Source organism: Canis lupus, chromosome 14, assembly GCF_003254725.2.
Source record: "Canis lupus dingo isolate Sandy chromosome 14, ASM325472v2, whole genome shotgun sequence".
NCBI lineage: Eukaryota > Metazoa > Chordata > Mammalia > Carnivora > Canidae > Canis > Canis lupus.
Genome location: NC_064256.1, coordinates 2,475 through 288,417, shown reverse-complemented (window position 1 = coordinate 288,417; position 285,943 = coordinate 2,475). Strand labels below are relative to the sequence as shown.

The 285,943-nt window shown below is 45.9% G+C and overlaps 10 protein-coding genes and 7 long non-coding RNA genes across 28 annotated transcripts in view; 7 read left to right on the top strand and 10 right to left on the bottom strand.

The window, feature by feature from the left end:
- LOC112665315 (uncharacterized) overlaps positions 1–1,969 on the top strand; it is a 5,739-nt gene extending 3,770 nt beyond the window's left edge. For both annotated transcript variants that reach the window (XR_004804685.2, XR_003140311.3), the window contains exons 3-4: positions 1–1,354; positions 1,474–1,969. The exon at positions 1–1,354 is cut by the window's left edge and continues 22 nt beyond it. This is a non-coding gene — a long non-coding RNA (uncharacterized LOC112665315). The remainder of the gene's footprint in view (positions 1,355–1,473) is intronic.
- The window catches only part of TRIM17 (tripartite motif containing 17), a 5,815-nt gene extending 2,729 nt beyond the window's left edge, over positions 1–3,086 (bottom strand). For 2 of the 6 annotated variants that reach the window (XM_025454955.3, XM_025454956.3), the window contains exons 1-3: positions 1,168–1,710; positions 598–693; positions 1–161 (exon numbers count right to left, since the gene is read on the bottom strand). The exon at positions 1–161 is cut by the window's left edge and continues 70 nt beyond it. In XM_025454955.3, coding sequence (XP_025310740.1) covers positions 1–161; positions 598–693; positions 1,168–1,710 — 800 coding nt within the window. Of the gene's footprint in view, positions 162–597; positions 694–1,167; positions 1,711–2,682; positions 2,805–2,944 lie in introns of those variants that run through there. The other 4 variants (XM_025454960.3, XM_025454961.3, XM_025454959.3 and 1 more) reach the window with 4 other exon arrangements.
- Positions 3,087–7,780: 4,694 nt separating this feature from the next.
- H3-4 (H3.4 histone, cluster member) lies at positions 7,781–9,647 on the bottom strand. The gene is given in 2 exon segments (XM_025454963.3): positions 7,781–9,440; positions 9,443–9,647. Coding segments are annotated over 2 exon segments (402 nt in total). The 3' UTR covers positions 7,781–9,243.
- Positions 9,648–30,636: 20,989 nt separating this feature from the next.
- LOC112665318 (histone H2A type 3) lies at positions 30,637–32,329 on the bottom strand. The gene has a single exon (XM_025454966.3). It carries the CDS (start codon positions 32,278–32,280, stop codon positions 31,888–31,890), a length of 393 nt encoding a protein of 130 aa, XP_025310751.1. The 5' UTR covers positions 32,281–32,329; the 3' UTR covers positions 30,637–31,887.
- Positions 32,270–33,114, top strand: LOC112665317 (histone H2B type 3-B). The gene has a single exon (XM_025454964.3). The coding sequence runs from the start codon at positions 32,541–32,543 to the stop codon at positions 32,967–32,969; it is 429 nt and encodes a 142-aa protein (XP_025310749.2). The 5' UTR covers positions 32,270–32,540; the 3' UTR covers positions 32,970–33,114.
- A 1,490-nt stretch (positions 33,115–34,604) lies between these two features.
- On the bottom strand, positions 34,605–40,507 carry LOC112665338 (histone H2B type 1-F/J/L-like). The gene is made up of 2 exons (XM_049093391.1): positions 40,454–40,507; positions 34,605–37,463 (listed from the first exon to the last, which is right to left on the bottom strand). Exons 1-2 carry the CDS (start codon positions 40,505–40,507, stop codon positions 36,999–37,001), a joined length of 519 nt encoding a protein of 172 aa, XP_048949348.1. The 3' UTR covers positions 34,605–36,998.
- A 19,687-nt stretch (positions 40,508–60,194) lies between these two features.
- LOC112665320 (uncharacterized) lies at positions 60,195–62,788 on the bottom strand. The gene is made up of 3 exons (XR_003140314.3): positions 62,505–62,788; positions 62,069–62,192; positions 60,195–60,644 (listed from the first exon to the last, which is right to left on the bottom strand). It is a non-coding gene; the product is annotated as an uncharacterized LOC112665320 (long non-coding RNA).
- LOC125752444 (uncharacterized) lies at positions 61,156–62,423 on the top strand. The gene is made up of 3 exons (XR_007401955.1): positions 61,156–61,225; positions 62,017–62,204; positions 62,299–62,423. It is a non-coding gene; the product is annotated as an uncharacterized LOC125752444 (long non-coding RNA).
- Positions 62,789–66,871: 4,083 nt separating the features above from the next.
- RNF187 (ring finger protein 187) lies at positions 66,872–70,553 on the top strand. The gene is made up of 5 exons (XM_035698267.2): positions 66,872–66,915; positions 67,333–68,062; positions 69,406–69,498; positions 69,693–69,914; positions 70,254–70,553. Exons 1-5 carry the CDS (start codon positions 66,872–66,874, stop codon positions 70,254–70,256), a joined length of 1,092 nt encoding a protein of 363 aa, XP_035554160.1. The 3' UTR covers positions 70,257–70,553.
- A 3,571-nt stretch (positions 70,554–74,124) lies between these two features.
- Positions 74,125–78,797, top strand: LOC118350601 (uncharacterized). Its single transcript, XR_004804681.2, has 3 exons — positions 74,125–76,753; positions 76,869–77,277; positions 78,662–78,797. It is a non-coding gene; the product is annotated as an uncharacterized LOC118350601 (long non-coding RNA).
- A 58-nt stretch (positions 78,798–78,855) lies between these two features.
- LOC112665321 (uncharacterized) lies at positions 78,856–87,026 on the bottom strand. Its single transcript, XR_004804682.2, has 4 exons — positions 86,753–87,026; positions 85,710–85,915; positions 79,802–79,941; positions 78,856–79,353 (listed from the first exon to the last, which is right to left on the bottom strand). It is a non-coding gene; the product is annotated as an uncharacterized LOC112665321 (long non-coding RNA).
- Positions 87,027–114,661: 27,635 nt separating this feature from the next.
- On the bottom strand, positions 114,662–129,304 carry LOC112665322 (butyrophilin-like protein 10). 3 transcript variants are annotated; one of them, XM_025454967.3, is made up of 7 exons: positions 129,078–129,304; positions 123,068–123,163; positions 122,512–122,865; positions 121,733–122,014; positions 120,512–120,619; positions 119,705–119,731; positions 114,662–115,740 (listed from the first exon to the last, which is right to left on the bottom strand). In XM_025454967.3, exons 2-7 carry the CDS (start codon positions 123,159–123,161, stop codon positions 115,145–115,147), a joined length of 1,461 nt encoding a protein of 486 aa, XP_025310752.1. In that variant the 5' UTR covers positions 123,162–123,163; positions 129,078–129,304; the 3' UTR covers positions 114,662–115,144. The 3 variants fall into 3 exon arrangements, with proteins under 3 accessions (XP_025310752.1, XP_025310754.1, XP_025310756.1); XM_025454969.3 differs by lacking the exon at positions 120,512–120,619; XM_025454971.3 differs by lacking the exon at positions 123,068–123,163.
- A 21,418-nt stretch (positions 129,305–150,722) lies between these two features.
- LOC112665323 (butyrophilin-like protein 10) lies at positions 150,723–158,905 on the top strand. Of its 3 annotated transcripts, none has more exons than XM_025454973.3 (7): positions 150,723–151,062; positions 151,293–151,407; positions 151,711–151,797; positions 151,999–152,352; positions 152,832–153,113; positions 155,134–156,939; positions 157,540–158,905. In XM_025454973.3, the coding sequence occupies exons 2-6, from the start codon at positions 151,383–151,385 to the stop codon at positions 155,253–155,255; spliced, it is 870 nt and encodes a 289-aa protein (XP_025310758.1). In that variant the 5' UTR covers positions 150,723–151,062; positions 151,293–151,382; the 3' UTR covers positions 155,256–156,939; positions 157,540–158,905. The 3 variants fall into 3 exon arrangements, with proteins under 3 accessions (XP_025310758.1, XP_025310757.1, XP_035554405.1); XM_025454972.3 differs by having other exon boundaries at positions 151,708–151,797; XM_035698512.2 differs by lacking the exon at positions 151,293–151,407.
- Positions 158,906–173,022: 14,117 nt separating this feature from the next.
- LOC112665324 (synaptosomal-associated protein 47-like) lies at positions 173,023–189,131 on the bottom strand. Of its 2 annotated transcripts, none has more exons than XM_049093446.1 (4): positions 188,976–189,131; positions 184,322–184,446; positions 173,798–173,961; positions 173,023–173,273 (listed from the first exon to the last, which is right to left on the bottom strand). In XM_049093446.1, exons 1-3 carry the CDS (start codon positions 189,016–189,018, stop codon positions 173,815–173,817), a joined length of 315 nt encoding a protein of 104 aa, XP_048949403.1. In that variant the 5' UTR covers positions 189,019–189,131; the 3' UTR covers positions 173,023–173,273; positions 173,798–173,814. The 2 variants fall into 2 exon arrangements, with proteins under 2 accessions (XP_048949403.1, XP_025310759.1); XM_025454974.3 differs by lacking the exon at positions 188,976–189,131 and adding an exon at positions 185,581–187,645.
- Positions 189,132–191,058: 1,927 nt separating this feature from the next.
- On the bottom strand, positions 191,059–220,396 carry LOC112642034 (potassium voltage-gated channel subfamily D member 2-like). The gene is made up of 2 exons (XM_025419346.3): positions 219,283–220,396; positions 191,059–191,198 (listed from the first exon to the last, which is right to left on the bottom strand). The coding sequence occupies exon 1, from the start codon at positions 220,394–220,396 to the stop codon at positions 219,293–219,295; it is 1,104 nt and encodes a 367-aa protein (XP_025275131.1). The 3' UTR covers positions 191,059–191,198; positions 219,283–219,292.
- Positions 206,383–233,361, bottom strand: LOC125752443 (uncharacterized). The gene is made up of 3 exons (XR_007401954.1): positions 233,236–233,361; positions 209,616–209,744; positions 206,383–207,641 (listed from the first exon to the last, which is right to left on the bottom strand). It is a non-coding gene; the product is annotated as an uncharacterized LOC125752443 (long non-coding RNA).
- On the top strand, positions 210,640–260,950 carry LOC118350667 (uncharacterized). The gene is made up of 3 exons (XR_007401953.1): positions 210,640–210,931; positions 218,578–218,644; positions 260,750–260,950. It is a non-coding gene; the product is annotated as an uncharacterized LOC118350667 (long non-coding RNA).
- The last annotated feature ends 24,993 nt before the right edge of the window (positions 260,951–285,943 follow it).

The window sequence follows — 285,943 nt, the reverse complement described above, 5'->3', positions numbered from 1 at the left end:
CCCTGCTTCTCAAGTGCTGCGGAGCTCTCCCGTAACTTGGCCACTACCTCGTCCTCCTCCTCCTTCAGGGCCTGGAGGAGGCGCTGCTCCTCCTCCACCAGGAGGAGGCCCATCTTCTCAAACTCCATCAGGATGCGCTGCCTCTGCTCCTTTACCTTCTCCTGCAGGGTCCCGTGGAGGGCAGTGGGCAGAGGTGTGCTCAGGCCCTGGCCTGGGGATCTGCTGCCCCAGTGTCCCCCATCTCTCTGGCCGGCTGCACCCACCAGCTTGAATGCTGGCAGTGCCCCCACTGCAGGGCCCTGGTGACCCACAGAAAAGGAGCCACCCAGGCAGGAGTGCAAGCATTTCTGTGGGGTGACCTGCTGAGCCCCAAACAGCAGTGTGCCGGCACCTGTGCACCCTCATCCACTGTGTCTGGACACAGCCAGCCTGGGCTGAGCACACATTCTGGATCCTGCTTCTGGTGGGAATCTGGGCTCTGTGTGTGTGCGTGTGTGTGTGTGTGCATGTGCGCACACGCTTATCCACACAGGACAGCAAGCCCCCGCCCCCTGAGGGCCTTCTGCAGGCTCTCCCACCCTGGCCACCGGCACCTGCCTGCCACTCCGCCAAGGTCTGTTTCTCCCTGGCCTGCATCTCTCTTGTCTTCATCATCTCCTCCCGAAGGGACCCAATGTCCGCCTCCAACTTCAGCTGTGGGGCACACAGACCACAGGATGTGGGGTCTGAGGCCCCCCCCTAGCCTGGCCAACAGATGCACCTGCTAACACCCTTCTGCGTAACTGTCCCTGTATCTACTCTGTGCTGTGGTTTGCATGTATCCTCCCAAGGTTGTGGCTGAGTCCTAACCCCAGCACCTCGGAGGGAGGAGCTAGGGCCTCTTGGGGGGCCATGAAATCATGAGGGTGGGCCCCCGGGACAGGGCCCCTCGCCCCTCCCTTCGAGTGAAGACAGGGAAAAGGATGAGCTCTCCCCCAGTGGCGCCGGAGCCCTGGCTGGCTGGGACCCCTCAACAACTGTGGCCCAACCACTGCATCACCATGGAGGGTGCAGACACGAGGGCCGTGGGTGCCGGCAGTCGCCCCCCCGACCTGTCTGCTGAGGCTTGTGCCTGGCCTCCTTGTGCCCCCCCCACCTCCGGCCGTCCATCCCCGGCCCTGGCCGCACCTTGTACTCCTGCACAGCCTCCTCGATGGGGACCACCGTGTGGGGCCGGTGCTCCCGCGACTCCCTGCACATGACACAGATGGGGCTCTGGTCGTCCTCACAGAAGAGCTTGAGGAGCTCCTGGTGCGCCTTGCACAGGTCCCTGCTCTGGAAGGCCGGGTGCTGGCGTGCCATCTCCGCCACCTTGGTCAGCAGGCGGTTGGGCCGCAAGTTCCTCTGGGGGGACAGCTCGCGACACTCGGGGCAGGGGAAGGAGCCCCTCCGCTTCCTGCCCCCCTTCCTACTTTTGGCCTTCTCCCACATTAGGCGGATGCACTCCCGGCAGAAGTTGTGGCCACAGGCGGTCATCACGGGGTCCGTGAAGTAGTCAAGGCAGATGGAGCAGGTGGCTTCCTCCTGCAGCTTTCTGGCGAGTTCCAAGGCATCCATGTCTCCTGGGGCAGGAACAGAAAGAACGTCCCTCACACCCTCTGCCCGGGAGCCCTGGGCTCTCCACGGCCAAGCCCTGTCTTTGGCCAGCCCCGCTACTTTAGGGGGGATCATCGTGCCAAGTTGGCTGAGAGTGCCCCCCCATGACGTCAGATCTAGCTCCTCAGGTCCCCGCTGCCCTGTCTAGAAGCCTTTAGGCCAGTCTGGAAAGAATCCCCCTCCCTATGTCCCCTCTTAGTGATTTTCCATGGCTGACCACCCCCTCTGCTCTTTAGCCTTAAGTCCCCCACCCCATCCTGCGAGCCGGTTCTGCGGGATCCCTCTCCCTGAATGGCAATAACCCTGAATAAATCTGTGTCTCCTGTTCCAACTATGGAGCGGCTCTGGTCCTGGACAACGTGCCTGCACATGTGCACAGAGCATACAGACAAGCACAAGTGCAGCTGCAGGCCTACACGTTGAGGCACATGCACACATGCACAGACATAGTATACACACACATGCTCACACACAGCACACGTGCACACAGTACACACACATGTACACAGTATACACACATGAACACAGCACATGCACACACAGGATACACATGCAGTACACACAGATGCACATATAGTATACACACAGGCACGGACACAGTATATGCACATGCACAGACACAGTATATATACACACATGCGCACACAGTATACACACATGTGCACACATAGTATACACACGTGCACCTGATATACACATGTGCACATGATATACACATACAATATACACATATGCACACAGTACACACACATATACACAGTATACGCATGTGCACAAACACTATACATGTGCACACAATATATACACACATGTGCACACACATGCCCAGAGGCACACATGCGCACACACACAAACATATACACATGCACAGAGGCACCTACACGTGCACACACATAGTTCGGGTGGATTTACCCCTGACCTCATGTTGTGACCTTAGGCATCCCATTCCCTGACAAGGGTTCCATTTCTCTGGTGCTGTCTCTGCAGAGACTTTGTAGTCAGTCTCTCCCTTGGCTCTCAGCCACAGGAAGGGGGGGGGCTGCCTACCTGCAGAAGCCGGGGAAGGGGGGCAGTCTGGTGAACTGGGGTCTGGCTCAGAATCCAGGGGCAGCAACTGGGGCCAGTGGAGATGACTGGCTGCCCTGCTTGCGGGAATGCTCCTTTGTAGACTGGGAGGGGGGCTACGTGTCTATAACCAGCTTCAACGCGGGATCTGCTCCCCGGGTAGCAGGGCAGGCGGTTGGACCTGAGCCTCCCCGCCCACTGGGTGGCCACCTGCTGCCCCGCGGGTCTATGGGGATGTACTCACAGGGAGGGGCCGCAGGCCGCACCTTGCCGGGTGCCCCCAGCCACGCGCGCCCCCGGCACCCCCAGAAAGCCTGCGTCTGTGTGCTGAACGCCATCTGGGTGACGGCTGCGGGGGCGCAGGGGCCGCGGAGGGTGCAGGGCTTTGTGGCGTCAGCAGGGGCGGGGGCGGTCAAAGGGCAGGGGCGGGGGAGGCTAGTTCCGGGTTGTGGGCTGAAGATGGGGTGGAGAGGGCTGGGGGGGCCAGCAGCCTGAGGGTGGGGGCGGAGGGGGGGCCAGCGCAGAGTGGGCCAGGGGTGGGAGGGACGGAGGGGGCTCTGGCCGTCCCCGCGGGGAGGGGGAGAAGGTATGGTAGAGAGTGGATGGGGAGGGGGTTGTGAGCCGTGGGGCAGGAGGTAGATTTCTTGTGGGGAAGAGAGGGGAGCAGAAGAGAGAGCAGGTGTGGGAGCCCGGTTGGGGGAGGTGAAGGGGTGTCTGGGGGGGCAGTGAGGGGGGTCACTGGGGGAAGGCAGGAGGGGTTGCCCGGTTGCTGGAAGTGAAGGAGTCTCTGTGGGGGAGGTGAAGGGGGACCATGGGGTGGGGGGAGGTATGGGGGTGCCCCATTGTGGGAGGTGAGGGGCTTCTCAGCCCTGCCTGCAGGCGGCCCACGTCTATGGTGTGGCTTTAATGGTGGTTAGCATGGGGAGGAGGGTGGAGAGTGGAGCCGGGGGGTCCAGATCCCAGGTTCGGGAAGGAGGACTGGACCCCAGGGGCATGGGCAGGGCGGACCCCGGTGTGTGCTGCACGTGCCCCGCTGGTTTGTCTCAGCAGAGGAACGTGTGATGTGAAGCAAACCCTGCACACGGCCGCACTCACCTCCACCTGCTGTTTTTTTGCTTGGGAGGAAATGTCTGGAGCCTGTCAGTTAAGCCGCCAGCAGACCGAGTAACAGGAAACCCCTGCATTTATTCTGTACGCACTGGGGAGGCAGCAACGGAAGAAGCTGGCTTGTTAAGGGGTTGGGACTCTTAGGAACCCTGCCTCGTGGAAGGGAGGGAGACGGCCTCTGTGAGGCCAACAAGCAGGCTCCTTTAGGAAACGCAAGTGGGTCTTGAGAACAGGAGGCAAGAAAGCTTGCGACCCAGTTCGTCTACACAGCTGAGCAGTCCTTCCATGTCTTTCTGGTGGGAACCGCTCTGGCAGGGCCCAGCTGTGCATAGTCCTCAGGAGCAGCTCCCAGGAGGCTCTGATTTGCATCTGCAGAGTCTTAAGTGACTTTATCTTAAAATACGATGGCAACTCTGGGGTCTGCAGTGGCCCCCACACTGCCCATGCCTCTCCAGACCTGGGTTCCTCACGTGAGAGGCACGCACCAGGATTCAGGGCTTTCTCTGCCCGTGGCTCCCTCCTCTGATCCCACCTATTCTCCCAACGCTGTCTCTTAGAGAATTTGGTTTGAATGAGGATCCAAAGGAGGCGACGAGGTCTTAAGGCCTTTACATTTGCTTCCTCTTCTCCAGTATTTTCCCTCCTCCTCCACCATCTGCAGGACAGTGACTGTAGACGTCGGCAGGGCGCCCTCTGGGCCTGTCGCCTGCTTCCACAGAGCATTCCTGAGCTTGACGCTTCCTCCTGGGAATGCCCTTGCCACTTGTGGTGGGAGATTTGCTTCAGAGCCGAGTTGTGCAAAGGGCCACATACTAGGATCCCTTCCTTTCCCTCCAGGGAGGTGGTCAGTGCCGGGCTGGAATTTATAACCCTGACATCAAGAGTTAGATGCCCAACCAACCGGGCCACACAGGAGGCCCCTATTATGTTGTTTGCTCCACACCTGTCTGCCTGGCCTCTCTCTACCAGATTGTAGCGCCAGTACCTGCACTGCTGTCACATGTCTTCCAGACCCTGGTTTCCAAATTTCTTGCTAATGTGATTGTTTCTGATATGTCATTACCATAAAAATTGCTGTATCTGTCAGGATTTTGTGTCAGAAACAAACAGTCCTGCATCCTGGATGCAGCATATTGCCACTGCATAGGTGATTTCTCATACTTACTGCATGTGCCCCATGGGCCTTAACCGGGGTGGGGAGGGGGGAAATCTTCCCTTCTACCCTCTTAGATCCTATACCTGAGGTCTGTGAATTAAACAGATAAGTGCCAGATTAATAGGCAAGAAGGCATACATATTTTATCTTAGGTTCTTAGTATGTATGGGACAGAAAAGAAGTAAAAACACAAATTGGCTTTTATTCCATTTTATTTTATTGTTTTAAAGATTTTATTTGTTCATGAGAGACACACAGAGAGAGAGGCAGAGACACAGGCAGAGGGAGAAGCAGGCTCCATGCAGGGAGCTTGATGCAGGACTCGATCCCAGGACCCTGGGGTCATGACCTGAGCCCAAGGCAGACGCTCAACCACTGAGTCTCCCAGGTGTCCCAACTTCCATACCATTTTAACAAAGGGTGATAAGTTGTGGAGAAGCACCTCAACAGAGGAAACGGGGTATGGGCATCAGGGGGTGAATTGTGGGAAGGTGACTGGGGGGAATTAAAGATAGGTAAGAGTTGTTTATCTCAGGCCCATCTGGTGATGAGACTTACTGTCCTCTTTCTGTCACAGGAGACGGGCACCTTTGCAAATGGAAATTTTTGTACAAATGGGAATTTCTGCTTTGCTTTTAGGCAGAACAGGTGGAAGGGCAGAGAGCTCCTCCTGTGTGTGCTGTTTGTTGATCGCCTTCAGCTCAAAGTCATCAGTATGCCACGGTGGTGTATTTCGACATTGCACATCCTGATCCCCTCCAGCCTCTGGGTAATCACACTGCAGCATGTCCTCACTCAGAAGGCCAGTTCAGGCCTCTACTGTAGGATGGGGCTCACCGGCTCAAAGCTAGCTATTCTGGAAAATGCAGGAAGGCTGCTCCTCTGGTTTCATGAGGCCCTCACTTCATCTGAGGCACTGGGACCAGAGCCACTGGGCTCTGCAGAGATGGCGGCATCTGTTTGGGCTTAGCAGGTGGTGGCAGCCTCTGCAGGCCACGTCTCTGCTCCTTCCCGCATCCTGGTCCCGGCAGCTGAGAGCATGAGGGCTTTTGTGCTTTGGGGTCTTATGTTAGCCTTTTCCAGGTGACCCTCTTCATAGCAACGAACTGCACATGGCCCTCAGTCCAGTTTGCACCCTCTCCCCTTGGACAGTGGTGGGTGTGGGTCAAAGCTCTGAAGCGTCCAGGGTTGCGTCCCCTGGCCACCTGCCCCCATCCTGAGGGGCTGCCCAAGGTCACCTCATCAACACACAGGTGTGGTGGGCAGGGCCTTGCTATAATAACAGCCATGAAATCACTTAGAAACTTCCAAAGGTTTTGAGCCCAAATGTATATTTCTTATCGTAAACTACAGGATCACGGCTGCCTTCTCCCCATGTGCTCACATGGCCATCCCTCTGCACGTGTCTGTGTCCTAACCTCCTCCTCTCAGAACAGCGGTCCTATGGGATCAAGACTTACCATATTGACCTCATTTCCTCTTGCTATCACATCAAAGGCCCTGTCTCCAAATTCAGTCTCATTCTGAGGTCCTGTGAGTTGGGGAGCAGCAAGGGATTTTGCAGGGTCTGGGGGTACACACAATTCGGCCCATCACAGACAGTGACACACTGAGCGTCCCCTTGGCTGGCCTGTCTGATGTGATTCTCTGACGATCCTCTGGGCCAGGTGTCGACACTCTTATGCCCGAGGGCTCATGGCCTAACTTGGAGCAGGTGTGTACACCTGGCCACATACTCAGGTAAGAAGGCCTGCAGGACAGGCTGAGTGGGAAAGGGGGGATGGGGGACAGGGGCTGGCAAGTGACCAGGAGTCCTCTGCTGGTCTGAAAGCCCCCTGGGAACTCCCTGGGTGCAATGTGAAAGTGGCCCCTGTGCTCAGGGGCCAGGGAGAGATCCCAGAGACTGGCTGGCGAAGGGCCGTTGTAATAAAGCAAAGGCATGTACACACAAGCCTTGGGTTGGGTGCCTGCAGGACCGGCGGACCCCACACCGCCTGCCAGATCTTATGAGCTTGGAGAGGCCTTACCTGGGCTCAGGCACGTATGCCAGGCAGGCGTTGCACGTCAGCATCTCAAGGCTCTGTCCTTGGAGCGGCCCCTGGGAGCAGGAAAGACAAGTAGGGCCCATGTGCCTAGGTAAAGGGATAGCAGTGGGGAGCCTTGGAGTGCCCTGATCCAGCTCTAAGGTTGCCAGGTGATCACGTCTCTTTGATGTCCTTCCCCAAAATTGTCCCATAAGAAGGGTCGGGGTTGAGGACAAGAAGAAAGTCCTCTGATTTCTCCTGACTCCCCAGTCGGGAAGCTGAGCCTGGTCTCTGCTGTGCTCCTGTCATAGGGCAGCCCCAGCCACTTATCCCCAAGGAGAGCACCGGCCCCCTGGGGAATCCCCTCTAATGCAGCAGTGGTGCCCTCCCCTCCCTGATGGCCTGTCAGGGGCTCTGAACAAGGACTGTTTGCTGTGTGAGGAAGTCGCTGGAGTCCCTGCGGCCCATCTGTTCCTTCAGTGTGGCCTGGAATGGTTTACGGGATGCAAATGGGTCCACAGCCCATGAGGAGCAGGATCAGAAACACACAATTCATTGTATTAAATAGGAAGCTCACCTACCAGACTATAGTAGGCCTGCACTATGGAGAAGAGAAGGAGCTTCCTGGGGAGCCTGGGAGGCTCAGTCGGTTCAATATCTGGCTTCCTGCCTAGGTCGAGATCCCAACCCCTGCCCAGTGTCCCAGGATCCAGTGCTCCAGCTCAGTGCTCCTGCTTGAGTGAACCTGCTTCTCCCTGTCTGCCTGCCACTCCTCCTCTTGGTGCTCTCTCAAATAAAATCTAAAAACCCCAGGAAAGTAGCAATCCCTGGCCCGTGGGACACAGCTGAGCCACCACATACTCCTCCCACCCTCTCCCTCCCTCCCATTAACCAGTGTGGACTCAGTGTAGCTGGTCTCATCAATTCCATGTGTGTCTGACCTCCAGCCAGTGATCATGTGCTGGCCTGGTCTGCCTTCATTTACATTAAGAACTTCCATTCTTGGGGCACCGGGTGGCTCCGTGGAGGATTGTCTGCCTTGGGCTCAGGGCATGATCCCAGGGTCCTGGGATCGAGTCCCACATTGCGCTCCCCACGGGGGGCCTGCTTCTCCCTCTGCCTGTGTCTCTGGGTCTTATAAATACATAAAATCTTGAAAGAGCTCCCACTCTTGATGTCCTCATGGAGGGTCCTCTCCGCCCGCCACACTGCACTCAGCCCATCCCCTCAGGGCACACATGGCCTGGCGACCTGGGCTCAGGACCAACCATGTCTAGCTAACTGCAGTGTGCCCATATGCCAGGGACGGGCAGACACAGGTGCAGGTCCTGACAGGTCTATAAAACTAATCAGGCCTTCCAGGGGCTGGGGTCTTCTCAGACCTCAAAGCTACCAGCGACACCCAGCAGCCCTGCTGTTGGGCTGCACCTGCTCTGCTGGGGAGCTCGGCTATACCCGGCGCAGGGAACCACGTGCTTCCTGCCCTGCTGCCGTCTGCGTCCCTGTGGTTGTCTCACTTGGGCTCTGCCGTGTCTGCAGGGTGCTAGAACATTCTCCAGAGAGCAAGGCTGTGGCTGTGCACACATCTCTGAGGGCCAGAGGCCCCAGAAGGGACAGGGCTGTGGGCTCAGACACCTGTCAGAGGGGCTTCCTTGACCCTCCAAGCATGTGCCCAGAGGGACCGGTTTTCTCCTGGTCCACCTGGTCTCCTGTTCTTCCCATTGCTCCTGCCTCAGCCCTCAGGTGGACACGCAATGCCAGGGTCACGACAGTCCGGATCATCTGCCATAGGTCATCTGCAGGTCCTCCAAGCATAGCTCACCTCCTTACCCAAGGCCATAGGACATGGGGTTGCAGCCAGCACCCGCCAGGAAGAGCCCTCCACACCCACCCTCCATCTCAGCCTTACAGCGGCCTGGGTCAGCCCTGGGTTCATGGCCGACTCACTCCCGGTCCCAGGTGGGAGGCTTCCTGCCGCCTGCCAGCACTCCCCACGGAGCTGGGAGGTAGGTTCCCACGGGCGTGCCCCGGGGCCTGCCTCTGCCCAGCTAACTTCCCAGACCAGGGACCCTCCTGGAGGGCTCACAAACCGCGGGCGGGGTGCTCCAGTTCCCGCTCTAGCCCCCTAACCAGAGCCGGAAACAAGAACCAGTCGGAAGACACGGGTTGGCACAGCCCCCTTTGTGGGTCGGTGGTGGCTCTGAAAAGAGCCTTTGGGGGGAGTTCTGCAGGGCGGCATGGGGATGCGCGCGGGGCCTAGGCGCGCTCCCCGCGGATGCGGCGCGCCGGCTGGCTGGCCTGGGGCGTGACGGTGACGCGCTTGGCGTGGATGGCGCACAGGTTGGTGTCCTCGAAGAGCCCCACCAGGTAGGCCTCGCACGCCTCCTGCAGCGCCATGGCGGCCGAGCTCTGGAAGCGCAGGTCGGTCTTGAAGTCCTGCGCGATCTTGCGCGGATCAGCAGCTCCGTGGACTTGTGGTAGCGCCGGATCTCGCGCGGGGCCACCGGGCCGGGCCGGTAGCGGTAGCGGTGCGGCTTCTTGACGGCGCCGGTGGCCGGTGCGCTCTTGCGGGCCGCCTTGGGGGCCAGCTGCTTGCGCGGGGCCTTGCCGCCCGTCGACTTGCGCGCCGCCCGCCTCGCGCGAGCCCCGGCTCCCGGCATTGGCTACTGTCGTGGCGTGGCAGGGCCCGTTTTTTATAGAGGCTGCTGCTTTCCTATTGGTCGGCCCCGGGGTGGCGCCATGTCAGGCTGCACTCTGATTGGTCCGCGCCAGCTCCACCCCCGCGGCCCGCTCCTAATTTGCACACGGCTCGCGTGTGACCACCTGTTCCCACGCCTGCTGCCTGGCGGGTCAGGGGTCAGGGGCAGGTCACCTTGCAAGGGCTCCTGGGCCGGGTGGATAAGGGGCCTATGAGACAGGGGTCGGGGGCCAGGGGTTTGGGGTCTGTTGGGTCAGAGGTCAGGGACGGGTCATTTCCCCGGGAGTGCTGGGCCGGTCGGTCAGTCAGGGTCCTGTGGGTCATGGGTCGGGGTCTGGTCACCTCCCCATGGGCATTGCCCCTGCCCACATAGCTCCTCCCTTTCCCCCCCCAGCACTCCTCTTGGCTCACCAACGCTCTAGCTCCAGAGAGGGAAGAACCTTTTAGAAGGCTGCATTCTGAGTTGGCCTTTCTGTGGTGATAATGTTGAGTTTCCCCACCAGTGTCGACAGGGGTCCCTTCGCTCTGGTGGCCTGCCTAGAGCCCCTGTCTGCTGGCTTCATCGGGGATGCCTTCTTGCTAGGTCACGATAGGTGGCACACCCTCAGTGTCCCCATCCTTCCCTCCTGGGAGATGAGCACACTGCCTCTCCCCACAGGGGGATCCCAACACGATGCTCGTGTGCACCGATCGCGTGCCGACCCCTGGCACCCCCTGATGCTTGGCCTGCCCCAGGGTCCAGCCTCCCCATGCTCCCCCTTCAGCCCTCAGCATTTCTAGTCCTGTTCGTGCTCTCTGGGGAGAAGTGTCCTTGTTGCCTGACCCTCAGGGCCCTTGCACACTTTGAGGTTGTGGCTCAAGGGTGGCCAGGTGCACCATCCCAAGACATGCACCTTCCATGTAAGAGCTTTCTGAGCTAAAGGTACGTGGAAGACAGTAGGTGAGAGGGGAGGGCACGGAACCCCCTTTTCTGCCTGGAAACAGAGCTGACTCCCCTGTGAAAGGTGACGGGTCTATGCTCAGGGAGAGGAAACGTTGCCATCATGGACGGGAAGCGAGAACCACTGGGGACCACGCTCTCAGACCTCGTGGATTGGCTCTTACCTACCTTTGGTCTTGCAGATGTCTCCACTGATGTCCACAAGTGCCCTGCTTTTGAACCTCGTGGAGGAGCATGTGGCTTCAACAACTTCTGTGGGTCCTCATTTCCTTCTGAAGGCTCCTGAGTCACAATAAAACTGAAATGCTTGGGGCCTCGGGGTGGCTTGCATGGTTAAGCCTCAGACTTTTTTTTTTTTTTTTTTTAAGATTTTATTTATTCATGAGACACACAGAGAGAGGCAGAGACTCAGGCAGAGGGAGAAGCAGGCTCCCCATCGAGCAGAGAGCCCGATGTGGGACTCGACCTCAGGACCCCGGGATCATGACCTGAACTGAAGACAGATGCTCAACCACTGAGCCACCCAGGCATCCCTAAGCAGCAGACTCTTGATTTCGGCTCAGGCTACAGTCTTGGGGTTCCGGAACAAGCCACATGTGGGACTAGGTGCTCGGTGTGGAGTCCGCTGGAGATTCCCCCTCTCCCTCTGCCCTTCCCCCCACTCACACTTACTTTCTCCCTAAGATAAATCCATAAAATCTTAAAACAGAAAACTTAAATGCTTCCGTCTTGTTAATCTGTTTTTTGTACAGAGCCCCTGCCAAGACCTAAGGAGAATAAGGAGTTCTCCTGCCCTGCAAGTCTCTGGGGGGATGATGGCAGATGGATGAAGGGTTCGTGGCATTGGCTGTGCCTTCCACAGGAGAACCCAGGAAGCCGGCCCTGGGGCTCAGGCTGCATGGCTCTGCAGGACCCCTCGGTTCCTCCAGAGCATTTGGGTGCCTTGTCTGAGGGCCCACTTTTCTGACCACAAGAGCTTTTTGTTCTGTTTTTAAGTTTTTGTTTCTAGATTCTCAGGGGACTCGAGTCCACTACCTGGGCACGTGGTGGAATGTCACCTGGTTCCCTTTGAACACAATACATGGACTTGGGGGCCACCTCGTGTGCGCCCACCCCTGCCCCCCACCAGATTGGAAACCAGAATCTGTATTCCTTGCATGTGTTGATGCAAACTGAGCAAGCCCTTTTAAAATTGTTTTTAAAGATTTTATTTAGTTATGTTAGAGAGACAGAGTGCTCGGGTAGGGGGTGGTGTTGGTGCAGAAGGAGACACTCAAGCAGACTCTGTGCTGACCTCAGAGCTGACATGGGGTTTGATCCCACAACCTTGAGCTGAAGGCAAGAGTGGGATGCTTCTTCACTAACTGGGCCACACACCCAGGTGCCCCTGTCTTTTTTTATTATTATTATTATTATTATTATAAAAAAGGAAAAGAGTTCTGCTGGAGGAGTCAGGCAGCTGCTTCCAAAAGAAGTGCATGCTCCAAGGAGGGGACACTGGCCACAGGGTTAGGTCTGTTTTCTTTGTTGTTGTTGTTGTTGTTGTTGTTGTTGTTGTTGTAGGTCTGTTTTCTTACATAGATTACAAGGTACCGTGATGAAGGACATCCAGAAAGTCAGACTTTATCTCATGTGTTTAGCGTGTGCAAGGCTGTGGGCCTTTAACATGGGAGCCCCCGACGATTTCTGTTTTTCTTTCCAATGGGTATGCTCTGTTTTGGTTACATATATATTAATGAAGCAGGCGTACTCTGAGTCGGTTCGACCTTGGTAAAGGTCAAAGTATAGCTTCCCGGGAGCCAGGAGCAGGGCCCACACACATGAAAAGCTGAGTTTCTTCATCACCTGTAAAACTGCTTTTTAGTTGGTGCAGTTGACAGTTTTCATGATCTCAGCAACTGAGTTCCCTGTGCTTCCGACTCCCTCAGGGGTGCCAAGGTCCAGGGAACAATCACCCCCTAAGGAAACTTCCTGAGGGCGCCTGGGGGGTTCTGTCAGTGAGGTATCTGCCTTGGGCTCAGGTCATGATCCTGGGGTCCTGGGATGGAGCCCCACATGGAGTCCCACATGGAGTCCTTAGTCAGCGGGAGCCTGCTTCTCTGTATCCCTCTGCACGTTCTTTCTCAAATAAATGGATAAAGTCTTTAAAAAACCCCAAAAACAAAACAAAAAGAACCTTCCCAAGAGGAGAGATATCCTCTCTCTAAAGACACTTTCAGATGCAAACAGTCCCTCCCGGAAGTTTTGGCTTGTCTGGGACGCGTGCATTTTATGGATGCGGTTGTGTTTGCTCTGTGCATACATTTGGTGCCAATCACTGTGATGAGAACAAAGGCAAGTGTCATGTAGCTACGGTGATACTCCCTTATGATGTGCAGCGAGCAGCGTGCCATCCCTCAAGGAACTTGAGGCTGCCTTAAGGTTGATGTTTTATTACAGGCTGAACTGGACCTCTGGGGTCCCTGAGACCTCACTTTCAGCCTCCAGAAATCCCCTAGAAATTAGATTGTCTCCACGCTCCCTGCACAACCTTAGAAGGATGTCAAGAGCCACCCTCCGAAACACTGGGCAGCATTCTCTGCCTGCAGGTCCAGTCCCCGTGCTCTAATATAAACACCTTTTCTGCAGCAAAGACTTCTCCACAATTCTTCCTAGACAGTTGCATTCAGTGGCTCTGCCTCAACTACACAGCCTCTAGCCTGTGGTGGAGGAAAGCCCTCCCCAGTCTGGAAAGTTCTTTCCTTGCTCTCCACCACTCACGGTGTTGGGAGTTGCACGTACAACTCAGGAAATGCAGGGCCTTGTGTAGCACTTTGTGGTGGATCCTTTGGGCCCTGGAGGTCACGGGGTTTGACCTTGCATATCTTCTCTGTGGGGTGTTCCCATAAGCCCGCAACACGTGGGGCTTCCCTGGGTAGGAACTCCCTGTTGTGGCTCAGAGTGGGGTCTCCCAGCAGCAGATGGCCCTGGATTAGCAGGTACACAGGCTTTTCAGGACCTCACAGGTGTGGTGGACGTGTGGGCTTCCAGCTATCCCTGGAACCTTCCTGTACCCCAACTGATACCCTGTGGCCCGGCCCCTCGTGGGAGACACCTGCTGACCGTTGGCCAGCCCTGCCTTCCCATGCTCCGGGTCTGGAGCACAATGGGCACTCAGTTCCCTTGCCTAGTACCCCACAAGGAGACCGTATTCGGTGCCAGGGGCCTGGGGTGTGTCCCACTGTCCCAGCGTCACCCACCGTCACCCACTGTGCCACCAAAGTACCTCCAAACCTGCACACAGACCCTGCCTGGTTGTCTAGCCGTGACAAGGTTCCCATAACAGGGTCTGTTCCCTGTGAAGACCCATTTCATAAGAGGGTCTGCTTGGAATTGTCTCCATAGTGCTGATTCCCCTCGGCCCCACAGTAGGAAAGAATTCAGGCTCAGGGTTCAAAACATTTTCCATGATGTTTTGTAACTTTTTCCTTTTTAGGAGGTATTGTTTTTCTGTGTTGGTGAATAGGTGACAAGAATTTAATTCTTCTTGGATTTTTGGGGGCCTCATGAACCCCTCTGGCAGTTCGGTGACATTTAAAAATGCATACAATGAAATATCTCAGAATGTTTTGAAATGCATAACATTTTTCAAAACTGCAAAGCAAATCAGTGATACTGAATTAAATTGTCAAAATATATACTAAATTGGGGCACCTGGATGGCTCCGTGGTGAGAGTCTCCCTTGGGCTCAGGGTGTGATCCTGGGGTCCCAGGATCGAGTCCCACATCGGGCTCCCTGCATAGAGCCTGCTTCTCCCTCTGCCTCTCTGTGTCTCTCATGAATAAATAAATAAATAAATAAATGCGTTCACAAAATTAATTTCTGATATACTCACATGCGTAATATATGTGTGGTTGTATGGATACATATATAAATGCGCATCTTTATCACTGCGGTAAATGCCAAGTACTACTAGGGAAGGAGTAGTAACTACTGTCACCTGGAAGTGGTTGTAGGCATTAAGGATGGTTGGAGATCTCTGCCATGCTGTGGTGTGAGGAGCCCATCTGCGGTCCTCCGTTTAGCATATCCATTATGATTCTTTTATTTTTATATAAATTTATTTTTTATTGGTGTTCAATTTGCCAACATATAGAACAACACCCAGTGCTCATCCCGTCAAGTGCCCACCTCAGTGCCCGTCACCCAGTCACCACCACCTCCCCTTCCACCACCCCTGGCTCGTTTCCCAGAGTTAGGAGTCTTTCATGTTCCATCTCTCTTTCTGATATTTCCCACTCATTTTTTCTCCTTTCCCCTTTATTCCCTTTCATTATTTTTTATATTTCCCAAATGAATTAGACCATATGTTTGTCCTTCTCCGATTGACTTATTTCACTCAGCATAATACCCTCCAGTTCCATCCACGTCGAAGCAAATGGTGGGTATTTGTCATTTCTAATGGCTGAGTAATATTCCATTGTATACATAAACCACATCTTCTTTATCCATTCATCTTTCCATGGACACCGAGGCTCCTTCCACAGTTTGGCTATTGTGGACATTGCTGCTAGAAACATCGGGGTGCAGTGTCCCGGCGTTTCATTGGAGAAAGGGGAACCTTCCTGCACTGTTGGTGGGAATGTGAACTGGTGCAGCCACTCTGGAAAACTGTGAGGAGGTTCCTCAAAGAGTTAAAAATAGACCTGCCCTACGACCCAGCAATTGCACTGCTGGGGATTTACCCCAAATTTACTCCATTATGATTCTACGTACACTTCTTTTTAAGTTACTTCCCTAGAGTTTGAAATATACATTTATAACCAATCTAAGTCCCCTTTACTTTTTTGGGTATTTATGTTATTTTTTATTTAAAAAATATTTTGTTTATTTATTTATTTAGAGGGTGCATCAGCATGGGGGAGGGGCAGAGGGGAAGAGAGAGAGAATCTCAAGCAGATGATGCAATAAGCATGGAGCCCCATGTGAGGCTCGATCTCATAACCCTGGGATCTCCACCTGAGCCAAAGGCAGGTGCTTCACCCACTGAGCCACCCAGGTGCCCCTGAATGTTTGTTTTTTGCTTACTTTTATTTGAGTATGGATACATAGTACTGCATGAGTTTCAGGTGTCCTAGGTCCACTGTAAATAACACTACTTTGCTTCCTGGCAGTTCAGACAACTCACAGGTGGACGTGCTGAAGCACCCCCATCCCCCCACCTCCCTGAGAGCTCTGGGCCCCTCCTCCAGAGGCTCTTGTCCGCACATTGTTGCTGTTCCTTCTCTGCACAGTTGTAAGACCATTCAAGAACGGAGAAGTAGATTTTTTTTAAAAGATTTTATTTATTCATGAGAGATACAGAGAGAGAGAGACAGAGACACAGGCAGAGGGAGAAGCAGGCCCATGAGGGGAGCCCGATGTGTGACTTGATCTTGGGACCCCGGTGTCACGCCCTGAGTGGAAGGCAGATGCTCAACCACTGAGCCCCCCAGGGGCCCCAATCACAGTTATTTTAAATTCCAGTCTGATCATTCCAATACGTGAGTCAACCTGCGTCTAGTTCTGACGCCTGTTTTTCTCTTCAGACTGTGTTTTGCTTGCCTTTGGGTGTGTCTGGTGATTTCTGGTTGAAAGGCAGACATGACACATGTAACCGGTGATAAGAGCCATACTGAATCAGCTCTGAGGGTGAGGATCTGTGGTGTTCTAGTTGTGGGGTTGGGCTGTGCTTTGTGTCTACTGTGGCGACAGGCCCCAGTAGCTTCTAATACCCCTGGAGTTCTTTTTGTCCCTAAAACCTCAGTGTGAGATGGAGTGGCTCTCTGGCTCTCCTGCTGTGACCTGCTGCCATGAGCTGCAGCCCTGCTGAGTGCTGGTAGGCTGTGGGCAGGGGCAGCATGCTAGAACACTCTGATTCATTCTCAGTGTCTTTGTGGACCTGTGTTGCTGGGCTGTGACCTTCACAGTGCATCATAGCTGATTTGCCTTCTGCAGGTAAGGCAGGGTGGCCAGGGGGCTTGGGTTGGATGAATGCCCTGCCCTGGGGGGCTGATGCTCTGCTGGATCTGAGGTGGAGTGGGGGATCTTTCTCGTATTTTATCCAGAAAACATGGGGGGACTCCTGGAGGTAAAACCCAGCTAATGTGTGTGATGTTGTGATTCACAATAAGAAATACACATTTGGTCCTAGCACCCAGTACTAGAAAAACCTCCTAAAATACCTGGAATTTCCAAGAACCATACAAGTGTCTTTGTTAAGTACTGAGGTGACCTTGGGGAGCCCCTCAGGATGGGGGCGGGTGGCCAGGGGACCCAACCCTGGGAGCAGAGGGTTGGATGCTTCAGTCCCACCCCTTGACCTCTGGGAGGGAAGAGGGGATCAGTCACCAATGCCCAGTGACGTAACCAATCACACCCACATCATGAGGCCCCATGAAAACCTGGGAGGTCGGACTTGGGGAGCTTGGAGCTGGTGAGCATGTGGAGACGTGAGGAGAGTGACCTGCCCCAGGGCTGGCCCCGGGTCACAGCCTTGGATAATAAGCTGGTAACATGGGGTGTTTCTCTGAGATCTGAACCACTCGAGCAAGTTCAGTAACCCGAGGAGGGGCCGTGGGAGCCTCTGGTCTGTAGCCAGGGGGTCACGGGGGCGACCCCTGGACTTTTGGCTGGAGTCTGCTGTGAGGTGGCCTGTGGGGTGTGACTCCACGTGGATGGGGCCAGAGCGGAGTTAATTGCCTGGTGTTGGGCACAGCACAGCCGTCGGACCTGGACATAGCGCGGTGGCAGGAGTCCGTGCTGAAGACCCTGCAGACTGCTGCTCTGGGCTCGTCCAACACTCAGCCTCTGGGCGTCATCGAGAATGACCTGGAGTGCTGGTACTTGTGGGTGGCTCCAGCTCCCCTGCCCCATGTAAGCAGATCTCACCTGTGACATTCTGCCTGTACCTGTGTCTCCTGATGTTGGAGGCACTCTGTGACCACAGTTCTCTGGGGAGTCCACAGAGTTGTTAATTTTCAGTTTCATGCAAAGATGGGAAAGACAACTTTCCAGCTTTCTAGTGTTGAGCTGAAACGTGGGCTCTGCAATGAGACGTGGATACCTGTGTTTATCCTGGGGACCCAGCTGCACATTACCAGCCCCACCCAGCATGCAGCGTGGCTTTGTCCTGCTAAGGGAGGGACATGCCAGCCATGGTTAGATGGTCAGCTTATAGCCAGGTTCACCTTAGGGTTGCCGTCCCGGCCCCGTCCAGGTGACGACCCCCTGGACCTGAGGATGCTTTCTTCTCTTTGCTGACATTCACCTTAAGGAAGACCACGGAGTCCAACATTGGCACAGGGCCCAGGAGAGGTGGGGTGGGCCTGACCAGAGCACATGGACCCTAATTCTGCTCATCACTGGGCCACCTAGAAAAATTCGGGAATGCAGAAAGCACCTGGTGTCGCTTCATTTTATGGGGAGGCTTGATGTTCTGTAGGGTGCCTGGATTGCACATGATTCTGGGTGCGTCTATGTTTCTGCATGAGATTCACTGGTGAATGGGTGGCCTCGGAATAGCACATGGCTCACCCCAATGCGGGGGTAGAGGGGCACCACCCAGGCCGCTGAGGGCCTGGAGAGAAGGAGGAAGCAGGAGCTGGCCCCCTTTGTCTGGCTGAGGAGCCAGGACATCCTTGTTGTCTTTGGTGCTCCTCGATCTCTGACCTTCAGACTCAGAGCCAATAATTATATATGTGTAATACATGTATCTATTTTTTATTAAATGGCTTCATAAAAGGAACATACCTATATGTGCATATCTATATATCTTATTAATTCTATTTCTAGGCAGCAGCCTAACTAATACATACCTTTTCAGACAAATGTGAAAATAAATGAAACAAAAGCCTCCTTGAACATGGGGCTGGTGCATTTGAGAGCATGCTAGAAGAAATGAATGCAGCTTTCTTAGTAGGGGTGGTGGTGAGCTGGAGGAGGGGCCAGGGCACATCAGTGAAGTCAGGAAAACTGGGTTGGATCGTATAGGGTACAGGCCATTGAATTTTTAAGTATTTTAGGAGAGATGAATGCTTCTATGGATGGCACCTCCTTTAGAGCATGCTCCCCCAGGCCATTCCACTGTCTCATCCTTTGAGGGGCAGATGAGCTGGCCAGGCACACTGGATCCAGGGTCCAAGCCTGTCACCAAGTACACCAGCTCCAAGTGAGGTTTCAGAACGGCCGAACATGTGTCAGAACCAGCGGCTCTCTCCAGAGATCCCTCCAGCTTTCATTCTGGTGTCTGATGACACAGGACCTTCGACTGCTCCTTTTTTTTTTTTTTTTAATTTTATTTTTAAGTCGTCTCTACACTCAGCATGGGGCTTGAGCCCCCAACCCTGAGATCAAGAGTCACACGCTCCACCAACTGACCCATCTTCTGTTTCTTTCAATCGTGTTTAACCATCTATAGACTTACAGACATTTCTTCATTCCATTCTGCACACATTTTCATCAAGGTTATTTGTAGGTTTAAATTTTTTAAAAATATTTTAATTTTGATGTATTTATGTATTTATTTGGCTATATTGAATTGGTTTCCTTTTAAAAAAATATTTTATTTATTTATTCATGAGAGACACAGAGAGAGGGTCAGAGATAGGCAGAAGGAGAAGCAGTCTCCCTTCAGGGAGTCTGTCCTGGGACTTGATCCCAGGATTCCAGGATAATGCCCTGGGCCGAAGGCAGGCGCTAAATCGCTGAGCCACCCAGGGATCCCCGAATGGGTTTCCTTATTACATTTTCTGTTCCTTGCTCGTAGTTGACTACTGCATTGGCGCAGTTGACTTGTATTTGTGTAACTGTAATCTGTCATTCCTTGTTGTTTCTGCATGTTGGGTACCTGTTAGAAGTCGGTTCTTCACTCAGTACTGAATGACAGAGGACATTTCCAGAATGCAGGTGAATAGAGATGAAATGAGGGGCTTCTCTGATTTGTTTCCAGCTCTAACAGTAGCCATACTAAAGGAACTTCCCGGCAAAATGATTCTGGGCTTCCACTGATCCTAACTTACAGATGATTAATTTTTAAAAAAATGATAAAAGATTAATGATACTCATAAGCCTTTTCTCTTTGGATCTAAGTGAGGTGACTTATATTCCCGATAATACTGAACCATTCTATCATTCTTTCAAGAAATTCAAATTTGCCGTTGTCATTCTTTCACGATCCTGGAATCAATCAGCTAATATTTAAGGTAGAATCTTTCTGTCCTTATTTATAAGTGATGCTAGTCTGTACTTTTGGGTGGGGGGTGCTGTCGGTGGGTCATCTTTATCCATTGTAATAACAGCATTCTACTTTTTTTTTCAGAAGGAAAAAATGAGGTTTTCCTGCATTCTTTATTTTGTGGAATTTATCAGTAGTATTTTATGTTTCTTACTAGTTTAACAGTAATTTGCCAGGAGGCCTGGCATTTTTTTTTTTCAATACTTCAGCCCTTTAAAAATCCCCACTGTGTTTGAAATGATTACCAGCAATTTAGCTATGAGCACATATTAGAGCTGTACTACGGTCTTACTGCAAGACGTACACTCAATCTCAGTCCAAAGGAGAACTTTCTTTTAGGAGAGATATTTACAAGAAAAAAATGTTAGAAAACCATTGTTAACCTAGATTAAAAACAGTTCGGTGACATCCCTGAGATCTTAAGTATAAAGAACATCCATTTTGGAAAGGAAGAAAATCAAACTTCCCCTGTTTGCAGATAGTATGGTCTTTTTAAAAAATATTTTAAAAAATGTATTCATGAAAGACAGAGAGAGAGAGAGGCAGAGACATAAGCAGAGGGAGAAGCAGGCTCCATGCAAGGAGCCCAATGTGGGACTCAATCCCAGGACCCCAGGGTCAGGACCTGAGCCAAAGGCAGACACTCAACTGCTGAGCCATCCAGGCATCCCAATATGGTCTTGTATATAGAAAAGTCTTATTCTTTTAAAGAATTTATCTGTTGTCTCTCTATTTCCTTGTATAGGATCTTCACAACTTTTATCCCCTTTCCAAATGACAGATAAAATCCTAATGGGATTATGTTGAATTTATAGATCAGTTTAGGAGAAAATAGATTTTTTTTTCAAATTTATTTTAATAGCCAAGGAAGCAGGTCTCTTTCTATCAACCTCTCAGTGAGCTTTCTATTTTCATGAAAAGAATCCCACTTTTTCCAAGAGTATCCTTGTTTATCTTATTTAATATAATGAGAGAAATTTTTGCCATTCGATTTTTTTACTGACTCATTTGCAGACAGGACAGATAATTTAGTACGTGGCTCAATTTCTGAGTGAGCCCGTTCAATCTAGTTTGTTTGGCTCTCAAACATTAACATGCATCTGAGCAGAGAGCTGGGCCTCATTCCCTTGGTGACTCAATGGGTCTGGAGTGACCCGAGTTTGCATTCCTAACGAATCCCCAGGTGACCTGATGTTGGCCCAAGACCACACTCTGCAAACACTGCTCTGGGATGCCCAGGTATTTGATATTCTCATATACGTTGAAGTGTATATCGTTTCCCTAAAAATACTAACAAACAACAACAACAACAACAACAACGAAAAACCACGAAAACACGCCCAAACCCTCTTCCTCTCCATTCTCTGATATTCCGGAATAAAGATGATACTGGATTTCTTTGTCAGTCGGAAGGTGATGGATTTCACCACTGCCGTCCTACTGGGGCTTCATCACCATAAGGCCCCGTGAATTCATCAGCACCAGGTGACGGGCACTTAGGCGGGCGCGTGATGGGATGAGCACTGGGCGTTATACTATATATTGGCAAATTGAACTTAAATTAAAAAAAATTTTTTTAAAACAAAACAATAAAAACCATCAGGAATCCCAGCTACAGCCTCCACTTCCCCCAGTCAAGCGCCCGGCTCTCCGGGGAGGGCCCGGAGCAGCGCTTCTTGGAGGGTGTCTAGGGCCATCTCTGCTCTGGTTGGCTGACTTCCCCAGCAATCTTATCCAATCAGAGAGCAGAGCTGCCTCTGGCTATTTACATATGCTCTGTAACCCAATCACATGCTGGGTTTCCCCAAGTCCTCGTTTGCATACAGGCCGTATAAATAGAACCACGGGGGGCCGGCCCACCGCAGGACCTGCTCTGTCAGCTCAGCGAGTGTGTCTGCGCGGGAGAAGCTTGGCGGTGGGAAGGGTGGGCATCCCAGGGGGCTTTGCTTCTTTCCACGGTGAGCTCGGGGACCCCCTGTAGGAACCCCAAGCCTCCAGCTCCTTGCCACCCAGACTGCATGCTGCTCCCATAGCATCTGTCCTCCCAGAGAGCAGCTTAAAGCAAAGCCCATGTATTCTGCCGCTATGCAGGCGGGAAGTCCAGGCTCAACTGGGCTCATGTCAAGGTGACTTGAAGGTTGCTCTCCTGTCTGAGGGCTCTGGATGACTGAGCGCGGGCTCACTGAGTTGCTGGCTGGGAGGAGGTCCCTTTGCAGCTGACCGGGTGTGAGCCCAGCAGACCCTGGTGGTCCCCCCAGTGGTGGCGAGCTGACCCCTCCTGCTTCAGGTGTGCCTGATCTCTGTGCTGGGTCTGTCACTCCAGCTGAATCAAGCTTTCTGCTGTTAAGCCTCCTGTAATTAGATGGGGGAATCTAGGATGATCTCCTTATCTCCAGATCTGTGGCCTTAAGACTCCTGCCAAGTCCCTTGGGGGTGGGGGCTGCAGTCTGCCCCCCAGAGACCCTGTCAGATTTCCCCTTAGCACTTGTGCCATCATCCATTTCTCAAATCAGTGAGGTTCCGCAGTAGAAACAGAGCTCATTCCTCCCTAGGTGGGCTCACACGAGTTAGCAGGACTCATACCAGCGTGTGAACATTTCCAGATGGCTTGACCACTCGGAGCGTGATAGAGCTGGAAGGTATGTTTGCTTTGGGAAATGGCCCAATGAAGCAGGGGTGTGTTGGGGAGCCCCAACACTGAAAGAAAGGCATGTCATGTCTGAGTTTTCCCGGGGTGGGAATACTTGCCTGCCAGAATGAACGAACACAACAGTCATGGGGGATGCATGGGATGTTGGTGTGAGACCACATTACGGTTGCACACAGATGCAGAATGTGTTCACAGCAGAATTCGTCTGCTCCCTGTGGAAAGAAATGAGAGGACTCGTGGGATGTATGCCACACACGTCTATGGCTGTGGCTCTGGTGATGACCCTACAATGATGAGGGTCTTGCTAAATTAGGTGGTCTCAAGTCTTTGTGGTTCACACTCAAAACAAACAAAAACACAGTTGACCCCAGGACAATGCAGGGTTAGGGTGTTGATCCCCTGAGCCGTTCACAATCCGTGTATGACTTGATTCCTCCAAGACTTACTCACTAAGAGCCTACCGTTAACAGGAAGCCTTACCGAAAACATCAACAATTGATTAACAGGTATTTTGTACATTATATGTATTATATACAGGATTCTTACAATAAAGTAAGCTAGAGAAAAGAAACTGTTATTAAGAAAAATGTAAGAGAAAATACATTTGCTGTTGTACTGTACTGTGTTTATAAAAATAATTGGTGTATAAATGTACCTGCACAGTTCAAACCTGTGTTTTTCAAGGATCAACTCTGATGTGTTACATAACTGTTTTTTTTTTTCCTTTAAAACCTGGGAAGTTTCAAACACAAAGGTAAACACAATAGTAAAATGGACTGGATTTCAGCAATTAGCAGCCAAAGAGCAATTTCGACTCATTTATATCTCTACCCTTCTCTTGCTCAGATTATTTTGAAAAATAACATCCAAAATATTGTATCATTTCATGCATAAATACTTGCCCGAGCTCCTAGGTCCTCCCAGTACATTGAAAGGATTTTGTTTAATAATTCAAGGAAATGATTAATCACACTCCTCAACAGATGTCGGATCCTACCTTCCACTGTTTATCAGTAACAAACCTTCTCAACAGTACATTACACAGAGCTTATTCACATTGATAAAGGAAAAAATTCAGCTTCTAACATGTGTGGGCCCTTCTCCTGGGCTCCTGGGGAAGCTATACTTTAACATTTACGGAGGTAAATATGATTTGGTGAAACCTCAAAGCATGGGCTCTATTTCTGTATGTCTGCTTCATATAAAAACAAAAACCAAAAAACCAAAAAAGGAGCATTCCAAACATAAAAATTAGGAAAACAAAATCCTCCCTGGTTCTCATGTTAAAGGCACACAGTCTTAAACAGAGTAAAAGCACAGGACAAAGTCTGTGACTTTCTGGATGTCCTTCATCATGGTGCCTTGTACTCTACGTAAGAAAACAGACCTAACCCTGCAGCCAGTGTCCCTTTCTTGGAGCGGACGACTGAGTACCAGGTGGCCACCCTGACTTGGGCTGCAATAAAACTCTTTTCCTTTCTCTTTAACATTTTTTTAAAAGGGTTGTTCCTTTTGGGTTGACAGCATGACTATTTTCAGAAGGCAGTAGCAAAGCAATCTTATAAAGCCATTAACATTAACATGAGCAAAGCATTTAGCCAGACTCCTGGTGTACTGATTTGTTAGAGTTGATGTAACAAATCCCGCACCCAGGGCAGCTTGGACCACAGGCATGTATTGTCTCTGGGTCCCGGAGGCTGGAAGTCTGCACTCCAGGCGTGGGCAGGGCTGGTTCCTCCTGAGGCCTCCCTCCCTGGGCGTGTAGATGGCCATCTGCTCCCTGTGTCCTCACCTGGCCGTCCCTCTGCATGTCCCCATCCTACACCTCTTGCTGCAAGGACACGGATCCTATGGGATCGGGTCCACCCTAGTGACCTCAGACTTCCTTTAGACAGACCCGCACTGTCAACTCTTTCCTGGGTCCCTAGCCTGCCAGAGGATGTCAGATTTACCAGCGCCACAGTCAGGGGAACCAGTTCCTTGAAATGCCTCTCCCTCTGTATATTCTATTGCCTCTGTTTCTCTGGAGAAGCCCAGCTGATAAAACTTGGAATTACCTACCATTGTCTCTCATCTTTCACCCCTGGTTATAAATAGGCCAAGGTCTTTTCTGAGCTTATTATTATTACTATGATTATTACTATTTTGGTAATACTTTGGCCTGGGCAGCGAATAGCACCTACTTATGCTACTCACGCTCCATATTAAAACGGACGAAGGGCTTGTTACACGAGAAGATGAGCAGGTTTCCTGCCATGGGATGTATGGACCCCTTTTGCCATCCATCGTTTCTTCTGTGATAATGCTGCCTAGAAACAGCTCCAAACCTCGGGCTCCGTGGCTGCTGGCTCCAGGCTGCCCTCCGACGCGCGTCTTCTCTCACTGGGCTCAGGGAGCAGGAACTCCCTGGACGTGCAGGTGTCCCATGCAGGGCAGGAGGGAACGAACGACTGGCAGTAGCTCGCTGCACCTGAAGTTCTTGCTCCAGAAACGAGGTCCCGTCCCTTCCACTCACCTGCCATCAGCCAGTGGCACACACAAACTGGCGGGGGCTTATGACAGGGGTTAACGATCTTCCCATCCCCCACCCAGTTCCTGAGCAGGAGGCCACAATTCCAAGGTCAGGTGTCACAGGGCCATGCTCCCTCCTCCGAAGGCTTTGGGGCAAATCTCTTCCTGCCTTTTCCAGCTCCGGGGCCTCAGGTGTCTCCTGGCTTGTGGCCACATCACCCCAGTCTCTACCTGCATGTTCACCTCCTTCTCATTGTGCGTCCACACTCCCTCTGCCTTCCTTCAACAGATGAGTGATTTGGGCCCAGGATAATCCAGGAGAAGCTCCTCCTCTCAGGATGCTGGATTTCCTCTCTTCCCCCACAGGGATTAATAGTCACAGGCTCTGGGATGAGTAAGAGATTATGTTGCTGAGTGGCAGTCTTAAGAGCCAGCCACACACTGCCACACCCAAGGTCAGCGCAGCAGGTGGCTGGGGGTGAGGCCTGGGGCTCTCCACAAGGGGACATTTGCTGAACTCCAAGCAGCACACAGAGATTTAGTGCAGGGCAAACCCACCTCCTCTCAGGGAGCGGAAACGAAGCAAGCAGCACATTGGTGACCTTTCTTAAACTTGTATTGGTAAATGGAGTGACCCTGATGGGAAAGCTGTCCAGGTGGCCCAGCTGGCTCTGCCACAGAGAACGGCCACAGAAGAAAGGAATGTTACCATTGGCGGTGGCTCCAAAGAAAATGTGTCCTTACCCATTGTTGGTTGTGGAAACCGCAGAGGACCAGCCATGATCAGAGGACTCTATAGATCGGTCTGTGTGCACAGGAGGGACACACACCTGTGTCACCCTGAGGAGAGAACAGTGGACAAGAAGAGCAGACAACACTTACTCCTTGCCCTGTCCCCCATGGCCACTGCCAGGCCTGTGCCCAGCTCACCCAGCTCTTCAATGATGGTGAATACTAATTTCCACCAAGAGCGAAACAAGCCCTGTGGAGTGTGGTTGCATTCACACCCTGAATGCAAAAACCAAAACCAAAATAGCCAAATTCATGTTTTTTTTTTTTTGTTTGTTTGTTTTTTAAAGATTGTACTTATTTACAAGAGACACACAGGGAGAGGCAGAGGGAGAAGCAGCTCTCCACAGGGAGCCCGATGTGGGACTTGATCCCAGGACCCTGGGATCGCCCTGAGCCTAAGGCAGATGCTTAGCCGCTGAACCACCCAGGCGTCCCACCAAAATCATGTTTTGAGTAAAAAACAACAAAAAAAACCCCACCCTCAATCCAATGTGTTTGGCAAGGTCACTAAACATTTCTCCAGGCCTCAGAGGACATTGCATGTCCCACTGGTTTAAGTCAGTTGTGACCCCATCTACATGGAGACAGCGTCAGACCCCACAGGCTTGGGGCTCAGTCCCCTAAGAGCACCTCCACCTGCCCCCCATCAGTCATCAACGGCAAGTCCAGGCCCAGGGGTAATTAGAATGTTCAGTTTCTACAAAGAGGAAATAAGGTTGTGTTACATTTTCACATATTTTGTTTGACATATTTGGCTATTTGGTTCTTAAGCACGCCCACCTGGACCCGCACGTACCCCGGTATGCAGGGAGGATGGAAACAGCGTGTCCGGTGATGGGAGGCGCCCCGAGTGGAGGGCAGGGGCGAGGGGAGAGCCCGCAGCTCCGGGGTCATCGCTCGCCACACCGCTGCATGCCAGAGCCAAGGCCCGGGTGGGCTGCCAGGGCGCAGAACACGGCAGGTGCCCCAGATTCTTAGCCAGGGCAGTAGTGGGGAGGCGGGGTGCCACGGGAGCCCCTCGGTCGCCCTAGGAGCCTGCGGGGCAGTGGCTTGCATTCTGGGTCCCCGATTTCCTTGCCTTGGTGACTCCTTCCCAAGCACACCTGGAGTTGGCCGTTCGCAGCCCCTGGGCAGTTTCCGGGCAGGGACCTGACAGCTAGAGCTGCTCCAGCCAGGCATGCGCGGGCCTGTGAAGACGGCAGGTCACAGTGTCAGCCAAGTGTCGATCACGTGGACGCACACCTCGAGTCCTGCACACTGGTACGGTCGCTTGCCCGGCCGCACCTCTGTGAATGCACAGCTGTCCTCGGGCATCAGGGTGGATTGGGCTTGTCTTGCCGTGTGTGTGTGTGGGGGGGGGGTAGGGGGGTGGAATTGAGAGTCCCGCATAGCATCCCTCACCATGAGGGGCGGGGAGCAGAGCGGTGCCATGGGGAGCAGCCTGTCGGGCTTGCCTGCATAAGGGGGCCTCCAACTGCCTGATGGAGGGCATGCTGGAGGCTGATGCGCCCTCCAAGGTCACGATAGGCCTTGGCCGGGAGGGGCTCATAGGCCCATCAAGCCCAAACCAGGTGGTTTATTAAATCCATTTAAGACTCAGGGCAGGAGCAAGGTGGAAGAGATGGGGTGAGCTGCCAAATAGGACAGGGCTCTCTGCGGAGTAGATCCCATGCACACCTGTGTCCAGTCCTCCCAGCTGCCTCAAGCCTTCCCGCTGACGGTGGGGCCTCCCATGCATGTTTGAGTCCAGTCAGTCTTCACCCCAGAATGACCTCCTCATCTCAAGATCCTTTAGTTAGCCCACATACGATCACACTCACAAGTTCTAGGCATTAGGACAGGGCCATGTGTATTTGGGGTGGGGAGCACATTGCAGGTGGGAGCCAGAACTAGGATGTCTCCAGTGACCCAGAGAGGATCTGCACCCCGACACTCCCGATTTGCTGATGGTCTCCTGGTGGGTGTCCCTGGCTAGGGGAGGACCAGGAGGTGCTGCTGTGGGGGTGTGCCTGGGATGCAGGGGGCAGCCTGGCACTGGGAGAAAGGAGAGCTCCCAGGTGGAGTGGAGACATGGCTGCCGTGGGCCACATCAGGCCCCACTGATGGGCCGGCTGGAAGGAGAGCAGGAGGACAGAGGAAGCCTCTTGTTGCAGCACAGGACCTGTGTGCACCACAGCGTGGCTCTCACGGCTGCCCCATGTGGAGGTTTCCCCATCAGGGGACCCATGAGCCCCAGCATGGGGCATGAGTCCTGGTGTGCAGGCTGACCCTCAGCGGTCCTGGGGACTTTTTTTTCCCCCAGAAGGTGTAAGGAAGCCTGAATTTTCCTTGGAGAGACACTATATGTCAGAAGAAACAAGGTGCCCAGCCGCGGGAAGGAGGCCCCCAGACCAGTGCCTTCCCGGCTGACTCCACACTGACCCACCAGGTTAATCCACCCCCCTCCCACCTTCCAGCTGCCCCCCTAGGTCATCCCCCTCAGTGAACCCCCCCCCCCCCAGCTGATCCCCAATACCCACGAGCCAGCTTCCAGCATGGTCGGCAGCCACCAGCTTTCCTGGGGAGGCTGGCTCCAACCACTGACCCTGAGACCCAGCACTTGGAACATTTTGGGCTGATCCATCATCCCTCAGGAGGAAACAGTCAAGACAGAACCCCAGAAGGGCTGCCCCCTCTGGGACAAGCTGAGGACAGGGCAGTGGGTAAGAGAGGGCGTCCTGGAGGCCTGGGGGCAGTGTTGACAGGAGGGGAGATCACAGCGCCAGGATGCTGATTCCCCGGAGAGCACTGCAGCCAAGCCACCTGTGGGGAGGGAAGTGGGCATGGGGCGGGGGTTGGGGGGAGTGGGATTTTAAAGCTTTCGCTGGGTGGGCATGGGAGAAAAGCAGAGCCTTGGTGAGGCTTGGTCAGAAATGCAGGGAAACAGACCCTGCTGGGAGCACGAGGTCAATTGTGATGACCAGGCCTAGGACCTCCAGGCGACAGAGTTCCTCAGCGCAGCCCACACCTGACAGCCCTCAAGCTGGCTGGCCCAGTCCTCCTCAAGGCGTGTCCCCTAATGGCCTAATTCAGGGTCTAAGCGAACACAGGGGTTCAGGGAGTCCTTTATGCTTGCCCACTTGGGAGATTTATTTTTTATTTTTATTTTTATTTTATTTATTTATTCAAGAGAGACACAGAAAGAGAGAGGCAAAGACACAGGCAGATGGAGAAGCAGATACCTCAGGGGGAGCCTGATGCGGACTCAATCCCAGGACCCCGGGGATCATGACCTGAGCTTTATGGTATCATAAAGGTATGACTTTATTGACTGAGCCCGCCAGGTGCCCCACTTGGGAAATTCTTAAACATGTTGGTAAAAAGATGAGACTGAACGGAGCAAGGAGGAGAGAGCAAATGTTGGGCTGGGGCAGGGTACAGACCCAGGCCCAGGGCAGGAGCCAGTCAGAGTGGCGGAGAGTTCTGGAAGCTGGGACCACTTTCCAGGCAATGGGCCTGGGTGGTTCTGCATTCTTGCTGTGGGGCTTTGTACCTGTTTGGCTCACCTCTCACAGGGATGGGGGCAGAACAGTGGCAATAATCCCAGGATAGGGGAGGGAGTGTGTCCTGCCACAGCAGTGTGCCCCCCTCTTCGCCCAGCCCCTGACAACTGAGGGAGCTGCCTCCACCTCTGTGGAGCTGCCCATTCCAGCTGTTTCTTATAAGGGGAGTCACCCCTACATGGCCTCTTTGTCAGGTTGTCTCACCAACGCATTTGTCAGGCTCAACCATGGCTGACAGGCACTCTGTTTGGACAGACCACACGTTTGTGCGTTCACCTGCGGGGACATCGGGGCTGCTCCCACCTTTGGGATGCATGGCATCGTGCTGCTCAGACTGTGACTGGCCCCTGCGTACACCTGGGGGTAGACTTGCTGGGCCAGGTGGTGCCTTCCCACTGAAGCCAGGGTCTGCTGGCCTTTGTCTCACAGCGGTGGGCTGGCTCTGATGTTTCTTCACCTTTCGGAACCAGGTAACCCCTGACAGATGATGAGATGGCAGGCCAGAGCTGTCCAGTGGAACCTTCCCGGTGGCGGAGCTGTTCTGTACCCGTGCCGTACCACGTGCTGTCAGCTGGCCACCTGTGGCGATGGCAGCTGAAAACCTGTGTCCCTGCCTTCAGTGCTTAATCACGGAAAACCGAATGTCCCTTGGTGTTTGGTGCTCTGTATGGGGAACAGCTCAGCTGTGGAGACAACAAAAGAAGGCTGCCTCTAAGGGCAGTGTCAGCCACCTCCCTGCCCCACTCTCAGAGTCTCGAGGAATGAGGAAATTGGGAGCTCTGCGGAGATACCCTGGCATCCCAAAGCCCCCTGCACCCTGGAAAGTGTTTCTTAAACACCACTGAGGGGAGTGAAGACATTCAATGACCTACATTAATACTGATGCTTAGACACAAATGTGGGCCAGAGTTGAAGACTGTCACTGGGAACCTAATGGCCAGCTTGATTTCCAGAGGCTCCATGGTCTCCTGGACAGTCCTTGCGGCTGCACAGAGATGGGGCTTGCTGGGTTGTATGCTCTGGACCTACCTCACTGTGGGGAGTCCTGTGCTTGGGTCCACGCGGACAGAGCATGCGTGCACATCCCTGGTGTGAACTACTTTCACACCACTAAGATATTTTTTTAGGCCCAGCAGATGTGCGGTTAGCCCTAGATGGTGTCTGGGGAGCCCTGGTTTGAGTAGACCTAATTTTAGTAAGTCAAATACAAATTACATAATATTCCTGAATTCACTTACTGGCCTCTCTTTATTGCTATAAAATTAACAAAAACAATGACATTGATAACAGGAGTAACAAACAGTTATCAGGCCTTTTCTGTGGCAGACATTGTTTTAAAGGAATTATCACGAATGAAACACTTAACCCCTCCTGCCCCGTGAGGTGGGTGCTAATTCTCCAGACTTTGCCAGAACCCTGGGAACTGTCCCACTCCCCCTTTATTGCAGAATGTAGAGCTCATGAACAGGCGTCCTCCTAAATAGCCACACGTGTATTACATAATCCGATCCTCAGTGTTGACTTTCCACGCACTAAATTCACAAACCTGGTTTTCCTGACCAAACTCCATGGACAAAATTATCTTACTCTGATTTTAGCCATAGGGTTAAGGGATTCGGATTTACGTGTGACCAACCCAGATTGAACAGTTGAATGGCTTTGAACATTTTACTTACATTAAGATTTAAAAGTCTACGCTTTTCTTTTTTTTAATGTTTATTTATTTATGATAGTTACACAGAGAGAAAGAGAGAGAGGCAGAAACACAGGCAGAGGGAGAAGCAGGCTCCATGCACCGGGAGCCCGACGTGGGATTCGATCCCAGGTCTCCAGGATCGCGCCCTGGGCCAAAGGCAGGCACCAAACCCCTGCGCCACCCAGGGATCCCAAGTCTACGCTTTTTAAAAATAGGATTTTTAAAATGCTGCAAATGGTTTTCGAACACAAACCCTTTGCAAGACATTCACACCCAGACTAGATCATAACTCGGTTGGACCTCACGTTTCTAGTTTGCAATGTCCACTCGCTCAGTCAAGCATCTTTATGTTTGAAAGTGTAAGTCGTTAAGGTTTATGGAGGGGCCCCCCAAAAGCAGATGCTCTGCATAAGCTGCCCATCTGCAACACCAGGTGCGTGGGAAGCGGACAGCCTGTATTGAAGTCTACAGGAGCCAGAGGACCACTCTGCGCATCCATCCAGAGGCAGTGATCTCCAGCCATGGCTGACCCTTCCCGAAACTACCCGGGGCGCGGAGGAGGGAGGAGGCTGGGTGGAAGGCCAAGGCCGCCCACGTGTCCGGCGCAAACCCGCACAGGCGCCCACCAGGTGCGCGGGCGCACCCAGGTCTTGCCCAGCTTCCCCGTGCGCCTCGCAGGAGGCGGCGGCGCTTGGACAGGCTCAGGCTGCGTGCTCAGTGCGGCTCTTTTGCGGAGACTGTGGGTGGCTCTTAAAAGAGCCTTTGGTGTCAAGGGGCCCTTGGGGCGCACAGCCGTGGCCGGCCCGCCTCTGCGGCCTCACTTGCTCTTGGCCTTGTGGTGGCTCTCGGTCTTCTTGGGCAGCAGCACGGCCTGGATGTTGGGCAGGACGCCGCCCTGCGCGATGGTCACGCGGCCCAGCAGCTTGTTGAGCTCCTCGTCGTTGCGGATGGCCAGCTGCAGGTGGCGCGGGATGATGCGCGTCTTCTTGTTGTCGCGGGCCGCGTTGCCCGCCAGCTCCAGGATCTCGGCCGTCAGGTACTCCAGCACGGCCGCCAGGTACACCGGCGCGCCCGCCCCGACCCGCTCCGAGTAGTTGCCCTTGCGGAGGAGACGGTGCACGCGACCCACCGGGAACTGCAGCCCCGCCCGGGACGAGCGGGACTTGGCCTTGGCGCGCGCCTTGCCGCCCTGCTTGCCTCGGCCAGACATCTCCGCGAGGGGCACGAAGAGAGAGGGAACCGGGAGAGAACGCCCACAGAAACCGCGCTGCCAGGCCCGCCGAGCGCTTATATCTGGTCCGGGGGTAGTGGCGCGGGCTTCCTCCCATTGGACAGCGCCGGTCACCAATCAGAAGCGCAGGCCGCCATCCCCTGATTTGCATGCGCCTGTCCGGGGATGACGTTGAGCAGCATCCAAGCCTATCAGGAACGAGCAGCTTTGGATCCTTCATTTGCATACGGGATGTATAAATGCCGGCTGCAGAGCTCTGCTCTTTTTGTTTGGAGAGGTTTGCGACCATGCCTGATCCGTCTAAGTCGGCCCCCGCGCCCAAGAAGGGCTCCAAAAAGGCCGTCACCAAGGCGCAGAAGAAGGACGGCAAGAAGCGCAAGCGCAGCCGCAAGGAGAGCTACTCCATCTACGTGTACAAGGTGCTGAAGCAGGTGCACCCCGACACCGGCATCTCGTCCAAGGCCATGGGCATCATGAACTCGTTCGTCAACGACATCTTTGAGCGCATCGCCAGCGAGGCCTCCCGCCTGGCGCATTACAACAAGCGCTCGACCATCACGTCCCGCGAGGTGCAGACGGCCGTGCGCCTGCTGCTGCCCGGCGAGCTGGCCAAGCACGCGGTGTCCGAGGGCACCAAGGCCGTCACCAAGTACACCAGCTCCAAGTGAGGCGCACCGGCCACCCCGGAACACAAAGGCTCTTTTCAGAGCCACCCACACGATCGGAAAAAGGGTTTCGAACACGGTGAAGGGTTGTCCTGTGAACCCGTTCGGTTCCGGGACCCCAGGTGGTTGTCCTGGGTCTGCGCGCGCCTAGGTGTCTGAGAGCGGGATGAGGGAGTGCGGATCTGCGCTCCCCGAGGTGTGCGGTGTTAACAGCCCCCCCCCCCCCCCCCCCCAGTGGCCAGGGCTGTTGACGCACCGCCAGTCCAAGCGGGCGTCTCTCGCTCCACGTCCCTTGCTGACCTCCGAGTGCGCCTGCGCGCGGGAACCGCCCCCCCTGGCCCCCCGCCCTGGCCTGTTCGCGCGTGGACCGCCTGAGGCTCTCGCTTGCCTGCGCAGGCAGTGCGCCCGTGGGGGAGGGGCGCGGGTCACCTTTTTCAGGAGGACATCGTGCCAGTTCCCCCTCCCACCTGCCACGTTCCTGATGAATGAAACCCGGAGATGAGAACTTGGTTGCTGCGCAGCCCCGGGGGGCGGGGAGGGGGCGAGGGGGGCGGGGGCGGGACCTGCATCCGCCGAGACCCGCGTCCCCCACTGGACCAGAGACCTCCGTCCTCACGCAGTGAACATTTCCCGGAGGATATGTTAGTGGCTGGATCGTGCAACTGGCAAAATATAATCCGAAAAAGAGATGGAAGCGTTCCTAGAGTAGGAGGCAGATGTGCTAAGCCAACCCCTGCTGCGGCAGCTTTAGACTAAATGGGGCCGGGGTAAGTCGGTTCTAGAGGAAAATTATTCCTTCTGTAATTCCTCCCATTCTGGGCGGGGGGAGGGAGCTCTCTCCCGTATCAGCCACATTGTTATTTTCTGGGAAGCGTTAGTGACGCAGAATTCTCTCTCTCTTTAAAGATCTTATTTATTTATTCATGAGAGACCGAGAGAGGCAGAGACAGGCAGAGGGAGAAGCAGGCTCCATGCAGGGAGCCCGACGTGGGTTCTTGATCCTGAGCCTCCAGGATCACGCCCTGGGCTGAAGTCAGCGCTAAACCGCCGAGCCACCCGGGCTGCCACCCTCTCTCTTTGAAAGAATTTACGGCATTTATTTGGAAAGTGTCGCCTTGCCTTTGGCGCGAAGAGTCTTCAATTGGGAAAGGACGTCGCTTTGCCTTTTCCTTTGGTTTTGTTACGTGTAAATCAGCGGTTTGCTATCAATCACTCTCTTGAGCCGTTCTGAGACTCCTGTATTGAGAGGCCATGTCCTCGTCCCAAGCGGGGGACAGAAGCTCAATGAAAAAGGGTAAATCCTCTCTCTGAAGGAAGCCGGTTGGGTGGTGGATGCCAGGCTGGGCAGGAGGTCTGGGCGGGAATGTCCCACCGAGCCCTTCCTTCGCCCAGTGGCTGGAAGCCCAGCCACCCATTCCTTTTCCCACCTGAATCCAGTCTAAAGGGATGTAAAACCTCACATTTTTCATCTAAAATATTTTTATCCTTAGTTCTGATAGTTACAAGGACACAAATCCCAACAGGACGTTTTAAGAAAGCAAAATGGCCCACAGCAATTTTTAAAGAGAATTTGGAATATTTTAAAAGTTCTTGATCTTTTATACATTTTCAAAGTCCTTTTTATTGAGAGGTGGTTGACACACGATCACATCAATCTTTTCAAGGTATATATTGTAATAGCAATTTGATACCATAATCAATTCATAAAACATGATCAGATTTCTTCATTAACAGTGAGATGGTGTAGATGACCCTTTTTTTCTCTCGGAACTCATTCTCATTGCACTTGTCTCAGAATTTCACCCAAATGTAAGATATATTTTGACAGTGTCTTATCTACTACTTATCAAAAAAATTTTAAAAAACGTATGTAAATTGAAATTTAAAAATACTTGTAGGGGGGCAAAAAGTGTTTAAAAAATCATCTGAACAGTATGCGATCATGAAAACATACGTTTTGGTAGGTAGCAAAGATAGACAATTGTAAGTAATTGTCAATTAGAATTTTAGGGAGACCTAGGTCTTCAGTGAGATTGATGGTGGTTCTCTACCCTATTGGCTGTTTATGCATCCATGGGCACGGATGGTATTGTTATGATTACAGTGATAGCGGTGTGCATCATTGCTTTCCCTTTCTTTTTTAGATACATGCTCTGAAACAATATTTACCAAAAAGAAAAACAAAACAAAACCCAAACAAAACCATAGATACAGAAATTTTGGCATGGGTATTTTACTCAATTCTTTCCTTTCTAGTTATAATCCCCAAATTTGGAAACAGTGATGTATCATCAAAATCAACGCCTTGAATCCTAAGAGATGTCTAATTCATATGGAACACCTAGAATCCAGTCTTCCACTATGAAGCAGGGGCCTCCTGATGGGCCTGAGCCCCCAGCCTTGTACCCAGGTTGATCAGGAGTCAGTCTCTTCATGAGCACTTCTGGTCACAGGAATGTAGTCTCCCAGAGCCACCTAATTCTCTGCTTGGCTTAATTTCACTATAATGAGACTGGTCTCCAGCAATGTGTGACTGTGCTAGCAGTAGGCAACAATACTGTTTATTTAGTTCCAAAAATGAAATCAAGAAGCAAAATAAAGAGTTCCCAAATACAATAGTATGAACATGTTTCATTGTGGATGAAGCAAAATGTTAATTTCTCAGTCCTTTGGCTGCTCTGGCACACAGAAGTTAAAAAAATAAAAATAAAGACTGCCTCTGTTTACAGTATGGTGGAGGCTGCAGAGGCAGCCAGCAGCAGCCCCAGGCACAGAACGGACCTGGCTGGCCCTCTCCGACCAAGGAACCCATTCAGGGAGATGCAGGGTGACACAGTCTCTGCTGTTGAGAATTTATCATCAGGAAGATGGAAGGACACTGAATGCTGAGCCCACCTCTAAATCTGCTGCGACAGAGGGACACCTGATTTACGATTGGCTGGAGGCTGCTGAACGGGTATGCCACGTACTGGCAGTGCACAGGCTTGGAGAGTGAGGACCCAACACAGCTGCAGAAACCTCTGGGTTTGAGATAACGCGGAATCACTCAGATCTGGAAGCCCCGAGGGATTTTGCAGGGATCCCATGTGAGCCTCTCCCCACCCACCTCAGCTAAAAATCTCAAGTCAAATTTGCTAACTGCTCTGTGGTAAACCAAAGATGCAGAGGGAGGGCTGTCCCTTTCATAAAAGCTACAAAAGCAAAGAAAGAACTGACTATAAGTGGTGAAATGTTTTTGGAGATGGGGGAGTCCCTGAGGTACAGGACTGGCTCGGCCCAGCCCACCGCGGGCACCCAGGCGCACCCAAACCCAGGGAGGTCAGAACACTCTGGGTGGTGTTCTCAGAGATGTGGCAGTCTGAGGCACAGGGGGAGGTTTTCAGGGTGACGGCAGCCTGGCCCAGCCTGTCAGGCCTGCCCTTATGCAGCAGGCTGATTGCACCCACTTTGCATGTGCTTGACCTGTTTTTTTTTCTTTTTTTTCTTTCCTTAAAAGCCCTCCATTCCTTTCCTGAAAAAGGCTTTTGCCCTTTGGTGGGTTTATAATAAAAGTATTCACGATTTTCGGGGGGGAAAAAAAAAGCAAACAACCATGATCTAATAGGAAGAATTCTAGGGGACCAAGAGGATGGAGCCACTATGCTCCCACAGTCCTCTTTCCAACAGAAGCGCACAACGCCGAGAATAGCTGCTTCAATTCATCGCCGGGTTAGGGGCCACGGCCACACGACAGCACTCAGGGCCTAGCGGAGGTGGCGCGCAGCGAACCTCGGTCTCACCCACGAAGGGACACGGGGGGGCTGGTGGGGAGGTCGCCCGAGGCCTTCCTGGAGGTGGTGCGCATCCTCACCTCACCGGGTCCCCGTCTCCGGGGTCTGGCTCGGGGGGACACCCCTGTACAGGAGCTCTGCTTCGGGCCAGGTCCCGCCGTCCGCTCCCCCAGGCCGTCACAACCAGCCCGGGTGGCACGCTCCTTTGTGAGCACAGGTGGCTCTGAAAAGAGCCTTTGTGTTCCGGGGTGGCCGGTGCGCCTCACTTGGAGCTGGTGTACTTGGTGACGGCCTTGGTGCCCTCGGACACCGCGTGCTTGGCCAGCTCGCCGGGCAGCAGCAGGCGCACGGCCGTCTGCACCTCGCGGGACGTGATGGTCGAGCGCTTGTTGTAATGCGCCAGGCGGGAGGCCTCGCTGGCGATGCGCTCAAAGATGTCGTTGACGAACGAGTTCATGATGCCCATGGCCTTGGACGAGATGCCGGTGTCGGGGTGCACCTGCTTCAGCACCTTGTACACGTAGATGGAGTAGCTCTCCTTGCGGCTGCGCTTGCGCTTCTTGCCATCCTTCTTCTGCGCCTTGGTGACGGCCTTCTTGGAGCCCTTCTTGGGCGCGGGGGCCGATCGGGAGGGCTCGGCAGGGCAGGGAGGCGCGGAGGCGGCGGGGGTCGGGGGAACGGCGCGGCGGGGACACCGGCCCTGGAGGCGGCGGGGAGATGCTAGCAGCTACGCCGGCAGCGATATTTATCTATCGTCTCCATATTCAAATGAAGGCTCCAAACTCTGGGATCCGATTGGCCGGCCGGCCGCGCGCGTGGGCGGCCAGGGATTTATGTAAATAGCGGACGCCGGCTCTTCTTTCCTATTGGACGGTAACCCAACCAATCCGGAGGCGCTTGTGCGGCGCGCAGGGAGGTGGCTGGAGCATCTTTGTTAGAGCCGGGAAAGCTGGGGCCTTTGTTCAGCGTAGGTCCTGCGTGGGGCAAAATACGAATAGGGACACGGATGCTGAAACAAGGGATTAGAAGCCGGTGTAATCCCGCGCCTGCATCTCCTCTGGGCGAGGGGCAGACACATTTCTGAGGCCGAGGGCTAGGGAGGAGAAGCTGAAGCTTATTGAGCAGAATGATGCTAACTTCTTTATTTTCCATCATCTCCGCCCCCCCCCCCCCCCCCCCCCCGCCGAGCTATGTCAGAATTCGTGAGTAAATCCTAATAACTTTTTAGGAAACGCAAGATTACGTTAAGGTACTCGGATTGGAAGTGCAGCATGGGAGCCAATTCTCAGCTGGAGGCAGGAAACAAGTGGGATTCAAGGGCAACAGTCGTCCTTGGTGTTGTGTTTCAGCTCTGACTACCCCCCTTTGAAGGGGCACATGATATCACCTACTCTACTGAAATAGCCTCGGCTAGGGGCACCTGCCTGGCACAGAGGGTTGCCTGGCACAGGGTTGCACTCCACTCTTGGTTTCTGCTCAGGTGCTGATCTGGGGTCGTGACCCCAGGTCATGACCTCGGTTGGTGGGGTTGAATCATCTGGCTCCTCGCTCAGCAGGGACTCTGCTTGAAGAATCTCTCCCTCTGCCCCTCCCTCACCACTTGCGGGCATGCTTAGGCTCTATTTCAATCAATCAATATAAATACATAATACATACATACTTACTACACTTAAATAGTATTACTCGCTAACCAGGCATCAGAACACCGGCTCATTGATCTGTTATACGAAAAGTGGAGGCCTATTCAAAATATTAAGAATTTATCAGTCAAAATTGATTCAAATCGGGCAGCACCTCATTTAACAGATAGGAGCTCCAAGGAGCTGAACAAAATGAAAATCTTATATAAGAAGAACTGAGCATGAACTGAGCTTCCAACAAAGCAAAGAAAGTGTTACTGAAAGGTCACCTTCCTTTACCTGGACAGCAGGAGCCCATCAGGCCAATGACCTCACTAGTGCTGATGAGGGGACTCCTGACTGACTCCATTTCTGGGACAGCTGACACTTTGAGTAAATTAAGTCTTGGCGCTTAGCATAAGGCACTCCATTTTGGACCTGTTGTCTTGTTTTTATCAGAAGTCATCAGTTGCTTTCTCATTAAATTAATTCCTATAAACACGGGTTAAGTTTTCCTATATGTTAAATGACAAGAGAGAAAAAAAGGGGGTTAGGCATTCACATTTCTAACTTGTTTCAGCATCACCTGGGAAGTTTGTTAGAAATGCAGAATCCTGGGGTATTAACTCAGACTCTATATTTTAAACAGCTCTGGTCTGGGGGTCCTTCCCCCGGCCACTTTAACCATCCAGGGCATTATCCAAGCAGACCAGGAGACTTGGTGATGCCCACAAGTCGAGATGGCTCTCAGCTTCAGAGAGTTAACAAGATGCCTTCAAGATACCAACACAAATGCCCTCCACATGCAAATATGTCTTCTGAGATCCCTGGGCCTCTTGGCATTGTGGGTGCCCTGAGAGGCTTTGCACATACTCAGCATTAACCATTTTATGTTTACCTTAAAAATAGGTAGTTGATTTAACAAACATTTCTATAGAGCTCATTACAAGCCAGGAAGCACTTAATAAATCCTTAATTCAATGTAGGGCCCATAACAGCCTTTTCAGGCATGCACTATTATCAACTCTGTTTTATAGATGATTAATAAAAGGCTGAGGAAAACATGTCCCAAGTTAAACAGCCTGTCAGGGGTCAACAGCCTTTCTAGGGGTCAACCCCTAGAAATCAGGCAGATTGGCACCAAGAACCAAGACAAGTGCAACATAGAATTTTTAAATATTTGGATAGTGAATTTCATTTCATTTTGAACAAGGAAAGACCACCATTTATGATGTGGTGTGTAGAAGAAAAATATTAAAACACAAATGCGTTGCTCTGTGTTCAAGTTTCTGGCAAGAAAAAATCAGAGGGGCATCTGAGTGGCTCAGTGGTTGAGCGTCTGCCTCAGGCTCAGGGCATGATCTCAGGGTCCTGGGATCGAGTCCCACATCGGGCTCCCGTAGGGAGCCTGCTTCTCCCTTTGCCTATGTCTCTGCCTCTCTCTGTGTGTGTCTCTCATGAATAAATAAATAAAACCTAAAAATAAATAAATAAATAAATAAATAAATAAATAAATAAATAAATAAATAAAACCTTTTTTAAAAAGTCAGAAATCTTATAACTTCTAATGCCGTAGAAAGGTGGAAGTGCTATAGATGAAATTGCACTCACTTCCACAATTGCTGACTCCATTAAAAAAAAAAAGAGAGAGTCTTTGAATATACGCGCCTTAAGACAATAGATGAGCTTGTTTCTGGATCATTTATCCAAAGCACTTTTGTGGACATCATTATTTTGTTCCCTGGGAGACTTAATGAGTAATGTATAGAAATGATTCATCTTGCCTCCTGGCAGCCTTGGAAGATGTCTGAAGCCTGATCTTGCACAGGAGGTGCAGTCCAAGTAGGAATCACTTCCCTTTCACCTATGGATTTAGTTGGCACAAATTTCTCTGACATTCTCGAAACAACGTTCAGAAGCAGTCTTTCGGTGTCAGCTGAGGTTCGCTGGCAGCAGACGTGAATGCGTTTGCGATGTTGGGGAGGGGACAGTTTACCTCCACCCTCCTAGGCTTCGATAGCTGGTTCCATGAAGTGAGCCGACAACAGGCAGAGTAACAGGAGAAAAGGTACATGAATTTACTACTTTTTAATATTACCTGCGTGGAGGCATCATAGGGGTAGAAAGTGAGGTTGGAGAGCTTATCCACCATCTTCACAGGGGAGGTGGGTGCGGGCCTCTGAGAGGCAGTGACCAGTTTGCAGGAAAGACGACTGGGCTCTTTGGAGACCAGATGGCAGGTGTGCTGGTTTGTAATAAAGTCTGTGGTTGTGGCCTGGACCTCTTTCTTGTCTCCTGTGATGATTGCGGGAGGGGATTGATGCCCGTTAGGGACTTTTGGGAGGAACTGTCTTTAGGCAGATAAGGGGGGTTCAGAGAAAGGCTCTACCAGCCTGTGTTATTTTTCGAGCATCCTCAGGCCCAAGTAATCAGTATCCCAAAGGCATGTGCTTTGGGGTGGCACATCCTGAACATCTTCAGTCCCAGACATGTGGCTCAGAGAACCTGTGACCAAGGAGTGGGAGTTCTGGGGATGACGTGCTTTGAGTATGTCACAGCACCAGTGACATGATTTGCAGGGTCTGGTGCAAAATGAGAATTTTGGCATCTTGGGCCAGGACTGTTGAGGATTTTAGGAGGGGTCCAGCAGAGCATTGGAGCAAGCATGGGACGCTTCTCAGGGCAGCCCTGGTGTTGGCCCACATTGCTGGCCCTTGAAGGTGGCCATGTGCCCCTAGGCCTGCAGGCCCCATGTAGGGGGGAGTTCCTAGCCACATGTGCCCCTCGCAGTCCCCTCACCCGCCCTGGTCCTCGCAACCCTGGGAACGCTGGTCCTCCCACCAGGTCCGGCTGGGGTTTCTTGGCTTCCTTGTGGTTTGGGAAGCCTTGGAGGAAGACTTGCAGTGGGATAGGAGGGGAACATTTGTAGAAATGGCCTTGAGTAAGAAGCTGTGTTTCTGTGTTGGTGCTAAGATTTGGGAGTTGCTCTACCCCCACAGAGTGGCTGGAAAATCAGGACCTGACTCTCTTGGGTTGCTACCATGGAATGAATGTGTGTCTTCCCCAAATTTGTATTCAAAACCCTAATCCCCAGTGGCATGGCATCAGGAGGCAGGGCCTTTGGGAGGAGAGTAGGGTTATGTGGGGTCCTGGTGCTGGGGGCCCCTGTGGTGGGATTAGTGTCCTTATAAGAAGAGGCAGGACAGCCCTTGCTTCTCTCCGTGTGTGTTCCATGTGAGGACATGGTGAGAAGGGAACCCTCTGCATGCCTGGGAGAGAGACCGCATCAGGAACCCAACTGGCTGATCTTGGATTTTCAGCCCCTGGAACCAGGATGAGTAAATAGATGCCTGTTGGTTCAGTGGCCTGGTCGGTGCTGTTTGTCACAGCAGCCTGTGCTGACTGGGAGAGCTGGCTTGGGGTCAGGAGCCACGGCATATTGGCAGATGGAACACAGGAGGGCAAGCTGAGATTTCCCAAGAAGAAATGGAGGGAGGAGGGAAGGGGAGGGAGGCAGAGTGATGAGAGAAAAACCCTCCACCATCCGGACTTACAAGTCCAGGTCCGATGTCTGCTCAGACCAAGCATGCACTGTGCACCTGCTTCATGGATGAGTGGCCTAAAGAGAACTTTATTTCTGTCCTGAAGCTGTGGATCAATGCTCTCACTCCCAGCACTCCTGGATGTTAAAACGTGTGATTTCTGTCTGCGTGTTAGTTTATGACTTTCGTGAAGTCTTACAAAGGAGTCCTTCTGACTTGCTGACTTGCGGCTCTGTGTGCAAGCTCTACGCCCTATGGATGCTGTCCACTTGCAGGAGCCCCTCCTTCCCTGTGTGTGCCGGGCAGCCATCCTAACCTGGGCCTGCATACCACTCTGGTCCCTTGTTGAGAGTCTAAAACATTGGTTGATTTTGTGCTGATGAAAAAGGCCAAAAGGAACACAGAAAAAGAAAGACAAGCAATGAAACGGTGGCCTGAAGCTTAGCCATTAGGGTCAGACAGCTGTGCTTGGGAGGAACGACCTAGAAGAAAAATTTACAAAGGGGTTTAGGGTGCCTGCGGGGCTCAGGCAGTGAGGTGTCCAACTCTTGGTTTCAGCTCAGGTCATGGTCTTGGGGTCATGAGAGCCCGAGACCCCACACTGGGCTCTGAGCTCAGTGCAGATTCCTTGTTTGTCTCCTTTCCCCTCTATCCCTCACCCCTTGTTCACTCTCTCTCTCTGTCAATTTAAATAAATAATATCTTTAAAATAAAATAAAAGAAAATAAATGGGGTTTGGATGATTTAAAAAAATCGAAACTTTTTTCTGTTAGCAATTCTAGTGTATAGTGCCTGGTGCTGGTAGCCGTTCCATAAATATGTTGAATAAATGATTGAATAAAATAATTATGTTTATTATTGTAAATTATCATCGTGTATTTTTTTTTTTTTTTTAGAGAAGGAGAGAGGGAGAAGGAGAGGGAGAGGGCAAGTCTCAAGCCGACTCCATGCCCGGCTCAGAGCCCTATTCAGGGCCAGATCTCACGACCCTGAGATCATGACCTGAGCTGAAATCTGGAGCCTGATGCTTGACCACTTGTTTTCTCTGCCTACCATCCTGTTTTCTCCCCTGGGGTGGGGCTAGTGAGTGGCCAGCTTTCTCCCCACTGCAGCCAGGAAGACTGCTTGCTAAAACATTCTCACAAACGAGAATTTGCCATAGATGAAACATTGCAATAGCAAACACAGAGGCGTTTGCTTTTCCTCCCTTTCTCTCCAAACTGGAAGAGCCTGCAGAGGGGCAGGGGGAGGGCTCTGTCAGGAGGCAGCACCCTGGGTTCAAAAAAGATACGAGTAGGGAGAAGATTTCACTGTGGGGTTGGGAGCTGCAGGGCGGCGTGTGGGGGCAATTCCAGTGCAGGGCGTCAGATCCCAGAGGGCGGGTAGACCTCACTAAATGCTTGTAGGTTTGCAAAGGAAGCCAGCTTAGCCAGCCTGGGTGCTACTGCCAGTAGACGGAGCCTGTTCTGCCCCCCCCCCCCGTGGCTGGGAGTGCTGGGGGGCCCTGCCTCCACATGAGAAGGACCCCAGGTGAGACGTGTGCTGCTCGCATCCTGTGCAAGGAGACTGGCAGAGCTGCCTTTGTGCTCCCTTCCACGTTATTTCAGCAAGCAGAAGAGGCGGGTCTGCAGTCAACCCCAGTGCCTGATGTGGACCCTGGCTCAGGGGTGTGACAGGATCAGGGACAGGCAGCAGGAGCTGTGTTGGATGAGCACCTGTGGGAGGTCTGATGCCCACCCCAGGACAGACTGTGGTTGTCCCCAGCTGGGGTCAGGGGCATAATGGGCTCTGGAGGCCACCCTGTCCCACAGGCCTTTTGGTTCTTCGCTGCTCTTTCACAGGACCAAGCTCTGCTCCTCGTGTGCATATGGCATATTTTTCTTACTTTCTCTGCACGACCCACACAAGTCAATGACCAAGTTGGCTCTCCCAGAATGGACTCTTAAACCAGTGGATCAGGAATCACATGGTTGGCACTGGAGAGGAAATCTGCTGGTGGATCCCTGCCATCTTCTCCCTAGAGAAAAGTGACCGTGTAGTAACCACTGGTTTTTTGCATGTATGACTTCCTTGTCTCCATTCCCTTCTGCCTACAGAAGTCCTGCATTTTGTACGGCTCCTCCAAATGGCTTCCCATGTGCAGGATTGCATGCTGCCTGAGTTGAATCCATCTGTGCTCAAATACACTCTTACGATGTTTATCTTTCCACGGTGCTAGTGTCAGAAATGGGACCCCCCCCACCCCAGGAAGGCCCTGATGGCTGGCAGAGCAGCAGGCAACCAGGTGTGGGTCCCTGCTGAGCCCCTCTGACCCTGCTGCCCTCTTGCCACCTCTGCTGGCCATGGCTGAGGCCCACTCAGGTCCTGGTCTGAGCTTCCGGATGGGAAATGGCTGAAAATCAGATGGGCTCCGACGTGAGGCCTCAGGTGAGTCAGATTTTGTTTAAAGGCTGAAAAAACAGTAAACGTCACCAAAGACAGTCTTATTTCTTTTTTAAAGTTTTTATTTTAATCCCAGTTAGTTAGCACACAGTGTGATAATCGTGTCAGGTGCACAATGTAGTGAGTCAGCACTTCCACACGTCACCTGGTGCTCACGATGACAGGTGCCCTCCCTCATCCCCATCACCTGTTTCCCTATCGCCCTGCCCACCTCCCCTCAGGTGCCCATCATTGTGTTCTCTGTAGTTCAGAGTCTGTTTCTTGGTTTGTTTATCTCTCTCTTATTTGCCCTTTGCTCCTTTGTTTTGTTTCCTAAATTCCACCTATGAGTGAGGTCATATGGTATTTGTCTTTCTCCGATTGACTTATGTCAGTCACAGCATCACACACTCTAGCTCCATCCACGTTGTTGCAAATAGCAGGATCTCACCTTTTGTTTATGTCTAAGTAATATTCCCTTGTGTGTGTGTGCTTTCTTCATTCATCAGCCCATGGATGTCTGGGCTGAATAGTCTAATTGTTGTTGATAACATTGCTCAGGGTGCAATGTGCCTTCACATCTGTATTTTTGTATCCTCGGGTAAATGCCCAGTAGTTCAATTGCTGCGTTGTACGGTAGTTCAATTTTTAACTTTGTAGGAACTTTCATCCTGTTTTCAAGTGGCTGCACCAGTTCACATTCCCACCAACAGTGCAAGAGGGTTCCCCTTCCCCCACATCATCGCCACACCTGTTGTTTCTTGATTTGTTAATTTTAGCCATCCTGACAGGTATGAGGTGGTATCTTGTGGTTTGGATGTGTATTTCCCAGGTTATGGGTGTTGTTGATCATCTTCTCATGTGCCTGTTGGCCACCTGGATCTCCAAAGATAATCTTGAGACACAGAACTTTTATCCTGGATGAGCTTGTCCATTATGAGGTGTCCCAGAGCAAAAGGGGTCTCAGTGAAGTACTCACCACAAAGGCTAGACAGAAAATTATTTTTCCTCCTTTACAGCTTCTGGTGACCAGGATGAGGCTGCTGGGACACTCGGCTCACTCCAGAACCTGCTGATGAGGTCCCAGGAGCAAAGGTAGAAGCTGGCCCAGGGTGAGAAGACTTACCAGATCTCTGTGATGCCTGGTCCAGGGAGGAAGGTAAAATCTCACATTGTTCCTTACTTCCCAAACTCACATTGAGGAGAAAACATTTGTAAAAATTAGAACTCTGAATGGTGACTTATGGGTTTCCTTCTGGGTACCCAGGGGTTGGTTGTTGATCCTTTCTCTCCCCAGGGACAGCTGTTGCCTTATTTTTGGCTTCTGTTGTGCCCTGGGAACTTAGTTTGGCAACTGGCAGGTTGGGGACCCCAAAAATGGCCTCCCAGAAATGTGGGTTGTGTCCCACTTACAGCTGGGGTACTGCCCACTGTCCGCAGCTTCCAGAAACATTGTCCAAATCTTCCTTTCGTTGGGAGTGGCAGTGCATCTCGGGAGGGCAGCATATTTCGCCTATTTTCGGGGAAGCATCTTCAATCCCAAGGGTTGCTTAATATCACCAAGAAAACCTATTCTTTGGCCCACCTGGAACCTGACAAGATATTTATTTTTTAATTATTATATTTAATAAATTTATTTATATTGGTGTTCAATTTGTCAACATACAGAATAACACCCAGTGCTCATCCCGTCAAGTGCCCACTTCAGTGCCCGCCACCCATTCACCCCCACCCCCCGCCCTCCTCCCCTTCCACCACCCCTAGTTCGTTTCCCAGAGTTAGGAGTCTTTATGTTCTGTCTCCCTTTCTGATATTTCCCACTTATTTTTTCTCCTTTCCCCTTTATTCCCTTTCACTATTTTTTATATTCCCCAAAAGAATGAGACTATATAATGTTTGTCCTTCTCCAATTGACTTACTTCACTCAGCATAATACCCTCCAGTTCCATCCATGTTGAAGCAAATGGTGGGTATTTGTCATTTCTAATAGCTGAGTAATATTCCATTGTATACAAAAACCACATCTTCTTTATCCATTCATCTTTCCATGGACACCGAGGCTCCTTCCACAGTTTGGCTATTGTGGACATTGCTGCTAGAAACATCGGGGTGCAGGTGTCCCGGTTTCATTGCATCTGTATCTTTGGGGTAAATCCCCAGCAGTGCAATTGCTGGGTGGTAGGGCAGGTCTATTTTTAACTCTTTGAGGAACCTCCACACAGTTTTCCAGAGTGGCTGCACCAGTTCACATTCCCACCAACAGTGTAAGAGGGTTCCCTTTTCTCCGCATCCTCTCCAACATTTGTGGTTTCCTGCCTTGTTAATTTTCCCCATTCTCACTGGTGTGAGGTGATATCTCATTGTGGTTTTGATTTGTATTTCCCTGATGGCAAGTGATGCAGAGCATTTCCTCATGTGCTTGTTGGCCATGTCTAGGTCTTCCTCTGTGAGATTTCTCTTCATGGCTTTTACCCATTTCATGACTGGATTGTTTGTTTCTTTGCTGTTGAGTTTAATAAGTTCTTTATAGATCTTGGAAACTAGCCCTTTATCTGATACGTCATTTGCAAATATCTGCTCCCATTCTGTAGGTTGTCTTTGAGTTTTGTTGACTGTATCCTTTGCTGTGCAAAAGCTTCTTATCTTGATGAAGTCCCAATAGTTCATTTTTGCTTTTGTTTCTTTTGCCTTCGTGGATGTATCTTGCAAGAAGTTACTGTGGCTGAGTTCAAAAAGGGTGTTGCCTGTGTTCTCCTCTAGGATTTTGACGGAATCTTGTCTCACATTTAGATCTTACATCCATTTTGAGTTTATCTTTGTGTATGGTGAAAGAGAGTGGTCTAGTTTCATTCCTCTGCATGTGAATGTCCAATTTTCCCAGCACCATTTATTGAAAATACTGCCTTTTTTCCAGTGGATAGTCTTTCCTCATTTTTCGAATATTAGTTGACCATAAAGTTCAGGGTCCACTTCTGGGTTCTCTATTCTATTCTCTATTCCATTGATCGATGTGTCTGTTTTTGTGCCAGTACCACACTGTTTTGATGACCACAGCTTTGTAGTACAACCTGAAATCTGGCATTGTGATGCTCCCAGCTATGGTTTTCTTTTTTAAAATTCCCCTGGCTATTCAGGGTCTTTTCTGATTCCACACAAATCTTAAAACAATTTGTTCTAACTCTCTGAAGAAAGTCCATGGTATTTTGATAGGGATTGCATCGAACGTGTAAATTGCCCTGGGTAAGATTGACATTTTCACAATATTAATTCTGCCAATCCATGAGCATGGAATATTTTTCCATCTCTTTGTGTCTTCCTCAATTTCTTTCAGAAGCGTTCTATAGTTTTTAGGGTAGAGATACTGTACCTCTTTGGTGAGGTTTATTCCTAGGTATCTTATGCTTTTGGGTGCAATTGTAAATGGGATTGAATCCTTAATTTCTCTTTCTTCCGTCTGATTGTTAGTGTATAGAAATGCCACTGACTGCTGGGCATTGATTTTGTATCCTGCCACACTGCCGAATTGCTGTATGAGTTCTAGCAATCTTGGGGTGGAGGCTTTTGGATTTTCTACGTAGAGTATCATGTCATCGGCGATGAGGGAGAGTTTGACTTCTTCTTTGCCAATTTGAATGCCTTTAATGTCTTTTTGTTGTCTGATTGCTGAGGCTAGGACTTCCAGTACTATGTTGAATAGCAGTGGTGAGAGTGGACATCCCTGTCTTGTTCCTGATCTTAAGGGAAAGGCTCCCAGTGCTTCCCCATTGAGAATGATATTTGCTGTGGGCTTTTCGTAGATGGCTTTTAAGATGTTGAGGAATGTTCCCTCTATCCCTCCACTCTAAAGAGTTTTGAGCAGGAATGGATGCTGTATTTTGTCAAATGCTTTCTCTGCATCTAATGAGAGGATCCTATGATTCTTGGTTTTTCTCTTGCTGATATGATGAATCACATGGATTGCTTTACGAGTGTTGAACCAGCTTTGTTTCCTGGGGATAAATCCTACTTGGTCGTGGTGAATAATTTTCTTAATGTACTGTTGGCTCCTATTGGCTAGTATCTTGTTGAGAATTTTTGCATCCATGTTCATCAGGGATATTGGTCTGTAATTCTCCTTTTTGGCGGGGTCTTTGTCTGGTTTTCGAATTAAGGTGATACTGGCTTCATAGAACAAGTTTGGAAGTACTCCATCTCTTTCTATCTTTCCAAACAGCTTTAGTAGAATAGGTATGGTCTTCTTTAACCGTTTGATAGAATTCCCCAGGGAAGCCATCTGGCCCTGGACTTTTGTGTCTTGGGAGGTTGTTGATGACTGCTTCAATTTCCTCCCTGGTTATTGCCCTTTCAGGTTTTCTATTTCTTCCTGTTCCAGTTTTGGTACTTTGTGTCTTTCCAGAAATGCATCCATTTCTTCTAGATTGCCTAATTTATTGGCGTATAGCTGTTCATAATATGTTTTTAAAATCGTTTGTATTTCCTTGGTGTTGGTAGTGATCTCTCCTTTCTCATTCATGATTTTATTAATTTGAGTCTTCTCTCTCTTCTTGTTAATAAGGCTGGCTAATGGTTTATCTACCTTATTAATTCTTTCAAAGAACCAACTCCCGGTTTTGTTGATCTGTTCCACAGTTCTTCTGGTCTTGATTTCATTGATTTCTGCTCGAATCTTTATTAACTCTCTTCTTCTGCTGGGTGTAGAATCTATTTGCTGTTTTTTTCTCTAGCTCCTTTATGTGTAAGGTTAGCTTTTGTATTTGAGTTCTTTCCAGTTTTTGGATAAAAAAATAATTTGTATTGCGATGTATTTCCCCCTCAGGTCTGCTTTTGCTGTATCCCAAAGATTTTGAACGGTTGTATCTTCATTCTCATTAGTTTCCATGAATTTTTTTAATTCTTCCTTAATTTCCTGGTTGACCCTTTCATCTTTTAGCAGGATGGACCTTAAGCTCCTCGTGTTTGAAGTCCTTCACAACTTCCTGTTGTGATTTAGTTCTAATTTCAAAGCATTATGGTCTGAGAATACGCAGGGGACAATCCCAATCTTTTGGTATCAGTTCAGACCCGATTTGTGACCCAGTATGTGGTCTATTCTGGAGAAAGTTCCATGTGCACTTGAGAAGAATGTGTATTCAGTTGCATTTGGATGTAAAGTTCTGTAGATATCTGTGAAATCCATCTGGTCCAGTGTATCATTTAAAGCTCTTTTTTTCTTTGGAGATGTTGTGCTTCAAAGACCTATCGAGTGTAGAAAGCGCTAGATTGAAGTCACCAAGTATAAGTGTATTATTATCTAAGTATGTCTTAACTTTGGTTATTAATTGATTGATATATATAAGGCAGCTCCCACATTCAGGGTATATATATTGATGATTGTTAGGTCCTCTTTTGGATAGATCCTTTAAGTATGATATAGCTGACAAGATATTTTAAAAGATTTTTCTTTTTCGCATGGCTCTGTGGTCCCAGGTTGGCAAACTGGAAGCTGATATTTGGAGTCTGGGAGGAAGTTTTGTTTAAGACTTCTGTCTGTTAAGTTAAAATAAAACCACATACCCAGAGAGAAAGAAGATCATCTGGAGGCCTTTTTTTTTTTTAAATGTTTGTATATATTACCAATGATCACAATAAGTCTAGATATCATCTGTCACCGCACAGTTACAATTTTTTTTTCTTTTGATGAGAACTTACAACATCTCTCTTAGCAACTTTCAAATATGCTCTACTGGGACGCCTGGGTAGCTCAGTCGTTTAGCATCTGCCTTCAGCCCAGGGCATGATCCCGGAGTCCTGGGGTAGAGTCTCATGTTGGGCTCCCTGCATGGTGCCTGCCTCTCCCACTGCCCACGTCTCCGCCTCTCTCTCTCTGTGTCTCTCATGAACAAACAAACAAAATCTTAAAAAAACAAAGCAAATATGCTCTACTGTGTTGTTAACTGTAGTTCATCATATTATATATTGTCTCCATGATTTATTTTATAACTGGCTTAAAAAGTTGTTTTGGGTTTTTTGTTTTTGTTTTTTTTTTTACAGATTTATTTATTTTAGAGAATGCACTAGTGGCGGGGGGGGGGGGGCAGACCCCCTGCTGAGCAGGGTTTTTTTTTTTCCCAACAAGGGGCTCTATCCCAGGACCCTGAGCTCATGACCTGAGCTGAACCCAGGAGTTGGACAATTAGCTCAGAGTGATGTTCCTGTTTAAATGGCCCTTTGATCCTTGGAGCGTCAGAGCGGGAGAGAAGAGGTGGAGGGTCAGAGATAGTAAAATTTGGAATATGAATTAGATTTAGATGTAAAATATTTACAAATTTGGTCATTACCGTGGGGGTTTTAGTTTCCATAATAAAGGTCCTAAAAGCAGCAAGGAAGAATAATCAAAAGTTGGCTTTGGTAACATCTAGATGACCTTCCTGCCATTGATCCTTTTTCTTCCCATTTTAGTCCATTGCTAGCTGGGCTAACCTTTAAATGCCTTCCTTTATTGTTATATAACTGTACAGGCAAATGCAAAGATTTTCAAATTTGACCTTGTTTAGTTTTTCCAAATGTATTTTACTACTACCTAGTCTAAACCCTTATGCCAGCCTGGGAAATCTTTGTCAAGCAAATAGTTGAAATAGTGAGACTAGTTGAATTCTCATTGGGAGGATAGGACTATAGAGAAATGAACTTTAGGGGCACCTGGCTGGCTCAGTTGGTTGGGTGACCAATTCTTGATTCAGGCTCAAGTCACAATCTTGGGGTCCTGAGATCAAGTCCCGCATTGGGCTTGAGCTCAGCTTGGAGTCTATTTGTCTGGAGGCCTTTTAGGGAAGGATTTGCTGAAATGTTCCAAAGACTCACAGCTGTAAATCCTGAACATAGGGGTCTGTTGCTTCCCATTGTAGTTGGGGGATCTCCCTGACATCAATAAGCAAACTGAGGGTAGTGCAGTTGCTTGCATGGCTGGGGCAGCCCCTTGATGTCACTCAGGCTGTAACACACCTCTTTGGGGAACTAAAAACCACTCTCCTTATCTGACAAGTCTTTGCAAAACCAGAAATACAGCTCTAGAAACAATTCAGGAACCACCTGCCTTTATGATTCCCGAATGTCCTCTATTCATCTCAAGAAGCCTGCAGACACTGTAAAAGATCAGGACTTTGGAAGCAGAACTGTCCTGCTCTGAAGGAAAAATTAAAATAATCATTACCCTAGAGTTCTGATAATAGGCAAACACACCCCAAACTCCTAGGAGGAAACTTCCTTTCTGTCTTCTGTCCCTTGAGATGATAGTCTTACCTTGTCCTTGAAACAGAGACACCCCAGGAGGTTATCCAAACGCTGCCTACAGAACCCCAGAGACTCAAAGGGAAAGAGGGGAAGGGAGCTGTTTAAAAAACATAAAAAACAGTGAAAGGGAATAAAGGTGTAAGGAGAAAAAATGAGTGGAAATATCAGAAAGGGAGACAGAACATGAAAGACTCCTAACTCTGGGAAACGAACAGGGGTGGTGGAAGGGGAGGTGGGCGGGGGGTGGGGGTGAATGGGTGATGGGCACTGAGGGGGGCACTTGACGGGATGAACACTGGGTGTTATTCTAAATGTTGGCAAATTGAACACCAATAAAAAATAAATTTATAAAAAAAATAAAACACAAACCGTTATAAACATTCTTTTGCCCCAAACCAAGTCCACAGCTGCCCTGAGATTACTTGTCCAGGGCAAATATAAACCTTGGCAGTCTCTCCCGCAGGTGTTAGTGTAAAGTATTGGCAATCTGCCCTCCGAGCCCACAATCCCAACATCTGCCAGAAACACCTGTTCCCTTATCAACTAGTGAGTTTACATGATCCTACCTACTTCATGGTTAAAATTTTAAGTTGAAAACCATAAGATCTGTTTGTATATGTGTGTGCATTTATGTACGTCTGTGTATGCGTGTTACAAACATGTGATGGATCTCTACTTCTGGAGAGTGGTGCCAAAGTCAGTTTATAAGCCGCTCTGGTTAATGGGCCGAAAAGCAAACAAGCGTTGATAGAGATGAAGTACACTCTCAAAAATATACAAACTAAGCCATGTATTTTTCAACTTCATGCGATCCAGGATCATCATTGGTAATTACAAGCCAGCTTAAGTTTTATTGCTTTCACTTAAAAAGGCATTTCTTTAGAGTTGACGGCATTAAATATGATACTTTTACTCTACCTCGGTTTACTAAATACGCTCATGTTATTTCTTTTACAGAATTTAGATAATGGGGAGCTGCTGAATATCTTGTAAGGTTGTCATGGCTAATCCAACCATAATGCTTAAGAGCAAGTGGATGCAAATAAGACAAGGCTTTATAAATGAGCTTTTCAACACTTATTACACTTTATGGTACATCTACTTAAAAATAGCTTCCAAGTCCTTTTTGGCAGTCAGAAACCTTACAGTGATACTGAGATAAGTTGAATGATGGGTGTTCACTGAAAATCCAGATCATTTCTAAATATGAGAAACCACAGGGCAACCCCAGGTGGCTCAGCAGTTTAGCGCCGCCTTCAGCCTAGGGCGTGATCCTGGAAACCCGGGATCGAGTCCCATGTTGAGCTCCCTGCATGGAGCCTGCTTCTCCCTCTGCTTGTGTCTTTGCCTCTCTCCTTCTCTGTGTCTCTCATGAATAAATAAGTAAAATCTTTTTTTTTTTTTAAAGAGAAACCACAGAGATGTGAATTACTGAACATAGATTTGTCTACTTCTGGCTTCTCTTTACAGAAGGATGAAGGCTATTTGGGTCTCGTAGTAAACATGTTTGGTGCCACATGGGAAAGCTGATATGAGGAGAATACATGTCTACTAACTATGAAACAGGGATGCCTGGGCGGCTCAGCGGTTGAGCATCTGCCTTCGGCTCAGGGCATGACCCTGGGGTCCTGGGATCGTGTCCCACATTGGGCTCCCTATGGGGACCCTGCTTCTCCCTCTGCCTATGTCTCTGCTTCATTCTGTGTCTCTCATGAATAAATACATAAAATTTTTTTTTTTAATGTCAGAAAAGGACAAAGAGAATGAGCAATTTAAAAAAATGTGAGCCCAGAATAGTGGCCTGGGAATATCACAGAGGAAAAAACAAACAAAACCCCAACACAAGACACCTTCTGGAATGGAGAGTGGTGCTCCTGCCCCGCATTCTGACTGGGTCTCTCAGTTAAGCTGGGGTCTGGGGGGGTTGATTGTGAAAACAAGACAGCAGGCCTCAGGTGGAGTCCCTTATGCCCAGCCCCAGGTCACCAAACTGAGACTTAAAGATAGGCCACACAGGTCCCTCTCCAGAGGAAGATGTCCTTGTAATGTCCTGCTTTCTGCCCCAGGATGACTTCCTAGTTCCCACCCCATTGTCCTCTGAGTCCTTGATCTTCTAGGGCTCTCTGCTAGACTGGATACCCCCCAGTTCCAATCAGTGTTTTCTCAAGTAAATTCTATTTTCTTTTTCCTAAGATTTTATTTATTTATTCATGAGAGACATGGAGAGAGGCAGAGACACCGGCACAGGGAGAAGCAGGCTCCCCATGGGGAGCCCGATGTGGGACTCAATCCTAGGACCCCAGGATCACGCCTGGAGCCACCCAGGTGTCCCTGCTCAAGTAAATTCTTAACATTTTCAGTAGGCCTCAATTTACCTTTTAACAGAGGACAAATAGAAAACAGAACACACGTGTGTCAATTCACAAAACTTGAGATTTTATGAGAATGATTTTTCCATACGTTATATATTTATACATTTGAGATTTTGGTAGATGTGGTCTGGATCAGGGAAGGGAAAGCTGTGGAGGGATGGGCAGGAGGGGTAGGAAAGGGAGATGGGGGCATGGGAGGGGACCTGGGGGTGCGGGGTCGGGAGGATGGGTGGTGGATGGGTGGGGGGGTCTAGGAGGGGAGGGCGGAGGGTGGGAGGGTCATAAGGGAGATTGGGTGGGGGAGGCCAGGATGGTGCAGGGAGGGGTCTGGGCACGCCCCAGCTTCCCCCACAAGACCTCCCTGAGGACCCCAGGCCCGCACAGCTCAGTCCTAGGTCCCCCCTTACCTCCTGGACAGCCACATAGCCCATGTCACCCACTGCCTGGGAATCACGAGAGGATCCAAAGATGGGGTGAAAACATTACGGAGCAAAGGTGAATAACATACAAACAATTCGAAGCTCAGAAACCAAACTGGGTGGGGGGAGGGGGTGCAGCAAAGGCAATGGCATCAAGGGAAGATTCGGAAAGCACCAGAAGGCGCCTTGGCCAATCCAGGAGGAGGAAGTTTGCATTCATCGATGGAGATGGGCTGTTCCAATGAATCTCCTGCTCCGGAGAGGGGTGGGGGGCTCCCGGGACTGCATGAACTGGGGGGGCCGTGAGGGGGTCCTCTGCTCCCCACCTCTGCGCCTCCTGCCCCACCTGCACACCTGCCCCCAACCTCTGCGCCTCCTGCCCCGCCTGCACTTCTGAGGCCTGTGCCGGGTAGCCCTGCAAGCCCACACCTCTGCACCCCTGCATCGCCGCCCAGAGGGTCCCTGTCCCCCCAGGGGCCCCCAGCATGTGCCGCACCCATGGGTGGCCAGCTGGAGAGGGTCACCCGGGTTGGAACTCTCTTCTGAGAGCTACTGGTGGCACCAATTAAGTGACTTGTATGGTTTTCCCAACGATCTTGGCTCTTCTTTCATCGTCTTGGGAGAGATGGAGCTTCTCAGACACATTTGGGAGTGGGTGCCGATGGAGGTTCAGGATTGGAATTCTGGATGCTAGGTCAGCCTGGACTGGGCACCGGGCTGCCACCAGGTAGCCCTCAGAGGCTCGGGTCGTGTCCTGCATCCATGGTCAGCCCTCTGCTGGAATACCCAGTAAATTCTCATACCGAACAGAACCTTCTGTCACTTCTCCGCAGTGGGAACGGTCTCCCCAAGTGGCTTTTCAGGGGCACTGGGAACATAGGGGCCCGGTTGCTGTCGGCTACTGCCTTGGTTGCCTTCGGGTCCCTGCTGCCATGCCACCTGTATGGGTCCAGCAGGTACCTGCCCACATCCTGTGCCCCCTCCGGGCCTGGACTGCCCGCCCACCTGTAGAACCCCCATGGTTTCTTCCCCCTTAGGCAGGCAGGCTTTCCTTTTCGTTGGTTGCTTGGCCACTGTTCCCACCCGTGATTCTAACACCACCAGCAGCTCTAGCTTTCCTGGTACCTCTTCACGGAAAACTCCAGTTCTTTCCCAAGGACACCAATGCTCTGTTGATTCCAACTTGCCTCTGTCTGCAGGTTGATACTCATTTTCTTTCAATGGCTTGTTTCTTCCCCCAACCAGTCACTGTCTTTACAGGTAAGAGGTTTTAATGCCTTTTGCAACTTCCTCCGATCACACAAAGGGGCTGCATTCTGCTGCCACAGCCAGAAAGGTAGAAAAACCTGTCCTCTGGCCTCCCTGCCACCTCGTGTTCAGAGCCTGCTCACACCCCCCTCCTGTGTGAGCCCTGCCTATCTCCATGGCCCTTGGACATCCGCCCAAAATCCTGAGCTGAAAAAAAAAAAAAAAAATCCTGACCTGGCAGCCAGTTGTGGTCTCTGCTGACTCTTGCCGGGCCTCTCCTTGCTGCTTGAACATACAGGGGTCTTACTACTGTCACTCAGGTGTGCCCAGGTCAGCAGAGGCAGAGGAAGGTGCCCAAGGCACATGTAGGGCCACACAGTGGAGCAGCTCTGGGCCCAGGAGGCAGAGGGCTGGGGAAGTGTAGGCAAGGCCTTCCCTGTGGTTTCTACCAGGATGGTGAAAGCAGGCAGAGCTGGCCAGCTGGCGGGTGGCCAGCTTGGTATGTCAGGGGCTCTGGGGAGCACGGCTGCCCCACCGTCCAGCACCTGTCTGCGGCGACGCGGGCCGAGGTGGCAGCCGGTGAGCATGTGGGCTCTGCGTGGGTGAGTGTGCAGGCCGAAGGCATGGTCCTGGATTTAGGTTTCCAGTCTGGAGGACTGGCCAGCCCCACCCAGCAGTCCTTGCAGATGTCAGGGCACCAGGCTGCGGGCACTAGGGGCGCTGTGATTCCTGGTACCTGCGGTGTTCTTCCTTCCAGGGCTCCCTGTCCTCCTTCTCCTGCAATGGGGGCTACTTCTGGGGGTTTCCAGGGTCTAGTCCACCCTGGGTGTCCCTCTTCTCTTCACGTTTGTCCAGGAGTCCTTGTGCTCTGGGAACGTGACCCAGGAGGTCAAGCCTGTGCTGGACGGTGGTGGTAAGAGATGGGTGGTCTGGGGCATGCAGCCCAGGGCCTGGTTCTTGAGGAACAGATCAGAACTGGAGGCCTGTGCTCGTGACCCACCGCTCCTCGGGTCTCCCGGTCTACAGCTGAGCTGTCCACCTGCGTGTCCCTCAGGTGTGCTGTCTCTGGAGATATAACTGTTATCCACATGGGTCAGCATGTTATCCTTGGAGTAAGAATCCCCCTTTCCCAAATGGAGCTGGGAAGGAAGTATGTTGGTATTCTTGCCCGCCATCAGGGCTGGAGTGTGACAGCAGCTGATTCTGTTCCCCCCAAATCCCCCCGCCCACCCCCAGGACCTTGGAGTGACTATGCTTGGTAAGTGGATCCTGAAACATGTGATGAAGGTAAAACGAGCTCACTATGGTAGGTCCTAACCTACAGGACTGGTGTCCTTATGAGATCAGGATGCAGACGCGCATAGGGATGGCAGGTGAGGACACTGGGAGCAGAGGGCCATCTACATGTCGAGGGAGGGAGGCTTCGAGAGGAATGAGCCCTGCCCATGCCCAGAGCGCAGACTCCCAGCCGCCGGGAACCGGAGACAATAAATGTCTGTTTTGACCTACACAGGCCATTGTATTTGTGCGTGAGACAAAATTTTAGGAGTTTTAGAAGAAATTTGGCAGGTGGATCTGAGTCTGGAGGAGGAGCGAGGTCCAAGGCAGCACCTTTTGGGTTCAGTCCATATGCTTGTCAGCATGCAGGTTACAGCAGTGACGTGCCCCGAGAGGCACGGGAGCTCTGCGCCCCTACCCCCTAGCCTAGCCCTTGTGTCTCCTCCATCTGGCTGTCCCCGAGTCACACTTTTTAAAATAATAAACCAGGAAGCTAGCAAGTGAAATATTTCCCTGAGCTCTGTGAACCACTCCAGCAAATGACTGGAGCCCGAGGAGGGGGCCGTGGGAGCCTCTGCCCATTGGTCAGAAGCACTTGTGACACTTGGACTTGCCATTTGGAATGGGGATGGCCTTGGGGGACTAGCCCCGAACCTGTGGAGTCCATATAGACAGCGTCAGAATTGAGTGTGCGGTAGGAGCTCCAGCTGGTGTTGCAGCCTTGCTTGAAGCCAGGGAAGCCACACATTCTCAGAAGCGTGTGTCACTGTCATGTGAGACTCAGGGGGACCCGGGAGGAAGCACTGTCCCAGCCTATCCTCTCTCCTCCATCCACATAGCCTTGCCAATCCTGACATCATACAGTTTCTCTATTTTTGTTGGTCTTATCAAGGTACAAGCTGGTCTCTCATTGTCGCATAAATCTGCATTTCTCTGGTGACTTCAGTACCGGAGCAAGCATGACCATCTGCACCCACTTCCTTTAGAGTATCCTAGTCTGCAAACCAAAGTCCTGCCCTTGGCTTATTTTTTCGCTCTTGTTCCCATTTTGTTGATTTGCAAGAGTTTCTGGCATTCTCTCCATGTTAATCCCTTCTCGAGGATTTGGCCTGAGATTTGCCTTTCATCTGTCTCCAGTTTGTCAACTTTGTCAAAGTATCCTCAATGGGACAGACTTTTATTATTCTTTCTCACTGAGGTATATTCGACAGAAACACTGTCGGTCTCGGTGTACAACATCGTGCTTCAGTGTTTGGATAGACTGCGAAATGATGACCACGGGATGTCTGGCTAACATGCATCTGCCCATATGGTGACAGATTTTATCTTCTTGTGATGAGAACTTTGAAAATCTATTCTCTTAGCAACTTTCAGATACTCAATATAGAATCACTAAGAGGATGAATGTTCTTAATTCTCCTGTCATTTGTTCCAGTTTTTGCCTTCATTCTGTGCTTTCCGAGTTTGTTGAAGTTATTCTGTGCCTCTGGGTAACAAGCATACCGTCCTACATTTTTGTCTGTGAATTTCATGGTATTTGGTCCTGCGACCGGTGACTGCTTCATCTTGAGTTATATCCACTTAGGACAGGACCTTTACATCACTAAGTTTTCTCTGTATCTCAGTACTGACTTCTTCCTTGTTAAAAAAAAAAAAAAATCACAATTAATGCAGAACTTCATTCCTCCTCCATTAGGTGAATATAATCATAGATTTAAAGAGTTTGCATTGTAATGCGTTGCTTTATTTTTTCTGCTTAATGATTTCTGCATTTATATCTATTTTTCTCTTCATGTTTACTTCAGTGTACTCTTCCTTCAAGACTGAGTTGGATGGTATGTTCAGTGTCCACAACAAATTACCACAAAGCAGGTGCCTTGAAGTAGCACATGTTGACTGTCATGGTTCTGGAGGCCTGCAGTCTGAGATCAGGGTGGTGCTGCAGGTTCCCTGTGCATATTCTGTGCCTCTTGTAGCGTCTCCTGGCTGCCATCACAGCAAGCTCTGTCTCCACCATCACGTGGCCTCCCCACCCCACCCCCTGGTGTTTGGTCCAAGTTCCCCTCTTAAAAGGACACCAGTTATTGGCTTAGGGCCACATGAGTCCAGTAGGACACCATCTTAACCTGGTTGTGTCTACCAAGAACTTCTTTCCAAGTGAGGTCACAATGACAGGTTCCAGGGGTAGGACTTCTACATTTCAGGTTATCTTTTTGTTGGATACAACAAACCCATAACAAATGGGTAGTTCCTCCCTCTGCCCCATGTATGAGTTTAAAGAAACATTTCCTTTTAAGTAAAGCTCATCTGGGTCCCACATGTTAACATGCAGTAACTTCAGTATAAATTACTTCTAGGTGCTTCCAGTATCTCTCACTCTCTACCATTTTTTTTAAAAAAAGATCTTATCTATTTATTTGATAGAGAGCGAGAGGGCACAAGCAGGGGGAGCAGCAGAGGGAGAGGGAGAAGCAGGGTCCTGCTAAGAGGGAGCCTGATGGAGGACTCAGACCTGAGCTGAAGGCAGATGCTCCACTCACAGAGCCACCAAGGCTCTCCTTCTCCCATGTTTTTATCTTAAGCTCTGGCAACAAAGAATTTAAGGTAAAACTTGGTTAAAAAAATATCAAAGAAGGACATCACATTCTAGCACAATGAACACTATAATCTTCAGCACAGAGGCACCTCATTCCATCATGAAATATACCAGCTGCTCAAAATTTGGTGGAATGGGTAAATCCAAATCCACATTGTTGCAGATTTGAACACCTGTTGCTCAGACACTAATATATCAGATACAAAGCAAGCTTAGAAATCCAAGGGCTGAATGATATAGCAAAGGGCCTCTAGCTTTTAGAACTGCAGCTAGCAAGCAGGGAACTCACTTCATTTGTGCACATGGGGAGTTTTACCATCTGTTTAGTCATGTGAAACAGCTTGTTAAATTCCCAGATACCATGTTCTGCGTCCCTACTGTGGTGAAGTTACAGTCACCAACCAAAGGTTAGTGGCAAATTCTATATACTTGGACACTAGATAATATATGGCTAGATAATATTTCAGTTAAAAACAAAATCATATTGGAGTTAAAAAATATTTAGATTCCAGGGCACTTGGGTGGCTGAGTCAGCTAAACACCTGCATTGGGCTTAGGTCGTGATCCCAGCGGGGAGCCTGCTTCTCCCTCCCCCTCTGCCTGCTGCTCCCCTGCTTGTGCTGTCAAATAAATAAATAATCTTTTAAAAATATTTAGATTCTAATAAAAAGAAATACTACTTATAGGACGTGATTGGGCTTACCTGAGCTTATCAGTGAATGCAACTTTATTTATTTATTTATTTATTATTTTTTTGAATGCAACTTTAAACACACACAGGAAATGAGTTTTCAAGTGGATGCTTCTGAAAACTTAAGAGAATTCTGCAGCAGGACTCCCACAGATAATACCATGATTGCAATTTACATTGGTTACCTACGCACCTTTTTCTTTTATCAGTACTTGCAATTTGTTTGATTGCTAATAAATTCCTATCCTCATTTTTTCCCTCTTTGATCCCAGTGTGGGGCAATAATTATTCTTGAAGTAGAAAGATCCAAAGGGAAATAAGGCGATATTTATTTAAGGTAGTCTTCCACTTTTGTGGAGGCCATCACCTGGATGGCCTTGATTTTCAGTGTCTCTTCTGAACCCAGAGAAACATTCTGCTTGGGATGAGCACTGGGTGTTATACGTTGCCAAACTGAAATTAAATAAAAAAAAACATTAAATTTTATGTACACTTAAAAAAAGAAACATTTTGCTTACTTGATTATCAGTTTATTATAAAAGAATATAACTCAGGAGCAGCCAGAAGATTTTACCCACTTACTGAGGGCACTTGAGATGCCCTGTGGAAGTAGAGAGGACATGGAGGTAATATACCAAGCAGCAAAACCACAGGAATAAACAGCTGTCCACTCGCAGGATTGGTGGTTCATTGGCAGTTATAGAGCTCTTCTGAAGAGCACATAATCTGAGTACTGACAGCCCGGTGACACAGACTACAAGGACCAGAGGAAGGGGCTCCATATCCAACAGACAATTATGTCCTAGTGGCCACTTTGGGTTCCATCCCTGGGATGGTGAAGCCATGTGAGGGAGCTAGGAGGGGCTCAGGGTTCTCATCACTCCAGGGCCCGCGATGGAGAAGGGGCGGCGGGGTCCCTTCTGCCCCAAAGGAGGTTCCCTCCTCATGTCCCATCTCTTTGCACAGGGGGCAGAGAGTGGATGGCTTCTCCCCTTGGGGATGTGCGTTTCTCCAGCATCTGGGTCTCCCAAAGTGTAAGTGGCTTCCAGTGGGGGACTTTCCCCAAAGGACCTGGGCCAGGGAGGCCAGTGGCCAGGCTGTAGGGCTGCTGGCCTGTGTCTGTCCTCCCATTGCTCCTATCTCTCCAGCCCTTTCCTCCTCCAAATCCCTGCTAGAAGGCACGGAAGAGGCTACCTCTAGATGAGGCAGGGGAGCTTCTGAAGTTGCCTTCTGACGTGTGGGGTGGATTGTGTGAGGAATGGTTGGCCATTCCAAGCCGGCCAGCCTCACATTCTGGGTTCAAACTGGTATGGGCACTTAGCACTTCCTGGGAGCCTTCCTCGGGTTTTGTTTCATGCCGTCCAGTAGGGTGATGGAATTGTGACCTCTTGCCCATCTAGAGGCAAGAGACAGTAACAATCCTTTGGGGCGAGAGGTGTCCCTGCTGAACCCTGAAAGTTGCCCTGAAGAGCCTGGGACCCAGAGATGTCTCTATGGAACCCTCCACTATAGTTTCTGATCAGACAAGCAACCCTAACCTGTAAACCTCTTTGGCCTGGCAAGCCTCCCCAAGATGGACCCCAGTCCACTGATGTGTATCCTTGGAAGAGGGGGAACCCTATTTCCTGTTCTAAGATAGCACCTAGTTTGGCAAACCACCGCTTCTTTCTCCTTCCCAAACTCCCCCCCAGGCCAATGATTAGGTCTCCCCACCAATGCCTGAAGGGGCAATGGAGGCAATCCCTTTGTCCTCAGGCAAAATACAGAATCAAATATAAGTGATCAGAGATTTCAGACTTGAAAATTATGGTGTCTCCATGCACAGGGTTTGGGAAGATGCATAGGAGGCGCCTCAAGGGACACGGCAGCTAGACTACCTGGACATGAGAAGTCGGCTTGCAGGGGATGTCACCCTCAGAACAGTGCAGACCCCTAGGGAAGGGCTGAAGGCTTCTTCTTGGGAAGCTGCACAGGACCTCCCCAGGCTCCCAAAGCCAAGGTCTATTACAAAGGGTAAGTGGGGGGAAGAGAGGGGTTGGGTGAGCGTGAGAGGGAGAGAGAGGGAGGGAGGGAGACAGAGAGCCCACCACAAGCTCCGGATCCACAGGGCCTCTTGCCAGAGAATGCAGGGATTCCGATGCCCACCCAAGGACCCGGACTGAGAGCCCAACAGGGGACTTCAAGGAGACCCGCTGAAGACCTGACTGGGCAGGAGCACACAGCCTGCCCAGCGGCCGCGGGGGAGCCCAGGGCTGCGGCAGAGGGGCGCTCGGTGCGGGAACCCCCAATCCCGAGGACCCGGGCCCCACCGACCACAGGCCAGCGGACGTCCCCTGTCGCCCTCGGGAGAACTCGGAGCCACCGTCTTAGGAAAGCAGGCGTTTCGTAGCAGTCGTAGGTCCACTCCCGCGCTGTTCCAGCCCCGCCGCTGTCGCCCCAGCGCCGCCCGCGCCGCTCCCTCCGCTGCGCCATTCTCGCCCTTTCCGGGCCGCGGGAAGCCGCTCGGTAAACGGATTCTAAGGAGGCCGCGGAGCTGCGGGGCAGTGGTCCGGGGAGAGCGCGGGCGCGGCCCCAGGGCTCTCCAGTCTCGGGCCGCTGGAAACTCCCCCTCGCCTCGGGCTCGCGTCTACCGCGCCCCGCCCCGCCCCGCCCCGCCCCGCCCCGCCGCGGCCCGCAGCTCCCCTCCGTGCGCCCCGCGCCCCCGCAGCCTGCTGCACCAAGGAGGTATCCTGACAGTGAAAAATTAATTTCCGATTCCTTTTCCGCAGGCCTACTGTGGGGTTTGCCCCGAGTCAGATTTTTGTTTTAAAGTAAATTGTCCCCCAGACGTGAGGTGGACCTCAGGACCGCGGGGCGGCGCTCCTCCAGCAGCCTGCCGCCTCGGGGCAGCCCCGCCAGCCGAGCGGACAGGGCCTCTCCCGGGCTCCGGACGGTCTGGGCTCCGGACGGTCTGGGCTCTGGACAGGCCAGCTCACAAACAGATGCCTTTACTTCTGTTCTCATGGTCTATTTTTGTTGTTGCTTAAAAAACGAACTACTTTGGCACAGTCTTATGGACAATGCTGTTTTTTTTTCATCACTGCCAATTTAATCCCAACACATTTCATGTTAATCCATTGAGAACATGACCTCAAGAGAATGGAAGGTGGTTCAGAACCCAGCCAGCTGAATTGGGACCTCTGCCCTTTGGTGGGGAGGTGTGGGGGGGGGGGGGAATCCAAGACCCCCCCAAGCCCAGCAACTGTCCTGCTGTCCTGGGGGTGTTTATGGAATGTCATTCTGAGCAATACTTCAGATCATCACTCTGCTTCTGCCTCTGACCTGGAAGTGGGAGTCTTCCATATTCTGGATGGTTCTAGAGGAAGATGAGGGAGAGCCCACAGAGCTGCTTTGCCCTGTCATACAGCAACCCTGAATCTCTCACCTGGAGGGTGCAGAGGGAGGGGGACAAATACCAGGTGATACCTTTGAGCCTGTCTTGGGGAGTCAGGATCCCATACAACACAATTTGAATTCTGCTACTACGATTGTTAAATTTTAGAGCATGCAGTTGATGTCACAGAATTGCTTGATGGCAAAAAGCCCACGTTGGAATTTGGAGCAGATCTAGGGGCTATGAAGCAACATTTGCTACTCCTTATTTCCAGAAGTCTCTCATGCACACATTCTCTTTCTCTTTTTCATGTATCAGTTTCAGAGGTAGAATTCTGAGATGCATCAGTTGCAAATAATACCCAGTGCTCATCACATCCTGTACTCTCCTTAATGCCTGTCACCCAGGTACCCCATCACTCACCCATCTCCCCTCCAGCGACCCTCAGTTTGTTTCCCAAAGTTAAGAGTCTCTTATGGTTTGTCTCTCAATTTTCATCTGATTTTATTTTTCCTTCCCTTCTCCTATGTTCATCTGTTTTCTTTCTTAAATTCCACATGAGTGAAATCATGGTATTTGTCTTTCTCTGACTTATTTCACTTAACATAATACACTATAGTTTCACCCAAGTCATTGCAAATGACAGGATTTCATTCTTTTTGATGGCTGAGTAATACCCCACTGTGTATATAGACCACATCTTCTTTATCCAGTCATCTGTTGATGGACATCTGGGCTCTTTCCATTGTTTGGCTGTTGTGGACATTGCTGCTATAAACATTGGGATGCAACTCATGCACACATTTTCGGATGGATGACTACTACAACTTGTTCATTCTCTATTACTGGAAATTTGAGGTTTTTGGTTTTTTCCCCAAATAGTGATGTGACAAACATTTCTCAAAACCAAACCAAGCCAAATCAGGAAAGGTTTTATTTCCATTTGGGTTTATTTTAATAGATCATATTTTGGAAAAAGAAATTGCAAAGGTTATTAAAATTCTGAAGGTCCTGACTACATATTGCTACCTTGTCTCCCAGAAGCAATATTTGCAAAATCCAGGTTTTTTTTTTTTGGGGGGGGTGTCTGCTAACTTAATGGTGAAGAAAAATCTTATTTTATGTTCCTATTTCTTAACCTGGCCAGAGTGTATTTTTCCCCCACATCTATGATCTGAACAAAAGGTTCATAACAGCTGTGATTTGGTTTCAAAAAGGAAAGAAAACATATAGAAACCTAATAGAAGATTGCTCGCTTTGGCAGCACATATAGAAACCTAATAGAAGAGGAAAGGAAGCTACACATAGACGAAGGTGATAGTAGGCAACAAATGCGAATAAGACAGAACTACATCAAGTCAGGTACCAGAACATCCAACCTCACTAGCTGAGGAAGCCCGCTGGAGACAGCCAGGCTGGAGTCCACACTGAGAGCCCTGGGTGGCGTGTCCTCCCCTGAGGTAAGACTTCTAACTGACCGTCTCCAAAGGGCTGTGTTTATAGGGCAAATGTCGGGGTCTGAAGCTAGGCATCTGTTCCCCTAGGAAGAGCGAGCTGCATTTTCACTGCAATATGTACTATATTTTCAAGGATCCTGGGCTAGGTGTGTCTGCCTACCCTCCTGGAACCCATCCTGGAGGGCCAGCCCTGCCTGCAGCAGGACAGGATGCAAGACAAGATTTGAGGCTCTATGTGTCCAGACCAGAAGGGCCGGTGCCGACCTGGAGGCCAGATGACATATTTTAAATAACCAGTCTCTCAAGATCATGCACACAGCCTGAGTCTCACAAACCACATCTTAGCCTGCCTGTGCATGTGCAGGTGCAGGTGGTCAGTCCCGCTGAGCAGATCACAGAAACCTCTATCCATACACAACAATCTATTCAGTAATTGTTTTTTTCTGTGAACTGACACATCCTATGGGGGGGGAGGGGCTATTTCTCAATTATATTTTTTCTGTACCAAATTTTATGAACTTTTGTATGTTTGTAGTTCAAACTTTGCAAGTTTGGCTTTTGACCATTCCTGTTCCTATTTACTGTTCTACTCACTGAATATCATGGAATTTGTTGAACTCCTTCCTTCCTCTCTCTGTTCTCTTCACTAGGTTCTTTTTGTTGTTGTTGTTGTTTAGGGTTTTATTTATTTATTCATGAGAGACAGAGAGAAAGAGAGGCAGAGACACAGGCAGAGGGAGAAGCTCCATGCAGGGAGCCCAATGCAGGACTCCATCCCAGGACATGGGGATAATGCTCTGAGCGGGAGGCAGAAGCTGAACAGCTGAGCCACCCAGGCATCTCATCTCCATTAGGTTCTTAGTTTACCCAACTAATTGGGTGCGCTGGGTTTGAAGCCTTCTTCTGACCATTATGGAACAGAACTAACCTTACTTCGCTAGTTACACTTTCCATGCATTCTCAGGTCTATGCCAAATTTTAATAACACAAAACTGGAAGCAATGTAACACAATCTGCATCTGTATGGAATAACAAACTAATTTTTTAACACTTAAAAATTATGTAGTGCTAAGTTACAGTAATTTTTTATTTCAACTGCATGCTTGCTTGTTTTGAAAATAACTGTGGAGGCTGAGAAAATTAGGGCCATTCAAGTTTAACATTGGCACAAGCACACTGTAGCTTTGGTAGCAGTCTCAGACCACTGCGACCAGGCTACTGTGACCAGGTACTGAACTCTACCTTTCCCTGGCTACAGAAAAAAACAAAAACAACAACAACAACAAATCGCGCCCTTATTAGAATAAGGAAGCAAGAGCTTGTGAGACCTCTTTACTGGAGACTCTCACACCCCCACCATTACTGAAAAATCCCACCTTCCTCCTAGACCAGCCCATAAAAACCCAGTTGGAGCCCACCTCGGGGTCCAAGTCCCTGCTCCGCTGTGTCGGGTGTACTTGGACCCAAGCTCGAGCTGGTTAATAAACCCTCATGTGTTTGCATCGGTGTCGGCTCCTTGGTGGTTTCTCGGATTCGCAACCTTGGGCACAATACAACCAACCAGATTGCTCCTCTCTCCAAATTTTTCCCCCTAAAGAAATGCTAACAAATGTCTGGGATCCTGGAGCTTTGGGTCTCATGGGACATACTCATTCCCTGCCTCCGGATTCCTCCGCTAGGGACGCGCGGGACAGTGGGCTGGAGGCCTGTTATGCCCGGGGACAGGACCGGTCCCGTGCGGGGCGGTTCACGCGAGGAGGCGCGTGCAGAGCGGATGCAGCAGGAGAGGGAACACTCGGGGAACCGCATGCAGAGAGGATGCGCCGGGAGAGGGCCCACGCGTCGAGGGGATGCACCGGGAGCGGGCCCAGGCGGGGCGGCGCGTGCAGAACCGGTGCACACGCGGGGGTCCCACGTCAGCCGTTTTCAGCCCGGCCCCAGCCCAGCCCCAGCCCCAGCCCCAGCCCCAGCCCCAGCCCAGCGTGGGCGGGGAGCTCGCAGCTCAGGTCCTAGCAGCTTACAAAAACACTTTTATAATGAAATCTTCGTAAAAAAAAATAGGGGCAGCCCGGCTGGCTCAGCGGTTTAGCGCCTGCCTTTGGCCCACGGCCGATCGGGTCCCACGTCGGGCTCCCTGCGTGGAGCCTGCTTCTCCCTCTGCCTCTCTCTCTCGCTCTCCCCTCCCCCTCCCGCCGTGTCTCTCATGAATAAATACATAAAGTCTTAAATAAAAATAAAACGGCTTCCCTCTCGTCCAGGTGTCATTTCCGGGCTAAGCGATAACCCTGGGAAGATTTCGGCCCGTGAGAAGGCGGGCAGGCGGGCCGGCCCGCGGACTGGAGAGCGACCCGCGGGAGGCGGGAGGCGGGAGGCGGGAGCACCGCTGCCAGGACCCCGGAGCGCGGCGCGCACCCCTGCCAGGACCTCGTGCGGAGGCGCGGCCGGCCGGGCTCCGCGAGCGTCAGGCACACCGCTGCCAGGACCCTGCGTGCGGCGCCCCTCCGTCACCGCCCGCGCGTCCCCGCCGCCGTCCGCGTCCCGGCCTGCGCCGCGCCGTGCCCTGCGGCCGCGCTCCCCAGCGCCCTTCTCGGTCCGTGCCCGCCGCCTCTCCGCCGGCCGCGCCCGCCCGCAGGGCCCCCGCCGCCGCCGCCCTGGCGCTCCCCGCGGGCCCAGCCGAGGCCGCCTGCGCCCTGTGCCAGCGCGCGCCCCGAGAGCCGGTGCGCGCCGACTGCGGCCACCGCTTCTGCCGGGCGTGCGTGGTGCGCTTTTGGGCCGAGGAGGACGGGCCCTTCCCGTGCCCCGAGTGCGCCGACGACTGCTGGCAGCGCGCGGTGGAGCCCGGCCGCCCGCCCCTCAGCCGCCGGCTGCTGGCGCTCGAGGAGGCGGCCGCGGCGCCCGCGCGCGACGGCCCGGCCTCCGAGGCGGCCCTGCAGCTGCTGTGCCGCGCCGACGGGGGCCCGCTGTGCGCCGCCTGCCGCATGGCCGCGGGGCCCGAGCCGCCCGAGTGGGAGCCGCGCTGGAGGAAGGCGCTGCGCGGCAAGGTGCGCGCGGGCGGGACCGGCCGCCGCCCCGGACAGGGCCCCGGACGGGGCCCCGTTTCCCTCTCCTCCGCCCTCAGACGGTGGCCCGCACCCCCTCCCCACCCCGGCCCCTGCCCCGCGCCCCCCGCCCCCCGCCCGGTGCTCTGACCCCCGGCATCCTCGGATGGCGCCCGGCCCCTCCTCCCCAGCCGTTCACCCCTCACCCTTAGACGTTGTCCTGTCCCCGCTCTCCAACCCGGGTCCGCGCCCCAGACTGCTCTGCTCCCTGTCCCCTGCCCTGCCTCCCAGTCCCCACCCTCCGCTGGCTTCCCTTCCCCCATTCCGAACCTGGGTCCCTGTCTCCAGATGGCATCCTGCCACCCGCCCCCAGGGTTCCCTGTCTCCCCATCCGGAACCCAGGCCCCTCTCCCGGAGGGACGGTATCCTGTCTCCCCTCTCAATCTTCAGAATGGTGTCCGATCCTCCGTCCAAGCCCCGCCCCGCCCCGCCCGGTCGGAAGGTGCCGGGTCCTCTCTCCAACCAGGGTCCCTTCCCCCAGGACGTGCTTTGTTCCCCCTCGCCCATCCCCGGACATCGCCCCCTCGCCTTATCCCGCACCCCTGAAGGGCGTTCTGTGCACGCTCCCGTCCCTGGACCATTCTCCTCCTCCACCTCGCACACGCAGCCCCTGTTCCATTTTCGGAGGGTTCTACCACTACCCCCGTCCGAGGTGGGCGTTCATCTGTTGGCCCCGCCTCCACGTGTGATGTCACCCCGCAGCAGCCCCACCCCCGCGGGCTGGACCGGGCGGCAAGCGTGGGCTGGCAGCTGCTGTGGTCCAGGTGCCCCCTCCCTTCACCCAGATGCTTCCCCATTCCATCCTGAAAGCTTGGCTGTTGCAGTCGACCAGTGCATGGGGCACCTGACCCTAGGTAGAAACCCACAGTGGAAGAGTCTGGCTGTAGCTGGGGGCCTGGGGACACCCCCTAAAGGGGGGTCACATTATGTCATTAAAGACAGCCTGGGCTCCCCTGAGCACCCTGGGGGTGGATTGGAGCTGGGCTATGCTCCTGCTGGGGGAACCCACAGGTGTAGGGTCTGGGGACCCTAGGTGACAGGAACGCTAGGGAGCCCACGGGATAGTCTCATATCCAGTTGCCTGATTGTATTCCTAGCAGGTGCATTTGTCAGGCTTCTTTCTGCAGAGAGCTTAATGGGCCTGCAGAGACCCCCCTCTGGTACCTGCAGCCCCTTTCTGTGGAGTCTGACAGGTCAAGATCACACACTGAGCCTGTCCCCAGACTGGCTGGGGGACCCTGGGCCTTCTGACTGTGTGTCCACCAGCGACCCGCGTGTCTTTTTAGGAGAACAAGGGGTCGGTGGAGATCATGAGAAAAGACCTGAACGATGCACGGGACCTGCATGGCCAGGCCGAGTCTGCTGCGGCCGTGTGGAAGGCAAGTGGCGTAGGCCTGGGGCGCACCCAAGGAGGGGATGTGGGTGTGGGCCCTGACCCGGATCGGTGGGGGTGCGGCTGGGTGCTGCACACTGCAGCAAACCCCCCTCCCCGGGGTGGGTAGCAGTGGGGCGGGAGGCCCCAGGGTGGATCCCGGGGCACAGGTGTCCCTGCCGTCTGCTTCCTGCCCTGCAGGGACATGTGATGGACCGCCGGAAGAAAGCCCTCACCGACTACAAGAAGCTGCGGGCCTTCTTTGCCGAGGAAGAGGCGCGTTTTCTGCAGGAGGCGGATAAAGACGAGGGGTCCTTGGAGGATGAGGACTCAGACCCGGCTGAGCGCTTTGGGTCCCTGCTGCAGGCTGTGTCGGAGCTGGAGCATAGGCACCGCAACCTGGGCCTCAGCATGCTGCTCCAGGTGGGCACCCCCTTACTGCAGACCCCAAGGGAGGGCGAGGAGGCAGCTCACTAGGGCACAGGGCTTCCCACCAGCCAGGCAGCTCCTGCTCAAGGTTGGATGGGAGGACTGACTCTGGGACTCTGGCCTGTAAACACCCCTTGTCTATGGCAGGTCTGGCAGCCCCTGCCCTTTTGTCTTCAGGTCCCTGGGGTGCTGTTCCAATTCTGGAACGGCTGAGTAATCAGCTCCCAGGGGTGGAGTGGCTGCACTGAGGCTCCAGCCTGGGGGAGATGCCAGAAGCTGGGGGCGCCTCAAGGCCTGGGTCTCTCCTCCCCCCTCCTTCCCCTCCCCCTGCAGTGAGCTCCTGCCCCCTCTGCTGGCTCCAGGCCCCAGAAGCTGCACCCACCGTGGCCTGGCCCGCCATTGCTGCCTCCTGGACCCACAGCATCCTTCACCTTCGAGGGTCTGCTCCTAGGTGTACACGCAGGATGTGTACCACAGGTGCCCACCATGGGTTGTGCCAGAGAGTATCCCTGTTCCCTCTTCCTCTGGGCATTCATGTTCCCCAGGCTCCACACATGTGACCCTAGAGACCTATAGCAGGGGCACCGTTCACCCCAGTGTATCATGACTCTTCATAAAGCTCTTGTCGCTGCCGCCGAGTCTCATTGGCCTGGGGTCTCCGTGGCCGGCAGTGTCTTGGGCAGCCTGGGTCGTCCACCCCATTGAAAAGCCACCCACCATGGGGCCGTTCCACTGGATGTGCAGACCTGCTAGGGGTACATATGAGGTGTATGTGCAGGGAAAGAGGCTCAGGGCATCAGGGTGGGGAGGGCAGGCAGGCGGCTCAGACCTGCTTCTGGCTTGAGCCCCCAACAGCATGGGTCCCACAGAGCCTATACCTCTAGCGCCAGCTCTGTCTTCAGGAACTTTGTGGGGTCCGTGTCTGGGGCACTGTGTCCTTGAAGCTGTCACCCCTCTGCCTCCCAGTGTCCACATGGCTGTGCTCATTTCTCTGCACCACCTGCCCCTGGGTGACCTGGACCTGCCTCAACCTCACCCTCCTTTCCCCGACCCCTGCTAACCTGCCTGTCCTTGGCTGACCCGAGTGTTTTTCCTGGGGCAGAGGAACCGTTCAGGGCGCTGGTCACCCCCAGGCCTGGATAAGGTGTCTCATCTCCCTCTGCTCCTGGCCTCCTCTGCTTCAGTTTCCTTCCGTAGATGAATGTAGTGGGAACACGACTTGTGGGAGCAGCACGATGTAAATTCATGCAAGTGACAGTGAGGCAGTGGGGACGAGGGATCCCGGAATGTTGACTCAGAGCCATTAAAGACGGTGGAGGCTGGGTGTCCTACGCGATGGCTCGGAGTTAGGGTCAGCAGGTGCATTTCCAGAGGAGGCCTCCCATCACCGTCCCTGTGCGGCCGTCTGGTTTCTGTGATGTTGGGGGTGGCATGCCCGGCACTGGTCTGCAGTCAGGGAGCCCAGTAAAGAGGGCTTGCTATAGCCAGTTTGCCTGGCGCCCCTCCTTTCTGTCTCCTCCACAGCCCAGCCAGTGTCCAGGGAGGCCCTGTGTCCATGCTGGGGCCTAAAGGGGGCCCCCGTGATGGGCCCCGTGCCTCTGCTATGACGTCAGGGGGAGACCTGCTTATGTCTAGTCCAGCTGCCCACCCAGTTTGTGCTTGGAGACCTGCTGGAAGGCCTGCCTGTGCTCTGTGGGCAGAGCCTAAGACCATGGCCATGAAATCCTGATAAATAATCCTGACTCCTCTGAACAGGGGCAGTGCTAGAGGTGATCCTGTTCTAGACCCTGGTCGGGGAGAGGAGGGCGGGCACCAGAGGTAGCCACCTGGCCTGGGCCTAGCAGGCCAGGAACATTCCAGTGCAGATGGCCCTTGACTCCGCCAGGCCCACTGTCCCCTCAGTAGCTCCTCTGGGCGCTGGGGGTGAAGGCTCCCAGCTGGCCCTCACATGCCCCTCTGCCGCGGGCCCCTAGTCCCCGTGAAATAGTACTGCTCTTCTGGGGGCCAGCACTGCCAGCTAGCTTCATCACCTTCCAGCCTGCACACAAACTGCACCGTACAGGAGCCGTGTGGTGGGCTGCGCAAGCTCTGCCTGAGGATGCAGGTGCATGTGCTTCCCTGTGGCTTTCTGCCTGACTGGGCATGCGGCCTGCTGCATGTTCCAGCTGGGCGCAGGAGCACGACATGGTGGCAAACCAGGCTGGGCTCTGCCTGGAGGAGGAGCAACAAGACCAGGGGTCTCTCTGGCTCCTTCATTCAGGGCCTATTGCTTTTCCCTCCACCTCCTGTTACTGTCCCAGTGCAGGTGGCAGGGACCTGTGGCCTGTTTCGGGGTTCCCAGTCCAGGGGAGCAGGGCATCACCTGGAGGGTCCTTTCACAGGGAGTGGAGGAGCTATGTGGTCACACGGTGGAGCACAGTGGCACAGGGAGAGATGCCCCCCCGCCTTGTGGTTCTCAGATGCTAGGGTAGGGCCGGTGATCTGACCCTCCACCAGCCTTAGGCCGCAAGTGAGAAACCCAGGGGCTGGGAGTCAAGATGTGGTGAGGGGCTGTGGACTAAAGAGTCAGGTCAGCTGGGAGGTCGGGGGGGACCCCATGCCAAGGACCCCACCCCTAAGTAGCTCCCAGAGCCTGTGGAAGGTGCTGTGCTCACCGTGATGGTTTATCTGGGGGAGGATAGGGGTTAGCGTGAGCTGAAGGGCGAGGTAGGAGGCAGAGTCCAGGAAGGGTGCCAGGCATGGAGTTGGGACAGTGTTGCTTTCCTGGGGTTGGCACATGACCCCACCTGTGGAGCATGGCCCACCAGGAAAGCCCTGGGGCCTTGGGGTGCAGAGCCCTGATGGGGTCCATGGCGTCCACACTGCAGACTCTGCACTGACCTTAGGAGATCTAGCAGAGGACCAAAGAAAGCCCCACCCCACCTCACATGGGCAGAGCACCTGGAGTGGCTTCTGGCTCTTGGGACCCCAGGGCTCCAGTTCAGAGGTCACCTCCCAGCAGCAACTCCTTGATGGACCCTGTGCTCCTCTGTGACACTGTGCTTCAGCCCCACTCTGATGTGCCACAGATGCCAGCATGGTTTTGGGGGGTGGTGTGCCCAGGACTGGGACTGACCCTTGTTGAGAGGTTGGATGGGACCAGGGTCCCTGTTACCGGTGGGGCCAGATGGGGCCAAGTGCCACTGGGTGCCAGCGTGGGAGGCTGGGCTGTGGAGCTGGTTCTGCTGATATGTGCACACATGGTGCCCTGACCAGATGTGCTTGCCCGAGGCTGGTGGAGATGTCCCTGGAGAGGCCAATCTGGGGATGCCATGGTGGATGGAAGCACAGCTCCTCACAGGCGGCAGGTCAAGGGACTGGGATTGCTGGGGCCCAGCTCTGCAGACCTGTGTGCTCACCCCACCCCCAATGCATCCATGGTGGGTGTGCAAGCCATGGTGGGGCAGGGTCACATCACTTTCATGCCTTGGACAGGCAGGCTGGGGCCACCCAGCTCTTGGAGAGGTTCCCTCAGGCTTCCAAAGAATGCCCCTGAGCCGCCCCCCACCCCCACCCCCGGCCCCTGCACTGCTGCTGGGTTCTGCAGCACCAGCTGCCAGATGTCCTGGGATTTAAGTCATAACGATTGGTGGCCCAGTGACCCCACCAGCATGTGTTGCATTCCCAAGATGTCCTCTCCAGGCCACAGGGCAATGCACGTGTGGGTGTTCTATGCACCGTCCTGGTGGGGGGCAGGTGGGAGCAGGGCAGACACCAGTGCCCCTCACTGGGGATGGAGGCCATGGAGTAGTCCACAGCCCTGGTGACACAGAGGAGTGGCTTAGGGCACTGTGGTGAGTCACGAAAATAAAGTGACGTATAAGACCAAGCCCTGTTTGCCTAGATTTCAAATGCATGCACACACGACAATTCGTGGTTGCATGACCACTCCAGACAGACCATTGGAAGCTGTTGTCGGTGGCAGACAGACAGAATGAGGACAAGAGGAATAAGAGTGAAGCAGGAGAAAAGGAACCAAGGGGACGCAGTAGGAAAGGGAAATGGGGGTCCCTAGCTCAGAACTGCGCACCAGGGAAGACAGTGGGGGTCAGGGCAGTTTAGGGCACTCTGGGGTTTCTGTAACCTGGGGATAGTTAGGCATGTAATGGGCACACTGTGCGTGTGGGTGGGTCGGTGGGTGGGTGGGTGGGTGGGTGTAAGGAGCCTGGTCCCTGGAGAAGGTGGGTGGCTTCCATAAATGAACAAAGAATACTGGTTCCAGTGAACGAGTCTGGTGGCTCAGTGCTGCAGCTTCCTTGGAGCTCTGGCTCCACACCATTCAGATTTCTGGGGACCATCCTCTGGACTCCCCACTGTGACATTCCTTGGGAGGCTGTGCACTTCCACTTTGGAAGGACTTTTCTTTTTCCTTCTTCTCGTCTTTAGACTCTAGCCAGGCAGGGGCCCCCAGTGGCTGCAGCGTCCAAAAGCCCCCTGCCCTGGGCCTCCCTTCCCAGGCTGTCCTCAGTGTGGCACAGCCCAGTGGCTATTCCAAGAGCATCCGAAGACCTGCAGCAGTGCCTGCCTAGCATTTTCTCAGGCAAGGCCCCAGACAAACCTGACTACAGAAAGTGAGGTTCTTTTGGGCAGAAGAAAGCAGAAAAGCAGCTCTGTAGGCACCAGGGTCCCTGTGTTGGGGCTCACCAAAGTTGAGGCGCTTCATTTCTTAATGCTGAAGACCTCATTTAAATGAGACCAAGACTAAGTTTCCCCCCCGCCCCACACACCCCTTCGCCTTACTTTCGGACTCCGGTCCATTATGAAGAGGGACATGCTAGTGAACCACTCTAGTTGACAAGTATGAAATCATTTAGAATGAAGAAATGTCGGTTAAAACATCAGCACAACAGATAACTGAGTAGGTCAACTAGTTGGATGCGGCGGCCACCTTCAAAGTCTAGTTTCTATGGGGCACTTCTGCGCAAGTGGGAGGGTAAAGTTAAATACAAGGTCACGGAGGACGGGGCGCATTGGCTACAGGTACAGACGGGGGACAGCGGGATCTTGGAAATATTCTCAGTCCCAACGCGAACCCCGGAGTTTGTCCTGTGGCCAGGGATGGTGTCTTCCTCTGCATAGACAACCTCTCCGGGTTGCCTCGCGCACAGACTTCTTTTTTTCCCTTGGTTTTAGGGACTTTATTTTGAGGGCTAGGCCCCGGAGTGCCACCCCTTAGCTCCCGAGGCCGGGCTGGGCGCCAGGCGTCCGTGGCACGGCGACCAGCAGAAAGGCGGCCTCCCCACCGGGGCAGGACAGGACCGTCCCTTCGCCTGACACGCCGACGGCGGCCTCCGGGAGGCTCCGGGTTGGCCCGCACAGCCCGAGCTCACAGCCCGAGCTCCCTCAGCACCGGAGGGACGCGGCTCCGGGGCTGTATGCAAATTAAGCGACTGCCCAGGTCTCGTCTGATTGGAAGGGCTGCGGGGCGGAGCAGCCAATGGGGCTCCCGGACTGCGCGGAGCCCGCGCCCCATTGGTGAGCGCAGCATGCCGCGGGCGCTCCCGGTATATATATTTTCTCGCCGGCGCCCGGCTCGCGTTAGTGCGGCCGCGGGGAGCAGGGAGGCGGGGCGTGCGCCCGGTGAGGGTGTCCTGGTCCTTCCGCTACGGCCGGGAGCCCAGCCTGCAGCCCGCCTTCCGCGGCCGCCAGGGGCCCAGCCTGCAGCTCGCTTTTCGCTCTGGATGCTCAGCCTGCGCGCGGGGCGGAGACCTGCGCAACATCCAGGCAGTGCCGCTGCTAGAGGTCTCCCGGCCTCATCCCCTCTTGTCCTGCCTTTGTGCAGCCAAAGTCTGAGGGCCAGGGCTGGCGCAAGAGCTAACAACCGCCCTGGGCCCGGACCTCTTGTCTCGGAGCAGGGGCCGCGGCTCGCTGAGCTCCCGACCCCACCCCACCCCTACCCCCACCCCCGGTACAAGCCCTACGGAATCCACCCTGGTCCTCCACGGCCGGCCGCCGCCCCTCTTCAGCAAGACTCCTCCGGGGCTTCCTCTTCTTGGGAACTTTGCCGGTCCCGTAAAACTTAGGTTACGTGTTTGTCGGTTTTTGTCCTGTGACTGTCTCTGGCAGTTTCATTTTGAGACGCAGCCAGGGACTCGGGAGGAGTGCTTCCAGTTACCCACTTCCTGTGCTTTCGCCTGGTGGTGTCAGCGTCACAGCGGAGAGCCCCGCGCGGGTGGAGTCCGGGTCTTTCCACGTGGCCATGGCCTGGAACGCTCTGGCACAAATGGTCCTAGCGGTGAGACCTACTCTACTCTCCGAGGGGCGAGGGCGAGGGGCCCAGACCACCTGTGCCGTCAGTCCGCACGCCCTGGCTGGCGGGAGGCCGGCCCATGCAACCCCGAAAATGTGTGAGCTTCCAGGATAGATTTTGGTGCCCAAGGGCCACCCCTGGTTTTAGCAGGATGCAGAAATTGCAGGTGACCTTCCTCTGGACTGCCAACCGTCAGGCCGGGTCACACACAGTCTGAGCTCTTCCAGAATCTTCTAGTCACATGGGCCACGGACTGGCCAGTTCTGGATGGAGACAGAGGCTGCGAAATCTATGGGTGCCTGTTGGCTCAGTTCTATAAGAAACCTAGGTCCACAGGTCAACTTGCCAGCCCCCAAAAAGCAGTTTTAAAAGAACCCAAATTGTTCTGGGGCCTTGCTCCTGCCTGGTGCTCCTGGGCGCCTTATGTCCTGGTTGCTGCTATGCCTTCTGCACCTTGCAGGCAGATGCCCAGACCCTAAACTTCCTGAGAAGTTTGTGCTGACCTGTGTGTCTCACCTGCAGGCAGCCAGACTGCCTTGAGTAGGTAGGTTTCAGCTGACTTTCTTTTCTCTTGCAACAATTTCTTCATTTTTTTTAGTCTGCATTTTTTTTCTCCCAGTTGCCACTGGTCCTGCTTTTGTTGCATTCTGTGTTTCCAGAACTATAGTCCATTGCTGCCAGAACACCACTGCAAGTGTTCATGCATTTAAGAAGAGGCTATTGGAGCTTGGAGGCGCTACGTGACCCATCAGAGCAGCAGAGCCTAATGGGTGACGTGCAACAACTAAGCCTGTCTGTCCATGGTGGGTGCGTTGCTGAGTCCTCAGCAGTGCTACGTGTTTGTCACCCTCAGGGATCCCACTGATAATTGCCTTACATGATAGGGTCATGGGACCATGGGCTCTCATCCATCAGAAATGGAATCGAATCCTCACAGGAGATTTTGGCAGAGACCAGACTCTCTGGGAAGGTATCTGGTCTGGATCCAGGGGATAAGAAGCTCCTGCCTGCCACACATGTGTATAGAATCCCAGATGCCTGTGTCTGTCTTCAAACGCCTCATGCCCTGTGAGTCTGGGGGGAAGCACTTTGTAGACACACAGAGGCCCAGTGATGCATCCCGAGTCCCTCTTTGTGGTGGGCCGGGTTCCCAAGAAGACGGGTTGGTTGGAAAGGCTCAGGGCAGGCACAGGCCAGGAGATTGCTGTGAATGACAGCTCCTGCTAGGGCAAAATGCCTCACGGGGAACCCAGACACCCAGTCACAGCATATGGAGAACCTGGACATGTGTGAGATTGGAGCCTGAAGGCATCTACGTTGATGGAACAGGGACTCAGGGGCCATCCTGCAAATGTCCCCACATTGAACTGTAGAGTAAGGGATTGCCATAGTTGTGTGTGTGTGTGTGTGTGCACGTGTGTGTGTCTTAATTGGGGTGAAACTCATATAAAGTTAATCACTTCACTTTTAAACAATTCAAAGACAGTCTATGGAATAGGAAAAAAATATTTGCAAACCGTGTATCAGATAATGGATTGAATATCCAAAACATACAAAGAAGTCATACAACTCAATAGCAGAAACAGAAACAAACACATAAACAACCTCCCCCCCACCAGTAACCCAATTAAAAAAATGGGCAGAGGACCCAAATAGATGTTTTCAACAGAAGACATCCAGATGGCCAGCAGACACATGAGAAGATGCTCTACATCCCTCACCATCAGGGAAATACAAATCAAAACCACAATGAGATGCCATATCACACCTGTCAGGATGGCTAAAATTAACACGTTGGGAAATGACAGGTGTTGGTGAGGATGTGGAGAAAAGGGAAACTCTTACCTGCTGGTGGGAATGCAGGCTGGTGCAGTACTGTGGAAAACAGTGTGGAGGGTCCCCAAGGAGTTACACATAGAGCTACCCTATGACCTAGCAATGGCAGTTTGGGGAATAGATCCAAAGGTAACAAAAACAATAACAGGAAAGGCTATCTGCACCCCCGTGTTCCTGGCACCATTGTTTATAATGGCCAAGACGAGGAAACAGCCCAGGTGCCCGTGGATGGAGAATAGATAAAGGAGAATGAGGTGTGCATACACACACACACACAACACACACACTCAATGGGATCGTATTCAGCCACAGGGAGACCTCGAGTGCATTACACTAAGTGAGGTAAGTTATGCAAAGACAAATGCCATATGATCTCACTTATGTGTGGGATGTGACAGAAAAGGAAGAAAAAGACTCCAACTCAGAGAGAAAGAGATCAGACTTGTGGTTCCCAGGGGTGGGGTCGGGGGCCGGGTTGGGACGAAGGTGTGATGTGCCCTGTGGTGACTGTGGCTGACACCTATGTGGGAAGATTCAGGCAAGTTAGCTCCCAAGAGGTCCAGTCACGAAGAGAGACATCTTTCCCTTATTATTACTCTTTCTACTGCATCTATAGGAGCAGGTATCTGTGGCTGAACATGTGTAAATGAAGCCGTCATGCCCTGGGTCTTCAACTGACACGGTGATGTATCTCTCAACAACCCTGAAGGAAGTATTTTAGGAAATACACAATGATGTGTCGCACAAGAAGGAAAGATGGCTTGTGTCCTGAGGACATTTGTGTACCATTTGAAATAAAGGGGGAAGCATGTAGAAAAGGTTTAGGAACACGGTGACCTGGAATTAGAACTGTCACACCTTTCTCTAAGGCTGAAAGTAGGTCTCTATTGAATATTAAGCTAATTTCTGGATGTAAATAGGTCTCCCTCTGTGGCCCCTGTCTTGGCTTGCAGGCGACCGTCACCTGGGCGAGCGCTCACAGGATGTCTTTTTTGTTGGAGCGTGGGAGAGAAGAAAGGAGAGTGGGCTCTCTGGTCCATGCCCCTCTTCATAAGGATACCAATCCTGCATAGGGACCCCATCCCATGACCTCATCCACCCCTCATGTCCTCCTGAAGGCCCCACATCCTGAGCCATGCTGCTGAGGGTTAGCGCTGCAGCTGTGCATCCTGTGGGGACACATCCAGTTCTGCACCCTGGCTTTAGGATGTCCAGCTGCTCCTGTGTTTCAGACTTTGCACCACGTGGTCTCCTGGGGTTGGTGCACAGCTGCTAGGGTGGATGGGTGCTGGACCTCACAGACCTGCCCTGGAAGGGGAGTGGGAATCACCAAGTGCCTCGTGTGCTGTGAAGAATCCAAGGCTCCCCGTGTCTGGGGGTGGAAAGAGCCCTCTGCATGTCACCGCATGTGGGCCCGGGAGGCAGGAGGCTGCGGCCCAGCCACAGAGGGGTCCTGGTGCATGGGCCCCGTGCCCCACCTGGGCTCAGCACCCTGAAGCCTTCTCAGGAGGCCTGCACATTTCCAAGCCCCACACGCTGACGGCATGGCCCCCACCCCATCCACCCTGCTGTGTATAATCTCCCTGAGAACTGCATGCTCCATGGCTTCCAGGAACCCCCTGATGCCAAACCCTCTATCAGGCCCTACAGCTGCCCCAAAGCCTGGGTCCTTAAAATCTGCAGACCGGTGTCCTGCAGAGGACGTCCCAAGTGGGAATGTTATCAGTCAGTAGCATTTGCGTGGATGGGGCCTCACCTCTCCTTCAGGGACCAGTCAGAGGAAGCCCTGTTCCCAGAGGAGGAGACATTCCGAGGAGCTGAGTCGCTAGTGAGCTCAGTGTGTTCACGGAAAACCTGGAGCTTCCTGTTTGATCTCAGAGGCTCAGCTGTATTCTCCTTAAGGGTGGAGTGGTTTTCTGTCAATGCCAACGTGCCAAGACGGCACCCTCAGGCCCACCTGAAAGCCAGTGATGACAACAGCAGGACCACTGCCAGAGACATGGTCTCTGCAGTCGGTCAGCATGTGCCAGTGTGGCCAACATCCTGGTTTCATCCTACTCGGGCGAGATCCTGGCGTGACTTGGGCTCAGTCCCTTCCCCAAGTGTCCTGTGCTGGCATTGTCATTCAGGTTGAGGCAGAGCCACCAGACCTGCCAGTTGGTCCTTGCTCCTGGCCCTAGGATGAGGATGTCTGCCCTGGCCTTGTGGAAGGGAGAGGGAGCAGCATGTGCATGGGGGCAGCTCCTTGCACCCAACATCCCACACCCTAGGAGGCCCTCAGAGTGTGTAAGGACCCGCCGGGGGCCAGGCTCTGTGTCCTGCCTCTATGGGACCAGTCCGCTGGTCTGGAGGGGCCACAGCAGGAGGGGCGCACAGTGTACCATGTGTAAGACCTGGAATCCAGATGCACATGAGTCTGTGGAGGCACATGCATGTGTCAGCCTGCGTGGGACACCATGACGGACTCAGGGCGTGAACACAGCACATGTTCCTCCAAGTTCAGGAGGCCAGTGTCCATGACCAAGGTGTGGCCGACACAAGGTTTGGGGGACCTGCCCCAGCATATTCTCAGAGCGGCGCACAGGGTGGTAATGTGGGTGGAGCTCTGAGGGTCCCCGAGGACACTGACCCCATCACAGGGCTCCACCATCAGGACCCTGTCTCCTCCAGAGCCACCACAATCCCATGGCAGTTAGGTTTCAACACGTAGGTGTTTGGAACTACAGACATTCTGTCCTACATGTTTATGTACACAGGTGCGAGTGTACTCCTGAACTCACGCGCCCATGCATGTTGGATCCTTTCAACCGATCCACTAGTGCTGCTCACGGAGCCAAGCGGGCAGCTGTGGCTGGCATAGGGGACTGGCAGGAGGAGAGCAAGGTCGCCTGACATGGAGGTCACAGGAGGGTGAGCCCAGGGATGGGGTGCAGGACGGTTCAGAGCACCAGGCGGAAAGCACCCACAAGAGGCAGGTGCTAGGTGTCGGCTTCACTTCCCCCGGCAGCCACGCTCAGGACTCTGCCACCTGACCCCTGTGACCCACGCTCAGCACTCTGCCACCTGACCCCTGTGGCCCACGCTCAACATTGCGACACCTGCCCCGTGTGACCCACCCTCAGCATTGCGACACCTGCCCCGTAGAAGCCACCCTCAGCACTCTGACACCTGCCCCCTGTGACCCACCCTCAGCACTCTGACACCTGCCCCCTGTGACCCACCCTCAGCACTCTGACACCTGACCCCTGTGACCCACTCTGACACCTGCCTCATGCTTCTCACCCTTCTTGCTGCGATACCAGCCCTATGTGCCCCCACCAGCCCTATGTGGCCCCGTAGGAGCCACCCTCAGCACTCTGACACCTGCCCCCTGTGACCCACCCTTAGCACTCCGACATCGGCCCCACGTGACCCAGTCTGACACCTGCCTCATGTTTCTCACCCTTCTTGCTGCGATACCAGCCCTATGTGCCCCCACTCAGTACTCTGAAACTGGTTGCTTGTGACCCCCCTCCAGGCAAGGCCCTGGGACACCAGATTGGTGTCTTCCAGGTCACTCTGTTTTGAGCGGAGCTGGAGTAGGCATCACTCTCACAGCTCAAAAGGGACCACCTCCAATTCAGATGCCAATTGCACAGGGAGCAGTTCCTCTGGGGACCCAAAACTACTGCCTGAGTTGACTGCAGGTTGGTGGTCCCCATGGCCCCCACCCCGGATTCCATCACGTGCTGGAGCAGCTCATGGATTCCAGGGACACAGTCATGGGTGCATACCAGTTTCTTGCACAATGAAGGACGTGATGCAGGACACTCATGAGCAGTCATGTGGACAAGCATGCGGGCCAGGTCTGGGAGGCCCAGAGCATGAGAGCGTCCTTCCCTGTGGACTCGGGGTGCTCCTCCCTCCCTGCACTGGGAGGTGTGAACCCAGAAGCTCTCCAAATGCCCTGCTCCTGGGATTCCCGTGGGAGCTTTATCAAAGAGGCACAAAGGATGAGGAACCTGCCCCTGGGGTGGACGTGGGACTGGAAGTTCCAGGCTTCTGGTCCAGCTTCACCCTCCTGGTGACCAGCCATCACCCCGGAGCCCGCCCAGAGTGGCCTGCTTAGAGTGCAGGCTGCTGCTATTGCCAGGGCCTTCCCAGGGGGCCAGGAGCTCCCTCACATGCTCTGGCCACCTAGGGGCTGCACAGGTCAGCTGCCCAGGATGTGGGGCACAGGCCAGTGCTCACTCCATACTGCTTCACAGCAGGGCAGAGAGGAAGACGGAAGGTCCCTGTAGGGATGCCACTGACAGAAAACCTAGTCTGCTGTGACCTCCAGGATAAGCCCGGAACTTTGCACAAAATCCTGGGATGTTGTTGGCATGTCCCTATGCCAAGGGCTCACCAGGCCTTGTGGAACTTGGAAGCAGAGCCCTGGGCACACACAGAGGCAAGTATCCCATCCCAGCCTTTCCCAGCAGGTCTATGCTGTCCCAGGTCATGTGGGACCACTAGGGCCGAGCGGAGCATTGTCTAGGGTCCCCCGAGATGGTAGCACTAACACGCTGATCCTCAATCTAGCCTTGGGATATGTATGTTGCCTCTAAGAGTGTGTTGCTCTTAGGGGTCCTCCCAAGAAACAGAGCCAGTAGGATGTGTGTGTTACTAAATATAGAAATATATGGAGAGAGATTAATTGTATCTTGAGGGACTGGCTCATTCAGTTGTGGGACTGGTTAAATCTGAATTCAGCACAAACTAATGGGATGAAGCCCCAGGAAGAGCTGATGTTGGGACTTGAGTCCAAAGAGTATCTGAGGCCGAATTCCCTCTTTCTCAGGAACCTCAGTCTTTGCTCCTGTAGCCTTCGACTGACTGGGTGAGGCCCACCCCCGTTATGGAGGGTAATCTGCTTTACTCAGAGTCTAGTGATTTAGACATTAGTCTAAAAAACCCCAACAACATAACAAATCTCAGCAGTGATATCTAGACTGGGGTTGGGCTTAATTTCTGGGCACTGTGTTGTGGCCAAGCCGACACATGAAATTAGCTATCACAAGGAGTCAAGGAGGTTATAAGGCCTCAGTTGTCGGAAAGCTGGGAAGAGGATGGAAGACGACTAAGGCAAGGGCTGTGCCCAGACTTCCATCGTTGCGAGGTTCTATTGTCTACCCATTGGAAGGAAACAAACAAGTACATTTAGAAAGAATGGGAAGAGCTAAGACCTAGAATCCGAGGGACATGTCACAACAGACCATGTCTGGACCAGGAGCCCAGAAACGAGGTGGAGGCCCCAGCCTGTCCTTGCAGGGGCTGGTGCTGCTCCATGGACAGAGGTGCCTAAGTCTTTTCCAGGATCGTCTCCTGTGTGCCCCAGTGTACCATACTCTGCCACACTTGCTCGGACGGTGGGCCACACCCAACCTTGCATGGCAGTGATGGCAGGCCAGCCTCCTAGGGGGTCCCCAGGTCCACCATTTGTTTAGGGGTGCACGGCATGGTGGGACACAGAGCCGGCCATCCAGCCCACTCCATCCTGTCATCCTGAGCGTCACCCCCCCCTCAGGGGGCCTTCAGGAGACCTACTTGTGCACAGACCCCTCCCCTGCCCCTGCCTCCCACAGACCCAGTGGGTATCATCCTTGCTGTCGTCCTTGGACCTCCCAAGGGACGTCAGGGAGGATGTGGAGGATGGGCCAGCACTGAGCTGGCCTGAAGACTCAGGACATGGGATACAGGTGCTCAGCCTCCTCTGGGCAGAAGACACAGCCCCACGGAGGGGCCCTTGGGGTCTGAGGGTCAGGGCGAGGAAGGGACATTTGGTTCCTCAGGCGCACAGCCTGCCCCATGTGCCAGAAGTGGGGAGAAGGTGCGCTGAGGCTGCAGGATTCAGGAAGTGTCATTATAGTTGATTAGCTGACAAAGCAGTGGGAACATGCGAGCCTTGGTCAGAACCTGCGGCACCTCAGGGAGCCCCTTCCGGCCCTGCGGGAGATCCTGTGGGATTTCAAGCTCTCTCGAGGCTCTCTTATGCTCTACTCCGCCTGGCAGATTTTGGGGTCACCTCTGGCAGGTGTGTGCCCAGCTGCTGCCAGCAAGGCTTCCACTGACCTCCCCGCTGAAAATCAGCCCCTCCCCCTTCTACGGTATTTTCATAGCAGTTACCACCAGAGAACACCTTACTTATGAACAAACTCAATGGTGAAAATTCCCACTTATAGAATAGGGGGTTGGGCTTCAAGGATTTTATTTTTTGTCCTGTTCTGTTTGCTGCTCTGTCCCTGGTGCCTGCCATGCTGACGAGGCTTCATGTACGCAGCACAAAAACGTCATAGTCGTAATTGAAGTGTGCGAGATCCATCTCCTTTACCGATGTGGATGTCAAGGTCCAGGAAGTCATATACTTAGGGTGGGCTCAGGACTCCTGTTTAATGGAGCCTGTTTAGGAGGACACCCAGCTTCATCCCTTTGGCCACACATACCGTGGGAAATAGGCCTCTGAGATTGGGGGGGTCTCCATGCCCACAGCCCACTGCCCCCCAGCTCCTTTCCAGCACACTTCTCGGTCTTGGAAAAGTGGGGACAGTGCTAGCATCCTTTCTGAGCTGTTGTAGGGGAAGCTGCTTTGTGAGGGTCCAGTATGACTTTGCAGGGTGTGGCTTTAGGGCAGGCTTCTGGGGGGCAGGGGGCATCGTAATGCATGGGCAGGAAGTCCCACACTTCACATTGTTAGCAAGGGCTGGAGAGGAAATGACAGGCAGGATTCCACTACAAAACTGTGAAATCACTCCACTCGCCAGCTAAGGATGAAAAGACAGCCTACGCTATATATTAGATGTACATCGCAGTGGATGAGCTAACTTTCTGTCACGCTGCTGATGAGTCCTGGGTGGCCGTGCCAGGGAGGACAGAATTATTTCCAAAGCATGAGCGGGACAAAAGCTGTCTTTTGGACCTTGGTTGGGAGCCCAAGGAGAATTGGCGGCAGTGACTTGCTGGCCTGCACCTGTCTGCTCAGTGGCTCCTGCCTGAAGAAACTGTCCCAGGCTTACTGGGCTGATGGCCTCAGAGGCCACCCTGTCACTCACATGCACACACACGTGTGGCGTGCCGATCCCATCTCCATGGACTCACGTTCAATTTGCCTAAAAATGTTGTTTTTAATCTTCGCAAGTTACCAGGGCCATGCATTCTCAAGAAACTCAGTATCATTTCACATGACCTTCAACCTTACTGCTGCGTGTGTATGATTTACATTATGAGTACACCCACAGTCACAGGAAAGCAGGACAGATGGCCACAGTATGTGTTTGAGAAATCAAGACATTGTAGGAAGCTAGAAACAATGATATAGTATCACTTCACGTGTTTGTTCCAGGGCTCTGCTCTAAATAACTGGGAAGCAGAAGGTGGTTTTAGATTTCCTGCCTACAGAGAGGAGCAACCGTGCAAATGAGGTGTGCTAACTCATTGAGCAGGAAAACCCTGCATGCATGGCTCAGGGAGGCAACTTCAAAGCAGATAAAGCACCCACAAGACCCTCCAGTGCTCGCTGATCCTGCACAGGGCGTGCGTGAGCCAGATGGAGCAGGGGCCCAAGCCAGGGAGGACCTAGTGCTCTTGGGCCACAGTGCTTGCGGGCTTCCCCCCCCCCGCTCCCCCCCCCCCCCCCCCCCGCATACCTTGGGGCGGGAGAATCCTCATCTGCCTCCTGCTAGTCTCCCCGCAGTGGGGGGAAGGAGATGGGGTGGACTGTGAGGTCGCCTGGCAGCAGGCCGGGGACAAGCAATTAAGTCCCACGACGCGGTCTCCAGGGGCCTGTGCACCTCTCTGTGTCCAGAAGAGGCTGTTGGCTTTTTCCTGTCTGCAGGAATGTGGGGAAAGGTCCCTGTGGAGAGTAAAAATAGCTACCTATTGATAACAGGAGGGGTAAAGGAAGGCTGTTCCCGGAATAGAGAAGGGCCTGGGCGCATGTCCAAGTATATGCTTCTTAAGTGATGGGAGTGCACTGGAATCCCACTGTCCAGACAAAAGGGGGCCCTGCAGCTCTGTCTCTCCCTGGTGTGAGCCACACCCTCCCCACACCTTCGTTCCCAGAGGCCAAGGGATGTCTGCAGAACCCACTGTATGGGCCCTTGCCAAGGCACACTGCCGGTTCCCGGAGCCTTCTGAGGTCTTCTTAGCTTCTCACCCAGAGTGGGGCTCGGCCCGCAAGCAGGCCTGGCCTCCTGCAGCCATGCGCCACTGAGGGATGGTGCTCCTAACCTAAGAGGAGCCCTTCACAAATGACTCCCGGATCCCTGGGTGGCTCAGCAGTTGAGTGTCTGCCTTTGGCCCAGGGCGTGATCCTGGAGTCCTGGGATCAAGTCCCACATCAGGCTCCCTGCATGGAGCCTGCTTCTCCCTCTGCCTATGTCTCTGCCCCTCTCTCTCTCTCTGTGTCTCTCATGAATAAATAAATAAAATCTTTAAAAAAAATGAGGACCCCACCAGGTTTTCAGGCAGGAGAGATGGCAAATTGTTGCAGTAGAGACACATGGCATGCTTACTCCCTTCTCTCCTGTACTCCTGGTTAGGGATGGATGCAGCCAGAGCCAGCGTCGGACCCCCCGCCCCCACAGTGGCAGGCAGTTGGATGACCAGCACCTTTGCTTTGATGGATCAGTGAACCCCAGGCCTGATGCCACTGGATGCACTTCTGGTTTGTAGAACCTGTAAGTATTACCTGGAGGAAGAAGCTTGTTTGCGATGGAGTCAGGAAGAGCCCGGGCTATGTTACCTCCTACCTGGAATTCCTTTGAGGTCTGTATCCTGAGTTCTGTGATGAGTTCCAGTCCTTGTGACTTTTGTTTGCTAGCCCATCAATTATTCATCAACCAAGTGAGTTGACTTTGTTGACTTACCGCCCTGCAAAACATGTCATGGTGTTTGATCCCTGAGTCCACTTACTGGCTCGTCCTTAGTTTGTTTTCTTTCTCACAGAAAAGAATTGCCATAAGAAGAAGTCCAACTCTCCCTCTTTGCAGATGATGTGATATTGTACCTAGAAAACCCAAAAGACTCCACCCCAAGATTGCTAGAACTCATACAGCAATTCGGCAGTGCGGCAGGATACAAAATCAATGCCCAGAAATCAGTGGCATTTCTAGACGCTAACAATGAGACTGAAGAAAGAGAAATTAAGGAGTCAATCCCATTTACAATTAGATACCTAGGAATAAACCTAACCAAAGAGGTAAAGGATCTATACCCTAAAAACTATAGAACACTTAGGAAAGAAATTGAGGAAGACACAAAGAGATGCAAAAATATTCCATGCTCATGGATTGGAAGAATTAATATTGTGAAAATGTCAATGCTACCCAGGGCAATTTACACATTTAATGCAATCCCTATCAAAATACCATGGACTCTCTTCAGAGAGTTGGAACAAATCATCTTAAGATTTGTGTGGAATCAGAAGGGACCCCTAATAGCCAGAGGAATATTGAAAAAGAAAACCAGGGGATCCCTGGGTGGCTCAGTGGTTTAGCGCCTACCTTTGGCCCAGGGCGTGATGCTGGCATCCCCAGATAGTGTCCCACATCGGGGTCCTTGCATGGGGCCTGCTTCTCCCTCTGCCTGTGTCTCTGCCTTTCTCTCTCTCTCTCTCTCTGTCTGTCTCTGATGAAAAAATAAATAAAATCTTTAAAAAAATAAAAGAAGAAAAAAGAAAACCATATCTGGGGGCATCACAATGCCAGATTTCAGGTTGTACTACAAAGCTGTGGTCATAAAGACAGTGTGGTACTGGCACAAATACAGACACATAGATCAATGGAACAGAATAGAGAACCCAGAAATGGACCCTGAACTTTATGGTCAACTCATATTCGGTAAAGGAGGAAAGACTATCCACTGGAAGAAAGACAGTCTCTTCAATAGATGGTGCTGGGAAAATTGGACATCCACATGCAGAAGAATGAAACTACACCTCTCCCTTTCACCATACACAAAGATAAACTCAAAATGGATGAAAGATCTAAATGTGAGACAAGATTCCATCAAAATCCTAGAGGAGAACACAGGCAACACCCTTTTTGAACTCGGCCACAGTAACTTCTTGCAAGATACATCCACGAAGGCAAAAGAAACAAAAGCAAAAATGAACTATTGGGACTTCATCAAGATAAGAAGCTTTTGCACAGCAAAGGATACAGTCAACAAAACTCAAAGACAACCCACAGATGGGAGAAGAGATTTGCAAATGACATATCAGATAAAGGGCTAGTTTCCAAGATCTATAAAGAACTTATTAAACTCAACAGCAAAGAAACAAACAATCCAATCATGAAATGGGCAAAAGACATGAACAGAAATCTCACAGAGGAAGACATAGACATGGCCAACATGCACATGAGAAAATGCTCTGCATCACTTGCCATCAGGAAAATGCAAATCAAATTCACAATGAGATACCACCTCAGACCAGTGAGAATGGGGAAAATTAACAAGGCAGGAAACCACAAATGTTGGAGAGGATGCGGAGAAAAGGGAACCCTCTTACACTGTTGGTGGGAATGTGACCTGGTGCAGCCACTCTGGAAAACTGTGTGGAGGTTCCTCAAAGAGTTAAAAATAGACCTGCCCTACGATCCAGCAATTGCACTGCTGGGGATTTACCCCAAAGATTCAGATGCAATGAAACGCCGGGACACCTGCACCCTGATGTTTCTAGCAACAATGTCCAAATAGCCAAACTGTGGAAGGAGCCTCGGTGTCCATCGAAAGATGAATGGATAAAGAAGATGTGGTCTATGTATACAATGGAATATTCCTCAGCCATTAGAAACGACAAATACGGGGATCTCTGGGTGGCGCAGCGGTTTAGCGCCTGCCTTTGGCCCAGGGCGCGATCCTGGAGACCCGGGATCGAGTCCCACGTCGGGCTCCCGGTGCATGGAGCCTGCTTCTCCCTCTGCCTATGTCTCTGCCTCTCTCTCTCTCTGTGACTATCATAAATAAATAAAAATTTAAAAAAATATATTAAAAAAAAAGAAACGACAAATACCCACCACTTGCTTCCACGTGGATGGAACTGGAGGGTATTATGCTGAGTGAAATAAGTCAATCTGCTCAGCGCAGAGTCTGCTTGAGGAATCTCTTCCACTGCTGTTCCCTCCCTAAAATAAATAAATCTTAAAAAATACCCAAAAATACAAGTAGGGATTTACAGTGATAGGTGGGGAGAGGGAGAGGATGGGAATTACTGAATGAGGTCAGTGTTCGCCATGTGCCAACCTCACTAACGATGTCATCATCATGCCCAGGATCCTGCCTGTGGGGAGGGATTCTTATTTAAGTATTTCGATTTCACCATCCCCCAAACTCTTTGAAGAAGAAAGAAAGCCATGGAAGCACAGAGTAGTCTTCATTCTGTACGTCATCATCTGCAGACCAGGGGTTAATACTTGTCATCATGCACACCTTTGCTGTGTCCCTGGCTTTTCCCATGTCATTTACCTGGTATCACTCAGCTGTGCTCTTCTTTGTACACTGGATGGAATGAGTGAGTGGACATGCCGCCTCTTTCTTTTGGGCAATTTGTGTTCAGGTACTCCAGAGAAGCAGAACCAATAGGAAATTATCTATCTATCATCTATCTATCTATCTATCTATCTATCTATCTATCTATCTATCTATAATCATCTATCTATGTATCCATCTACCTACCTACCTACCTATCATCTCATGCCAGTGACAATAAAGAAAGAAGTCTCATTGAAAATAACATCCTCCACGAAGGGGAAGCTCTCACATATTACCAGTCCTCATACCTTACATAGTCCCCAGGGAAGAGGGAAGGCTTCTTGGCCAGATAGCAGCAACCTGCCCTCACCTGCAGCCAAAGAGAAGCCACCACGTCCTCAATGACCGGTAGCCAATGAGAAGCCACCTCCACTTTGAACTCTCATATCCTCCAATGAGCATTTGTTCAACCCCTCTTCCCCCACGTAACAGGTACTTTACTCCCACTTTGTGTGTCCTGAATTGCAATTCCTCTGCTGTTTCCAAATGAACTCATTTGCTGCCTTACAAATGTTAGTGTTTAGCTTTTGAGGTTGACATTTCTATGTATATCTATCCATCTACTTATCAATCTACTGATCTATGTATCTTATAAATCATCAATCTAATCTATTATCTATCTCATTGTGGATTTGATTTGTATTTCCCTGATGGCAAGTGATGCAGAGAATTTTCTCATGTGCATGTTGGCCATGTCTATGTCTTCCTCTGTGAGATTTCTGTTCATGTCTTTTGCCCATTTCATGATTGGATTGTTTGTTTCTTTGGTGTTGAGTTTAAGAAGTTCTTTATAGATCTTGGAAACTAGCCCTTTATCTGATATGTCATTTGCAAATCTCTTCTCCCATTCTGTAGGTTGTCTTTGAGTTTTGTTGACTGTATCCTTTGCTGTGCAAAAGCTTCTTATCTTGATGAAGTCCCAATAGTTCATTTTTCTTTTGTTTCTCTTGCCTTCGTGGATGTATCTTGCAAGAAGTTACTGTGGCTGAGTTCAAAAAGGGTGTTGCCTGTGTTCTCCTCTAGGATTTTGATGGAATCTTGTCTCACATTTAGATCTTTCATCCATTTTGAGTTTATCTTTGTGTATGGTGTAAGACAGTGGTCTAGTTTCATTCTTCTGCATGTGGATGTCCAATTTTCCCAGCACCATCTATTGAAGACACTGTCTTTCTTCCAATGGATAGTCTTTCCTCCTTTATCGAATATTAGTTGGCCATAAAGTTCAGGGTCCACTTCTGGGTTCTCTATTCTGTTCCATTGATCTATGTGTCTGTATTTGTGCCAGTACCACACTGTCTTGATGACCACAGCTTTGTAGTACAACCTGAAATCTGGCATTGTGATGTCCCCAGATATGGTTTTCTTTTTTAAAATTCCCTTGGCTATTCGGGGTCTTTTATGATTCCACACAAATCTTAAAATAATTTGTTCTACCTCTCTGAAGAAAGTCCATGGTATTTTGATAGGGATTGCATTAAACGTGTAAATTGCCCTGGGTGACATTGACATTTTCACAATATTAATTCTGCCAATCCATGAGCATGGAATATTTTTCCATCTCTTTGTGTCTTCCTCAATTTCTTTCAGAAGTGTTCTATAGTTTTTAGGGTATAGATCCTTTACCTCTTTGGTGAGGTTTATTCCCAGGTATCTTATGCTTTTGGGTGCAATTGTAAATGGGATTGACTCCTTAATTTCTCTTTCTTCCGTCTCATTGTTAGTGTATAGAAATGCCATTGATTTCTGGGCATTGATTTTGTATCCTGCCACACTACCAAATTGCTGTATGAGTTGTAGCAATCTTGGGTGGAGGCTTCTGGGTTTTCTATGTAGAGCATCATGTCATCGGCGAAGAGGAGAGTTTGACTTCTTCTTTGCCAATTTGAATGCCTTTAATGTCTTTTTGTTGTCTGATTGCTGAGGCTAGGACTTCCAGTACTATGTTGAATAGCAGTGGTGAGAATGGACATCCCTGTCTTGTTCCTGATCTTAGGGGAAAGGCTCCCAGTGCTTCCCCATTGAGAATGATATTTGCTGTGGGCTTTTTGGAGATGGCTTTTAAGATGTCGAGGAAAGTTCCCTCTATCCCTACCCTCTGAAGAGTTTTGATCAGGAATGGATGCTGTATTTTGTCAAATGCTTTCTCTGCATCTAATGAGAGGACCCTATGGTTCTTGGTTTTTCTCTTGGTGACATGATGAATCACATGGATTGTTTTACGAGTGTTGAACCAGCCTTGTGTCCCGGGAATAAATCCTACTTGGTCATGGTGAATATTTTTCTTAATGTGCTGTTCGATCCTATTTGCTAGTATCTTGTTGAGAATTTTTGCATCCATGTTCATCAGGGATATTGGTCTGTAATTCTCCTTTTTGGTGGGGTCTTTGTCTGGTTTTGGAATTAAGGTGATGCTGGCCTCATAGAACGAATTTGGAAGTACTCCATCTCTTTCTATCTTTCCAAACAGCTTTAATAGAATAGGTATAATTTCTTCTTTAAACGTTTGATAGAATTCCCCTGGGAAGCCATCTGGCCCTGGACTCTTGTGTCTTGGGAGGTTGTTGATGACTGCTTCAATTTCCTCCCTGGTTATTGGCCTGTTCAGGTTTTTTATTTCTTCCTGTTCCAGTTTTGGTAGTTTGTGGCTTTCCAGGAATGCGTGCATTTCTTCTAGATTGCCTCATTTATTGGCGTATAGCTGTTCATAATATGTTTTTAAAATCGTTTTTATTTCCTTGGTGTTGGTAGTGATCTCTCCTTTCTCATTCATGATTTTATTAATTTGAGTCTTCTCTCTCTTCTTGTTAATAAGGTTGGCTAATGGTTTATCTCTCTTATTAATTCTTTCAAAGAACCAACTCCTGGTTCTGTGGATCTGTTCCACAGTTCTTCTGGTCTCGATTTCGTTGAGTTCTGCTCGAATTTTAATAACTCTCTTCTTCTGCTGGGCATGGGGTCAATCTGCTGTTTTTTCTCTAGCTCCTTTATGTGTAAGGTTAGCTTTTGTATTTGAGTTCTTTCCAGTTTTTGAATGGATGCTTGTATTGCGATGTATTTCCCCCTTAGGACTGCTTTTGCTGCATCCCAAAGATTTTGAACGGTTGTATCTTCATTCTCATTAGTTTCCATGAATCTTTTTAATTCTGCCTTAATTTCCTGGTTGACCCTTTCATCTTTTAGCAGGATGGTCCTTAACCTCCACGTGTTTGAGGTCCTTCCAAACTTCTTGTTGTGATTTAGTTCTAATTTCAAGGCATTATGGTCTGAGAATATGCAGGGGACGATCCCAATCTTTTGGTATCGGTTCAGACCCGATTTGTGACCCAGTGTGTGGTCTATTGCGGAAAAAGTTCCATGTGCACTTGAGAAGAATGTGTATTCAGTTGAGTTTGGATGTAAAGTTCTGTCGATATCTGTGAAATCCATCTGGTCCAGAGTATCATTTAAACTCTCATTTCTTTGGTGATGTTGTGTTTAGAAGACCTATAGAGGGTAGAAAGAGCTAGATTGAAGTCACCAAGTATAAGTGTATTATTATCTAAGTATTTCTTCACTTTGGTTAATAATAGATTGATATAATTGGCAGCTCCCACATTCGGGGCATATATATTGAGGATTGTTAAGTCCTCTTGTTGAATAGATCCTTTAAGTATGAGATAGTGTCCCTCTTCATCTCTCACTACAGTCTTTGGGGTAAATTTTAGTTTATCTGATATAAGGATGGCTACCCCTGCTTTCTTTTGAGGACCATTCGAATGGTAAATGGTTCTCCAACCTTTTATTTTCAGGCTGTAGGTGTCCTTCTGTCTAAAATGAGTCTCTTGTAGACAGCAACAGATGGGTCCTGCTTTTTTATCCAGTCTGAAACCCTGCGCCTTTTGATGGGGTCATTAAGCCCGTTCACATTCAGAGTTACTATTGAGAGATATGAGTTTAGTGTCATCATGATATCTATTCAGTCCTTGTTTTTGTGGATTGTTCCACTGAACTTCTTCTTAAAGGGGAATTTTAAGAGTCCCCCTTAAAATTTCTTGCAGAGCTGGTTTGGAGGTCACATATTCTTTCAGTTCCTGCCTGTCTTGGAAGCTTTTTATCTCTCCTTCCATTTTGAATGAGAGCCTTGCTGGTTAAAGTGTTCTTGGTTGCATGTTCTTCTCATTTAGGACACTGAATATATCCTGCCAGCCCTTTCTGTCCTGCCAGGTCTCCGTGATGGGTCTGCTGTTACCCTAATACTCCTCCCCATAAAAGTCAGGGATTTCTTGTCTCTTGCTGCTTTAAGGATCTTTTTATCTTTGGAATTTGCAATCTTAACTATTAGACGTCGAGGTGTTGAACGGTTTTTATTGATTTTAGGGGGCATCTCTCTATCTCCTGGATCTGAATGCGTGTTTCCCTTCCCAGATTAGGAAAGTTTTCATCTGTGATTTGTTCAAATACATATTCTGGCCCTCTGTTCCTTTCGGCGCCCTTAATTGGAACCCCAATTAAATGTAGGTTTTTCTTCCTCAGGCTGTCGTTTATTTCCCTTAATATAACCTTATGGGGTTTTAATTGTCTGTCTCTTTTTTCCTCAGTTTCCCTCTTTGCCATAAACTTGTCTTCTATGTCACTCACTCGTTCTTCCACTTCGTTAACCCTCGTTGTTAGGACTTCTAGTTTGTATTGCATCTCATTCAATTGATTTTTAATTTCTGCCTGATTGGATCTAAATTCTGCAGTCAAGAAGTCTCTTGAGTCCTTTTTGCTTTTTTCTAGAGCCACCAGTAGCTATATGATAGTGCTTCTGAATTGGCTTTCTGACATTGAATTGTAATCCAGATTTTGTAATTGTATGGGAGAGAGGACTGTTTCTGATTCTTTCTTTTGAGGTGTGGTTTTCCCTCTAGTCATTTTGTTCAGTGCAGAGTGGTCAAAAACAAGTTGTATTAGGAAAAGGAGAAAAAGAGAAAGAAGGAAAGAAAAGAGAAGAAGAAAAAAGAAAAAAGGAAGAAAAAAGAAAAAAAGAGAAGAAAAAGAGAAAGAGAAAGAAACAGAAAGAAAGGGAAAAAAGGGTGGGGGAAGCAAACAGAAATCAAAAAGAAAAAAAAAAAACACGGGGGAGTATCCTCTGATTCTGTCTACATTAAGTCCCTTGACTTCTCCTGGTATTTGTCCGTCTAGCTGGTCTTCTGGGGGAGGGGCCTGTTGTGCTGATTTTCAGGTGTTAGCACTTGGGGGAGCTGCTCTGGCCCCTGCCTGGTGCAGGGCTCAGTGGGGGTTGTTTAACCCGTGAGGCCCCAGGAGGAACAACCACGGTGGCGGCGGCATCTCTGGAGCCCTGGATTCAGCCCCGCAGTAACTCCGGAGCTCTCTGTCTGCAGGGCCTGGAGGCTCCCGGCGGGGCCGCTGATCTGCTCTGCTCGGGGCAGGAGCGTCCTCGCTGTCCTGGGCCCTCCCGGCCTCTGCCTGTCCCGGGGGAGGCCGGATCCTGGTCTGTGTCCCGGCGCCCTGTGCTCCGGGGCCTGCGCTGTTGGATTCGCGCTCCCGCCCCGCAGCCCCCTCCGCGGAGCCGCCCCCGAGCCCCCCGAGCTCCTCCCGCCCCGCAGCCCCCTCCGTGGAGCCGCCGCCCGAGCCCCCCGAGCTGCTCCGGGTCCCCCGTGCACGCTGCAGCCCTTAGGGAGCTCGGCGCACTCTCCCGGGGCGCAGGTGCCTGTTAGTGTCCCCGGGAGCCCGAGGGCATCCCCGCCCTCCTGGGTCCTGCTCTAACTCCCTGCGAGCCCATTTCCACCCGGGATGGTCGGTGCAGCTCCTGCTTCTCTGGGACGGGGCTCTCCTGTCCTGGGGGTACTCGCCCCGGCCTTAGCCCGCTCCTCGCGGGGCCCCTCCCCCTTGGAGGCCTTTTTATTTCTTTATTTTTTCTGTCTTCCTACCTTGATAGAAGCGCGAACTCTTCTCACTGTAGCATTCCAGCTGTTCTCTCTTTAAATCTCAGGCCAAATCCATAGATTTTCAGGATGATTTGAAGGTTATCTAGGTAATTTGGTGGGGACAGGTGATTTGGGGACACTACTCTTTCGCCATCTTGCCCCTCCTCCTATTTTATTATTTTATTTTATTTTTTACTTTATGCCCTTTAAACAGCAACTCCCCGTCTTCTCTTTGTCTTTCTCCAGTAACCATCATCCTATTGTGCACATCTGTATGTTCAACTACTTTAGGTGCCTCATTAAGAAGAATCATGCACTATTTGCCCCGCTGTGTTTGGCTTATTTCACTTAGTGCAAAGTCCTCCAGGTCCATCCATGTCATCAGAAATGTTAAGAATTTTCCTTTTTTTTAAAGGCTGCATAACAAATGAAAAACAAAAACTAATGAGCCAATGAAAAAAATGGGTAGAAGATGTGATGTGACCTTTCTCCAAGGAAGACATCCAGATGGTCTACAGACACACGAGAAGATGCTCTACATATCTTATCATCAGGGAAATAGAAACTAAACCTCAATGAGATATCACCTCGAACCTGCCAGAATGACTAAATTAACAACACAGGAAACAAGTATTGGGGAGGATGTGGAGAAAAGGGAATACCCTTGCACTGTTGGTGCGAATGAAAACTGGTGCAGCCACTCTCGAAAACAGTGTAGAGGGTCCTCAGAAAGTTAGGAATATGATTCAGCAAAGCTATTTCTCGGTATATGTCCCACGAAATTAAATCACTCTCTTGAAGAGACACCTGCAGCCCATGTTCATTGCAGCATTATTTTCGGTAGCCAGAAAGTGGAGACAACCTGTGTCCATCAGTGGATGAGTGTATCAAGAAAATGTGGTGTGTATGTACAAAGGTCTGTTCCTGCACTCTTCTAGGTTCTGCCCCACACAGAGCCATGGTGGATCCTGAAGACCTCAGTCCTTGCTCAATCCTTGCACCTCTCATGCCTGATGTCCCTCGTCAGCTGCAACTGTTCCTCTTCTCATGTGCTTATTGGCCTCTGTGTGTCGTCCTTGGGATTATCTGTTCCAATCTCTTGCTAATTTTTTAAAGTAGTTGTTCCTTATGATGGAATTTTGAGAATTCTGTTTTCTTTGAGGAATTTTATATTTTGTAGACTTTACATTAGTTTTATGACCCATTTTGAGTTTAAATTTTGTATATGAGGTAAACTATAGAATAGCATATTCTATAGCATATTCTCTTTTTGAGAGGTGAATATATTTTTGTACCATCATTCTAGAACCATTTGCTGGAGGCACTGGTCTTTCTCCTTTGTCAAATATGAGTTGACTCTATATCTGTATAATATCTATAAATATAGATATATGGGTCTATTTCTGGATGCTGTGTTCTGTTCCATTGGTTTTTTTTTTTTTAGTCTATCTTTATACCACTACCACATTATACTTTTTTTTTTTTGTACTTCAGTGTCTTATTCACTATACTTTATGAGATAACATGAACTCAGGTCAATTTAGTCCTTTGTCTAAGTTATTTTGGGTATTCTAAGTCCTATGCAGGGACATTGATTTGTGCAATTTCCAGGGTTCCAGTAGGTGGATCCTTTGCCAGTTTGTGCGTGCACTGGCTCTGCCCTTCCTGGAGAAAGTGGAAGTGGATTCACCTGGAGGAGTATTCACCAGGTGGATTGTACACCTTTCCCAGTGGAAGGCAGATGGTTGCTGTGTCCAGTCCTTTGCATGTCTCAACACAGAGAGTGGTCCCCCAATCCAGCCCCCAGTTGGCAGTGTATGGCAAAAGAAGCTGAGCCTCCTCCCCAGTTTGCAGACCTAAACCCATTTCTCCACTCTAGTGCTTGGGAACCCTGAAGGCTCAGCTCAGGCACCCCTGTTCTGTCTGTGCTTCTGGGAATGTTGAGACCCTACTGTCTCACCTGGAATTCTGCCCCGCTTCACCACTGAGCACCTTTCAGGCAGAGAAGCCTCTCATAGGAGCAGATTTCTGAAGATCCCAATTGTGAGCTCCAGGGCTATATCACTTTCTTGCAGCTGGCTTACAAATGCTGCTCCCCACCCCTTCACCTTTATTTTCTGATAATATCCGCCCCTGTTTCTCTTCTTTGCACTCCTACCTTGCAAAAAATGGTCACTTTTCTACATGTAGAGTTCCAGCCATTCTTTACTTACATCTCAGGTTGCATTTATAGGTGTTCAGGATGATTTGATACTTATCCAGCTAAATTAAGGGATCCAGATGAAATGATGACTCTACTTTTACAGCATCTTGCCTCTCCTTAAATATATATCATCCTTCCTTGATAAAAACTTTTCAAAGTGCAGGGATAGAGGGAACATATCTCAATATCATAAAAGCCATCTATGAAAGACCTACTGAGAATATCATCCTCAATGGGAAAAAACAGAGCTTTTCTCTTAAGGTCAGGAATATGACAGGAATGTTCACAACACTGTTGTTCAACATAGTACTAGAAGTCTTAGCCTCAGCAATCAGACATCAAAAGGAAATAAAAGGCACCCATGTTGCAAAGAAGAAGTAAATTTTCACAGATGACATGACAGTCTACGTAGAAAACTCAAAAAACTCCACCAAAAAATTGCTAGATCTGATAAAGTAATTCAACAAACTCATAGGATATAAAATCAATATACAGAAGTCAGTTGCATTTCTATGCACTAATAATGAAGCAGAAGAAAGAGAAATCAAGGAATTGATCCATTTACAATTGAACCAAAAATCATAAGATACATAAGAATAAACGTAATCAAAGAGTCAGAGAACCTGTACTGTGAAAATTAGAGAACATTTATGAAAGAAATTGAGGAAGACACAAAGAAATGGGAAAAATTCTGTACTCCTGGATTGAAAGAGCAAATATTATTAAAATGTCTATACTACTCAAAGCAAACTACACATTCAAAGCAATATCTATCAAAATACCATCAACATTTTTCACAGAGCTGGAACAAACAATCCTAAAATTTGTATGGAACCAGAGAATTCTCTGTAGCCAAAGTAATGTTGAAAAAGAAAACCTAAGTTGGGGGCATCACAGTTCTGGACTTCAAACTGTATTACAAAGCTCTAATCATCAAGACAGTATGGTACTGGCACAATAACAGACACATAGATCAATGGAACAGAAGAGAGAACCCATAAATGGACCCTCACTCAATGGCCAATTAATCTTTAACAAAGTTGACACAAATACCCAGTGTAAAAAGATAGTCTCTTCAACAAAAGGTGTTGAGAAAAATGGACAGCCCCATGCAGAAGAATGAGACTGGACCATTCTCTTACACCATACAAAAAGACAAACTAAAAATGAATGAAAGACCTAAATGTGAGATAGGAAATATTCTCAGGAATATTTCCATTGAAATCCTAGAGGAGAACACAGGCAGCAATATTTTCAACTTCAGCCACGGCAACTTCTTGCTAGACATGTCTCCAAAGGCAAGGGGAACAAAAGCAAAAATGAACTATTGGGACTTCATCAAGATAAAAAGTTTCTGCACAGCAAAGGAAACAGTCAACAAAACTGAAAGACAATGTACAGAATGGGAGAAGACATTTGCAAATGACATATTAGATAAAGGGCTGATATCTAAGAGCTATAAAGAACTTATCAACATTAGCACCCAAGAAACAAACAATCCAGTCAAGAAATGGTCAGAAGACATGAGCAGACATTTCTCCAAAGAAACATACAAATGGCCACAAGACACATGAAAAAATGCTCCACATCACTTGCCATCAGGGAAATACAAATCAAAACCACAATGAGATCCCACCTCATATTAGTGAGAATGGTGAAAATTAACAAGACAGAAATAACAAATGTTGGAGAGGATGAAGAATCCTCTTGCACTGTTGATGAGAATGTGAACTGGTACAGCCACTCTGGAAAACTGTGTGGAGGTTCCTCAAAGAGTTAAAAATAGAGCTACCCTATAATCCAGCAATTGCACTGCTGGGGATTTACCCCAAAGATACAGATGCAGTGAAATGCTGGGACACCTGCACTCCGATGTTTATAGCAGCAATGTCCACAATAACCAAACTGTGGGAGGAATCTCAATGTCCATTGACAGATGAATGGATAAAGAAGATGTGATCTATATGTACAATGGAATATTACTCAGCCATCAGAAAGGATGAATACCCACCATTTGCTTCGATGTGGATGGAACTAGAGGGTATTATGCTCAGTGAAATAAACCAATCAGAGAAAGATAATTATCATACGGTGTCACTCATATGTGGAATATAAGAAATAGTGCAGAGGGACCATAAGAGAAGGAGGGAAAAGTGAATGGGGGAAAAATCAGAGAGGGAGACAAAACATAAGAGACTATAGGAAACAAACTGAGTGTTGCTGGAGAGGAGATGGGTAGGAGGGGTAATTGGGTAATGGACATTAAGGAGGGCATATGATGTGATGAGGACTGGTGTCACACACAATTGATGACTTGTTGACCACTACATCTGAAACTAATGATGCACTATATGTTGGTTAATTGAATTTATTTATTTATTTTTAAAGATTTTATTTATTTATTCATGAGAGACACATGGAGAGAGGCAGAGACACAGGAAGAAGGGAGCCTGATGCAGGACCCAATCTCAGGAATCCAGGATCACAACGTAAGCCAAAGGCAGATGCTCAACTACTGAGTCACCCAGGTCCCTTGGCTAATTGAATTTAAATTAAAAAATTAAATAATTTTTTAAAAGACTGGATTAATTTGCAGAATCAATAATTCATTATATGAAAAGATTAGAAAAAAGAAAAGGAAAAGAAAAATTATGCAGCCATCTCAAAAAAACAAAAAAACAACACAAAAGCCATTATAGTAAAACTCTCAGGAAGCCAGGAGAAAAGTTACTGAACCAGATAAAGGATATGTATGAGAAAGTATAACTCACATCACATTTAAAGATGAAAGCATGAATATTTTCTCTTGAACATCAGGTCCAAGACAAACATGTCTGTTCTCAGTTCTTCTAGTCAGTCTTGTTTCAGAGGTACTATCCAGTGAAATAAGGGAAGAGGGATCCCTGGGTGGCGCAGCGGTTTGGCGCCTGCCTTTGGCCCAGGGCGCGATCCTGGAGACTCGGGATCGAATCCCACATCAGGCTCCCGGTGCATGGAGCCTGCTTCTCCCTCTGCCTGTGTCTCTGCCTCTCTCTCTCTCTCTCTCTCTCTGTGACTATCATAAATAAATAAAAATTAAAAAAAAAAGAAATAAGGGAAGAAAAAGATACAATGCATCGCATCCATACAGAAACCATCTTTACTTGTAGATGACATGATGGTCTATGTAGAAATTCACACCAAATTTCTACTTGAATTTGAATTGAAAATATGGCAGGCTACAACAGAAATACCTTAAAATCAATTGTATTTTTGTAAACTAACAAATGATCACAATTTGGCATTTTAAAAACCATGCCACTTACAGTAGCATCAAAAAAGTTAAATAGGGTGGAAGCAAGACGGCAGAAGAGTAGGGGTCCTCCTTTATTCTGGTGCCCTTAATTTAGCTAGATAACAATTAAATCATCCTGAACACCTATAAATCAACCTGATATTGAAGAAAAGAATGTCTGGAGCTCTCCAAATAGAAAAGTGACCACTTTTTGCAAGGTAGGAGTGTGGAGAAAGAGACAGAGGGGATATATTGGAAAATAAATGGTGCATGGGGGAAGGAGCTTTTATAAGCATCTACAAGAAACTGATATAGTCCTGGAGCTCAAAATTGAGACCTTCAGAAATCTGCTCCAAGTGAGAGACTTCCCTGTGTGAAAAGTGCTCAGAGGTGAAAGCGAGCAGAATTATAGGTTGGACAGTGAGGTCTCAAGATGCCCAGAGTCACAGAAAGAACATGGGGCCTGAGCTGGCAAACTTCCCAAGCATTGGAGCAGGGAAACTGGTTTAGGTCAGTGAGCCAGGGAGGAGGCTCTCAGCTGTTTTGCCATAAACTGGGAATCAAGGCTGGATCAGGGGACCACTCTCTGTGTTAAGATCAGCAAGGGATTGGAATTTAGCAACCCTCCACCTTCCTCCTTGAGAGGCAGAGCGGTGGGCACTTGACCAAGTGAACACTCTCCAGGCCAGGGCCCAGTAAATGACAGAAATGGGGCAACCCTCTGCTTCCTCCAGTTGAGGCTGAGTGGGTGCCCGCACTATCACGGGGAAAGCTTGCCCTTCAGGGGCCCTGCAAAGTGCATAAATCAGCGTCCCTCTGCCTTCCCTCCAAGGCAGATCAGAGTTGCAGAGCACCATGGGAGTCTACGGATTGGCACACCCCACGATCTTTCAGCACCCGAGCTGCAGATCAGTCACCAGCATTTTTATTTTTCACCCTCTAAAGAGGCACAGAAAGCCTTCAGGAAACGAAGCCACACACAGCATACAACTTACAGTGAGCCTGGCCCCCTGGCAAGGGGCGGAGCATCTCTGCCCAGGCACAGACTCCTGAGAATCAGCGCATCAGGCTCCTCCCCCAAAAGAACTGCTGGAAGAACAGGGAAGAACAAGTTTACTGACCAAGCAGCACTGGATAACCCCAGGACTGAGAGAAAATAGTATATAGAACTTGATTTTTTTCTTATGATTTGTTTTCTTTCACATTAAAATTTTCCAATTTTTTCTTTTTTCCTGTTTCAACTAGTTTCTTATTTTATCAATTCTTTGTTTTTAAGTCTTTTAAAAAACTTTCATTGTTTACAATTACATGTTATCTACATTTTTAGCTTCCTCTCACTGTATTCAGTTTTATTTTTGGATATATATATTTTACTTTCTTTATAATTTTGGAATTTAGTAACTTCTAACACACAAAACAAAATACAATCAGGGAAAAAAAAACAGAATACACTCAGGATCAAGTGGATCACCTTGTTTTGTCCACTCTGAGATTATATTCTCTCTAGCTCTCTTTTTCCTCCCCATTTCTTTTCTTTTCTTTTCTTTTTGTATTGTTTACCTTTGTTTTTCTTTGTCTTCTTTGTCTTTGTCTTTTTGTTTTCTTTTTTTTTTAAAGATTTTATTTATTCACAAGAGACACACACACAGAGAGGCAGAGACACAGGCAGAGGGAGAAGCAGGCCCCATGCAAGGAGCCTGATGCGGGACTGGATCCAGAGACTCCAGGATCACGCCCTGGGCCGAAGGCAGGGGCTAAACCTGCTCAAGACGGTAGACCTATCCACAGAGACATGGCAGGCCAGAAAGTGTTGGCATGATATATTTAGGGTGCTAAATGAGAAAAGCATGCAGTCAAGAGTACTTTATCCAGCAAGGCTGTCATTCAGAATAGAAAGAGAGATAAAGAGCTTCCAGGACAGACAGAAGCTGAAAGAATATGTGACGACCAAGCCAGCTCTGGAAGAAATATCCACAAGGATCCTGTAAGTGAAGAGAGAGCCCAAGAGTACATAGACCAGAAAGAAACAGAGACAATTTATAGAAACTGGGACTGTACAGGTAATACAATGTCACTAAATTCATATCTTTCAATTGTTACTCTGAATGTAAATGGGCTAAAAGTTCCAATTAAAAGACAAGGGTATCAGATTGGATACAAAACAAGACCTAGCCATATACTGTTCTACAAGACACTGATGTTAGACCTAAAGGTAACCCCAGAATGAAAATGAGGGGGTGGGGAACCATTTATTGAAAGAAAGCGGGGGTGGCAATCCTTATATGAGATACATTAGATTTTAAACCAAAGGCTGTAGTATGAGATGAAGAAGGACACTATTATCATACTTGAAGGGTAATTCCAACAAGAGGATCTAACAATTATAAATATTAATGACCCTAATTTGGGAGCAACCAACAATATCAACCAATTAGTAATCAAAGTAAAGAGACACGTCGGTAATAATACAGTAATATGGGCAGTCTGGGTGGCTCAGTGGTTTAGTGCCACCTTCGACCCAGGGCATGATCCCTGGAGACCCGGGATTGAGTCCCACATCGGGGTCCCTTCATGGAACCTGCTTCTCCCTCTGCCTGTGTCCCTGCCTCTCTCTCTCTCTCTCTCTCATAAATAAATAAAATATATTTTTTAAAAATAAAACATTATATGGTCTCATTCATTTGGGGGAATATAAAAAACAGTGAAAGGGAATAAAGGGGAAAGGAGAAAAAATGAGTGGAAAATATAAGAAAGGGAGACAGAACATGAGAGACTCCTAGCTCTGGGAAACGAACTAGGAGTGGTGGAAGGGGAGGTGGGCGGGGGGTGGGGGTGACTGGGTGACGGGCACTTGATGGGATGGACACTGGGTGTTATTATATATGTTGGCAAATTGAACACCAATAAAAAATAAATTTATACAGAGTAAAAAAATCAATTGCATCCAAAAGCATAAGATACCTAGAAATAAACCTAACCAAAGAGGGAAAGGATCTATACCCTAACAACTACAGAACACTTCTGAAAGAAACTGAGGAAGACACAAAGAGATGGAAAAACATTCCATGCTCATGGATTGGAAGAATTAATATTGTGCAAATGTCTATGCTACTCAGGGCAATTTACACGTTCAATGCAGTCCCTATCAAAATACCATGGGCTTTCTTCAGAGTTGGAACAAATCATCTTAAGATTTGTGTGGAATCAGAAAAGACCCCGAATAGCAAGGGGAATATTGAAAATGAAAACCAGAGCTGGGGGCATCACAATGTCTGATTTCAAGCTGTACTACAAAGCTGTGATCATCAAGACAGTGTGGTACTGGCACCAAAACAGACACATAGATCAATGGAACACAATAGAGAACCCAGAAATGGGCCCTCAACTCTAGGGTCCACTCGTCTTTGACAAAGCAGGAAAAAACATCCAACAGAAAAAAGACAGTCTCTTCAACAAATGGTGTTGGGAAAACTGGGCAGCCATGTGCAGAAGAATGAGACTGGACTAATCTCTTACACCATACACAAAGATAAACTCAAAATGGATGAAATATCTAAATGGAGAGAAGAATCCATCAAAATCCTAGAGGAGAACACAGGCATCAACCTCTTCAACGTCAGCCTCCCCAACATCTTGCAAGACACATCTCCAAAGTCAAGGGAAACAAAAGCTAAAATGAACTATTGGGACTTCATCAGGATAAAAACCTTCTGCACAGTAAAGGAGATAGTCAACAAAACTAAAAGACAACCTGTAGAAGGGGAGAAGATATTTGAAAATGACGTATAGATAAAGATCTAGTATCCAAGATCTATAAAGAACTTATCAAACTCAACACTCAAAAAACAATCCAGCAAGAAATGTGCAGAAGACGTGAACAGACATTGCTTCAAAGAAGATCTACACGTGTCCAACAAGCACATGAGAAAATGCTCTGCATCACTGGCCATCAGGAAAATACAAATCAAAACCACGATGAGATACCACCTCACACCAGTGAGAATGGGGAAAATTAACAAGACAGGAAACCACAAATGTTGGAGAGGATGTGGAGAAAGCGGAACCCTCTTGCACTGTTGGTGGGAATGTGAACTGGTGCAGCCACTCTGGAAAACTGTGTGGAGGTTCCTCAAAGAGTTAAAAATAGATCTGCCCTCGTGATCCTGGAGACCCGGGATCGAATCCCACCTCAGGCTCCCTGTGCATAGAGCCTGCTTCTCCCTCTGCCTGTGTCTCTGCCTCTCTCTCTCTCTGTGTGTGTGACTATCATAAAAAAAAGGACAAAAAAAGATCTGCCCTACGACCCAGCAATTGCACTGCTGGGGATTTACCCCAAAGATACAGATGCAGTGAAAGCCAAGACATCTGCACCCCGATGTTTATAGCAGCAATGTCCACAATAGCCAAACTGTGGGAGGAGACTCAATGTCCTTCAATAGATGAATGGATAAAGAAGATATGATCTATATATACAATGGAATATTGTTCAGCCATTAGGATGAAATCTTACCATTTAGATTAATGTGGATAGAACTGGAGGGCATTATGCTGAGTGAAATAAGTCAGAGAAAGATCATGATAATCACTGATATGTCGAATGTAAGAAATAGTGAAAGGGACTATAATGTAAGGAGGGGAAACTGAATCCGGAAAACATCAGAGAGGCAGACAAACCATGAGAGACTCCTAATTCTGGGAAACAAACTGAGTGTTGCTGGAGGGGAGGTGGGTGGGGAGATGGGGTAACTGGGTGATAGACACTGAGGAGGTCACATGATGGGATGAGCACTGGATGTTATACTATATGTTGGCAAATTGCTTTTCTGCACCTATTGAGAAGATCATATGGTTCTTGTCCTTTCTTTTACTAAAGTGCTATATCACATTAATTCATTTAGGAATATTGAACCACCCTTGCTGCCCAGGAATAAATCCCACTTGGAGAATAATCATTTTAACATAGTGTTTGTTCATATTAGCCAGCATCTCAGTGAAAATTTTTGCATCCATGTTTGTCAAGGAATTGGTCTGTAATTCTCTTTTTTTTAGTGGGTCTTTGTCTGGTTTTGGTATCAAGGTAATGCTGGTCTCATAGAAGGAGTTTGGAAGCTCTCTTTCCATTTCTATTTTTTTTGGAACAAATTTTGAAGAATAGGTATTAATTTTTCTTTAAATGTTTGGTAGATACCCACTGGGAAACCATCAGCTCTGGATTCTGGTTTGTTGGGAGATTGTTGATTAGTCATTCAATTTCTTTGCCAGATATTCATCTTCTCAGATTTTCTATTTCTTCCTGTATCAGTGATGGTAGTTTATATATTTCTAGGAATTTATCCATTTATTCCAGATTTCACAATTTGTTAGCATATCCTTGCTCATAATATGTTCTTATAAGTGTTTGTATTTCTGTGGTGTTGGTTGTGATCCCTCCACTTTCCTTTATGATTTTATTTTTTGGGTCTGTTTTCTTCCTTTTGATTAAATCTGGCTAAGAGTTTATTGATCTTATTCATTCTTTCAAAGAACAAGCTCCTAGTTTTCTTGATCTCTTCTACTGTTTTTTGACTTCTGTATCACTGATTTCTGCTCTAATCTTTATTAATTCTCTTCTCCTGCTGGATTTGGGCTTTATTTGCTGTTCTTTTTCCATCTCCTTTAGGTATATGGTTAGGTTGTGTATTTGAGAATTTTCTGGCTTCTTAAGAAAGGTCTGTATTGCTATCTGCTTCCCTATTACAACTGCCTTTGCTATATCTCAAAGGTTCCTAAGAATTGTGTTTTCATTTGCTTCCATGTATTTTTAAAAATATTTTATTTATCTATTCATGAGAGACACAGAGCATGTGTGAGCGAGGCAGAGACACAGGCAGAAGGAGAAGCAGGCTCCATGCAGGGAGCCCAATGTGGGACTCAATCCCGGGTCTCCAGGATCACAACCTGAGCTGAAGGCGGTGCTAACCTGCTGAGCTACCCAGGCTTCCCTGCTTCCATGTATTTTTTAATTCTTATATAATTTCCTTGTTGACTCTTTCATTCTCATTTGGATGCACTTTAACTTTCACATATTTGTGGTCCTTCCAAAGATTTTCTTCTGGTAGACTTCAAATTTTAAAGCATTTTGGTCTGAAAATACGCATAGTGTAATGTCAACCTTTTTATACCACGTGAGACCTGATTTATGACCTATTATATGATCTATTCTGGAGAATGTTCTATGAGCATTGGAGAAGAATGAGTCTTCTGCTTCTTTAGGATGAAATGCTCTAAATATATCTGTGAGGTCCATCTTGTCCAGTTTTTCCTTTTTTTAATAATAAATTTATTTTCTATTGGTGTTCAATTTGCCAACATACAAAATAACACCCAGTGCTCATCCCGTCAAGTGCCCCCCTCAGTGCCCGTCACACATTCACCCCCACCTCCTACCCTCCTCCCCTTCCACCACCCCTAGTTACTTTCCCAGAGTTAGGAGTCTTTTTGTTCTGTCTCCCTTTCTGATTTCCTAACCATTTCTTCTCCCTTCCCTTCTATTCCCTTTCACTATTATTTATATTCCCCAAATGAATGAGAACATATAATATTTGTCCTTCTCCGATTGACTCATTTCACTCAGCATAATACCCTCCAGTTCCATCCACGTTGAAGCAAATGGTGGGTATTTGTCGTTTCTAACGGCTGAGTAATATTCCATTGTATACATAAACCACATGTCCTTTATCCATTCATCTTTCGATGGACACCGAGGCTCCTTCCACAGTTTGGCTATTGTGGACATTGCTGCTAGAAACATCGGGATGCAGGTGTTCCAGCGTTTCATTGCATCTGTATCTTTGGGGAAAATCCCCAAGAGTGCAATTGCTGGGTCGTAGAGCAGGTCTATTTTTAACTCTTTGAGGAACCTCCACACAGTTTTCCAGAGTGGCTGCACCATTTCACATTCCCACCAACAGTGTAAGAGGGTTCCCTTCTCTCTGCATCCTCTCCAACATTTCTGGTTTCCTGCCTTGTTAATTTTCCCCATTCTCACTGGTGTGAGGTGGTATCTCATTGTGGTTTTGATTCGTATTTCCCTGATGGCAAGTGATGCAGAGCATTTTCTCATGTGCTTGTTGACCATGTCTATGTCCTCCTCTGTGAGATTTCTGTTCATGTCTTTTGCCCATTTCATGATTGGATTGTTTGTTTCTTTGCTGTTGAGTTTAAGAAGTTCTTTAGAGATCTTGGAAACTAGCCCTTAATCTGATACGTCATTTGCAAAAATCTTCTCCCATTCTGTAGGTTGTCTTTTAGTTTTGTTGACTATATCCTTTGCTGTGCAAAAGCTTCTTATCTTGATGAAGTCCCAATAGTTCATTTTTGCTTTTGTTTCTTTTGCCTTCGTGGATGTATCTTGCAAGAAGTTACTGTGGCTGAGTTCAAAAAGGGTGTTGCCTGTGTTCTCCTCTAGGATTTTGATGGAATCTTGTGTCACATTTAGATCTTTCATCCATTTTGAGTTTATCTTTGTGGATGGTGAAAGAGAGTGGTCTAGTTTCCTTCTTCTGCATGTGGATGTCCAGTTTTCCCAACACCATTTATTGAAGAGACTGTCTTTCTTCCAATGGATAGTCCTTCCTCCTTTACCGAATATTAGTTGACCATAAGTTCAAGGTCCACTTCTGCATTCTCTATTCTGTTCCATTGATCTATGTGTCTGTATTTGTGCCAGTACCACACTGTCTTGATGACCACAGCTTTGTAGTACAACCTGAAATCTGGCATTGTGATGCCCCCAGCTATGGTTTTCTTTTTTAAAATTCCCCTGGCTATTCGGGGTCTTTTCTGATTCCACACAAATCTTAAAATAATTTGTTCTGTCTGAAGAAAGTCCATGGTATTTTGATAGGGATTACATTAAACATGTAATTGCCTTGGGTAACATTGACATTTTCACAATATTAATTCTGCCAGTCCATGAGCATGGAATATTTTTCCATCTCTTTGTGTCTTCCTCAATTTCTTTCAGAAGTGTTCTGTAGTTTTTAGGGTATAGATCCTTTACCTCTTTGGTGAGGTTTATTCCTAGGTATCTTATGCTTTTGGGTGCAATTGTAAATGGGATTGACTCCTTAATTTCTCTTTCTCCAGTCTCATTGTTAGTGTCTAGAAATGCCACTGACTGCTGGGCATTGATTTTGTATCCTGCCACATTGCCAACTTGCTGTATGAGTTGTAGCAATCTTGGGGTGGAGGCTTCTGGGTTTTCTATGTAGAGTATCATGTCATTGGCGAAGAGGTAGAGTTTGACTTCTTCTTTGCCAATTTGAATGCCTTTAATGTCTTTTTGTTGTCTGATTGCAGAGGCTAGGACTTCCAGTACTATGTTGACCATAGCATAGCATATGCTCACCACCATAGCAGTGGTGAGAGTGGACATCCCTGTCTTGTTCCTGATCTTAGGGGAAAGGCTCCCAGTGCTTCCCCATTGAGAATGATATTTGCTGTGGGCTTTTCGTAGATGGCTTTTAAGATGTTGAGGAATGTTCCACTATCCCTACACTCTGAAGAGTTTTGATCAGGAATGGATGCTGTATTTTGTCAAATGCTTTCTCTGCATCTAATGAGAGGATCCTATGGTTCTTGGTTTTTCTCTTGCTGATATGATGAATCACATTGATTGTTTTATGAGTGTTGAACCAGCCTTGTGTCCCGGGGATAAATCCTACTTGGTCATGGTGAATAATTTTCTTAATGTGCTGTTCGATCATATTGGCTAGTATCTTGTTGAGAATTTTTGCATCCATGTTCATCAGGGATATTGGTCTATAATTCTCCTTTTTGGCGGGGTCTTTGTCTGGTTTTGGAATTAAGGTGATGCTGGCCTCGTGGAACAAATTTGGAAGTACTCCATCTCTTTCTATCTTTCCAAACAGCTCTAGTAGAATAGGTATGGTTTCTTCTTTAAACGTTTGATAGAATTCCCCTGGGAAGCCTTCTGGCCCTGAACTTTTGTGTCTTGGGGGTTTTTTTATGACGGCTTCAATTTCCTCCCTGGTTATTGGCCTGTTCAGGTTTTCTATTTCTTCCTGTTCCAGTTTTGGTAGTTTGTGGCTTTCCAGGAATGTGTCCATTTCTTCTAGATGCCTAATGTATTGGCGTATAGCTGTTCATAATATGTTTTTAAAATCGTTTGTATTTCCTTGGTGTTGGTAGTGATCTCTCCTTTCTCATTCATGATTTTATTAATTTGAGTCTTCTCTCTCTTCTTGTTAATAAGGCTGGCTAATGGTTTATCTATCTTATTAATTCTTTCAAAGAACCAACTCCTGGTTTTGTTGATCAGTTCCACAGTTCTTCTGGTTCGGTTTCGTTGAGTTCTGCTCGAAGCTTTATTAACTCTCTTCTTCTGCTGGGTGTAGGATCTATTTGCTGTTTTTTCTCTAGCTCCTTTATGTGTAAGGTTAGCTTTTGTATTTGAGTTCTTTCCAGTTTTTGAATGGATGCTTGTATTGCGATGTATTTCCCCCTCAGGACTGCTTTTCTACATCCCAAAGATTTTGAATGCTTGTATCTTCATTCTCATTAGTTTCCATGAATCTTTTTAATTCTTCCTTAATATCCTGGTGACCCTTTCATCTTTTAGCAGGATGGTCTTTAACCTCCACGTGTTTGAAGTCCTTCCAAACTTCTTGTTGTGATTTAATTGTAATTTCAAGGCATTAAGGTCTGAGAATATGCAGGGGACGATCCCAATCTTTTGGTATCGGTTCAGATCCGATTTGTGACCCAGTGTGTGGTCTATTCTGGAGAAAGTTCCATGTGCACTTGAGAAGAATGTGTATTCAGTTGAGTTTGGATGTAAAGTTCTGTAGATATCTGTGAAATCCATCTGGTCCAGTGTATCATATAAAGCTCTCCTTTCTTTGGAGATGTGTTTAGAAGACCTATTGAGTATAGAAAGTGCTAGATTGAAGTCACCAAGTATAAGTGTATTATTATCAAAGTATGTCTTAACTTTGGTTATTAATTGATTGATATATTTGGCAGCTCCCACATTCAGAGCATATATATTGAGGATTGTTAAGTCCTTTTGTTGGATAGATCCTTTAAGTATGAGATAGTGTCCCTCTTCATCTCTCACTGCAGAGTTCGGGGTAAATTTTAGTGTATCTGATATAAGGATGGCTACTCCTGCTTTCTTTTGAGGACCATTTGAATGGTAAATGGTTCTCCAACCTTTTATTTTCAGGCTGTAGGTGTCCTTCTGTCTAAAATGAGTCTCTTGTAGACAGCAAATAGATGGGTCCTGCTTTTTTATCCAGTCTGAAACCCTGCGCCTTTTGATGGGGTCATTAAGCTCATTCACGTTCAGAGTTACTTTGGAAAGATATGAGTTTAATGTCATCATGGTATCTATTCAGTCCTGTTTTTGTGGATTGTTCCACTGAACTTCTTCTTAAAGGGAAATTTTAAGAGTCCCCCTTAAAATTTCTTGCAGAGCTGGTTTGGAGGTCACATATTCTTTTGGTTTCTGCCAATTTGGAATCTCTTTATCTCTCCTTCCATTCTGAATGAGAGCCTGCTGGATAAAGTATTCTTGGTTGCATGTTTTTATCATTTCGGGTCCTGAATATATCCTGCCAGCCCTTTCTGGCCTGCCAGATCTCTGTGGAGAGGTCTGCTGTTACCCTAATACTTCTCCCCATAAAAGTCATGGATTTCTTGTCTCTTGCTGCTTTAAGGATCTTCTCTTTATCTTTGGAATTTGCAAGCTTAACTATTAAATGTCAAGGTGTTGAACGGGTTTTATTGATTTTAGCGGGGGGAATCTCTCTATCTCCTGGATCTGAATGCGTGTTTCCCTTCCCAGATTAGGAAAGTTTTCAGCTATGATTTGTTCAAATACATATTCTGGCCCTCTGTTCCTTTCGGCGCCCTTGGGAACCCCAATTAAACGTAGGTTTTTCTTCCTCAGGCTGTCATTTATTTCCCTTAATCTACCCTCATGGTCTTTTAATTGTCTCTTTTTTCTTCAGTTTCCCTCTTTGCCATAAACTTGTCTTCTATGTCACTCACTCGTTCTTCCACCTCGTTAACCCTCGTCGTTAGGACTTCTAGTTTGTATTGCATCTCATTCAATTGATTTTTAATTTCTGCCTGATTGGATCTAAATTCTGCAGTCACGAAGTCTCTTGAGTCCTTTATGCTTTTTTCTAGAGTGACCAGTAGCTGTATAATACTGCTTCTGAATTGGCTTTCTGACATTGAATTGTAATCTAGATTTTGTAACTCTGTGGGAGACAGGACTGTTTCTGATTCTTTCTTTTGAGGTGAGTTTTTCCTTCTAGTTATTTTGCTCAGTGCAGAGTGGCCAAAAGCAAGTTGTATTGGGAAAAGGAGAAAAAGAGAGGAGAGAAAGAAGGAAAGAAAAGAGAAAAAGAAAAAAGGAGGAAAAACGAAAAAAAGAGAAGAAAAAGAGAAAGAAACAGAAAGAAAGGGAAAAAAGGGTGGGGGAAGCAAACAGAAAGCAAAAAGAAAAAAAAAAAACACGGGGAAGTATCCTCTGATTCTGTATACTGTAAGTACCTTGTCTTCCCCTGGAACTTTCCAGTGCTGCTTGGTCATTAATTTGTTTTTCCCCTGTATGTCTAGCTGGTTTTCTGGGGGAGGGGCTTGTTGTGCTGATTTTCAGATGTTAGCGCTTGTGGGAGCTGCTCTGCCCCCTGCCTAGTGCAGGGCTCAGTGAGTAATGTTTATCCTGTTTATCTGGTGAGGCCACTGTAAGGCTCAGTGGGGGTTTTTTACCACGTGAGGTCCCAGGAGGAACAACCGCAGTGGCGGGGCCAGCTCTGGAGCCCTGGAGTCAGCTCCCGCAGTAACTACAGAGCTCTCTGTCTGCAGGGCCTGGAGGCTCCGGGGCGGGACCGCTGATCCACTCAGCTCGGGTCAGGAGCGTCCTTGCGGTCCTGGGCCCTCCCGGCCTCTGCCCGACCTGGGGGGAGGCCAGATCCTGGGCTGTGTCCCAGCGCCCTGTGCTCCAGAGCCTGCGCTGTTGGATTCGCGCTCCCGCCCGGCAGCCCCCTCCGGGGAGCCGCCCCCGAGCCCTCGAGCTGCTCCGGGTCCCACTGTGCGCTGCAGCCCTTAGGGAGCTCGGCGCACTCTCCCGGGGCGCAGGTGTCTGTTAGTGTCCCAGGGAGCCCGAGGGCATCCCCGCCCTCCTGGGTCCTGCTCCACCTCCCTGCGAGCCCCTTTCCGCCCGAGAAGGTTGGTGCAGCTCCTGCTTCTCTGGGATGGAGCTTTCCTGTCCTGGGGACACTCGTCCCGGCCTTAGCTGGGCTCCTCGTGGGACCCCTCCCCCTTGGAGGCCTTTTGTTTCTTTATTTTTAACCCCCGCCCCATGCCGTCTTCCTACCTTGATAAAAGCGCGAACTCTTCTCACTGTAGCATTCCAGCTGTTCTCTCTTTAAATCTCAGGCTGAATTAGTAGATTTTCAGGATGATTTGAAGGTTATCTTGGTAATTTGGTGGAGACAGGTGACTTGGGGACCCTACTCTTCCACCATCTTGCCCTTCCCTTGTTCAGATTTTCTATCTAAGAGTTTATATGTTTCTAGCAATGCATTCATTTCATCCAGTTTACCTAATTTGTTGGCTTATAATTGCTTATAATTTTCTCTTATAGTTTGGTTCCATTTCTTTTCTCTTTCTTTCTTTCTTTCTTTCTTTCTTTCTTTCTTTCTTTCTTCTTTATTTATTTTTTTGATAAGTCTGGCTAGGGACTTACCAATTTTGTTAATTCTTTCAAAGAACTAGCTCCTTGTTTTGTTGATCTACTCTATTTTTCATTTCTATATCACTTATTTCTGCTCTAATGTTTATTATTTCCCTTCTCCTGCTGGATTCAGGCTTCATATGCTGTCTTTTTTCTAGCTCTTTTAGGTGTAAGGTTAGGTTTCGTATTAGAGAATTGCTTCTTGAATTAGGCCTGTATTGCTATCTACTTTCCTCTTAGGACTGCCTTTGCTGAACCCCAAAGGTTTTGGACTGTCATGTGTTCATCTTCATTTGCTTCCATGGCTGATCTGGGGAGCTCTGGAATCTTTGACTTACCCTCAGCTAGATCTGCACTGACCCACCATAGTGAAGAAGAGGGTGGTGCTAAGGTAGACCAAATGTCCTGGGTATTGTGAGGGGGACATGGAGAGGAAGAAAGAGGAGTGGGTAGGGAGGAGTGTGAAGGAAGTAGGTGAGAGAGGGGAAAGGGGGTAGGAAGAGAAGTTGGGTGTAGAGGAGCAGGAGGGGAAAGAAGAAGGAGAGGATGGGTTAGAGAATGAGAAGGGTAACGAAGACTCATAGGAAGGAAAGGTGGATGGGGGATGATGGAGAGGAAGGGGGGAGGTAGGGAGGGAAGAGAGAGATAAAGGGAGAATGGGGGAGAGAGGTAGGTGGTTAAGGAGATATTGGAGGAGGGTAAGGTGGATTGAGGAGGGAAAAGAGAAGAGAAGAATGGCTAAAGGAGGGGAAGGAGAGAGGAGAAGGGAATGAGAAAGGCTAGCATTTACTGAGTAACTACTTCACATCTGGCACTGGGTTCAGTGCTTTCCAAATACCCCAAGTATATTTCAGAAAAGCACCACACTGTGCATATTAATATATCCCAGTCAGCTTTGGCTGTGTAAAAAAATACCACAGGCAGGGAGGTTTGTTTAAACAACACATATTTATTGTGTCCTAATCCTTGGGACTGGAAGTCTCAAATCCAGCTGTGGGTGGGGCTGGCTCCTTCTGAGGTCTCTCTCCGTGGCATGTAAACACTATCTCCTTACTGTGTCTTTGCATGCATGGTCATCCACCAGTGTGTGTCTGTACCCTAAACCACTCTTCTGATAAGGACTCCCATCATATGGGATCAAGGCACATTCTAGAGACCTCCTTATGACTCAAAAACCTCTGTAAAAACCCCATTTCCAAATACAGCCCCATTCTGAGGTCCTGGGGGTTGGGGCTTCAACATGTGAATTTGAGGGGACATGGTTCAGCCCATAATATATTCTTAGTATAGTACAGGGAATGAAAAGGAAGATGAGACAGAATAATTCAGAAAGGTGTACCCTTGTATGGGTATAGCTGGGATGTAGAATGGATATGGTTTCCCCAAATCTATGATGGGCCTGAGGGGAGAGATCATGGGTCTTGATGGAGGAGGCTCCCCACCTTCTGTCCCTGGCTCTGAGGAGAGCCCAATGCCTCTAAGTCCTGGCATTCTGTGCAAATGGTCAGGGGGTTAGGGTCATGAGTCCAAAGGCAGAAGAATGGCCTCAGGGGTACGGAGAAAGAGAGTCCAGAGAATGTGTAAATGAGGGATCCACTGCCCACATTGTAGAAGGAGACTCTGCCAGCCTCACAGTCCAGGAGAATGCCGACCTGATGCAGGGGTTCAGAAGGGTATAGGCGAACCCTCGGGAAGGTGAGTGCCCAGAATGTCTCCTTGTACAGCTCTAGGGCCCAGAGTCCATTCGTGGGGGCCTTGGGGATCCTTCCCTTCGGATCCAAGCTGTCCAGACACACGCCCAAGTTCCAGGCCTTCCTATGCCCCACCTGGACCACCCAGTAATACTTCCCAGCAGAGAACTGCTCCCGGGCCAGCACACAGGGGTCCTGGTCGAATCTGCTGGGGATGTCGGGCAGCTCTTGGTCAAAGAATAGCCGCCTCACACTCTTCCCGTCCTCAGACAGAGCGAGTTTGGGGCTTGCGGTGTCAGGGTCCAGGGATGGGCTGACTGTGGGAAGAGAAGAGGGTCAGGTCTGGGGGTTTGTGTCTCTAACCTACAATCCTACATGGAGGGGACCCCAAGACCTCTGGGAGAGGTGACCACAGCTTCCCTGGGTGTCCCTATGCTTCCAGCTTTTTCTGTCCAGGACCCCATGCAAATAGGCCACCCAGAATGGCTGAGGCAACTCCAGGTCAGAACCAGGGGAGGATTTCTACTAAAGAGGGTACATAGCTAGCACACAGTGAGGTCTACTCACGTCCCTGGACTCCATGTCTCAACACGTGTGTGTGTGTGTGTGTGTGTGTGTGTGTGTGTGTGTGGGAGAGAGAGAGAGAGAGAGAGACAGAGAGACAGAGAGAGAGACAGAGACAGAGATAGAGACAAAGAGAAGTAGGGAACAGATAAAGAGGGAGACAAAGGCATAGGGGGAGAGATATAGGGGAGAGATAGTAACAGAGACAGAGAGATAGGGAGAAATAGAGAAAGACAGGGAGACTAGGGAGAGAGATAGAGACAGGAACAGAGAGAAAGACAAGAATAGTTAGAGACACAGAGAGACAAGATAGCAAGGAGAGACAGATAGGCCCAATTACACAAGGAGAGAGATAGACAGAGACAGATAGACATGGACACACAGAGAGATAGAGACAGAGATATAGAGAAAGAGACAGATACAGAGACAGAAAAACAGAGAGAGGGGGACAGATAGAGATAGAGAAATAGGGGAGATAAAGAAACATAAAGACACAGAAACACAAAGAGAAAGGTAGGGAGACACAAAGAGACACAGAGAGATAGACATAAGAGAGAAGGATAGGGTCAGAGAGACAGAGATAAAGAGAGACATAAGAGGACATGGAAGGATGCAGGGGACATGAGATGGTGCCACAGGTGTTGATGCAGGTGCCGTTGGACAGCTCTGGGGTCAACGACTGAGGAGTCCCATGTGGAAAAGCCTAAGAGGCATCTTAAGGAACCCAGAAGCTGCAATGAATACACCTTCCAAAACAGAGCCCTTCTCTCCTGCCCTGCCATCCCTCTCAGAGCTCTCAAGACCCCAACATGTGACCAGGAGGAGGATCTGTCTACATTGGGCTCCATTCTAGTGGCAGGGAGGGTGTGTGGGGACCAGCTGGGTGTCTAGCTGCCAAGCAGGCACCTTCTGAACAGCAGAAACCTCCCAGCCAGTGTCCACCCTTGCCCATTCTAAAGCCAGCTATGCTGTTGTTTGCTTGAGTCTGCACCCAGGTACCCCAGACACTCATGTTTCCTGACCTTACATCCCTGTCACTTGGACATGATCCAGCTCTCCTCCTACATGAACCCCAGATTTCTCCCTGATCTCTACTTCCTTCTGGCTAGAACCATGTTCCCTTTTTTCTTTCCAGTAAAGACCATATATTTCCCCACAGAATTCTCATTGCTGCTTCCTGAATTCTCCACTCTGACTCCTTCCCTGTAGAGTCAGCCATGGGGATGGAGCCCTCCCATGTTCCATGATTGCCAAATACGGACTCCCTGGCTGAACAATGAGTCTGGTTCCTTCTACTCTACATGCTCTCATTAAATAAAAATTATCCACGTTAAAAAAAAGTAGTTTTAGACTTACAAAGAAGCTGAAAAATAGCACAAACATTATGTCTATGACAACATCTTGCATAACCCACAGTAAAATGATCAAAATCAGAAAACTAAGATTGATGCAAAACTATTCAGTAATGAGTTCTGGCCCACCACTCCACACCTGGCAGTGGAGCACACCTGTGCCATCCATCCTGTGCTGGACCACCCAACACCTGACTGCCAGTGTAGGTCTGTGCTTCATCCTATCCAAAGCTGTGGATTATCTTCCCTGTAAACTTGTTCCCTAGCTTGTTTCCTTTCCCTCATGCATCTTCACTCCGGAAAATTCCTTTTAGGTGACACACATACTACCACGGACCTTAAAGTAAAACCAAAACAAACCCAAACAAAACACTCCACCTGATTCCTCCCTCAACAATTGTTAGCCACTGCACAGGTAATCTTTGAAGTTTCCCTCCAGCTGTCTCCACAGGGGACACTGCTCTTGCATATCACACTTGCCAGTTTTTCTGAGTCACGTTCTTGTTCTAATTTTACTCCACTCTTCAACTGCCAGGGACATGGCCAGCTGCTCCTTCAACACACTGTATCTGCGGATTTCTGTGGGGAAGCCTCCCCTGACCCTCCTACTCGGACCAGACTCCTGCTCAAAGAGACCTTCAAATTCCAGGTTCTCCAAGGCTAGAGCTTTGATATATCTTTCTTCCTTCCTTAATTTCTTTCTTTCTTTCTTTCTTTCTTTCTTTCTTTCTTTCTTTCTTTCTTCTTTCTTTCTTCTTCTTCTTCTTCTTCTTCTTTCTTTCTTTCTTTCTTTCTTTCTTCTTCTTTTCTTTCTTTCTTTTTCTTCCTTTTGAAACCGTTTTTTTTCTTAAAGAAGAATTTTTGAAAAGTAATTTTAGGTGTGCAGATAAGTGGAGCACTCCATGGTACACTTTCCTCAATTTCAATGCCAGATATATGCCATGGACTCCAAATTCCTAGCTCCAGTCCACATTTCTCCTGGAGCGCAAGACTTGCATATTCAAGGATTTATCTGATGTCCCCAATTGTATATTGAAAACATTTCAGTCTTAAGAGGTCTAAGATGATTTTCATTCTTTTGCCTAAATATATCTTGTTTTGCCCCAAACCTTCTGTTAGATGGAGCCACCATGGGCCGAGGAACTCATGCTGCCTAGGGTCACCTTGGGTTCCTCACTCTGCTTTGCCCTTGCTGGACCCTGTTACTTGTGGCCCCAGGACCCATTTTGGGGCTGTTTCCTCTCCTCCATCAGCACATCTCCTCTGCTTAAACCCCCTCACTCATTTTGAACCATGCTTCACATAACATCCAGACTCCTGCCTGAGCCTTCCAGGCTCTGCAGGTGTAGACACCCACAAACCCTGTGCCTCCTCTACATACTCAGCTCTCACATACCACAGACCCCATTCTCCCTGCCATGGTTGGGGGTCCACCTCTCTTTCTCCCAAGGTGGTGACCCCACTGTCGCCCAGCCCTTCATTTGGGTGTTACCATCCCACCATCCTCAGGGGCCTGGACATCCCACGTGAACTCTTCTGGCCACTTCATTATTGTATTCCAGTTTGTTCCTACAATATTTACCCTGATTAATTCTAGTTTCAGTTAAAGAAAAACTACTGGCTGATGGCTTGCATCCTCACATACATTCTATGCTCCATGAGGTCAGGAGGAAGCCATTTTATTCACTAATAGATGGCTGACTGCTGGCATAGGAGGTGACTGGTCACTATTTTACGTGAATGAATGAGTGAATGAATGGATGATTGGCTTCTCTCTGTTTCCTCCTAGACCCTCAACAAGTGTCTGTGCTCAGGACATGTGTTTCCAGGTGCCCTGACACCTCTCATCTGCCTGGTTCATGGTCTGCAGCTATACCCTTCTCTGTTCTGGGGGTTCCTTGTCCATGGCCAGACTGTACCTTCTCTACCCCAATCTCCCACCAAGAGAGTGTCCTGGGGTAGAAAGTCACTGGTTCTGCACTCTCTGTGGTAACAGGTTGCCTTCCAGTGGCTGGCTGTCTTGCTGCCTCCACTCTGCAGGTCTGTACCTCAGCTAATAAACAGGAGCTAAGGTCTCCCACGACAGCCAAAACTTGATGTTTAGAGCCACGTGGCTGCCACTCAAGAGCATTTAGGACAGCACTTCAGCACTCTGGACCAAAAAGGAATACAAACACATACACGCCCACACCATACACACAGAGGCACACAGACATATACACCAGTACATGTGCATGCATATGTACACACACAGATGCAAACACATGCACATTAAGGTACAATACTCACATACAGCACATACATACATGTGCACATAAACACACAGGCCAAGGACACAGGCTTCTAGCCCCCAGCATGACCTCACCATAGATGATCACATCTTCTGTCCAGCCTGCAAGAAAACAGAAAGATGTGAAACTGTGGGATTGTGCTGATCCAATGGGGCCAAGGTTCAATTTCGTGGAAGCTAAGTCAAAACAAGATTTAATGAATTCTAGCTGTGATCCTGTGAAACAGGAACAAATATAGGTTCTTCAGTGGCCAATAAAGCAATAACCAGGGTCATTTTCTTTTTAAGGAAGGCTTTTGTGAAGCACATCCAGATGGTCTAGGCTTCCCACCTCTGTCATGGGGACATCTGTTCCCAGGCTGGGGTCTGAACACTATGGGCAAGGACATAGGAGGCAGGGAGGGCAGTGGATGGGTAAGTGCAACAATGCAAACTGATAATCCTGCACCCACAGCAGGATGCTGTCACATGACAGGCACGTTGATGCTTTTGTCACTTGAGCAATTCTCAGGATGCTCTCATCACCCCTGACTGATAGACCTTCTGGGGCTCAAGCTCAGATCTCTCTGTCTCTGACACAGAGGCCCTCCATCGTTCCTGAAGTCACCTGCTGAAGAGCAGCTGCACACCTCTCACAGTCAGAGGATTTTACTTGGCACATGGTAAGTGGGCAGTCCTCGAGCTGTGTCCTGGGCAGGCCTCTCCCATTCCTCCCATGCTTGAGGGTGTGCACAGGAGAGACTTTATGCAGGGCTCCACACCTGTGCCCTGGCTGGAAGGGGTGCTTCTGCCCTACCAGGGCCTGCTAACCTTGGGAGCACTGCTCCTCTGCTCTATACCGTCTCTCTTTTTCCAGCTCCACCCTATTCCTCTCCCCCTTACATTTCTGGAAGAGACAGGTAGCTCCAGCTATGGCAAGCCCTGCTACAGTGAGGATCAGAGGCAGCACAGTTCTCCACGTCATTGATGGCAAACTTCTGGACAACTGAGCTAAAACAGAGCCAGGTAAGATATCAGAGTAAGAGAGCACCTGTGTTCTTAGGACACACACACTATAGGGTTCATGAGTCAGGGGGCATAATGTTTCAAACTCACCTGAAATAACTCAGAGAACACTACTTGTGTTTGTACAGAGAAATTATGACAGGTGCAAAATCAGGAGAAATGGTAGATAAATGGCAGAGTGTTAAACACTGGATGGGAATATCACTGCGTGATATTCTTGCAAATTTTCCATAAGCTTGAGGTTATTTAGAAGTGAAAATTTTATACAGAGTGAAACTTGGAAGCCCAGGCTGTGGTCCATCAAGCCCACAATGGTAGTCTAAACAATGGAATATTGTTTAGCACTAATGAGAGAGGAAATAATGTTGCAGCCTCCATGGAGAACAGGATGGTTGCTCCTCAAAAATTAAACAGTGAACTAACACAGGATCCATCAATTCCACTTCTGGGTATTTATTTAAAAAATAAAATATCAATCCAAAAAGATACATGTCTCTTACATTTCTTGCACTGTTATTTACAATAGTAAAGATATGGAAACAGCTGAGTGTCCATTGATGGATGAATGGATAAAATTGCTTAGCTATAAGCAATAAGGAAATTGGGTCATTTGCAATAACATGGTTGGATTGTGTGGACGTGTGGCTAGGTGAAGTAAGTCAGACAGGGTAAAATAATGGGTGATCTTATGTAAATGGGATCTAAAATGAAACAAAACAAGAAAAAAAACACCAAAATCCAAGAAAACCAGAAAGCCCACCTTGGATGCAGAGAATAGATTCATTTCTAGAGTCTCAAAATGTAAAGTGGGAGTGGGGGTAATCAGTGAAATGGGGCAAAGATTATAAATTTCTACTTATAAAATAAACAAGTCCCAGAAAGGTGACATACAGCATGACAACTACAGTTAATAGTGCTCTGTTATATATTTGGAAGCTGTAAAAGAGTAGATATTACACCTAAAGAACTAGCTAAAGAACGAGTTCTAAAGAACCGATCATAAAAAATATTCTGTGATTTTGCATGCTATTGGATATGAGCTACTTATTGTCTGGGGTGCCCCAAGCTTTTGAGGCCTGAACAGAACAGAACACTCACCAGGCAAGTAGCTCTTGGCCACCTTCCTCCTCTGGAGGAGGGAGCTGATGATGGAGCAGGAGAGGCCCTCCACATCCCTGTCCAGGAGAGTCACATTGGACACCACGCTGAAGAGGCCCGTTGTTGGAGAGGCAGACAGGTTGGTCACAGAAGGTAGGGATTGTCCCCCGAGGTCTCTCCACTCCACTTGGGGCTCTGGGTACCAGCCCTCCGAAGTGCACTGTGCCCAGACACCTTCACTCTGTCCAGGTCCCACTTGGATTTTGGGCTCTGAGCCCAGCCCTGTGGGAAGAGACGCCCATGCCAATCTCCACAACCACCGCCACTTCCAATCAGAAGAATACAGATGCTGAGAATTCCACCGGTATTAGGGGTTTCTCACAGACTACTTACTCTGTGTAATATTTCTTTGCCATATGTTACCCTCGTTCCAAGAAAGCACAAGACCAACCAGAAAAGGCCCAGAAATGAAAAAAATCCCTATTACAAAATTAGTGTCTTTTCCTGTGTCTCTGTCTCTCTTTCTGCCTCTGCCCTTCCCTCTCTATCTCTGCTTCCCTCTTTATGAGTTGGCTGGGTAAGGGAGAGGAGCAAACGTAGAAAACAAAGCCAGGTGCCTGAAACTGTGCTTTCTAGAAACACTGTCCCTGCTGCAAGCATGTTAGTGCTTCTTATGGGACATGCTCAGGCTCTGGCCATAAAGGGGTGATCATCAGCTGGGCATGAGCTTTGGGGGCAAGCACTCGGGGAGACCAAGAGTGCCAGGAGCTGGCCCTCACCTGCCACCCTCAGCCACAGTGTGGTCTCTGCAGACATGATGCCATCTCTGAAGTTGCAGTGGAAGGTCCCATTATCAAGAGCAGTGACATTGTGAATCCTCACTGCGGCTTGGCCCTGGGCCAGCCTGGTGCTCAGGAAGGTGGTCCTTCCCTGGTACTCTGCCATCTGTTCATCCTGCACATCAATCCCATTCTTATGCAGATGCATGGCTGGGGATGGCTGGTCCCTGTACCACCGCAGCTCCATGTCCTCGGCACTGATATTGAGGGACAGATGGCATGGTAGATCCACCTCTTCCCCAACCACGGCCAGAAGAGGTTTGTCAGGTGCAAAGACAGAGAAGTCGGCTTTCCCTAATGAGAGCAGATGGGCAGGCATTAGCCAGGCTTGGTGTGAGGAGACCAGGGGCCCTCCCACCCATCCCCAAGGTCCCCTGGGAAGGACTGCTTGGACCCTTGGCTAACAGCTGAGGTGGAAGGTGCCAGCCCAGCCCCTCTGGCATCGTCTCCATGCACTTGGCATCCTCCTAGCATGGGGCGGGTGGAGGTCTCCTACCATTTCCAGGGATGCTGCAGGACAGGAGCTGCAGAAACATGAAGAGAATGGAGCAGCTGGGTGGGCAGATGCCTGGACCACGTTTGTTTGCCATGCCTGCTGGGGATGGAGAGACCTGAGCCTCACGCATAGGAGACTGAGTTCATTTCTGTCGCTGTATCCCTCTGTCTCTGTCTCTCTTTCTTATTCTTTGTTTGTGTCTCTGTCTTGGTGGGAAACCAGGTACAACCAGTAGGATAATGGGAGTGATGGAAACATGGCCAGGGGAGAGAAAGGTCCCTTGTAACTCTCTTGACCCTCACACTCCCATAGAAGTTATTCATCTTAGAGTCAGAGAGATGACATCCCCACCTGCTTTTGTGTCCATCTTCTCAAGGATATCCTTTCTCTTATCCTCATCTGTCCTCAGAATGCCACCAACAGACTAGCATTACCTTGATTTCAAAACCAAATACCCCATCAAATATGAGAATTATAGACCAGTATCTCTGATGAACATGGATGCAAAAATTCTCACCAGTATACTAGCCAATAGGATCCCACAGTACACTAAGAGGATTATTCACCATGACCAAGTGGATTTTATCCCCAGAATGCAAGAATGGTTCAATAGTCCTAAAAACAATCAATGTGAAAGATCATATCACCAAGAGAAGAAACAAGAGCCATATGATCCTCTCAATAGATGCAGAGAAAGCATTTGACAAAATACAGCATACATTCCTGATTAAAACTCGTCAAAATGTAGTAGAGGGAACATTCCTCAATATCTTAGTAGCCACTTCCAAAAAGCCCACAGCAAATATCATTCTCAATGGGGAAAAACTGGGGGGCGGGGCAAGATGGCGGAAGACTAGGGTTTCCAACTCACCTGTCCCCACCAACTTACCTGGATAACTTTCAAATCATCTTGAAAACCTAAGAATTCAGCCTGATACTTAAAGAGAGAACAGCTGGAATGCTGCAGTGAGAAGAGTTCTTGCTTCTATCAAGGTAGGAAGATGGAAAAAATAAAAATAAAAATAAAAATAAAAAAGCATCCAGTGGGGGAGGGGCCCCGCGAGGAGCTGGGCTAAGGCCAGGTGGTGAGAGCCTCTAGGACAGGAAAGCCCAGTCCCGGAGAAGCAGGAATGTTAGCAATATTCCCAGATGGAAAGGCGCTCGCAGGGAACTCGGGCAGGATCCCAGGAGGGGCAGTGGAGCCCCCAGGTTCCCGGGGTCACTAGCAGATGAAGTGCGCCCTGGGGGAGAGCGTGCCACACACCACAGACCAAGCTCCAAAAAGGGCTGTGACACGTGTCTCGCGGGGCCTTGGGAGCAGCTCAGGCGGCGGCTCAGGCGGTGGCTCTGCACTGAGTGGGCTACCCGGCCTGAGACTACGATTCCAGAGGTGCAGGCCCTGGAGCCCAGGGTGCCGGGGGACACAGCCCAGGGTCCGGCACTCCCCTTGGGACAGGCGGAGGCTGGGAAGACACAGGACAGCAAGGATGCTCCTGCCCTGAGCATGCGATCAGAACCCCAGGATCCCGGAGCATCCAGGCCAGGAGCATCCAGGCCAGTGCAGACTGGCAGCTGTGGTAGTTACTGCTAGAGCAGACTCCAGGGCTGGAGAGCTGGCAGCCGCCAGTCTTGTTCCTTCCCGTGTCACCCTGTGCCTGGGATGGAGCGGGGCCCCAGGGAACAGGGGCCTCACAGGATAAACAGCTCCCACTGAGCAGTGCACCTGGCAGGGAGAAGAGCAGCTCCCCCAGGGGCACACACCTGACAATCAGCACAGCAAACCACTCCTCCACAAGACCAGCTTGAAGGAAAGGGGAAGAGCAGGTTCTTAACCATGCACTGCTGGAAAGCTTTAGGGGAAGACGAGGAACTTACACTATATAGAATCAAAGGATACCCCTCCTTTTTTTTGGTTTGTTTTTTGTTTTTCTTTGGTTTAGTTTTGTTTTTGTTTAGTTTAGTTTTGTTTTGCTTTATTTCCCTTTTTTGTTCTTTCTTTGTTTTCTCCCTTTTTTCTTTTTATTCCTTCCTCTTTCCAGTATAACATGTTTTTAGCCACTCTGCACTGAGAAAAAAATGACTAGAAGGAAGAACTCTGGACAAAAGAAAGAACCAGAAGCAGTACTCTCTCCCACAAGGTTACAGAATTTGGATTATAATTCAATGTCAGAAAACCAATTCAGAAGCACAATTATAAAGCTACTGGTGGCTCTGAAAAAGCATAAAGGATTCAAAAGACTTCATGACTGCAGAACTTAGATCTAATAAGGCCAAAATTAAAAATCAATTAAATGAGATGCAATCCAAACTGGAGGTCCTAACAACGAAGGTTAATGAGGTAGAAGAACGAGTGAATGACAAAGAAGACAAGCTGATGGCAAGGAAGGAAACTGAAGAAAAATGAGAAAAACAATTAAAAGATCACGAGGAAAGGTTAAAGGAAATAAACGACAGCCTCAGAAGGAAAAATCTACGTTTAATGGGCGTTCCAGAGGCTGATGAAAGGGAGAGAGGACCAGAAAGTGTATTTGACAATCATAGCTGAGAACATCCCTAACATTTGAAGGGAAACAGGCATTCAAAGTCAGGAGGTAGAGAGATCCCCTAATAAAATCAATAAAAACCACTCAACACCTCGACATTTAATAGTGCAACTTGCAAATTCCAAAGATGGGAGAAGATCTTTAAAGCAGGAAGAGACAAGAGATCCCTAAACTTTATGGGGGGAAGTATTAGGCTAACAGCAGATCTCTCCACAGAGACCTGGCAGGCCAGAAAGGGCTGGCAGGATATATTCAGGGTCCTAAATGAGAAGAACATGCAGCCAAGAATACTGTATCCAGCAAGGCTCTCATTCAGAATAGAAGGAGAGATAAAGAGCTTCCAAGATAGGCAGAAACGGAAGGAATCTGTGATCACCAAACCAGTTCTGCAAGAAATATTAAGGGGGACTCTGTGAAAGAAAGATGAAGTCCATAGAAATAATCCACAAAAACAGGCACACAACAGGTATCATGATGACATGAAATTCATATCGTTCAATAGTAGCTTTGAACGTGACCCTATTAAAAGGTGCAGGGTGTCAGACTGGATAAAAATCAAGACCCATCTATTTGCTGTCTACATGAGACTCATTTTAGACCTAAGGACACCTCCAGCCTGAAAATAAAAGGTTGGAGAACCATTTACCATTCAAATGGTTCTCAAAAGAAAGCAGGGGTAGCCATCCTTATATCAAATAAATTAAACTATATCCCAAAGACTATAATAAGATATGAAGAGGAATTAGAGTCATACTTAAAGGATCTACCCAAGAAGAGGGCCTAATGATCATGAATATTTATGCCTCTAATGTGGGAGGTGCCAAGTATATCATTCAATTAATAACCAAAGCAAAGACATACTTAGATAATAATACACTAATACTGGGAGACTTTAACACAACACTTGCTGTAAATGACAGACCTTGTCAGCACAACATCTCCAAAGAAACAAGAGCTTTAAATGATATACTGGACCAGATGGATATCACAGATATTTATAGAACTTTCACCAAATGCAACTGAATACACATTTTACTCAAATGCACATGGAACTTTCTCCAGAATAGATGCATACTGGGTCACAAATCAGGTCATAACCAATACCAAAGATTGGGATCATCCCTTGCATATTTTCGGACCATAGGCTTTGAAATTAGAACTAAATCACAAGAAGAAATTTGCAAGGAATTCAAACACAGGAGGTTAAAAACCATCCAGCTAAAAGATGAAAGTGTCAACCAGGAAATTAGAGATGAATTTAAAAGATTCATGGAAACTAATGAGAATGAAGATACAACCATTCAAAATCTTTGGCATACAGCAAAAGCAGTCCTGAGGGGGAAATACATCACCATACAAGCATCCCTCAAATAACTGAAAAGAACTCAAATACAAAGCCTAACATTGCACCTAAAAAACCTGGAGAAATAACAGCAAATAAAACTTACACCAGTAGAAGAAGAGAATTAATAAAGTTTCGAAGAAATCTCAATGAAATAGAGACCAGAACTGTGGAACAGATCAACAAAACCAGGAGTTGGTTCTTTGATAGAATTAATAACATTAGATAAACCAGTAGCCAGCGTTGTTAAAAATGAAAAAGACTCAAATTAATAAAATCATGAATGAAAAAGGAGAGATCACCACCAATGCCAAGGAAATACACACGATTTTAAAAACTTACTATGAGCAGCTACATGCCAATAAATTAGGCAATCTAGAAGAAATGGACACATTTCTGGAAAACCACAAACTACCAAAACTGGAACAGGAAGAAATAGAAAATCTGAACAGGCCAATAACCAGGGCGGAAGTTGAAGGACTCATCAGAAACCTCACAAGTCAAAAAAGTCTAACACCAGATGGCTTCCCAGGGGAATTCTATCAAACATCTATAGAAGAAAAATACCTATTCTACTAAAGCTGTTCAGAAAATAGAAAGAGATGTACTACTTCCAAACTTGTTCTATGAGGCCAGCATCACCTTGATCCCAAAACCAGACAAAGACCCCACCAAAAAGGAGAATTATAGACCAACATCCCTGATGAATATGGATGCAAAAATTCACAGCAAGATACTAGCCAATAGGATCCAGGGTACATAAGAAGATCATTCACCATGACTAAGTGAGATTTATCCCTGGGATGCAAGGATGGTTCAACACTTATAAAGCAAACAATGTGATAGATCATATCAAGAAGAGAAGAAACAAGAACCATAGTATCCTCTCAATAGATGCAGGAAAAGCATTTGACAAAATACAGCATCCATTCCTGACCAAAACTCTTCAGAGTATAGGGATAGAGGGAACATTCCTCTGCATCTTAAAAGCCATCTATGAAAAGCCCACAGCAAATATCATTCTCAATAGGGAAGCACTGGGAGCCTGCTGGGACACCTGCACCCCGATGTTTATAGGAGCAATGTCCACAATAGCCAAACTGGAAGGAGCCTCAGTGTCCATAGAAAGATGAATGGATCAAGAAGATGTGGTTTATGCATACAATGGAACATTACTCAGCCATTAGAAACGACAAATACCCACCATTTGCTTCGACGTGGATGGAACTGGAGGGTATTATGCTTAGTTAAATAAGTCAGTCAGAGAAGGACAAACATTATATGGTTTCATTCATTTGGGGAATATAAAAAAGAGTGAAAGGGAATAAAGGGGAAAGGATAAAAAATGAGTGGGAAATATCAGAAAGGGAGACAGAACATTAGAGAATCCTAACTCTGGGAAATGAACAAGAGGTGGTGGAAAGGGAGGTGGGCAGTGGATGGGAGTGACTGGGTGACAGTCACTGAGGGGGGCACTTGATGGGATGAGCACTGGGTGTTATTCTATATGTTGGCAAATTGAACACCAATAAAAATAAAAAAATAAAAAATTGAATTTAAATGAAGATACAAACAAATAAAAGAATGCCACGGGCACATTCTCCAGGGTGAATGGGCTCCAACTCCTCAACTACTTATGTAAGAGTATTGCCTGATGTCAGGCTCTATTCTGTCATGAACACAAGTGCACTGAGGAGAAAATCCACCCTTCGCTTTAGTGAAATAAAGTTCAGAACTACATCCGTCCATCCCCTTAAACCCTTTTGGGCCCTGTTTCTCCCAAGAAAGCTTCTGCAGCTGGAGGAGGGGGGACATGAGCCCCCAGGTTCCTTGGCAGTGATAGCCTGAGTCCAAGACACATCTCAGCTTTGCTATTTATGTTGAACTCAGTTTTAAGGACACATGTTCTGAGACACATTGGCTGGTCTGGGCAGTTTCATCCAGCACAGTCTTGCACGATTGACCTTTATGTAAAACAAGAGGAGGTATGTGGGCAGATGCCCTCATCCTCTTTGATGCTTGCCTTCTTGGTGACAGTCCCTGAGCTCTCCCTGTCACTCAGGAATAGGGACAGGGTGTAGAGAGGAAAGATGTACATGAGTGCCATGAAAATGGAACCACTCACCTGGCCCAAATCCAGCTGTCGGCTTCCCAGGAACCTTCTGGTGGCCTCAAGGGAATTAATTTAGTTCTCGGCAAGTTCCAGGTGGGGCACAAAACAAGCCTCCTTGGAGTGATGGGAGAGAGGAGCAGCTGACTTTTGTAGTTTCTGTAGCGTTCTCCTGTTAATTTATGTAAAAACAAAAAACGAACTGTGCCTATTTGGCAGTTGCAATGGAAAAAAACCAAGGGCTTCCTATTAGGTGTGGTCAACAGAATGAACACGCTAAGTGTTGAGGAGCAAAAGCCTGGTAGTATGAGATAAGGGACGAGAGGGCGACCAAGCAAGGCAGCCCTTGGAGGGATGCTTGCCAGGGATGATGCCAGGAGCCCCGAGGAGGAGACATGGCTTTCCAGGTCTAGGATTCAGGCCAAGGGCAGAAGCTGGGGATTCAGATAAAGTTGCTCCATTATCAAAGCCCTCCAGTCCTGGACAGGGTGGCTTTCTTCGGGAAAGTTTCTCACAACTGGTTGAAGTTGTTGAGTTCTGGCATTTCCCCTGGAGACTCCTACTTCCTGACCTGGGCTGTGCACAGTGTCTTCAGGTCCTCCCAGCATTTATTGTGGTGTCCCCCGATCATAGGGGGAAAGAGGAGCTTGGAGGACTGTGTCCCTTAGCGTTTGGATCAGCAGGACAGGTGTATGGGGCAGGTGCTGTGTCCTGGTGCAGGAAGGAAAGTGAGCTGTCAGGACAGAAAAACCACTGCATCAATGCAAAAAAGGGGTTGGTCATCTAATATCTGGAGTAGTTGTCATTCACAGACGTTCGTATTGGGCCTCTTTGGTCCTGGGAAGGCACTAGGGAATCCAGGGAGGACCACTCTCTCTTGCCTAGGGGAGCTTGAGGTCTTGCTCCTCCTCCTCCTTCCACATCCCTCCTCTATTTTTCCTGCTCCTCCACTCTCCCTCCTCCAACTCCACTTCCCTCTCCTTTTTCTTTTTCCTTCTATTCTTCTCCCTCCTCCTTCTTCTCTTCCTCCTCTCCTCCACTTGTCTCTCTTCTTCCCCTCCTCTATCATTCCTTCCCTTCTTCTTCTCTCTTTCTCCTCCTCTCTCCTCCTTCTCCTCTCCTCTCCACTCCTCTCCATTCTCTTCCCCTCCTTCTCTTTTATGAAAAGTTTTGCAATCTATGATTACTAACTCAAACTGTTTCATTTAATCACCTTTTTCTTTTTTCCCGAGTCCATTGGAAATCCTCGGGGCCCCTCTCAAACCCCCATATCTATGTCTCCCTTCCTTAAATACACTTCTCCTAACCACAAGTGTTTCATGTCCTGAAGTTTGAACAAAACAGTCATGCCAATGCTGGAGGCATGCCCACCAGCACTGTGCACCCCACACTGTCTACAGGCTCAGGCTATAAAGAAAATTCTCCAATTGCTGATACCAGGCTTGGGCAAAACAGCAGATGTCATCAGAGGTGATCAAGCAGGACTCTTGGTGTTATGTTTTACAATTTGAGATTGAGAAGGAGAGCTGTTTCTTGATTGGTTTGTGGATATTTAAGACTGAATCTGGAGCTGCCAGTGGATGAAGCCCCTGTCTCTCTCAGAGTATATTAAGAGAACAATGGATTAGTAGAAGTAAGAAAGTTGGTCACACTAATATTTTGGACAGGAGAGAAAGTGACCCTCAGGAGGGTGTGTGGACCTTGATATCATGCTTTGGGGGGTGTTTGGTTTCCCACATTTCTTCCTGTTCTGTGTGTGGAATCATCACAAGTGCCTAAGGCACCCAGGGTAGAGCTAGGGACACAGTGGACCTGGAGAAAGGCAGACAGCACAGCCCAGATTACAGGGCTATGGTGTGCCTCCAGAGGCCTCTTGATGTAAAGAGACAATGGGGGTAAATTTGAAGGCATTCATAAATGAATGAATGAGCTGTAGCCCAACCATGAAGTGTAATAATACAGATATCTGCATTCCTTATCTTAAACATGACCATGATGTAGTAGTCACATGGCTCTGGACACGGAGTATGGCAGCTGTTTTCTACTGGGGTAATTTTGTCTTCCTGGGAATTTTGCTGCTGTCTAGTAATGTATAGCAGTGCCTCAGGTGGTGTCTTCTATTGTCTGGTTTCTTGAGTGTGGACATTCCTCTGACTGGTTCTAGACAATTTAATACTACAAAGGTCATAGGAAGGTGTTTCCCAGGGCCACACCTCTGTGTTCAGAGGGACATGTCCCTGAACTGTGTCAAGTAAGAAAGGTGATAGGTCATTTTTGGGTGGAAAGAGGATTAGGAGGGGATACAGAGGGGGACTAGGAGATGAGCAGGAATATTTAGGAAGTGCAGTTGATCTAGGGTAGTGACAGGGCAAGGAGAATTTGGATATACTATGTATATGTAAGCAGCATGTGTGGGTTCATAACTGCTGCATTTAATCTCATATATACCCATATGCTTTGGAGAGAAAACGAACGGAGCTGGTTATGAGGAAGAGAAAGGATGCAAGAATTGCCCCAAACTCTGTTGTTTGGGTGAATGATTTCATGGTGATGACCCAAAACAGAAGATGGAAACTGATGTTATTGATCTGAAATATGTTGGCCTTGAGGTGAGGGCAAGCTGTTACATCGTCTGAAGGTGAATATATATATATATATCGGTTGATGAAGAAATGATTGAACAAAGTAAGCAGTGGATACAGTAAATTTGCTTAGAGGAATGAGTAGATTAAGAAAAGCAATAGGCTAGGTGACAGAGGACCCAACCCATGTGCAGGATGAGGAGGCTGGCAGTTTACAGTGATGAGGAGTGGAAATGGAAAGTGGAAACAGAATGTTACGATATTCAAAAGCCCAGATTTCCCTGTATCCACAGGGTGTGCTGGGTTTCTGTCATGAGAATGGGAGCCACACTGGAATATGGATCATGGGGAGGACACTTGGCCACCTGGTGGTCGTGGGTGAACACAAAGACCACCAACACAAACAGGGCACATCTTTAGAACCTGAAATTTCAACTCACAATCCCTCCCTGAGTGTCAGATTTGTACACTCAATGGTTAGGGCTGTCCCCAGGTGGAAGCTATAATTATTGGCATTAACAAATCTACTATAATTTGTAGTTATCACACATTTTTACTAAGTTTCATGCACAGTTGTTTCCTGTACAGCACTCCAAATAGCTCCTTTGATCCTCACACCTGTCCAGTGAGTAATTTCTCATATTTCCCTTTTTATGGCTAGAGCTGATTAGTCTCAGAGAGGTTCTGTAAGTAGTCTCATGTTACATTGCAAACTGTTGACTGTAGAACCTGTTGTCTTGGCCATCCAGACCAGAATGCCCCAGATGGAATTCCTCATCCTTCTATTTCTTTGTTGTCAACATCATCACCAGATCAGACTCTCTATCCTTGGATGAGCTGTTTGGTGGTTCTGTCCACTAAAAAGCAGCATCCTTCATTCCCCCGTTTCACAAATTAAAATACCTCTTTGTGGGCTAAGGCCACGAGTCACATGAGAACCCCAGATGCAAAAAATGTTTACTAGGAGTCACAAGAAGAAAGCATCCTGTGTTCCAATATATTTTGTTTTTGTTTTCCAGCTTTATTGATGTGCTCTTATGGTATGAAGACTGCACGTGGTCGATGTACATGATCTGGTGGGTTTGTGTACATGCGCCACTCCTGCAATCAAGGCCATAGACATATCCCTCACTTCCAGCAGGTCCCTTGTATTCCTTTGTTGTGGTTTTGACAAATTCCAGAAATAGCACCCAAGACACAATCTACTGTCTTAACAGGTTTTTAAATACACAGTTAACTGTGTTCATTACATTGTTAGCTGTGAACATTGGAAAGCAGTCCTCTGGAACCCGCTCATCTTGAGTAACTAAAACTTTATGCCCTTTAAACAACTCTCCATCTTCTCATTTCCCCTCACTAGTAACCATCATCCTATTGTGCACATCTGTATGTTCAACTGCTTTAGGGCCTCATTAAGAAGAATCATGCACTATTTGCCCTGCTGTGTCTGGTTTATTTCACTTGTCCTAATGTCCTCCAGGTCCATCCATGTTACCACAAATGTTAATAATTTGCTGCTTTGATCCAGCAGGCGACAACTGTTAAAAACAAGGATATCAGAAAATTTTTGGATAGTGTCTATGTTTCTGAAAAAGGAACAGTTCCGCAGGCTGATGAATAAGCTCTGAGTTGTCCAGCAACAGAAACAGCAAGATGCCAGACGATTTTTCAGACTTAATTGTGATACCTTAAGAATGCAATAAAAACTACACTGAAAAAAAATAATTTTCCTTCTCTTCAAAGGCTGCATAATCAATAGCAAAAAACTAATAATCCAGTTTAAAAAAATGGACATAAGACATGACCTGACATTTCTCCAAATAATACATCTAGAGAGCCAACAGACACATAGAAAGATGCTCTACATCTCTCATCATTAGAGAAATGCAAACCAAACCCTCAATAAGATACCACCTCACACCTGCCAGAATGGCTAAATTAACAACACAGGAAACAAGTATTGGTGAGGCTCTGGAGAAAGAGGAATACCCTCACACTGTTGATAGGAATGCAAACTGGTGAAGCCACTCTGGAAAACAGTGTGAAGGATCCTTAGAAAGTTAGGAATATGATTCAGCAAAGCTATTTCTGGGTATATGTCCCATGAAATTAAATTAGTCTCTTGAAGAGACACCTGCAGCCCATGTTCATTGCAGCATTATTTACAGTCACCAACTGTAAATAATAATAAGGAGACAACCTGTGTTCATCAGTGGATGAGTGGATCAAGAAAATGTGGGGTGTACATAAATGTCTGTCCCTGAACTCTTCTAGGTTGTGTCCTGCACAGAGCCATGGTGTATCCTGAAGACCTCAGTCCTTACTCAATCCTTGCAACTCTCATGCCTGTTGTCCCTCGTGGGTAGCAATTGTTCCCATTTTTATCGAGACACACTAGGGAACCCTGTGCCACTACAGGAAACCCCAATTCCATGGGTCACAGGGGGAAGGTGAAAACTTTGAATAGAGTTTGGATGCTTGAGCAGGATCTCTTCACCATCAAGGGTTCTGACCTGCTGGGGAGCATTCACTTCGTGGCACATCTGCTGATGTGTAGTCTTTCCAGCCCAGGAAAGGTCTATGTGTCTCTCCTTTTAGACGCAGATGCCTGAACTGTGGGGAAGGGAGAGTGCAGAGTTATCCACATTTGAGCAACGATTGCTCCAGGCATGGCCATTTCTAGCACCTGCTGGTGCCAAAACAAATATCAAATCCCAGCCTTCCAGTCACCTGCTGCAAGGAGTGTAAGCTACTCAGCAGGTCTGGACTTGAGTTTGTTATCTGCAACCTGGCTGTTGTCATGGATGGGCATGCACACTGTCAAATCCATATGCTAGAGCCCCAGCACTCACAATCTCATATTGTGACTGTATTTGGAATTGAGGTTTTACAGAGGTGACAAAGGTAAAATGAAGTCCTTGGGGCTGGCTGTTGTCCAACTTGACTGATGACTTTATAGAGGATATCAGGATACAGACATGCAAAAAGGTCAACAATATGAGGACACAGGGACAAGGTCTACCTCTAGGTAAAAAGAGAATCCCTTGGGGGAAACTGAGAAATGACCTAGAAATGCACTCATTCCTGACACTGCTTATCTGGAGGCATTATTAGAATCCACTGGTTCATCCCCACAAGACCACTCCCCTTCCTTTTTAGATGCCAATCACAAGTCCAGGTGTCACTTGTGCTTCTGACCCATTGGCTATAGATCAGAGGTTCCCAAGCCATATTTATCAAAAAGAAAATAGAAAGGACTCAAATTCATAAAATCAGCAATGAAAGAGATCATGACAGACACCAAGAAAATATAAATGACTTTAAGAACATATGTCAACAAAGTAATCTGGAAGAAATGGATGCATTCCTGGAAATTTATATGCTATCAGAACTGAAACATGAAGGAATAGAAAAACTGAACAGACCCATAACCAGCAAGGAAATTTAACCTGTAATACCACCCCCCGACACACACACCCCTCCCCACAAAAAGAATACAGGGCCAGATGACTTCACAGGGGGATTCTACCAAACATTTAAGAAGAAATAACATCTACTCCTATGAAGCTTTTTGAAAGAATAGAAATGGAAGGAAAACTTCTAAATTCATTCTATGAATGAATAACCTTGATCCAAAACCTGACAAAGGCCTCATCAAAAAGGAGAATTACAGACCAATATCCCTGATGAACATGGATGCTTTGAGATATTTTATCTCACCAAGATACTAGCAAGTAGGATCCAACAATACACTAAAAATGTTATTCATCACGACCAAGTGGGATTTTTTCCTGGGCTGCATGCATGGTTCAACATCAACAGATCAATCAATGTGATATATACCACATAAATAAAAGACAAGAATCATATGGTCATCTCAATAGATTCAGAAAAAGCATCTGACAAAGTACAGCATCTTTCCTTGATTAAAACTCTCCACCGTGCCTCAGTGTCCATCAAAAGATGAATGGATAAAGAAGATGTGGTTTATGCATACATGGGATATTACTCAGCCATTAGAAACGACAAATACCCACTATTTGCTTTGACGTGGATGGAACTGGAGGGTATTATGCTGAGTGAAATAAGTCAATCGGAGAAGGACAAACATTATATGGTCTCATTCATTTGGGGAATATAAATAATAGGGAAAGGGAATAAAGGGGAAAGGAGAAAAAATAAGTGGGAAATATCAGAAAGGGAGACAGAACATGGAAGACTCCTAACTCTGGGAAACGAACTAGAGGTGTTGGAAGGGGAGGAGGATGGGGAGTGGGGGTCAGTGGGTGATGGGCACTGAGGGGGACACTTGATGGGATGAGCACTGGGTGTTATTCTGTGTGTTGGTAAATTGAACACCAATAAAAAATAAATTTATAAAAAATACAAAAACAAAAACAAAAGACTCCACCCCAAGATTGCTGGAACTCACACAGCAATTCAGTAATGTGGCAGGATACGAAATCAATACACAGAAATCAGTTGCATTCCAATCCCTATCAAAAAATACCATGGGCTTCCTTCAGAAAGTTGGAAGAAATCATATTAAGTTTTGTGTGGAATTGGAAAAGGCCTTGAATAGCCAGGGGAATATTGAAAAAGCACTCCAGAGCCGGGGGCATCACAATGCCGTATTTCAAGTTGTACTACAAAGCTGTGATCATCAAGACAGTGTGGTATTGGCACAAAAACGGACATATAGATCAATAGAACAGATTAGAGAACCCAGAAATAGGCCCTCAACATTATGGCTAACTAAAATTCGATAATAGTTTTTATTTGCATCATTTGATGCTCCTCATAAGTGCCCTCCTTAATTCCCATCACGTTTCCCCATACCCAGATCCCCTCCCCTCTGGTAACTATCATTTTTGTTCTCTGTAGTTAGGTGTCTGTTTCTTGGTTTTTCTCTTTTTTCTCCCTTGCTCCTTTGTTTTGTTTCTTAAATGGATAGAGATCATTTTATAAAAAACAGGAATGTATGGACAATGAAATATGTGCTATAGTACAGGATCAAAATGCTGAAACTCGTCTAACTAAATCTTGTCATTTTGCAGAAGAGTAAATGGGATCCAGATGTGGCTTTTCCATTAACACATCATTTGATCTCAGACAAACCATTGTATTTTGCACCCTCCAGCTTTGTTTCCTAAATATCTCATATGAGTGAAATCATATAGTATTTGTATTTCTCTGACTTATTTATTCACTTAGCATAGTATGCTGTAGCTCCATACATGTCATTGCAATGGTTAGATTTCATTCTTTGTAATGGTTGAGTAATATTCTATTTTATAAATACATATATCTTGATTAAGTCCCACTTGTTCATTTTTATTTTGTCTCCCTTGCCTTCATAGGTGTTTCTTCCGAGAAGTTGCTGTGGCCAAGTTCAAAAAGGGTGTTGCCTGTGTTCTCCTCTAGGATTTTGATGGAATCTTGACTCACATTTAGTTCTTTCATCCATTTTGAGTTTATCTTTGTGTATGGTGCAGGAGAGTGGTCTAATTTCATTCTTCTGCATGTGGCTGTCCAATTAACCCAACACGATTTATTGAAGAGACTGTGCTTTTTCCAGTGGATATTGTTTCCTGCTTTGTCGAATATCAGTTGACCATAGAGTTGAGGGTCCATTTCTGGATTCTCTATCCTGTTCCATTGATCTTTGTGTCTGTTTTTGTGCCAACACCACACTGTCTTGATGATCACAGCTTTGTAGTACAACCTGAAATCTGGCATTGTGATGCCCCCAGCTATGGATTTCTTTTTAATATTCCCCTGGATATTCGGGGTCTTTTTTTACTCCACACAAAACTTAGGATGATTTGTTCCAACTGTATGAAAAAAGTATATGGAATTTTCATAGGGATTGCATTAAACGTGTAAATTGCCCTGGGTAACATTGACATTTTCACAATATTAATTCTGCCAATCCATGACCATGAAATACTTTTCCATCTCTTTGTGTCTTCCTCAATTTTTTTCAGAAGTGTTCTGTAGTTTTTAGGGTATAGATCCTTTACCTCTCTGGTTAGGTTTATTCCTAGGTATCTTATGCTTTTGGGTGCAAATGTAAATGGGATTGATTCCTTAATTTCTCTTTCTTCAGTCTCATTGTTAGTGTCACGAAATGCCACTGATTTCTGGGCATTGATTTTGTATCTTGCCACACTGCCGAATGGCTGTATAAGTTCTAGGGAGCTGGGGGTGGAGTCTTTGGGTTTTCTATGTACAGTATCATGTCATCTGCAAAGAGAGAGGGTTTGACTCCACTTTTCTGAACGTGAATGCCTTTTATTTCTTTTTGTTGCCTGATTATTGAGGTTAGGACATCTAGGACTATGTTGAATAGCAGTGGTGAGAGTGGATATCCCTGTCATGTTCCTGAAATTAGGCAAAAAGCTCCCAGTGTTTCCCCTTTGAGAGTGATAATCACTGTGGCCTTTTCATAGATGGCTCTTAAGATATGAGGAATGTTCTGACTACGCCTACACTCTGGAGTTTTGATCAGGAATAGATACTGTAGTTTGTCAAATGCTTTCTCTGAATCTATTGAGAGGATCACATGGTTCTTGTTTCTTCTCTTGTTGATATGATCTATCACATTGATTGCTTTATGAGTATTGAACCATCCTTGCATCCCGGGAATAAATGCCACTTGGTCATGGTGAATAATATTACTTTTTTATTTTTATTTATTTATTTATTTATTTTAATAATAAATTTATTTTTTATTGGTGTTCAATTTGCCAACATACAGAATAACACCCAGTGCTCATCCCGTCAAGTGCCCCCCTCAGTGCCTGTCACCCATTCACCACCAACCCCCACCCTCCTCCCCTTCCACCACCCCTACTTCATTTCCCAGACTTAGGAGTCTTTATGTTCTGTCTCCCTTTCTGATATTTCCCACACATTTCTTCTCCCTTCCCTTCTATTCCCTTTCACTATTATTTATATTCCCCAAATGAATGAGAACATATAATATTTGTCCTTCTCCGATTGACTCATTTCACTCAGCATAATACCCTCCAGTTCCATCCACCTTGAAGCAAATGGTGGGTATTTGTCATTTCTACCGGCTGAGTAATATTCCATTGTATACATAAGCCACATCTTCTTTATCCATTCATCTTTCCATGGACACCGAGGCTCCTTCCACAGTTTGGCTATTGTGGACATTGCTGCTAGAAACATTGGGGTGCAGGTGTCCCGGCGTTTCATTGCATCTGCATCTTTGGGGTAAATCCCCAGCACTGCAATTGCTGGGTCGTAGGGCAGGTCTATTTTTAACTCTTTGAGGAACCTCCACACAGTTTACCAGAGTGGCTGCACCAGGTCATGTTTCCCCGAACAGTGCAAGAGGGGTCCCTTTTCTCCGCATCCTCTCCAACATCTGTTGTTTCCTGCCTTGTTAATTTTCCCCATTCTCACTGGTCTGAGGTGGTATCTCATTGTGGTTTTGATTTGTATTTCCCTGATGGCCAGTGATGCAGAGCATTTTCTCATGTGCATGTTGGCCATGTCTATGTCCTCCTCTGTGAGATTTCTCTTCATATCTTTTGCCCATTTCATGATTGGATTGTTTGTTTCTTTGGTGTTGAGTTTAAGAAGTTCTTGATAGATCTTGGAAACTAGACCTTTATCTGATACGTCATTTGCAAATATCTTCTGCCATTCTGTAGGTTGTCTTTTAGTTTTGTTGACTGTATCTTTTGCTCTGCAAAAGCTTCTTATCTTGAGGAAGTCCCAATAATTCATTTTTGCTTTTGTTTCTTTTGCCTCCGTGGATGTATCATGCAAGAAGTTACTGTGGCCGAGTTCAAAAAGAGTGTTGCCTGTGCTCTCCTCTAGGATTTTCATGGAACCTTGTCTCACATTTAGATCTTTCATCCATTTTGAGTTTATCTTTGTGTATGGTGCAAGGGAGTGGTCTAGATTCATTCTTCTGCATGTGGATGTCCAATAAATGTCCAGGACCATTTATTGAAGAGACTGTCTTTCTTCCAGGGGAAGAAAGTCTTTCCTCCTTTATCGAATATTAGTTGACCATAAAGTTCAGGGTCCACTTCTGGGTTCTCTATTCTGTTCCATTGATCTATGTGTCTGTTTTTGTGCCAGTACCACACTGTCTTGATGACCACAGCTTTGTAGTACAACCTGAAATCTGGCATTGTGATGCCCCCAGATATGGTTTTCTTTTTTAAAATTCCCCTGGCTATTCGGGATCTTTTCTGATTCCACACAAATCTTAAAATAATTTGTTCTAACTGTCTGAAGAAAGTCCATGGTATTTTGATAGGGATTGCATTAAACGTGTAAATTGCCCTGGGTAACATTGACATTTTCACAATATTAATTCTGCCAATCCATGAGCATGGAATATTTTTCCATCTCTTTGTGTCTTCCTCAATTTCTTTCAGAAGTGTTCTATAGTTTTTAGGGTATAGATCCTTTACCTCTTTGGTGAGGTTTATTCCTAGGTATCTTATGCTTTTGGGTGCAATTGTAAATGGGATTGACTCCTTAATTTCTCTTTCTCCAGTCTCATTGTTAGTGTCTAGAAATGCCACTGACTTCTGGGCATTGATTTTGTATCCTGCCACGCTGCTAAATTGCTGTAAGAGTTCTAGCAATCTTGGGGTGGAGGCTTTTGGGTTTTCTATGTAGAGTATTATGTCATTGGCAAAGAGGGAGAGTTTGACTTCTTCTTTGCCAATTCGAATGCCTTTAATGTCTTTTTGTTGTCTGATTGCAGAGGCTAGGACTTCCAGGACTATGTTGGATAGCAGTGGTGAGAGTGGACATCCCTGTCTTGTTCCTGATCTTAGGGGAAAGGCTCCCAGTGCTTCCCCATTGAGAATGATATTTGCTGTGGGCTTTTCGTAGATGGCTTTTAAGATGTTGAGGAATGTTCCCTCTATCCCTACACTCTGAAGAGGTTTGATCAGGAATGGATGCTGTATTTTGTCAAATGCTTTCTCTGCATCTATTGAGAGGATCCTATGGTTCTTGGTTTTTCTTTTGCGGATATGATGAATCACATTGATTGTTTTACGAATGTTGAACCATCCTTGTGTCCCGGGAATAAATCCTACTTGGTCATGGTGAATACTTTTCTTAATGTACTCTTGGATCCTATTGGCTAGTATCTTGTTGAGAATTTTTGCATCCATGTTCATCAGGGATATTGGTCTATAATTCTCCTTTTGGTGGGGTCTCTGTCTGGTTTTGGAATTAAGGTGATGCTGGCCCCATAGAACAAATTTTCTATCTTTCCAAACAGCTTTAGTAGAATAGGTATGGTTTCTTCTTTAAACGTTTGATAGAATTCCCCTGGGAAGCCATCTGGCCCTGGACTTTTGTGTCTTGGGAGGTTGTTGATGACTGCTTCAATTTCCTCCCTGGTTATTGGCCTGTTCAGGTTTTCTATTTCTTCCTGTTCCAGTTTTGGTAGTTTGTGGCTTTCCAGGAATGCGTCCATTTCTTCTAGATGCCTAATGTATTGGCGTATAGCTGTTCATAATATGTTTTTAAAATCGTTTGTATTTCCTTGGTGTTGGTAGTGATCTCTCCTTTCTCATTCATGATTTTATTTATTTGAGTCTTCTCTCTCTTTTTTTTAATAAAGCTGGCTAATGGTTTATCTATCTTATTAATTCTTTCAAAGAACCAACTCCTGGTTTTGTTGATCTGTTCCACAGTTCTTCTGGTCTCGATTTCATTGAGTTCTGCTCATATTTTTATTAACTCACTTCTTCTGCTGGGTGTAGGATCTATTTGCCGTTTTTTCTCTAGCTCCTTTATGTGTAAGGTTAGCTCTTGTATTTGAGTTCCTTCCAGTTTTTGGATGGATGCTTGTATTGCGATGTATTTCCCCCTTAGGACTGTTTTTGCTGTATTCCAAAGATTTTGAACGGTTCTATCTCTACTCTCATTAGTTTCCATGAATCTTTTTAATTCTTCCCTCATTTCCTGGTTGACCCTTTCATCTTTTAGCAGGATGGTCTTTAACCTCCACGTGTTTGAAGTCCTTCCAAACTTCTTTTGGTTTAGTTCTAATTTTAAAGCATTATGGTCTGAAAATATGCAGGGGATGATACAACCTTTGGTATCAATTAAGACCTGATTTGTGACCCAGTATGTGGTCTATTCTGGAGAAAGTTCCATGTGCACTTAAGAAGAATACGTATTCCGTTGCGTTTGGATGTAAAGTTTCTTAAATATCCGCGAAATCTATCTTTTCCTGTGTATCATGTAAAGCTCTTGTTGCTTTGGAGATGTGCTGGTTGGTCAATAATTTGTTTTTCCCTTGTCCATCTAACTGGTCTTCTAGGGGAGGGGCCTGCTGTGCTGATTTTCAGGTTTTAGCACTTGGGGGAGCTGCTCAGCCCCCTGCCTGGTGCAGGGCTCAGTGAAAATGTTTAAGCTGTTTATCCAGTGAGACGACTGTGAGGCTCAGTGGGGGTAGTTCATCCTGTGAGGCCCCAGGAGGAACAACAGTAGCAGCTGGAGTCAGTTCCTGCAGTAACTACGGAGCTCTCAGTCTGCAGGGGCCTGGATGCTCCAGGGGCGGGGCCGCTGATCTGCTCAGCTCGGGGCAGGAGCGTCCTTGGGGTCCTGGGCCCTCCTGGCCTCTGCCTGTCCCGGGGGGAGGCAGGATCTTGGGCTGTGTCCCCGGCGCCCTGTGCTCCCGTGTCTGCGTGTTGGATTCCCGCTCCTGGCCGCGCAGCCCCCTCCCCACGGAGCCTCCACCGGATCCGCCTCAGAGCTGCTCCCGGGTCTAGCAGGGTGTGGGCTGCAGCCCTTTAGGGAGCTCGGCCGCGGGGTGTGGCGTGCTCTCCCTGGGGCTCTGGTGCTCTGCTAGTTTCCCAGTTAGCCTGAGGGCATCCCCGCCCCTCCTTTTTTTTTTTTTTGACAACAAATTCTTTTATTTGCCAGCAAAGAGCAACGCAGGTATCCAGAGATAGGACGCTACTCTCTAATCTGACCTCCTGGCTGGGGTAATGCCGCAAAGGCTTCGTTGTTCACTGGCTGTAGGCACAGTAGCTTCTCAAGGAAAAATAGGGTTTTTCTACAAAAAAACAAAAACAAAAACAAAAACAAAAAAACTTACGTGAGGTTGACTGGGGAGAGGACAACTATAATGGAAACAGTACCAGGGCACTCAGCTTCCCTAACCAGGTTCAACATTGACACACATTTCCCACGGTGGAAATAACTGAATATTAGAGTTAAGACTATCTGCCTTTAACTCCTTTTCAATATCAGCAAAATTTGGGGATTCTTTTCAGAAAAGTGTAACTTATGTTTGAGGCACAGGAGGACGATCCTGCTCCATCTCCCGGGAAGATTGGCGAAACCCCTGCTGCTCCAGGATGAGGCTTTCCTGTCCTAGGGACACTCGCCATGGCCTTAGCCCAGCTCCTGGTGGGGCCCTCCCCCTTGGATGCCTTTTGTTTCTTTATTTCTCCCCACCCCACATCTTCCTACCTTGATAGAAGCATGAACTCTTCTCATTGTAGCATTCCAGCTGTTCTCTCTTTAAATCTCAAGCCCATTGTATCCTTTGCTGTGCAAAATCTTCTTATCTTGATGAAGTCCCAATAATTCATTTTTGCTTTTGTTTCTTTTGCCTTCATGGATGTATCTTGCAAGAAGTTACTGTGGCCGAGTTCAAAAAGGGTGTTGCCTGTGTTCTCCTCTAGGATTTTGATGGAATCTTGTGTCACATTTAGATCTTTCATCGATTTTGAAATTATCTTTGTGTATGGTGAAAGAGAGTGGTCTGGTTTCATTCTTCTGCATGTGGATGTCCAATTTTCCCAGCACCGTCTATTGAAGAGACTCTCTTTCTTCCAATGGATAGTCTTTCCTCCTTTATCGAATATTAGTTGGCCATAAAGTTCAGGGTCCACTTCTGGGTACTATTCTCTTCCAATGATCTATGTGTATGTTTTTGTGCCAGTACCACACTGTCTTGATAACCACAGCTTTGTAGTACAACCTGAAATCTGGCATTGTGATGCCCCCAGATATGGTTTTCTTTTTTAAAATTCCCCTGGCTATTCGGGGTCTTTAAGGATACAATCAACAAAACTAAAAGACAACCTACAGAATGGGAGAAGATATTTGCAAATGACGTATCAGATAAAGGGCTAGTTTCCAAGATCTATAAAGATCTTCTTAAACTCAATACCAAAGAAACAAACAATCCAATCATGAAATGGGCAAAAGACATGAAGAGAAATCTCACAGAGGAGGACATAGACATGGCCAACATGCACATGAGAAAATGCTCTGCATCACTGGCCATCAGGGAAATACAAATCAAAACCACAATGAGATACCACCTCACACCCGTGAGAATGGGGAAAATTAACAAGGCAGGAAACAACAAATGTTGGAGAGGATGCGGAGAAAAGGGAACCCTCTTACACTGTTGGTGGGAATGTGAACTGGTGCAGCCACTCTGGAAAACTGTGGAGGTTCCACAAAGAGTTAAAAATAGACCTGCCCTATGACCCAGCAATTGCACTGCTGGGGATTTACCCCAAAGATTCAGATGCAATGAAACGCCGGGACACCTGCACCCCGATGTTTCTAGCAGCAATGTCCACAATAGCCAAACTGTGGAAGGAGCCTCGGTGTCCATGGAAAGATGAATGGATAAAGAAGATGTGGTTTATGTATACAATGGAATATTACTCAGCCATTAGAAATGACAAATACCCACCATTTGCTTCGATGTGGATGGAACTGGAGGGTATTATGCTGAGTGAAATAAGTCAATCAGAGAAGGACAAACATTATATTGTCTGATTCATTTGGGGAATATAAATAATAGTGAAAGGGAATATAGGGGAAGGGAGAAGAAATGTGTGGGAAATATCAGAAAGGGAGACAGAACATAAAGACTCCTAACTCTGGGAAACGAACTGGGGGTGGTGAAAGGGGAGGAGGGCGGGGGTGGGGGTCAGTGGGTGATGGGCACTGAGGGGGACACTTGATGAGATGAGCACTGGGTGTTATTCTGTATGTTGGTAAGTTGAACACCAATAAAAATTATTTTATTAAATAAATAAATAAATAAATAAATAAATAAATAAATAATAAATCTCAAGCCGAATTTGTAGGTTTTCAGAATGATTTGAAGGTTATCTAGGTAATTTGGTGGGGACAGTTGACTTGGGACCCTACTCTTCTGCCATCTTGACCTTGCCTCCCCCAATCACACTTTTCTGATCCTCTGTCCCATTCTATGCCCTCGTGTACCCCTATTAAACCTAGATTTTTCCTTCTGAGGCTGTCATTTATTTTCCTTAACCTTTCCTCATGATCTTTCAATTGTTTTTCTCTTTTTTCCTCAGCTTCCTTCCTTGCCATCAACCTGTCTTCTATGTCAATCACTCATTCTTCTTCCTCATTAACCCTCTTCTTTAGGAGTTAGGTTTAGATTGCATCTCCTTTATTTGATTTTTAATTTCGGCCTGATTAGGTCTAAATTCTGCAGTCATGGAGTCTCTTGAATCCTTTGTTTTTTTCTAGAGCCACCAGTAGCTTTATAATTGTGCTTCTGAATTGGCTTTCTTACATCGAATTGTAACCCAAATTATGTCATTCTGTGGCAGAGAGCACGGTTTCTGATTCTTTCTTTTGTGGTGAGTTCTTCCTTCTCATCATTTTACTCAGTGCAGAGTGGCTAAAAACAAGTTGTACTGGAAAAAGGAAGGAAAAAGAGACCAAAAAAAGGTGGAGGAAACAAACAAAAAACAAGGAGTGGTATCCTCTGATTCTATATACTGTAAGTCCCTATACTTCCCCTGGAACTTTCCAGTGCTGCTTGGTCAAGAACTTGCTCTTCCCCTGTCCTTCCAACTGATGTTCTGGGGGAGGGTCCTGCTGTGCGGATTCTCAGGTGTGTGCACCTGGGGGAGCTTCCCCACCCCGTTTCAGGTGCATGGTACAGTGGGAGTTGTTTACCCCTTGCTCCTTGGTGGCCCCACTCAGTCCCAGGTACAAGGTGACACCAGGAGGAATAACAACTGTGGTGGCAGCAAGCTCTCCAGCCCTAGAGTCAGCTCCGGCAGTAACTACCACAGTCTCCTAGTCCACAGGGGCCTTCATGCTCCGGGGGTGGCGGTTGCTGATCTGCACAGCTCGGGGCCTCCCAGCGATAGGAGAGTTTTGCTGTTCTGTGTCCTCCCCTCCTCTGCCTGTCCTGTGGGATCGCCCGATCTTGGGCTGTGTCCCCTGTCGCCCTGGACTTCGGGGCCTGCGCTGCTGGAATCCCGGTCCCACGCCGCGAAGCCCCCTCTGTGCGGAGCCACCACCTGAGCCACCGCCTGAGCTGCTCCGGGGCCCTGATGGGGCATGCACTCCATCCCTTTAGGGAACTCAGCCAGTGGTTTTGGCGCGCTCTCCCCCGGGACGCTCTTGCTCTGTTTTTGACCCTGGAACCGTGAGGGTTTCATTGCCCCTCCTGGAATCCTGACCGAGTTCCCTGCGACAGCCTTTTCGACCAGGAAGTCCTGCTTCTCTGGGACTGGGCTTTCCTGTCCTGGAGGCTCTCATCCCCGGCCTTAGCCCGGTTCCTCTCAGGGGCCCCTCCCTCTTGGATGCTTATTTATTTCTTTATTTTTTCCATCTTCCTACCTTGATAGAAGCACTAACTCTTTTCACTGTAGCATTCGAGCTGTTCTCTCTTTGAATCTCCAGCCGAATTCATAGGTTTTCAGGATGATTTGAAAGTTATCTAGGGAAGTTGGTGGGGACAGTTGACTTGGGGACCCTACTCTTCCGCCATCTTGCCCTGCCTCCCATGTAATTCATTTTTAATTTTGGCCTGATTAGATCTAAATTCTGCAGTCAGGAAGTCTCTTGAATCCTTTTTGCTTTTTTTTCCAGAGCCACCTGTAGCTTTATAATTTTGCTTCTGAATTGGCTTTCTGACATTGAATTGTGATCCAAATTCTGTAACTCTGTGGCAGAGAGCACTGTTTCTGATTCTTTCTTTTGTGGTAAGTTCTTCTTTCTAGTCAATCTCCCAGTGCAGAGTGGCTGTATGAGTGGGCTGTGTCAAGAATATCAACTACAACCTAAGTAAATTTCACCCTAGATGATTCTGCTTAGGTCAGAGACCAGAAATTGAAAACAAAGATCAGGACAAAATAAAACAAAGGAACCCTGAAGTTAAAAAACAAATTTTAAAACAAAGTAGTATAAAATAAAGGCCAGGAATCATAAAGAAGAAGAGAGGGGAAAGAAAGAAATGAAAAAGAAAAAAGAAAAAAACAGGAGAAGAAAGAAAAAAGTGGGGCACTGCGAGATGGTGGTGGTGACAAGGTTGTAGTGGAGGGAGAATGTAGTCTACCTGTGGGGTTCTAGAGGGTGATCCTCTTGTTTCTGAGTGTATTAAGTTCTGTATGTTAGAAGATGCTGTCTCAATTTTTTTTTCATTTTTTGATGTCAGTTTATTTTTTTTTTATTTTTTAATAATTATTTTTATTGGTGTTCAATTTGCCAACATACAGAATAACACCCAGTGCTCATCCCGTCAAGTGCCCCCCTCAGTGCCTGCCACCCATTCACCCCACCCCCCGCCCTCCTCCCCTTACACCACCCCTAGTTCGTTTCCCAGTCAGGAGTCTTTATGTTCTGTCTCCCTTTCTGATATGTCCCACACATTTCTTCTCTCTTCCCTTCTATTCCCTTTCACTATTATTTATATTCCCCAAATGAATGAGACTTTATAATGTTTGTCCTTCTCTGATTGACTTATTTTGCTCCGCATAATACCCTCCTGTTCCATCCACGTTGAAGCAAATGGTGGGTATTTGTCGTTTCTAATGGCTGAGTAATATTCCATTGTATACATAGACCACATCTTCTTTATCCATTCATCTTTCGATGGACACCGAGGCTCCTTCCACAGTTTGGCTATTGTGGACATTGCTGCTAGAAACATCGGGGTGCAGGTGTCCCGGCATTTCATTGCATCTGTATCTTTGGGGTAGATCCCCAACAGTGCAATTGCTGGGTCATAGGAAATACTTGTAGAGGGCCTCAACACTGACCACCAATATAAATGATATAAAAGAATGGGAATGAGGAATCTCACAGAAAGAACCAGCATAGTCTACCACTTGGTTCTGGGTGCATACTTATCATGTTTTAGAAGGTATTCCACCATTGCAGAACAAAATGAGGCAGAGAAATCAAACAACACAACACAAAACAAAACAAAACCATCCTGTGTATCTCCCAAAATTAAGTTGAGTATGTGGAAGGGAATCTAGAAGTGGAAAATATATTTAGGACCTATAATTGTAGAAATATGAAAGTCAAAAGGAGGAATCTTAAAAATGGAGAGGTGGTAAAAGATTGTAGTTAAGGTGGGAAAAGAGAAAAAAATTGGAAATTTACAGTCTGATATAAAAACGAGTTGTGGGGATCCCTGGGTGGCGCAGCGGTTTGGCGCCTGCCTTTGGCCCAGGGCGCGATCCTGGAGACCGGGGATCGAATCCCACGTCGGGCTCCCGGTGCATGGAGCCTGCTTCTCCCTCTGCCTGTGTCTCTGCCTCTCTCTGTCTCTCTGTGACTATCATAAATAAATAAAAATTAAAAAAAAAACGAGTTGTACTGGAAAAAGGAAGGAAAAAAAGGAGAGGTACTCTCTAGTTCTATATACTGTAAATCCCTTGACTTCCCCTGGAGCTTTCCAGCACTGCTTGGTCAAGAACTTGCTCTTCCCCTGTCCTTCCAGTTGGTCTTTTGGGGGAGGGGCCTGCTGTGTTGATTCTCAGGCATGTGCACCTGGGCGAGCTGCCCTACCTCCTGCCAGGTGCCAGGCTCAGTAGGAGCTGTTTATCCCGTGAGGCTTCTGTTCCCTGGCAGCCCCGCCCCTCCCAGGCACACGGTGAAACAAGGATGAACAAGTACACTGGTGGTGGCCAGCTTTCCAGCTCTGGAGTCAGTTTCCCCCGTAACTACTGCAGTCTCCCAGTCTGCACTGGCCTACGTACTCTGGGGCAAGGGGTGCTGATCTGCACAGCTTGGAGGCGCCAAGCAGCAAGAGAGTCCTCGCTGCCCTGTGCCCTCCCCGCCTCTGCCTGTCCCAGGGGGAGTGCAGGATCACCGGCTTTGTCATCCCAGTGCCCTGGGATCCAGGGCCTGTGCTGCTGGAATTGAGCTCTGTGGCTCCCGAAGGCAGCAGGGCGCAGACCTCTCTACCTGACCAGCTTCTCCCAAGTCCCCGCCGGGTGCGGGCTCCAGCCCTTTACTGAACTAGGCCCACAGTCTACAGCGCGCTTCCCCCCGTGGGGAACCTCCTCTATTCGAGACCCTGGAAGCCTGGAGGCTCCACTGCCCCTCTTTTGGTTGTGCCTGAGTTCCCTGCTGAGCCCCTTTCCATCTGGGAAGATTCTGGTGTAGATTTTTTAAAGTTCCTGTGTCTCCAGGACTGGGCTTTCCTGTCCAGGAGGCTTTCCACACCAAGCCTTAGCCCAGCTCCTTGCAGGGCCCTCCCCCACTTGATTCTTTTCTGTTTTTCTTTTTTTTTTTTTTCAGCCTTCCTACCTTGTTAGAAGCAAAAACCCTTCTCTCTGTAGTGTTCCACCTGTTCTCTCTTTAAATCTCAGGTCAAATTCATAGGTTTTCAGGATGATTTGAAAGTAATCTAGGGAAATTGGTGGGGCTGGGTGAGTTGAAGCACCTACTCCTCGGCCATCTTGCCCTCTCTCCACTGCTTTCCATTCTTCATTTCCTATATTGATTTTTTTTCACCCCTTACTTTTTTTTCTTCTTTTTTCCTTTTTTCTTTCTTTCTTTCTTTCTTTCTTTCTTTCTTTCTTTCTTTCTTATGAATTGGGGTGAAATTCACATAATTTAAATCAATCACATTAAAAGGAACGACTCAGTGACACTTAGAAAATTCACAACCTTGTGCAGTCACTACCTCTGTCTCCCGCCAGAATAAAACCACAAACATGTAGGTGGTTATGATCCATTTCTTCCATCCCCACTGCCTAACACCCACAAATATGCTGTCTCTGGATTTACCTCTTCTGCACATTTCATGGAAATGTAAACCTACACTATATGCGTTCTGTATGTGCCCTTCCACATTGTCTTCTCTTTGCACCTCGGGGAGCCTGACCCCAATGAAGGCTCAACAATGTCCCTGAGGGGCTTGGTTAATGTCCTCTCTAGGTCTTGCTACTCAGATAAAACTCTACAGGCCATGAATGAGCTCATACCTAGTAAAGACTCCTGTCCATCTGAATCCACCTTCAGGATCCTTGCTCCTAGGCTGCCATTACTTCCTGCTTCCATCACCATTGGCAAATCCATAGTCCCCAGTTCTCCATGCTGACTCATAAATACACTGGAGTTGGGTTTTAGCTGATGTCATTATCTGCTTAAGGCAATGCACAGGGAAATGAAAATGAGTGGCAGGCATAATTCTGCATGTTTATGTAAAGAGGAACAACTCACTTACCAAATAGTTTCTGCTCCCCAGGGGAATTAAGGCCAGGGTTTAAGTTGGCAGCATCTGCCCTTGTGTGAGCACTGACTCTGGAGAGGGGCACAAACCCTTATTCCATAATATCTGGGAAATTAAGTTGAACACCCACCTCCAAGAAGGCTGGTCAGCTTTCCCTATACCTCTGTTCCAACCAAAACTCTCCAGAGAATGTCTACCTTTTGAGTCGACTAGAGGGAGGAACAGGGAGGGTTTAGTCAAGGGACTTACTCAGGTGGTAAAGGAAGTGGAGGTTCTGAACCCAAGTCAGACCCCCGTTGAGGGCAGACTACCATGGCCTCAGAGATGAAGGAAGAGGTTGTCTGAGTTCCTGCACAGGAGTCTCCAAAAGAAATGCCAGAATCTGACCAACTTCAACCTGGTCATGAGAAACTTTCCCAAAGAAAGCAGCCAGCCTGTCTAGGACTGGAGGGCTTTGATAATGGAGCAACTTTATCTGAATCCCCAGCTTCTGCCCTTGGCCTGAATCCTAGACCTGGAGAGCCATGTCTCCTCCCCGGGCTCCTGGCATCCCTGGCAAGCATCCCTCCAAGGGCTGCCTTGCTTGGTCTCCCTCTCACACTTTATCTCCTGCTACCAGTCTCTTGCTCCTCAACACTCAGTGTGTCCATTCTGTTGACCACACCTAGTAGGAAGCCCTTGGTTTTTTCCCCTTGCAACTGCCAAAGGGGCACAGTTGTTTTTTTTGTTTTGTTTTGTTTTTACATAAATTAACAGGAGAACACTACAGAAACCACAGAAGTCAGCTGCTCCTCTCTCCCATCACTCCAAGGAGGCTTATTTTGTGTCCCACATGGAACTTGCCGAGAACTAAATTAATTCCCTTGAGACCATCAGAGGCTTCCTGGGAAGCCAACGGCTGGATTTGGGCCAGGTGAGTGATTCCATTTTCAGGGCACTCATTACATCTTTCCTCTCTACACCCTGTCCCTATTCCTGAGTGACAGGGAGAGCTCAGGGGCTGTCACAAAGGGGGCTTGTGTCCCCCCTCCTCCAGCTGCAGGAGCTTCCTTGGGAGAAACAGGAGACGAGAGGGTTTAAGGGGATGGGCAGATATAGTTCTGACCTCATTTCACTAAAGCAGAGGGTGGATTTTCTCCCCAGGATGCCTGTGTTCATGACAGAACAGAGCCTGACATCAGGCAATACTCTTACAGAAGTAGTTAAGGAGACGGAGCCCATTCACCCTGGAGAATGTGTCCGTGGCATCTGAGGACAGGTGAGGATAAGAGAAAGGATATCCTCAAGTGGACAGACACAAGAGCAGGTGGGGCTGCCATCTCTCTGACTCTAGGATGAATAACTTCTATGGGAGTATGAGGGTCAAGAGAGTTACAAGGGACCTTTCTCTCCCCTGGCCATGTTTCCTTCACTCCCATTACCCTACTGGTGGTGCATGGCCTCCCACCGAGACAGAGACACAAACACAGAATAAGAAAGAGAGACAGAGACAGAGAGATACAGCGACAGAAATGAACTCAGTCTCCTATGCGTGAGGCTCAGGTCTCTCCATCCCCAGCAGGCATGCGTGGTCCAGGCATCTGCCCACCCAGCTGCTCCATCCTCTTCATATTTCTGCAGCTCCTGTCCTGCAGCATCTCTGGAAACGGTAGGAGAGCTCCCCCTTCCCCATGCTAGGAGGATGCCCTGTGCATGGAGATGATGCCAGAAGGGCTGGGCTGGCACCTTCCACCTCAGCTGTAGCCAAGGGTCCAAGCAGTCCTTCCCAGGGGACCTTGGGGATGGGTGGAAGGGCCCCTGGTCTCCTCACACCAAGCCTGGCTAATGCCTGCCCATCTGCTCTCATTAGGGAAAGCCGACTTCTCTGTCTTTGCACCTGACAAACCTCTTCTGGCCATGGTTGGGGAAGAGGTGGATCTACCATGCCATCTGTCCCTCAATATCAGTGCCGAGGACATGGAGCTGCGGTGGTACAGGGACCAGCCATCCCCAGCCATGCATCTGCATAAGAATGGGATTGATGTGCAGGATGAACAGATGGCAGAGTACCAGGGAAGGACCACCTTCCTGAGCACCAGGCTGGCCCAGGGCCAAGCCGCAGTGAGGATTCACAATGTCACTGCTCTTGATAATGGGACCTTCCACTGCAACTTCAAAGATGGCATCATGTCTGCAGAGACCACACTGTGGCTGAGGGTGGCAGGTGAGGGCCAGCTCCTGGCACTCTTGGTCTCCCCGAGTGCTTGCCCCCAAAGCTCATGCCCAGCTGATGATCACCCCTTTATGGCCAGAGCCTGAGCATGTCCCATAAGAAGCACTAACATGATTGCAGCAGGGACAGTGTTTCTAGAAAGCACAGTTTCAGGCACCTGGCTTTGTTTTCTACGTTTGGTCCTCTCCCTTACCCAGCCAACTCATAGAGAGGGAAGGGCAGAGGCAGAAAGAGAGACAGAGACACAGGAAAAGACACTAATTTTGTAATAGGGATTTTTTTCATTTCTGGGCTTTTTCTGTTTGGTCTTGCGCTTTCTTGGAATGAGGGTAACATATGGCAAAGAAATATTACACAGAGTAAGTAGTCTGTGAGAAACCCCTAATACCGGTGGAATTCTCAGCATCTGTATTCTTCTGATTGGAAGTGGCGGTGGTTGTGGAGACTGGCATGGGTGTCTCTTCCCACAGGGCTGGGCTCAGAGCCCAAAATCCAAGTGGGACCTGGACAGAGTGAAGGTGTCTGGGCACAGTGCACTTCGGAGGGCTGGTACCCAGAGCCCCAAGTGGAGTGGAGAGACCTCGGGGGACAATCCCTACCTTCTGTGACCAACCTGTCTGCCTCTCCAACAACGGGCCTCTTCAGCGTGGTGTCCAATGTGACTCTCCTGGACAGGGATGTGGAGGGCTTCTCCTGCTCCATCATCAGCTCCCTCCTCCAGAGGAGGAAGGTGGCCAAGAGCTACTTGCCTGGTGAGTGTTCTGTTCTGTTCAGGCCTCAAAAGCTTGGGGCACCCCAGACAATAAGTAGCTCATATCCAATACCACACATAGTCACAGGATATTTTTCTTGCAATGAGACTTTTAAGATCTACTCTCTTACACTTTCCAAGAATGCAGCACTGCATATTAACTTTAGTTGCTATGCTGTACATCACCTCCCCAGAACTTATTTTATAGCTATAAATTTGTACCTTTTGTCTGTCTTCATCCATTACACCCACCCCCATCTCTCACCTCTGGAAAACACCAGTCTTTTCTCTCCATTAAGTACTTGGCTCTCTGGCTTTCTAGGGGTTTGGGTTTTTCTTGTTTTATTTTATCTTAGATTCCATGTATACATAATACCACCCAATATTTTTCCCTCTCTGACTTACTTCATTTAGCAGCATGCCCACAAGATTCATCCATGTTTTTCAAATGGCCCAATTTCCTTATTCCTTATAGGAAATATATGTATTGTATAAATATATTTTTTAATCTATTCATCCATGAATGGACACTTGGACTGTTTCCATATCTTGCGTATTTTAACACTGCAGACTCTGCCTACAATAAACATAGGGGTGCATATATCTTTCTGAGTTAATATTTTTATTTTCTTTGAATAAACAACCAGGAATTGGATTGATGGATCATGTGGTAGTTCAATTTTAATTTTCTGGGAAACCTTCATCCTGCTCTCTACAGTGGCTGTACCAATAGTCCCTTTCTCATTAAAGCTAAACAATATTCCATTGTCCAAATGGACCTTGCCTTCACATTCAGAAGGAGACCTTGAGGGCTTCCCAGTTTCACTTCATAACTTCATCTAAACTTTTCATTTCTAAAAAAAAAAAAACTCAAACGCACAGAAAATTTGCAAGAATATCATGCACAATGCTGTGCAGACACACCCAGGGTTTAACATTCTGCCATTCATCTACCATTTCTCCTGATTTTGCACCTGTCATAATTTGTCTGTACAAACACGAGTAGTGTTCTCTGAGTCATTTCAGGTTAGTTTGAGACATCATGCTCCCTGACTCATGAACCCTGCAGTGGGTGTGTCCTAAGAACACAGGTGCTCTCTTACCCTGATATCTTGCCTTACCAGACTTCCTTTAGCTCTGTTGTCTTGAGGTTTGCCATCAATGACGTGGAGAACTGTGCTGCCTCTGATCCTCACTGTAGCAGGGCTTGCCGTAGCTGGATCTACTGTCTCTTCCAGAAATGTAAGGGGGAGAGGAATAAGGTGGAGTTGGAAAAAGAGAGATGGTACAGAGCAGAGGAGCAGTGCTCCCAAGGTTAGCAGGCCCTGGTAAGGCAGAAGCACCCCTTCCAGCCAGGGCACAGGTGTGGAGCCCTGCATAAAGTCTCTCCTGTGCACACCCTCAAGCATGGGAGGAATGGGAGAGGCCTGCCCAGGACACAGCTCGAGGACTGCCCACTTACCATGTGCCCAGTAAAATCCTCTGACTGTGAGAGGTGTGCAGCTGCTCTTCAGCAGGTGACTTCAGGAACGATGGAGGGTCTCTGTCTTAGAGACAGAGATATCTGACTTTGAGCCCCAGAGGGTCTATCAATCCGGGGTGATGAGAGCATCCTGAGAATTGCTCAAGTGACAAAAGCATCAACGTGCCTGTCATGTGACAGCATCCTGCTGTGGGTGCAGGATTATCAGTTTGCATTGTTGCACTTACCCATCCACTGCCCTCCCTGCCTCCTATGTCCTTGCCCATAGTGTTCAGACCCCAGCCTGGGAACAGATGTCCCCATGACAGAGGTGGGAAGCCTAGACCATCTGGATGTGCTTCACAAAAGCCTTCCTTAAAAAGAAAATGACCCTGGTTATTGCTTTATTGGCCACTGAAGAACCTATATTTGTTCCTGTTTCACAGGATCACAGCTAGAATTCATTAAGTCTTGTTTCACTTAGCTTCCACGAACTTGAACTTTGGCCCCATTGGATCAGCACAATCCCGCAGTTTCACATCTTTCTGTTTTCTTGCAGGCAGGACAGAAGACGTGATCATCAGTGGTGAGGCCCATACTGGGGCCTGGAAGCCTGTGTCCCTGGCCTGTGTGTTTATGTGCACATGTATGTGTGTGCTGTGTGTGCGTGTTGTACCTTAATGTGCATATGTTTGCATCCGTGTGTGTACATACTCATGCATATGCACTGGTGTATGTCTGTGTGCCTGTGTGTATGGTGTGGGCGTGTGTGTGTGTGTGTGTGTGTGTTCCTTTTTATTCCAGAGTGCTGGAGTGCTGTCCTAAATGCTCTTGAGTGGCAGCCACGTGGCTCTAAACATCAAGTTTTGGCTGTCGTGGGAGACCTTAGCTCCTGTTTATTAGCTGAGGTACAGACCTGCAGAGTGGAGGCAGCAAGACAGCCAGCCACTGGAAGGCAACCTGTTACCACAGAGAGTGCAGAACCAGTGACTTTCTACCCCAGGACACTCTCTTGGTGGGAGATTGGGGTAGAGAAGGTACAGTCTGGCCATGGACAAGGAACCCCCAGAACAGGGAAGGGTATAGCTGCAGACCATGAACCAGGCAGATGAGAAGTGTCAGGGCATCTGGAAACACATGTCCTGAGCACAGACACTTGTTGAGGGTCTAGGAGGAAACAGAGAGAAACCAATCATCCATTCATTCACTCATTCATTCACGTAAAATAGTGACCAGTCACCTCCTATGCCAGCAGTCAGCCATCTATTAGTGAATAAAATGGCTTCCTCCTGACCTCATGGAGCATAGAATGTATGTGAGGATGCAAGCCATCAGCCAGTAGTTTTTCTTTAACTGAAACTAGAATTAATCAGGGTAAATATTGTAGGAACAAACTGGAATACAATAATGAAGTGGCCAGAAGAGTTCACGTGGGATGTCCAGGCCCCTGAGGATGGTGGGATGGTAACACCCAATTGAAGGGCTGGGCGACAGTGGGGTCACCACCTTGGGAGAAAGAGAGGTGGACCCCCAACCATGGCAGGGAGAATGGGGTCTGTGGTATGTGAGAGCTGAGTATGTAGAGGAGGCACCAGGGTTTGTGGGTGTCCACACCTGCAGAGCATGGAAGGCTCAGGCAGGGGTCTGGATGTTATGTGAAGCATGGTTCAAAATGAGTGAGGGGGTTTAAGCAGAGGAGATGTGCTGATGGAGGAGAGGAAACAGCCCCAAAATGGGTCCTGGGGCCACAAGTAACAGGGTCCAGCAAGGGCAAAGCAGAGTGAGGAACCCAAGGTGACCCTAGGCAGCATGAGTTCCTCGGCCCATGGTGGCTCCATCTAACAGAAGGTTTGGGGCAAAACAAGATATATTTAGGCAAAAGAATGAAAATCATCTTAGACCTCTTAAGACTGAAATGTTTTCAATATACAACTGGGGACATCAGATAAATCCTTGGATATTACAAGTCTTGCGCTCCAGGAGAAATGTGGACTGGAGCTAGGAATTTGGAGTCCGTGGCATATATCTGGCATTGAAATTGAGGAAAGTGAACCATGGAGTGCTCCACTTATCTGCACACCTAAAATTACTCTTCAAAAATTTTTCTTGAAAATTAAATAATATCTGAGCACAGTTGGGCAGAGTTGTTGGAGGGCCAGGGGAAGCTTCACTGCTGAAGTCTGCAGATACAGTGTGCTGAGGGAAGAGCTGGTTATGTTCCATGCAAGTGAAAAGTAGAGTAAAAATTAGAATGGGAACATGACCCTGAAAAACTGGCTAGTATGACACATGAAGAGACATGCCTCCTGGAGACAGCTGGGAGGAAAACATCAAAATTATTGTCTGTGCAGCTGAGCCAAAATTGGTGAGTGTGGATCAAGTGAAGTTTTTTTGGGGGGGGTTGTTTTGGTTTTACTTTAAGGTCCTTGGTAGCAGAATATATTGGTTCTCTATCTCTCTATCTCTCTGTGTGTACTTATCTGTGTTTTCTGTTTCTCCTTGTCTCTCTGTCTCTGTCTCTCACTATCTCTCTCTTCATCTATGCCGGATTCTTTATGTCTTGGTCTCTGTCTCTGTATCTCTCCCTATCTCACCTTGCCTCTCCCTGTCTCTGTCTCTGTCTCTCTGTCTTTGTCTCTCTCTTTCTCTCTCTCTCTCTCTCTCTCTCTCACACACACACACACACACACACACACTGAGACACAGAGCCCCAGGAGGTCAGTAGACCTCACTGTGTGCTAGCTATGTACCCTCTTTAGTAGAAATCCTCCCCTGGTTCCCACCTAGAGCTGCCTCAGCCATTCTGGGTGGCCTATTTGCATGGGGTCCTGGACAGAAAAAGCTGGAAGCACAGGAACACCCAGAAACTGTGGTCACCTCTCCCAGAGGTCCTGGGGTCCCCTCCAAGCAGGAATGTAGGCTAGGGACACAAACCCCCAGACCTGACCCTCTTCTCTTCCCACAGTCAGCCCATCCCTGGACCCTGACACCGCAAGCCCAAAACTAGCTCTGTCTGAGGACGGGAAGAATGTGAAATGGCTATTCTTTGACCAGGAGCTGCCTGACATCCTCTCAGATTCAACCAGGACCCCTGTGAGCCGGCCTGGGAGCAGTTCTCTGCTGGAAGTATTACTGGGTGGGGCACAGGAAGTCCTGGAACTTGGGCATGTGTCTGGACATCTTGGATCCAAAGAGAAGGATTCCCAAGGCCTCCAAGCATCGATTCTGGGCCCTGGAGCTGTAAAAGCAGACATTCTGGGCACTCACCTTCCTGAGGCTTCGCCTGTACCCTTCTGAACCCCTGCATCAGGTGGGCACTCTTCTGTACTGTGATGCTGGCAGAGTCTCTTTCTACAATGTGGGCAGTGGATCCCTAATCCACACATTCTCTGGACTCTCCTTCTCAGTGCCTCTGAGGCAATTTTTCTGCCTTTGGACTCATGATGCCAACCCCCTGACCATTTGTACAGAATGCCAGGACTTAGAGGCATTGGGCTCTCCTCAGAGCCAGGGACAGGAGTAGGTGGGGGGCCTCCTCCATCAAGATCCATGATCTCTCTGCTCTGGCCTGTCATAGATTTGGGGAAACCATATCCATTCTACATCCCAGCTATACCCATACAAGGGTGCACCTTTCTGAATTATCCTGTCTTATATTCCTTTTCCTTCCCTGTTCTATACTAAGAATATATTATGGGCTGAACCATGTCCCCTCAAATTCACATGCCAAAGCCCCAACCCCCAGGACCTCAGAATGGAGCTGTATTTGGAAATGGGGTTTTTACAGAGGTTTTTGAGGCATAAGGAGGTCTGTAGGATGTGCCTTGATCCCATATGATGGGAGTTCTTATCAGAAGAGAGGACTGAGCACAGAGACACACAGGCTGATGACTGCCTGAGGACATGGGGAGGACACAGCATGTACATGCCAGGGAGAGGGGCCTTGGGGGGAACCAGCCCCACCCAGGCTAGGATCTGGGACTTTCAGATCCAAGGATTGAGACACAATCAATATTTGTTGTTTAAACTGCTTGTCCAGTGGTATTTGTTACACAGCCCAGGCTGACTGGGATACCAGATTATTATACAGTGTGGTGCTTTTCTGAAATGTACTTGGGGGCATTTGGAAAGCATTGAACCCAGTGTCAGACGTGAAGAAGTTGCTCAGTAGGGGCAGCCTGGGTGGCTCAGCGGTTTGGTGCCTGCCTTCAGCCCAGGGCATGATCCTGGGGTCCCGGGATTGAGTCCCACGTCCGGCTCCTTGCGTGGAGCCTGCTTCTCCCTCCTCCTGTGTCTCTGCCTCTCTCTCTCTCTATGTCTATCATAAATAAATAAACAAACAAATAAATAAATAAATCTTTAAAAAAAAAAAAAAGAAGTTGCTCAGTAAATGCCAGCCTTCCTCATCCCTTCCTTCTCTCCTTCCCCTCTTTCAGCCCTTCCCCCTCCTCATTCCACCTTCCCCTTCTCTGACCCCTCCATACCATACTCCCTCTCTCCCAATCCCCTCTCTCTTAATCTCCTTCCTCTGTTCTTCTTCTCACTCTCTTTTTCCCTCTTCCTTTGCTTCTTTTTCTTTCCCTTTCTCTCCTCCAACCCTCCTTCCCTTCCTACTCCTCTTCCCCTCTCCCGTCTTCTGCCTTCCCTCTCCTACCTACCCACGCCTTTGTTTTCCTCTTCCAATTCCACCTCACAACACACTAGACATCTGGTCTACCATGGCACCTCTCTCTTCTCCCCTAACCATGGCAGGTCAACGCAGAGCTACATGGAGGCCAGGCAAAAGATTCCAGGGCTCAAGGTCAGTCATGGAAGAAAATAAAAATGAAAACACTATAATCCAAAACCTTTGGGATGCAGCAAAGGCAATCCTAATAGGGAAGTATATATAGCAATATAGGCCTACCTCAGGTATCAGGAAGTGTCAAATACAAAACCTAAGCCTACACCGAAAGCATCTGGAAAACGAACAGAAAATGAAGCCTAGTATGGGGCAAGTTGGTGAAAGTGTAGGGCCCGCAAGCCACCTGTCCCCACCAACTTACCTAGATAACTTTCAAATCATCCTGAAAACCTACGAATTCAGGCTGAGATTTAAAGAGAGAACAGCTGGAATGCTACAGTGAGAAGACTTCACGGTTCTTTCAGGGTAGAAAGATGGAAAAAAATAAAGAACGAAAGAAGCATCCAATGGGGAGGGGCCCCTCCAAGGACCTCGGCTAAGGCCCCGCGGTGAGTGCCCCCAGGACAGGAAAGCCCCGTCCTGGGGAAGCAGGAACTTTACCAACCTTTCCCAATGGAAAGGTGCTCACAGGGAGCACAGGCAGGATCCCAGGAGAGGAAAGGAAGTGGAGCCCCCAGGTTCCCAGGGTCACTAACAGAGGAAGTGTGCCCCCGGGGGACAGCGGGCCACACACCTCCGGTGGAGCTCCCTAAAGGGCTGGACCACGTGCCCAGCGGGGCCTCGGGAGCAGCTCAGGCGGTAGCTCCATAGAGGGGGCTGCTTGACCCGGGAGTGTGATTCCAGCAGCCCAGGCCCCGGAGCCCAGGGCTCTGGAGGACACAGCCGAGGATCCGATGCTCCCACGGGACAGGCGGAGGCTGGGAGGACACGGAACAGCAAGGATGCTCCTGCTGCCCAGTGGCCCCAAGCTGTGCACATCAGCGACCCCCACCCCCAGAGCATCCAGGCCCCTGCGGACTGGGAGCTGTGGTAGTTCCTGCTGCAGCTGACTCCAGGGCTGGAGAGCTGGCTGCAACCACAGTTGTTGTTCCTCCTGGTGTCACCTTGTACCTGTGACTGAGCAGGGCCGCCAGGGAGCAGGGGCCTCACGGGGTAAACAGTTCACATTGTACCATGCACCTGGCAAGGGTGGGGCAGCTCCCCCAGGTGCACACACCTGAGAATCAGTACAGCACGCCCCTCCCTCCCCCAGAACACCAATTGGAAGGATAGGGGAAGAGCAAGTTCTTGACCAAGCAGCACTGGAAAGTTCCAGGGGAAGTATAGGGACTTACAGTATATAGAATCAGAGGATACCACTCCTTGTTTTTTGTTTGTTTCCCCCACCTTTTTTTTTTTGGTCTCTTTTTCCTTCCTTTTTCCAGTACAACTTGTTTTTAGCCACTCTGCACTGAGCAAAACGACGAGAAGGAAGAACTCACCACAAAAGAAAGAATCAGAAACCGTACTCTCTGCCACAGAATGACATAATTTGGGTTACAATTCGATGTCAGAAAGCCAATTCAGAAGCACAATTATAAAGCTACTGGTGGCTCTAGAAAAAAACATAAAGGATTCAAGAGATGCCATGACTGCAGTATTTAGACCTAATAAGGCTGAAATTAAAAATCAAATAAATGAGATGCAATCCAAACTGGAGGTCCTAACGACAAGGGTTAATGAGGAAGAAGAATGAGTGATTGACATAGAAGACAGGTTGATGGCAAGGAAGGAAGCTGAGGGAAAAAGAGAAAAACAATTGAAAGATCATGAGGAAAGATTAAGGGAAATAAATGACAGCCTCAGAAGGAAAAATCTAGGTTTAATGGGGGTTCCTAAGGATGCCGAAAGGGACAGAGGATCAGAAACTGTATTTGAACAAATCATAGCTGAGAACTTACCTAACTTGGGGAAGGAGACAGGCATTCAGATCTAGGAGATAGAGAGATCTACCCCTAAAGTCAATAAAAACGTTCAACATCCGACATTTCATAGTGACCCTTGCAAATTTGAAAGATAAAGAGAAAATCCTTAAAGCAGCAAGACACGAGAGACCCCTAACCTTTATGGGGAGAGGTATTAGGTTAACAGCAGACCTCTCTACAGAGAGTTGGCAGGCCAAAAAGGGCTAGAAGGATATATTCATGGTCCTAAATGAGAAGAACCCGCAGGCAAAAATACTCTATCCAAGAAGGCTAGATTATTCATTCATTCAGAATAGAAGGAGAGATAAAGAGCTTCCAAGATAGGCAGAAACTGAAAGAATATGTGACCACCAAACCGGTTTTGCAAGAAATATTAAGGGGAACACTGTAAAAGAAAGAGGAAGTCCAAGGAAACAATCCACAAAAACAGGGACTGAATAGGTATCATGATGACACTAAATCCATATCTTTAAATTGTAACTCTGCGCGTGAATGGGCTTAATGATCACATTAAAGGTGCAGAGATTCAGACTGGATAAAAAAGCAAGAACCATCTATTTGCCGTCTACAAGAAACTCACTTTAGACCTAAGGACACCTCCAGCCTGAAAATAAAAAGTTGGAGAACCATGTACCACTCAAATAGTCCTCAAAAGAGAGCAGGGGTAGCCATCCTCATATCAGATAAATTAAAGACTGTAGTAAGAGATGAAGAGGGCACTATATCATATTTAAAGGATATAGAACAAAGACCTAACAATCATCAATACTTATGCCTTGAATGTGGGAGGTGCAAGTATATCAATCAATTAATAACCAAAGTAAAGACATACTTAGGTAATAATTCACTTATACTGGGAGACATGGACACAGAGCTTTCTGCAATTGATAGATCTTCTAAGCACACCATCTCCAAAGAGACAAGAGCTTTATTTTTTATGTAAATTTTTTATTTTTTATATAAATTTATTTTTTATTGGTGTTCAATTTGCCAACATATAGAATAACACCCAGTGGTCATCCCATCAAGCGCCCCCCTCAGTTCCTGTCAACCAGAAACCCCCACCCCCACCCCCTGCCCACCTCCCCTTCCACCACTTCTAGTTCATTTCCCAGAGTTAGGAGTCTCTCATGTTCTGTCTCCCTTTCTGATAAGTTACCTAATTCAGTCCCTGTTTTTGTGGATTGTTCCCTTGGACTTCTTCATAAAGAGGAATTTTAAGAGTTCCCCCTTAAAATTTCTTGAAGAGCTGGTTTGGTGGTCACATATTCTTTCACTTCCTGCCTATCTTGGAAGCTCTTTATCTCTCCTTCTATTCTGAATGAGAGCCTTGCTGGATAAAGTATTCTTGGCTGCATGTTCTTCTCATTTAGGACCCTGAATATATCCTGCCAGCCCTTTCTGGCCTGCCAGGTCTCTGTGGAGAGGTCTGCTATTATGCTAATATTTCTCCCCATGAATGTTAGAGATTTCTTATCTCTTGCTGCTTTAAGGATCTTCTCTTTATCTTTGGAATTTACAAGCTTCGCTACTAAATGTTGAGGTGTTGAGCGGTTTTTATTGATTTTAGGGAAGGATCTCTCTATTTCCTGGATCTGAATGCCTGTTTCCCTTCCCAGATTAGGAAAGTTTTCAGCTATGATTTGTTCAATTACATATTCTGGCCCTCTGTGTCTTTTGGCGCCCTCGGGAAACCCAGTTAAACGTAGATTTCTCTTACTAAAGCTGTCATTTAATTCCCTTAATCTATCCAGGACAAACAGTGTATGTTCTCATTCATTTGGGGAATATAAATAATAGTGAAAGGGAATAGAAAGGAAGGGAGAAGAAATGTGTGGGAAATATCAGAAAGGCAGACAGAACATAAAGACTCCTAACTCTGGGAAAGGAACTAGGGGTGGTGGAAGGGGAGGAGGGCAGGGGGTGGGGATTAATGGGTTACGGGCACTGAGGGGGGCACTTGACGGGATGAGCACTGGGTGTTATTCTGTATGTTGGTAAATTGAACACCAATAAAAAATTAATTTATTAAAAAAAATCTATCCTAATGATCTTTTAATTGTTTGTCTCTTTTTTCCAAGGTTTCCCTCTTTGCCATCAACTTGTCTTCTATGTTACTCACTTGTTTTTCTACCTCGTTTAACCCTCGTCGTTGGGACCTCTAGTTTGGACTGCATCTCATTCAATTGATTTTTAATTTATGCCTGATTAGATCTAAATTCAGCAGTCATGAAGTTTCTTGAATCCTTCATGCTATTTTCCAGAGCCACCAGTAGCTTTATAATTGTGTTTCTGAATTGGCATCCTGACATCGAATTGTAACCCAAATTCTGTAACTCTCTGAGAGAGAGGACTTTTTCTGGTTGTTTCTTTTGTAGTGAGTTCTTCCTTCTAGTCATTTTGCTCAGTGCAGAGTGACTGAAAACAATTTGTACTGGAAAAAGAAAGGAAAAAAAGAAAAAAAGGGGGGAAACAGAAAAAAACAAAAACAAACAAAACAAAAAACAAGAAACATTTAAAAAAAATAACAAGGAGGTGTCTCGTCTGATTCTAAATACGGTAAATCCTTCCACTTCCCCTGGAGCTTTCCAGTGCTGCTTGTTTAAGAACCTGCCCTTCCCCTTTCCTTCCAGCTGGTCTTCTGGGGGGCGGGGGCTGCTCTGCTGATTATCAGGTGTGTGCACCTGGGGGAGCTGCCCATCCCCTGCCAGGTGCATGGCTCAGTAGGAGCTATTTATCCTGTGAGGCCCCTACTCCTGGTGGCCCCGCTCCATCCCAGGCACATGGTGACATAGGGAGGAACAACACTGGCAGCAGCCAGCTCTCCAGCCCTAGAGTCAGCTCCCGCAGTAACTCCTGCAGCTCCCAGTCTGCGAGAGCCTGGAGGCTCCGGGTGTGGGGGGCACTGACCTGCACAGCTCGGGGTGCCTGGCAGCAGGAGCATCCTCGCTGTCCTGTGTCCTCCCGGGCCCTGCCTGTCCCAAGGGGATTGCCGGATCCTGGGCTGTGTCCCCTGGGCTCAGGGCTCCAGGGCCTGCGCCACTGGAATTGCTCTCCCAGGGCCGCACATACCCCTCCTCAGGAAGCCGCTGCCAGAGCCACCATTTGAGCTGCTCCGGGCCCGCTGGGTGCGAGCTCCAGCACTTTTTGGAGCTCGGCCCATGGTGTGTGGCGCTCTCCTCACTTCCTCTGTTAGTGACCCTGGGAACCTGGGGGCTCTACTGCCCCTCCTGGGATCCTGCCTGAGTTCCCTGTGAGCGCCTTTCCGTCCAGGAAGGTTGGTGAAGTTCCTGATTCTCCTGGTCTGGGCTTTCCTGTCCTGGAGACTCTCCTGCCCGGCCTTAGTCCAGCTCCTCGTGGGGGCTATCCCCCACTGGAGTCTATTTATTTATTTTTCCATCTTCCTACCTTGATAGAAGCGCAAACTCTTCTCACTGTAGAGTTCCAGATGTTCTCTCTTCAAATCTCAGGCCGAGGTCGAGGAGGGCAAGACGGCGGGAGAGTAGGGTCCCCAAGTCACCTGTCCCCACCAAATTACCTAGATAACCTTCAAATCATCCTGAAAATCTACGAATTCGGCCTGAGATTTAAAAAGAGAACAGCTGGAATGCTACAGTGAGAAGAGTTTGCGCTTCTATCAAGGTAGGAAGACGGGGAAAAAGAAATAAAGAAACAAGAGCTGCACCAACCTTCCCGGCGGAAAGGCGCCCGCAGGGAGTTAGAGCAGGACCCCAGGAGGGCTGGGATGCCCTCGGGCTCCCTGGGACACTAACAGACACCTGCGCCCCCGGAGAGTGCGCCGAGCTCCCTAAGGGCTGCAGCACCCACGGTGGACCCGGAGCAGCTCGGGGGGGCTCGGGCGGCGGCTCCGCGGAGGGGGCTGCGGGGCGGGAGCAGCTCTGGGGGCTGCGGGGCAGGAGCACGAATCCAACAGCACAGGCTCCGGAGCACAGGGCGCCGGGACACAGCCCAGGATCCGGCCTCCCCCGGGACAGGCAGAGGCCAGGAGGGCCCAGGACAGCAAGGATGCTCCTGCCCTGAGGTGAGCAGATCAGCGGCCCCGCCCCGGAGCCTCCAGGCCCCTGCAGATGGAGAGCTCTGTAGTTACTGCGGAAGCTGACTCCAGGGCTGCAGAGCTGGCCGCCGCCACTGTGGTTGTTCCTCCTGGGGCCTCACGGGGTAAAAACCCCCACTGAGCCCTGCACCAGGCAGGGGGCTGAGCAGCTCCCCCAAGTGCTAACACCTGAAAATCAGCACAACAGGCCCCTCCCCCACAAGACCAGACAGAGACCCCACCAAAAAGGAGAATTACAGACCAATATCCCTGATGAACATGGATGTAAAAATTCTCAACAAGATACTAGCCAATAGGATCCAACAACACATTAAGAAAATTATTCACCATGACCAAGTAGGATTTATCCCCGGGGGATGCAAGGTTGGTTCAATACATGTAAAACAATCCATGTGATTCATCATATCAGCAAGAGAAAATACAAGAACCATATGATCTTTTCAATAGATGCAGAGAAAGCATTTGACAAAATACAGCATCCATTCCTGATCAAAACTCTTCAGAGTGTAGGGATAGAGGGAACATTCCTCGACATCTTAAAAGCCATCTACGAAAAGCCCACAGCAAATATCATTCTCAATGGGGAAGCACTGGGAGCCTTTCCCTTAAGATCAGGAACAAGACAGGGTTGTCCACTCTCACCACTGCTATTCAACATAGTAGTAGAAGTCCTATCCTCAGCAATCAGACAACAAAAAGACATTAAAGGCATTCAAATTGGCAAAGAAGTCGTCAAACTCTCCCTCTTCGCCGATGACATGATACTCTACATAGAAAGTAGAGTAAAAAGTCTCCACCCCGAGATTGCTAGAACTCATACAGCAATTTGGTAGCGTGGCAGGAAACAAAATCAATGCCCAGAAGTCAGTGGCATTTCTAGACACTAATGATGAGACTGAAGAAAGAGAAATTAAGGAGTCAATCCCATTTACAATTGCACCCAAAAGCATAAGATACCTAGGAATAAACCTCACCAAAGAGGTAAAGGATCTATACCCTAAAAACTACAGAACACTTCTGAAAGAAATTGAGGAAGACACAAAGAGATGGAAAAATATTCCATGCTCATGGACTGGCAGAATTAATATTGTGAAAATGTCAATGTTACCCAGGGCAATTTACACGTTTAATGCAATTCCTATCAAAATACCATGGACTTTCTTCAGACAGAACAAATTATTTTAAGATTTGTGTGGAATCAGAAAAGACCCCGAATAGCCAGGGGAATTTTAAAAAAGAAAACCATATCTGGGGGCATCACAATGCCAGATTTCAGGTTGTACTACAAAGCTGTGATCATCAAGACAGTGTGGTACTGGCACAAAAACAGACACATAGATCAATGGAACAGAATAGAGAACCCAGAAGTGGACCCTGAACTTTATGGTCAACTAATATTCGATAAAGGAGGAAAAGACTATCCATTGGAAGAAAGACTGTCTCTTCAATAAATGGTGCTGGGAAAATTGGACATCCACATGCAGAAGAATGAAACTAGACCACTCTCTTGCACCATACACAAAGATAAACTCAAAATGGATGAAAGATCTAAATGTGAGACAAGATTCCATCAAAATCCTAGAGGAGAACACAGGCAACACCCTTTTTGAACTCGGCCACAGCAACTTCTTGCATGATACATCCACGAAGGCAAAAGAAACAAAAGCAAAAATGAACTATTGGGACTTCATCAAGATAAGAAGCTTTTGCACAGCAAAAGATACAGTCAACAAAACTAAAAGACAACCTACAGAATGGGAGAAGATATTTGCAAATGACGTATCAGATGAAGGGCTAGTTTCCAAGATCTATCAAGAACTTCTTAAACTCAACACCAAAGAAACAAACAATCCAATCATGAAATGGGCAAAAGACATGAACAGAAATCTCACAGAGGAAGACATAGACATGGCCAACATGCACATGAGAAAATGCTCTGCATCACTTGCCATCAGGGAAATACAAATCAAAACCACAATGAGATACCACCTCAGACCAGTGAGAATGGGGAAAATTAACAAGGCAGGAAACCACAAATGTTGGAGAGGATGCGGAGAAAAGGGAACCCTCTTGCAGTGTTGGTGGGAATGTGAACTGGTGCAGCCACTCTGGAAAACTGTGTGGAGGTTCCTCAAAGAGTTAAAAATAGACCTGCCCTATGACCCAGCAATTGCACTCTTGGGGATTTACCCCAAAGATACAGATGCAATGAAATGCCTGGGCACCTGTACCCCGATGTTTCTAGCAGCAATGTCCACAATAGCCAAACTGTGGAAGGAGCCTCGGTGTCCATCGAAAGATGAATGAATAAAGAAGATGCGGCTTATGTATACACTGGAATATTCCTCAGCCTTTAGAAATGACAGATACCCACCATTTGCTTCAATGTGGATGGAACTGGAGGGTATTATGCTGAGTGAAATAAGTCATTTGGAGAAGGTCAAACATTATATTGTCTGATTCATTTGGGGAATATAAATAATAGTGAAAGGGAATTGAGGGGAAGGGAGAAGAAATGGGTAAGAAATATCAGAAAGGGAGACAGAACATGAGAGACTCCAACTCTGGGAAACAAAATAGTGGTGGTGGAAGGGGAGGTGGGTGGGGGTGGGGGGACTGAGTGGTGGGCACTGAGGTGGGCACTTGACGGGATGAGAACTGGGTGTTATTCTGTATGTTGGCAAATGAACACCAGTAAAAGTAAAATTGTTACTTTGTGAGGAAAAACGGGTGTATTCAGGGATAAGAGAAGGGCAATTCAGGACAGTAATGGTTTTTCATTGGCTGGACTGCAGAGGTGGGGAATTTCTGATAGGAGCTGCAATGCACACCTTGTCCTTTTGGGGCCTGTAACTGCTGTAACTGATGCACTTCTCTTGGGGTTTGTAATGACAGCTCTTCGTGTGAGGGACACCCAGAGGTAGGCGTGCCCTTCTGCCTGCCCCCACCCCTCCCAGGGCAAGTGCCCCAGAGCTTCCGAACAAGGGTCAGCCTCACTGACCTCCTGCACCTGCTGCATGGTCAGGCAAGGGGGGGGCAGCCTGGGGCAGTGGTGTTGGGCTTTTGGAGCACTTTCAGGAAAACCTGTGAGGCCCTGACTGTCCCCCACATCCAGCTGGGTTTCTGTACCCTACAACTAGATGGATATTGTGCGCAAGATCGTAAATCCGAGAAACCACCAAGGAGCCGACACGGATGCAAACACACAAAGGTTTATTTACAAGCTCGATCTTGGGTCCAAGTATACGCAACACAGCGGAGCAGGGACTTGGATGCAGAAGGGGGTTACAGCTGGTTTTTTTATAGGGTGGTCTAGGGGATTTTCAGAAGGGGTGGAGGAATTTCTCAAGTTCTGTTTACATTCTGATGTCGGGCTTTCAAGGGCATTGAGCTCTGTTCTTTCTAATATGGGACTTTCTATTATGGGCGTGGGCTCTGTTGTCTTTCTGATATGGGATTCTCTGCCGAGGACATTGAGGACATTCTGCAGTTTTTCCTATAAAGTTCAGCTCTTATTCACCGGGGCCTAAGTTGGCTGTACTTGTGCTAATGCTAAACTTGAGGTGGAATGGCCTTGATTTTTCTCGGCCTCCACAATGGACACAACGGCTTTGCTCCCTTTAGTCAAGATGCCCCTTCTGTAACCTTCCCACCTTCCAAGCAGAAGGGTCAGCTGAGGAAAGCAAGTCACCTGTCCTTCGGCTCACACTTCTCTCCCTAGGGTGCAAGGGAAAGGCAGAGGTGGGGACAGGAGATGCTGAGCAAAATCTGAAGGGCCCTGAGGAACCCAGTGGGGGAGGGTGCCAGAGCGTCTTTGAGGTCCCGTTGCCTGCAGTTGTACGTGATGGGACGCCAACCATGCTTTGAGGACATGCCTGTCCACACCTGCAGGAGCCCCAGACACACAGGCCAGGCTGACAGAGCTGTCTCCACACTCGTCACCCCCGGCTCCTGCAGCAGGAGGGTACAGGGGCTCCCTTCCCTGTACCACAGCCCTCCACTCCTGATAACTGAGAGCCTGGCCCCTGTGTAGCTCTCCAGGGCTGGGAGGAGCCCCTGGATCTGCAAGTCAGTACCTTCCCTGCTGAGGAAACCCAGGGAGGAGCCTGAGGGCCCTTCTGGGAAGCAGGACCACCCTTGCCTCCAACCCTGTGGCTTTTCATTTTCAAAATGAATCAAGGAAATTACCTCCTCAACAGGCTGACTGCTGTTCCAAGTTTCCAGATGGGTGCCAAAAGTCTGAAATATTATGTGGATGTGGAAATCAGTTGCAAATGTGAAAACTGACTACAATTTGTGTGTCTTTCAAGTTTTACTCCAACCTATAGCTAATAATTACACTGGCAGCAGTGAGAATGGAGGGGGTCCTCACAGGTGAGGCTGGTAGTCTTGCGCCAGGGTTGATGCCCTAACCTGCAGAGCTGCCTCCAAGAGAGCATTTTATCAAACTCCAAACCCAACCCAACCCAAAGCCCCAACCCTCACTGACTGCACAGCCAAGTGTTTCTGTGGTGTCTGAAAATGTCTCAAGCATGTTTGTATTTTCCTCTCCTAAAATTTCCATGCATGATAATTTGGAGCCTGTAGAGAAAATCATTTGTAGAAACCATCATCAGTCACCCTCCTCCCCTCTCCTAGCTCTAGGAGGAGACTATGTGCCATTACTGCATCTGTGAACCTGGGGATGGGGTGTGGGCCTCCTGGTGATGACCCTGGACTCAGCTGCAGTCACCTGCAGTACTGCCGTGCTGTTGGCCTCCTGGACAGAAGGCCAGGTATAGCCTCCTAAGGAACACACACCGCCTGTCCTACAGCTTGCATGCATAGAACGTGTCTAAAATTCAATTAGTTCAAAGAATAAAATCAAAACAAGAAAAACAGGGACGCCTGGGTGGCTCAGCAGTTGAGCATGTGCCTTTGGCTCAGGGTGTTATCCAGGGGTCCCGGGATCGAGTCCCATGTCAGGTTCCCTGCATGAAGCCTGCTTCTCCCTCTGCCTGTGTCTCTACCTGTGTGTCTCTCATGAATAAATAAAATTAACAAAAGAAAACAAGAAAAACATTTCCTAACACATGAAATAAATGACACTCAAATGTCACAGGCAACTTTATCTGAAGACATCAAGTCCAGGCTGTGGTCTTGTAAACAGCACACCTCAGATGTTGCAACAGACATCATATGGTTCAAAACAGGAAGCAGTGAATTCTGGGCCTTTTATAGAAGTCCGCCCGTCCCTACCCGAAACAAACTGATTAACCTCAGGATTGTTTTGTCCTGATTGAAAAGCAGCAGTATCATGTCACCACAATGCTGATTTGTGCTGCTCTAAGATTCTTGCATTTTGTCCAGTTATGTTGAGTAAAACTGAATTCGAGACATTTTGTGTTTTAGGAAGCGCAAATACCTCACATGGTGACAACAGACTAACATAATCCAACCCCATCAGTGAAGAGCAAACAGATTTAGGGGCAGGAATAAAGCACATGGTGACCTCAGCCCCCACATGGACTGAACGGCAGTGTCAGAGGTCAAGGCCCATGTTAGGAAACTGAAACAGGAAGGAGGAGATGCCACAGGCTGCCTTCAAACAGCCAGCTGCTACTGACAACGGTTGCAGAATAGGGCCCCTGACACTGTCCAGATAATCTACTCACCTGATGCAGAAGAACCAGGCTCCAGCCATCCCACCACTGCTGGGGCCACCTGAGGAGCACAGGAGAGGTCACTAGCCTGACTACTCACCTACTTCCCCTGGTCCAGCATTCAGGAGAACTCAGTGTGCACTCCCAGTTACATTCTCTACAAGAGTCCAAAATGCAGAGGCAGAGCCCATCCACCCACACTAGGGAGTAGTACGAGGAGGAGTGAATACACAAAAGGGAAGAGTAGTAAGAGATACAGTTAGAGCACCTGGGGTGGGGAGCAGTGGGGGGTAGAGTTAGAGCACCTGGGGTGGGGAGCTGGAGGGGGTGACCTCAGGGCCCTCAGGGGATCAGAAAGGCATCAGCACCCTTGGGGATTCACAACAGCATCAAGGGTGGGGCACGTTTGATTTCCCCTTGGCTGCTCAGGGCTCTCCACACAGGGATGTGGAGAGAAAGACAACGGGTCTGCGGCCCTCGCTTTGCCTGCTCCTTAGAAATACTTGAGAAGCATGTTTCCCATAGACTTTGAGGAGCCTGGGGTCAGTGTGTGTACACGCACGCATGCACGTACATGTGGGTAGGCACACGTGTGTGCATTTTCTGAGTCCCTAGTGTAAGGCCAGAGCACAGCTGTCACTCAGAACCATATGCTCCATGTCTGGGAATGTCACTCCTGGGGTGCTGTGACAAGTGGCAGCTTCTGGGCACACAGCCTGCCCACCTGCACTTGCCCTGGGCCCAGGGCACGGGCTGCCTTTCCTCCAGCATTCTTCCTCACTCCATAGGATACCATCCAGCCAACACCTCTGGGCAGTACATAACCTCTCAGTGACTGTGCTTGTTGACACATCTACACATCTGCTGTGCCCTCCCTGCCCTCTTCAGCACTGAGCATGAGCAGAAGAACTGCATGGGGCTCAGATCTCTGGAGTGGCTGTGAGCTCTGAAAGCTCCATCCTCATCCTGCCAGGAAAAGTCAGGAGCAACCACTCACACACCAGCATCAGTCAGAAACCTTGACGGGACAGGTGCAGCGGAGGTTGGGAAGTCCAGACCAAATAATGCAGCTAGAGACTAGGAACAGAATTCACCAAGAAGTGAAGAATTAGAAGACCCCTATGAAGGATACTTTTTGGAAGTGCTACTTCTTGTGTCTTTTTTTTTTTTAAAGATTCTAAAGATTTTAAATATTTTTTAAATATTTTGAAGATTTTATTTATTTATTCATGAGAGACACGAAGACAAGCAGAGACACAGGCAGAGGAACAAGCAGGCTGGAGGGAATACGGGACTTGATCCTGGAACCCCGGGATCATGACCTGAGCCAAAGGCAGGTGCTCAACCACTGGGCCATCCATATGCCCCTTCCTGTGTCTTCTCGAACAGGTCAGCTTCCAGAAGTCACAGCACTCCAAAATTCACATCCACACCACACCTCAGAAATGAGACCTTAGTGGAAATTGTCACACGATGCAAAGGCTGATCCTGGCTCAGGGCGAGCCAGATGTCCTTATGAGAAAAGGAGATTTGAGATGACCATGTGGTGACAGAGGTAGAGACTGGGGAGACATGGTCATGAGCCCAGAATGCCTGGGGCCCCTCCAGGTGGAGAGCACGGCCACGACACCTTGACTGCAGACTCCTGGGCTCCAGACCTGGGAGGGGACAGAGCTTGGTGTCCCGAGACCCTCATTTATGGTATTTCATTAGCATCCCTAGAAAACTAGCACTGTGCCTGCCCACTCACTCTTCAAACCGTCCAGGACCCAGAACGTCAGCACGGGGCCTGCCGTGCAGTCTGATAGGGACACCTTGGCAAGGCCTAAAGGCGTCTCTGTGCACAGCCCTCCTGGATGCTACTGCAAAGCAGTCTGCAGGTGGCCTATTTGGCTGTGATAGGGGAAGGGGTCTCCCACTTCTCCACTTTGGCCTCGTCCTTCCCTGAGGGGCCCTTTCACTAAGACACCCAAAACTAAGCAAAAAGCAGCATGACTGCACATCTTCAAAATATATTCTAAACCATGATTTCTCTTTTGTTTCTGGATAGAAATAGAGCAGTTAAAGAAAAAAAAATCAACACTTTTTAAAAGAGGTGCAGTATGTATTATTTTCACACTTGGCTACAAACTGGACAAGAATATTCTAGGTGTTCACAGAAAGACCTACAGACGTACTGGAGGTCACAGTAAAGCAAAAGACATAGGCCCGTCTTCCAGAGAAGAATGGAACGAAGTGACATGAGAGGGGCCCATGCAGAGCAGCCCACAGAGGTGAGGCAGATTCAAAAATCAGCACATTTCTTTCACAGAGTTTTAAATTGCCCTTTTACACCTAGCAAGAACAGAGAAAGAATGAAAATTCAGCTAGTGGGGATGCTGGCCATGCAAAGCAGCCACTGGGTGCAGCCAGCTGTGCGGGTAAGAGCCTTCCTGTTACTGTGGACCCTCTGAAGGGCTCCAGTAGGAAGGGGGAGCCGAGGCCTGGGGGGAGCAGGGAACTGGGACCTGAGGGGAACGGGGGAGCAGGGGAGCTGGGGCCTGTGGGGAGTAGGGGAACAGGGGAGCAGGGACCTGGGGCCTGGGGGGAGTGGGGGAGCAGGGCCACCATGGCAGGGGCTTGGGGGGACTTGCTGGATCTGCAGGCAGACCTCCCTCTCCTGGAGCTCCCCCTTCCCTGCATTATGGCAGGAATCACATCACAGCAGCCCTGTACCCTGAGGCAAGCCCACAGCTCCTGGCACAGGGCCTCCAACTACTAACTGGCCCCTGGGACGACTTCCCAGATTTTTATGTAGGAAGCATGCAAGTGTTGAGGACAAAGTCCTCAGGGAAGCCACTGTCATCAGAACCAGTCACCTCTCTGCTTTCCAGTCCTAGGTCAGTTTCTTCGTACGTTGGTTATGCTTGTCAATGGTTAAGGTGGTCCGGTCAATGGCTGCGGTGATGCCGTCCAGGACGTCATCCTGCCTCTCCAGCTCCGTCTCAGTGTCCAGTGCGAGACTCTTCAGCTTCCTCAGGATCTGCAAGAGCAGCATACATGGCAGGAGGGGCTGCCTTCTCTTAAGCTCTCAAAAATAGACACTATTTCTTTCCATCACTTTTGCAGTACTTAGGAAATTCTGTGAGTCAGTGGGGATGACAAACCCTCTGCCCTCCAATCCCGGGTTTGGGTCTCAGCTCTGCTGCTGACCAGCACTGACCCCCAGGGCTGCGGAGCCTGCCCTCTGGCCAGCTCCAGCCCCCTCCCTCCTGACGATGCCCCGGGGCACTGCTGTTCCAGCCACATAGCAGGGGAGGGCTGGCTCAGGGCACAACCAGGCTCCGGCTCTGACCAACCACTGTCTCTATTACCTGTATGCACCCACTAAGCCAAATCCCTTTCTTCCTGTTTGAAACATTTCACAGATACATACAAATAGCCCGAGGCCTGGAGCAGCCTCAAAGCACAGTCCGTGGGGCCCCTGTAAAAAGAGGTGGGCTGGCCTGGAAGCATAGGCCCCAGGGCTCTGGGAGGCCAACATCTTTGGGACTCATGTCACATGTCAAAACGTCTCATACGCTGGTAAGAGCAGCCACTTTACTGCAATCCTACTGAGGCCACTTGCATTGAGAAATGTGCTTTAACTACATGCATGGTGAGCCTGCATTTAAAAATTTAGTATCCTCAAGGTAACAACAAAAAGGAAAGATTTTAAGAGAGATCTTAATGACCAACTACTTGCAATAAATGTTAATACCTCTTTTAGGGAAAGTTTCAGATCACTGGTTAGGTCAGGACAAAGGAACTGCAGAACATGAATCATCAGAGGAGCCCGGGGCCTGTTCCCCATGTCAAAGGCCTCTGTCCCTTAGGGACGGATGTCAGTGTGGGCAGCCTGGGTGAGCATGAGAAGGGCCCCAGATCTAACTTTACTGGCACCACACCACGCCGCACACAGAGATCACTGTCGCAGGCACAGCCAGGGACACTGCAGCCTGAGACCTACGGTCATCATGGAGACCACACAGCACCCCAGGGGAAGGCGTGACACTCCCTATGCATTCACACAAAGTGACCCTGTGCTGCCCACCCTGTGAGAGAGCTGCTTCATCGGATACAGGAGGAATGGAAGGGAGGAGGCAGGGAGGTGGCTTGGAGTGTAGTAAGATCAACTCCTTCCTCAGGAATGGTGAGGCTGCAATGAGCTCACAAATGTGAACAAGCTGTGAAAACTATAAAGTGGGATGTGAGGCGCCCCCGCCAAGTCCTGGAAGGGCTCCGCTGCAGGAGGGACCCGGTGGTGAGGAGCGCTAGGGCCATCTGCAGTCACAGGCGCTCCTGACAGAGGCAGGACTTACCCCCCATATCTCTGCACACAAGCATCATCCCTGGGAGCTCCGTCTAGGCGCGGAGGAACAAATCCTGACCCAAGGTCGCAGGCTCAGACACCAGCCTTTTGCACCCTCTGGGAGCCGCTGAGTCACTGGAAAAATTGGACGGAGCTCTGGAAAGTATACTGTGGGGTCAGTCAGCTCTGAGGGACGGGCTAGATGACCTAATACAGGAGGTCTTTTCCATCGCGTTCCTATGACCTCATATGGCTGAGGCCCAAACAGCATAATAAACAGTCGCTGCTCACCATCACCACCGTGTGAGGCAGGTCCTCGCGCTCTGTCTTCTCTGCTCAATGACCCCTCCCAGTTGGCCTGTACTTTCAGTGTTCTAATGAGGTTGCTCCAGCAGGTACATTCACATTATGGCCCTGAGGAGACTGGCCTTGGCCACATGTTTGGTTATACCTGACTTCACACTCATGAGTGGTACCTCCACCCCCCTGCCTTGTGCTGGGCAATGAGGCCACATGCACTGTCCACCACCTCCATGTCCTTGTCAACCATGTAGTGTCCTTCAGAACCACCTGGCTCTGAACTGTGAGCAGTCACCACCATAGCTGTGTGGATGGCCGGGTGCAGCCTTGCCACAAGGCAACAGATGCTTCCTTCAGAGCGGGGCATCCACTGTCCTGTCCTGTTCCGAGACTCACACCACAGATAGAAAATCAGGACATGGGGCCAGAGAAGAAAGTAAAACCTGTCCTGAGCCTAGATGACAAGCACCGCTGGTGATGCTGTGGCACCTGTGTGAATACCCATACCCATACGCTGGCCTGGGGACATGACACTGGGGGTAGAAGTGCATATCCACGCAGCTGTTTCCTGGTTTCTCATCCACAGTCATCCCTAATGAGGGCATGTAATGTCTCTGTGAACCCTTGCACTAACTGTTGCACACACGGGGCTGAGAGACATGTGCAAGACCCCGGGCTCTGCAGCGAGTGTGCACTGTGTGGCCCTGGTGTGATGAGCTCGTGGACGACAGGTGTCACAGTACCAGTGACACTGACAGGAACTCCACACATTCCTTAGAAAGGCAAAAGGGCCCTTGCCAGGGATCAGCAAGCCATTCAAAGAGCCGTGAGAGGAGGGCACCAGCCCCAGGCCTGCTCTTGGAGCCCTGAGACGCTATGGCAAAGGTCCCACATAAGGAGGGCCACACCTGTGACTTTAAATTTTTTAATGCTCACATTTTCAACAGTAGAAACAGTAAGCATTTTTTAATTTAAGTAATCTCTACATCCTGATATGTGGCTTGAATTCACGACCCCAAGATCAAGAGTCACAGGCTCCTCCAACTGAGCCATTCAGGTGCCCTATAAAAAATGGTGCTATTAATTTGAACGCATCCTGTTTAACTCAATTCAATAAAAATATTATCATTTCAACATAGAATCAATATAACGAATTATTAACAAGATATGGTCTTCTATTATGTGAAGTTGTAGCAAACTGCTGAGTGGTATCCTCACAGCACATCTCCACACCCTCCCCCTGAGCACCGTCCCCCATGCCAGCCCCTGTGTGGGCATCTCCCCTCCCTATCATGGCAGCAGCAGCGGGAGGAGTCTGTGCCTCCTATGCAGAGATAACAGACACACAACTTACTTCGTGAGCAAGACCAACTGATGTGCCTATGCAAGTTGAGCATTTTATGGAGTCTATTGTGTAAACACGGGCTCGTTCCTGTTGAACTGTCTGATTCTGAAAATGTCTCACCGAGACCCCTCCTCTGTGGCCTGTGGAGAGCCCGGCTGACCCGCCAAAACTGCGCTTGAAATGAATACTACAAAAACACGTGTGATCTGCGTAGCTACCAAGTCTGCAAAGAAAATCACCGAGCAAGTCTTCAAAGTAGGAACCTCAAGTCCTGGTCCAGTGTTTTTCTCTTTAAGGAATGAATGAGAGAAATTAAATGCCATCATGTGCATGCCATATAACACGGGGTGGAAAGAATGGGGAACAGGAAGTCTGGCCAGACCTTCACACAGTTGTTACTTCTGCGGCCCAGGATGACAAGCTGTCTAGTCATCGGTGTGTCTTGCCGCCAGCCTCTGAACTATCAGCTGGCTGTCCCTGGGCTCTGCCTCAAGCCCCTGCCACACCAGTAAGTCAGCCCGGTGACCAGCCATCTCTGCAAGCACGTCCACCCGACACAGAAACTGTCCAACTGAGGAGAAAGTGACTTTTATAAACTCCAAAGAAATACACAGGCACAGGTGAGACACAAATGTGTGCCGGCATGGTCCGGAATACTCAGCGATCTGCAGCCCGGAGGGGCAGAGGTGCTCAACTGTGTCTGCACAGCAAGCTCCGTTCTCCACGGGCAGGGTGCAGGTGTGTCCGTGACCCGGGCTGGCAGTAGGAGGCACCACGTGCTCCCCAGGACACAGCAGACATCACTACGTTCTCCTCTGCTCTGGCCACATGCCCTGACAGCTTCTACCTCCTGGCACCACAGATCTTGGGACAGCAGCACAGATACGAGCAGAGACGGACATGTTTCCACCTTGTTTATAAAAACGGAAAAACAGCTCATCCAGCAGAGGAGGTCCGCTGACCAAAGCAGATGCATCTCCATGTATGCACCTCACAGCAGCCATCAAGATGTGGGAAGCAGGGGGTCGGAGGCCCAGCTCTGCTGCGAGCTGTGCCACCAGGACCCCAGGGCGCCCAGCCTTGTGGAATCACTGCATAATGGCAGCAGGGGAGTGGCGGTGCACGGAAGCATGGGCCTTGATGTGTCCAAAACATCTTTTATGTACTGGTGGCCTCATGTAGGGTCTGAAAGAAAAGAATGTTTGGTTGTTCTTCATGATAAAGCTCCAGGATTCTGAGTATTACTGTATTAATACGAAGCACCTAAAGTGAGGTTAGTATTAGCTAGACTGTCTGCCCTGATCTTGTTATTAAGCTGACTCACTGAAAAACTGTGAATTTTCTTGCAGTGAGAAATTAGCAACCATTTAAGAACAGAGCTGGGATAAATCAAGCTGTCTGCAACTCCAAATAGTTCTTCCAGTTGGGGCCATTAATATGCTATAGAGAAGGTAAAGAGGGAAAAATTGGCTTCCAGCACAGCCAAAGCTCTGGAGGCTGTAAAGAACATTCTAGGCTACAATCTGTCACATTCAGCACATACAGACCACCCCCACGTCCCACCCTGTCCCTTCTGCTGCATTCCTTGAGGCCCCAAGGGCTATCTGTGGATAGCAGCACAGGATTCTTTTCTAGGGAGGCCCCCACCACGGTCCCTACCTCAAGATCTGCAGCCTAACTGCGAGACCCTGAGAGCCCTCACTCACAGTTGGCTGATCAGCCTCCAGGGGCCTCTCTAACTCAAGGTCCAGTCAGGGCACATGCACGTGAGGACCCACAGTGCTGTAGGGGGACCCTGGAAACCAGCCCACTATCAGGTCACGATGGGATCCAAATAGGGCTCAGCCCAGAACACAAGCAAATAGAGGTAAAGGCCTAAAACCCACACATCGCATTGAAAGAAATTAAAGACAACCTAAATAATGAGGGATGTGCTGTGCTCCTGGATGGCAGGACAACAAGACGCCCCTAAGTTACCTACACATTCAATGCAGTATCAAATTTCCAGCAGCCTTTTATTCCCCCAGAAACAGAAAAACGGATGCTCAAATCCATATGGAATTGCATGGAGCCCTGAAGAGCCAGAGCAATCCTGAAAAAGAAGAATGAAGCTAGAGGACTCACTTCCCCACATCCGTGCCGTCAGGAGCATAAAATGGTATGGCCGTTATGGAAAAGAGTTTGGCAGCTCATCAAAAATCTACACCTAGAATTATCCCGTGACCGAGCAATTGCACGCCTAGCTAGCATATGCCCCCAAGGAGCAGACACAGACCCACACAGATTCTTGTGTGAATGTTCAGAGCAGCACCACGTACTGCAGGCACAGATGAATGGACACACAAACTGTCGGCCATCCACTCAGCTGTGAAAAGGAAACACAGATGAGCTCTGAAAACACAGTGCAAAGCGAGGGGGGCCAGCATGGAAGGACACACACATGACAGAGCAAGGACTGGAGGGGCCAGCACGGGGCTGGCGCTGCAGGGGACTGTCTGGGGGCAGTGGCACTGCAGGGCACTCTGCGCATGATCAGTGCCACTGAACTACACACTGAGAGTGGGCGAGATGGCAACGTTTACACCATATACATTCCCTACAATAAAAAACAGCCAGGCAACTCAGTAATAAACGACCAAACCCCCTAACACGGCAGGGGCATGTCTAGGCTGACTGAGAAGACGGGAAAGCGTCGTCTGCCCCTGGCCCTGGTGCTCCTCTGTCTGCACAGCACAGCAGCTGCCCTGGGAGATGCTCACTCAGACGCTGGCACGTCTGGAATCCTGTCAATGGACAAGACCCCGGGTTCCTTATCCGGCATTCCCGCCCTGTTCATGTTTCCGAGACAGCGGAGGGGGCAGAAAGCATCTGCACCGCCCAGGTCTGTCCTTTCTGAGTGCGGGTGAGGGGCCCTGCCAGCCCCACCTGAGCCACCACTGCCACAGACAGCATGGGCCAGCTCTTGACTGGGGCCACAGCCAACGTGTGAGAGCGCAATGGGCTGTCTAGGATCCCAGAGGAGAGCACGAAGGGCACGTGAAGCCACAGAGAGGCTGGGGAGGGGGTCCACAGTGGCAGCTCATGTTTGCCAGTGATGCAGTTCACCAGCAGAGTGTACAGAAAACCCATGGATAATACATAAGGTGGGGCATGACATTCTCCTGTGAGTCAGCTTTCCTGTCACTGTGCTCATTTGTGCAGCAGGTGGAGGGTTCTAGGGTCCCTCCTGCCCAGAGCCCTTGCTGTCCAGAGGCGGGGGCCAGAGCCAGGGCAGGCGTGCAGCCCACCCGGGACTGTGGGGCCAAGAGCAGGGCCGCACCAGTGCCAGGACCAGACGGCCCAGCTAGGGCAGGTCCCCTGATAGACGTTTGCTCCCCGAAATGTCACCTGCCATGGATGTGAGAAGTTACTCAGCACCTCTTTCCTGGTACCAAGTCCCTTCTGCTGGTTTAACAGATGACATAGGCTTGATGTATTCAGGAAGCTTTGTTAATAATTTACAAAGTAACAGATGCCCAACTGGGCCTAAGTGATGGCCAGTGTTTGCACTGGTATCAAGCCAGGAAAACAATAGCATATAACCCCCCCGCTGTGGGAACCCTGACCTGCACCCCAGTCCACACTCTGCACGCCCTGCTGTGGGAACTGTAACCTGTGCCCCAGTCCACACGGGGCACCCCCACTGTGGGAACCGTGACCTGTGCCCCAGTCCACACGGGGCACCCCCACTGTGGGAACCGTGACCTGCACCCCAGTCCACACAGGGTACTCCCACTGTGGGAACCGCGGTCCACATGCTGCACCCCCCTGCTGTGGGAACCGTGACCTAAGTCCCACCCAGTTCACACACTGCACCCCCTGCTGTGGGAACCGTGACCTGCGCCCCAGTCCACACGCCGCACCCCCACTATGGAAAAGGTCAGCAGCCCCTAAGGGGAGCCCCTTGGCAGTGCTCACTATTCATCCTGGTCTTGGGTGGGGAGAGGGGGGAAAGGTCAGGATGGACAGTCTGGGGAGCAGGGTGACTGACGGAACCTCAAACTGCATGGACCTGGCAGTGGACACAGATCTGGTGACAAACAAGCAGCAGCTCGAGCGAGGAGAGGTCAGCACCTCAGATGGGAGCCACGGTTCAGGGCGCTCTGCCAAACCTATCCCAGTGAATCTGCTTCCTGGCCTGGCTGCTGCCACCACAGGCCCTCCCCATGGACAGTGGACGCCGCAGTGAGGGCTGCTCCGGGGCCCACGTGCAGTGGTAGTTGGCACAGGGTGCAGAACCCTTCTGTCCTGGGGCAACCACACCAGCCGCGTCTCTCAGCATCCACTGTGGGCTAAGTCACCGAGACCCATTTCCACGTAAGGACGGTAATCGCATCTGCCACAGAAACCACAGCTGAACGGGAGGAGTGGTTCTCGCATTTCTGTTTTCCCCAGAAATTTACCTCATTCCTACTTACGCTGGGGCTTCAGCTACACAGCTAAGAATTCTCTAAATAGGAAACATGTGTTTTACCTCCAGAAAACGTTCTCTGGTGGACCCAGGGTGCCTGCAGGGAGGAGGACCGGTGGCTGGTGTGAAGCCCTGCTCTTCCGCAGCGGCTCTCCCCAGGCTCACCACTCAAGGGTCACCACGTCCCCACCCTGTGGCCAACGTCCTGACTCAGCACAGCAGCTGCTGTTCCCAGCACGGACACCACAGGGCTCACTAAGCTGCTGATGATGCTCAGGACCAACCCCACAGACATGCTCTCACGTGGAAGGTGGGTGAGGAAGCTCATTCCATTCCCAGCTGCTGGCATCTTCATCATGACCTCTACCATCTTGGCTTCTAGGGCAGAGGCTGCTGGTGTGAAACTGGAAGGGCCTTCTCACACTACATGGCCATCACCAGAATTAACATAAAATCCCTACATTTCCCATCAAAAAGCTGTGTCCCTGTCTTGGTCTTGACACAGCGGCAGGACAGCTTCACACGAGGGTGGGAGAAGGGTCTCAGATCCCAGCAGCCTGAGGTGTGTGGGCTCGCATCCATTCTCAAGAGAATGGGAGTGTTTCCTTATAGGATGGGGGTTTCTCAAGTCCTGAAGCCATATTCTGGAGTCAATATGTGCATCAAAAACCTCAGTCGGTAACCTGCAGCATTTGCTGGTCGCAGCTAGAAAGCAGCATTTCCGTGGTCATTACTCAAAGTGACTAAGTTAGACCCAGGGAAAGAGTGACAAATCATGCATATTTAAAATATCCCATAGCAAAGATGAGCACTTTTTTTCCAGAAAGGAAATGGCCAAGTTTAAAGGAGGCTATGCCTAGGCTGACATGTCAGTAAGCCTTTTTCTTTATTTTTTTTATTTTTTTATTTTTTTAAATTCTTTTTATTTTATTTTTTTTTTTAAATTTTTTTTTAAATTTTATTTATTATTTATGATAGTCACACACACAGAGAGAGAGAGAGAGAGAGAGAGAGGCAAAGACATAGGCAGAGGGAGAAGCAGGCTCCATGCACCGGGAGCCCGACGTGGGATTCGATCCCGGGTCTCCAGGATCGCGCCCTGGGCCAAAGGCAGGCGCCAAACCGCTGCGCCACCCAGGGATCCCAGCCTTTTTCTTTAAAAACAGGTTTGAAAGACAAATGGTCTTCCTATGTGCCCTGGTGGAAGTGTGTGGTGCCAGGGATGACACAACCTCTTTAGACCAGAGCCTGGATATGACTAAATTTCGAGCTATGAACCAGGGAAACTGAGTCAGGAAGAAGCAAACCAAAATCTCCACAGAGAAACAACTGAGTTTTTGCTACAAAAAGACTGTGAAGGTAACGGAAAGGACAGAGGGAAGCTATGTAGTGAGAAGCACTTTGCTGAGCAGCTGGAACAGGCCTCATACGGTTGTGAGCTGAACACACACACACACACACACACACACACACACACACACACACATTCTCTCTCTCACAAACCAACAAGCACATCTCCCTGAATGAGACAATGGATTCTGACAAACCAAGGCTAGCGCAGCATAGCATGAGGGCTTTTAACAGCTTTTATGTTCTAAAGAAGTGCACTGAGATGCTGATGAACAAGGTGACACTCGGTATCTGCTTCAAAACTACTCAAAAATAAAAGGAAAAAACACTGTACTGTCCAGCAATAACACAGGAAGACAATTTAAAAGTATTTCTAGCAAATGTTGTTTAAATTTCTACTTCCCGGACAAAAAGTGGCAAGAATCTGGTGGCAAGCCCTTGAGAGCATTGGGATGAGTGAGTACTCTCAGTTGTATGTGCACCTGTGGAGTCATGCACACGTTGACATGTACAGACACACACAGACACACGCACACACAGCACACAGACACATGCACAGGATGTGCACATGCAGACATGCACACACGCAGACATGCACACACAGCACATAGACACACGCACAGGACAGGCACACACAGAAATGCAGACACGCAAACACTGCACACAGACACACACATAGGACGTGCACACAGATGCATAGACATGTACACACAGCACACACATGCACAAGACACAGATGCAGGCATGCACAGACACATGCAAACAGCACACAAACATGCACAGGATATGCACACAGACATGCTCAGACAAGCACAGTACACACACGGCACACACAAACACAGTACATGCACACATGGCACATAGACACAACACACACACACACAGAAAAACATGCACACGTGGCACACACAACATACATACACACAGTACATGCACACACTGGGACACCCAGTACATTCACACACCAGCAGACACATAGATACATGCAGAATACACGCACACATGAAGACATAGATAAGCACACCAATAGCACACACGTGTATACATGGATGGTATCATAGCACACATGAACACACAGTACATGTACACAGAGCACATGTACATAAAATGCACTTATAAGTCACAACACACAAATGTACACAGATGGGTCTCATAGCACATACACAGTACATGTACATCTCATGTACACATCTCAGGCACAGTACATCTCATAACACATACAGGGCACCACACGCACAGCACACACATGTACACACGAGTACATGTACCACACATATGCACGCATGTATATGCACAGAAAGCCCATATGAGCTTGCATATCCTGCACACACACACAGCCCACATGTATACTTGCACGTGTACATGTACAACAGGCAGAGCAGCCAGCAGGCGGGCTGTGCGCACGGAGTGTCTGTGTGCCACGGAACACAGGGACTCAGAATGGGCACCGCTCTTTCCTTTCTCCAGCTACTGGAGCAGACAGAGCTCGGGGGCACAGTGACAGGCCCCTGCAGAAGAGAGGCCAGCATCACCCAGCGAGGAGCTATGGGCAGGCAGAGGAAGCATGTCACATGCAGGGACCACGTGGTGCCGGGAGTGCACATTACCTGTCTCAGTTCCTGGGCGTCCCCCTCAGAGACGAGCGGCTCGCTCCTCTGCAGCTGAAGTGACGGGCCCTCCTGGCTCCCTGAGCAGGGCTCGTGGGGCATGGCACGGTCCATCAGTCCAGACGCTGGAATGGAAAGTCAAACAGCAGTGACATCTTCCAGGAGGTGCGAACAACGCACGAACATGCAGAACCTCACAGGGAGTGATGTTTAAGACCATCAGCTCTCTCTGGGCTGGCAGCTGTGGTGGGTCCATCTTCCTGAGCTCTGCTGTGTGGAGCTGGGCTGGGGGCTGCCTGGGCTCACTGGGACCCTGGCCCAAGCTGCCTCCTTACCCTGCTCTGGTTAGAGAGTGCACCACTGACAATGTCCCAGGTCTGGCTGTGTATTTGGTCTCTCAGGAAAGGGCTACACATGGGGAGTATCCAACAGGCCACTTGCGGAACCTGGTGAAACGCACATAAAACATGGTCCTGGAAACTGCGGCACCATCTCGTCAGCCCACAGAGCGCTGCGGTTCCCCAGAGCACAGGAAATGGCCGGCTGGCTCGGCCAAGCAAAGCTGGTGGTGTGGCCACTTTGGGGTGGGGGTGGGGGGGTGAGTCAGAGTGCTAAACGTGGCTGGGCCCTGCTCAGGGGTGTTCCCAGCACCCGCACCTGGGCAGGCTCCTGGAAGAGCAGAAGGGCAGCCTGGAGATGCAGTGATATTCAAGAGGCCCTGCATGCCCCCCACTGCATGCCACCGTCCTTTATTTAGAGAGCTGACATTCACCAAACCCTGGCACCACAGGGTCCAGGGAAGGGCATCAGTTAGGTCTACTGCCTGTTCTTCCCCATATTACAAGGCCCCTCGGATACACAGCATGGTCACGTTCATGTATCAGGATGCTGGAAAGCAGACAGCATTTGGATGAGAATCCACTGTTTGGATGCCAGCACCAACTCCTCAGAACGCGTCTCCGCTTCTGTGGAACAGGAGGCACAGAAGGGCCAACAGGATCCTGGACGTGGGGACCCTGGAGGCGGTGAGCAGAGGCTCCTTCGAGCAGAGCAGCCTGATGAATGCACTGTCAGGAAGGGAAGGGGCCCAGCTAGCCATCCCCAGCATATACCAACTGCACAAGCCCCTCCTTCTGGGGCACAGACCAGCCACCTCCAACACATACAGAAATACCCTCTCTTCTCAGTCCTCGAAGTAATCCTTACGAAGTGATACTCCCCAAGGGGTGCCTGGCTAAGCAAAGGGAGCGTGGCCTCACCCAGGATAAACGCAGGCTGCTGTGGGGACGAGAGAGGCTTCTCAAGGTCCTGCAGAGGAGAGCATTCGGGAAGCAGTGGGCGGGCACCCACGCAGAGCGCCTGTGAGGACTGCACCCCACGGAGACCCGCCACACCCGCAGCTGCATCCAGGAGCCCTACCTGTCTTACCAAAGCCCTTACTGTATACCATGCACACAGATGTCTGCTTTTCTCGTTCATTCTTCAAAAACAATAAAAGCTGGTTGCAACCAATCAAACTGATCTCACAACCTGTGTTCTAAAATCTCCAAAGTCTCATCCTATTCCAGCTTCTAAGGGATTTAATTAGTAAGGAACTTTCCACAGCATGCAACTGTTTGGCCTTACGTGATCTAAAGTGTCACAACTAAAATGTTACATAAGGAAAGGTACCGCAGAAGTTCCGCCTGCAGTAGAAGCCGTCAGAGCTAGCTGGAAGCTATGACGGCAGAAATAGCAAACATGTGCCACCAGCTATTATTAGTCTTACAGGCCAATCCATGCACACGTTAGCAAGTCATTGGTGCTGATGTGATGACAAACAGTGGTCTCCTCACTCAGCCCAGAACCTCCTCCTTCCTTGGTGTCCACTCCACTCCACTGTCTCGTGGACTCCTGTTCTACCACCCTGGCACGCTGTCCCCAGCCAACTGGCTCTGCCCACTCTGCACCCCGCCCCCCGGAATACATCACATACACGGATGTCCTCCACTCTGCCATTCCATCAGCAGCAACTTTCGCTCACATGTCCTGGCATCATTTAGCTTGCACAGCTTTGGTATCAACGTGTTGCACCCCACAGCTTCTCTGACGCCAGCGCCCACCCTTGTGCTCCTTCAGCACCGCTCTGGTTTCCATTCCAATACCCCTATGTTCGGGAGGGACATACTGACATTTTTTAAATGTTAAACAAACGGGGTTTTACTTAACTAGAAAGCCAAAATAGCGAATTTCTCAGTACGGAACACACTAAGTCAGGGGTGTCGGTTATGACATGTTGCAGGGTCAGCAGGATCACGCCTAGCACAGAGCTCGGCACCCTGGGTGCTCTGTGTTGAGCCCTGACCCACTGACTCAGTTTCTTCAATGCCTTGAAATATCTTCGAAAAAGAATCAACTTCAGTATACAATGGTTCTGCCTCTAAAGTCATCACTTACCACAGTTAAACAAAATCAGCACAAATTGTTCCAGCTTCAAGGGAACTTAGGGATGATTTCACTTTCCAGGAACGACAGCTGGGCTGGTATGGGCAGCTGCGGACTCCAGCCCCCTGACGTACAGACGCAGACCCTGGCCTCAGATCCCGGCCTCACTGGGGATTCAGAGCAAGAACCACCGGCCCTGCCCCAAGAACAGAAGAACCCCTCCAAGCCCATCTGGCCACGGGCAGATTTTCCTCCTTGTCCCTGGGACCCAAAAGCCTCATCAGTGACACAGGGAAGGAAACACCTACTCTACACAGGGACAGCCCCAGAAGCATACACAACTGGGGTGGGAAGCCCTACAAACATCACAAAATGCCCACGCCCTTCACAGAGCTGAGAGCTGAAACGGAGAGCGAGTAAGCAATCCCAACTGCCTACAGCCAAAGCCACTTACTGGCAAATGTTCAAACCTACACAGTGCACAGCGTGGACCTGGGGCTCCTGGAAAGAGATCAAGTGTGTGAGAGCCACACAGCTCCCAGGGGGTCGGCTGGGGTCAAGGGGTGCCCATTTCTAAGTACCCAATGGAGGTCTGCGAGTGGTCAGCGTGGTGCCTGCGTCCTAGTGACCATGCGGGTGGGGGGTGTGCCTGTGGTCAGTGTGGTGCCACGTCCTGGCACTGAACTCCACTGTCTGAAGCCCAAGTCTTCAATGAGTAGTCCTGCACTGGGTATCAGTGCCCCAGACATGTATTACTGTCTCACAGACGTGTGGCCCTGGATGCCCGGGCCTCTTCTGGGTGCTGGAGACGTGGTCATGAAGAGACAACTTGTGTCTGGTGAGGACAGAGCGCATGCCCCAGTGTGAAAGCACAACAGCCAACCAGAGGGTAGCAGTGCCGAGAGCAAGTGTAGGGCAGGTAACTGGAGGTCTCTTAATCAGGGGGCCAGAGAAGGCTTCTCTCAGCATATGGCAGTCAGCAAACAACAGAGACAAAAATAAGTACCAAAAAGATAAAAGGCCACGCGTGGGCTATGCTCTGAAGTCATCTTCCTGAAACCCATTACCCCAGGACCCTGAGAAAACACGGGTGAAGCACAACTGGGAGACATAGGAAACCTCGGCAGCACTCCTACAGGCCGTCAAGACCGTCAGGGCCAGGGGGGCCCAGGGAGTCGCCCCCCAGCACGAGGGTTCCAGATGCGGTTCTGGACAGTGAGTGCGAGAGAACCTGGACAGAACTGAGACTTCACAGAGTGATGCTGTATGCACACATGCGTGTGCGCTGTGACGATGAGAATGGCAAGGCAGGGGAATATCGGGGTCTGTACCAGCCTCCTAGCTCCTCCTCATGTCTGAAATACTCCAGGACGTAAAGAGTCCTTTAAAGATGCTGTGTGAACACACATGGACTCTGCATGGCTTCGCCCCAGGGGGCATTCCCTGTGTCATTCCCCACCCCCGAAGCCCAGGAGACCGCTGTGGCTGGCTGCTGGCTGGGCCACCGGCACTTCACATGACTGGAGGTCTCTGGAAAGTTCTTCCAGACAGGGACTCCAGGCAAACATGGGTGCTGTGGTGACGCTGCCACCTGCTGGTCACCCGTTCTACCAACACTGCTCCTGGAGAAGAGGAGTACATTTCTGAGATGTCAAGTCATGGTTTCCACCTCCACTGCTTCTGTACTTTCCACCCTGGGACAGTGAAAACACAGGTGCTGGCAAACACCATCAGGGGCGACAGAGAGGGCTGCCCAGGCCTCCTGCAGAGGTCCCAGCAAGCCAGACATGGTGCTGCTCACAAGCCCACATGCTGGCCTCTTCCCCAGCTCCCCTCTGCATAAACTCCTTGGGATGGGGTGGCCTCACCACGGGAGGACGGCCCCTCTTGCTCCGTGCAGACGCAGACCTCCTGCGGGAACCCAGCCAGAGGCTGAAGTGGGCTGAGCGCAGGATGAAAACCCATATGTCATCCTGGTTGTGGTTCCACTCATTCCACACACACAGTCCCTGACTGTGACAGGCGAGGCCACACACCCCGTCATGCGAGCCACCCCGAATCTAGGTGTTGCTGGGAAGGTGTCTGCAGAGGTGGTGGAGGCCCAGCCCCAGCTGACTTTAGGTGAGGGAAACTGTCTGTGGCTTCCCTGAGGAAGAAGACATTCGGCCTGTGGTCAGCAGCCTTGGCCTGTACCCTTCCTGAGGGCGGGCCCTGCGGAGTCTGTACTCACCTAGCTTCCTGCAGCCAGACGACGGCCACAGAGGCCCTGGCATGCACCTCCTTTTCCCCTCCAGCCCTGTCTGCACCTGGACACGTGGGGTCAGGGCCCAGCAAGCCTCTTCTCCCCTGCACAGTGCCACACTCTGTGCCACGTGTGCTCACAGCTGCCCCCTACATGGGACATTCTGTGCCATGCCCCTTCTCTGAAACCACCAGGCGGAGCTCCATGAGAACAGGGACTGTGGGTGCCTGGCACTACGCCTGGCGCAGGGAGTTCTGGTTCAGCAGCAGCAGAAGCAATGGCTGGAGGCACTCTGCATTGGGACCCAGAAGCCCTGAGTCTCTTCCTCCCACTGCCTGGCCCCTCCCACAGGAAAACAGCAGTGTGGGGGCAAGGGGTGGCCAACGGCCTGACCTGCTCAGAGTCTTAGGCTCGTGGCATTGCCCACCCTTCTCAGTCCTGCCTTGAGAGAGGGGCCAAAGAAAAATCTGGAAATGCTAAGGAAATAAGTTTTTAAATGAAGTTTTTACATTTTGGTGCTTATGGGACCAGATCTATCTTCAGGTATATTTCTTTTGAAACTTGAAGCCATCTAGAAATGTTCATGTGTTAGGGAAACAGGTTACATATTAGTGCTGAAATCAATCACTTCAGAGCAAAAAGAAACCAGAACCGTAACAAACACTTCTCTAACTGTAACAGATGTCCGGCAATCAAAGTTAATAAGAAGAGACTACTAGGCTGTTAGAAAAATCATTATAATGCAGACACAGGTCACCTATAATGCTAGCATTAAGAAATATGGTATTTTATGACTTTGGGATTTCTTTAGCTGGGCTCTAAAACAAACTTAATAGGAAAAATGCTAGATTAGACCATAGCAAAATTAAGGATTTCTGTAACGGAGAATGACGGTCTGGCAGAGGTACTGGTAGCCTCTAGAGCCAAGAAAGGATGCAAACCTACATGTGAGGAGCTCCTACAAATCACAAAAAATAAACAGCACAGTGGAAAACAACAACAACAACAACAACAACAACAAAGCCACACAATCCACAGAGAAAAATGTGTGAAGCCAGAAAGCAAATAAGGAGCGTCAGATGTTCCACATCACAATCAATGATAGACATGAAAATAAAGGCACCAGCGAGATGCTACCTGACACCATCTGGATGGCAAACTGACAAGTCAGATGACCCCAGGCTGCCCCAGGCAAGGCTGGGGCTTGGACCTGGGACTCTCTCAACCTCCAGGGCCACGCCCAATGCCACACACTCCCCACTAGGGGAGGCCTGCAAACCTACAAAAACTATGCTGCAGTTCTCAGAGATTCTGATTTCTTAAACAGGTACCCAGAAGGCAGGCTGAGATGACCCTGATTGAGGCTGAGGTCAGGGGTGGAGGGACTGGATGCCTGCCAGGGCAGGCCGGTCACACAGAGGAAAGGGGGAAATGCCTAACTTGGAGCCTGCCTCTGATCTGAAAGGGCCATCAAGCCCTCCTGCCCTCCGGGGAAACCCACATAGCACTCAGTGGGTGATAAACCTGAGCTCTGGGATTTACACACTCTGAGATGGCAAGTACTAAGTTGTTTTCATTCACAAACACATGGACAGTCACTGCTGCAGAGAAATCAGCAGCTGCTCCAAGTGACACAAGTGAACAGTGTACCCCAGGCATGCTACGTTCTGACTGCAAGTTTGGAGAAGGAGGCACACTCCAAATGCCAACGCTCACTTACCCGCCTGCCAGACTGAGCAGCCCTTCTCTATTGGGGAAGACGATCTGGCACTTCTGGGCATCAAGGCATCTTCTAACAGCTCCATCTTCTTGCTGAACTGCACCTCCAAAATGGGGATAGCCTCTGACATCTTGGCAGATATCAGGCGATAAGCTATGTCTGGCCTCCCAATGAACCGCTGTCGGATGCTAATCTCATAAGGCGTGTGAACCTTAATGTCATCTATATCTTCTCTTTCGAATCTGTGCATGAGCAAAGAACAGGAGTCATGGATTTCCAACCCAGACACAAGGATGGTGAGACTTCCTGCTTTAACATGAGATGCATTCCCCTGGGAGATAACAGCAGGAATTCGGACCACTACCCCTTCTTTTCCAAGAACTTTGGGACTAGCCATTGAGGTGCTTTCCTTGGGGTTTGTTTCTGCTGGCATCTTCCAAAGCTTGGAACTAAATGGCCACCAAGAAGGGGACTCCAGCTCCGTCAGCAACCTAAAAGACCAAACGAAACACAGTTAACTGAGTTTGAATGTTTTCTTCAAAACTGCCTTAGGGTTCATAAAGCAGCTAACCATTTTATAGTGTTCTTTTCCACAAGCACACCATGAAGCAAAGAGCAGGAATTACTACCTGCGTGTTTTAGAAAAGAAAACTGAGGCTAAGAGCAGATCTCTTAGGCTTACAGACTACAAAGCCGTCAATAGTAAACACACAACAGAAACACACATCTTCTGACTAGAAATGTTGCCCTTTTCACCCTGGGCCCTAGCTAATTCTGACTCAAAATAAATCCTGACCTCAATCTGCAGGGATCTGTCTGATGGATCTTTTTGCGGGAATCTGTCCTGTCCAATGTGGTAACAAGCACATGTGGCTACTGGGTCCCTGGAGTGTGGCTGATATAATGAGGGACTGATTTTAAACTTAACTACATGTGGCTAGTGGCTACCACAGTGGATGGCAACACTATAAAATAACTGCAAATAACACCAAGAGATCTACCTTGTGCTGAAAAAAATGGAAGCAGGGAAAAGCAAAGGAACAAGTATCAAATGGTATAAACAAAAAATAAATATCAAGATGGTAGAGTTAGACTCAGCCATATTAGCAATTATACTAAACATAAATAGACTAAATCCTCTAATTTAAAGGTGTATTGTCATCCTGGATTAAAGACATAAACCAACAAACTACAGCTATATCTTGTTCACAAGAGACGCTGAAATATAAGGACAAAGACACATCAAAAGCAAATGGATTGGAAAAAAGATAGATTGTGCCAAAAGTAAACTCTAAGATAAGGGGTGTTATCAGGAATAAAGACAGGCAATGCATAATAGTAAGAGAGTCATTTTGAAAAAAAAAAAAGACAATTCTAAACATATATCTAACAAAATTTCAAAATTCATTAAGCAAAAATTAACAAAACTAAAAGGAGAAATAGACAGTCACAGTTGTAGATTTTAATATATTTCTCTCCATAATTAACACAGCAAGAAGACAAAAGTGATTATTAAGGATATTTACACTATTTAATCCACTCAGCCTGACTGATATTTATTGAAACATCACCCAACTGCTGAATGTACACCCTTTTAAAGTGTACTCAGAAGATTAAGAAAAAGACTATAACTCATCTCAATAAATTTCAAGTATTGAAATCCTACAGAGCGTACCCTCTGTCCCCAAAGAAATGAAATTAATAACAGAAAATTAGTAGAAAATCCTCAAATATTTGGAGATTAAGCACAATTCTAAATAAAGGGAATCAGAAAATATCTGAAATGAATGAAACCAAATAATACGCAGGAAATGGCTGGATGCAAATGGAGCAGTCTTGAGTAAAATTTATGGCTCTCAAAGCATGCATTTGAAAACTTCTTAGGTTTAAAATAAGTGACTTAAGCTTCTGCAAAAAGTTATAAATTAAACTCAAAGTAGAAGCAAAAGCAGAAATCAATGAAATTGAAAAAAGAAAAAATGAACAAAGCGCAAAAGTTGGTTCTTTGAAGTAATTTATTATTTTTTTAAGATTTTATTTATTCATGAGGGCAGCCCGGGTGGCTCAGCGGTTTAGTGCCACCTTTGGCCCAGGGCCTGGTCCTGGAGACCAGGGATCGAGTCCCACGTCGTGCTCCCTCCATGGAGCCTGCTTCTCCCTCCTCCTGTGTCTCTGCCTCTCTCTATGTCTATCATAAATAAATAAATAAATCTTTAAAAAGTATATGGGGAAGAATCAGGGAGTTAAGATAGTGGATTAGTAGAAAGGCCCTATCTTCAAAGTACAAAAACAGCTAGATAAATATCAAATTACTTTGAACACCCAAGAAACCAATCTGAGGAATGAGAGAACAAACTACACAACTAGAGGGAGAGAAGATGCAACATTGTGGAAGGTAGAAGGTGCAAAGACATGATTTGAAGGAGAAAAGGACTGTGGGTGCTGTGGAGAGGAAGGAGCCCTGATCATGGAGACAGGGCAAGAGGGAGAAAGCGAGCGCACACAGCACACAGGGGGTCACGCAAGAAAAACACTTGCTCGAAACCATTGACTGGGAAAATGAGTAGTGCTGATTAACACTACTCGTTGTAACAAGTTTTTACCACCAGTGGAGCTCAAAGACTGGGCTTTAGAAGTCCATGCTGTGTTTAGAAGTCCATGCTGTGGCCAGTGTGTAGCCCAACAGCTGCTGTGGTGTACCTATGGAGAAAGAGGACAGAGGCCTGGGAGCAGAGGGCACTATCCGAGGATCCCCTGGGACACACTGGGAGAGACATTTACCCCTTCTTGGAATGCATCTGGTTAAGATGGCATTGCCTATCCAGGGACAAAAGAGCCCATGGATGCTACTGCTCTCCCCTACTTGTTAAACATAGGGGCAGAGACACCTGCTGAGGGTGGTTAACCTGGGCTCAGGCTTTTTGCTGTGCTTTACTCTAAATTCCAAGCCCCTGCATGTTGGTGTGACTGCCCTTCTGGGACAAACAAGCACCAGCCCTAGTGTGATAACACCCTCCCCTAGAGTCCCAGCAATGGTACACACCATGCCAGGTTCCTAAAGTTTGTAGTTTTGAAACTCAGCTGACATGCCCGAGATAAAACGCAGGTGCACTGTGCTTCCCAGAGGGCAGACAGCTCAGACACAGACAGGATGAAGGCAGGAATCTGAAGGGTGCCTGGGACACACAAGGGGAGTTCGTTTGCTCTTCTGTGAGGGCTTTCCACATGGCAGCAGGCATGAACTCCCCTCTCAAGGGAGGTGGGGGTGGGCTTGCATTATTTTTCCCTCCACACATCAGCACAGATGGACTTCAGTGATCAACACAGCTCCAACAGTGGAGGCCAGAGCTGCTTACAGCAAGCCCTGCCCCTCTACAGGTGCTTCTCTACTAGGGCAAATGTGCTTGAGAGTCAGAGAGGTGCCCCCTTCTCTGAAAGACGTGGGTGCTGACCAGGGTGCCGCAAAGCTCCAGCTCTAGTGGAAATAAGATCAAGCCTCTTTTAACAAGCAGACCAGAGCACTCCTAGTTAAAACTTGCCACACTCTGGACAAGATCCAAACACTCCCCACTACAGACAAGAAGAAGTTCTGCAGAGGACTGACAAGGCACAGCAGCAGAGTGGACACAGCATACTCCAGAACACTTTCTGAAGTACCAGGCCCTGGACAGTATATGACCTCTTCTTAATAAAGCCCTTACTCTCAGGAGCAGATAATTTAACAGGCTTTCCTAACAGAGAGGACAGAGACCTAGACAAAATGCTGAGATGGGGGAATTCATCCCAAAAGAAAGAACAAGAAAAGATCATGGCCAGGTATGTAATCAAAACAGATATAAATAACATACCTGATCCAGAATTTAAAACAACAATCATGAGGATACTAGCGGGGTCTGAAAAAAGCAGAAGACACCAGGGAGCCCCTTACCATAGAGATAAAAGACATAAAAACTAGTCAGGCTCAAAATTTAAAAAAATGTTATAACTGAGATACAAAACAGACTAGATCTTTTTTTTAATAATAAATTTATTTTTTATTGGTGTTCAATTTATCAACATACAGAATAACACCCAGTGCTCATCCTGTCAAGTGTCCCCCTCAGTGCCTGTTACCCATTCACCCCCACCCCCCGCCCTCCTCCCCTTCCACCATCCCTAGTTTGTTTCCCAGAGTTAGGAGTCTTTATGTTCTGTCTCCCTTTCTGATATTTCCCACACATTTCTTCTCCCTTCCCTTATATTCCCTTTCACTATTATTTATATTCCCCAAATGAATGAGAACATATAATGTTTGTCCTTCTCCGATTGACTTACTTCACTCAGCATAATACCCTCCAGTTCCATCCACGTTGAAGCAAATGGTGGGTATTTGTCGTTTCTAATGGCTGAGGAATATTCCATTGTATACATAAACCACATCTTCTTGATCCATTCATCTTTTGATGGACACCGAGGCTCCTTCCAGTTTGGCTATTGTGGACATTGCTGCTAGAAACATCGGGGTGCAGGTGTCCCGGCGTTTCATTGCATCTGAATCTTTGGGGTAAATCCCCAGCAGTGCAATTGCTGGATCGTAGGGCAGGTCTATTTTTAACTGTTTGAGGAACCTCCACACAGTTTTCCAGAGTGGCTGCACCAGTTCACATTCCCACCAACAGTGCAAGAGGGTTCCCTTCTCTCTGCATCCTCTCCAACATTTGTGGTTTCCTGCCTTGTTAATTTTCCCCATTCTCACGGGTGTGAGGTGGTATCTCATTGTGGTTTTGATTTGTATTTCCCTGATGGCAAGTGATGCAGAGCATTTTCTCATGTGCTTGTTGGCCATGTCTATGTCTTCCTCTGTGAGATTTCTGTTCATGTCTTTTGCCCATTTCATGACTGGATTGTTTGTTTCTTTGGTGTTGAGTTTAATAAGTTCTTTATAGATCTTGGAAACTAGCCCTTTATCTGATACATCATTTGCAAAAATCTTCTCCCATTCTGTAGGTTGTCTTTTAGTTTTGTTGACTGTATCCTTTGCTGTGCAAAAGCTTCTTATCTTGATGAAGTCCCAATAGTTCATTTTTGCTTTTGTTTCTTTTGCCTTCGTGGATGTATCTTGCAAGAAGTTACTGTGGCTGAGTTCAAAAAGGATGTTGCCTGTGTTTTCCTCTAGGATTTTGATGGAATCTTGTGTCACATTTAGATCTTTCATCCATTTTGTGTTTATCTTTGTGTATGGTGAAAGAGAGTGGTCTAGTTTCATTCTTCTGCATGTGGATGTTCAATTTTCCCAGCACCATTTATTGAAGAGACTGTCTTTCTTCCAATGGATAGTCTTTCCTCCTTTATCGAATATTAGTTGACCATAAAGTTCAGGGTCCACTTCTGGATTCTCTATTCTGTTCCATTGATCTATGTGTCTGTTTTTGTGCCCATACCACACTCTCTTGATGACCACAGCTTTGTAGTACAACCTGAAATCTGGCATTGTGATGCCTCCAGCTATGGTTTTCTTTTTTAATATTCCCCTGGCTATTCGGGGTCTTTTCTGATTCCACACTAATCTTAAGATAATTTGTTCCAACTTTCTGAAGAAAGTCCATGGTATTTTGATAGGGATTGCATTAAACGTGTAAATTGCCCGGGGTAACATAAAACAAACTAAATCTAATGACCACAAGAATGGAAGATGCAGAGGAATGAGTAAGTGAAATAGAAGATAAAATTATAGGAAAAATTGTGAAGCTGAAAAGAAGACAGAAAGAAAAATATCAGATCACAAATGTGGACTTAGGGAACTCAACAACTCCATAAAGTGTAATAAAATTTGTATCAGTCTCAGAAGAAGAAAAGAGGGAAAGGGAGGCAGAAGGTTCATCTGAGTACATTATAGCTGAATATTTCCCTATTCTAGGGAAGGAAACAGACATTCAAATTCAGGTGATACAGAGAGCACCCAACAATCAACAAAAACAAGCCAACACCAAGACAAATCATGGTAAAATTTGGAAAATATAGAAGGAAAAATTCTAAAAGCAGCAAAGGAAGAGAAATCCCTAATTTACAAGGAAAAACAAACAGGATTAGCAGCAGATCTCTCCACAGAAACTTGGCAGGTCAGAAGTAAGGGTAGCATATATTTGATGTACTGGATGGGAGAAAGATGCAGCCGGTAACGCTTTATCCAGTAAGGCTGTCATTCAGAATAGAAGGAGAGATAAAGGTTTTCCCAAACAAAAACAAAGGAGTTTGTGACCACTAAACCAGCCTTGCAAGAAATATTAAGGGGACTCTGAGTGGGCAAGGCAGGCCAAAAGCAACAAAACTAGAAAGTAACACAGGAAGTCTCCAGAAACAATGACTTAACAGGTAACGTAAGGGCACTAAATCCGTATCTATCAATAATCTCTCTGGTGCAGCCCGGGTGGCTCAGCGGTTTAGCGCCACCTGCAGCTCGGGTCGTGATCCTGGAGGCCCGGGATCAAGTCCCACATTGAGCTCCCTGCATGGAGCCTGCTTCTCCCTCTGCCTGTGTCTCTGCCTCTCTCTCTCTCTCTCTCTCTCTGTGTCTCTCTGTCTCTCACAAATAAATAAAAAATCTTTAAAAAATCACTCTGAATTTAAATGGACTAAATACTTCAGTCAAAAGACAAAGGGCATCGGAACGGATAAAAAGACAAAACCCATCTATATGCTGCCTCTAAGAGACTCATTTCAGACAAAAAAACACCCGCAATCTGAAAGTGAGGGGATGGAGAACCATTTATCATGCTTAATGTCAAATAAAGCCAGAGTAGCCATAGTTATATCAGACAAACTAGATTTTAACCCAAAAATTGTCACAAGAGATGAAGGAGGGCACTATAATAAAGTTGGTCTATCCAACAAGGAGACCTAACAGTTGTAAATATTTATGTCCCCAATGTAGGAGCACCCAAATATATGAAACAATGACAAAAATAAAGGAATTCATTGATAATAATACAGTAATAGTAGGGGACTTTTAAGACCCACATATGTCAATAGATGGATCATCTAAACACAAGATTAATAAGGAAACAATGGCTTTGAATGACACATTGGGCCAGGTCAATTGAACAGATATATTCAGAACATTTCATCCTACAGCAGCAGAACACACATAGGACATCCTCCAGAATAGATCACATACTGGGTCACAGATCAGGCCTCAACAAATAAATACGAAAAGTTTGAGATCACACCATGCATATTTTCCTATCATACTATGAAACTTGAAGTCAACCACAAGAAAAAAATTTGGAAAGATCACCAGCACATGGAGGTTAAACAACCTCCTACTAAAGAAGGAATGAGTACAGCAGGAAATTAAAGAAGAAATTTAAAAAATACACAGAAACAAATAGACATGCATCTTTCAAAATATGACTGACTACCACAGCGGCACCTGCCTGGCTCAGTCGGAGCCACAACTCCTTATCTCAGGGTTGCAAGTTTGAACCCCATGTCTGGTGTAGAGTACTTAAAAATAAAATCTTAAACAAAAAACCCAAAATATATCTGGAACATTTACAAAAAAGACCCACTTAATCTGTTGCAATGTAATTATCTCTGAAACAACATATATTTATATTAGAGAGCAAATGTAATATTCTTGATTGTAATACTGCATTATCTATCCACTTATGTTGTTCTTCAGTTAAAACCATAATGTGTATAGGCGATCTTAAACTATTTGGAAAAAAGCAAATACCAATTACATTTTGCCAACAAAAAAATTAAGAGAAAAACAATACGTTTAGAGATCCGTTCAAAAGTTAGTTTACATGCCTGAATTTAAATAAAAGCTTAAAGACAAAATAAATAAAAATTCATACTTAAAAGGTAAAATAAAAACAAAAAGTGAGCTTACATGCATCCCAGCCATTGTTTCCTATTAACTAGGACAGGCCTAAAAAGAAGAAGAGAGGTACTGACCAGACAAAACCTATGTTCAAATACCCTGGCAATTTCATCTCCTCCAGACTCTCTAACCTGACAACAAGAGTTGAGGGTAGACTTTTGTTCTTTCCCATGCAGGCAAACGATCGCTCATATCAAAGCATTAGAAAGTTCCTCACACATTTTCTATCACACAAACACAAATATATTTTTACACTGCATGCAGGCTCTGCAGAGTCAGTCACAGTGCAGAGAGCCAGGATTTAAAATCCCAGCTTCATGCAGAACTTATTCTCTCATACTTGTATTTTTCTTCGCAGTGCCAAGTGCATTTTCTGGCATGTAGGAAGTCAATAAATTGAGTTAAATCCAATCAGGATTCTGGGTTGACTTGCTAAGTTTTGTGTACTCCTGTGCATCTGTTTTTCTGTGTTTCTGGGTATCGTATTTGTTTCTGCTAAACAACAGTACTCTGGTGTGTTAGACCATGGGCAACACCTAACGTACATCAATTTCACATATTATTGATAAATACCCATCTTAACGTGATGGTGAGAGAGAGATAGAGTTACAGAGAACTGTATTATAGCGAGCTAAAGTAATGTGTCACGTCGCAGATTATTTGGGAGTCTCAAGGGTTAAGACCATAAAAGGAGATTCGAGAGTCACCTTATTCAATCTCTGCTCTATCCTCCTGCTAAAATGGGTTCTCTCATTTCATAAATATAACTCAAATTTTTATGTGCTCAGAGAGACATTTGTAATTTACTATTTCATGCATTCCATAGATACTGATTGATAACTTATGAGAGTCGAAACACGCAAGAAAGGTAAAAGTACATACGAGAAGCAATATAACTGAGAAGTGAAGGCATTATGATTTACGCCGTAATGATTACTTTCAAATCCATTCATAGCGGAATTTATTAAGATCCAAAAACTGACAAGTGATCCCAGATTTTTGTTCAGTCAACATTCAACAGACATTTCAGTGCCAAAGGAATCTATACACTGTGCCCAGAATATGCTTTGCATTTTTCTGCCACTGAGACTTTGCTTGTGCCAGGTAAGGAAACTCCCCTCTATTATCACCCACTATGGCTGTCACCACTAATTGGTCATGGGACCCATTACTGGTGACCCCGGACATGCCTGAGAATTTTCTCATCAGTCACACAGGAAACATCCAAATTTTAACAGACTTAGCATACAAGAAAAAATATATATATTTATATTTTCATAGCTCTTAGTAATATGGGATGGTGAGTAATGTGCCCACTAGACAATACTCTATGTCTAATGGTTTTGCATTAGATTTAGAAATATTCTCTATATGGCCATTGCTTATGCTTATTGTCTATAAAAGCTAAGGGCATAATATTTCCTGATGTCATAAATTTGGAAATTATCGTCTGAAGTTCAGAAGAATGGCCCAGGGTAGATACGTATAGTTATGAGCCAACAGCATGGAGATGAGAGAACAGTACAGAATGTAGGGGAATTCTTTCAAAGGTTAAGGGAAATGGATAAGGATTTGGAAAACAGTTTTATAGAGGAATCAATCACTGTACTAAAAAAGTGTCAAAACTCTAGAAATTCATTTCATGTACAATGTTTTTAATGTATGCTGAGCTGAAGGCTGCACCTGTGGAAATTGTATCTCTGTATGTAGATACGTGTGTGTCCAAGGACATGTAGTTGAGAGAGAAGCAGCTAGAAAGTACAGGTGACTCTTGAACAACATGGGTTAGAACTACCCAGGCCCACTGTCACACGGATTTTCTTTGATAAATACAGTACAGGACCTGACATGTATTTCCTCCTTCTTAATGATTTTTTTATGATTTTCTTAAAAACATTTTTTCCTCTAGCTTACTTTATTGTAAGACTACAGTATATATAATAAGTAGAGGCTTTCAACAAGAGGCTGTGGGGAGTTAAGGTTTTGGGGAGTCAAAAGTCATCCACAGATTTTCAACAATGCATGGGGGGGCATTGGCACCCCAAACCCCAGATGATATAAGGGTCAACTGTGTTTATGAGTGATGTATGGATTGGACCTTTAACTTTAAAGTAAAAAGATTTTTTTTATAAATTTATTTTTTTATTGGTGTTCAATTTGCCAACATACAGAATAACACCCAGTGCTCATCCCATCAAGTGCCCACCTCAGTGCCCGTCACCCAGTCACCTCCACCCCCCTTCCACCTCCCCTTCCACCACCCCTAGTTCGTTTCCCAGAGTTAGGAGTCCTTCATGTTCTGTCTCCCTTTCTGATATTTCCTACTCATGAAGGCAAGAGAAACAAAAGCAAAAATGAACTACTGGGACTTCATCAAGGTAAGAAGCTTTTGCAAAGCAAAAGATACCGTCAACAAAACTCAAAGACAACCTACAGAATGGGAGAAGATATTTGCAAATGACGTATCAGATAAAGGGCTAGTTTCCAAGATCTATAAAGAACTTATTAAACTCAACAGCAAAGAAAAAAAACAATTTAAAGTAAAAAGATTTAAAAAAAATCTTTACTCAGTATCTGTGATCCACAAAGCAATGTTCTATAAAACCTGTGGGGGAGATTTCAACTCAAGTAGGAGGTTCTTTGAAGAGAGAGTTTTTGTCAGCAGGCATGTTGAGGCACCTTACAACACAAGTCTACAGGTTGGGCATTATAGATCTATGGATTTTGTTTTCCTTATTTGGTTTCTAGAGGTACCGAAAATAAACAAATATAATGGAAGTATAGAAAAAAAATTTTAATGCATGCCTAGCTCTTCAGGAAAACCAATTCCTCTTAAATCAACTAAAATAAAGGTGAGGAGCACCTAGATGGCTCAGGTGGTGATGGGGACCAATCAGGGTAGACTCTTCCTTGCCCTGCCGTAAGATATTATCTCCTTACACATCTCTCTCTAGTTCCCCCTCCCTCTCCATATATATTCTGTTCAGGAAAAGAGGCTTTGCAGAGGGATCGTCAAGACTTCTTTCTCTTTATCATCTAAATGAACCCAGTTCAAACCAAGATTTCAAAGTGTCATGTCAAACCTCCCGATCTTAACATTAAGTTAACATTTGAGTTTGCAGAAGATCATGTGTATCAGAACCTTTATAATTGAATCACAACTTTGCAGTATTGGTTTCTTCTTTTTGTGAAAGTTGATCAGAAATCCTGTAGCCACAGCTAATCAGGATTAGCTCCTCCTCCAAGGCAGGAAGTGAATGTCAATCCCTGGCCATGTTAATCTTGAATAGTCCTTTCACGAGGTGGCTCTCTCTGCACCCTGACCGTGTATTGCGAAGTACTGCCTACTTCCCTTTATCTACCAGGAAAGAACACGAAGTCATTTTGGACAGGCTAACATGAAAAGCCAACTAAATAGCTCAACATCAAATCAGCCATTCAGTAGATTTTTAACATAAAACCTCCTTTTATGCTCCATTATGATCTAAGAATCCACCAGTAGTTTGTTTTCTATCTTCAGATCTTCTACAGTTCAAATCTCTAACATGTGATTAAAAATTATCCTCTTTGGAAAGTAAATCCTTTCAAATCAACTTTCCGTTTACATAGTAGGAAAAAAGAGGGGAAGAGGAGAGAAAATATATTTACCCAAAGAAAATTTCCATCTCACGAGATTTAGACAATCTTCATGCATGGTGCTGTTTTGCTCATGAGCTTCTCCCTCCTTCTGGGGCTCTGATCCAAGATTCCATGTTCTTTAACTTTCATTATGACCAACTGGTCAATTAACCTAGGCTTCCACTAAGGAAAGCTCAACCCACCCATCCCTGACAGTTAAGAAATCAATGCCGTTAAAAACTTATAACCCTCAATTCCCCCAAAGGAATCAGCTGCATCTTCTTTATTCCAGTTTTCTCCCGAATACGAATACTAATGGTTACTGTCCATGAAAACCCATTTTGTAGCACAAGATAGCATAGGGCTTTTGCAATAAAGAATCAGGTTATCACCTATATTCAAGATTATTGAATTTCTATCCATGTTTCTCTCTGTACACATTCATTAATGCATATTGAAAACTATCACTTCCACAACTTTGTCTGGATCATAATTTAACATGGTTTCTTCTTACCTCATTTCAAAATTCCGCCCAAGGTTGGTAATATTCCAGGATGATAATAGAGATAAGCTCAAGACACATTCTTACAGATCAGTGGTTCTTAAAATTTGATGTAAGAAGTAAAAACGCAATTGTCATGGCTCCCACCTCCAGAGATTATTTAAATGGTTTTAGGTGAAAGCCAAGAATATGCATTTTTAATGAGTGTCCCAGGTTGTCCTAATTCTGGTGGCCTTCAGTCCACAAAGAGAGAAATGTCACTCGGAATTTGCTAAACTCTACACATGAATCTCATTATCTGGAAGTTATATATTTTGATCACATCATTTGTATTTCCTATGAAAATGCCTTCATGTTCCTGCAATATTATTTTTTTACTTTGCATAAAAAGTCCAAATCAAAAATAGTTCTAAATATTTTGTGAAACTCTTGGTGCAGATGCTGTTTATTATGTTGGTAAATAACCAGCTTATGGAACCAACCTGACCAGATTATTTTAGATTCTACTTCTTCTAAAAAGAAACTCCTCAGGAATTAAGACCGTTTCCTTTCTTGGATAAACAGAGCTGTGAAATATGCTACATTTTCCTTCTTTTCTTTGGCTGCCAGGAAATTCAGAGCTGACCTTACGTTCATTATGCCTTTATTTAACATCATTGTTTTTTCTCCCTTCATCTTTAATACTTGGCACTTGTTTATTTAATCTTTTGTTTCGTTTGATAGTAAATTGTTTCAAATCCTCTCTCAAAATTGGTAGAGTTAAAAAAATAATAAAGGAATGATTAAGCATGTAATTCCAAAACAAGTTTGCCAGAGACATAAAATTTTTATAATTTGGTAACCCAAGTTCATTAAGTGTTGAATTTTCAGTAACAATAAAAAGTTTTATAGGATGACTATAAAACTGGATGAAATTCCAGTTTCTAAATAGGAAATGCCTCTTGACTTAGTGTCTTCAATCAGTATCTCTTCATTTTCAAAAATCATTTCCTGCCTCATTGTCTATTGGGTGACCCATAGAGACCTTTTCCCCTTCTTCTTCTTTCCCTCTCTCTTCCTTCCTTTCTTCTTTCCAAGCTGTACATACTTATGTCTACAATTTGATGGGTTTGGAGATAAATATATACCCATGAAATCATCACTACCATCAAGGCCACAGACATATTCATCACCTCCCAAAGCTCCTCCATGCTCCCTTACTACATTTTTATGTGAAAAAGTACTATATTTAATATTATTATCATATCATAATGTAATAATAATCCCTCATATAGCACCTTGGTAGGAGGTCAGAACTTCACATATTTGCATTTAATTTCCATGCAAGTCCTATAAGGTTGGTACCACTAACCCATTTTTACAAATGGGGGATCTTACGAAAGAATTTAGGTTAATGTGACCAACATCATTGAGCTGGTATTTAAATCCAGGCCATTTCTAATATATTACTCTATATTTAAGACCTTTCTGAGTAAGTCATCAAAAGGGTTATTGTAGAAGAAGAGATTTAATTTTAAATAACATCTGGTAAGACTTTTTTATATAGAAAAAATATGAAGAGAAAGGCCTCAAATATTGCCAGAGAGTCCTTTTTTAACAGAAGTTCTGTAAGCTAATGGAAAAAATAATAGTAATTCAAAAAGGTACAAAATGAAATATAAAATTGTTCTTCTCTGGCTTCTTTAAAGAATTATCATCAATGGTTCATTTCGCATCCTTCCAGAAAAGTAATAGGAGACAGAATGTGTATCAACTTAGGCACATGTATATAATATTTATTTACATATTTATACATTTTGTATTGATGCCTATGTGTTTGTGTTTTTTAAGGTATATATGAATATACGTTATATGTTAACACATATTTTAGTAATAGTTAAAATAAATAACAGATCCAGAAAGTGGGCACTGTGTGATGTGGAGAATAATAAGGAGATGGAAGTAAAAGTAACGTGAATAGTCTAAAGTGACTTCATTTATTCAAAATTTGCCTCCAAATAGTATATTTCAGAACACATTCCTAAAATTTGCTACTTGACTGAAAAAACGACACCCTTTAATTCTGAAATAAAATAATCTTACTTTTCATTTAGGTGATTATGAAGGTATTTGGACTCTGCCTATGAAAATAATAAAGTTCTCTGTGAAATCAATAGGCACTTTACTTTTTACTACTCTAAAACTATGCCAATCATGAATAAAAAGTGCCTTATTTACATAGAGAAAAGTTTATAGCCATTTTGCAAATTGCATTCTTTTCTTTTTTATAGGAATATTTATTTTATAGTAATATTTTATCTTCTGACATTTTGTATCAAATTCATGTGATTTTAAAGGCCAAAGCACAAATGTTACATTAAAAAAAAGACAACAGAGCAACATATCTACACTGTGAGTTAATTACGCTTTTCAAAACACTTGTCTTTTATTGCAAACCTTATCTAATATTGAACTCAAGGCCAATAATATGAAAACGTCAAACCTGAAAATATTTTGCAAGGCTTTGGTTTACTCATTCATGTGAAATTAAGAATGAGCATTGAAAATGATGTTCAGTTGCTTTTCTGACATGTTGTAGTATTTTATAAAATGTTACATATAACTTTATACAAACAAATGTGTACAACCAAGAAACTGTTCACATCTCCTCCATTCGTATTATCTAATTTACCACAACATTACTGCAGTTAGAAAAAAATTAAGCACCTCAGACATTTAAAAGGAGATACATTACTGTGAAACAGGATTTAGGAATAAATGTCAAGAGGAAATTACCTCCATTTCAGGAAATTCTTAATTCTGGAAATTAAATGAATATTATTTCCAGTTCTTCATGGATGACCTTGCCTTTTTTTTTTAAGGTTTGCAGATCCCCATTCAAAATAAAGAAAGGCTGGTAATTATTACAATGTAATTGCCACCGGTCAATCTCACTTCCAAAAGGCAGGGAATTCCAGGGAATACTTTTTCCTTCGTGATGATCCTCACGAACCCCACTTTATGCCATCGGAAATCACATCTCCCCAGAGAAGTACTGGGTAGGATGCAGAATTACCTGAAGGACAGGTGTTCTAACGGAAACAGAATGCCAAAGCAAGGCGCCATGCGAACTTCCCCTAGAGCCAGGAACTATTTTCACAAGTCTGGGAGACACACACAAACTTGTTTTGTTTTGTTTTTATTTGTTTATGTTTTTATTTTTTTATGCTCTTAATCCAATTCCTCTTCTTCGAAACACAACTTCTTACCAATTATCTGTTCACGTTTATGTTTTACTCTCCAGCGGGTGATTCTTACCAAGGCAAGGCCTCTCTAAGTTTTCACTGCATAGACACATCTGCTACATGCATGGCTCCAATTTAATCTGGGTTTAAAGATACATATCCTCTGGCATTCTTCAGAACATGTTAACCCTTTTTACTTTCAAACTCACAGAAACAGCCAAACACCTGAACAGGGATACATGTACCTACTGCAAAGTGAGAAAGGAGAAAAAAAAGAAAAAAAGGAATGAAAATTCTTTTTTTATTTTTTTTAATTTATTTTTTTAATAATAAATTTATTTTTTATTGGTGTTCAATTTGCCAACATACAGAATAACACCCAGTGCTCATTCCGTCAAGTGCCCCCCTAAGTACCCGCCACCCAGTCACCCCCCACCCCCGTCCTCCTCCCCTAGTTCATTTCCCAGAGTTAGGAGTCTCTCATGTTCTGTCTCCCTTTCTGATATTTCCTACCCATTTCTTCTCCCTTCCCCTCTATTCCCTTTCACTATTATTTATATTCCCCAAATGAATGAGACCATATAATGTATGTCCTTCTCCGATTGACTTATTTCACTCAGCATAATACCCTCCAGTTCCATCCATGTCGAAGCAAATGGTGGGTATTTGTCATTTGGGAATGAAAATTCTTTAAGGAGAATCCAAAGCATATATGATATTCCTGAGCACACACAGTAGAATTGACAACTGTAAGGTCTGCAAATCTATATTAAAAATAAATAATAATCCCCACTTATTTCCCAGATAGCTCCATATCTACTGAGAAACACTTCTGTCTTTTCAGCTAAAATGTGGAATTCATTTTCTCATTTGAACTAGTCTTACTTTTGTCAGTCAGGAATACTTGAATCACGCATTCTTATAAAATACTCCATTTTTTCTGGAAAATCTCATGAATAATTAGATATGAATTTTAAGTTAAGGTAAGTATAATGAATCTAACACAGGATGAGGATTTAGACATTGTGAATAAATTAATGTTAAAATGACCACTTAAAAAAATGTGAAATGTTCCAGAGCTTGTGCTCATTTCAATACAAAAATCATATCCTACATCCTTACCATGCTCATAATTCTCTAACGTGTCCCCATTATGTCTTGAATAAAACCAGAAGTCCTTCCTGTGGTCTACAATGTCCTGCGTCATCCTGTCCCCACTACCTTTCAGACAGCATCTGCTACTGAGCTCCTCCCTCTATTTGCTTTAATCACAGTGGCCTCGGGTGGAAGTTGCCAAGCCTCCCTGCATCCTGAGGTCTTTGTACTTTTCTTCTCTCTTCATCAAAGGCTTTAATACGGATATTGAGAGAAGTCACTTTATTCCCTCGGTTGGCCAACAGCTTAAGTGTTTCCATTGGCAAGGTCCTGCCGGTCTCCTCTCCAATCCTGGGCACCTCTGACCCTCATGTGCTGTCTGCAGCACCCACCACCAGTCGGAGTGACACGTGTCCACGGCTTGCTCTCTGCCTGCACCACCAGAACACACGGTTCTCAAGCTCGGGAGGCTGGTCGTGACCGGTCATCGCTGTGGCCAGTGACTGGTAGGAAGTGATCTACAGAAGTCTGTTAAATTGAAATGAACTCGATGGGTCACAGTTTGCGGGGAGGCTGAGGTACGTGCTGCTGGTAAAACTCTGGGTTTCCAAAAAGCACTGTTACTGTTATTCTTAAAAGTGAAGAGAATGAGGACAATGGAAGGATCAGGCCCACATGAGAGCAAAACAGGACAAGACCTTTCACTTTTAGAACAAAACCTTCTCATTCTATTTGACGTTATTTCAACTGTCATCCTACTCTTTCAATGTTATTCTTTCTCATTTTTTTTTTAATTTTTATTTATTTACTTATGATAGTCACAGAGAGAGAGAGGCAGAGACACAGGCAGAGGGAGAAGCAGGCTCCATGCACCGGGAGCCTGATATGGGATTCGATCCCGGGTCTCCAGGATCACGCCCTGGGCCAAAGGCAGGAGCCAAACCGCTGCGCCACCCAGGGATCCCGATTCTTTCTCATTATTAACATCTGCTAACACACTCCCTATTCTCTCCACACTGTTTTATAACTCAGATCTTCTTTACCTAACAGACATGTCGAAATTCCCAAGGCCACGCGCCCTGCGCTGTGCCATGCGGACACCCACACGTCTGTTTACACGGTGTACACCCGTCTTCTAATCATTTCAGATAGTAACTTCTTTTTCCGATAGACTACATTGATTTTTGTGTGTCATGTATAGACAGCAGTTCATTATTTTTAAGCAGTTCCATGTTACGCATCAATGAGTGGGCCTGGGTGAAGAAAGAAAGTGCCAGCTCATGTTTACTGGGAGTGGAGGTTGAAAGACAGGACAGTACATTTCTGTGCGGATTCACTTACATTAGAAGATATCCCCATATGCTTCCCAGAGGCATCTGCAATTACCAGCCTTCACCAGAAAGCAAACCGATTACAGCAACGGCCACTGACAGCCAATAGTTCTAACTTTTGAAGAAAATTAGCCACAGAGCAAAGAGTGAAGGAGTCTCATGGCTGCCCCATGTCCAAAGAGAAAAATGCAAAGGGTAGACTGTAGTGCAAAGACAAAACATTCAAACAATAAAACTCCAATTTTTCTCGACACCGAACACAGTGAAAGACTAGTTTAGTAGATGACTGCTGATATTGGGGATGGCACTATTCCATGGCTAAGGAGTTCTCCACGGTGTGCAGGTTATCACCTCACACCGTGATTGCAAAACTTTAATACAGATTTCTCTACATTTAGGGACTGAACTAGTAGGTAACAAGTCCTCCAAAGGTATAGACCCAAACCTCAAAAGCCTTTCTGCCTAGTTAAGAAGGCAAGAAATAAAACTATAACGTAACATATATAAAATAGCACTTATTACCGGCAAGTAAAATCCCAACTACAGATGATGTAGATATGGGAGGTTGAGAAGGCTTCATGGAGAAGGCTGCTGCAAAGTCTGTTTCTCAAAGGAGGCACTAAAGGCTAAATTCCACTGGGATATACTAAAGTAAGAAACAGTGTCAAGGCGCACAGAAATGTAGAGATGGTGTTGCACCCCTGGGTTTCTTTGCAATACCAGACTATATCCCACAATCAAATCTAGCTGCTGTAGCCAGAAGGAGAGAAATGGCTATACACACACACGCGCACATATTTAGGCTTAAATATATAAATAGCATATAAATATATATAAATAATATATATTTAAATATATAGAACTATATGGTATATATAAATATATAAATTATATATAAATCTATGTACTATATATGAACAAATATATACTATATATAAGCTATATATATAAATTGGACTATATATAAACATATATATTATGTAAAATCTATATACTGTATAGCACATATAGTACATATACAGTTGTGCTCAGAAAACGGTATAGGACATATGGAGAGTTGGGGGGGAAGAGTAAAATCATTATTATAGCTCTGAAAGATAAATAATATTTCCTTTTCAGCGAATACGCCTTTCACCATTCCTGTTCCTTCCATGAAATAAAAGGTAAACTGCATAGTTTTTACAACTCAGAAGCCATCTCTTTTTTTTTTTCCAAAAATTCAAGCAAAATAATTGATTTATCTTCTTCTTCATCAGGGCAGGCAAAATACTTACCACCTTATGGTTTGCTTCCCGATGGTCTAACAGCTCACTGAACAAGAACACATGCTTTTATTATGTCAGCTGGGCACTGCCAGGCTAAACCCCAGCACCGGGTAAGTACATGCAGAGGTAGCGGTGATGCTGAGAAATGGCGTGTGAGTCACAGAGAGCAGAACCAGGAGAAAATGCATTATGTTAATGAAATAAAGAGAAAATGTATTCCTTTCCTTATCCCTGTAGTATCAACAGAATCCCCAGTGAGTTATTATTACATATTCCCAGATAATGTTTTAAGGTCTTTAGGGGGAAAACTGAGTAAAAATGAAACAAACAAAAATGCTGCCGCTGTTTAAGTGTGTGACTATCAGTAAGCCCCCAAAGGTGTCACATCTATAAAACGATGGATTTAAAATAAATAACAACTAGGTTTCTTTCCACCAGGAATTCAGAAAGTAGGTAGTACAAAATCTGAGGTTCATTAAGTCATCGTCAAAGATAAGTATAATTGGGAGGAAGGTTTACACAAATACAACATACATGACATCAGAATTAAATGAAGTAACTATACAAATAAGACTAAGTTAACCTGTAGTCTAAAGGGAGATCCTGAAAAGAAATATATATATATATATATATATATATCTTAACAAGACCCAGTGAAAATTAGAAAATAGCCCTACCCTAGTGTGCTGTGCTGACAGAAAACATGATCTCTTCCTGACATACTGCTTCTTGGCAGCCAAGTAAATATTTGTAAAAAAAAAGGAAAATGCTAGGTAAATACACACATTCAAAAAATACGTATGTATGTCGTGTCAAATACTACCTCCAGTCAAATGATGACTAAAACAAAATAAAGACAGCTAAAATTTGGTTACCTGTAATACTTGTCACATTTCTTTACATTTCCTTAAAAAGTTCATTTTCAACTCCCAACAATTAACATGCTCTATAAAGATTTTTATAAAAATATACGTCATAAGGGGCCCCTGGGTGACTCAGTGGTTGAGCGTCCGCCTTTGGCTCAGGGCGTGACTCCGGGTCCTGGGATCGAGTCCCACGTCGAGGACACTGCAGGGAGCCTGCTTCTCCCTCTGCCTGTGTCTCTGCCTCTCTCTGGGTCTCTCATGAATAAAGCAATAAAACCATATATATATAAATAGTTAGGGTGGGGCAAGATGGCTGAAGAGTAGGGTCCCCAATCACCTGTCCCCACCAAATTCCCTAGATAACCTTCAAATCATCCTGAAAATCTACGAATTCGGCCTGAGATTTAAAGAGAGACCAGCTGGAATGCTACAGAGAGAAGAGCTCGCGCTTCTATCAAGGTAGGAAGAGGGGGCGGGGAAGAAAGAAAGACACAAAAGGCCTCCAAGGGGGAGGGGCCCCGCGAGGAGTCGGGCTGAGGCCGGGGCGAGTGTCCCCAGGACAGGAGAGCCCCGTCCCGGAGGAGCAGGAGCTGCACCGACCTTCCCGGGCGGAAAGGGGCTCGCAGGGAGGTGGAGCAGGACCCAGGAGGGCGGGGATGCCCTCGGGCTCCCGGGGACACTAACAGACACCTGCGCCCCGGGAGAGTGCGCCGAGCTCCCTAAGGGCTGCAGCACGGGCGGCGGGACCCGGAGCAGCTCGGGGGGGGGGGGGGGGGGGGTCGGGGGCGGCTCCGTGGAGGGGGCTGCAGGGCGGGAGCGCGAATCCAACAGCGCAGGCCCCGAGCCCAGGGCGCCCGGACACAGCCCAGGATCCGGCCTCCCCCGGGACAGGCAGAGGCCGGGAGGGCCCAGGACAGCGAGGACGCTCCTGCCCCGAGCAGAGCAGATCAGCGGCCCAGCCCGGAGCCTCCAGGCCCTGCAGACGGAGAGCTCCTTAGTTACTGCGGGAGCTGACTCCAGGGCTCCAGAGCTGGCCGCCGCCACTGTGGTTGTTACTCCTGGGGCCTCACGGGGTAAACAGCCCCCACTGAGCCCTGCACCAGGCAGGGGGCAGAGCAGCTCCCCCAAGTGCTAACACCTGAAAATCAGCACAGCAGGCCCCTCCCCCAGAAGACCAGCTACACGGACAGGGGAAAAACAAATTATTGACCAAGCAGCACTGGAAAGTTCCAGGGGAAGTTGAGGAATTTACAGTGTACGGAATCAGAGGATACTCCCCCTTGTTTTTTGTTTTTTGATTTCTGTTTGCCTTCTCCCCCTTTTTTTTTCTTTTCTTCTCCTTTTGTTTCTTCTTTTTTCTTTTTCTTCTTTCTCTTCTCTCTTTTTCTCCTTTTCCCAATAAAACTTGTTTTTGGCCACTCTGCACTCAGCAAAATGACTACAAGGAAAAACTCACCTCAAAAGAAAGAATCAGAAACAGTCCTCTCTCCCACAGAGTTACAAAATTTGGATTACAATTCAATGTCGGAAAGCCAATTCAGAAGCACTATTATAAAGCTACTGGTGGCTCTAGAAAAAAGCATAAAGTACTCAAGAGACTTCATGACTGCAGAATTTAGATCAAATCAGGCAGAAATTAAAAATCAATTAAATGAGATGCAATCCAAACTAGAGGTCTTAAGGATGAGGGTTAATGAGGTGGAAGAATGAATGACATAGAAGACAAGTTGATGGCAAAGAGGGAAACTGAGGAAAAAGAGACAAACAATTAAAAGATCAGGATAGATTAAGGGAAATAAATGACAGCCTGAGGAAGAAAAATCTACGTTTAATTGGGGTTCCCGAGGGCGCAGAAAGGGCCAGAGGGCCAGAATATGTACTTGAACAAATCATAGCTGAAAACTTTCCTAATCTGGGAAGGGAAACAGGCATTCAGATCCAGGAAATAGAGAGACCCCCACCCTAAAATCTATATATATATGTGGTTTTATATTTATATATATTTATTATTTATATATAAATATATATATTGTCTATCATCTATCTATCTATCTATCTATCTATCTATCTATCTATCTATCTATCTATCTATAGAGAGTGCCTGGGTGGCTCAATGGGTGCATCTGACTCTTGATTTCCACTCAGGTCATGATCTCAGGATTGTAAGGTCCAGCTCTTAGTCCAGAGTCTGCTTGAGATTTTCGTTTCCCTCCTCTCTGCTCCTCCCGCACCCCATCGTGCACTCCCTTAACAACGATATATATATATATACTCACACACATATATGGGTCATAGTATGAAAAATAAAAATGGATGGTACCCATCATAGCACGGCTCCTCATCAGAAGGAAAGATACAGTTGGTACTTCCCAACTTGTAAAGATGTTTTTGATGAACGGGCTAGCAATATTCATGAGCAGATGCTGATGCAGGGGAAAGTAATTCTACTCATTTTGAGTAATAACTGGGTAAACCAGAAGTTTCTATGTTAACAATTCCACAAGATATACTCCCAACATTCTCCAAAGCTATGGAGTCAGAATATGATGGTTAGCAGGAAAATATTTAATTTTTTAGAGTCTTAATACTACCACACTAAGTTTTCTGAGAGCGTAGATGTAATTCGGCTATATTTGTTTCTGATGACAGCACACTATAAATGAACTTTTTTCCTAGATTTGTTCAGGAATCAGAATATAATTTATGTAGTTAAAAATCATAAAATTGGGGATCCCTGGGTGGCACAGCGGTTAAGCGCCTGCCTTTGGCCCAGGGCGTGATCCTGGAGACCCGGGATCGAATCCCACGTCAGGCTCCCAGTGCATGGAGCCTGCTTCTCCCTCTGCCTATGTCTCTGCCTCTCTCTCTCTCTCTGTGTGACTATCATAAATAAATAAAAATTAAAAAAAAATATCAAAAAAAAATCATAAAATTGCATTTTAAACATAAACTTTATGGAACTGCCACATAGAAACTTTCTTTCCCATAGGGAAAACTTTGACGAAAGCAACTGTTTTAAAATTAAAGTGGTGGAAGACAGAACTTATATTTCTCAAGTTTTTAAGTTTTACGTTATGAGGAATATGACAATCCCTGTTTTAAAAAGAAAGGTTTAAATGGTTAGTAATCGTGACCCAAAAGACAGATGTTAAGTATATAAGCTCTTCAAATTCTTTAATAAGCCCCCTGGAACCGCTTCTAACTCACAAGTCATGAACCCAAGGCACAATGTCAACTGAAGTTGGACCCTATTAAATATTTTTTACCAAATCATTTTTGATATTGATAAACATTTGGAAATTTCCTAAATTTGGCACCGTTTGAGTACCACCCCCTGAATGACAAATAACAACTGGATGCTGCTATCTGCCAAAGGTCCTTAGGACAAAAGAGGAATTCCATTTTCTTTTCCCCCCAAGGCTGTTTAATAAGGCAGCAGTTAGAGCTTATGTTATGGAAAGGAGGGAAGTGGGGGAGTGAAGGTCAATAAATATGCAGAGAAAGAAAAGATGAACAGATGGATATGGCTACTCTATCTAAACACTGTTCCAAAAAATCTTGCTGATATTCTTCTTTCCTGATTTTTTTAAAACTGTGCTCTTAGTGTTTCTGACTTTAACTGGGATGGGGTAGGTTTAAAATGATTCTTCAAAGCAATAGTTTTACTGGCAAATTAAATAATTAGTTATATAACAATCATGGTTAAGTTATAGTATAGTGATATATTTGAGATTTGGGGCACAAAAATGATTATTAGATGAATACACAAGGGTTCTAAGATGGACCCACCCATTTCTTCAGACCCAAACCCAACAGAACATTGTTTAAAAGGACCTGGGAGGTAGATAAATCTGCCAATCCTTAATTCCAAAGCTCTTTTCTTTCCTGCTCATGTAGAAAATGTTTATACAAGCCAGATTTTTGATAGCCACTGTTTAGAGTTCCATTTTCACTTCTATTATCATTCATTGATGAATATTAGCTCTTGTAAAAATATCAGCCAACTATAAAAAGGGCTCAGAAAGTATATCGGGAAATTCTCAGTCATCTATCAGACACAGCTTGATACTAACTCACACTACTGCATATTTTCCAGAAAGTTTATGCCTGACACCTGGGCTTATAAGTAAAAAACTACAGTGAAAAGATAAATTCAGGCAATGGCTTTTGTTGAGTATTTTCTGTTCTTTTTTTTTTTTTTTAAAGATTTTATTTATTTATTCATGATAGTCACACAGAGAGAGAGAGACAGAGAGGCAGAGACACAGGCAGAGGGAGAAGCAGGCTCCATGCAGGGAGCCCGACGTGGGATTCGATCCCGGGTCTCCAGGATCGTGCCCTGGGCCAAAGGCAGGCGCCAAACCGCTGCGCCACCCAGGGATCCCGAGTATTTTCTGTTCTTAAAGATAGTAGTTGAGACACAATACAACCAAAGACACCCAAAATGCAGGATCTTTAAAAAATATCTATTTCTCTAGGAAAACAAAATACATTATAAATATATTTTGATGAGGAACTGAAGACATCTTTCTAAGAAACTTTTTTTTAGATTACAAGCATATACTTTCTTAAATGTTCAGATATGTTTTCCAATAAATGTATTTCGATTGCATCAACATTTCTATGTCTTATAAGTATGACTGCTATATTCCATTGAGATCATTAATTAGCTTAATTTCCAGAAAATTAAAATTTTCTACTTCAGTGAAACTTGAGTCTTAAAAGTAACTCCATTTTGCTTCCAAGTTTTGAGCAAGTGTATATACTTAATTCTTCTAATCTACTTACGTACATAACGTGTGAACTAAATTCATCTCATAGATTTGACTTGGGCCTTTTGATTCAGTTTCTTAAGTCATTTGAAAAAGTAGCTGCTTTTTTTGTTTTAAGATTGTATTCATCCATTTGCGAGAGACAGAGTGAGGGAGGGAACAGGAGCAGGGGGCAAAGGGTAGAGGGAGAGGGAGAAGCAGACCCTCCCACCCCCCATCCCCACCCCCCCACACCCCCAACCCCCCCCACTCCCCCCCACCCCGCCTGAACAGGGAGACGGAGACAGGCCTGAATCCCGGGATCCCAGGATCCCGAGATCATGACCTGAGCTGAGGGCAGCCACTTGACTGACTGAGCCACCCACGCCCCCAAAAAGCAGATGCTGATAAGTGTCTTATTTATATTTAAAAAAAAACATTAATGGCTAACACTTCCTCTTTTTCTTCCTGAAAACAGAAATCAATTTCAAAATAAAACTCAAAAAATTAAATTCATTTTATTCCAGGAAACAAATTTTAAAATAACAGTAACTTCTCATGTTTAGAATAGAATTTCTAGCCAGATGCAGTTAGCATCCCACCAACCTTCATTATAATAATACCAATACTCAATCACATACACAGTATAAGGCATTAAAATGATTCACTGACACTTCCTGAAAAACACTACCATAGACACCAAATTTTTGAAAAATATATTTCCTTTTAGTATTTCTTTATTTCCTCTTAAAACGGAGTTCTCTTTTTATTCATATGTATTTCTGATTTGAAGTCCTGAAAGTGATTTGCACTCTCCAATTGTCCTACCAAAGATTACAAATGACACAAAGACAACAAGAGCCAAAACCACATACATATATAAAATTCTCTTTGATAAGAAATGAGCACCTACATTATGCCTTCAAAATCAGTCACAGAACTACCAGTAGGATAAAAAGGACATATAAGCAGAAGGATTCAAATTTTCACTACTTCATTTTTTTTTAAAGCACCAGCAGGTCTTAAAAAAATTCGTGAAGCTGAATCAAATTCATGAGCGTCATATTTTAGTTTAGCATCATTTACTAATTAAATTAGTCAAAAATTCTTCACACATAAAATATTCCATTAGTTGGCCATATGACAATACGAGAATTTGTTCCATGCCACATGGCTAATAAAATTAAGTTGACTTTAACCACAATGTCATTTAAAGAAGAAAATTAAATTAGCCAGAAACAAAACTTTAAAAAGCAGCCTTGGGACATCCACATGCAGAAGAATGAAACTAGACCACTCTCTTGCACCATACACAAAGATAAACTCAAAATGGATGAAAGATCTAAATGTGAGACAAGATTCCATCAAAATCCTAGAGAAGAACACAGGCAACACCCTTTGTGAACTCGGCCATAGTAACTTCTTGCAAGATACATCCACGAAGGCAAAAGAAACAAAAGCAAAAATGAACTATTGGGACTTCATCAAGATAAGAAGCTTTTGCACAGCAAAGGATACAGTCAACAAAACTCAAAGACAACCTACAGGATGGGAGAAGATATTTGCAAATGACGTATCAGATAAAGGGCTAGTTTCCAAGATCTATAAAGAACTTATTAAACTCAACACCAAAGAAACAAACAATCCAATCATGAAATGGGCAAAAGACATGAACAGAAATCTCACAGAGGGGGGATCCCTGGGTGGCGCAGCGGTTTAGCGCCTGCCTTTGGCCCAGGGCGCGATCCTGGAGACCCGGGATCGAATCCCACGTCAGGCTCCCGGAATGGAGCCTGCTTCTCCCTCTGCCTGTGTCTCTGCTTCTCTCTCTCTCTCTCTATCATAAATAAATAAATAAATAAATAAATAAATAAATAAATAAATAAATCTTAAAAAAAAAAAAAAGAAATCTCACAGAGGAAGACATAGACATGGCCAACATGCATATGAGAAAATGCTCTGCATCACTTGCCATCAGGGAAATACAAATCAAAACCACAATGAGATCCCACCTCACACCCGTGAGAATGGGGAAAATTAACAAGGCAGGAAACCACAAATGTTGGAGAGGATGCGGAGAAAAGGGAACCCTCTTACACTGTTGGTGGGAATGTGAACTGGTGCAGCCACTCTGGAAAACTGTGTGGAGGTTCCTCAAAGGGTTAAAAATAGACCTGCCCTACGACCCAGCAATTGCACCGTTGGGGATTTACCCCAAAGATACAAATGCAATGAAACGCCGGGACACCTGTACCCCGATGTTTATAGCAGCAATGGCCACGATAGCCAAACTGTGGAAGGAGCCTCGGTGTCCAACGAAAGATGAGTGGATAAAGAAGATGTGGTTTATGTATACAATGGAATATTCTTCAGCCATTAGAAATGACAAATACCCACCATTTGCTTCAACGTGGATGGAACTGGAGGGTATTATGCTGAGGGAAGTAAGTCAGTCGGAGAAGGACAAACATTATATGTTCTCATTCATTTGGGGAATATAAATAATAGTGAAAGGGAATATAAGGGAAGGGAGAAGAAATGTGTGGGAAATATCAGAAAGGGAGACAGAACGTAAAGACTGCTAACTCTGGGAAACGAACTAGGGGTGGTAGAAGGGGAGGAGGGCGGGGGGTGGGAGTGAATGGGTGACGGGCACTGGGGGTTATTCTGTATGTTAGTAAATTGTACACCAATAAAAAATAAATTAAAAAAAATAAAAAAATAAAAAATAAAAATAAAAAGCAGCCTTGGAAAGAACTTTTTCCTATAGCCATTACCAAACCCTTATTGAACTGATTAACTATGCAAGAAAAACAGCTTACAGCTGAAGAAAGGGCACCAACATCACTACCTGGCTTACCTAAGAACTCATAAAAGTAAAGGGCTCTAACCATTTTATTTTATTAGATCCTACAATATAAAAATTCTGCCACTTTTCTGCAGTTTGATTAACACTAATCATTTCATCATTTCATACTTTTCCTTTTTCCTACCATCTAAAAGAAAACACTTTAATTCTACCTTCATATTTATTTTTTAAAAACATGATCTGGGATATGCCCCCTTGGTTGCAAAACACCATTACTCCCAGATAAAAGCATACACAGAAGAATTCTACAAGGAAATTAGAAGGCTCAAAATTCTTTAATACAATCAGCCCCTGGGGACCATCAACGTCACCAGATACTGCTCTACTTTCTAAGTGTATTTAATGGTCACGGGCCCATTGCCTAATGGGATCCGTAGTTTCTAAAATAAAAAATGTGTGAGTGAGAGTTACTGACTTCTTGTTTTGAAGCTACAAACTTACAGTCTGAAATAGGTTGCAAATCTCATTCTATTGCATTTTTCTAGATTGATCAGTTCCAGCCCTGCTATTCTAAGACTGTACAACCTCTCAACCAAAATGAAAATGCAAAGGGTAAGAATAGGTCCATACACATTACGAGATCCTTGGATCATGGTATCTGTAATCTGCGTTCTATAATGTCGTAAAATAAGAATCATGGTTCTTAGAGGAAAAATGAATGCCCAAAGTGTCTACTTTTATGAAAATAATACTTCAAATATACCTGAGAACTTGTCATTTGGACAACCTGGGACACCTTCTGGGCATCGCAACAGACCTCTTGCACATACATACCTTTCTTTGGATGCCAATTTTGTGGGTTTTTTTTTTCCTTATTGTATCTCTCTGTATTGACATGAATCATACCATCTTTCCCCACAGTCAGGAATTCTACACTTTGGGGCACGAATGGGCAACGTGTGCCAGTGGGTTCAGACTAGACTTCAACCACTGTACCATACCCGTGTGTCACCGGGCGGGGGGGGGCGGGGGGGGGGGGAAGAGGACCTGGGAAGAGTCCTTCAAAAGCATTTCGATGTTTTCCCAAACCGATTAGAAAAAAAAGTTAAAGAGATGTCGCCCACCTTGTATCACCTGGCTGCGTGCTGGACCAACCATCCTGGCAGCCACACGGCAGCTCTCCGCACCTCCATCCCATCCCATCCCATCCCGTCCCGTCCCCCCCCCTTCCCACCTCGCAGGGCACCTACCCTAGCGTTGTCATGGTGACGATGGTATACCAGAAGGCCGCGGGGATGCTGGTGAACTTGCTGCGGAAGACCCCTTCTCGGCGTAGAACATGACGGTGGCAAAGATGATGATGGCCATGGTGAGCGAGAAGAGCAGGAAGCCCAGTTCGGAGGCGCAGCTCTTGAGCGTGTACCCCAGGATGCGCAGGCCCTGCGAGTGGCGGGAGAACTTGAAGATGCGGAAGACGCGGAAGACCCGCAGCGTGACGAAGGCCCCGCTGACGTCCTCGTTGTCCGTCATCACCAGCCCGATGTAGTAGGGCAGGATGGCCACCACGTCGATGATGCTCATGACGCTGCGCACGAAGCGGTAGCGGCTGGGGGCGGCGGCCAGGCGCAGCAGGTACTCCACGGTGAAGATCATGACGCACGCGGTGTCCAGGCAGAAGAAGGCCACGGCGTAGCGCTCCCCGCACGGCAGCTCCTTGGCGTGGCCCGGGCTGGCCCCGCACGGCACGGTCTCCACCACGTTGGCGATGACCGACACGGCGATGAAGAAGCCGGTCACGTAGTAGAAGACGAGCGCCATGGTGCTGGTGTGCGGGTTCTCGAAGGCGCGCCACACCCTCTGGCGCGCGGTCATGCTGGGCAGCGCGCTCTCCCCGCCCGTGTCCGTGTCCGCGTCGTCCTGCAGCCGCTCGGCGTTCTCCCGCCGCCGGTCCTTGTACTCCTCGTAGCAGCAGTCGCCGATGATCTCGGGGATGAGGCCGAAGAAGGCCAGCTCCTCGTCGTAGGCCGAGATGCACTCGTGGCGCGGGTAGTGCAGCTTCCCCGTGCGGTAGAAGTTGAGGATGTGCCGGAAGATGTCGGGGTCGCGGTCGAAGAAGTACTGCTGGCTCTCGGGGTGGTAGAAGAAGTCCCGCTCCGAGCTGCCCAGCAGCGTGTCCGGGTAGCGCTCCAGGGTGTCCTGCCACGTCTGGAAGCGGGTGCCGCTCACGTTGAGCACGATCAGGGCGTCCTGAGTCCGCTCGCGCTCCTGCCGCGGGGGCGCGGGCATGGGCCCCGAGGCCACGGGCATCCAGCCGATGGCCGCGGCGCGCGCGAACGGCAGCCAGGCCGCCACGCCCGCCGCCATGGCCCCGACGGAGGCGGCCCCGGTGCCGGGCGAGCGCGAGGGTCACGCGGGGCAGGGCCCGGGCGGAGGTCCCAGAGCCGCGCAGCGACGGGCACACGCGCGGCTCACTTGACAGCGATCGCTTCAAACAGGCGTTCGACTTGCGCGCCGACACGGCTGGCAGGTGCAGGTGCGGGTGCGGGTGCAGGTGTGGGTGCAGCTGCATGTGCAGGCGCTGCGCGGCTCAGCGGGAATGCAGGGCCGGCGCGGGGCGCAGAGCTCCGGTTCCCGCACGCCTCCCCGGCGGAGGGGCCCTTCCCGCCAAAGGAGCCCCAGACCTGTTGTCGCCACCTCCGCGGTGCGGTCCCCGCCCCCCTCCATCCCCCACCGCGCGCCCCGGAGTCCGCTCGCCGCCTCGGCTCCGGGGGCCGCGTCCGCGGAGATGGAGGCGCCGCGCGGGGCGCGCCGAGCCGGCTTCCCCCGCCGCCACGTCCACGGGCGCCCGTCGTGCGGCCCACGGCGTCCGCCCGGTCGCCCCTTCACTCTCGCTTCAAGTTGGGCTCGGCTGCGGCGAGGCGGGGACACAGCCCGGGAGCCGCGGGTCGCCGTCGCCGCCGCCGCGGCCGCATCTGCCTCCGCGCGGAGGGCGCCCCGCTCGCGGCACCCACCTGGCCGAGCGCGCGGCGGGGCTGAGTTGCAGAGACTTTGCGGCCGCCGCGCACCCAGAACGGGAGGAGCGGGGCCGGCAGCTGCGGGGCCGCCGAGTCCCCGGCGCCCAGGGCGCGGAGAGCCGGCTCAGGCGAGCGCCGGGCCCCTGCCCCCATCCCTCCGCGCCTCCCTCCTCCTTTTCGCCTTCCAAAAGCCAGGCGCAGGCGAGCCGAGCAGCAGAAACAAGTTCAAAAGGTGCGGGGGAGGCGACAACGGGGAGACCGGCTCCTGCCAACTTACTGCGCCGCAGCTGCCGGGGCCCGCGCGGAGCTGCAGGGCGGCCGGGAGGGCGGCGGCGGCGGCGGAAGAGAAGGAGGAGGAGGAGGCGCGGCGGGGCGGGGGCCGGGGCCGGGCGCGGGCAGTCGCGGGAGCGCAGAGGCAGGGGGCGCGCGGCGTCGCGGGGACGCGGGAGGGCGGCCGGCTGCTCCCCAGCCGGTGGGTGGTCCCGCATCTCCCCCGCACCCCCAGCGCCGCGCCGCTGGGCAGATCAACAAATGGAGAGAAGATAAATCAAGAGCGGCGCGCGCGCCTCCCGCGCAGGTCCGGGAAGGCGCCCCACGCCGGCCCCAGCCGTGACCCCGCGCCCCCTGCGTCCCCCGCGGCCGCCCGGGCCGTGGATGGAGGCGGACCGGCCAGGGAGCTCGGCAGCCCGCAAGGAACAAAGGGAGGCTCCGCGCCTGGCCGCGGGCTCCGCCGGAGGAGCGCAGGAAGGGGCCCCGCGCCTCGCCGCCGCCGCCTCCTGGGACCCGGTGGGAGGCGAGCGAGGGGAAGACGGGGGCGGCCGCGGGGGAGGCTGGAGCGGGACGCGCAGGAGCCGCTGCTCTGTCGGGTCGCTTCTGGCCGGCGAGCCCCGCGGAACCCCGCGCCCGAATTCTTAAGGGCTTCCCCCCCCCGCCCCCGTCTTTCTCCTTCGCTTTTTATTTGTTCAAACCAGATGTGAACGTTGCGGGAGCTAATAGGTCATCTGTCCAACTTGCCAAAAAGTCAGGAAGCCGCCGCCCCCCCGGGGCTGGGGCTCGCCACAACTCCTCTCCTCGCCCTTGGGGCGACAGGAAGGATTTAGAACCCATTCCTAAATATCAACGTCAAAGGGTGTGAGGCTCCGCGAGCGCGCCCCCCCTCCCTCCGCGCATCCCGCGCATCCCGCGCATCCCCGCCTTGGGTAAAGCCCTCGAGGGGGGCGGGGGGCGAGCGACTGGGGATCCGCAGCAGCCCACCGCTGGGTTTTCCGGGCACCCCGCCCCGTCATTAGGCATCTTCCCTAAAGCCGAACCCATACCCCGTAGAACCACTAGATGGCGGGAATGGAGAGAAATTGAATTCACACCGAAGGTCTGGACGTTTTGGGAAGGTGGGGGATCCCGGTGAGCCCACCCAGCAGAAGCACCCTGGATCCCCCCGCCCCCCACTATCCAAAAACCTTTTCAGTAGTTCTATGGACACGCAGCTCAGCCTGGAGTCCGCATTCCCATGGCAAGGGCAGGGATGCGCCGAGTTGCCTGTCGAAACGCGTTTGAAAATTGAATTTCGCTTATGCACAATAGGAATAACAAAGGTCTTTAGAAATAGTAAGTCGTCATCTATATTGACTAAGACTAGAAGCCCCATTTTTACCTAAAAGTTCCCTTTCCTAAGCTTACTGTGTTCGAAGTTTGAAAAGTAAGTAGACTGTGATATATAGTTTATAGGGTTTTTTTTTTAAGATTTTATTTATTTATTCATGAGAGACACAGGGAGAGAGAGAGGGGCAGAGGGAGAAGCAGGCTCCATGCAGGGAGCCCGAGGTGGTACGGGGTCTCCAGGATCAGTCCCTGAGCTGAAGGCTGCACTAAACCGCTGAGCCACCAGGGGCTGCCCTAGTTTATGGTTTTGAATTGACTTTAAGGCCCTGGAGATCCTAGGCAGGATGTGTTAACCTTAAAGACCTGAAAAGAAACACCTCAACAAGAAGGAGAGTAACAAAAGAGTACACAGAAACCCATCAGAGAAGGAGAAAAACAGACGCTAGGTGTTATTCTGTATGTTGGCAAATTGAATACCAATAAAAAATAAATTTATTATTAATAAAAGAAGAAAAACAGACCTTCTAAGGGGCAGGATTTTTTTTTGGTGGGAGGGGGAGGAGGTAGGATTTTTTTTTTTTTTTTTTTTGTAGAAAGGGAAAGGTATTTTTTTGTTTACTTGTTTACTGGTGTGGAGGTTTAGGGAATCCCATGTTAGTAAATGAAGTCAGAGCTAATGCACCATGAAAAGTTTGGAAAACGCAGAACTGAAAACACCTGCTGTTTATCCGTTTGGATGAGCTGCAGGGAAAGATGCTTGTTAACGGATCTATATAGCCTGTGAACACAGGGAAAACGTTAACTGGAAAATAGAGAGGGGACTATTTAACAGTTATTATAAGAAAATTAACCCCTTCCTAATGCAGACAATAAGGTGCCAGCGTGACAGGTGTCTCCAGAGAATGGTGAGCCATGAACATTCAGTCGATGCCAAACTGGCGTGACCTCCTCTCAAGACCAGCCGGCAACCTAAATGGAGCCTTTAAATGGAGCAGGAAACTGAACACTTAGAAACATAAACATAGATGTTTGACTCCACAACAACCCTTAAACAAGCAAGAATAGGAAATCTGCAATTTTTAAGACTTTGGGATCTGTTCTCCCCCACTCTCCATAAGCTCCCCGCTCAGATAGAAAGACTGTGGGCTTAGAAGATAAACCCCTCTAGATTCAAATTCTACTCCAAGAAATTACTCATAGGCTTTTTGCTTCATCTGGCAAACTAACTTTTGTTTCTAAGTTGCAGATAACTAAAACTTTTTAGGCCTATTGTGAGGCCTAAACAGGATAATACGCCTAAATACCAACGGAGAACTTGCTACACGGGCATGGGACTCGGTATCAATTCCTTTTTACTTCATGGCCAAATGGAAATGCAAATGATTTTCTCCACCCTGTATATGAAATTCCCACAGGTGTTGCTGCGTTCCCCTGTTGTGATACACTGGGGACTCTGAGATTTCAACTATTCTCTCGTTCGTGGAAATGCCATAGGAAGTGTATGGATACAAAATCCAGCTGAGCGGTCTCACTCCCAATGCTTCTTGTGCCCAGGGGTTTCCGTTCTTCCTTCTTATGTTCCTCATTTTATAAACTCTGCTTGGTTGGTGGAAAATAACCTCAACAAGAGCAAAATGAATTCATCACCTTTCTTCTTCACCTACTCAGGTGTCACTCCTGATAGATAAAGCCCAAGGTAGAAAACCCAGTGGTCATTCACAGACCAGGCCCACCGTGTCCTCCTCTCCCCAAACACCCACATGCTCATCCAATGATCCAAGAAGCTCATTACCATCTATCCTTAGGCTGCATCCACGGTGATGTTTAAAAACTATTTTGAAATAATGATAGAGTCAATGCAATTGTGAGATATAAGAGACCCATCACCTAGTTTCCCCACAAAGGTGATATTTTGCATATTACAGTACAGTATCACCACCAGGAAAGTGACACGGATGCAATCCATTGACCTTATTCAGATTTCACAGATGTTACATACACTGATTTTTGCATGTTTATATTTCGTTCTGATTTTCTCACACATGTAGGTTTGTGTGACCACCACCCCGGTAGACATATATAGATTCTCACCACGAAGATCCTCTTTTAAAGTCCTAACTGTCGAAGTGGGGGAAGATGGTGGAAGAGTAGGGTTCCCAAGTCACCTGTCCCCACCGAATTACCTAAATAACCTTTGTGGGCGACCACGAACTAGCTGGAGTAACTGAACCAAACCAGGCCCGGACTTGCGTCCCTCATTCACTCAAAAGGCTCGAGAGCCTAAAGGGTGAATAGTTGGTAGACGCTTCAGAAAGGGCTTGAGCAATGGTTCTCAGGGCTCGCTTGTACGTGATCACCCACATAACACAATAGATAAAACTTATTCTGACTTGGTCATAAATGTAAATAAGGGTCTGTCTGTCCTTGCTGGTCTGTTTACCATACCTAATATTCCTTTGAAGTATGCACATCTGGAGCAACAAGCTTATCTATTTACCAAGGTCTTCTGGCACCCATAAGTCTGTCTTACATGCTGAGAAAGGGGAACTTTGGAGGGTTTCACAAACCTGCTAAAAATAAACACCTTCTTGGCTTTGTTTTGCTCATGCTATAAAATGTTGTAAAACCTTGAATAAAGCTGGCACTGCTTGGACATCATCCACTGTGTCCCTCCTGTCACCATCTCTTTACTTTTCTTTTCCTCATCCCCTTACCCTCAGGACCCTGATCGTGTTGCCGCAGTGCGCACAACAAACCTTCAAATCATCCTGAAAACCTACGAATTCGGCTTGAGATTTAAAGAGAGAATAGCTGGAATGCTACAGTGAGGAGAGTTCAGCTTCTCTCAAGGTAGGAAGACAGGGGAAAAAAGAAATAAAGAAACAAAAGGCCTCCAAGGGGGAGGGGCCCCACCAGGAGCCAGGCTAAGGCCGGGATGAGTGTCCCCAGGACAGGAAAGCCCAGTCCAGGAGAAGCAGGGGCTTCACCACTCATCTCAGACAGAAAGGCGAAAGGTGCTGCAGGGAGTTGGAGCAGGATCCTAGGAGGGGAGGGGATGCCCTCAGGCTCCCAGGGACACTAACAGAGCATGTGCACCCTGGGGAGAGCACGCCACTCCCCGCAGCCAGGCTCCCTAAAGGGCTGCAGCTCACACCGGTGGAGCCCAGGAGCAGCTCTGGGGCGGCTCAGGCAATGGCTCTGCACAGAGGGACCTGCACAACCCCAGGAGCAGCTCGGAGGCGGCAGAGGCAGAGGTTCCACGCAGAGGAAACTGTGGGGCAGGGAGCACGATTCCAGCAGCACAGGCCCTGGAGCACAGGGCGCCAGGGACACAGCCCAAGATCCAGCGCTCCCCCCGGGACAGGCAGAAGTCAGGAGGGCACAGGACACCAAGGACACTCCAGCCTCCCGGCAGCCTCTAGCGAAGCAGACTAGTGGCCCCCGCCCCCTGAGCATCCAGGCCCCTGTGGACTGAGAGCTCCTTAAGTTACTGCAGGAGTTGATTCTAGGCCTGGAGAGCTGCTATTGTTGTTCTTCCTGGGGCCTCACAGGATAAACAACCCCCACTGAGCCTCACAGTGGCCTCACCACCAGATAAACAGGTTAAACAACTTTCACTGAGCCCTGCACCAGGCAGGGGGCTGCGCAGCTCCCCCAAGTACTAACAACTGAAAATCAGCACAGCAGGCCCCTCTCCCAGAAGACCAGCTAGACTGACAAGGGAAAAACAAATTATTGACCAAGCAGCACTGGAAAGTTCCAGGGGAAGTCCAGGGATTTACACTATACAGAATCAGAGGATACTCCCCCTTGTTTTTTGTTTTGTTTTGTTTTGTTTTGTTTTATTTCTGTTTGGTTCTCTTTTTTTCTCTCTTCTCTCTCTCTCTCTTTTTTTCTTCTTTCTCTTCTCTCTTTTTCTCCTTTTCCCAATAAAACTTGTTTTTGGCCACTCTGCACTGAGCAAAATGACTAGAAGGAAAAACTCACTTCAAAAGAAAGAATCAGAAACAGTCCTCTCTGCCACAGAGTTACAAAATTTGGATTACAATTCAATGTCGGAAAGCCAATTCAGAAGCACTATTATAAAGCTACTGGTGGCTCTAGAAAAAAGCATAAAGGACTCAAGAGACTTCATGACTGCAGAATTTAGAGCTAATCAGGCAGAAATTAAAAATCAATTGAATGAGATGCAATCCAAACTAGAAGTCCTAACGACGAGGGTTAACGAGGTGGAAGAACAAGTGAGTGACATAGAAGACAAGTTGATGGCAAAGAGGGAAACTGCAAAAAAAGAGACAATTAAGATCATGAGGATAGATTAAGGGAAATAAGTGACAGGCTGAGGAAGAAAAATCTATGTTTAATTGGGATTCCCGAGGGCGCCGAAAGGGACAGAGGTCCAGAATATGTATTTGAACAAATCATAGCTGAAAACTTTCCTAATCTGGGAAGCAAAGCATGCATTCAGATCCAGGAAATAGAGAGAGTGCCCCCTAAAATCAATAAAAACCATTCAACACCTCGACATTTAATAGTGAAGCTTGAAAATTCCAAAGAGAAGATCCTAAAAGCAGCAATAGACAAGAGATCCCTAACTTATATGGGGAGACATATCAGATGAACAGCAGACCTCTCCACAGAGACCTGGCAGGCCAGAAAGGGCTGGCCGGATATATTCAGGGTCTTAAATGAGAAAAACATGCAGCCAAGAATACTTTATCCAGCAAGGCTCTCATTCAAAATGGAAGGAGAGATAAAGAGATGCCAAGACAGGCAGGAACTGAAAGAATATGTGACCTCCAAACCAGCTCTGCAGGAAATTTTAAGGGGGACTCTTAAAATTCCCCTTTAAGAAGAAGTCCAAGGGAACAATCCACAAAAACAGGGACTGAATAGGTATCATGATGAAACTAAACTCATATCTTTCAATAGTAACTCTGAACGTGAACGGGCTTAATGACCCCATTAAAAGGCGCAGGGTGTCAGACTGGATAAAAAAGCAGGACCCATCTATTTGTTGTCTACTAGAGACTCATTTTAGACAGAAGGACACCTACAGCCTGAAAATAAAAGGTTGGAGAACCATTTATCATTCAAATGGTCCTCAAAAGAAAGCAGGGGTAGGCATCCCCATATCAGATAAACTAAAATTTACCCCGAAGACTGTAGTGAGAGATGAAGAAGGACACTATATCATACTTAAAGGATCTATCCAACAAGAGGACTTAACAATCCTCAATATATGTGCCCTGAATGTGGGAGCTGCCAAATATATCAATCAATTAAAAACCAAGATTAAGACACACTTGAATAATAATACAATTATACTTGGTGACTTCAATCTAGCACTTTCTACACTCGATAAGTCTTCTAAACACAACATCTCCAAAGAAACGAGAGCTTTAAATGATACACTGGACCAGATGGATTTCACAGATATCTACAGAACTTTACATCCAAACCCAACTGAATACACATTCTTCTCAAGTGCGCATGGAACTTTCTCCAGAATAGACCGCATACTGGGTCACAAATCAGGTCTGATCAGATACCAAAAGATTGGGATTGTCCCCTGCATATTCTCAGACCATAATGCCTCGAAATTAGAACTAAGTCACAACAAGAAGTTTGGGAGAACTTCAAACACGCGGAGGTTAAGGACCATCCTGCTAAAAGATGAAAGGGTCAACCAGGAAATTAAGGAAGAATTAAAAAGACTCATGGAGACTAATGAGAATGAAGATACAACCGATCAAAACCCTTGGGATTTGTATTTCCCTGATGGCAAGTGATGCAGAGCATTTTCTCATCTGCGTGTTGGCCATGTCTATGTCTTCCTCTGTGAGATTTCTGTTCATGTCTTTTGCCCATTCATGATTGGATTGTTTGTTTCTTTGGTGTTGAGTTTAAGAAGTTCTTGATAGATCTTGGAAACTAGCCCTTTATCTGATACGTCATTTGCAAATATCTTCTCCCATTCTGTAGGTTGTCTTTGAGTTTTGTTGACTGTATCCTTTGCTGTGCAAAAGCTTCTTATCTTGATGAAGTCCCAATAGTTCATTTTTGCTTTTGTTTCTTTTGCCTCCGTGGATGTATCTTGCAAGAAGTTACTGTGGCCAAGTTCCAAAAGGGTGTTGCCTGTGTTCTCCTCTAGGATTTTGATGGAATCTTGTCTCACACTTAGATCTTTCATCCATTTTGAGTTTATCTTTGTGGATGGTGCAAGGGAGTGGTCTAGTTTCATTCTTCTGCATGTGGATGTCCAATTTTCCCAGCACCATTGATTGAAGAGACTGTCTTTCTTCCAATGGATAGTCTTTCCTCCTTTATCGAATATTTGTTGGCCATAAAGTTCAGGGTCCACTTCTGGGTTCTCTATTCTGTTCCATTGATCTATGTGTCTGTTTTTGTGCCAGTACCACACTGTCTTGATGACCACGGCTTTGTAGTACAACCTGAAATCTGGCATTGTGATGCCCCCAGATATGGTTTTCTTTTTTAAAATTCCCCTGGCTATTCGGGGTCTTTTCTGATTCCACACAAATCTTAAAATAATTTGTTCTACCTCTCTGAAGAAAGTCCATGGTATTTTGTTAAGGATTGCATTAAACGTGTAAATTGCCCTGGGTAACATTGACATTTTCACAATATTAATTCTGCCAATCCATGAGCATGGAATATTTTTCCATCTCTTTGTGTCTTCCTCAATTTCTTTCGGAAGTATTGTATAGTTTTTAGGGTAGAGATACTGCTCTTTGGTTAGGTTTATTCCTAGGTATCTTATGATTTTGGGTGCAATTGTAAATGGGATTGACTCCTTAGTTTCTCTTTCTTCAGTCTCATCATTAGTGTCTAGAAATGCCACTGACTTCTGGGCATTGATTTTGTATCCTGCCACGCTACCAAATTGCTGTATGAGTTCTAGCAATCTTGGGGTGGAGTCTTTTGGGTTCTATGTAGAGTATCATGTCGTTGGCAAAGAGGGAGGGTTTGACTTCTTCTTTGCTAATTTAAATGCCTTTAATGTCTTTTTGTTGTCTTATTGCTGAGGCTAGGACTTCCAGTACGATGTTGAATAGCAGTGGTGAGAATGGACATCCCTGTCTTGTTCCTGATCTTAGGGGAAAGGCTCCCAGTGCTTCCCCATTGAGAATGATATTTGCTGTGGGCTTTTCATAGATGACTTTTAAGATGTTGAGGAATGTTCCCTCTATCCCTACACCCTGAAGAGTTTTGATCAGGAATGGATGCTGTATTTTGTTAAATGCTTTCTCTGCATCTAATGAGAGGATCCTATGGTTCTTGATTTTTCTCTTGCTGATATGATGAATCACATTGATTGTTTTATGAGTGTTGAACCAGCCTTGTGTCCCGGGGATAAATCCTACTTGGTCATGGTGAATAATTTTCTTAATATACTGTTGGATCCGATTGGCTAGTATCTTGTTGAGAATTTTTGCATCCATGTTCATTAGGGATATTGGTCTATAATTCTCCTTTTTGGTGGGGTCTCTGTCTGGTTTTGGAATTAAGCTGATGCTGGCCTCATAGAATGGATTTGGAAGTACTCCATCTCTTTCTATCTTTCCAAACAGCTTTAGGAGAATAGGTATGGTTTCTTCTTTAAACGTTTGATAGAATTCCCCTGGGAAGCCATCTGGCCCTGGACTTTTGTGTCTTGGGAGGTTGTTGATGACTGCTTCAATTTCCTCCCTGGTTATTGGCCTGTTCAGGTTTTCTATTTCTTCCTGTTCCAGTTTTGGTAGTTTGTGGCTTTCCAAGAATGCGTCCATTTCTTCTAGATTGCCTAATTTATTGGTTATAGCTGTTCATAATATGTTTTTAAAATCGTTTGTATTTTTTGGTGTTGGTAGTGATCTCTCCTTTCTCATTCATGATTTTATTAATTTGAGTCTTCTCTCTCTTCTTGTTAATAAGACTGGCTAATGGTTTATCTATCTTATTAATTCTTTCAAAGAACCAACTCCTGGTTCTGTTGATCTGTTCCACAGTTCTTCTGGTCTCGATTTCATTGAGTTCTGCTCGAATTTTTATTAACTCTCTTCTTCTGCTGGGTGTAGGATCTATTTGCTGTTTTTTCTCTAGCTCCTTTAGGTGTAAGGTTCGCTTTTGTATTTGAGTCTTTCCAGTTTTAGGATGGATGCTTGTATTGCAATGTATTTCCCCCTTAGGACTGCTTTTGCTGCATCCCAAAGATTTTTAATGGTTGTATCTTCATTCTCATTAGTTTCCATGAATCTTTTTAATTCTTCCTTAATTTCCTGGTTGACCCTTTCATCTTTTAGCAGGATGGTCCTTAACCTCCACGTGTTTGAAGTCCTTCCAAACTTGTTGTTGTGATTTAGGTCTAATTTCAAGGCATTATGGTCTGAGTATACTCAGGGGATGATCCCAAGCTTTTAGTATGTGTTCAGACCTGAATTGTGACCCAGTATGTGGTCTATTCTGGAGAAAGTTCCATGTGCACTTGAGAAGAATGTGTATTCAGTTGGGTTTGGATGTAAAGTTCTGTAGATATCTGTGAAATCCATCTGGTCCAGTGTGTCATTTAAAGCTCTCGTTTCTTTGGAGATGTTGTGTTTAGAAGACTTATCGAGTGTAGAAAGAGCTAGGTTGAAGTCACCAAGTATAAGTGTATTATTATCTAAGTATGTCTTAACTTTGGTTATTAATTGATCGATTTATTTGGCAGCTCCCACATTCAGGGCACATATATTGAGGATTGTATTGAAGATTGTTAAGTCCTCTTGTTGGATAGATCCTTTAAGTATGATATAGTGTCCTTCTTCATCTCTCACTACAGGCTTCGTGGTAAATTTTAGTTTCTCTGATATAAAGATGGCTACCCCTGCTTTCTTTTGAGGACCATTTGAATGGTAAATGGTTCTCCAACCTTTTATTTTCAGGCTGTAGGTGTCCTTCTGTCTAAAATGAGTCTCTTGTAGACAGACAGATAGATGGGTCCTGTTTTTTTATCCAGTCTGACGCCCTGCGACTTTTAATGGGGTCACTAAGCCCGTTCATTTTCAGAATTACTATTGAAAGATATGAGTTTAGTGTCATCATGATATCTATTCAGTCCCTGTTTTTGTGGATTGTTCCCTTGGACTTCTTCTTAAAGGGGAATTTTGAGAGTTCCCCCTTAAAATTTCTTGCAAAGTTGGTTTGGAGGTCACATATTCTTTCAGTTCCTGCCTGTCTCTGCAAATTTTCTATCCCTTTCATCTGATGGAAAATTATACATGTCAGCATATAAATACACATACAGATGCACATATACGGATACATCTTACTTATAACAATAAACACAATTAAAATTATGAGGCTCAGTTTTGAGAGAAAAATTTTTATTTAAAAAAATAAAAATTTATTTTATCAAATACTACAGGATTCTCTTCATACATTTAGTGTTGCGCTATATAGAGAGAGGTCAAGTGTGTTCTGGGATTTGTATTAACTTTTATATCAATCGAGTATTAAGCATGGTCCTCAACTTCACTTTACATATCAAATTTTCCGGCACCCTAATTATATCTTCCTAATTAACCATTTTCTACTATAGAATTTTAAATGTACTTTTGGGTATTCCCTCCCTGCCAATGAATTTAATGGACTACTTCTATCATTTTAAAGAAACTGATTAATACTTCCATGTATCATCTTTTAAAGGTCTTTCTAGAATTTTAATAGATACCTTGGTTCCATTCAAATGTGATCCAATACACTATGTTAGGCCTGAGACAAATTGATGATAACCATAAGTTGGATTATACTATTCTGTAGGACCAAAATCTTGAAGAAATATGAAAAATAGACTATTTAAGATCAGAGTAACTGCTTTAAAATAAGTTAATCTGTATGTTTGATATTAGAAAAGGTAGAAAATGGAAAATAATGATGATAGCATCAGCTAAAAATATTTTCTAGAATATTAGGTTCTATAACATGGTTGCCATGAGAATCATCAGGGGCAGTTTTTAACAATAGTGTCCAGTCACAATGTCTGAAAGAAAATCTCTAGGTATCTGCTTTTCTGAGAAGCTGCCTACATGATACTTCCACAACCATTCTGACTGGAAAAAAAAAAAAAAAACAGGCAGTTAGAAACCACTAGTTAAGATTTTTTTTTTAATTTTTATTTATTCACGAGAGACAAAGAGAGAGAGTGAGAGGCAGAGACACAGGCAGAGGGAGAAGTAGGTTTCCTGTGGGGAGCCTGACGTGGGACTCGATCCCAGGATCCCGGGATCATGACCTGACCCAAAGGCAGATGCTCAACCACTAAGCTACCCAGGTACCCCAAGCATTTTAAGCACTTAATTTGAAGTGTAAAAGCACTTAATTACACTTCGAGTTTCATTTTTTACATGTAACAAACTTGGAAGTCATCACATCATCCTTATAAGAGCAACCTGGAAAAATATAAAAATCAGTGACATGTAGGACAAATCAGAGAACTGAGGTTGCAGAGCCCTAAATCTGTAGAAACAGGCATGGCCTTGTCTAGCAAAGAGATCTGCTTACCTGCAGTAAGTGGCATAGGAGCCATAAACTGGTAGGAACACTTACCTTGTCATTTTGATGCACCGCTGAATGTGCAGTAATGTGAGATGGAGAAAATCCTCAGGACCACAGCTTTACTTCTAGAAATGTCACCAATTTCTCAGAGTGAAGATCCAAGAAAGGTACCTTCATGGCTCTGGTAGAGAGAAGGAAAGAATAGTCAGTATGCAATATGTCCAGAGCCTTCACCATAACAAAGGCATACTCTCTTGTGGAAAGAATTTGAGCACAATTCTGAGCCTCATCTAAGTCCCATAGAGTCTTCATGTTTCGACTAAAGAGAGAAAAACAGAGCCACAGGGTTCTGGAACATTGTAGCTAGAGAAGAAAATAGGTGGGGGGTGGGGGCCAGGTGGGGGGTGAAGGGAGAGAAACAGATGTGGAATTCATAGCTCTAACAAAACAGGCCACTAAAATAATGAGACTTAATTGGAAGACTAGAGAATGCTCACCCTCTTCATACCTTGCTAGCCTATTAAAGTGAAATATAAAGAGAAAAAAGAATGAGGAAAGGTAAAACTTTGGGACAATTTCAAAAGTCTAAAATATGTGTAATAAATATATTTATTTATTTATTTATTTATTTATTTATTTATTTATTGAATAGAAAAGAAAGAGAAAAAAGAATTGGAAAAAACAAAAACAAAAACCTAATAATGGCTAAATTTCTAAAATTGATGACAGACACCAAACTACAGAACCAGGAAGCTCCAACAAACACCAAACAGAATGAATACTAAAAACAACATAAACAAATAGATAATAACAAAACTAAAACTAAAACAGAGAACTTACTATGGCCAAACATATCATAATCCAACTGCAGACAAGATAAAGAGAAATTTTAAAGTGAGCCAGATTAAGGGTACTATATGACTTATCTCAAGGTCATGAGTTTGAGCTCCATACTAGGGGTAGACATTACTTTGAAAAGTAAAATAAAATAAGCCAGGTGGAAAAAAAAATCACTTCCCCCCATGAAGAACGAATATAGGATTACAGTGGATTTCTCATAAGAAATCTTGGAAGAAAGAAGAGAGTGGAGTGAAATATTTAAGAATATGTATAGATATATCTAAATTTTGAAAAAGAATGCCTATGAAGGAGAAATAAAGATTTTTCTCATGAAACAAAAACTAAGGCAATTAATTGCTAACCAGACTTTCCCTGCAAATCTTAGAAGAAATTCTAAATGCAGAAAGAATAGCATATAGATCAAAAACTTGGATCAGTATAAGGAAAAAGAGCACAAAGAAGGAGTAAATGAAGGCGAAATATTTTATGTAATTAATAATCTTAATCCATTGCTTACTTTAGTAGCAATGTTTTGGGGATTATATCACATGGATAAGTAAAATGAATGATGGTGATATTACTAGAAATGAACCGAAAGAATTAGGAATTCTCTATTTGAGGTATTTTTACTATATATGTGAAGCAGTATAATGTTATTTGAAGGTATATTTAGAGTAGTTAAATATGTGTATTGAAAATTCTAGAGCAACCACTAACTTTTTTAAAAGCAGTATACTTGATGTGCTAAGAGAGATAATCCTATAAAATGCTCAATTTAAAAAAAAGCAGAAAAAGGGGGAGAAATGAAACAAAGAACAAATGCAACATACAGAAGTTAAAATATGGTATATGTTTATTCAATTATATCAATAGTTAAATATAAATGGTCTAAATACATCAATTAAAAGACAAATTGTCAGAATTGATAAACAAAACCAAGATCCTATATGTCATCTAAAAGTAACTTATTCATCTTAAATACAAGGAAACAGATACAAGGATAGCAAAGAGATGGAGAAAAATATTTTATGCCAACATTAATCAAAATAAATCTGAATCAGTTATACCAGTTGCAGACAAGGCAGACTTCTGAACAAGGGTCGTTATCAATGATAAAGAGGTACATTAAATAATGATAAAGGACTGATCCTCCAAGAAAATAAAACAAAATGTATATGAACCCAACAGTAGAGTTCCAAAACACATGAGGAAAAAAGTGATAGAACTAAAAATAGAGTAGATAAATCCACTATGTTAGTTGGACGCTTTGGTGCTTTTCATTCAGTAAGTTAAAGGCCAAACAGAAAGAAATCAGTAGGATATATATGACTTGAAAAGCAAGATAAATATACTTGTTTTAAGGGACTCAATCTAACAAAAGCAGAATATACAATATATACAATATATACAATATACAATATTCACATTATTCTCAAGTCATATAAAATACTAACCAAGATTTGCCACCTTTGGGGCCATGAAACATACTTTCACAAATTTAAAAATAGAAACTATACAAATTGCATACAAATTATACAAACTGGAAATTACTCCAATCTGTTCATTCTCAGAACAAAATGGAATTAAACAAGACTCAAAAATAGATACAAAAATAGATAACTAGAAAACCTCTAGAACTATTAATCAGCACTACCAATAATTTACAGATCAAAGAAAAAGTCAAAATATAAATTAAAATTTTTGAAGTGAATATAAAAATACAATGCACACAAGTCTGTGGCATGCAAGGGCAGTGGTTAAAAGAAAATTTATAGCATGGAATAAACATGTCAGAAAAAAAGTTGATCTAAAATTAGTAATCTAGGCTTTCCTTTAGGAAAACAGATAAATGAGAATAAGGTAATCCTAAAGCCTAAAGGAAGAAAAGAAACAATAAAAGAAAAAAAATGTAGAAATAAACTAAATTTAAAACAACAGAAAAAAAAAAATAAAGCCAAAGGCTAGTTGTCTGAAAATTTCAATAAAATTGACGAACTGGCTAGGCTAACTAGACAAATTTTCACTTGGAAAAAATGAATTTAGAATACATTTAGATTTACAGGACAGTTGTGAAGGTGTTACAGTTTCCATACGCTCAAGCTCAGTTTCCTTTATTACTAACGTCTTACATTAGTAATATATATTTATCATAATTAATTAAATATTATAGATCCATTAATATTAACTAAAGTTCATACTTAACATTAATAGCTTCTTAGTTTTTACCTGGGTCCTTTTATCATTCCAGGGTCCAATACCACATTTATTTAACCAAAGCAATTAGGAATTTTGTGATTGTTCTAACTTCTGAAGTTCAATGTCAACCTCAGTTTTGATTCACAAACTTATATTTGCTTATTTCCCTGGGAATCAATACTTGATATAATATCGTTTCTATACTGGTTACTTAGAGAGCTTTCTTAGTTTGACACTCTACTGGTAGTGTTAGATACTCTAAACATATCTGTTTATTTAATTAAAAATCGTATTTGAATTTATAATTCAATTTCCTTTAAGTAAGGCACTTACAATTAAGTACTTAATTTAGCCAGAGATTGTCCTTAGACATTATACGATAAGCTCTTTGTTTTAGAGACAGTGAGATCAAAAGCACAAGAGGTGAACCGCCTTGCTAGGATAACAGCTAGTTAGCAGCAGAGCCCAGACTAAGACACAGATCTCTGAACTCCTCGGTGTCTTTTCCTTTTTCCCACATTGATATTTTTCCAGCTTCATCTCTGGTCTTGTTCTTCCAGCCTTAGATATAAATTAGGATAATTCCTCCAGTTTTGTTCCCGCATAACAGAATAAATTAGAATAGCATCTGAGTAATCTCTAAATATATATCTTTCTAAAAAATTTATAGCTGCAAAATATTTTTTGAAATATAATGCCCTTTAAAATGTTTAGAGTTTAAATTGTTTTCAAACATCTCAGAAGTTATTTTTTTTCTTGAAAATGTATGCATTTTATTTTTATGGCATCTTTTATAGTAAATCGTTGCAGTGCAGGCTTGACTTTTTTTATCTTTGAGATATTAAAAGCCATTTTAACCAAGAGATGGCCTGTACTTACACCTGTACTGACCTAATACACAGTAATGGCTCATTTGTAAGTTTTATAACCTAAGGGTTTAATATTTCACTGGAAAGACTCTAATGGGCTTTGGCATGAGAAAAATCTATGGAGAAGTCAGATGACTTTTTATAGATTATTAAGTAACAGTCATTTGAAACAATATACACTTCAGTACCAGGAGATTATGTAAATGTTACGGAGATCTTTTTCTTTTTCTTTTTTTCCCCTACCAACTGCTTGAATTTCTATTACATTTATAGTTTTCTATCACAGTTACAGTTTGTAAGAGGTAGATATGCATGTTATAAATGATTGTTGAGCACATTTGCTTAAGAGAAAAGCATACTGTGGGGCACCTAGGTGGCTTGGTCAGGTAAGTGGCTGACTCTTGATTCCCACTCAGGACACGAGCTCAGAGTACTGATATAGAGCCCCATGTCAGGCTCTCTGCTGAGCATGGAGCCTGCCTAAGATTCTCTCTCTCCCTCTCCCCTTCCACCCATCTGTTCATAAATGCATATGCACGCCTCTCTCTCCCTCTAAAAAAAAAATTAATTAATTAGAGGGAAAGGATCCCAAGATCATATAAACCTTGTTACCTCATCACTGTCTCTACTTCTTTTAAATTACATCCATTATAACAAATGTTTCATACAAAACATAAAATGGTTGTTTCAAATATTGGTTTTTATGATAGATATATAATAAGGTGTTTGCTTAATTTATAATACATTTTCCAATTACCAATTATGCAGCCCCACCAGTTTATCAACACATTTTATTGAACTGCTATACACTTAGCCCACAGCTGTGCTACTTTTAATAGACTTTTTTCAAATATTTTTATTTTAGAATGTTTTTTAGAAAATTATTCCTATTAGAGTCACGCTAAACAATTTTCATGTGAGTAGCCCAGCCTGACAAAACTCTTTGAAAGATCTGACACAGTATGTTGACCTACTTATCATTGTGGATGTCGGACAGTCCTGTAGAACCAACAGTATCGGCCATACTCCAAAGACAGGAGTCTGCTTTTTCTGAAAAACCTAACATGCCTTAATTGAAACAAAAGATATATCAGTGCATGGTCTAGAATGATTCCATTTGATTTCAAAAGATTCTAAGGATAAACAAAAGAGATAGTTCCCTGAGGAATTATATAGATGAGAAATTTTGAAGGAATCAATCTCTCAATGAGGCAAGGAAATAGGGGGTGATGAGAGAGATGACAGGGTTAGCAGCCATATAATTGTTGATCTTGGTTGGTTCAAGGGAAGCAGAGAAAATGCCTGCTATCTGAACATATGGAAAGGTTCATCCAACAGAAGCAAAGGACATGTTATCCTCAAGTTCATATGGAACATTCACCATGATAGACCATGTCCCATACCATTAAACATAGTTCAATGAATTTAAAAGAACAGAAATCATACAATGTCCTCAGAATACATTGGATTTAAACTAGAACCCAAAACATAAAGACAGCTAGAAAATCCCAAAATATTTGGAGATTAAACAACACATTTCTTTTTTTTTTTTTAAGATTTTATTTATTTATTCAAGACAGACACAGAGAGAGGCAGAGACACAGGCAGAGGGAGAAGCAGGCTCCATGCAGGGAGCCTGACCTGGGACTTGATCCTAGGTCTCCAGGATCATGCCCTGGGCTGAAGGCAGCGCCAAACCGCCGAGCCACCCAGGCTGCCCAAACAACACATGACTTAGTGAAAAAATTCTCATTAGAAAATATTTTGAAAAAAAATATTTTGAATGTAAGAAAAATGTAAACATATTAAAAACATGAGTGTGATGCAGCAAAAGCAGTGTTTAGAGGGAAATTTACATCATATCAGAAAAAAAGATCCAAAATCAATACCCTAAACTTCTTCCTCAGGAAATGAGAGTAAAAGAACAATTTTAAATCTAAAGCAAACAGAAGAGAAGACATAATAAAAATTACAGAATACATAAAACTGAAAACAAGAAAATAATGAGGAAAATCAACAAAATCAAAAGGTAGTTCTTTGAGAAGACTAAGAAAATTGAAAAGCCATAGGCAGTCTAACAAAAATGAAGGAGAGAAGACATAAATCACAAATATCAGAAATGAGAAAGTGTCATCACTTCGGATCTCATGGACCTTAAAAGGATTATAATGGAATAATACAGATAGTTCCATGCCCTCAAATTTAATGATATAGATGAAATAGAATAATTGAAAAGCACAAACCAAAACTCAAACAAGGAGAAATCAATCATTGAAATGGACCTATAGCTATTAAATAATTTGATGACCTACTAATAACCAGAGCAGGGAAATGCATTACAAAAAAGGAAAACCATAGTCAATATCCTTCTTTAATACAGATGCAGAAGCTCTCAACAAACTATTTGTATATAAAATCCAATAATATATTAAAGTATTATACTTGGGGCACCCAGGTTGGCTCAGATGGTTGAGTGTCTGCATTGGGCTCAGGTCATGATCTGCACGTATTACTGTTAGCAATGGGAAAAAAATAAAATAAATGTAAATAAAATATAAAAAGGAAAAAATATATAAAAAGGATTATACACTTTAATTGCTCCACCAGCATCAAATCTATTTTTTAATAAATTTATTTTTTATTGGTGTTCAATTTGTTAACATACAGAATAACACCCAGTGCTCATCCCATCAAGTGCCCACCTCAGTGCCCGCCACCCAGTCACCCCCACCCCCCGCCCACCTCCCCTTCCACCACCCCTAGTTCGTTTCCCACATATCGTTTACTTTAAAGGACAGTACTGATGCTTTATTTTGGTTATCTCTTCCTAAATACAAAATACATCTTAAAGGATGTTCCTCTGCCTTGTGTTCTGGGAGAAGCATATCTTTGAACTACCTTTATCCTGATTGTTCTTTCCTTATGTCCATGTTATCAGATTTAAATTTCACAGTATTATGTAGCTATGAGTTTGGATGGTTTATTTTCATTCTTTTTCTTATTCAATATAAACTTTTAGAAAGTACAGCTGAAATGATTTCCGAAAGTCGGCTTTGTGATTTCCGGGACTCATTTACCTTTTGAACTTGCTTTCCTGAGAACATTTCTATTTGTTATCATTAGTAAAAATCAATTTCTTGAAGCTCATTGCTTTAACAGACTAATTTCCTTTTCTCTACTCTGTTTATATTTAGGGGGTCCTCCCTCAAACTTGCCTCTCTCCACCTTTGAATAATGCCCTAGGTGCCTTTAATTAATCCCATGTTATATATACAACTATATGCGTAAGTACGCCGTAGCTAATGTTTTTGTCCTTATTTGGTTCACAGAGAATGGTACTACTAGCCATTTCTAAACAACTTATTTGTTACTTATTATTCTTTCTAATCTTTTTTTTTTTTTAATTTTTTATTTATTTATGATAGTCAGAGAGAGAGGCAGAAGCAGGCTCCATGCAGCGGGAGCCCGATGTGGGATTCGATCCCGGGTCTCCGGGATCGCGCCCTGGGCCAAAGGCAGGTGCCAAACCGCTGCGCCACCCAGGGATCCCTTATTATTCTTTCTAAAAAGTCAGGACCTTCTAAAGTTGTTGGCGTAATAAGCAAACAATCTACTTATTCTATTTGAAGGCTTTCTTTTTTTTCATCTGCCTCCTTGATATCTGGAGGAAGACTTAGTTATTTAAGCATCATATCCAACTCATAATTTAAGAAAGTGCAATGCAGGTATTTTCAAAGGGCTAATATTTTTTGTTCGTTTGTTTCTCTCTTCTTTCAGTGGGATGTCACCTTTGCTGTCTTTCATTCCCATTACTTCCCAAGTTGCCTCTCATATTTTGCAGTTTTTACATACTTATCACTAAATAATTGGTTTCTTGAACATTCCTTTTGACTTCTTTGAACTACCAGGATGGAGGCCACTGGATGGATAGTTTTGCTTTCTCATTATTAAATATAGTTCCTAACAATACGGAAAATTAGGATCCTAGCTCACAGAGAATGCAACTTTTTGAAGCAGGGCTCTGTCTTAGCCAACCCCAAAAATATGTGGCATTGACTTAACAGCTGCATGGCAAAAAGTGAGAAAACTAATACTGGAGACTTTAAAAACAGTAATCCATGTTTGTAACAGAAAAGATGTACTTAATCATCTGCAACAAGGAAGAAAAAAGAAAACAAACAAACAAAAAAACCTACATGTATTTGCTGGGTCAAAGTTCCAGGGGAGAAACTAGAAACAGGACTCAGAATATGAACCCTTGCTAGGTTGTGCGAGCTTCTGTGGGCTGGATTAAAACCCATGTGGGAAGAGACGGGTTTATACCTAAACGAACTGGCCAGCTGGCGGGCACAGATGAAGGGATGAAGGGCTTTCTAAGCTGAAGCCACCGATTCTAACTCCAAACAATGGAAGATCCAGAGTTTCAGTAAAATATCTCTATTGGACAGTGTGAGAGAAAGGGAGAGAGAGAGAGAAGAGAGAGAGGGAGGGAGGAAGGGAGCAGGAGAGAGTGCTCAAATTTGAGAATTGAATTGAGGTGGGGCACATGGGAGCAAAGCAGCAGAAAATAAAGCAGATTTGATACATATGATTGGGGAAAACTACCTGCCATTAGTGACAAATGCAATGTCTAGCGAACTTGAACTTGTGAAGGGATCTTGTTAGCAAAGAAACCATGAGGTTGAACTAAACGCACCACTGACTTTTGGAATCACAGACCATTAGTCTTCCATAAGCAGTAGTCTTTAGAGGGAGTATGATACCAAGGATGGAGGGCCCCAGAATACCCGTTCACAGAAGCTGTGACCAAAGAGCACAACAGAGAAAGAAGAGTTTCTTGACATGTAGAGCCAGGGGTCATGACAAACAATGGGCAAGATAGTTCCTCCAGGAGAAAAGAGCCAGGGCCTCATAAATGCTGGTGTTAATTTTTATTGTGACAGCCCAACAAATGGGCCCTTGTTAGAAACATGAGTCTTAATTGTCGTCAAATTTTTAAAAATTTTTCCAAATTAAAGAATTTGACTTGATTCCCTTATATTTGAGAAGAAGGGTGACTTCCAAAATGACTCAAAGGCCACACGTTATTATTATTTATCATCTATACTCCAACAGATGCTATATTGTCTATTACAAAGTATATCCTTTCCCTCTTCTCTACTAATCTGAACATGTAGATAAATGCACCCAGGCACGTGCACATACATATCCATGTATAATTCTCTAAGAGTATAGCTACTTATATCAATGTTGAGAATTATAACTGGTATGTATACGGACGCACATTGCTTTCCTTTGTATAAGGACATATTTTGTCTACTACCCGTAGGCATTGCTAAGTACAAAGAGAAAATTCATTTTTATGAATAAAGAAGACTTCTGGAAACAAGATAGGTGATTACACAGGGAAGAGGTGGGGATTTCTCAGTGACGTGGAAATGCACAAACATTTATATACTTATTATATACTGGATACTCTGTTTTGTGTTAAAAAATTTTATTCACAGTAACTACATGAGAATATTATTGTCCACATTTAAATGAGGAAATATGACAAAAATGAATTTTTTCTTCACTTTGCACAACCGATAAGTAATAGACTGAGATATATTTTATAAGTAAAAGAGGTACTGGATTGACTCAATGTAGGGATGACTTAACAAAAGGACCTTCAGGAAAATCAGGTTACTCAAAAAGGACACAGAAGTTATTCAGGGATCATTTTACAAGAAAGAGTCAAAACTAGTATGGGGGGGGGGGGCAGACGGGACTCCAGCTCCCTCTCTGCTGGTTTTCTGCTAGGCCCCATTTACTCATGTTCCACATTTTGCCTCTGAATAAGCCAAAGACCCCACTTCCAGGGAAAGCAAGAAAGTTAATCATTCTCTGAATTTTGCCCTAGGCCCCAAACACCTGATAACACCTAACAAGAGCCAGATCCCAAACACGTTCCAGGACTTAGCTTCAAACCAACCTGGGCTGATACTGGCATCAATGCTTTGATTATTTATGGAGTAGCACCTATTGTTCACTTCACATCTGCCCTTGATTGGAACCTACCCTGAATTCCTGGAGGAATGTGTACCCTCGAACCTTTCCTAATATAACCCCTTAGCTCTACATGACATCAAGATTCACTCTCCTTTCCAAGTCCAGACACTCTGTCTGCTATACCTGTTGTTTACACTACACGATAACCTCTCTTTTCAGTTTCTCTGGCTCATGTTTGAGTCCTCCCCTACACGCAGCCAAAGACCCGCTTGGCTAGTCCTGTGGGACCTGCTCCTGGGTTCTGACTGGGTCTGCTTGCTTCAAAACTATTATTATATAATAATATTACCAACTTTTATTTTAGCATGGAATTTAGATCAAAATACTGCATATCAGCTACAAACACATTGATTTTTGAAATAAATTTACCTTTCTAATCATCATAGAAAGTCTGATTTAGTATACAATATTTTACTTTTTGGGAAAGTTATGGATTTATACAGCTGATTGGAGTAGCCCTTAAAACCTTGTAATTAGGGATCCCTGGGTGGCACAGTGGTTTGGCGCCTGCCTTTGGCCCAGGGCGCGATCCTGGAGACCCGGGATCAAATCCCACGTCGGGCTCCCGGTGCCTGGAGCCTGCTTCTCCCTCTGCCTGTGTCTCTGCCTCTCTCTCTTTGTGACTATCATAAATAAATAAATTAAAAAAAAAACCTTGTAATTACAAATCTAAAATCTGAACATTAGACAAATTATTGAAGGAATCTTTGATCGATAATGACTGATTTTGTGAATGATTATGCAATTCATTAGTCTAAATTCTTTTAAACATTGCTTGCTAAAACATTATCTCTAGGTAAATTATTGATGTATTCCTTTAGTGAAATATTATATGCAATTTAAACACCAACTATTTTAGCAGAAATTATTTTTTTAATTGGCTCAACTGCTGATTGTAATCAACAATTAATTTTTCCAAAAAAAAAAAACAATTAATTTTTCCCTTTAAGAATCTGAAGTCTAGGGATCCCTGGGTGGCGCAGCGTTTGGCGCCTGCCTTTGGCTCAGGGCGTGATCCTGGAGACCCGGGATCGGGTCCCACGTCGGGCTCCTGGTGCATGGAGCCTGCTTCTCCCTCTGCCTGTGTCTCTGCCTCTCTCTCTCTCTCTGTGACTATCATAAATAAATAAAAATTAAAAAAAAAAAAGAATCTGAAGTCTGATATCCCAGACACATACATTAGGCAAAATAGAACTTTAAAAAAAAAAGACTATATGATGATTCTAAGACATGGGGAAGCAATATAATACAAAACTATAAAAGGATGAACATTTAGATGGATTATAAATGCAACCATTTCATGAATACTTTAAAATATTGTAGAAAAGAAAAAAATCAAAGCATTTTTTTTTCAAAATATTTTAATGACAAACAATATATTTCTGACAGTGTAAAGGAAAATCTAGTTGTCTATATCTGCCCTGCCATATGCATATAATAACCCTGGAAACCAGTGAGTGACAGTGACAAATGTTAATGACTCACAGGTCTATGCATTTTTGGCTGCTTCTCTACTAAACTATATGCTGTAATTTGCGGAGAGGACCTCTGCTAGATTTAGCTGTGATTAGCCACAGATTAAGTGTGGGATTAAAGTCTCCTCATTCTAGGACACAACCTGAAGGAGCTCCTCTCCTCTGGGACATGGGGTTTCAGGGAAGAGGAAGGATTCAGAGGAGTAAACAGAAACATACAGTGCCTCTTCCTGTTTCTGCTCAGAACAAGCAGAAACCACTCCAGCTCAGGGAACTCCTGTGCCCTTGTTCCAGGGCTCATTTGGAACAGTTCTACCCCAAAGTTATGTCAGGTGACAGTTTTACCAAATTTCATCCCACTATTTTACATGGGCTGAATATTGTGCATCTGCAATAACAGCCGAATGCCTGAACCATGAGTCTCTAATGCAAATACCACGCTGTTGAGGTTTTGTCCTGGCAACATTCTACATCTGGTGCCACTCTTGGCATCAGTCTGGTTCTGTCGTGATCATACACAATATTCCGCTGGCAACTTCGATGTTCATAATGCCTTGCATTTATGTCTTGCTTCAGCGTCTGAGAGTCTATTATGACTCTTGAGCACTCTACTGGGTTTATCGTTGCTGGACCTGGATGTAGGATGCAAGCTGGATGAGACACTCCTCTGTGTGTTTCCTCACTTTGGGATCCAGGATGAAGGGGCCTATCTTACATGGGATGTGTTCCCAGAGTGGTGAGTGGAAACACACATCTCTAAAAACCTCTGCTCGGTAATGGTAAATCTGTTCTATTTGCATTCCAGTGGCAAAAAAAAGAAGAAGAAAGAAGGAAAGAAAGAAAGAAGGAAAGGAAAGGAAAGGAAAGGAAAGGAAAGGAAAGGAAAGGAAAGGAAAGGAAAGAAAGGAAGAAGAAGGAAGGAAGGAAGGAAAGAAAGAAAGAAAGAAAGAAAGAAAGAAAGAAAGAAAGAAAGAAAGAAAGAAAGGAAGGAAGAAAGAAAGGAAGAAAGAAAGGAAGAAAGAAAGAAGAAAGAAAGAGAAAAAAGAGAGAAAAAGAAAAAGAAAAAGAAAAAGAAGAAAAAGAAAAAGAAAAAGAAAAAGAAAAAGAAAAAGAAAAAGAAAAGGAAAAGGAAAAAAAATACCTGGTCAAGGCAAAGTTCACTGGAAAAGTAGAATTTTTTTTCTCCATATTAAACCATGGCAAGAGTGAGGAAAAGAGAAGTATCATGAATAAATAATACAAAATAGATAAATATCCCTGCATTTTTTATGTGCATTAGATCTACTTTATTTCATAAATAAGTATTCTTGAGAAATTATTTCACGAAGCTAGATGACACCATTATCAAGCTGGCTCATGTAAGCCTCTCTATTTTGTAAAATTAATGCTATAGTAGTGTATACAAATCATCAATTTTAAATCTATAGCTTTCAATCTCTACACAATAGAACAATGCAAAGAAGACTGATGTTTCTGAAACAGAAGGCTGAGACAATTATTAAATAATTATAATTATAGTGATAAGTATTCAAAGTGTGAATGTTTCTAAACATGTTGTGCATCTGGCTAATCAATGTCTCCACCTATATGTTAAGATGTGTTGGAAGATGAAATTATTGATATTTTCTGCTCTCAAAGGCATGGCAGTAGCAGAGGATTTGAAGATTATTTGTTTGTTATGTGACTAATATTATGCATATGGTCATCGAAAAAAAAAGCTGTCCTTACCTACTTGCGAGGTGTCATGGATTTCATCACCAAGGAAGGATGTGTGCAATGATGGCAATTGCTATTTTTAAGCTTTGACAAAAATCTAGAATGTTATGAATCAGAACGATTCTGTAACGACTTTGAAATAAATCTGTGCACAAGTAGTTAGACATGCCTACAGGAGACCTTTTGCCACTAAACTTCTTTGAATGTGAAAAGTCACTAATTGTTTTGCATTGATATTTTATTAAAACATGGCATAAACTAGATTTAATTTATACATTAAAAACTAGAATCCTTGTTCATAAGACTGGTAGACACCATTTCTTAGGCACACACAATGGGAATGAATATTACAGATACCGCCTTTTAAACACAGACCAATCTCAAGAATTCTAAAATCACACAAAATGTTTTTATACCTGTAATAGGTATACCTATTACACCGAAAGCCTTAACTGTTTGCTTAGGGAGTAGTGAGCGGTCCTCCAAAACCTGTCTTTCCTTCCTTCTGGGAACATGGGAACAACATATTTCTCTCTCTTCCCTCCCAGGGAGGAGTGTCTACCTAAGCAAATTACCTATGGAGTGTGAGCAGAAGTGATGTTTTCCACTTCCATGTTGAGTCCTCAGGATTGTGGCCTTATCCTCTCCACTGACAGAGCTGCTAGGGACCAAGCTGATTCAGCTTTGAGACAATGGAAATGCTGTATGGGATGTGGTTTCATGACGTGGAGATATCCAAGCTGCCAAGTGTCCATGTAGAACAAAATTGTTTTGTGAATGTTGACAATTAATTTAGAACTATTACATAAAAGTGAAATAAACTTGCCTATTTTTTTTTCCAAACACTGTGATTATGAGGCTTATATAAACACCAAATAACTCATTATGGTCATCTGATTTAGCAATAAGGTGTAGCAATTTTAATGTGACCTTCTTACATGGCACATACAAAGAGAGGTGCTAAGATACAACCTTCTCATAATCTCTCTTCTTTTTCACTTTCTTTTCACATAGGTTAGCGAGTAGTATGTTTTTGGTAACAAAAAGGATGGATCTCATTTTATGTGATTTTGCTAAATCACACAAGATCAATATGCCAGGGGCAGCCCTGGTGGCGCAGCAGTTTGGCACCGCCTGCAGCCTAGGGTGTGATCCTGGAGGCCCCGGATCGAGTACCATGTCGGGCTCCCTGCATGGAGCCTGCTTCTCCCTCTGCCTCTCTCTCTCTTTCTGAATAAATAAATAAATCTTAAAAAAAAAAAGATCAATATGCCAAACATCAAAAAGTACTATTGCTAAGTAATATAGCAATAAAAATATATCAGTTTTGATGTTTCTCATTTAATGGTAAAATTAGTTATCACAAATTTCTTTTCAACTTCATGTTTAAAGGTCGTCTTTTCAAAAAGAGATGTTTCACAGATGGAATGTATTTGAAAAATTCACTAGAAAACAAATACTCTTCAAAATGACACTTGGAAGGATTATACACAAAGCCTAAAGATTCTTATTGATAATACACACAAAAAAAGGTCACTCTTCCGTGTTTTAACTGCTTATCTTGAAATGTAGGGCACTTGGGTGGCTCAGTCTGTTGAACGTCTTCCAGTTGCGTCATAATCCCAGGGTTCTGAGATCGAGTTCCACATCAAGCTCCCTCTTTCTCAGGGCACCTGCTTCTACTTCTCCCCCTGCCTGCCCCCTGCTTGTGCTCATTCTCTCTCTCTATCCAATAAATGAATAAATTAAAAAAAGAACTGTAATTTTAGAAGTTCCAGGAAAAATAACTGTTAAACATGAAATAAGATTATCTATGCTTTACTTAAGATGAGTTCTTTTCTACAACTTAAACCTAGAAAGGTACTTAGGAGTGGCAGGGATGTAGGCACTGGCATAAAGCATAAGGATGAATACACACTCCTGGACAAAACCTGCCTGAAATCTATTAGTACTTTGTAAGTATTGACTGAGTTGTTTTGATGCATAATTTTAATGACTCCTGAATTTGTTGTTTTTTTTTCCCCTTGATTCAGACAAATAACAAAATAAAAAAGTTTAATCATTACACACTTGCTCGTTAATGACTTTTAAGTGTCCATAGTTTGGGTTCTCCAAAGTGTAGTCCTGAGAAACCCAAGTAGAGAGAGAGGAGAGTGGGACAGAGAAGAGCCCACAGTGAATGTATTCATGAGGAAGTTGCTCCTAAGAGCAAGGACGGCACCATCCTGCCTGGCCGTAGGGCCCTCTGAGCAGCACTGTGAAACTCACCCCAGGACTCTCTTACCTACTGGAAGCAGGCCAACTCTCGCACTCTCCTGTTAACTCTCATCCTGCCCCAGGGGGAGCATTGCTCACAAGGGCGATAAGCTACAGAATTGCATCTGATGGTGGAGAGCAAGCTCCCTTAGTGGTGGAGAAAGCTCTCAGGCAGAGAAGGGAGACAGACCAGGGCTTCTGATTAAGAAATGCTGCAAACTGTCTCTAGCTACCAGTGGCCTCAGATGGCCCAAGGCAGACATGCTGGCTCATCGATAGCATCTGCCCTCTCGACTTTGTAACTATTATATTGTGTCTGTTTATTCATCCAATATTCATGGAGCACCTTTCATTGGGAAAGAGTTCTAACTGCTTAGGAAATAATGATCAACAAAACAAAATCCTCATTCTTGTGGATGGTATTTTAATGGGGGAAGAGGGACCATAAAAAAAAAAAAAGCAAATGAGTATATAATTGGGTGGTATTGATAGAATGGTTAAGATTTATTTTTTTATGTAAAAGAAGTTCCTGGGTGGTTCAGCAGTTGAGCGTCTGCCTTCAGCTCAGGGTATGACCCTGATCAAGTCCCATGTCAGGCTCCCTGCATGGAGCCTGCTTCTCCCTCTGCCAGTGTCTCTGTCTCTCTCTGTCTCTCATGAATAAATAGATAAAGCCTTAAAAAAAAAAAGTGTAAACGGACCTTATGGCCATTCACAAATATCTAATTATTTCAATAATTTTACTTAGATCATATCTACAAAGGTGATGTATATTGGTGCGTTTAATGTAACAATAAAGCCAGTACATGTGATTCATTCATTATATCTTAATCTGGTTGCATGTTTAGATTCGGTCATATTTTCTTTCATGTAACCTGGTTTTATTATATACACAGTTCCTACCATACTGTGTCAGATACTGAAAAGGCCATGGAATAAGCAAACAAAAGAAACAATTCTTGCCTTCTAATAGTTATAACAGCTCAAAATATTTTACTTAGGGATAGCCAGCACAGAAATAAAGCTTATTTTGTATTGAGGGATACTTGGTAGGACACAGTTAATTTGGGTCTGAGCTGAAGAAATTAACTAGGAGAACCGTTTTTTTCCTCCAGCAATTTTTCATCTTCTGTATCTTTCATCTCCCCCACCCCAACCCTGCTTTCGGCTTTCCCCTTCTTGTCTCCTTCCTTGCCCACCTCCCTCCCTCCCTTGGTCTTTCTGTCGCATAATTGTATTCGATTATAGTCAGGAAAACAAATAAGAAAACCTGGCTATCCCCACCCCCATGTGACGTCCTATCACTTCCAATTTCACTAGCTCTGGTTTTGTTGTCCTTCCCGTCAATATGTCCTGTCGAGGAGAAAGCCCACGATGGGCTTGGAGAGGTCAGGCCTCAGTTCATCATCCACTGGCAATTTGTTTCTCATTTATAATCCTGAAGTAACACTTGGTTGACCCACTGCTGAATATATGGCACTTGTGCCATATTGTTTCCTGGAGAGAAATTATCTTCCTCACCTCTTACCACACAACACTTTAAAATGTTTTGGAAGTCAGGCTAGCTGCTCAAATTCACTCTAACACAGATGACATGGAGAGAGAGGAACAAAGAGAAGGGCCAGGGCCAGCGACCTGCTCGCATGCACATGTGTACACAGAACAGGGAATACGGGGTCACTAAATTTGAATGTGAATTCTTGTCTGCCCAGTGCTGAATTGAGTCGAATGCACAGATGGAAGTGAAGTGAAGGACATGAAATATTCCATATGTTGGTATTAAGCACCGAATATGTATCATGTCCTGAGGTGTATAAAAGAATGCCACACATTTTTTAATTTTCTTTTTCAGGGAAAGTTGGAGTCTATTCTTACTTCCTTTGAATCTGGGTTGGCTCAAAACTGCTTTGATCAATAGAGGTCTGTGCTCACACTCTAAAACATGTAGCAACTTCCATCTTAGCCTTTTGGAGCCTGAGTTACCATAAAAGATGTCCAAATGTCCAACTACTTAGCTGGGAAGACCATCTAGGGAGGCCCTAAAATTATATGGAAGAGGGGTTCTGAGCTCAGCCTTCAGTCTTTCCTCCCCTACGTGCCAGACAGAGGAGTGAAGCCATCCTGAACCATCCAGATCCATCTAACCACCAGCCAGATACTACCACTGGGGCATTGCTAGGGCATGAAACAGGAAAACCACCCAGGAGGTGTGCCCATATTCATACCTTACAAAACAGTGAGGCATATTCAGGTGGTTGTTGTCTAAAGCAATCAGTAATCTGTTGTTTATGAATAGATAAAGATCATGCCCTGCAAACATGAGAGAACTCTACTGAGTGTGCTGTTTATATGACTACAGCATATTTTTTTCACATTATCAATGACATTTCACATCTAAATATTGTGGTTGTGACTTGGACTGGGTCCAAGTTGAGGAAAGAGAAGAGGATAGCACTGAATGGTTTCTTCCATCAAAAACCTTGATATATTCTCTTTTCTCCTTCCTTTGTTTCATGATTCTAGAAAAAGGAACAGGGCCAGGACAGGAGTACAGATACACAAACAGGACAACCTTAGTGGAATGATTCAAAAGCTAGCCAGCTTGTTGTCAACCCCCGTTAACACTGATCGAAAGGAGAGACACCTCCTCAACGGGGGTTCAAAGCTGTGATTCAGTGAGGGCATTGCTGCCTATAACCCTCCAAAGAAGTTACTGGAGAAGTCATGCTCTGTTCAGGCAGCTTGCCTTAAGTCTGAAAACATTTTTTGCGTGTTTCAGCAGCTCCCAGCCCTGTGACACAGTTTCAAGTTGTGCTTCAGTTTTCCTTTGAAGCTTTTTCTTTCCTTTTTTTTTCCTACTCCACTGCTTATAAAGGCCCTCTTTCAGCTTTTAAAAAAGATAAAGGGTTGCATGAAAGTCAGTTATTTTCAAAAGAGTAAGATGGAAAAACAATAATAGGAATGGAGAAGTTGGGTGAGACACAGTTTTGTGACCTACTTAAAACAGCTCAAAACATTTGAGATTTCATGATGTCAACTGTTCAAAATGAGTTTAATAAATGAGTTTAATAACTGTCTAAATGTAGTCTTCCAGTCCACATACATAGAGAATTCTTTTCTGTGGTTGCATTGCCCTGGGGTAGTCACATCATTATCTGTTGGCTTATGCTGGTTTACTACTGACACAGAACTATAGAGAACTTCTCCCCTGAGAAGTGTGACTAAACAGTATTGTAAAAATATCTTCTCTGCTATGACCAAATAATTTGAAAAAATATGGAAAGCTGAGTTGGCTTATTTTGTGTTCATAAAAAATCCAAAGTAAAAGTCAGAATTTAAGAAGTCACCAGACATTTCATTGCCTAGTTTTCACAAAATATTTCAAGTATCTGAGAAAATACAGAATAGTACCCAAATTTTATCTTTACAAGGAAAAGCCAAAGTCAATCTATTGCCAAAATCTTAGATGATTTTCTAGTACCAGTTGCTTTAATGAAATATACAGCAAAAATAAAGAAATTCTACAGTTTGAAATAATGACTTCCAACAAGGGCTGCTGAGTTCCCTATTTCTCATGAAATACTCATGAAAACACAGAAAAAAGATGCAATGTTATAAAACTACTAAAAACTGGGGGTGCCTGGGTGGCTCAGTCCATTAAAGATTGACTCTTGATTTCACTCAGGTCATGATCTCAGGGTGGTAGGATCTAGCTGTGTAGGTCTCCACACCGGCAGGGAGCCTGCTTACGATTCTCTCCCTGTCCCTCTCCCCTGCATGTGCATGCACATGCTCACTCTCTCTCTTCCCTTCTTAAAAACAATTGAAACAAAAACAAATACAAACTACTAAAACCTGAACCTCTGGTCAAGAGTTTCCCAGGTCCCAAAGAAATTGTCACCAACCATAGCAGAGACAGGACCTTAACACAAAAAAATGAAAGGTGTTGAGAATATGATGGCAGATTTCCATCCAATCCCAGAGAAAACAAGTCTTCCCAGACCAGAAAGGAGAAATATATGTTCCATTTTCTTGCCAAAACTTACATCCATACACCTTACAGGAGTAGCCTCTGTTTTTTTAAATTTTGTTTTGTTTTGTTTTTCCAAGAATGTGAACCACATTGGATGCTCTAGTTCTCATTCATTTCCATTTCCATTTCAGGGCTGCACTGGACATCCAGTGACCTGTTAGACCTTAAGATGTGAGGTTCATCACAGGGAGGACAGAGATAGAAAAAGCTGGAGTGTTGGTGTGTAATGGGTTACAGATGCTCATGCACTGTTTCTGAAAAGGAAGGAACTGTTTCAAATATTCCAGTAATAAATTCCTGTCATTAAAAAAAAGGAAAGCCCTTTCATTTCTTTTCCCCCCCCCTTTCATTTCAGTAGAATACTAGTTGGGGACACATTTTACAATCCAGATTCATTTCTGACTTGAAGAATTAGAAGAGCAGAAATAATTTACCTATTCTGTTTATGTCAAAACGTGAGCCAAGTCGGAGCTCTCCCCATTTAATGACTGGGAAACAAAGAACATCTGAACTTCTTAATAAAGCCAATGAGAAAAAGTCAACATAACAAGTAAAATAGCAGTGAAGAAAAATATGAAAAATATAATTGAGTTCTCCTAAAAATTTAAGAAAATATTGACCATATAAAATAGATAAGAGATGAGATAACAATTAACTCAAGTGAAAAATGTAAGTGACAGTAACAAAGCATGCAGAGGTGGGGAGGAGGGGAGGGACACTCTCACTGGGATATGAAAATATTATAAGACAATTTAACATTTGTAAAACTTGACCTATTTTTTAATGAAAACAATATAAAATTTAATTAGTCATACTAATGAGAACTGTAGGAATGTCCCTTATAATCCAAAGAATAAAGACAAATATTTAAAATAGAAGAACATTAAATATAGGCTATTGATAATGCAACAATAAATAACAGGTATAAAGAACAGGGAATGAAATGCGACTAAAGGGTAACATGTATCCTTGAAAATAAAAGAAAAACTGATCTAAATAATATAAATGAATGTAAGAGTAAGAGAAATTACAAAAATAATTCTTGAGAGAGCACATAGTAATAAGTGTTCAATTACAACAGTCTGGCTAAAAACTTTTATTTTTATAAATAGAATCAAACAGAAAGTAGAATCAGTTGTATACATGTTAAAGTATTTCTAATAAAAATGCCAATGGTGATTTAAATTTGAAAAAATGAGGAATGATAAATGAGTAAGGCTATCTGAGAACATATTTAAAAACTATATATGAGGGATCCCTGGGTGGCGCAGCGGTTTGGCGCCTGCCTTTGGCCTAGGGCGTGATCCTGGAGACCCAGGATCGATTCCCACGTCGGGCTCCCGGTGCATGGAGCCTGCTTCTCTCTGCCTGTGTCTCTGCCTCTCTTTCTCTCTCTGTGACTATCATAAATAAATAAAAATTAAAAAAAAATTTTTAAAAACTATATATGAAAACCCAATATGAGTATATTTTATACCAAATTATTGATATGCATTCTAACAATATAGTACATAAGACCTGATGTGCAAGAATGAAATAATATATGGAGTAGTTTAATGAAAGTCAGAATTTATCACTTAATTCCTGCTAGGTACTATCCTAGTGTTTAACACAAGTGAACTTGTTTAATATGCATGATAATTCTTTTTTTTTTTTTTTGCATGATAATTCTTTCACTTATGTGCTTGTGTTCATTGTCCATTATTGCTGTGGAGGAGCAAGAATTCCTGTCCCCTCAAAGGTCCTAGAATTGGATTAAGAATCCAATTGAAATGAGAGATTAACAGGAGACAATTACATTTAGTATAGATATGGAAATTCCAAAGACAGATAAAATGAGGGATATACATCACTCTGAATTAAGGAGAAGGGGTAGGGGCCTGAGAGTTCAGAGGAAAGGAATGCATTTCACAGGGTGATACGGAGAACAGATGTTTGGTAATGAGATGTTTGCCCTACTATACAAATGGGTCTCAGATAAAAATTATCTCTGTTAATAGCCCTTATTTTGGGAAAGACCCTCAATTTAGATTCTTCTGTGTGGTTAAGGGAGGGACAAAACTTTCTCTTAAACCCAAAGGCTCTCACGTGCCTTCAGCTCAAAACAATCCACATGACAAAGAGGCACATTCCAGGGGGAGGTGGAGTGGGGTGTTTCCTGAACCCCCTCACTGCCATGACAAATCACCTCAAATTTAGGGCCTTAAAACAACAAACCTACTATTCATAGTTTCTGTAGGTTAGTTGTTCAATGAGATTTTTGCCAGTCTAAAATCAAGGTGTCTCAGGGCTGTATTCCTTAATGGTGGCTTCAGGGAAGAATCACCCTCTAAACTCATTTAGATGTTGGCTGAATTAACTTCCTGTGGTTGTAGGACTGAGGTCCCCATTTCCCTGCTGGCTCTCTGCCAAGTACCATTTTCAGCTTTTAGTGGCTGCACACATTCCTTGACATGTGTTCAGTCAGCAACTGTGGGATAAGTCCTTCTCACACACGGAATCTCTCTCCTGCTTCTACTTTACACAAGCATCTCTGGCTGCCTCCTTCCTTCTTTCTTCCTCTTCTGCATCTAAGGGCTCATGCAACTACTTTTGAGCTCACCTGTGTAATTCAAGATAACCTCTCTATCTTAATGTCAGCTGATAAGTAACCTTAATTCTATCTGCAAAGTCCCAAGACAGTGATACCTAGGTTAGCATTTGATGGAATAACCAGAAGGTGAGACTCTTGGGGGGAACATCATCACAATTTTTCCTACCATTGCACTATTTTTATCTCAACTTTACAGATGAGTAAACTAGGTGCTAAGAGGTTAAATATCCACTAAGGATATAGGATCAAAGGCAAAAAAGCTGGATCTTGAACCTGAGTACTCCATCTCCAGAGTCTATGGTAACCATCATTATAGATAGAGAATTATGCCAAAGAGCAAATCCTAGCATAACACTATGTTATTGGTAATTCTAATACATCACAAATGAGGACAATTACTAGAACCCTGTGACACAGAATTCACTAACATTAATTCCGAGGCACTAAATATTTAAATATAAAAGATAACATTTCAAAAGTACTAGAAAAAAAGTGTCAGTGAATTTCTGTCATTATGAGATGAAAATGAATAACTAAAAGAAAAAAACATACAGAATGAAAACAACATTACCTTTGACTATATTTATAAATCGGTACTTTATTTCCAAACCTATAATAAAGGGGAAACAATTCCTTTATAAAATTCATTCCCTAGGTAAAAGTTCTTAAAAATCAATTTACAAAATTAATTGTATTCGGAAATGCCTACGTAAACAATTAGAAGACATTAGAGATGAAAAAGGAGCTTCCTGTTGCCTCTAAATTTTGGCTTAGATGAGACAGAGGACAACAATGTGCAAAGACAGCCTTCACCTTCCCCTTGGCTCAACTAAACTTCAGACAGCCTCCCTCACTGGAGGCCCTGACCTTTCTTTCCTCAGAACATTCACTTTAGAAAAATGTGTATTTATAAATTCTTTCTCTGTCCTGTTAACATGTAAATCTTTTTAAAAGCCTCTTGCCAGCGTCACAACCTAAAATGCCTGTCTGGAGGATTGAGAGCCATCCTTCGAAATGTGCTCCTCGAGGAAGACAGAGTACCTATCAGGAACCAAACTCTGACTTCTAACTCTGAGAAACAAACTAGGGGTGGTGGAAGGGGAGGTGGGAGGGGGGTGGGGGTGACTGGGTGACAGGCACTGAGGTGGGCACTTGATGGGATGAGCACTGGGTGTTATTCTATAAGTTGGCAAATTGAACACCAATAAAAAAATAAATTTATAAATAAATAAATAAATAAATAAATAAATAAATAAATAAAATGAAAGTGACATAACAACAACAACAAAAAGGAACCAAACTCTGGTGGGAGCCTTGCTCCATGTTGTAAAACTACTTCCTGCTGTAACGATAAGAAAAAGTTATTTTTTCCAGTGGGTAAAGCCAATTAGCAAACACAGGTGGCCTAAGACTCCTCCCCACTCCAGCTTTTAAAAACTCTCTGAGCTCAGACTGAGCTCTGGCCTCTCTGGCCTACTGCGAGATTCTGCAATAAATCCTCCTTGTCTGTTCAGCTTTGTGCAGGGCAGTCTTTGCTTTGACACCACACTTACATTGGACAAGGGAGGGGAACCCAGAAATTGTAGAGAGGTTGGGAAATGAATGAGAAGAGACAGGGAAAGAATCTTCTCTGTCAGGTCTCCTAGGCCTAAGTCAGCCCTGAACTAGGGAGAAGGAAAATCTATGAACTTGAAGGGAGATTTAAATTTTAAATTGGATTCTACACTGGAGCCATCATTTTAATACCTCAAAGTGGGTTATAATTACTGAGATAAAATTTGTTTCTGTAACTCAAATATTCTGAGAGCGATGGCTTCTATCTTAGTGGTCCTTCACAGCAGGGGAGGAAGATTAAACGATTTATTTAAAGGCACTTGTTAGATAAAAATATAGATATTTCTTGATGTGCACTTCCAACTTCAGGACATTTAACCAGATATTTAAATTGCTTTTTAAAACATATACCACTTATGGCATTAGTACAGGAAACTATAACAACTCTTAACAAAATAAGTATAGGACTTTATTGGGGAAAAAAACAAAATAAATAAAAATGTATACTAAAATTCATTATTAGAAGACAGTGTCTTAGTATGTTAATTATTCCCAAATACATCTGTTATTTCTATTTATTGATTTAAAGATTTATTTTAGAGAGGCGTGTGGTAGATAAGAGCTGAGGGAGAAGAAAAGAGAGAATCTCAAGCAGGACTCCATGCTGAGCTTGGAGCCTAACATGGGGCTCAATCTCATGACCCTGAGATCATGACCTGAACTGAAATCAAAAGTTACACAGGTGCCCCAAATCTTTTATTTTTAAAATTCAAATTAGATTGTTAATGCTTTTCCTACTTTTTATAATTTTTACTCCAAAATAATGCAATGCAATCCACAGAGTAATGGATTATATATAAAAAGTAAAACCTATAGAATAAAATATAGGAACTTATTTTAAATACTTCAAATAAGGGAAGACTTCCTTCCTTTCTTCTTTTCCTTTCTTTCTTTCTTTCTTTCTTTCTTTCTTCTTTCTTTCTTTCTTTCTTTCTTTCTTTCGTAAGCTCTATGCCCAGGGTGGGCCTTGAACCCACAACCCTGAGATCAATAGTCAAGAGTCACATGCTCTACCTACTAAGCCACCCAGGTACCTGAAGGGAAGACTTTTTAATGAAAGATATAAAAACTACAAAGCCTAGAGGGAAAGACTGGTGAATCTATCTTTTTGACTCTATCAAAAACCAGAACATTTAATTAAGAAGAAATATGAATAAGGTAGAAACAAGGATCAGGAAAATGGCAGTGAACAAGACAGATCTAATCTGTGTGTCATGGAATTCCAACATTGACAGACACTGGATTTAAGTCCATCTTACTTAACTCCAAGCTCATACTTTTTCACTATGCTAAAGTAAACATTTTTTGGTTAAATCTAATTTGTGTTTTATTATTTTTTTCTTTATAGGTCTCTATTGGCTCTTTAATAAAGTAATTGATCAAAATCTCCTCCCTGCAAAAGAAACTCAAACTTCATATACTTTGTAAAGAATTCAATTAAAATCTAAATTATCTGGATGAACTATTTCCCTTCTATACATCAGCTTGTGGATGGCCACCTGTTTATACTGTACTTAGAAAGCTGCCAAACAAATATATCCTTTCCAGTTGGTGATAGGAAACAATTTCCAGGCCATCACCTTCCACATTATGATTCATCTTGGCATTAATTTTATTGAAATAATAATGTACTTGGCTCTAGAATATCATTTGCCATCCAAGGATCTCCAAGTATGTAATAAACATTAATTAAGTAGCACAATAGCTCTGTAAGAGAAAACATCATTATCACAATCCTGGAATTGAATAGATTGTCTGTCAAACAAGGAAAATAATGACGGGGAACCCATTTTGAGCTAATCAGAAGGGAGCAGGTTGCCAACTTGAATCCTTTCAGTTCATTGCCATACTCAAGGAAATAGAAGAAGGGACAGGGATGAGTGGGGTTGAGCTCAGAAGAGAAGGAACCCCCAACCTGACACTGGGGTAAAACATCTCAGTTCGTCACTTAGTTTAATATATGAATTCCCTGTCATAATTCATTTAAAAAGATATTGGGTTGACAGTGTAAGAAACCTAAAAGCATTATGTGTAAGATCACCAAAAAGTCCCTAATTCAAACCTAGTCCTTAAAAGAAAGATGTTTGGAACTGAGGTAACTAGTTAAACACCAGGCACATACAAATCGATTAGTAAAACACCACCACCACCACTATTGTGGCTGCTGAAAATGACTCAAAACTCCCATTCTGAAATTAATTATGAGATATTTGTTTATTAAATGTAACAACATATCTTTAAATCTAATATAAAGTGCAAAGTTAACATTGTCATCAAGGGAAGTGACTTATCTGTAAATGAAGAACATGAAATGGAGGGGGTTCTTTTAATAAACAATTTTCTGTGTAACATGAGGCTTTTAATTGCTGGGTAAAGAAGTCACTATGGCATTTTCCATCAGGCGTGGTCACATTTGATTCTTCTGTTTCCCAAGGCCCAAGACAGTCGTTATCCCAAAAGAAAGAGTCAAATGAGAACTTCACTAATATGTTATCCGCACCCAACACATTTGTTTATAAGGAAGATGCCTCATTCTCTTTACCATGCAGCTTTGTATGGTCAACTTTATCTACTGTTAGTAATTGCTGGATTTGGGGTGCTTCTGCTCTAAAAAAATTTCACATGTTTTGCTGATTTGTAATTGGCAGGCCTCCCAAAGGTAGAGCTGTGAACATCTGTGTTAATGGGCTAATGTGTCACTTGGGTAACACACTACATTTGCATTCCCCGTAGCCCTTGTAATCTGCACAGGTGTTTCAAGTTTGTAGGAAAGATGAACTTAGAGTTACTTCTGTCCTTTTATGCACAAGGAGTTGGAAAACATTGAATGGAGATGAGATTGGTCATTAAGCTATGGAATATGCAGAGGACATTCTAATGCATTTCTGCATTTGGACTGTATCATCCAGAAAGAGTTCCTCAGTTATTCTGATTGCCTTTTCAAAAAAGACTTGACAGTGCATGCTCTTCCTATATTAGGGGTTTTCAGGAACAGGCACGTTTGCTTAGTTATAATGTAAAGTTAAGGTCACGCTAATAAATATACACTAAATGAGTAGTTTATTGGGCATTCTAAACTGCTTACTATGAGTTAATCTCCTGAAAAGAGAAGTGTTAATGCTTTAAGTATTGCACTTAAAAACAGAAAGGTAAATTGATTTTTTCTTAAAAGTTAAATTACTTAAAACATATCACAACACTGCTTTTTGACATCTTTTACCTGAAATGTTATCTTGGCTCCATTTATTCTTATTTCAAACTCTTTAATTTAGGTAAAACATTTCACAGATAGGCCTATTTCTTTAAGAGACTGTTACTTAGGAATCAGAAGTTTTGTGGAAAGAATACAACTAATAAAGAGGAACTAATATTTTCTTGTTCAAACATATTAATCATAATACTTAATGCCTATGGAACAAGCTTTTATGAGACATGTGGCCAATGCTTTTTAAGTATTTGCTCATTTCATCCTTATAGAATCCTGTGAAACAGGCATTATACTAGAGTTAACATCATTACATGTACATATTTGAAGAATAGGCACAAAGTAAAAATGTAATTTACCTGGAATTACACCAGTGACAGACCCATATTTTTAGCACAATACTGGACTGTGTCTAGCTAAGTGGGATCCATGAGGGATTCCAGTCACCTGTAGGATAGATGAGGGAACATGGGCAGTTCTTGTTTTCTGAAAAACGTACAGATTCAAAGCCATGAAATAGGACTTTGGTTTTCAATATTAGATACAAGAATCTCAGGTCTAGATTTTCAGATACAAGTGATAGTGTCTGTATCCGAAAAATGCCTGATAGATGTTGAAAAAAATATATATATAACATGTTGATATTTTTTTCTTGGTGATTATGTTTTCCAATGTTATTTATGCACCATCAAGCCAAGTATCTGTCTCTGTTCCTAGGTTCTGGGGAAGAACGTTTTCCAGATTGAGAGTATGAAATCTCTCCTGTCTCTCACAGATGATCACATATTGTTTCGATAAGCAGACCTGAATGAATTGATCTCTGGGATGGCTGTGCACTAGAATCACTGTAACTGGTAATGTTGACTACAAATCATAGAACGACATTCTGTACACTGTGAATTAAAGAGTTCTAGGCTGTGATGCTAAGTTTAAAAGTCTATTGCAACTGACTTTGATTATAGTTATAGTTATAGTTATAGTTATAATAATATAGTTATTATTAATATTGTAAACTAAGGCAATACTATGGCAATCAGGGTCACTCATGCAACCTGCCTGTGTGTCCACATATTGAACAGATCTAATCTTCAGGGACTGGCACCCAAGGCTCATCCTGGTGGCAAAAAAGCCTATTGACAGCTGTACGTATCCTGTCATGCACACCATTTTCTGGTTAGCACCAAAGGTTGCTTTTTTTGTTTGCTGCCTAATTTTTTTCCCTTGTTTTTTCCCTGTCTTTCATTTGAAAGAAAAACAAAATGTTTTGCAAATAGTAGTACAGGTTTTCCATTCAAGTAGAGCAGAACAGTATTTATTAGGAAAAAACTAAAAAAAAAAAAAAAAAAAAACCTAAATTGCACAAAGAGAAATGTTGCTTGGCCAGATACTTTTCTTAATTTAACCAACATACTATTATGAAATATCATTAGCATATTTCAACATTGCTCCATGTGAGAGTTAAGAATACAATTATGATCAAATATCTTGGTCCTAAATTTTATTTTATTTTTATTTATTTATGTTTTTGGAGAGAGGGAGAGGGAGAGAGAGAAAGAGTGTGAGCAGAGGAGTGGAGCAGAGAGAGAATCTTAACCAGGCTCCACGCTCAGCATGGATAACGGGGCTCAATCCCATAACCCTGAGATCATGACCTGAGTTGGAATCAAGAGTTGGACACTTAACTGACTGAGCCACCCAAGCACCCCTCTTGCTCCTCAATTTTTCTACTGTTCATGTATCCTGCTGGGGGTAGCTCTTTAAAGAAATACAATCATGATGTTTAAGCTTTGCCATGTACAAACACTATTCAAGACTATAATCTAAGGAAATAATATTGGATCAACTAACACACCGGTGAAGTTCTTATTTCTTTTCCTATTTTATTTCAAAAATCATGTTTTGTTGATGCTTCCCAAAATAAACTATGGCATTTATATAACGAATTTCCTAAAATTAAGAAGAAAATGAAAAAAAAAAAAGAGGGACGCCTGGGTGGCTCAGTGGTTGAGCATCTGCCTTTGGCTCAGGTCATGACCCCGGGGTCCAGGATTGAGTCCCGCATTGGGCTCCCCGCAGGGAGCCTGCTTCTTCCTCTGCCTGGGTCTCTGCCTCTCTCTGTGTCACTCATGAATAAATAGATAAATATTCTTTTAAAAAATGAAAAAAAAGGGGTACCTAGGTGGCTCTGGCAGTGAAGCATCTGCCTTCAGCTCAGGTTGTGATCCTGGGGACCTGGGATAGAGCCCCACATCGGGATCCCTCTGTCTGCCGCTCTCCCTGCTTGTGTGCTCATTCTCTATCAAATAAATAATAATAAATAAAATCTTAAAAAAAAACCAAAAAGATAAAAAAGAGGAGGAGGAAGTGAAGAAGGAACATTACATGATGTATATCCTGTAGGAGGTATTACCTTCAACACACTTTATTACCAAGGTACAGAGAAGCTACATAACTCCCCCCAAATCACATGAGTGGTGGAACTAGGATCTGAATCCCCATGATCTGGCTCTAGAACCTATGTTCTTAACTTCATTTTTTTTTTTTTATGTTCTTAACTTCTACATCATACCACTCTTACTATAACTTTGGAAATGCTGCTTTCCTAATCTTTCACCTCTGTAGGTCTGTGAACTTTTTTTGAACATGAGAACCTACTGCTCTAGAAACAGAATATTTGTTTTAAATTATTCTTTTAAATTATAATTTAGATCATCTTTAATTGCATCGTCCATTCACATACTTGTAGTCTTTCATAATGGAAGCTTATACTAGTAAGGTAATCCCTGATTATCGCACAGCCGTGACTGTGTATATATATATGAGTTACCTGTAAGTATATCAATACACACACCTGTATTGTGCTCTGTCCCCAGAGCCCATTCCTTGTTCTCGGGGAATTTACAATTTACTAGGGGAAGTTAAGCACTTAGCAGATCAATGTCAGCGCAGTATCTAAGAGGTCAAGTACAGGTTGTGGAGGGGGCAGTCTCTACTTGGGAGAGCTAATTCAGTGTAGGATGCTCAGGGAATCAAGAGCATCCAGACCTGGAGAGCACGATCATCAGCTGGAAAGGTGGGAGGGGATGGAAGGGGTAGAGAAAGGAGGAGAATGCAACAAACCTGCAGTACCATACTCTACAGGATCACAGAACAGAACAATGGGGAAGGAAGATTCTTCAAAGTTTCCGAGGATTCTCCAATGACGACCCTCCAACCCCAGATGGTTAAGTCCTTGAGGGACTCTAATCGTTGCCAGAAATGTCTGTGCTTCCTTTGCTCTCCCCACCAGGGTGAGAACAGCTCTAGCCTCTGCAGCAGGCCTTGAAGGAGGCCCCAGTGTAAGAGGACAGGATTCTTCTTGTCTGCTCCACTGTGCGGTGGGCTCCCAGCTCTCCAAGAGGATTCCATTGTCCCTGCTATTTGGCCTGTGAGAGCAGCACCCTCTTTCCTAAGAGGAGAAAGCTGTGGGAGCTGTGCCCACTCCTACAGCACCAGTCACTGAGTAGTGTTCTCCTCCTCCCGCTGCCACAACTCCCACTCCCTGGCGCCTTCTGCCCGGTGTCTTCCCCTGGAGGATGGAACACAGCTGACTCTTCAAGAGAAAATCAAACCAGTCACCTGGGGTCAGAACGATGAGCTGCCAATATCTTTTTTCTTCCAGTACAGACCTCTTTTCTCTCTCTCTCTCTCTCTCTCTCTCTGTGTGTGTGTGTGTGTCTGTGACTTCGTGTGTGAGAGACCTAAAAGGCTGCCTTTGCTTAAGTCACGTTGGTAGAGCATTGTAAAAAGAAGGAATCCATCATGTTTATGAGGAAACCCACCTCTTAAAATATTTAGGGCCCTTGAACATACAGGAAACAAACCTGATTTCAGAAATTAGTAATGCGCATTGGCTTGCGTGGTAAAAGCGACAAGCAATCTACTAAAATCTTGCTTCTTGTTTTTCACCTGGGCACACAGCAAAAGCCATCATCCCAACCTTTATTGCACTTGTACATGGCTATAAACTCGGTTGTAATTAAAGTAATGTGAAGGGAGTGATATGTGCTCCCTCAAGGACAGACCCTGAAATTTTTGTATGTGCATTTCTCCACGCTCCTCCCCCTCTTGTTGTCTACAATTAGAGAAGCCACATATTGAAGATGGAAGGGTTCTTATTGGTCTGGGATTCCAAATGAACCCTTGGAGCAAGACTCCCCCACTCCCTCCCTCCCTGCTACCCCAGCCCAACTGCCACACACATACGCACACGCTTTTTTTTTTTTTTTCTGTCCTGGAATCCCAGCCCTAGACTATTAGATAAGAGAGAAATATGTACGGGCACCTGGGTGGCTCAGTGGTTGAGCATCTGCCTTCGGCTCTGGGTGTGACCCCGGGGTCCTGGGATCCAGTCCTGCATGAGGTTCCCTGCAGGGAGCCTGGCTCTTCCTCTACCTGTGTCTCTGCCTCTCTCTCTGTGTCTCTCATGAATAAATAAATAATATCTTTTAAAAAGAGAGAGAGAGAAATATATTGTTCTTCCCTTGAGTCTTTAACATTTTGTATGTTAGCTTCTATAGCTCAGCCTACCCTAACCGACACAGAACCTCTAAGTTCTCATTCTACATTTGTGAAACATTTTATACTACAGATAAATAAAACTTTCTGGCCTAGTGATATGATTCACTTACCTCTTGATCAATTAAATTCCTTTGATGAGGTAAAAAAATAATTCATTGTATATTTACTTTTCTTTTATGGCTTATATGTTAAACTCACACAAGTAAAACCAGGAAAAATAACATTTTTCACCCAAGAAAAAATGTTTCACTTTAATGGAGAGTTCTTTTATAGGACCACAATTTGGCTGAAGTGCCCTACTACACTTAATCATGTATTTCAAATATATGAAATCAAGTTCTTGTAATATTTCTCTATAGCTCTTAGGATAAGGATTCAAAATGATAAAATTTTAATTTGGACCTCAAACTTTCTCTCTTATATTTCAGCACATCTTGTGTAAGTATGCTGGACGTTAGTGTGTTCTTCTGAAACACAGCTGTCAAAGTTTTCTTTACATAAAATTTTAAACATTTTAAAAATGTAAAACCTATTAACAAGCCATAGTGCTGGATATTATTAAAATATCTTTTCACCTAATTGGAAAATTATTAATACTGGTGATGATTCTAAAGTTACTAAAATTTTGCAAGAAGCTCTGATTTATCAGGCTGTATATATTATGCCGTGAACATTCAAGGTCAAGGTTCCTGGCAGCTGTTGGTCTAGACCTATGCCTATGAAGGAGTCCTATGAACTTCCACTATATATGCCAAGGCAAATTTTTTCCCACTGTATTATCTTACTTTTTGTACAGATTAGCAAAAAAACAAAACAAAACAAAAACAAAAACCACAAACTCAGGAAAATTCTTTCTTTGGTTAGTCATGATCAAAATACTAAGATGCCTACAAGGATCCTTTAATAGAGAGGACTTTTATAACAGACTCAGTTTCCTGCAAGAATAGAATTGTGCATCATTTAGCTTGAAATAAAACTTAAAAATTGGAAATTGGGCTTCATATGAAGTAAATTCCTTTTTTCTCCTCCTAAGTCAGGGGTTTCTTCTTTGTTTAGTGGAACTTGTTACAACTTAGCTAAGTCAATTTTAACGCCATCTAAACAAGTCACTGCTTTTTTCTTGTATCCTGAACTGAAATTAGAAGCAAAAGTATTTTGTTGCCTATACATTCTTTTTGAAAGACAGGAAACTAATTTTTTAAAATTTATTTAAAAATGTAGCCATAGGAATCTCAGAAAAGTAGAGAAGGCAGTAAGTACAGATTCTCATAATATGTTCATGAAGTCAAGCACTCATCGTCAATTCTTTGGCAAGGACTATCTCATTTCGAAACTGCCCCCCTCCCCGAATTCCAATAATATATATCCATACAAACATTCATGTGTAAACACACATAAATAATCAAAAATGCTCAGATACCAAGGGTAAACTGATATTAACAAATAGTTTAAATCAAATAATGGTGATTTCTAACATTTGCCTCTTTTTGTGTTAATTAAAAAGAATAAAGAAAAATATAGTATATTGATTACTAACTTCAGGAAGAAAATACAATGTGAGGAGATACTACTATATACTATGGGTTAACCACAGTCATTGAAAAACTGTATGAGTGAGTTGTGATTCCAGGAAGCAGAATAGAGATTCCGTTTACAGCTGACAGACTGGACAAATGCATTTATTACTTCTTTTCCACCAATTTTAAATTGAATTCCTTTGAATTAGCAGGTAAGATATTCTTTTTAAATATACAATGGCGGGATCCCTGGGTGGCGCAGCGGTTTGGCGCCTGCCTTTGGCCCAGGGCGCGATCCTGGAGACCCGGGATCGAATCCCATGTCGGGCTCCCGGTGCATGGAGCCTGCTTCTCCCTCTGCCTGTGTCTCTGCCTCTCTCTCTCTCGAGTCTCTCTCTCTCTCTCTTTCTCTCCTCTCTGTGACTATCATAAATAAATAAAAATTAAAAAAATAAAAATAAATATACAATGGCGACATAACAGGAAAGAGTAAAGGTAACAAAAACTGGAAGAAATAAAAACAGATGAGATCATGTTTGGAGAAGAAAAGAAAAAAAAAAAAACCCTATCAGCCAGAACAGGTACAAAATGGGACAGTTGTGTAGGTAAGAAGAGGCTTACTCTTCAGGCTACTGAGAAACTGCAAGTTCAGTTTACATCAGCTGAAAGTGAGCTGTGACAAGATTTTATGAGTACCTAACTGAAGGACCACTTAAGAAACAGATGATTCACTCATTGCTATAGGAGCAACTGGATTGTCATGTTTACCTCCAGATAAACTCGTAAACTCAAAAAGGTAGGAACTTCTTTTATTGTTATTGGGGTCAGAGATAGAAACAGAGCAGCAAACATTAATATAAATCTAGATTTTCACAATAAATATGGAGAGGTAATGGGTGAGGAGGAAAGTCAGCTCTGCTGCTCAAACACAAATAGCATACTCCAAGTACACCTGTTTCCAATTTAGTCATTATAGGAGTCTCCATCTGGCTCCCTATGTCTGCAACATGAAGGAAAACTAGCCTGTAGGACAAGGTCATACATTTCAAGATAATTTGGCAGTATTATTAAAAGTAAATATGAGGGACACCTGGGTGGTTCAGCAGTTGGGCGATTGCCTTTGGTTCAGGGCATGATCCCGGGGTTCCGGGATCAAGTCCCACATCAGGCTTTCTACATGGTGCCTGCTTCTCCCTCTGCCTGTATCTCTGCCTCTCTCTCTCTCTCTCTCTCTCATGAATAAATAAAATCTTGGGAAAAAAGTAAATATGGGGGTGCCTGGGTGGCATAGTCAGTGAAGTGCTCGACTCTTGGTTTCAGCTCAGGTCATGATCTTTTTGTCATGGGATGAAGCCCTGCTTGGGGCTCTGCATTTAGTGCAGGGTCTGCTTGGGACTCCCTCTCTCTTTAAAATAAATAAATAAACCTGTAAAAAATAAATATGTACAGGTGCCTTGAATAAACATTTGCACTTCTGGTGTCCACCCTAAAGAAATACTTGTACATATGCTTATATATATATGCACATGAATATTAGTTTAGCATTTTTAAAAAAGAGGAAGCAGCACTAATGTTTATCATTAAGGCACCAATAAACAAAGTACAGTACATCCTTACAAACAATACCATCCTGTCATTAAAAATTGTGTTGCATGGAGATGAAAATAAGAACAATGTAAATATTACATATCTTGATTGGAGGGATAGTTATATGGGTATATACATTTGCCAAAAGTCCATCAAACTTATTTCTACATTTTACTGGGTATAATTACATACCTCAACACTTAAAACTAACAGAGAAGCCATCATAAGTTTTGCTGTGATGTGTTAGGACATAAAGACAGGAGATCTGAGGACAAAATATTTTGTAGATATTTATGCTTTAACAAAAAGGGAGGTGCTTATGATAGCAAAGAAGAACAAAGAGTAACACAAAAATTTAAAATATACAAATGTATGACAGAGAATATAAATTACAGACTTTTCCTACCCCAGTAAACCAAAGACTATTTTGATATGAGTACCTGATAATGAGCACCTAATGGCTGGTTCTTCAACTTGGCCTCTCATTATAATCACTGGTAAGCTTTACAGGAACTACTGATGCCTGAGTCCCATTCCCAAAGGCCATGATTCCATTGGACGAGGGTATCACATGGGCATCAGGAGTAGGAGTGGTGAATGCCTCCCAGGTGATACTACGATGCAGCAAATCTTAGGAACCAACATCTAATCATTCTCAGGTTGAGCTGAAACCAGTGGAATGAAACTCAAAGATGGCTTTAGAAGCATTTGATGTATTTCAAATATATTTGATGTATTCAGATTACTGAATAGATGCTATTGACATAAATAAATGATTTAATACATAAACCATCAAAAGATGGGTATGGGGATCCATCCTTTTTATGTTGCTCAACTAAATGATATGAGATTTGCTAAAGAAGCTGCATTTCTTTTTTTTTTTAAAGCTGCATTTCTTAAGATGAATGAAGATCACTACTTCTCAATCAATAGATTTGTTCTCATTGTTCTCATTCTGTCTTAGCCTCTTTTGTATTATCTACTCTGGCACAAGGATACTTACAAGGACACTAATTGATATAAAGTATATAGGTTTTTAAACCTTTCTTCCAGATACACCCTTCTGAATCCCATATCATGACTGAGTATGAAAACGGAACAGAAGAATACCTCCTGACCATCTCTGAAACCTTCCTCTGGTAACCTCACAGTAACATCCAAATATGACTAAGTTCTGGCTGATGGTTGGACTCCCCCCTCAGAAACACTGTTAAGAAATAGTCCCCCATCCCCAGGGACCAGTTAACAATGAGGAGATATGCAGAAAAGCATGTTTGATGACCAACTCTTAATCTTTTCTCCAAGGGATGGGGGCTGATGCCAATTACAGAATGAGATATTCTTGCTTGTTCTCTAGCCAACATCTCTGTGTGCCCAATCACAATGATTTATACCCATGATGGAAGGATTAAACTCACAGGGGTAAGATAATCTTATCATGTGAAAGCCAAATGCAGGTAAGCTGATTATCATGGAGGGTTTGAAGCAAGAGAAACTGGTTACAGAACTCTAAACATTTCTTATTATCAGCAAATGTGCACAGCAGCTGCTGGTAATCACCAATCACAACAAGCAAAAGGGGAAAATATTGTGGATGCACCCAAATTCCAAATCTTGGCACCTAACTGAATTTAGCACAGAGCATCAGCATGAATTCAAATATGTGTGAATCACAGTAATCATGTGAAGTGCTAAATCACACATTTCATAGTTTATTCAAGCTATCAAAAACACGGTATTCCATGTACAACAAGTTCTACCAAGCTTTTAAGGGTCAAACTTCTGGAGTCACATCACACATACATCCACACCCCCTTTCCAACAACATGATTTGTTACAGTATTATACAGCAGTTATTCAACAGAAAGCGAACAATAGGATGTATAAATTAGGGATACTGATGAGAACATTCATCAAAATTAGCAAAATACCAATTCAAAGGACTATGTATGTACATGTATGTATACATACCTCTGTCTATCTATCCATCTACCCAACCACACACATAGACACACATACACACAAAAACATATATATGTTTATGATTGGAAAATTTACTACCCAATATTTATTAAACTTATCAATAGGCCCAATAAACTCATTGAGTTTATTATACAGAGAAAGTTAAGCACAATAAAGGTCGAAGTGAGAAATCCTTGCAGTGATAGAATTGTTCCATTTCTTTTCTTTAGTGGTGTTACACAAACCTACTTGTGTAAAACTGCATAAAACCAAATAATACATACACACACGAAATACACAAATGTCTGAGTAGATCTGAGTAAGATCGGCAGATTATATCAATGTCAATTGATTGTGCTCAGTTGCGACGTTGTGCTTTTGCAAGATATTTACCATATGGGGATACTGGATAAAGGGCATGCAGGGTCTCTGTGTTATCTCTTTTCACTGCGTGTGGATCTACAATGACATCAAACTAAAAGGTTTACATATAACTGAAATGTAGGGACACGCGTGCAAAGATAAAGGGAAGCACGAGTTGTCATGGGGCACCCGGTAGGGGTATATGATCTACATTGGGAGGTGAAAGGGTTTGAGTAGAGAGGAATTAGCCAATTAGCATGCAAAATTAAAGCAATCCAGGCCAGGTTATGTAAACAATATTGTTTCATCTAGAACACACTGTTGCTGAGTATTATTAAGTAATTTTTGAATGACCTCTAGGCAAGAACGAAGAGATTCTGTTAGTAAAAGAGTGAAAGAGTTAGTGAAATGGCCAGTTATTTACAGAATATGATTACATTGATGCTTATGGATCCAAACCATAAAAGATATGTGAAGCCCTTTAAGACTTCTATCTAGAGACATTAAAATGACCTAACGCCATATAGTGAATATCATGGAGGGGCTAAGACGGAGGCATGGGGAACACAAATAGTTGCCAAAATCCAGGTGAAATTCAAAACAGAATGCCTATCACAAATTGGGAACTGGGCAAATATTTTCTGAATGAAAGGATGCAGTGGTTGTAGAAATGGTGAGAGGGAGAAGTATAGCCTTCCTTGAATATCCATCCATTGGATATAAATGGCGTGGTAGACAAAGTAATCAAATGACCCCTAGATTTCTCCTTGAGAAAATTCAGAAAGAAAGAACTCCAGGGTTACAGATATGCATCTTAAGTGTTTAATTATACCTTTAATCTCCATATAAACACAAGTGTTAGCTTGTAATTCCTTTTCTCCTTTCTCCTTTCTCTAATGAAATATTGTGATCCACCTTGTACAGGAAAAATTGCATGACATCAAAGATTAAGATAACAAGACAAGCAGTTTCATCTTTTTGTTTAGAGTATCCCAAACCACGCTAAGTTCTCCAAAAATTATAATATTGCATTACATTTTTTATTTCACTTTGGAAAGAAGTGTACACTACACTTTTTGTCCCAAGTATTCAAATAATATGTTCCTCCTGGAAATCAAAAGTGTAGCAGTCACCTGGACTACATAAGCAATGACCCTCAATAATTTGCAATGCTTTGAAGACTGCCAAATAGGTGGCAAAAACACTCATTTTAACTTCAAGATAACATAGCGCATTTCTTTTATGATATCCCTGCAGTGGTGAAAATGGAAATTATTGACTCTGGGAACCAGGCCTACAGTGCTGTTAATAACTGTATTGCTATTAATTGATTTCTTTATGAGTAAGCCAGACCCAGGATGCTACTTATTAGACCTCTCTCCCACTCATAATACAGTGATTTTGATATTCCTTACAGAGTTTTTAGAGGAAAATGTTTGGTTTTCAGAACAGAGATGCCTTTGTATGAAACAAATAAGAACCCAAATAAACCCTACAGTAATAGGTTGAGTCTTCCAATGAGACTTCAACTGTTCTTTTCTCCTCAGCATTCTTATAAGTAACCAATTTGAGAATATGCATTCAGTTCTGTTACATTGCATATGTGCATACAGACCTCAAGAACTTTTATTATTTTGAAATAACATTGAGGGGCCTTGCTACTTTGTTCAACATACTTAGAGAAATCATTCCATTTTGTCAAACAAAGCACCCAAATTTCTAAAAGCTAGGAGCTAAAAGCCACTACTTTATTTCATTTTTTCCCCATCCATAACTGGCAATGGAGAGCATGAGATTAGATATTAAATAAAACTATAACTCATATGAAAAACTATTTAATGGTATATTCAAAATAATAGAACACTAGGCTGACAAGAATACATTTATGGACATATATAAACAATAAACATATGTCCATCTTAACTAGGCAAAATCAGAGCACTGTTATCCAACACATTAGAGAGTTTGATTGATCATTTTGCCCTTTTTCTTAATAGACTATTACAGTAGTAGACAAAAGAAGAAATAATGTGCCCAGCCAATCGATCTGTATCATATTGGAAAGGTCAAAATAGAATTGTACATTACTACTGTCAGAAATGTATAAAACATTAACATTTCCATACTATATTCTCATCACAGAAATTGTAATGGGTACTGAAGAAAACACAATATACCTCCATTCTTATGATCACAATAGCTATTAAATTGGAAATGAAATGGCATAAATCTAATCACAGGAGAGGTGCTGACTGGAAGAAAATACTACAGATTCATTCCTTTCTTTTGCAAGATCTTGAGGTCTCATTCAAGCCATCTTACAAGAACTTGGATACCTTTCTTACAAGAAACGCTAACACTGACACATGTGTACTCAGGACTTACAGAATAATATCTGCTAGAAATCGGCCAGGGCATAACAAAATACTAAATAATAGTAAATTTAATAAATATGATGAAAATAAACATAATAATTAGGAAATCAATTAAGAATTACGTTTTTTGGGGCACCTGAGTGGCTCAGTCAGTTAAATGTCTGCCTTCGGCTCAGGTCATGATTCCAGGGTCCTGGGATTGAGCTCCCTGCTCAGTGGGGAGCCCGCTACTCCCTCTCCCTCTGCTCTCTCTCTCTCATACGCTCTCTCAAATAAATAAATAAATATTTTTAAAGTCCATAACAGTTAAAAAAATGAAAAAAGATTCACATTTTGCATCTTGTTAAACTGAGGAAGTACAGAACCCTGTAAAGAACTACACATAAGTGTAAATATTCTATGAATAGCTTCAAATTGAAAACATTATGTATTTTTAAACATTTCTTGTCACTATTCGCTCTGTCACTGTGTTATTTACAAAGGATTGTAAAAAAAAATACAGTATTTCCAGGGGTGCCTGTGTGGCTTAGTCGGTTGTGTCTGACCTTTGATTTCAGCTCAGGTCGTGAGATCTAGGGTGGTGAGATCTAGCCTCAAGTCAGACAGGCTGGGTGTGGAGCCTGCTTAAGATTCTCTGTCTTCCTCTGGTACTCCCCTCTCTCTAAAACTAAATAAACAAATTTTTAAAATACAATATTTCTTATTAAACTCTGTTAGTACAATACCAACTTTATATTGTATTATGTGAGATTTTTAAAGTCATAGTGTGTGCATGAATTGTACACACATGCACACACATCAAACCATGCATTATGTTACTTAATTAATATGCCTAACAGGACGACACTAGAAGATTCACAGAGCAAAATTTTTTTAGAGATATGAATTCTAAGAAGCATTGAAAATTTGCAGTCCTTCTTAGGCTTGAAGATAATCATATTCTTTTTCTTCCTCCTGGCAATTCAGTTTAGGTTGAAAATTATGTAGCAGACATCTTATCATAATTCCTACCTCTGAGGGTCCCTGGGTAGCTCAGTGGTTGAACATCTGCCTTCAGCTCAGGTCATGATCCCAGGGTCCTGGGATCAAGTCCCGCATCGGGCTCCCCGTGGGGCTCCTGCCTCTCCCTCTGCCTACCTCTCTCTCTGTCTCTCATGATTAAATAAATAAAATCTCTAAAAAACATTCCTACTTTTGAAGAAACTCAGTAATGATATTTGCATGGGAGGCTGCATTGTTATTTTTAAATGCCCTTATTTTGGAAAAAAATAGGTATTAAACTCAGCATAATTGCTGAAGACACAATATTTATGAAAATGAAAACTTCAAGCAAAATTTTGTCTTTGGAAAAAAATCAACTTAGTATTAAAAATCAAATGTAAATCAATACATATTTGAATGCCTAGAAAGTAGAACACTTATGTATTTATTATGAAATACACACATGATAAAAAAGGGGAATGTTCCCAAGGAGTTTATAATCTAGTACAGATATAATAAAAGGGCTGAATACCAATAATACTACAAAAGACATTAAAATATACGGTAGGGAAAGTTAGAGGAAAAAGAGGTAATACGGGTGAAAATATCAGAAAATGCTTCATGAAGGAAGTGAACAGAGCTTAACAAGCAGAAATGTCAGAGAGAAAGTTTGAGATGGTTATGCCAAATGAAGACATAAAAAGTGTGCAAAATAAATGGGGCTAGTGCATGAAGAAACTGAGCAATCCAGGTCCATCAGAAAATGCTTTAAGCATATAAAAAGGTATTGGAATATGAAAGCTGAGAAGTATAGTTGGGTCATATCGCTGATTGTACTGGATTTTACTTGATAGGGAATGGGGAAATTAAAACTTTTTGGATAAAGATATGAAGGAGAAAGTGAACACAATTAATTGTTGTTGAATTGTCTGAGCCACTTTTCTAATTCACTTATTTTTCAAAAGGTTTTATGCAGATTAAAGAATAATCTTCCCATGCAAGAAAATGGACTCTTAAATTTGAGTTCCTATACACACGCTTTGGCACCTCAAATACACCTATTTAAAGAGTTTTGTATAGTGTTTGACACCCAAAAGAGAGGCAAAAAATGTTTTCCAATGATTGAAAGAATAAATGGTATAGAGAAATGGTTGAACTTGTTTGAAGACCACAGTAATTCTCTAAACAACTAGAAATTAAGGCATGACGAGAAAGGAGAACCCTCTTACATTGTTGGTGGGAATGCAAACCAGTGCAGCCATCCTGTTAAAAAGTTAACAACAGAATTACCCTACCATCTAGCAATTACACAACTATTTACCCAAAGGATACAGAAATACTAATTCGAATGGATACATGAACTGCCATGTTTATAGCAGCATTATCAGCAAGAGCCAAATTGTGAAAAGATGTCCATCAACCGATGAATGGATAAAGAAGACGTGGTATGTATATACATATATACACAATGGAACACTATCCAGCCATCAGAAGGAACAGAATCTTGCTATTTGCAATGATGTGGATGAAGCTAGAGGGTATCATGCTAAGGGAAATACAGAAAGACAAAGACATTATGATTTCAATCATATGTGAAATTTAGGAAACAAAACAAATGAACTTGGGGAGGGGGCAAAGAAGAAAACCAAGAAACAGATTCTTAACTATAGAGGACAAACAGATGATTGCCAGAGGGGAGGTGAGTGGGGAAATGGGTTAAATGGGGGATGGTGATTAAGGAGGACTCTAGTAATGAGCACTGGGTGTTGTATGTAAGTGATGAGTCACTAAATTCTACACCTAAAACTAATATTTCACTGTATGTTAACTAACTGGAATTTAAATAAATGCTTGGGGGAAAAAAGAAATTAAGTCATGAACTAGGACAGGGCAGTGGTAATAAATAGAAATACTGAAATTTAAGGTAAAAAAAAGAAAATCAAAGGTTTGATTTCAAAGTTTTGATCTGGAGGACTCAAAAGAATAGAAATCGAGTCCTCAAAATACAAATGAAGAGAGAGCAGTTTAAGAGTAGTAGGATCATTAATCGGTGTTTGAGAACACGCTAGGGACACCAGGGTAGCTCAGTGGTTAAGCATCTGCCTTCGGCTCAGGGCATGATCCTGGGGTCTGGGATCCAGTCCCACATCGGGCTCCTTGCAGGAGAGCCTGCTTCTCACTCTGCCTGTGTGTCTGCCTCTCTCTCTCTTTCACTCTCTGTCTGTGTCTCTCATGAATGAATAAAATCTTAAAAAGAGAGAGAGAGAGAATACACTAAATTGATTTTGTATCCTGCCACACTCCAGAATGGCTTTATGAGTTCTTGCAATCTTGCGGTGGAGTCTCTTGGTGTCTAGGTACAGTATCATGTCATCTGCCAAGAGGGAGAGTTTGACTTCTTGTTTGCCAATTTGAATGTCCTTTATTTCTCTTTGTTGCCTGATTGATGATGCTAGGATCTATAGTACTCTGTTGAATTTCAGTGGTGAGAGTGGTCATCCCTGTCTTGTTCCTGATCTTTGGCACAAGGCTCCCAGTGTTTCCCCATTGAGAATGATATTTGCTGTGGGCTTTCTGTAGATGGCTCTTAAGATGCTGAGGAATGTTCTCTCTATACCTACACTCTCAAGAGTTTTGATCAGGAATGGATGTTGTATTTTGTCAAATGCTTTCTCTGCATCTCTTGAGAGGATCCTATGGTTCTTGATTTTTCTCCTGATGATATGATCAATTACATTGATTGCTTTATAAGTGTTGAACCAGCTTTGCATCCCGTGGATAAATCCCACTTGGTCATGGTGAATAATCTTCTTAACGCACAGTTGGATCCTACTGGCTAGTATCTTGTTGAGAATTTTTACATCCGTGTTCATCAGGGATATTGGTCTGTAATTCTCCTTTATGGTGGGGTCTTTGTCTGGTTGTGGAATTTAAGTGATGTTGGCCTCATTCAAGGAGTTTGCAAATGCTACATCTCGTTATCTTTCAGAACAGCTTTAGTAGAAGAGGTATGGTTTCTTCTTTAAACGTTTGATAGAATTCCTCTGGGAAAGCATCTTGCCCTGGATTTTGTGTCTTGGTAGGATTTGAGGACTGCTTCAATTTCTTCCCTGGTTATCGGCCTGTTCAGTTTTCTATTTCTTCCTGTTCCAGTTTTGGTAGTTTGTGGTTTTCCTGAAATGTGTCCATTTCTCCAAGATTGCCTAATTTATTGGCATGTAGTTGCTCATAATAAGCTTTAAAATTCGTTTGTATTTTTTGGTGTCTGTGGTGTTCTCTCATTGATCATTCATTATTTTATTAATTTGAGTCCTTTCCCTCTTCTTTTTAATAAGGCTGCCTAATGATTATCTATGTTATTAATTCTTTCAAAAAACCAACTCCTGGATTCGTTCATCCGTTCCACATTTCTTCTGGTCTCTCTTTCATTGAGTTCTGCCCGAATCTTTATTGACTCTCTTCTTCTGCTGTGTGTAGGATCTATTTGCTGTTTTTTTCTCCAGCTCCTTTAGATACCACGTTCGCTTTTGTATTTGAGTTCTTTCCAGTTTTTGGATGGATGCTCATATTGCGATGAATTTCCCCCTCAGGAGTGCTTTTGTTGTATCCCAAAGATTTTGAACAGTTGTATCTTTATTCTCATTAGTTTCCATGAATCTTTTTCATTCTTCTCTAATTTCCTGCTTTACCATTTCATCTTTTAGCAGGATGGTCCTTAAGCTCCATATGTTTGAAATCCTTCCAAACTTTTTCTTGTGATTTAGTTCTAATTTCAAAGCATTATGGTGTGAAAAGATGCAGGGGATGATCCCGATCTTTTGGTATCAGTTAAGTCCTGTTTTGTGACCCAGTATGTGGTCCACTCTGGAGAAAGATCCATGTGCACTTGAGAAGAATGTGTATTCAATTGTGTTTGGATGGGAAGATCTGTAAATATCTGTGAAATCCATCTGGTCTAGTGTACCATTTAAAACTCTTGTTTTTAGAGATGTTGTGTTTAGAAAACCTGTTGATTGTAGAAAGCGCTTCATTCCAGGCACCAAGTATGAGTGTATCATTATCTAAGTAGGCCTTAACTTTGGTTATTAATTGATTGATACACTTGGCAGCTCCCACATTGCGGGCATAAATTCTGGGCATAAATATTGATGACTGTTAGGTCTTCTTGTTGGATAGATCCTTTAAGTATGATATAGTGTCCCCCTTCATCACTTACTACAGTCTTTGTGAAGAAATGTAGTTTATCTGATCTAAGGATGGCTACCCCTGCTTTCTTTGGAGGACCATTGGAATGGTTCGTTTTTCTCCAACCTTTTATTTTCAGGCTGTAGGTGTCCTTATGTCTAAAATGAGTCTCTTGTACACAGCAAAGAGATGGGTTTTGCTTTTATATCCAGTGTGAATCGGCAGTTGCGCCTTTTGGTGGGGTCATTAAACCCATTCACATCCAGAGTTACTATTGAAAGCTATGTATTCAGTGTCATCATGAAACCTATTCAGTCCCTGTTTTTGTGGATTGTTCCCTTGGACTTCCTCTATTACAGAATCCCCCTTAGTATTTGTTGCAGAGCTGGCTTCGTGGTCACGTATTCTCTCAGTTTCTGCCTATCTTGGAAACTCTTTATCTCTCCTTCTATTATGAATGAGAGCCTTGCTGGATAAAGTATTCTTGGCTGCATGTTCTTCTCATTTAAGACCCTGACTATATCCTGCCAGCCCTCTCTGGCATGCCAGGTCTCTGTGGAAGGGTCTGCTGTTATGCTAATCCTTCTCCCCATAAAATTTACTTTTCTCTTGCTTCTTTAAGGATTTTCTCTTTATATTTGGAATTTGCAAGTTTCACTATTAAAGGTCCAGGTGTAAAGCGGTCTTTATTGATTTTAGGGGGGGATCTATCCATTTCCTGGTCTGAATGCCTGTTTCCCACCACAAATTAGGGAGGTTTTCAGCTATGATTTGTACAAATACGTATTCTGTGCATCTGTCCTTTTCGGCACCCTTGGGACCCCAGGTAAACGTAGATTTTCCTTCTGAGGCTGTCATTTATTTCCATTAGCTTATCCTCATGATCTTTTAGTCATTTTTCTCTGTTTCCTCAGTTTCCCTCCTTGACATCAACTTGTCTTCTATGTCACTCACTCGTTCTTCTACGACATTATCTCTCATCGTTCTGACCTCTAGTTTGGATTGCATCTCATTTAATTGATTTTTAATTTCTGCCTGATTAGATCTAAATTCTGCAGTCATGAAGTCTCTTGAGTCTTTTATGCTTCTTTCTAGAGCCACCAGTAGCTTTATTATAGTGCTTCTGAATTGGCTTTCTGACATTGAATTGTAATCCAAAATTTGTAACACTGTGGGAGCGAGGACTCTTTCTGGCTCTTTCTTTGGAGGTGAGGTTTTCCTTCTAGGCAATTTGCTCAGTGCAGAGTGGCTAAAAACAATTTGTATTGGGAAAAGGAGTAAAAGAGAGAAGAGAAAGAAGGAAAGAAAAAGAAAAAAACAAAAAAAAGAAGAAAAAGAAAGAAAAAAAGAGAGGAGAAAAGAAAAAAGAGAGAGAGAAAAAAAGGGGGGAGCAAACAGAAATCAAAAACAAAAAACAAAGAGAACAAGAGGGAGTATCCTCTGATTCTGTATACTGTAAATCCCTCGATTTCCCCTGGAACTTTCAAGTGCTGGTTGGTCAATAATTTGTTTTTCCCCTCTCCCTCTAGCTGGTCTTCTGGGGGAGGGGCCTGCTGTGCGGATTTTCAGGTTTAGCACATGGGGGAGCTGCTCAGCCCCCTGCCTGGTGCAAGGCTCAGTGAAAGATGTTTAAGCTGTTTATACGGTAAGGCCACTGTGAGGCACATTGGGGGCTGTTTATCCTGTGAGGCCCCAGAAGGAACAACAACAGTGGGGGCGGCCAGCTCTGGAGCCCTGGAATCAGCTCCTGCAGTAACTACAGAGCTCTCAGCCTGCAGAGCCCTAGATTCCCTGGGGGCGGGGCCGCTAATCTGCTCAGCTTGGGGCAGGAGTGTCCTTGCTGTCCTGGGCCCTCCTGGCTTCTGCCTGTCCCCAGGGGAGCGCCGGATCCTGGGCTGTGTCCTGGCGCCCTGTGCTCCCGGCCTGCACTGTCGTATTCGCGCTCCTGGCTGCGCAGCCCCTTCTGCGCGGAGCCCCTGCCAGAGCCGCTTCTGAGCTGCTCCCTGGGCGGAGCAGACCCTCCCTGCGGCGCCGCCACCTGAGCTGCCTCGTAGCTGCTGCGGTGGCCGAGAAGTACCCTCCCCCCGGAGCGTCTGCCCGAGCCGCCTCTGAGCTGCTCCCGGGTCCAGCCAGGCGCGCTGCAGCCCTTTAGGGAGCCTGGCGGCTGGGTGTGGTGCGCTCTCCCTGGGGCTCAGGTGCACTGTTATTGTCCCTGGGAGTCTGAGGGCATCCCCGCCCTCCTGGGGTCCTGCTCTAACTCCCTGCGAGGGCCTTTCCACCCGGGAAGGTTGGTGCAGCTCCTGCTTCTCCGGGACGGGGCTCTCCTGTCCTGGGGACACTCGCCCCGGCCTTAGCCCGGCTCCTCGTGGGGCCCCTCCCCCTTGGATGCCTTTTGTTTCTTTATTTCTTCCCGCCCCCCCCCCCGCCGTCTTCCTACCTTAATAGAAGTGTGAACTCTTCTCACTGTAGCATTCCAGCTATTGTCTCTTTAAATCTGAGGCCGAATTCGTAGATTTTCAGGATGATTTGAATGTTATCTAGGTAATTTTGTGGGGACAGGTGACTTGGGGACCCTACTCTTCCATCAACTTGCCTCCTCCCCTCCACTTCAGACATCTTTTAATATTACCTTCATGTTTTCATTTTAATTTCCTTCCATGTATTTTTTAACTTACACTTTAATTTCCTGATTAACACATTCATTATGAGCAGTAGGATATTCTTTAACTCCCATGTGTTAGTGGTATTTCCAATTTTTTCTTGTGGTTGACCTTAAGTTTCATATCATTGTGGTTGGAAAATATGCATGGTATAGTCTTCATCTTTTTGTACTTGTTAAGGTCTGATTTGTGACCTGGTATGTGATCTATTCTGGAGAATGTTTCATATGCACTCAAAAAGACTGTGTCTTTTGCTGTTTTAGGATGAAATGTTCTGAATATATTTGTTAAGTCCAAAAAGAAAAGAAAATAATAGAAACGACAAAGACCTACTACTTGCTTCGATGTGGATGGAACCGGAGGGTATAATGCTGAGGGAAAATACACAATCGGAGAAGGGTAATCATTATATGGTCTCATTCATTTGGGATAATAAAAAATAGTGAAAGGGAATAAAGAGAAATGGAGAGAAAATGAGTGAAAATATCAGTTGTCGATGACAGAATATGAGAGACTCCTAACTCTCGGAAACGAACAAGGGGTACTGGAAAAGGAGTTGCCTGGCTGGCTGGGGTGACTGGATGACGTGCGCTGAGTGGGACACTTGATGTGATGAGCCTGATGAGCCATGGGTGATATGCTCTATGTTGGCAATTTGAACTCTTCTCAGTTAGGACCCTGAATATATCGTGCCAGCCCTTTCTGGCCATCCAGGTCACTATGGAGAGGTCTGCTGTTAACCTACTACTTCTCCCCCATAAAGTTTAGGGATCCCTTGTATCTTGCTGCTTTGAGGATCTTCTCTTTATCTTTGGAATTTGGAAGTTTCACCATGAAACATCAGGGTGTTGAAAGGTTACCATTGATTATGGGGGGGATCACTCTATCTGCAGGATGTGCATGCCTGATTCCTTCCCCAAGTTAGGGAAGTTCTCAGCTATGATTACTTCAAATACACTTTCTGGTCCTCTGTTCCTTTTGGTACCCTCTGGACCCCCTTTTAAACGTAGATTTTTCCTTCTGAGGTTATCATTTATTTCCCTTAACCTTTTCTCATGGTCTTTTGTATTTCTCTCTTTTCCTCTGCTTCCTTCCTTGCCATCAACCTGTCTTCTATGTCACTCACTCGTTCTTCTACCTCATTAACCTCATCGTTAGGTCCTCCAGTTTGGATTGCATCTCATTCCATTATTTTTAATTTCGGCCTGATTAGATCTATATTATGCAGTCATGAAGTCTCTCATGCTTTTTTCAGAGCATCAAGTAGCTTTATAATTTTGCTTCTGAATTGATATTCTGACATCGAATTGTAACCCAATTTCTGTAATTCTGTGGGAGAGAGACTGGTTTCTTTTGTGGTGAATTCTTCCTTCAAGTCAATTTGCTCATTCCAGGGTGGCTAAAAACAAGTTGTACTGGAAAAAGGAAGGAAAAAAATAAAAGAGGACCATTTCAAAATTAAAAAAAAAATAACAAGGAGGGATCTCCTCTGATTCTATATACTGTAAGTCCCTCGACTTCCCCTGGAGCTTTCCAGCGCTGCTTGGTCAAGAACTTGCTCTTCCCCTTTCCTTTCAGCTGGTCCTCTGGTGTAGAGGCCTGCTCGGGTGATTCTCAGGTATGGCTCCCAGGGGAACAACCCTGCCCCCTGCCAGAGGCACTGCTCAGCGGGAACTGTTTATCCTGTGAGACCCATTCTCCCTGGCAGCCCGGCTCCGTCCCACGTACAGTGTGACTTAGGGGGGAACAACAACACTGGCAGCGGGGCAGCTCTTAACCCCTGGACACAGCTCACGCAGATCCCAGTCCACGGGAGACTAAATGTCCGGATGTGGAGGGCACTTACCTGCACAGCTCGGGGGTGCCCGGGGGCAGGAGCGTCCTCACTGTCCTGTGTCCTCCTGGCCCCCGCATGTCCCAAGGGGATCGCCAGATCCTGGGCTATGCCCCCGGCTGCCTGGGCTCTGGGGCCTGCGCCACTGGAATCGCTCTCCCAGGGCCGAGCATCCCCCGCCTCGCCATGCGGCTGCCGGAGCTGCCACCTGAGCTGCCCCGGGGCCTGCGGAGTGTGCGATCCAGCCCTTTCGGAGTCGGCCAGTGGTGTGTGGCGCGCTGTCCCCACTTCATCTGTTAGTGTCCCCGGAAACCTGGGGTTTCCACTGCCCCTCCTGGGATCCTGCCCGAGTTCCCTGTGAGCGCCTTCCATCCGGGAACGTTGATGAATTTCCTGATTCTCCCGGTCTGGGCCTCCTGTCCTGGAGTCTCTCCTGCCCGGCCTTAGCCCAGGTGCGTGTGGGCTCTCCCCCGCCAGAGTGTATTTATTTATTTTTCCGTCTTCCTACCTTGATAGAAGCACAAACTCTTCTCACTGTAGCCTTGCAGCTGTTCTCCCTTTAAATCTCAGGGCGAATTCGTAGGTTTTTGGATGGTTTGAAATTTATCTCGATAGGTTGGGGGGGACAGGTGATTTCGGGTTCCTACTCTTCCACCATCTTGCCGACAGCCTTTTCTTTCATTATTTTGGTTTCCTATTTTCCCATTCTAATTACACAAATATTTTATTTTATCTTATTTTTATTTTACTTTTTAAAATTCTGTTTTCTTTCTTTTTTTTAAATATGAATTTATTTTTTATTGGTGTTCCTTTGGCCAACATACAGAATAACACGCAGCGCTCATCCCGTCAAGTGCCCACATCAGTGCCCACATCAGTGCCCGCTACCTAGTCAACCCCACCCCCTGCCTACCTCCCCTTCCACCACCCCTTGTTTGTTTCCCTGCATTAGGAGCCTTCCATGTTCTCTCTTCCTTTCTTATATTTCCCACTTATTTTCCCCCTTTCCCCTTTATTCCCTTCCACTATTATTTATATTCCCCAAATGAATGAGACCATATGATGTTTGTCCTCCTCTGATTGACTTATTTCACTCAGCATAATACCCTCCAATTCCATCCACGTTGAAGCTAATGATGGGTATTTGTCATTTCTAATGGCTGAGTAATATTCCATTGTATACATAAACCACATCTTCTTTATCCATTCATCTTTTGATGGACACCGAGGCTCCTTCCACAGTCTGGCTATTGTGGACATTGCTGCTATCAACATCTGGGTGCAGGTGTCCCGGCGTTTCATTGAATCAATAACTTTGGGGTAAATCCCCAGCAGTGCAATTGCTTGGTCATAGGGAAGATCTATTTTTGACTCTTTGAGGAACTTCCACACAGTTTTCCAGAGTGGCTACACCAGTTCACATTCCCAGCAACAATGCAGGAGGGTTCCCCTTTCTCCACATCCTCTCCAACATTTGTGGTTTCCTGCCTTGTTAATTTTCCCCATTCTCACTGGTGTGAGATGGTTTCTCATTGTGGTTTTTTTTAATAATAAATTTATTTTTTATTGGTGTTCAGTTTACCAACATACAGAATAACACCCAGTGCTCATCCCGTCAAGTGCCCCCCTCAGTGCCCGTCACCCATTCACCCCAACCCCCCACCCTCTTCCCCTTCCATCACCCCTAGTTCATTTCCCAGAGTTAGGAGTCTTTATGTTCTGTCTCCCTTTCTGATATTTCCCACACATTTCTTCTCCCTTCCCTTATATTCCTTTTCACTATTATTTATATTCCCCAAATGAATGAGAACATACACTGTTTGTCCTTCTCCGATTGACTTACTTCACTCACCATAATACCCTCCAGTTCCATCCACGTTGAGGCAAATGGTGGGTACTGTGGTTTTGATTTGTATTTCCCTGATGGCAATTGATTCAGAGTATTTTCTCATGTGCTTGTTGGCCATGTCTATGTCTTCTTCTGTGAGATTTCTGTTCATGCCTTATGCCCATTTCATTATTGGATTGTTTATTTCTTTGCTGTTGAGTTTAATAAGTTCTTTATAGATCTTGGAAACTAGCCCTTTATCTGACGACAAATACCCACCATTTGCTTCGACGTGGATGGAACTGGAGGTTAGTATGGGGAGTGAAATATGTCAATGGGAGAAGGACAAACATTATATGGTCTAATTCATTTGGGGAATATAAAAATAGTGAAAGGGAATAAAGAGGAAAGGAGAATAAATGACTGGGAAATATCAGAAACAGAGACAGAACATGAGAGACTCCTAACTCTGGGAAAGGAATTATTGGTGGTGGAAGGGGATGTGGGCAGGTCATGGGGGGACTGAGTATTGGGCACTGAGGGCTGCACTTGACGGGATGAGCACTGGGTCTTATTCTATATGTTGGCAAATTGAACACCCATAAAATTTTATTAAAAAAGAAAACTTCAAAGGTAAAAAAAAAGAAAGAATTAAGAAGATAGATAAATCATTTGCCAGGCTCATTAAAAAGGAGAGGGAAAGACTCAGATCAATAAAATCATGAATGAGAAAGGACACCAGCAACACCAAAAAATACAAACGGTTATAAAAACTTATTATGAGCAGCTATATACCAATCAATTAGGCAATCTAGAAGAAATGGACACATTTCTGGAAAGCCACAAACTACCAAAACTGGAACAGGAAGAAATGGAAAAGCTGAACAGGCTGATATCCAGGGAGGAAACTGAAGCAGTCATCAAAACCGCAAGGCACAAAAAATATATTTAAAAAATATATTTAAAAAATAAATTAAAACCAATAAAAACCAATTAAAACCAATAAAAATTTTTTTAAAAAAAGAAGCTGCAGCTGTAGTGCCAGCTACACAAGGCCAGATGGCTTCCAAGGGGAATTCTATTGAAAGTTTAAAGAAGAAACCACACCTATTCTACTGAAGCTGTTCCAAAAGATAAAAAGAGATGGAGCACTTCCAATCTCATTCCATGAGGCCAACATCACTTTAATTCCAAGACCAGACAGAGACCCCACCAAAAAGGAGAATTACAGACCAATATCCCTGATGAACATGGATGCAAAAATTCTCAACAAGATACTAGCCAATAGGATCCAACAATACATTAAGAAAATTATTCACCATGACCAAGTAGGATTTATCCCTGGGACACAAGGCTGGTTCAACACTCAGTAAAACAATCAATGTGATTCATCATATCAGCAAGAGAAAAACCAAGAACCATAGGATCCTCTCATTAGATGCAGAGAAAGCATTTGACAAAATACAGCATCCATTCCTGATCAAAACTCTTCAGAGCGTAGGGATAGAGGGAACATTCCTTAGCATCTTAAAAGCCATCTACAAAAAACCCACAGCAAATATCATTCTCAATGGGGAAACACTGGGAGCCTTTCCCCTAAGATTAGGAACAAGATATGGATGACCACTCTCACCACTACTATGCAACAGAGTACTAGAAGTCGTAGCCTCAGCAATCAGGCAACAAAAAGAAATGAAGGGCATTCAAACTGGCAAAAAAGAAGTCAAACTCTCCCTCTTGGCAGATGACATAATACTGTACCTAGAAAACCCAAAGACTCCACTGCAAGATTGTAAGAACTCATACAGCCATTTGGCAGTGTGGCAGGATACAAAATCAATGCCCAGATGTCAGTGGCATTTCTATTCACTAACAATGAGACTGAAGAAAGAGAAATTAAGGAGTCAATCCCATTTACAATTGCACCCAAAGCATGAGATAGATAGGAATAAACCTAACCAAAGAGGTAAAGGATCTATACCTTAAAAACTACAGGACACTTTGAAAGAAATTGAGGAAGACACAAAGAGATGGAAAAATATTCCATTCTCATGCATTG

Excerpts from the sequence above, each read along its gene's own strand:
- RNF187 (XM_035698267.2), top strand. The coding sequence starts at position 66,872 with ATGCACCGGGAGCGGGCCCAGGCGGGGCGGCGCGTGCAGAACCG. Across the intron at positions 66,916-67,332 it reads GGGCGGCGCGTGCAGAACCG|GCGGGCAGGCGGGCCGGCCC; the intron begins GTGCACACGCGG and ends GCCCGTGAGAAG. Across the intron at positions 68,063-69,405 it reads GGAAGGCGCTGCGCGGCAAG|GAGAACAAGGGGTCGGTGGA; the intron begins GTGCGCGCGGGC and ends GTGTCTTTTTAG.
- LOC112665322 (XM_025454967.3), bottom strand. The coding sequence starts at position 123,161 with ATGGCAAACAAACGTGGTCCAGGCATCTGCCCACCCAGCTGCTCCATT. Across the intron at positions 119,732-120,511 it reads TACCTGTCTCTTCCAGAAAT|GCTGGACAGAAGATGTGATC; the intron begins GTAAGGGGGAGA and ends GTTTTCTTGCAG. Across the intron at positions 115,741-119,704 it reads AGAAGATGTGATCATCTATG|TCAGCCCATCCCTGGACCCT; the intron begins GTGAGGTCATGC and ends CTCTTCCCACAG.
- LOC112665317 (XM_025454964.3), top strand. The coding sequence starts at position 32,541 with ATGCCGGCTGCAGAGCTCTGCTCTTTTTGTTTGGAGAGGTTTGCGACC.
- LOC112665323 (XM_025454972.3), top strand. The coding sequence starts at position 151,383 with ATGTGTCCGTGGCATCTGAGGACAG. Across the intron at positions 152,353-152,831 it reads ACTGTGGCTGAGGGTGGCAG|GGCTGGGCTCAGAGCCCAAA; the intron begins GTGAGGGCCAGC and ends CTCTTCCCACAG. Across the intron at positions 153,114-155,133 it reads GGCCAAGAGCTACTTGCCTG|GCAGGACAGAAGACGTGATC; the intron begins GTGAGTGTTCTG and ends GTTTTCTTGCAG.
- LOC112665318 (XM_025454966.3), bottom strand. The coding sequence starts at position 32,280 with ATGTCTGGCCGAGGCAAGCAGGGCGGCAAGGCGCGCGCCAAGGCCAAG.
- LOC112642034 (XM_025419346.3), bottom strand. The coding sequence starts at position 220,396 with ATGGCGGCGGGCGTGGCGGCCTGGCTGCCGTTCGCGCGCGCCGCGGCC.
- LOC112665338 (XM_049093391.1), bottom strand. The coding sequence starts at position 40,507 with ATGGTGGATAAGCTCTCCAACCTCACTTTCTACCCCTATGATGCCTCC. Across the intron at positions 37,464-40,453 it reads CCTATGATGCCTCCACGCAG|CTGCTAGCATCTCCCCGCCG; the intron begins GTAATATTAAAA and ends CTGCCGGCGTAG.
- LOC112665324 (XM_025454974.3), bottom strand. The coding sequence starts at position 185,800 with ATGAACGAGAAAAGCAGACATCTGTGTGCATGGTATACAGTAAGGGCT. Across the intron at positions 184,447-185,580 it reads GCAGCCTGCGTTTATCCTGG|CGTCTGGACTGATGGACCGT; the intron begins GTGAGGCCACGC and ends TTTCCATTCCAG. Across the intron at positions 173,962-184,321 it reads ACGCCCAGGAACTGAGACAG|ATCCTGAGGAAGCTGAAGAG; the intron begins GTAATGTGCACT and ends CTGCTCTTGCAG.